The 288,358-nt window shown below is 41.3% G+C and overlaps 1 protein-coding gene across 4 annotated transcripts; it reads right to left on the reverse strand.

Annotated features, from left to right (window-relative positions):
- Window positions 1–36,263: 36,263 nt before the first annotated feature.
- zgc:172282 (leucine-rich repeat and fibronectin type III domain-containing protein 1-like protein) lies at window positions 36,264–158,421 on the reverse strand. 4 transcript variants are annotated; one of them, XM_061216159.1, is made up of 7 exons: window positions 157,129–158,421; window positions 110,563–110,765; window positions 83,659–85,056; window positions 54,589–55,229; window positions 52,903–53,015; window positions 52,177–52,497; window positions 36,264–36,488 (listed from the first exon to the last, which is right to left on the reverse strand). In XM_061216159.1, exons 3-5 carry the CDS (start codon window positions 85,035–85,037, stop codon window positions 52,948–52,950), a joined length of 2,088 nt encoding a protein of 695 aa, XP_061072143.1. In that variant the 5' UTR covers window positions 85,038–85,056; window positions 110,563–110,765; window positions 157,129–158,421; the 3' UTR covers window positions 36,264–36,488; window positions 52,177–52,497; window positions 52,903–52,947. The 4 variants fall into 4 exon arrangements, with proteins under 4 accessions (XP_061072143.1, XP_061072145.1, XP_061072144.1 ...); XM_061216161.1 differs by lacking the exon at window positions 52,903–53,015; XM_061216160.1 differs by lacking the exons at window positions 110,563–110,765; window positions 157,129–158,421 and adding an exon at window positions 100,165–100,234.
- Between the last annotated feature and the right edge of the window lie 129,937 nt (window positions 158,422–288,358).

The following is a 288,358-nucleotide window of genomic DNA, read 5'->3' on the forward strand; positions in this document are numbered from 1 at the left end:
TCTACCCACATAATGTCAAGCTCTGTCTCCAATACATTTTATGTATTAAAAATGTCCGCAGGTTGCTCTGCGATTCACACCACATCTTACCTGCTGGACAGCAGGTAGTTTATTAACCTGGCCACAGAACCAAATCTGGAAACAAGTCTGGGGAAAGAAGCTCAGCAGCAGAGACTGCTGGAAAGCCGGTGATCTACTCTCTGACTTGTCCGTGTAGCAGCAGTGGAGCAGTAGTGGAGCTCAGTGTTGTGAGCTAGCAGGTGAGCATCTATGACATAATGTGACATTACCCCCTGGAGCAGCAACATGAGGATGGTTGGTGCTTTTGGCTGGGGATCATTGGTAATGAGCTCAGCAGGCTAATCATCTCTTTTGTTCTATGGAACAAGTAGACCTGCAGTAGACCTGTTAGCACATTACCTAGCCACTAGCAGAGTTGGGTACTATACACAATGGCATTCATATGCTTTTCTTCCCATGATTTTTGCATAAATGTTTCAAATGAAATGTTAAGATCTATTCTGAGATCTGCGTGGAACAGAACAGAACAGACAGTAGTCGTGAGCGTGAGGTGGAGGTTTGGAGAGGGGGAGGTGCCAAGCGGCTTGTGGAGGCTGAACGAAGAGGTCTGGCAGGGGTGTAGGGTCTGATGATTTTTTGTAGATAAGCTGGGGAAGACCCCTTAACTGCTTGGAAGGCTAGCACCAATGTTTTGAATTTGATGCGAGCCATGACAGGCAGCCAGTGGAGGGAAGTAAGCAGAGGGGTGACGTGTGAGTATTTGGGAAGGTTGAAGACCAGACGAGCTGCTGCATTCTGGATGAGTTGGAGGGGTCTGATGGCGGACGCTGGGAGGCCAGCCAAGAGGGAATTGCAGTAGTCCAGGCGGGACAGAACCATCGCTTGGACCAGGAGCTGGGTTGAGTAGGGGGTGAGAAAGGAGCGGATTCTCCGTATGTTGTATAGGAAGAACCTGCAAGACCGGGTCACCACCGCAATGTTCTCGGAGAGGGACAGTCTGCTGTCCATCACCACGCCGAGGTTCCTTGCGCTGGGTGACGGCGTGAGTGTGGTATCCCCGAGGGAAATGGAGAGATCCAGATGGGGAGAGGTAATGGCAGGGATGAATATAATTTCAGTCTTGCCTGGGTTGAGCTTTAGATGGTGGTTGTCCATCCAGCTATGGATGTCATGTATCGCATGTGTATTTGGGAATGCAGACATCTGCATATAGACTGATTCCATTCTTCAGTGTCCAGTGACCCAGAACCACCTCCCTCTAGATCCACTCTCCCAGACATGATACACATTTTACACATGTAAACTGCAAATCTGGAGGCCAGAGTGCAATATGGAAAGCCTCAACATGCATCAGGAGATCCATATCACAGGAACTCTGACAGCCTATCTCCCATTTTTTATTTATCCTTTATTACAGTCCAACTGTACCAAACTGGACCAACTGAGACCAAAATCATTTTTTCAGGGGGGCCCTGTGGCAATACAAAGTTAAAAAGCATAACATAATACATTACACACAACTTACATACATATCATAAAACACATACAAACATTTCAAGAACAATTACAAGTGCTCTTCTCCCATATTTCAACCACTAGCTCTTTAAAAATCTTATGAGACACCAGAGAAGATAAGTCAACTGTATCTTGGAATTCATTCCATATCAGGGGTGCTGAAACAGCAGCTAAAAGCAGCTTTGCCTCATTCAGTCTTATATCTGGGTGTTTTTAGGGTGATACAATCCTGAGATCTAGTGGTATATTTTGAGAAGTTAATTGATAGAAGACTGGATACATATAGAGGGAGTTTAGCAAGTAAAGATTTGTATCATATATAATGCTGCTTCCTCCGTAGATTGAGAAAGAACCAACCAATTGTATGATGCAGGATACAAAGATGAGTCCCAATGCCCATAATAAATCTGAAAGCACTATGATAAATGGCGTTAAATGGCTTCAAAACAGAGACTGAGTCATGTATAGAGAGTACATCATCATAGTAAAAAACTGACAATGCAGTAGGCTGTGATCCTTTTTTCTGCTCTCCATAGAGAGGCAGGACTTATTCCTACAGATTAAGCCAATTTTGGGTTTAAGCGTGTTTGGAACATTTGTAACATGTCACCTGAAGGACAAGTCATAGTCCAACCAGATACACAAATACTGTTTGGATGCTAACAGGAGGCTGGATAGAGAACCAGCCTCCTGTCAGCAAGGTGGCTTTCTATGATTGGATACATTGAAGTATGTGTGGCATATTTATAGTTAGTGTGGTGTTTTCAATAAATGTTCCAAAATCCAAAAAATGTCTGTTTCTGTTTCTGTCTATGACATGGCTTACTGAGTATTGGTTTGTGAAAATGCTTTGGTTTCGATGTGGGGAGGGATGAGGCCAGGTGTGAACAGTTTGTTTACCTGGGAAGTTCTACCTAAATATTTCTTGCAGAATACTGACAGAATTGAGTGACTGAATTGCCAGTTGCACATTGTTAAATGTTTGAAAATACTACTGAGTTTATTTGTTCTTATTTTCTCCTTTTTGATTACAATAAATATAATGACATTGTGATGGCGCCAGAAACTTGGTTTTCACATTATCCCTAAGTATATTTCTGCTGTTGCATTACGAGGCTCATATTAGACGTTATTGGTTTCTGGCTCTCCTCATTTTTGGGGTGAACAGGATTTTACTTTCAAATAAAGCACTTAGCCAGGAGCAAAATGCTACTGTTGTACTAAATTAAAAACAGAGTGAATGTGGAGTCTGTTAAAATCACTTCAGCTTGTTTTCTATTAGAGGCATTTAATTATTATTGTCTTTTTTGTTTACATGTATAATGGGCAACCGAAAAGTATTAAAATCTATTTTTGCAGTTCAATCCCTCGAGCAAAAAGAGAGGGTCGTCTCACTACATGAGGCTCAAAAACTTTAAATGTTAATGGCAGCAAAGTCGGCCACCATGAGACTGAATACATTTATCAGAGACAGCAAAACAACTGACTGTATCAGAATAAACAAGTTGATACATTGGGCCTCATGCAAGAACATTTTTGGATTCATATCTCAACAGTCGAGTACACCATGTCAGATTCAACAAATGCTCTTGACTTCAGAAAACTCTAAATAAGAACAGAATCTCACCTATTTGTAAATGTGCGCTAGTTCACAATAATTTTGAATTAGCACCATCCATAAGATAGATGGCTCAATGGGATCAATACGAACGAGGGGACGTAGTCTACCATGGAACACTGTCAGTACCTGATTTGAGACTGCATTCACTGGCTTTGCTAAATATAGCAATATGGCAGACTGTTGATAAACTCTTATTCCTCATAAATAGTCCACTAAAATGTTTCGGAAAACATTTGATGCGAGAAATAAGCAATGTATATCTGCAATGCCTAGTTTGCACATTGATCTGAGTTTTGTGAGCCAATTGATCTGTGAAAACACAGAACCATCGAATGTACCACAGCACTTAAAGGTACAATAGGTAATTTCAGACTCCTAATGGTCAAGAGAGGAACTACAAGAACAGACAACCTCAAACCACAACACTGTTTATGCTTCCCACAGTCTATGAATATAACGCGTAATACACATCGTTATTATACAGTGCAAGGATGCAACAGAGCCTGCCATCTTTTCGTAGTGTTCTAGCAAGAAAATGTTCGCTGAACAGGTGACTTTATGAAATCTTGACTTTGGTATGCTGCACAACACTATTTATAGCTTTCACTTTGGCTGACCAACTATATTGTGAGCAGGCAAGTTATTTGGCTGCGTAACTAGCTGGCTATATGACTAAGATATGATAGTCTTCCACAAATGCTGCAACCGCAAATTACAGTTTGAGGGAAAGAAAGTTGTATGGATGATTGAACACAGAAAGAGACAAAAGGAACGTGTAGCTGCCCAAATTGCACTCCAGACAAGCGGTTAATGTACACCTGAAGCACAATGCTTGTGCAATCGCTTCTATGTTCATACTGTCTATATTTTATCGTTTGTAAATTCTTCAAGCTAACTATAGCTAATTTGCTTGTTGCTACTGATAACAAACTGGTATTCTTTTATAACTAGATATGTAGTCTTCGCTTGGATAATAAGCAATAGTGCACAGAGTTTCAGTGATTGCTTGTCTGGAGTGCAGTTTGGGCAGCGACACGAACAATCAGAATAAGCCCCCAGAATGCCATTGGCTGTTGCCGTTGGAACCATTTTTTAACCAATGAGCTTTAATTGCTGTACAATGTTTTGTTACATTTGACGGCCCTGCAAATGTACACTTTGAAACCTCAATTTAAGGACTATAAACACAGAGGGTGAGTCAACATGTCAGTGAGCCTTTTTCAATGATAGGAAGGGTTTTACAATGGTCTTGTCACAATGTTTTAACACAAAAATCTTACCTACTGTACCTTTTAATGGACTGTGCCAGTCATGTACTGCAAGCCTCTCCATAGAAAATAAATGGAATATGTTGCTTACATTTCGGGAGCACTTGTAAATGTTGTTATTATTTTTCTAAATACCAGAAAATCGCTGAAAGGAATGCCCCTCCTCCTGTCACATGGGCCTGCAGGACCGCCTCTGCTCCAGTGCCTCTTACATTACATGTCATTTGGCTGACGCTTTTATCCAGAGTGACTTAGAGTTGAATAGACTACGCAGGAGGCAATCCTCCCCTGGGACAATGCAGGGTTAAGGGCCTTACTCAAGGGCCCAACGGCTGTGCAGATCAGAGGTGGTAACAACACATTGTCTTCATATGTTATCACAGCATTCTTTTTTGTGAACCTTAAATGCTTATTTTGATGAGTGCTGTGCTAGGTAACAGGGGTCTGGTGGAAAATTGATGTGTTGTAATTGACAATTGTTTTATTTATTTGGATAGTTATTTAGACTCCTGGATATTTTAAGACCTTATGCTTTTTTGAGTGAAATTTGTTCATTTGATTTACAGAAATGCACAATGTAGCTATTTGGAGACAATGATACCCCTTTCTCACACAAAACATGTTATATACATGGGACCATGAACACGGGATCAACCAGTGTTTCACACTACACGATGGTCCCAAGAAAGTCCTAGGTCCTTCCTGTTCATACCAGATCCTGAACTTTCCCAGGTCTGCAAGTTTACTTCCATACATGTCACACTTTAACAGGGCTGTCTTGTTTCAATTTCATGAAAAGCAGACATTATGTTCCCTTGGACTGATCTGTGGGCTATATAATTTGTTTGCAAAAATGTTTTTAAAGTGGGCATTCATGGATATGATTCAGCTACGAGGATGTTTAGCAATCTTAACTTTCTTTCCTTTATTCAGGAATGATTTAGTCTGCGCGAAGGGGTAAAATCACCCGTACATGCGATTTGCAAGTCTGTTTGTATGAGTGGTTCTCGCATGAGGCCCATTGTTTGAAAGCATGCACCGGTTTGTTCAGCAATATCAAATGACCTGGTAGAGCATGGAAGAGCACTGCAATGGATGACAGCTTACTTCCAATTGTGAAAAACTCTTTTCAACTGTTGAATACTAGACTAAGAACACTTTCCAAGATGTATTCATAGATGTGTCAAAGACTCATCGTAAAGAGGCCAAACATGTCGTGCCAATGTTTCCACTTGTCTATATGTTACGTTCAAACATATGGGAAAACGATATACTTCTATTTCAATTTCAATTATTGTAAATAAAATCAAACAAAGTGGAATGGTAATTGACCATTGCAAGTCTGGTAATGGGTAAAAAAAGAATAATACATAAACACCTAAACGTATCACGTAGCACTGTAAGGGCAATTATAAAAAAGTAAAACACATGAAATGGTTGAAAAATGACCAGGAAGAGGACGTTGTAAGTTGCTCCCACAGATGGTGAGGGAGACCATAAAAAACACAAGGATCACCTTTTAAGATTTGCAGAAATTAGTCGCAGCTTGGGGTCACCAAGACCCAAAAATAACCATAAAATGGCACCTCCATACCAACAAACACTTTGGAAGGACGGCTGAAGGACAGCCCTTACTGAGCCCAATAAACTAAACCAAGCATCTGGAGTTTGCCAAATGTCATTTGAATTATGACTAGAAGAGAGTGCTATGGTCAGATGAAACCAAAATTTGATGAAACCAAATTTTGCCTAAGTTTTGGCAATACACACCAACATGTTTGGTGGCAAAAGAGGAAGAGACTTGGTCTTAGGTAGATTGTCCTGCTGGGCAATGACTCCAAACGTACCTCAAAGTTTGTTTGTATATTTTTTTCTATCTTTGGCTGATTCCATTGCATTATTAATAAAACACTACTTTTCATACGTTGAAAAATGAACTTTTTTTATTTTTTTATTTTTTTGTTTAGAGTATCTATCAAGGGTGCCAATAATTCTGGAGCCCACTGTATATGCCTTTCTTTTGTTAACTAACTTTTGTTAACTCCATAAACCCTGTGCGAAAGAGAAATTAATGCAATACGTTCTGCATTTTTCACTTTTTATATTGTTTATTTGGACCATTGAAATTATATATTGATTTTTTTTTTTCCATGAAAAAAATATTGCGAGATTAATTCCAATTCCATACAGTTTGAGCCATCAGACCACTCATAAATTTAACTTGCAGGCTAAAAAGATAGTAGACTATTTTATCTGGAGAGATAGGTAATAAAAACCAATATATAATAAAGAATGATATGTTGAATGTAATCATAATTCAAAGGTAGTCAGACTAATATGTATTCTTTCAGTGAAATAATGGAGGCATCTAATTGGTACCTAATTGGCTGATAGGAGCTGAATTCATATGAGTTTCTTTAGTCAGATAAATATGGAGAAAGAATGCTGATGAATTCAGAGGAAAGGGACTTATGAATCCCTCCCTTTCTGTCCAGACACCATAGGTGTCATTTACACGGGGGACATGGGGGATGCGGGACCGCCAATCAGCAATTAAAGGAATCATATATCGCGAAGAATGCCCTGCTGGCTTATACTGAGCTGAATTTCTCAATCTTTCCCAATCTTTCAAATCGATACACAATGTCAACGGTTTAGGAATGACTTTAAACATAGTTGGGAGTAAGTTAGGTGTAAATTATAAGTTGTATCTTAACTGTACATTGGAACTAAAGCAGTTGGTGCAACCATTTTTTTCTACAGTTTATGGGTGCAACCTGTTTAAATTAAGTTGCGTTGTAACTCTGAATTAACATTTAAACTAGCCTACGATCCGCTGTATGGATGCTATTGTGGCTACACCTGGGCTTGAACCACAAACTCTGGGTTCCAGTCCATAGATACAGGCTGCCCCCTAGTCCAGAGAAATAATAGGCTAACATATGTATTGCATTGGCCAAATAAGTTTTGTTATTACTGTGGCTTCGTGAAACTGAGCCCTGCAATGGACTGGCGACCTGTCCAGGGTGTATTACATTACATTACATTATTGGCATTTGGCAGATGCTCTTATCCAGAGCAACGTGCAGTTGATTAGACTAAGCAGGAGATAATCCTCCCCTGGATCAATGCAGAGTTAAGGGCCTTGTTCAAGGGCCCAAATGGCTGTGCGGATGTTATTGTGGCTCCACCAGGGATTGAACCACTGATCTTGCAGGTCTCAGTCATTTACCTTAACCACTACACTTCAGGCCGCCTGTATTCCTGCCTTTCGCCCAATGTATGCTGGGATAGGCTCCAGCCCCCCTGCGAACCTGTTCAGGATAAGCGGGTTAAGATAATGGATGGATGGATGGATGGATGGATAGTCAAACTCATTAGAGCTGAATCGATAATGATTGATTGTAAATTTCAACAAAATAGCAAATAAGGATTGATTTCATACAAACCCATGAAGACAATATGTAATGTTTATAGGACTGAATTAAATGTTCTTGAGTGATGAGTGTGGGTGTGTGGTGTCATAAACAGGACAGTATTATGGATGTTCAATCTACAAAGAGCTGGTATGTGTTAAAGTAGTGATGGCGCACTGAATCATTCAGTTCAACTAAGCAACTCACAGGAAGCTACTACTGATGACTTGATAGGAAAGCATCAATTACATATCTGGAGCCAGATGGCACTGCATGGGTTCTGAAATATCATTTTTAATAAAATATGTCAAGTGAATGTTTTCCATTTTGTCATATAAAAGGTGTATCTGAAATAGATGCATGCTGCAATTTTCACTATTCTTTCCCATTCAAAATGTGGAGAGAACCAGAAGAAAAAAAGATAACCAATCTGCCATTTTTCACAAAGAATATCTTTTGAGGAAAATGTCTACCTCTGTAATGTGGATAGTATGTTGGATGCTAGGAGCACTAGCAGTGATCTGAGGACACATTGATTTTCTTAGTTCAGTCAGTAATGTGCAATGTATTTTTATTCCTAATCAATAAATCATAAAAACCTACATATATAAGCCATATCTACAATATAAACTGGACAGAACATATACATTAATCAGCTTTATTGCTTTTGTTTCAGGTGTAGAGAATGTATTTCTGTGATTATGAAGAAATTGTAATGATAAGATTTGACATAAAATGTTCCAGTTGTGGCAGTCCCTTGTAATTTCTTAGCCAGGAGAGCAGCTATTGAGCAATTAAACAAGGGATATCCTGGCTATATTAAATTTAAAAAAGAATGTAGCAAGCCGTTCTATAAACATGGTGCTGCATTGAACACAATAGTGTTTGTACCTCTGAAGGTGTCTTTTATCACTATCTTCTTGTATTATGTTACCTTAACACTAACCAGGTTCCTGCCCCCACAAAACCTGTGGCAAAAGTTTGAAGTGAATTTTGACAGTTCGGCAATCAGAGGGGTTGAAACGTAACAGAATGTTCTGCCTACTGAATAATCCCACTTGTCAGTTGAAATGGTCCTGCCTCAGCTAGAATCTAACAGGGCTGGCTTTGATCCCTTTAATATTTGGTTTGTGTATATAACTTAAATCTCAATACGAAGAATTTCATTTGATAATTTGAGGGGTAATTTTTAACCCAGAAGAGCCCACTGTGACACATAAGTCATGTATCAAATGCTGGCTTGCCACACACTCATGAATTTTCTTTACTTAACGGATCATATTTATCACAATTTGGTGGACACTTAAAAGCACAAACATTGGCCAAAAACTGAAATATGTGGTGCATGGATTGTATGCATCATACAGCCAAACCAATTTCCATCAATAAGGTAAGAATCATGATTCTAACCAACTAGTCATTTGCATACGCTATCCTGGTAGTGATCTAGTTACTTAAAAAAAGAATATAAAATTCTGGCTGAGTACCTGGTCGTTGGGCCCTTGTAGTGCCAACTGGCTAGCAACATAGCTAGCTAAAACGTTAGATTTCATGTCAAAAAATATATTAAACTGTATAATGGTCATTAGTAAACTGCAGGTTTTAATTCAATATTCTTTAGCTACATATAATTGAGTGTGTCCCATAAATATTACGGGCACTCACTGACCCCTACTGTTCTAGGTATACAGAACTGGCAATCTTCCAGAGGCTGTGAAACATGCCAAGCTGATGTAGCAGGAACTGCATTTGCAGCTAGTGGCTTCTGAGAGGGTTAGAAGTCTATTATTGCTGACAGCAAGGCAATCTGTGAGGATCAGGGGCTGTCTTTTGGAGGCCATGTTCAACCAGAAAGCTGCAGCATGAAGATCCACTATTCTTTTGATTTTGCGCAAAAGATACAACCCACATAAACTCTTAAACCAATTTATCCATTACTACTACATCACTGATAGCATTATATGAGGGGGTTGAGAGGAGCACTTACTGAGGGCTGTTAACAGTCCATTTGACACCCTCTCTGTTCCCTCCACGCCCATTGCTACAAACGGTTTGAGGGAATCTTACTGTGGATGGTGCTGTGAATGTTTTTTGTTTCAGTCTCCTTACTGGTTCACTTCATCAGAGCCCCCTTCATCCAGGGCCAATGTACTTCCTGACTCCGATGAAGCATGCACTGTTTGGTGTATGTTGTCAGCAAGTTAACTGCCTTACGGATGAAGCAATGGCTTACGGAAAAGGCAGCAATGCAGCCATCAGCTAGTTACACCACTTCTTCACTAACATTGGTCTTGGAGAGACAAATGTTGACCTGTCCTGTGACAACTGCAATGGTCAGAACAAGAACAAATTTGTGCTCCGGTACTGTGCTTGGCGGACACTGCACAAACATTATCACAGTTTGGATGTTCACTTCCTAAGAGATATACGAGACATACGAAGTTCATTTCTGATCTGTGTTTTGGCCTGATGAAGCAGTGCTTCCTGAAGACCTTGCAGGGGTTGTGAAAGACAGCAAAGGCACAGGAATGAACATCCCTCTACTGGTTGGGGAGGAGGACGGCACAGTGCTGGTCCCCAATTATAACTGGTAACAGCATCTGACACCTTACTTCCTCAGAGGGATGGACTACCTTTAGAAGCACCACCTGGTCTAAATAGGGCCAGACTGACAAAGCTCTTCCACAAGATCAGAAACTTCTGTGGTGACTCTGCTAAAACACAACAATAATGGAGTGATGAAAGGATGTACAAAGATAGGCAGAGAAAAACGCATTTAAACCACCAATTCCTTTTCTAAAAGTGGATTTTCTGCTGTGAATGTGTGCAAAAAAACCTGATTTCCCAGCATTGCGTTTTGAAAAAGTAGATTTATATTTAAATATTATGGCCAAAGTATTTATTCAGTCTTGGTAAGAGACATCTCATTTTGTTGCTCTGAATCAGTAATTTACTATCATTGTACATTTTGTAGGCGGCACGGATGGTGCAGTGGGTAGCACTGCCGCCTCACAGCAAGGAGGTCCTGGGCTCGAATCCCCGTTGGCTGGGGCCTCTCTGTGCGGAGTTTGCATGTTCTCCCCATGTTTGCATGGGTTTCCTCCGGGTACTCCGGTTTCCTCCCACAGTCCAAAGACATGCACATTAGGCTGATTGGAGAGTCTAAATTGCCCATAGGTATGAGTGTGTGAGTGAATGGTGTGTGTGCCCTGCGATGGACTGGCGACCTGTCCAGGGTGTATTCCTGCCTTTCGCCCAATGTATGCTGGGATAGGCTCCAGCCCCCCTGCGACCCTATTCAGGATAAGCGGGTTAAGATAATGGATGGATGGATGTACATTTTGTGAATGTGCCCCTCAAACATGCAATTGTTCACATTTATTGTCTTGGATGATCCAATAGAGAAATAGATCCGCAAAAAAGTGAGGGTAGGCATTTACATTGGCCATGCATAATGTATGACAAGGTGTTTAAGCCATTTTAACTCCAAAAGAGGACAATACAAGCGTTCCAAAGGTGTATGGCATGCCTGATTGTAAATTGTGGGCTGAGCGTAAATGGCTTGAATAAGTCAGAAGACAAAGTCTAGGATACGAACATGGTGAAGATGTTCATATTTCTGCTTGTAACACCTATTTAAGTTCAATTTTTCATGTTGTTGTATTTGCATTAGCCGCAATATACAATGTTTTGTTCCTAATAATGCTAGGCATGTTTCCTATAAGGGTTCACCCGGGTCCTTCTGGCCCCCATCAGCATTTCATCAGCATCTCCCTCATGTCTCCCTATCTTCTTAGACTTCATTGTTTCTGAGGGGATTATTGGTTCTAGTTAATGTCCTCATGTCAGCTTGTTTATGTTATTGATTTAAGGTGTTTCTCTATGAATATGCATTCCCTAGTCCCCCGTTTCTGTCATGCTTTCTTTCCCGTCTTCCCCTTTGGATAGATTTGGAAAAACTAAGGGACACCGCTTACAATTTGCTTCATAGTTCTGCATATCACCCTCACCCAGATTTCCAACGCTTGTGTTCAACGAGTTTATGAGTCAGGAATGTATACATTGGTCTGTTACCCATTTCTGACATTTTTGGCTACATTGTTTCGTATTTGTAGCGCTTTATTTACAAAATATGAGACCAATATTACTTTAGCTAAATTTATTTTCATAATAAATTAAATTAGTTCCTTAATTCGGGTCTCTCTGATGCTTACTTCTGGTGTTATAAAGACTCAGAACATAACATTGCAGAAAAGAGAAAGGGTTGTCTGATTGGGAATCTATGCAAAGAGGCATAAATTAAGGACTTGCTGATCAATGAGTCAATTAGCCTGTCATCCAATTATCCAATTACACAACTCTCCTCCAGCCTTTAAACAAGGTTAATTAGGTTGTGTGATAACAACCAGAAGCAAGCTGAATGGAAAGAAATGTGAGTGCCGTAAGCTAGTTTCCATGAAACTGGAAAGAAATTATTGCAAGAAAATATAATAAGGAGTGTCAGGAGAGAAAGTAGAACACCACCTGATTCAAATTTCTTTGCTAGTGCAGCAAATAGCTGATTTCCTTATAAAGAGGATAATGTGGAGGGAGTTATGTCATCCACAATAGAGGTGTAACCCTAGGTTACACTGAAAATGGCCAAAAACCAGATTACGCCACCTAAGGCCTTGCACCTTAAGACTTGCAGTCCACACTCTTCAGGCATACTGGGAGAGAGAAGTGCAACACAGCGACCACTCCGAGTGCTCCAATATCTAAGATAGTGTATCAAAACACACCAAGGCATACACGGCAAACCACAAGAATAATGTGAAAGTGCTTATTAACTTTAAGCTTAGTTCACCTCATACAGTGCAGGAAAGGAACCACCCAGTTCCCCCAATACACTGGAACCACGTTCACTGGCTTCTGTTGATGGAAAGGAGTACACAGAAAAATCAATACACTAAGCTTAATGCTCAAGCTAGTGGACCAGCCAGTACCCGGAAGCTGAGCTTGGTGGGAAGAAAATCTTATAAATACAAACAGCCAAAGGCCATCAAACATTGCCCAATCAAACACCTTATTTGTTTGAAAGCAAATAAACAAAAACATAAATTATATTATAAATATAATTATATTATTATATTATAATAAACATATATTATAATTCAAACAATTAATGGTACCAGCAATGTTGGTGCATGCATCATACCTGTAGCATAGCACATACATACGCACACAAACCCGTCGCCTTCAGACACAGCAGCAATCTAAAAAGAGCACATTAACATTACACTAAAAGCATTTAACAAACAAATCATTGAAATAGTAAAATAACTTAACAACTACTGTAGTCACTGTTTGACACACGCCCGCACTGCAGCCGAAACACAGAAAAGGAGAATACCTGGCGACTGTTAACAAATACAATGTTTAGTTAACTTGGGTAGTTTTACATGCCTTACACAAACGCCAGCTCACCCACCTCGCCAGGATTCCCAACTATTCCCCGCAAATGGATTCCAGAATGAACAAAGAGCAAGCCTTCTACGAGCTTGTATCCTCGTTGCTATTAGCGTGATTACGAGATCAAAACCAGCTGTGCAATGAATGAGCTTGAGCTCCCGGTAGCTACTGTGGCAAAATGTAAACAACTACCCAGGAAGTAACCCGGAAGTACTTTTCACAATTACCCACTGGTTACAGAGGCATCAAAGAGGGATAATTGAATGTAAAAAGGCCAAATTGCATTTGCTGAAGAGACAACCTGCCATTGAAGAAGCTCAGTTTCAGATGCCTTCAAGATCTTTAGCAATTATTATGAGGTGGAATGAAACTCTGCTATTGAAATGTATACAAATTAACTGAATATATAATTGCTTTTCAGATGTGGGGCCGTCCTACAGCGTGGGAGGCCCTGAGCAGCAAGACTATTTAGTAATTCACTATTTAAAGGCATGCTTTTTTCCTTGGAATAAAACAGTATAAGGAGGACTATTTGAAATGTATACGTCTCAGTCCTCTTATGGGCGACAATTATGTAGCAGTGTATACTGCAATCAGTAATCAGTCTCATAAAATTACTCTCATCTGAAATATCTAACCACAAATTTAGTATTTTAATGAATAATTACAATAACCAATATTAGCGATTAAACGTACAGATAACCTGAAGGTTGGAGTTCTTCAGAAGACGAATTTGACTTGACTCATGTCATGCAACACCAAAACAGACATTGGGTTTAATAAAGTAATTTATTAAACTGAACTACAAACAGAGTAGACAAGGACTAATCAAATCATGGAGAATGAATGCTAAAAAAAAATGCTACATGGAATGCTAATAAAGGAATGTGTGCGCCTTTGTGCGTACACGCGCGCAGGAATACTTTGTCTGAAACTAAGATGGTGTGTTTCTATCATGTGTGTTAGTGGTTGTTAGTTGAGTTTGGAAGAGGTTACATACGCAATAACGGCGAACTGATTCACATAAATAAGCTACACAGTTAACAAGCATACTCATATAATGAAGTGAACTAACATTACAGACAGAAAACACATACATTTGCAGCAGGTGAACCACAATTAAGACTAAACTAAACAGTAGCTAAAGCCTGGGATGTTTGGTCAGTCTTACTGAGTCCGTTTACGCATTTCTGTCTCCGGTCGAGAGTGTCCTGGAGCGACGCGATGGTGAAGCCGTAAATGAGGAATTTCCGTGGGAGCTGTGTACCAGTTAGTGTCCTTGGCTTTAGCCTGCATTAGATACACGGGGTGTGTTCCAGGTTCCAGGTTGTTTGGATGTTTTCCCGGTGGCTATCTAGCGCATCACGTACACTAGTTCACCAGGTTGAAAGTGCAAAGTAAGCTAGGTTGCATGGTAGGATCTCGGCCTCTGTCTGAGCCAGGAAGGAGTGTGAGAGAGAGAGCCTCTGCCGCTGTCCAAGCTGGCAGGAAGGTAAGAGAGCTGATGAACAGATAAACAAGGGCAAAAAGAGGTTGGACAATGGATTGTCCTAGCTTTTATAGCGTGAAAGTTTTCGCTCCTGATGTTAAGAGTATTGGTTTAACGGTACCTAGATGTTACGCCACGGTTTTGTTGCGGAAGTGTCCTGTGAAGTCATAGGAAGTGTACTGTAGTTCCGTGGTCCCTACATCAGGAAGTCATAACTATTCAAGAGTTGATTTTAAAGTTAACAAGTACAATACACCTTAAGGGTTCTTAAATTGTGACGATTGCAAAGATGTAGAGATTGTAGAGATATAAAGAACCACACAACCAGATTGCTTCAGTCCAACGCGAGTTCCTTCTCATGTCCAAACCAAGTCTTACACTGTTGACTGTCATGGCAGGGTAGCTGAGAAGTATACAATATATGTATATAATATACAGTCTATACTGTCACCAGAAACCTCAGTCAAAATTATAGTCAGAAAAGCCGCTCACCTCCCCTCCTACACATATATTGAATAATGTATATTCAAACCATCTCACCATATGGAAAAAATTGTCCTTCAGACTCAGATGGTTTGGAAGGGGGGAAAAATACGAATAGGGAGCTGGATTCAAAGGCATGCATGGTGAAACAAATAGTAATATTCATACATATCCATCACTAGTCTCCCATATCTGCTGCTCTCCATCAGCATTGCATTCCTCACTTTCCGCATGACATCTGTAATTTGACACTTGTTACTGCTCCCAATGTGAATGTTGAGGGCACTGTATCCCTTATGGCAGATGTGGGTGGGGGACAGGTGGAGGATCGGGTGAGAGATGGATGGGGGATCAGAGGATCAGAGAATCAGAACCAGCATGTCATCCACAGCTCCAATACCTCAAGGCATATTGGTCCTGCTGCGATGACGTTTCTGATTCAGATGTAGGGTTCTTTGTAAAGATGCCATTTCAGCTTCAGGCTGTAAATGTTTGGCTGGGGGGCTGTCTTATATAGGCTGTTTTATATATTCTTAGGTAATGATATTAGATTGTACTGATACTGAATTAATCAAAGGGATTTCACGCACACAATGTATACTTTGAATCTCATGACTAAACCAAGGATGTTGTGGGAAAACATGACATTGAATGTACTGAGTTGCAACATGTTTTGGGAAACAGTTAATTAATTCAGGCTCTTTGCCAGTCTCTTGGCTGCAAGGCACATTTCCGACTTATTCCCGGCTAACAAAATTTTTTCACAATGTTGCTGCCATGTAATGGCAATGTTATAACATTCACAGAACATTCCAGTAACATTGTGAGAACATTTTGTTTTAGCTGGGTTAGCATCAGCACCCTACTCTGCATCATCTTGAAGCCTAACACAGGACAGACAGTGCACCAAAGGAATGGGCTGTAGGAACTACGTTTTGACATGACTGTCCTCAATCCTCACTAGATAGATCACTGTGGTTGCTCTGCCACCCCCTATGTTTACCTCTTGAGTTATTTTTTGGACTGCTTGCTTTTGCTCCACCAGCCAGCACAGCATGTAGCAGCTGCAATTCCAGTGTTTTTATGTCAGTGATAAGGGTCTGCATATGGAGATTGAGCTGTATCTGTAAGTCATGCAATCTGTGCTCTGCCTTGCTTGATCTGTCAATGAAGCCTGATATGCTGGAGGCTTTAGCGAGCAGGACACTCACCACTCTGTGAAGCTCTATTGACTGCCACTACCAGCTGTAGTGTGTGGGAGACACATTTTATTTGCTTGCTTGGCATCTTCAGTGACCACAAAAGCTATAGAACAAAGTGGACGCTTTTTCTTCAGGGCCACCTGCCTTCCTTGTATATTTACCTCAAAAGCAAGCGATGGTGTACTATGAGTATGATATGAAAAGCACCCACATTTAGCAAGGCAGAAAACTCTTGATAAAACCCAGAGGAGGATGGCTGTGGCTTACGCTCACAATAGTCAGCAGTTATGCAGAGTTATGCGTGCATGTTGTGTTTCCTGGTCCAGAGATCTGGAGTGCAGTTTTTATGTCACAGCTGCTCTGCAAGACAACACTTCAGCTCTTTTTTGCTCCTACAGTTCTGCTTTTACTGTTTTGCTGGAGTGGGTTATTGGACTGTGGGAGGAAACCGGAGTACCCAGAGGAAACCCACGCAGACACGGGGAGAACATGCAAACCCAGGACTTCCTTGCTGTGAGGCGGCAGTGCTACCCACTGCACCATCCGTGCCGCCTTGGGTTATAATAATAATAATAATAATAATAATAATAATAAATAAGTTATTTATCTGGCGCGTTTATCAAAGCAACTTACAGTTGATTAGACTAAGCAGGGGACAATCCCCATGGAACGATGTGGGGTTAAGGGCCTTGCTCAAGGGCCAGACAGCTGTGCAGATCTTATCGTGGCTACACTGGGACTTGTGGAGATACATTGCTCACAAGGGCCAGTGCTGGTGGCTCCAGAATAGGTCTTTCAGTCACCTGTTTCAATGCAAGTCACTGGAACCAATTCAGTCAAAATATGTCAATATATATGCCACAAGGACATATAGCCACAATAGGCATTTTTTCTTTGTCTAATGTCTCCCCGTGTGCCAATATTTGGACAATATTTTGTGGATGACGCAGGGACAGTTTGCACTACTGCTGAGTCACTGCATGTCCCTCTGTCATGCACCTTGTGGACCACCTGGACCTGGCTGGGACTTCAGGACCATGTAAGGGACCCCCTTTTCCCGAATGAACAATCTCTGGCTCAGTTTGTACAACATAGCGGGGCAGAAACAGCACTGAAGTTTCAAAAAAGCCTGTGGACAGTCAATGTGAGATGTCAGTCACTTTGGCCATATGTTTTAGCCTGTGGACAGTCAATGTGAGATGTCACAGTCATTTTGGCCATATGTTTTCAACCATCTATGCTACCAATGCTGTAATACACCAAGGAGTTGTGGTTCACAAAAGACTGAGGTAGAAGCAGAGGGGTGAGATGATGAGATCAAGGTCAAACTTTTCATTCAGGGTGCTTGAAGGAACTTTTGCCAAGTTAGCAGCAATAGCATTTATTTAAATGGTAAATGGTTGACATTTATATAGCGCCTTTATCCAAAGCTGTACAATTGAAGGCTACTTTTCACCTTTCTTTGAAAATGAAATTTTTAAAGTTGGGTATTTGGTCTTATGTAAAATTAAAAACTAACAGTTTAGATTTACTATATAAAAAATGCATGCCCCACAGTAGGAACTCAATGCAACAAAAGTCAGTACACCTTTCATTACCGAGATTCAAATCTTTTATTTTTTCAATACTTGGTATGTCCACCTTTGGTGATAGACTCAAGCCCCATATCATCACACCCCCACCTCCGTGCTTCACTGTTGGGACTATACATTCACTGTGGTAGTCCTGGCCAGGTTCCTGCCAAAAATTCTGGACCCCATCCAGACAACAAATTTATCTTGGTCTCATCTGACCAAAGAATGCATGCCCAATATTCACCAGGCTTCTTTTCATGCTCTTCAGCAAAGTTTAATCTTGTAGTTTTGTGCCAAAGAGAAAGCAAGGGTTTTTGTTCTTAGACGCCGTTCCATAGAGGTTGATGCTATGCAATGTCCTTCGCACTGTCTGAGCTATCACAGAAACTCTTATTTCTATCGGTAACCCCTGTGTCAAGTCTGAAACACTTGCCCGTCGTTTTTCAGAGCTAGATTCTGCAAGTAGCGCACTGTCTGTGGTATCATTTTAGGAGGATCTGATTAGTGGTACTATGGCTTGTTTGACACCTCCTGATTACTGCTGAAACTGTGTTTCAACTTTTAGTTGGTCATCAATCTTCCTGTATCCTTTTCTATCTTTGTGAAGTCTCACAATTGGATTTGTAAATTCCTCTGGCAATTATTTTCCACGTGGACCCATGATGCAGATATGCAGATAGACAGAGCTCATAGGTCCAAAATGGAGAAAGTTATCGTGTTCACAGGTCATCATGTTCTTTTTTGGTTCAATGATCACAGGTGCATTTTTATTCCATTGAGTTTCTATTTTGAGGCCTGTATTTTCTATATAGTATTTGTTTTTTATTGTTCATACTCTACTTGTCAACTTAGAAATAATGTAATTGAGAGGTGAAACAATATTGAATCATTTAACATATAAGTGATATCGCACAGGGGTGCACTCGCTTCTGTTTTACTTTATATATACTTTATAACAATATATATACTTTATTTCAAATCCAAAAACCGCAACATTCTTGACTGGTCAAGTCAATATGAATGTTTAATTTGCTGAAGAGAACACTTAAGGCAACTACCCCCAGAAACAAACAGGAGTTAAAGATGGTGAAACCAGAATGTATAAAAACACATGTGAATTGTGTGTATTGAGGCAAATCAAGAAAAAAAAAATGCATTTGACCAAAATATTATGAATTTCCCAGGACTTTTGAGAATCCACAGACTTTTATTTTTGTCTTAAATATAAAAAAGCAGATTGTTCTCCTTTCAGGTTGATAAAAGTTTTATGAGTGCATCTCTTCACATTTAGTTCTGACATTATGATAAAATGTTAATGCTCGGAGCGATAGTACACAGTGGAAAATCTAATGTGCAAGAGGTGCGTTTGCACAGAAATGCTCAATTGAAGGATGATGCCTGGTTTCAGAAAAGAGATGAGGTTTTGTTTAAATCATGACAAAAGTGGGCAATGCATTTCTCATCTGAGCCGAATTAAATGGATAGAATTTATATTTATTTTCCATTTGTTCACACTGTCAGTTGCATGTGCATGGATGGCATGGCAAATTTCCGTTGTCCCTTATCTGTGAGTCAGGTGAAGTAATTATTTATTATCTGTATTCCCAATCCTCTCTTGCCTTCAGGTTTTTTTTCTTTTTTTACAAAATACTGTTTCAGTTTTTAAACCGCTCAATCAGGTGCTCAAACCTTATAAGGAACTGAATTTGACATGCACAAACCAGACATGACAATAAAATATTTCCCATAGAAATCAGTTGGGCCTTTATTTTAGCCATCTGGGTTAAAAACAGAGGTGCATAGATATTATAAATTCAATGTCAACATTCAGAAAATATCTGCACTCAATATTAAGTTAAGATGATTAAAATGTTTCAGGAGATTGCCTCCATCAGTGAAATGGTGACATTGATTAGATAATGCAATTCACTTTAGCAGTTATTGTGATGGATTGGCCATTGCCATCAATGCAGTTTTATTTAGCTTTCTCCTAAAAACAAAAACAGAATTGTGTAGATGTAACTACTCTAATTTCACAAATAACTCAAATTAACTTGACACACAATACCTTCGCTGATGACAATTTTCCCAGCCATTTGAATCTTTTAGCCACATTTGAACTAAAAGCATTGAGTGTGGATCTTTAGTGAATTTAAAAACAAAATGGCTGTGGGAACATAGATGAGTGCTGTGGTGCCAGCAAGGGAGATGGGACACTGCCACCTAGAGGAGAGCATCGGCCCTACATACAGGCATGGCCTCAGCTGTGATGAATGGTAGTCACTTTGCCTAATCATTGGGCTCTATAAAAGGCCTTGCCTCCAGGCCAAAGGGACACTCTCTTGCTACTGAACTGCTGGTAGTTTGAACATTGGATTGTAGGCCTTTCTTTTGATTGTGTGGTTTAATTTAAATTTTTTTAAATATACACTTTAACTCTTTTTGGGAGTGTTTTTTGGTTTTGTTGTGGCTAATCAAAGAGCAAGTAGCCAGATATACTCTTTGTTTTAGTTTCTGTTAAAATAATACTAAAAATACTAAAGACAATAGTAATACTATTGTATATAGTACTGCAGTATAATTATACTGGAGTATATTTGTACACCATTGAAATGCAGTGAAAAAAAAGAAAAGAAAAACTGCAACATTGTATAGGACTGTAGTTCAAGTGCTGGATCAAGTTTGTTGGATCAAGCCAGAACTGCAGCTCTGGAATATCATACTTTATTGTGAAAACATTTTTATAATCCATCACATGCTACTGTGGTGTGTTTTATAGTTGCAATGACACTGTTGACTACTGCAGTTATGCAAGTGATAATGTACGTCTGAGATATATGGTATACCGCTGGAGTGTGATAAGACGTTCACTCCAGAGGTGTGCCAATACCACAGAACAAGCACACCCTGGAGTACTTTATTGTGCTTATTAAGTAGTTGCTATTATTATTTTGACAAAATTCTCTATTTTTTCCTCCCTCCTCAGCACGCCTCCACCTCAGTCCTCCTTCGCTGCTGATGACTTTGCTGATTTTTTAGATGAGAAGATCACAGACATCCGCAGATCCTTTGCAACCACCGCCCCCCTCTGTGTGCCCCTGCCCCCCTCTAGACCTATCCCTTCCTTTTCCACTTTCTCTCCCCTTACAAACTTTCTCAACTCCTGCTCTCCCACCGCCCTACAACCTGTGCCCTTGACCCTATCCCCTCTTCTCTCCTCCAGACTATCATACCTGACATTCTCCCATTTGTCACCTCCCTTGTGAACTCCTCCCTGTCTTCTGGCTGTTTTCCATCATCCTCCAAGAGGGCCCACCCCGCTGCTAAAAAAGCCTACCCTGGACCCTCTTCTTCCTTTTCTATCTAAAACAATCAAAGGAGCTGCTTCTAATCAACTTTCTTCTTTCTTTTCTAAGAACAACCTGCTCGACCCCTGTCAGTCTGGCTTCAGACCTGGCCACTCAACGAAGCCTGTCACTCCATGCCGCACAAGCAGCCTCCCTCTCCTCTGTCCTCTCTCTGCTGCTTTCAACACTATGGATCACCCCATCCTCCTGTCCTCCCTGCCAGCAACAGGGATCTGTGGCACAGTCCTGGACTGGATTGAGTCCTACCTCTCTGGTCGCTCCCTCCAGGTTGCCTGGGCTGGTACAGTATCAACACCTCAGCCCCTTGCTACAGGAGTTCCCCAGGGCTCAGTCCTAGGCCTGCTTATTTTTTCTGTTATTACTGCTCATGGTCTATCCTACCACTGTTACACTGATGATACCCAACTCTTCATCTCATTCCCACCATCTGACACACAGGTTACAGCCCGTATCTCTGCTTGCCTGAGTGACATCCAGAGCCGGATGGACAACCACCATCTAAAGCTCAACCCAGGTAAGACTAAAATGATCTTCATTCCTGCTCTTACCTCTCCCCATCTGGATCTCTCCATTTCCTGAGGGGATACCTCATTGACGCCGTCACCCTGTGCAAGGAACCTCGGCGTGACTGTCCCTCTCTGAGAACACTGTGGCAGTGACCCGATCATACAGGTTCTTCCTATACAACATCCGGAGAATCCGCCCCTTTCTCACCCCGTACTCAACCCAGCTCTTGGTCCAAGCGATGGTTTTTCCCACCTGGACTACTGCAACTCTCCTGGCTGGCCTCCCAGCGTCTGCCATCAGACCCCTCCTTATTCACAATGCAGCAGCTCGCCTGGTCTTCAACCTTCCCAAACACTCTCATGTCACCCCCCTACTTACTTCCCTCCACTGGCTGCCTGTCATGGCTCACATCAAATTAAAAACATTGGTGCTAGCTTTCCAAGCAGTTAAGGGGTCCACCCCCCAAATCATCAGATCCTACACACCTGCCAGACCTCTTCGTTCAGCCATCACAGGTCGCCTGGTGCCTCCCCCTCTCCAAACTTCTCCCGCTCACGATTACTGTCTGTTCTGGCTGCACGGTGGTGGATGACCTCCCTGTGGAGGTCAGAACAGCAGAATCGTTTGCCATCTTCAAGCGCAGACTGAAGACGCACCTCTTCAAGCAGCACCTCTCCCCGTCCCTCCCTACCTTCCTGTAAACCTTAATTGTTGTTTTTACCTGTGTTATTTACTTGTGTATTACAATGATACCTCTGCTAGTTTTGTTTGGCTAGGTAAGCAATTTATTCATACATTTGCGTATTGTGGTATTACTTGAATAAAAAAAAGAAATAAAAAAAAGATGATCAAATAGGCCCTAGTCCTTATCTTTGCTGTACAGGTAGCAGTTGAAATTGTACTTCCCTCTAGGGTCTTTTAATGCACTTATCCCTGGTTAAGGGCATGCACTTTGCATTTTGTTGTACGTCGCTCTGGATAAGAGCGTCTGCCAAATGCCATTAATGTAATGTAATGCAAAATTGACATTATGAGTTCATTAGATCTCATATGCCATTCTTTACATGATAAAAAGAACTTTATTTATCATGTAAAGAATATAATATAGAATTTATCAGATATTTATCAGAATTCTCATTCATTCACCTACAGCAGAACAGCAAAGTATACCATAACAAAGGGACATAAATTTAACTTGGCAGTATATAATGTTTTACAATTTGTGTTTTCGGAAAGTTATTAAAGAAATACCATTTAGAGTACACAATATTAGTGTTCATAGCTAGCTCACTTCATAGCTATACAATACCAAATTAGCTCGAAAACCTTTGGTAGCCAAAAGTATTGGAACAGAGTATTTAAGTAAATTAATGTGAATAACACTTAATGTCTGATAGCATATCCCTTGCTTGCAATAACTGCATCAAGCCTGCAACCCATTGACATCACCAAACTGTTTCATTCTTCTTTTGTGATGCTTTTTCATGTTTCACTGTAGCCTCTTTCAGCTGATTTTCATTGTTTTGCTACATGATGAATGCATGCAACGCAGAAGTTTAGAAGCCAAAGTTGGCAGACAGAATGTTTTTGTATACTTCTGAATTCATCCTGCTGCCTCTAGCATGAGTTACATCATCAGTAAGACCACTCCAGAAGCAGCCATGCAATGCAAGCCCAAGCCATGACACTTCCTCCACCCTGCTTCACAGATGAGCTTGTATGCAGATCCCTTCTTTCTCCACACTTCAGCCTCTACCAAAGTGATGGAAAGGCACACCCATCAGTCCATAAAACTTTGTTCCAGAACTTTTGTGGCTCATGTCTGTACTTCATTTCAAATTGTAATCTCACCTTCCTTTTCTTACTACTGATGTGTTATAGCCTCTATATCGTTGCTCTCTAAGTCTTCTTCGAACGGTTGATTGAGATACCTTCACCCCTGTTCTGTGGAGATTGTTTGTGATGTCACTGACGGATGATGGGTGGTTTTCCTTCATAACCCTCAGAATGTTTCTGTCATCTATTGCTGTGGTTTTCTTTGGTCGACCTGTTCGATGTCTGTTGCTCTGTACACCAAAGGCTTCTGTCTTTTTCAGGACATTCCACGTTGTTGTACAGGCTATTCCCAATGGTTGTGCAATGGCTCTGACTGATCTATCCTCTTTTCTTAGCTTTAAATTTGCTTTTATCCCAAAGACAGCTCTCTGGTCTTCATGTTGGTTTATATTTTCTAGCACAATTGCAGTCTTCACAGACAAAACCCAAGGCTAAAACCAAAAGTAGACATTCAGAACTATTTATTGTTTAACCAATCAATCTAACAGGATACATCTGGGCAACAAAAAACACCTGTCAGTCACATGTTCCAATACTTTTGCTCATCTAAAAAGTGGCTGGTCTGATAGAACATGTCACCTTTCATAAGATCTTGTTAAAAATACCAGGAAATAAAAGCTGAAATTCAGATGTCCTGTACATATTTTGGTCTCAATCTCAATTGTCTTCTGTGTATAGTAAAAGCAAAGGAATTGACCTTGCTGTTCCCATACTTTTTGAGGGGACTGTATGACATAGCATTATCTATTATTATGGACTGTATTTGAACATTGCACAAGGTTTATTATCTGTGTTGTTCATTATATGCACTTTTATTTTTATTAAGGGTGCCAATAATTCTGGAGCCCACTGTATGTCTCCAGCCTCCTCTTCCCCCTCCTCTTTATACATTTTTTCTTCTCCTTCTCTTGCTTGTATGTGGGTTTTTTGCCTTCACCTTGAATATTCTGTGCCATCGCCGTGGTTGCCACCATCACAATGGGGTGAGTCACACACACAAAACACACTTTATTGTCCCTTGAAATGCGTGTTTTGCTCTCCTCTGTTAACCGTTTTGACCAAAATATGTTTGTAGGATTTAAGAATCACTTGAACTAGTCATGCAACAACTCATTTGTCAAGGTCGGTCAGGTTGTATTGAAGGCAAACAATCATCAACAACACCACCTTTAAAAACACTCCAAATACATTTTTCCAAACGGCCTCTCTGTCCAAACACTCAGAAAATATTGCACGCATGTGTGTGTTTGTGTGTGTGTTCATTTCCTTCACCTCTCCATCACACCTTTCTAGGGATCCAGGCCTCCGTGCTGAACTCCTACACAAGCCATCCAAGGGAGAGATTGCCGGTGGCACAACCTGTCTCAGACCCTATATCAGGACCACATAATAATTTCTGATGTAAAGCATGTTTTTGTAATGCTTAAGGTTTGAGATCGATGTGTGTTCATTAGTATGCATGCTTTACTATGTGTTTGTCTCAACTACAGTTGTGTTCAAATAAATAGTGTGTTAAAAAAACTTTTTTAATAACTTTTAGTTCAATATTTCAAATGTAGTTACACATTCAATTCCAAATCAAAGCATTAGCAAATTTCATCAAGTCTGTGTTATTCTTTTATAGGAAGCAAAGAAAAGGAATATTAATCTGTTAAAAAAAATGGCAGTATCAACATTTTTCTCTTCAAACTGTATAAACTGAAGAAATTTTTCAAGATTTAACTTCACTTTAAATTACTGAACTAATATAATTACTGAACAATTACTATTATAATTATGATAACTGCTGCGCATCTTCTGGCACCTAGAAACAGGTATTTCAGCCCAGGATGAACAAACTACATTCCGTAGTGAATTTTTGGGTTTTGCTTCAGAAACTGCATTTTTAATGTCAACCCACAAGTTTTCAATGGGGTTGAAGTCAGGGGATTGAGCTGGCCGCTCAATTACTTTTTTTGTCTGGAACCAAGATGCTCACTTACTCGTTTGTGTTTGAGGTCGTTGTCTTGTTGAAACACCCATTTCAGGGGAATATCCTCTTCAGCATACAGCAACATAATCTCTTCAAGTATTTTGATGTATTCAAACTGATCCATAATCCCTGGTATATGAACCCAACACCGTAGAATGGAAAACATCCCCATACTATGATTTTTGTGACACCTTGCTTGAATTCAGTAACTTGGGGTCGTCTGACGTACTGTCGACGACCACTAGACCCAAAAAGAACAATTAAAAAAAAAATCAGTCCACAGAATGTTACGCCATTTCTCTTTGGGCCAATTTTGGCCAATTTTAACTGATTCTGCACATGCCCTTTTTTCAACAATGGTGCTTTACGGGGACTTTTTGCTGATAGCTTAGCTTCGATCAAACGTCTTCTGACTATACCAGCACTTACAGGTACATTGTAGATCATCTTTGATCTTTCTGGAGCTGATGAATGGCTGAATTCTGACTATTTTTCAATCCGTTTTAACAGTAGTTGCTTGTTTTCTTCCGCTTGTTTCGGGTTTTTGTTTTTGTCATTTTAAAGCATTTGAGATCATTTTAGCTGAGCATCCTATACTATGCTGTACTTCTTTATACTGCTATTTTCTTATATAAGCTTAGTACATGATTATAAGAAGGTCAGGACCTCCCTACCCCCCTCCAAGTACTGCACTCTTTCTATAGAAATAAATCGGATTTCTTCTTGGATATACCTTGTCACGCCTGGTCATTATAAGGGGAGAATGTTCTCTGCTCAACACTACTATTCTGTTTCTTGATGGTCATTTTTATTCCAAGGCTGGTTATCGACCCTTGCCTGTTTACTCTGCTACAAATTAAATAAAGACTCACTACTGGGTCTATTGTTCTGGTCCCTGACAAAGGGTGGATTGTGCAAATAAAGGGCAGAGATATTATAAGTGTGGCTGATTATGTATTCCATTGAATTTACTAAAGGTCATGCACTTAACGAGGGTCGATTCGATCTGTGTATGAAATTTCTCCACTTCTAAAGAGTGGCCGTAAACTGAGGTGCAAGCAAGATATAGACACAGGTATCGTCCGCCACGATGCACTGAAATAATCTTTGAAACAAAAATCACTTTATTTCAACTCCAAGAAATCAAACAGATTATTAATATTAATATAATATTAATAATATAATATTAATATTAAATAAGCAATAATTAAGGTTGTGTGTTTGTCACAGAAACTATTTTTAAATTTAAATAATGTATTCAATTTACCAATATCTCATGCGGAGCAGTGTGAAATTACTGAAATAACATGCACAAACATGACAGTAAGAATCTTTTGAAGCTAGTAAAAAATATGAGTAGGAGCCTCTGAATGCAGCTTGTTACTCACTTTTAAGCACTTTTCTCCATCACAGAAAGACATGTTTTTGGCCTATAACTGAACATCGTTAGATAGAAATCGAGCATGCTCAACTGGCACTGCTAAAATAATAAAAACACAATCTTCTCATTCTATCAAGGCAATGGTCAAGCTCATGTTACGCAATGTTACATCTCACATTTTTGATTCATTCAAACTACAATTGCAGCCACAGCTGGAATATGTACACATTTTACATGACACCAGATGCATGGATATCGCCACATGCAATGAAGATATTTAGTGCACTAAACACGTGTTTCGCCTCAAAGGTGATTCGTAGGCAGTCCTATCCACTGATTGTGTAATGAGCTGTAGCCTTCGTAAATAAATTGCTCATTTCAAGGAAGACTGTGACCGCACCAACACACCCTCGGTAGGCTGTATTTTGTGCTGGAAGCTTCATGTCCGTAAATATAGCCCTTTATGATTCACCAAGGGCAGGGAGCGCAGCCAAACATTTTATTTCTGGAAATCAACATGAATATTGTGATTAGAATTCACCAATCAGCTGGGACTTTTAAGTTTTAAGGTGGGATATAAATTTGAAGTGCCTCTCCTAATAATAACATTATTGGAGGCATGTTTCTGAAGTATTACACAGCAGCGCAGCGTGTTCCCATTGCACTTTATGTGTTTTCAGGAGGGGGGCGGCCTGTAGCGTAGTGGTTAAGGTAAATGACTGGGACATGTAAGGTCGGTGGTTCTAATCCCGGTGTAGCCACAATAAGATCCACACAGCCATTGGGCCCTTGAGCAAGGCCCCTAACCTTGCATTGCTCCAGGGGAGGATTGTCTCCTGCTTAGTCTAATCAACTGTACGTCGCTCTGGATAAGAGCCTCTGCCAAATGCCAATAATGTAACGGATTTCTTCTGGTGACGAAACAGCAGAAAATTGGTGAAATGAGTGGTTTTCAAACGCAACTTTAGTTTTACTGTCAGTTAATTGGAGAGGGAGGGAGGACACACACCCAAAACTGTAGCAAGGTACACGCTAACAGAGAGCAATCATGAAATGAAAAAGACAGTCACACACTCTATTATGCTCCCAAGTAATTTACTGCAAAAAACTGAAGTTTCGACACAGTGTGTTATTCAGCGTGTATGCTGTCGGTCAGCTCGACATATTTCAGTTGCAAGTCTCCACTGCATAACAAAAATATAAGTTCAATGATATTAATTAATTTCAAGATTTTGGTAATTTATAGAGGGACATCACTTTGGACAACTGAAATGGAAAATCAACTAAAATGGTCTTTTCTCACGCTGATAAAAATACCAGTCGTTTTATTTTATCCGAAAAATGTGAAGCCCAACTTACAAAAATACTAAAGCAAGTTCATACATTTTGAAAAAGCAGTTACAATTACATTCAACATATTTTCCGTTTTATCTCATCCACCATTTTTAGAATGCTCTCTGAAGCTGAAACAAAATAATAATTCATTCTTGCCATACAAGCTGTCATGTTGGCCCATCCCACAGGAGATGGAGGAGGGAATCTAAATTTGACTGCACTACACAGATTGCATTTACTGTACATAATGAGACCATTAATGAAGTCCAGGGGAATTTTGCACCCACAATTTGTGGAGATGTGATTGGTGATTCAGGTGGTGTTGGCGTGGTAACCAACTATTATCAAACAGCAAAAGCTGGCAGGAAGGGATAGCTCTTTGTCTGTGGGGATTTCTTCTACATCCTGGCTTTGGTACTCCACATAACCTGTTGGCATGGCAACCACGGTTTTTTATTTTTTATTTGGACAAAGCGCATTTAAACAGTGAAGAAGTATTAAAGGGAAAACAAATTATTGCTCAGTAGATCATCAAACCTTTTCCTAATTCTTGGGAATTTCAGAAAATAGAATCAAATGTATACAGCGTATAAAATCATAAACATTGAATCATATCACTTTCATAATTCAGATTCATATTTAATGTCGTCTCCGGGTTGCTAATGCGCTTTGTCATTAAGTACGAAGGGGGATCAAAGTTTATAAGGGTCGGTCGAAGTCGCAGTCCAAGCATATCCTGTTTAGATTGATTCTGAGCTTCGACGCCGCCGGGAGGCACTCAGGCCAATGCATTGCCACTGTCTGAGCCGCATAAATACGACCTGATCCAAGTTCACGGTATTCATTTGTGATGCCAAATCCAGTTGTCAGACTCTGGCAGTATATCATGTAGTTGCTCAAGTACCTTAGCTTGGCTCGTCCCTGCAGTCGCACAGGCTGCTTCCAGTCTGTGCCTGCGCGTGTGCCTGGGAAGTGTCTTGGGTATCCATTGCTGCTCCGGTGCCTTCCATTGCGGCTCAGTTTCCTGAGTCGTTTGTAGTCTTTCCTCGATACACTGCTAAGCTGTGTTAGCACAGGGGCTCTCCACTTAGGATATCTGCATAACTAGAGAGGGTACAAATGAGGTCCCAGGGCCAGTGTGCTTGTCTATCATGTGGAGTGGATAGGAGTACCTTCCGCTGTTTCCCAGAAGCTCTTGCTGCTCCCCTTAGCTGGCCTGTACTCTGGGTATTTTTGGACGTACCCAGAGCAGACAGAGCAGACACAAAAGGGAAAATGGCGCTGACTGGCTTCAAAGTGAGTCACTTCCCACAGTGCCCTTACCCCTTCCCCTGCTTCCCTCCGTCCTGGTAATATGATACCCCGGTAATTTGTCTGCCAGACTAGGCAGGGAAAGTTTTATCTGCCATGGTGGTTTAGTCCCGTCTGTGTTGATAAAGGCTAAAAAGCACGTTAGAACAGTTATTTTCATTTTACAACATTTATCAACATTTTGCACATATAGAAACCCAAATAAAATGTGATAGAATAGATTTTTAGAATACATTTAAAAAATCTAAATGAAGAGACAGTGGCCCAATAAGACGCTTAGGTGTCTTGTTTTCTTCTAGAATTTTTTGTAAATAGACCAAAGTGGACTGTTTTTTATTCATTTATTTTGTTGTACCTTTTTTGCCTTTTGCTTTTTATTCTTCAAGTTAAGCACTTTGAGCTGCAGTCTGCATGCAATGTGCTATACAGATATAGCTATTATTATTATTATTATTATTATTATTATTATTATTATTATTGGAAAATTATCGTTTATAGTAGAAGCTTCTGGAAAAGAGATGCTCCGGCGACTACAACAATTATTTTTCAGAAAATGGTAAGATACGGGATGGGAGGCCAGAGACTGCAACTCCAACAGAGTGCTCATTAATAATACAGGGGACTTAGAACACGCAACTCAAATGACCCTTCAGATGGAAAGTACATTTCTGTCAATACGAGCACGACCACAAACATTTCAGTTGGATGTTCAGCTTCCACTGAGACAAAATGGTGAGGCACAGCATTTCTCCATGTGAAATCCATCATATTCACCCTAATGCAGTTAATCATATTTGATCGTGACAGAGGAGATGGTTTATTTTATTCTTATTTTCGACAGGAGCTGCCATTTTGTATACCGTGCATGTATGGGTCCATCAAAGGAGTGCTCAGTCTTAGGGAAACAATGTGCTTGCTTTTATCTATTCTTATTACGTCCATGATGGTCACTGAATATTTAATTTAAGAGAGCCAGTGTCTGGCACTCTTTTTCTCACTCTCTCTTCTTCTCTCTCCCCCTTGTCACACACACAGCCATTTTATCTTATCAAAGCATTTTATGTTCAACTGCACGATATTACCTCATTGTAAATTACAATTTTAGATAGATACGGAACAATGGGTCCTTTCTCTCAATCTCGCGTCTTTGCCTGAAGGCAGAAACAGACACATACAAACATGAGAAAATGGCACATTTTTATATTCCCGCTTATGAGTGTAATGAGTAATGGAACAAAACGTCTTTTAGGATATAAATAAATAAATAAAAAACGACGAACAAAAACCAAGAAGGGCCGAAAACGTTACGTGAGACTCTGCGGCCGAAAGCCGAACAGACTGTAACTTCTAATTGATTTGGTTTCACTTTCAGACAGACCATTAGCAGCACACGGGATCCATTTGCTCTCTGAAGCTCTTTGAACAGGCCGCGAGAGAGAGAAAAACATCGCATTATTTCGTCTTGCAGCGCTGGCGAGGGCCGAGCATTAACTTCTCGCAGCTCCACGCATACTATTGATTTCATAATGCAGCCCCGAAAGTCCGCCGTGCATTAGACCCTACCCCGGCTGTACCCCGTTCCCCGAGTGCCACTTTCTGCATTACGCTGGAGCTCGGCATGGAGGGTTCACCCGCAATCTACTGACCTCCCCGCAGCTGCGGGTTCGTTAGATAATGCACATTACTCAAACGGAGAGCCTTTCTCACTGCGTCTCTGTCCCCGTTAGTTTGCATGTAATTTGGTTCGTGGAAGGCATTCGTTGTGTAAAGGTTCTTTCTGAATGGACTTTGCACAATTTTCACAGATACTCCCTTCCAGACTGGGAGGGAAAGCGTAAGGTAACATACACAATCTTATTTTTGAAAGATGAGAGGAGAAAATTCCCTCCAAATGTCCCAGCTAGGTGACCTGCCTGTGCAAATTGCATTGAAGGTCGTCTTCTAGCGAGCGAGGATGTTGTGTTGGATTACACGGAACAGGATCCCTGGGTGTCTTGGGATGCTGATTTGCTGGGGCTAATTCATTTCTGTTCCCACAGCCTCTCACTCCGATATTTTCTTTTAACAGAGGAGATAGGGGGAGCTATGCTCACAAGTAAGACTGCCGGTTTGTTCCTTCATTTGTTTGTTTGTTTGTTTGTTCACTCTTCTGCTCTTGTGGCAGTGTTCCATTACTCATTGTCCCTCAGACCGTGGCAGGCGGTAAGAAACTGAGCCTTAAGTGTAGAGCACTATGTTTTCACCCCCAGGAGTAGTTTTCATTTTTTCTTGGCGAGGAAGGTAATTGAAAAAAGGGCCAAACGGGTTGAATTTGGGGAAGTATACTTTTCTGATTCCTTTATATTTTTCACATTTGGTTGCAAAGGGCAGCTCGCTCTCTCTCTCTCTCTCTCTCTCTCTCTCTCTCTCCCTCTCTCTCCCTCCCTCCGTCACAGTAGTGAAGAAGGGGAAATTGAGAGAATGGGAATTAGGAAAATGGAATGGCCTTACTCCTTCAAATGTCAGTTTGAAGCCACATCAGTTACAGGCATGGCTTCGAAATGTACCATTAGTACTCACTTATGTGCCAGCCATTTTGAACCCATTAGAGCAAATAAAAGCAAGCTGGATTCTGTTGTCCACAGTGTTCTTCTTGACTTATTTTTGTCTTCATATATACTTGATGTAAATAAATCACAGTTTGAAAAGGACTAAAACACAGTATTGGGTCAACCTGAGACATTTTGGTTTTCAGTGGCTTGGTGCCCTTCAGTGAAGGGAAATATCAGTAACAAAAAGGAAATGTGATAAAGGGAGAAGAATATTAGAGTGAGTACAATAATATTAAATCTCAAGATTAAAACATTAAGGAAAGGGTGTAGGAGAAGAAAAGAAAAGGAAAGTTTAGGGGTTGTTGGCAAAGGAGTAATTAATGATTGCCTGATTGGTTGGCAAGGAGGTGTATTTCAGAGGATGATTAAAGGTGGCAGTTACTGATAATTTTCTCAGGGATGATGGGATGGATTCCAGTCAGGAGAATACTGCATAAAAATGATTTCCTACCATGGTAACGCCTGGGGCAGGTTTGTTTTGACTTGTTATGGATCTGACGGGATTCTGCTGTCACTCTGAAGAGTAATAGGTGGTAATAGATCTCAAATTGCATTCATATTTGAATTTGGTAATATAATTTCATAGCCAATAAGATACAATAAGCCAAGATAATACTTTCAGACAATGACATTTTTTTTCGCAATACTTTTGAAAATTGACTTCAAAATGGAATGCTACAATGCTATATAATGTTGTTAGGGACTATAGCAGTTTATAAGCATTGCTCTATGAGCTTATACAAGGATCCAATTTCTGGCTACAATGGACCATATTGGTTCACAGTACAGTATGGGAGAAAGATTGACTATTAATACTATACCAAATATAATACTTCAGGTTATACTTCAGGTTATTGATAGTGTTTGGTATTGGGTTTTTTAAAATGTTTTTTTCATTACATTACATCACAGGCATTTGGCAGACCCTCTTATCCAGAGTGATGTCCAATAAAGGGCAAAACCAGTGCGCTGAAAGTGCTTTTCCTTTAGTTTGTCCCTTTTGATGTAATGTTATTTCCATTTGATTATTTTCCCTTCGCAGACTACAAGTCAAGCTTGCACAGACATGACCCCGAGGATCATCAAATGCAGCTTGAGCAAGCGCACAACAGCGCCAGATCGACCAGCAGGGGTCAGCAGTGAGCAAGGAAATGTGGACCCCAGCAGAATGAACCCTCCCTAACCTTGACTCTCCTGGCCACAGTAGGCAGTGGTATGCCTATAATTCTAACCCAGACTGTGAAGCCCATCATGCACTAGAACAGTGGTCCTCACTCCTGGCCCTGGAAAGCAGTGGAGTGTGCTGGCTTTTGTTGTCACTCGGCACTTAAGTGATCAATTAAAACAGTACACAGTCACTCACCTCACCTGGTTTCTTGGGTCTGAATTGGTTGCTGATATTAAGGTGAAAACAAAAACCAGCACACCCTGCGGCTCTCCAGGACCAGGAGTTAGGACCACTTCTCTAGAATGAGAACAGTGCCTTCACACAAGTCACCCAGAAGCCAATGCCTTTTATCTCTCCATCTTCTTTTTTGTTACTTGATTTTGCTGTCCAACAAAGTCTTAATTTTTTCTACAATCTTTTAAGGACAGGATAAGAGGCGAATCATTTTTCAGTCACCATGGTGAGTGCTATAATGCAGTATGGCAAATGTATTCATTTTCTATGGACAGCTCCATAACTCAATGGGTCTATTCATAAAAGTGCTTTTAAGGAATGCGGTATAGAATTCTGTCTCCAGTGCTAACATAATGGTCAGCTCTCCAAACCGGCCTGAAAACAGTGCTGCCTTCTTCAAGCCTAATGGGCATATTAATAGTCATATTATTCAATGTGTCTAACCTTCAAATGTGTGTTCTGGTATTTTCCACAGTTAATATCCATACTAACTGCAAATAAGCTCAGTTTCCAAATGTGTGTGTAATATGCAGAGGTGGAAAAATCCAGTTTCAGAAAGTTAAATTCCTCCATTGTTCCATTTGCTAATTCACCACATTCCTCAGCCAGGAGGTGGAACTAATTTGTGAAATCAGTTGGCCGAATTCATATGAGGAAGAAACACAGCAGGACTTTTACTTTCTAACCCCTGGATTTTCCATCTCTCTTTTTAATTCAAAAACACATTTAAAATGACTACCATCAACCAAAGTGCTATACTAGTAATAAAAACATTTATTACATTGGATGGTCGATTCTGATTGGTCACTTCCAGCAAAATATTTGTGAATAATGACCACTGCTATGGGTAAGACCGCTTTAAGAACGCTTTTCATTTTCCTCCAGAGAAGAAGAGCAGTTAATTTTATAATTAAAAGATGTTACTCTGTGAACTTGCCTCCTGTTCGGCACTACTCCACTACTACAGTGGTGTGCAAAAATTGCTGGCTAACATGCCAATGCTAACTAAGCAGAGTTGCAACAAAAATACTGGATTAGGTTTACGTTTGATGATTTCATTACCATATAGTACAAACTCTGTGATTACATACAGGGGGAATGAGCTAGCATTATAGAACAGGTAGCATAGCTAATTCAGGCACCTAGCTGGCTGATAGGTTGGCAGCTTGTTCATTATTAATAAAACTTATCTTATGAGAGCAACTGATCGTTATCCCTCTCCCTCTCTGTTTCGCTCTCTGTCTCTCTCTCATGGATCACCTGGAAGTTGGAAAAAATGAAGTTCATCATTTCGTTCTCCCTCCCATGGGAAGTGGATTTGGCAGTTATTTGGAGGTGTTTCCTCAGTCAGAGTCCCTCAGGCCTTAATAGGTCCCCTCTGACACCTCCTCCTCCCGGCTCTATGACAGCTCCTCATGAGAAAATTATACTTGTTCAGTGTCTCCCTCTGAAGATGAAACACATAGAATTACCCAACACCCTTAACTTGTACTTCTTCAGTCTCTGTCGAATGTGTGGCACGCAGTTATTCACCCTGCTAAAAAATAAATAGCTCAGACCAGCCCCCAGCTCGACATGGTTTAGCTGGTTGACCAGTCCAGACCAGCTCCCAGCCTGACACGGTTTGACCAGATTAAGATGTTATGTTTTTAAAAAGCTGGTAGCTGGTAAACTATCAGCACTTGCTGTTTGACCAACTCATACCCAGCTAGACCAGCATGATGACCAACTTGGCCACACTGGTTGACCAGCTCATATCGAGTGATAGCAGCTTATAACCAGTTTGACCAGCTCAATTTTTAAACTGGCATATTAGATTGTATAGTAGGGTAAACGTCAGAATGCCCTGAAATCAAAAATAAGTTATTAGTCTTGATTGACACGGCAGATCCTTGTGGTTTTTTTTTTTTTATGACTACACCACATGGCATCTGCAGAGATTTGGTTGGAAACCGAGAACATGAATGTAAAAGATGATTTATTCCCCCCATTGTTGAATATGTGATCTGGATGGGTTTTTTTTTACAAAAGGATTAGGAGAAAAAGCAGAGCAGGGAACCATGACAGGATTCCTTAAAAGAGGCTTGGTAGCAGGAGTGGTACTTCTTTGTGATGATGAATGACAATCTGTGTTTGGGAGGTGTAGTGCAGTGGGGTGAATTGTGCCTCATTTCTGCTTACTACTGGGAGCATTTCCAACCCACTTCAGAGCAGCTGTCCTGTGCATTTACCATAAGGCATTTCTCTGTGCATAGACTAAGGCTTTTAGAATAGTCCGGAAAGAATAGAAACCCTTACTGTGCATGCACACACACACACACACACACACACACAAGAAGATGGCATTTTGAATGAGCCCACTTTTTATTATATAAAAAATTTAACACACCATAAAAATTACATGTACAAAACTATAAGATTTGAAACAGAGTTATGTACAGATTAAAAAAAAAGAAAAAAAGCCAAATAAAAATGAAGAGGGAAATTAAAGGAAGGGGTGGTAGGGGGAAGGGGGTAGGGGGTAGGGGGTGGGGGTAGAGGTGGATGAAGAGAGTTATTTAATCGGGGCCTGAGGGTTGTGTTCGATGAGGATGGGAATGGTGCGGCTGGCTTTTTATTTTATCAGTGCTCATTGGTGGGGGCGGTAGAAGGGGTAAGGTGACGATGTTCTGAAGATGTGCGCTTTGCTTTGCCCGGGGTTTTTTGGTGCACGCGGACTCTGGGCGGATGAAGCAAGACGCATACCTGCGGAGAGAACAAAGACCCGGTTAGCTGAAGCCGAACCTGCGGATGACCGCTACTTAATGGTCCGATATTGCGGAAGACTTCCCTTGCTATGTGGGGTATGGTGGAGTTCAGGTGTTGGAAAAACACTGTGAAAGTATCAAAACGTACAGTCTCCAACTAAATCCACACAATCCGTAAAGACACAGCCGCTAAGACAGCCTGTTCTTGGTAAAGCTCACGAGAGGCGCTGGAAAATGTAATGCAAAACTGGATAGAGATAGTTTTTTCTACTTAAACCCACACAAGCGCTTTCTTATGGATATTAGGACCGAAGATAAGACAGTGGAAAATACACATTATGGGAACTTTAACAGGGGCAGACAGGTCCAGGTCTCTCAGGTCAGTGTGTCCGCTGCTGCTTATGCCTCTTGAAGGGCATCAGCGAGTTCATTCGCGGGTAAAACCGATTCAGTGCCAGAAATACTGAGTCGTCACACAGGAAAGACTTCGCTGCGAGCCTGACTCCATGTTTGTGCCTGTTCTGTGTAGAGAATGTGAACAGCAGGATGCTGGAGCTTAACCATTTTAACCCAATGTGTTTTCCCTGTTTGCACTGCTCTTAAATAAAGCCTTTTAACTGTGGCAACTCACACCAGAGACAAAAGTATCAAAGGCTATGAAATATGAGAGGAATTATTCATGGTGCACACAGAATGTAGTTAAAAATGTAACAAAAAAACAGAAAGCGCCTCTAAATTCAATACTTGTCCTACGGTTTATTTCTCCAAATACACATCATGCGGAAAAAAATGTGCATATATCTGTCATTCAACATGGATTTCTAAGGAAAAACTATACTTTTCACGTTGAAATGACACTTTGTTTTAAGCTAATATGAGGCATTTTTTTCCAAATTTTCTTAATTGAGGATATCTGAGTCCAAAATGTAATGACGGCTAGGGGGCAAGGGATGAGGTTAAAGGAGTAACAAGGTGCTTGAATATGACACTTTCCAGTTGTCTTCAGGCAACAATAAAACAAATGTGCATATTTTTAGTATTATTCAGTCATTTAAATGTATTTAAAAACTTTTTTCTAAGCCTAAATTCCCCACTATAAAAGGATACCCAAGCTGAGCGTGGTAATGGGAACTGTCAATTACCTATGGCGTGCCCCCACTTTCCTGGAGGCCAGCGGTGCAAACTATGGGTCACGAGTTATAGGGGAGTGGTTATCCTGGTGTGACGCACAAAGAGGAGAACATTCTCAACCGGTTGAAAATAGGACGATAAATTTAAAGCCCTTACTTCTCCAAAACTAAAGAACGAACATATTTAATACTTCCATCTTGTTTCTTCAATGCCCTCTTGTGCAAATTGCATATAAAAACCTAGAAAATGTGACCAACCACCCTGGTACACCTTTAACAGGGGCAGACAGACCCAGTTCTCTCAGGTCAGTGTGCCCGCTGCTACTTTTGCCTCTTGAAGGGCAGTAGCGGCTTCCCCAGCGAGTTAATTCCTGGGTAAAACCCATTCAGTGGCAAAAACACTGAGACCTCACACAAGACTTGTTCTGTTAGGCTGACTCCAAAATCAGTTGTCCATGTTTCTGTCTGTTCTGTATATAGAATATGAACAGTTGGATGCTGGAAATTAATGTAACACTTCAGAAAACAGGAAAGACACGTGCAAATGAGCTACTGAATCACAGGGAGGCAGTGAAATGTTTCTGTATTGGAGATCACACAGAAATAAGAGAGAACACTGAAAAACATCCATTAAATAACAGGCATTATAGTGTGTATATGCTCCAAGGATGACACTCGTGAATGTATATCTTGAAACCATAAGTCACAGCAATGTATAACTGAATGATGGCACGCCATTTATATATTGAGCATTTGTATTTTTGTATTTTGTACAAAACTGTATGAGGGAACAAGTTTCCTTGTTTAGTCCGAATCTAAAGATCCCGTCACTGAGGCAGAGCAGAAGCTGGCATCCTAGATCTGCAGGACACCAGACTGCGGCAGCAAGACAGGAGACTGCTCAAGTATTTATGGAACTGTACTTAAAAAGTAGTAGAAAATCAGACAAATTCTGACCAGACATGGTAAAGGGGATACCATCGCACAGATATTGTTTATTTCTTTTAAGAATCTACATTCTTATGAACTATTGCGTTTTTGTCATAGGCTAGTTAACGGACAGAAGCGGATTTTGTGGGGTGCTGTGCAGCTGAAAGTCTGCATTTTAACTTCATTGTCACTGTTCTATTTAAACCGTTTGTTCAACGCGAAAGCGACAAAGCGAAAACAATAACAAATGTGTCACAGTCCAAATACTTACAGACTGCACTGTATGATACAAAACCTCTCTTCAACCACTGAGGTGGGATCATTCTGTCATTTACTTGACTATAATTCTGTAGTTGGCGTTTTTCTGCGTGCAGCAGCTGTTCTCAAATTCTACTGATACATCATGCTAGGCTTTGCACGGTAGAAGTACTACAATTATTGCAAATATAGTCATAATATTATAATGTCCTCCTACTACTGTAATAATAAGAATATTAACAGTTGTAACCAATTTATCTATTAGTGAGAAAACTGACAAACTGCCCCCACATCAGTGGATACCAGCCACCTTCATTCCTCACCATGTAATTCAACATTTTTAAAAGCCTAACTTAAATTTCCTTAGCATTGTATATCTGACTGTCATTCAGTTCCAAGTACAGCTAGCTAAATATACAACACTAAAAGATGTGTGTGGCAGACACGAGGGGGTCGCCTGCATGATAGCTAGCTACATTGTTTATACACTGTTTATCAATAAATGTCAGGTAATGCAGTTAACGTGTAATGAAAACCTATTTATTTGCGATATTATTTGCACGTTTTCAATTACATGTTGTACACTTGTACCAGACATTGTAATGGACACCCACAATGTTTATAAAGTACTGGTTAAGGCTGTAAGTCACTGATAACAATGTTCTAAAAGCATAGACTGTGGCTAAAATATGAAGGCAACCAAATCATATGGTCAAAACAATGGAACGTCACACAAAGTTGGAGTTCCTACTTGTAAAATCCCTCTAGCCAATGGCAGCAATCCTGGAGGTGCTCTTCGGAAATAATGCATGAAATCAGTTCTGCATGTAAATTGATGTCAAAATATTGTATGTTACCAATCGTATTAGTTAGGGCAAATGATCTCTGAAAGTAATCTTCTCCTGGAACGCTTGGAGGTCGGAAGTTGAACTGGAAAATTGAACAGAATAGTATGCAGCATAAAAATACTTGCTTCTTTTGGGCAATCTTCCCAGAAGACTTGATAGGGAATTCATTGGGGCTGTGTTGGGAGCAAATATAGCATATATATACTGTATTTTATTTAGTTGAACATGGAAAAACAATGTGGCAGCGTTGTAAAGCAAGAGCTACCACTGTCAGAATATTTTCAACATTTGTAGAGTCTTTAGTGAATTATTTCAGTGGTGGGTTTACCGTGATGTGAGACTTTGCACCTTGTAATCGCCATTATATCGTTTACAATACTGTTTTCTCTCACAGTGTAGTTAGCTTATTTCGACAGCTAGCAGTCTAAAGTTAGTTGACTCATATGAACTAGTTCATTAATTTTTTAAGTGTGAATGGCCACATAAACAAATATGTGCTTACATCGAGGACATAAAGACCGCCAAGCTTATTTGGTACAATTTCTTTGTCAAACACTACATTTGCAAGTATGTCTGCTTCTTGGACTCTTGATGGTGCTGGAAAATGTGCAAATGTGTACCTGCATTAGTGAATGTATGTAAATGACATTGTTAGCAGTTTTTATACATCTGTGTAACCTAGCGATGCATATAGTGCAAATGATACTCGATGCTGAATGTTACTGTGGCGCCTATATCATAGCCTAGACGTTCTGAAAAAAAAGAACCCTGTATGAAACATGTGATCACATTGTAACTGATCTTGCTGTTGCTGTATAAAAACATGACTGTTTTTGTTGTCTTGTTGTGAATTGCCTAAGTGTCCGAAAAGATGCACGCACACCAACACAATAATTCAAAGATGCAGAGTCAAAACGAGTAGATACTAATTAAAGAATCAGACACTTGATGTAATGCTCCATAATCAGTTTTAGATTAAGTATTAAACCAGTTGTTTTTGCCCAATAAAATGTCACCTAATGTGCTGTACATTATTATTTGTGCTGGCTAACTGGTCTATGTTTGTTGAAATAAACAATTATTTTTTGTATATTGATGTGTAGAAAACTGTTTTATTTGGAGAAACTCGGCAAAGGAGTGTGCAGAAGCCAGGAACAAGCAAAAAAGAATAAACTGGAATATGACAACACCGCTGTATTTTGAATAAAAATTAGTTGTTTGATTTTGTATCAGTAACAATATTTCATCCCACCCATCTTAAACATCTTAATTCATCACTAGGCCCATTGCAATCAATTAGAGTGATTGATTTTACGTGCAAAATACTTTTGACAGAGCTATTTTCGAGCAATTAGCTTCAATGCGTCGGCCATTAAGTTTCTGAATAGCGTAGCCTACCCATTTGCTCCTGGACATGGAACAAATTGTCTACATTTATTTACTGAGTCAAGTTTTTTTTTTTTACGCATTTATTTCGGAAAAGCCATGGAAGGAGGAGGGTATAGCATTCATTGTGTTGCAATAATTTAAAAATATAGTAGTGTGAATGCAGCAAGTAATAGGGTTGTGACAATCATGACATTTAGGAAGATTATAATGAATTGTGATTGTATTGATAAGCAAATTTTGAATGATAAAAAGATTAAAAAGATGTCTCTCTGTGGACTTGCAATAGTGACACAAGATACCCCGGCCGTGTGGAAGGAATTGTTTTTTTCCCTTTTTCCAACTTCAAGAGACATTTTCAGTGAATTTGGCTAGGCTCATCACCAACTGAACTTCAGAACATCTCCAAAAGTTACAGATAACTATTTAATTGAAAGACTAATTTAATCTACTAATTTCTGCCACTTGAAAACGTTATCTTATTTGATTGTCTAGAACTACAATATAAGCCTATATAAGCTCATCAGCTAACTGGTTAATAAAGCTGGTTAACATTGGAGAGACTAACTAGATTAGTGCTTTAGGCTGACTTTCTAAATTTTCCATGTTGCTGCTGTATTTGCCCCAGCTTGTTTGATAACTTCTCAGTTTCAAAGTGATATTTCAAAGTAGGGATTGGTTTGTTTTTGACTTGCTCTGCTGCACAGGCTAATGACAAGTATAGTACTGAAGTGTAAAAAAAAGCTGGCTAACATCAGCTAACCTTAGATTCAAGAGTGGCATCTAACTTCATAATACAACACTCAATGAGTTACTCATTTTTAAGGAATACTCTTTACCAGTAGGTAGTTAGAGTTACTCAATGAGCAAAAGTCAGAAGCTTGACGTCAATAGGCGTGGATATCTAGCTTAAGAGCTGTTTTGACATACACAGAGTAATTAATATTCCAAAGGCAATAACCCCAATATAGCTCAGGTTTTACCAGGATATGGCCAGGCTAACTACGTGTCATGAGTCATCTAGCAAAGCTCTACTTTTCAACCAAATGTAGCTGGGTTTTTGCCTGAAAACCAAGACGGAATTTCAGAGACTTTTCACCACAAAAAGTTCAGTGACTAATGTTAGCTATAGATGTACTGAAAGGTTACATTTCTTTCAAGTTGTTCTTTTTATTCACGATTGAAATGCATGTTGTCATTATCAAAGCACCTTGTGACTGGACACCCTAATGAGAAGTTCAACAGCATGAAGTAAGGCTAGCTGTTAATCTATTATTTATTGTGGTAGCTGACTTAATTGTAAAACATTGTGGAATGTTTTGACTGAAGTCGCTAGAGCGGGTGGGGTTTGGGATTGGGCAATTAATATTCACATCACTTTCATCACCACCATTTGCAAAGCTACAGCTGATGCACCCGCAAAGAAAAACGTGGAGGACCAACAAGAAATGCAAGCAGACTCGGCTAGATTTTATATTTTAATATTTTCTCATTGTGATGCATAATGGATTTATAGCTAAATGATCGACAAGTATTTAAAGATTCCAAATCTTATCTATCTGCAGTTTTTGACCAAAATCGAATCTGACACAATTGAAGTATTCTGTAAAAATGAGAACTGGGCGATGATACACCCTTTACTGTGCCACAATTACTGAACTGAGTAGGGAGGGTTTCGCCATTCAGAATATTCAGGCTCAGACTTTTTTTTTAAAGATATTTTTTAGGCCTTTTTCAGCTTTATCGGATAGTATATAGTATAGAGAGACAGGAAGAATGGGAGCGAGAGAGAGGGGAAGACATGCGACAAATGTCGGACGGTCGGATTCGAACCGCCGACGTCACAGCTCGCAATGAGCATGCGGTCAGTGCTCTACAGGCTGCGCCACCGAGACACCCCATTCAGGCTCAGACTTTTAATCAGCCATCAAACTCTTATCACCAAGCTCAGGTGGAACAAAAACCAGAAATGTCACTCCAGGACCAGGGTTGCCTAGTATGCCTACCCCTGTTTTTGAGTGAAAGAACACAGCTTGCATAGCAGTTACATAACCCGGTGCTTGTCCATATAACAGTACTGATTTGTATGACTTTGCTGAAAGTTTAAATTCGGAAGAATGCTGACAAAGCAGTTCTGAAGCAAAACCACGTGATATTCTTATGTGAACTCATTCTGGAAAAAAGTCAGTTCTGTCCTCTCATTCTTAACTGTTATTTCAATATGTTCCCATCTGTACTCATGCAGATATATAGTTTTATTGTGGTAGGTTTGTGACTAAATGTCATTTCGCAAATCGCACATGGTTATTTATGTCTTCTATCTGAATTCACATCTTGACATCCCAAGTGAATGTGTGGTTGTGTACTGTGTCTTAAAATAATCTGAATATTTCAGTTACATTTTATCCAATGTGTATGTGGGGCAGGGGAAAGATTGCAGAGAGCAAATATCTCCCTCCCTGCAGACTCAGTTGAAAAAATGTAATTACTGTGGTTGTAGATATTAAAACAACATGTTTACTGCCTCTCACACTGTAGAAGTTGAATGTAATTTGCCTAATTTTGGGGGCAAATTACAATGTGATGTGTGAGATTAAAACAAGGCTGCTCTTGACAGTTGATAGGCATTGTGAGCACACGTGTGGTGGCATTGGAGCACACATTATTTCACATTTTAGGCATCGTCAGGTCTGTGTTGTCCCGGATATTTAATCCTGAGTATTTCTCAAATGGCAAAGTGCTGACAACAGATATTCCACATGATTCATTCTTCTACTGTAATTGTGTTAGCTCGATAGCTTGCTATCCTCTGAGGCTGCAAGTTTGATGTTTTTTCTCCACACTCTAAAATGGCTGGTCAATAGCTTGTGTATTAGCTTTTTTAACCACCAGTTTCTAGGCAAAACTCTCTACCACAGTAGTTCTTTCTTTTTATATGGCACAATGTTCAACATAAATCTTCCAACTGAACATGAGCGGGATGATTCTTTTTTGTACTTGCGCCCACACAGTGCACACAAAAGATCCGTGGGGCTGAGAAGCTGCAATGCACTGAGACAGGCCCGTACACACACACACACACACACACACACTCTACTTTGATTACGGCACTCAAATTGACTTCAGTTCAGAAGCTGATTTCACCGTTAACTTGCTATTTTATTAATCAGAGATTCCATTACCATGGATTTTATACTACAGCACCATCTACTGATGCACACCCCACAGGCCCCTAATGTAGCAAATCACCCCCAGCCATTACATTAACAAATTAACAAAAACAATATTATTATTATTATTATTATTATTAATAGTAATAAATAGTAGTATTGTAATAGTAATAAAATAACTTTATTTGTAGAGCACTTTTGGAGCATACAGCACAAAGTGCCTTACAGCAATACAAATAAAAAACATAAAAATACACACAATGCCACAATACTGAAGATGAAATAAAAGTAAAAAATTGATAAAATGACTCATTGGTAGTGTTCACTCTGGACCTTGTTTTCACATTAAAAGTAGTTTCGATAATCTGTTCAGTCATACACTGCTTTAACTGATAAAATAAGTGCTGAGTAATAACCAAAAACGTGCTGATCCCATGGCTTAGAAAGCACTCAATACCAGTGGTCTACAGTCTGGTTTGGAATATTCCAGAACAGTGCGTGCTAGCACTGCAGGGCTTTAAGTAATTGTTTGTAGCAGAGATACTCTGATTAGAGATATGTCAGGAGATAGCATTAACTGTAACGTTCATAGAAATTAATGTTAGCAACAGTTAGCAAACATTCCATTCCTTGTGAAATGGCCCCGCTTGTTACTGTCAACCAGGAACTTTGTTCAGGGTGCTCCATAAACACTATGTAAACAACAGTTGTCAATCCTTTCTTCCCATTTTGTATTCTTCATACGTGTACATGTCTGCCCCAACGTCTGGTGAATAATCAGGAGTGACAACAAATATTTATCCAGCTAAAACATGATGTTTCACTTTTGCCACCAAAACATTTCACTGTAGAAGACAGAGGACACATACTGGATGGCATCTCATTTTATCTGAGTTAGGACCAGAGTCAGGAGCTGCAAGCGATGTCATAAAATGCTTTGCTAGCGCAACTGAATGGCATTACATTACAGTTATTTAGCTGACACTTTTTATCCAAAGTGATTTACAGTTGATTCCACTAAGCAGAGGCCAATCCGCCCTGGAGTAATGTCGGGTTAAGGGCCTTGTTCAAAGGCCCAACAGCTGCACTGATCTTATTATGGCTACGCTGAGGCTTGGCGCACCAACCTTCTGGGTCCCAGTCAAGCACTTTAGCCACTAGGTTTCCCCAGTGACGTTAAGCCATCCTCCATGGTATCTGCTCCTGTTGACGTATCTCTAATAAAAGTATCTCTACACAGTACAATGGCACACACCCACAGCATCTAATTGGCCGCTGGGGACGTCAGGCTAAACATTACTGCCTACGCCATTGGCCAGAGAGGGAGCTGTCACAAAGTCTCCTCCTCCAAGTTGACCCATATTTGACTAAAGACTGTATGTTAAGAAAATGACCAAAGAGATCACACAGTTTGGTGTAGAAAGAATCCCAATGTGGCTAATGACTAAAAAGTAGTAAAAAAAACCTATGCAGCAGCCTCATACAATTGAAATAGATTTGTGCTCAGCTAGCTTGACACGTGTGCCGATTTCAAAACTTCCACTGAGGACATTAACGGGTTAAGCATGTACCTGCTACGCTAAGCAGTGACTGCGAAGCTTGGCTGGGGGAAGCAGCAGCTGTTTGCACACATTTCAAAGGAAATGCGCGCTCGTGTTCACGCTCCCCAACTCTCTAAGCACATTGCACCAACGAGCCCCGTCTGTAAATATTACAGGGGTGTCTGTAATCCTGGGGTAAAGAAAAAAACCTTGGCAGACTGCGCACATGTTTAAAGTACAGAGAATGGAGTGTATAAACATGTCTGGCCAACGGAAAAGGAAGGAAAACCATTTTTGAGTGATATTCTCTGCATTGAATGTGATTAGACATGCGCCCAATGCAGTCTCAGTGCGAAGGGACTGGGTATAAAGGGTCTCATAAATAATTCACGGCATGGCGATAAAAATGACTCAGGTGGAACGGCCTCTACACGGCTTGACGTAGGTTCGCCTTCTGGGGTGGCCCACAGTCGAAGGAGGCGAGGGACGCTTTTTATCGCGGGGAAATATCGATTTATTCGCACAAGTATTTCAACCTCAACTGTCAACACACTGCATACTCTCTCTCTAAGGAATGGGAAGGAAAACCTCTTCCGACGACTTTTCATTACTGTGTCCAGTGTCGGCCAGAAGGCGAAGCTGGGAGTTTTCCCGCAAAAGCCACTTATTTGCATGTTACTATACAGAATTTAAACGTTTTAACTGAAACTCAATGTTATGCTTCTAACTCTTTGTTCCTGTCAGCTGATAGCTCTTCAAATTACATTACATTACATTATTGGCATTTGGCAGACGCTCTTATCCTGAGTGACATGCAGTTGATTAGACTAAGCAGGAAACAATCCTCCCCTGGAGCAATGCAGGGCTAAGGGCCTTGCTCAAGGGCCCAATGGCTGTGCAGATTTTATTGTGGCTACAGCGGGGATCGAACCGAGGACCTTGAGGGTCCCAGTCATGCACTGCAAAAATGACGAACACCAACTTAGCACAACGAGACTACTTAATCAGCCAAGGAGCTAAACCTTAGTTACAATGTTTTAATTAAATCATTTTAGATATTTATATTATGCGTATCTGTTTGCTTTTTTAAAGAAGTAACAACAAGACAATCTGCGGAAAATGAAAGGTGCAGATTGCCAGTTTTGTTGGAGGGTTTATTGCCGGTTAGAGCCCACTAAAGCCTTTAAAATGGCTGTTTTTCTTCCTCATCAAAACAAAGAGCTTTCAGAACAGACACCTGCTGTTACAAAAGGCGGAATTTGAGATTTTATGTTTCAGTTTAAATTAGTCATGCAGGGCACCTGGCCCTCAAGTAGAAATGCTATCCCCAGTTCTGGAGTGAAATATTTGATGAAAAGGCTTTTAAAACGGAAAATCCATAAAGGCCATTTTATAATTTTCTCGTTCTTTGAAGTAAACCTCTGTGTAAATATGCATTTGTTTTTGAGGCTGGAGTTTTATCAATGGATAAAACGCAGTTCCACACCCCTTGAACACAGTGCTGCCTGTGAATCAATGAATACAACTGCACACCACATACATAAGAAAATGTGAAAGATGTGTATAGACTTTGGAATTCATTAATGAATTATGAATTCATGAGCATTATTTTGCGAGTCATAATGACAAGGTAAAATAGTTATATGATTATGACTGTAAAATAACACTGAGTATTCCTGATTCATTCCTGGAGACCGCAGGCTCAAGCCAATGCCTTTCTGGGGTGTACATAAACAGGAAGCAGGCCACCACACCCCCAACTCCCCCTTTTGTTTTGTTTTGCAACCGTTTTGTTTTCTTTATTATATGCTTAGCACCTGCAGCATTGTGCATGCAGATCTACTGACAGGTACCATGACAATTGTTGTTGTTCTCATAATTATTATTAATTAATTCATAAAGGCCCGTACTTAATTTATAAAGTGTATTGTTATATTAGAACACAGACAGCATCTACACCACTCATATCAGAGCGGCAGTACCATGGACAGCATCTACCGCATGCACAGAGCTGCAGGACCATGGACAGCATATACCCTGTCTATTTTATAACAGGGCAGTGTGTGTTGAAGAGGACACAACCATGACAAATAACACACACGACAGATTTTAATTTGTCATAATTTATTTGACCAAAAATAAGCCGAAGACTTATGTGAAAAAATAAGCACACTGCATGATTATATATCTTATTGCAATAACCTGAAATAATAATAATAATAATAATAATAATAATAATAATAATAAATTGGATCCTTACAGGACTGTTAATTGATGAACTCATCCACAGTTCTCTTACTGAACCACAACATTTCATTTGGGTTCGAGGCCTTGATTTGGGCATTCCAAAACTAGGAATCTTTCTCTTTTCAGCTATCCAGTTGATGTACTGGTGTGCTTAAGCTTGTTGTCCCATTGCATGATCCATCCAGCTGTCGGTCAGACGAAAAGGTAGTTTGTGGCAGATGGAATATGTTTAGCGAGGAAACCGCAGTAGATTCAGTTATTGTGTTTCATCAAGGTCCTCTGGCTGTGAAAAAGCCCCTGGATTTTATTTTACCCCTCAACACCGTGTTTGACGGTTGTTAAGGTAATATTTAGTATTTGTTTTTTTGCCAAACACGGTGTTGTATTTTTGTATTCAGGGTATTCTAGCTGCCAACCGTGGCATGCTACTTGAAAAGTTTATTTATTTTTCCATGGTTCAAGTTTTATCTGTTTGATCACTCTTGTACTTTCCTCTAGGGTCTTCAACACACTTGTCCCTGTTTCTGATTTGCACTTTATTGTACGTTGCTCTGGATAAGAGCGTCTGCTAAATGACTGTAATGGAATGTAATGTTGTACATTTGGCCAAACAACACGCCGGTGTCAACTGTCCAGAGGGCAGTGCTCCAGAAGACTTGTGGTTCATTCAGGTGCCATTTTGACTAAACTGAATGTGAAAGTAACTGCTTTTATATACAGGCAGTAGGGTTTCCTGACGATCAGCGAATTGTGTGCACTTGGCTTGCAGCACCTCATTTTGATTACCTTCTAAACTGATATTGAAGCAATAAGAGGATACTTACTTTATCACACCTGGCTTCTGCATAACGACTTATTTTACGTTGAATAAATAACGGTGTGCGTAATATTTGTGTGTTATTTGTCATGAAGTTAGAGTTATGTACTGTTGGGATTTTGTGGGAACTAGATTAAGTTCCACATTCTTTTTCGCATTGTTGTTGGCAAGATGTCTTCCCTGTGATAATATCACATTTGACATCAGGGACAAATATTTAGAGTATGAGAGAGGACGAATTAAGGGAACTGGTCTTTAATACACAGAAATGGTTTCAATTCAAGACCCGTGTAGCCATCGGCAAACTCCTCGCCAATATCCGGAATGGCCTGATTCAATTTACATTTTTCCCAAAACCAATTTCAGTACTGTGTCAGTAGTTTTCGTCAAACGGAGTGCACAATTCAGTGATAGCCAGATTGAACTTGTCAAAGATATGATTATGAGTAATAACCCTGTTTGTCCTTGGTAAATGAGGCATGAATCCAGATGAATAAGTGCTGTGGGTTTTAAGAGTCTTTGGGGGTCAGGGGGACAATCACACAGAGCAATACATTCCCCTGTACTGGTCTCAGGGGACTCTGAATCCAATCCTTGACTAACATTCAATATTTCGGATGAGAAGCTTGGTGTGATGTTGAGATGTTGAGATTTTTCTCCTTCCTGTGAAGCCGTAAAAACAGTTACAAGAACAGCTAATGAAATTCAAAACTAATTATTAAAATTCTATAATGAGTTTAGGTTGCTGTTTGTTCTTTCTCTTTTTGTATATAATACATGTGTGTAATTTGAGAAACTTGGCTAGAATCCCATTGCAGTGATAGGGCGCCTTTTCTATGTGAGATGAGTGTTATTATTTCTATTAAAGAATGGTAATTCCTGCAATATCAAATCCACCATTTTCTGTGGGTAATTAATTCAAGTGGTACACGCGATGTATACTGGTGTTATGACAAACCCTTTTGTCATGTTGTTATTACCCTCATAACAAGCCTGGACTAAGAGAGGTTAATTAGTATCAAGGCTTTCTCCCATATAAACAAGGCCGGTAAGAGGTTAACATTGAAAAAAAATTAATAAAACAAAAAATACATCCAGGAATTATAAGGATGTGTTTCTCGCCGGCCCTGTAGTGATGAATGAATACTAATTAAAAAAATATGTCTCCAACAGAGATTAATGCTTTTGGGAAGGGAAAGGTGCTTTGCTTTAAAAATCCAAACTGGAGTACAAATTGAGGTTGTTACTTGAAGAAATACACATCGAAATCGATGCAGCGGGTTTGGGCCGTGCAGTAGAAGTAAAAAAATAAACACACCATCCATCTTGACTCTGTTACTCACTTTAACTTTTAATTCGGCTCATTCCTCAGAAAAGGGATCCGTATCGGTGATCGATAGCGCGATTCCGCGGGCCGGCTGGTGATTGGTGGGTTTTCCCGTCCGGCGAGGCGGGAGTGGTGGGCAGCGCGGCTCCGTGACTATAAACGGCATCGACGTCCACAAACGCCCACGCGCGGGCGGGTGTGAACGCGCGCCGATGGGCCCTGCTTTCAATCATCGCCGTTTCTCAAAATCAAGGCCATATTTCTTTTGTGTCCGGGCAGCGCTTCTGAACAAATGAACGGGAGGAGAAATGTTCTACGGGCTGTACCTTCGCTTTTCCCCCCAAGGTCAAGCCACTGGGTATTGAAAGAGGAGCGATGTTACGGGTGGCTTTGTGCTCTGCCGTACGCCTCATCTCGACTCTCCTCGCACACCGTGTCCTTTAATATTCCGCCGTTTCTACCTCTCCCACCGCCCCTCCGCTTCCACCGAACCCCTCTCGCTCCCTTTTCCCTTAAATCTGCCAAAAAGGGCGGCATAAATCATATCCGCGGCAGGAAAAAACGCGGCCCCGACGATATATTATTCACGACGCCGTTTCGTAGCGATGATATTTAATAGCCTCGCCTGTCGAGTGAAACATCGTCTATGTGCAATCGCGCTCCATCACCTTGTAATCACCTTGTTGTACAAATTGTCGGAGCACCTCGAGGTTACACCCGACGAAACCCCTTTCGAGCGAACCTGGCTTAACGCAGAATCGGAAAAGTGTTATTTTGAAGTTAATGCACCTTGTCATGAACATATTTTGTGTGGGCCATATGCTGTAATTTGATGTGAAGTGATGGCATGGAAACCGGCCGTACAAAGCGACGGATGCGGCAGAAGGCCGTAATTTGTACGACTTCAATTATGCCATTGAAATATATTCATTTCCGTGAATAGTTATCTTGAACCGGGAAAGCAATAGGCTATAATTTGCTTTGGTGAGGTCAGTTTGCACGCTACGCTTCAATTACACCGTTGAAATACAGGTGCATTCGCTTTTGTTTACTTGCGCGGATAGCTCATTGACTTAAACCGTATTTGTAAACCCAACAAAACTGCAAGACAAAAATGGAGAGAGAGCGAAGCACAATACCAGGTGCTTGTTTCTGCACTGGGTAGGAGATGTGTTTAGCGCTCCTGACACCAGACACCCCAGAGCTCACCTCTTCCTCCCTGACTGCTCAAGGCCTCAATTAACTTTGGACCCAACACGGCTCATCGCTTGCTAAATTTGACTTCTTAAAGAGCAGCCTTGGCCTTTAATTAGCGCAAGTCTGTTTGCTCAGGCACGAAGGCTGGTAGCGATGGTTTCTTCAAAGGGAAATCAGTCAAAATGCTTTTCAAAACAGCTGCTGGGGTTTCACAAGGGTTAGCTCCACTGGTTCGGTTCTTTACTGAAGGATGCATACCCCTGCTTCACTGACTGATGCAGATAAAATGTGTTGAGCTAGGCTGAGGACTGAAAAAAGCTGACAAAAATATTCTTTTTTGCAGAATAACCATCATTTTCATAAAGGATATCAGTGCAAAATATGATTATGCTACAAAAGGTTCAACCACGCTTTGTGGAGGGGAGACCCAAACACAGTTTATCTTGATTAAAAATAAACCAAAATAAACTCAAATCCAAATCCAGCCCTGGCTTTCATTCCTCCCAGGTAGTTAAGTGAACAAGCAGTGCTGCTGATTGGCCAGACTGCTATCACGCCTGACTCCCAGGCAAAGTCAGGGTGGAAATCCAGCAGTTCTCCGCCCTGGAGGACTGTGATTTTGGGAGCGTTGCCATTTTCCATCTCCTTTTTCATTTAGAAAATGCTGCTATCACAATGAGGTAAGGTCACCACCACAGAATAAGAAAGGACATGGTGTTTTTGAAGCCTCGCACCCCGGTCTCTACACGTCTCTGCAACACGCGCATCTTTACGTAACCACCTCTCTTATGTAACCGTCCATCTCCCCGTCCTCCCCCGCAACGCTCAGCCTTACCTTCTGCATTTCTCTTCCTCCCGGGGTCAGGGCAGCCAAGCGCGGCACCCGGTGCGGTTGGTGCAGTCGACAGACACACAGACAGTCTGAGCCACAGGTATAGAAAAACGTGTTTATGCTCCAAAGCCGGAGGTGAAGGGGGGGCGCAAGTGTCAAAGAGTCCGGTTGCCAAGCGAAAGTCCTCAGGGTCGTCAAGGAGGGACAGTGTGGGAGTATTCTCGGGTATAAGCAAAAAAACTGGTGGTGTTGGGGTGGTCCAGTGGGAAAGGGTAAAAACGGTCCCAACTTGTCACCTCCATGATTCCAGCGGCCTGGAATGTTCTGGAAAACAAGAAGAGAGACAAAACAAGACCGGTCGATCATCTCAGCAACTATAATCCCGATAGGAAAAGGGGGGAAAAGAAACAGTTATACATCGATGTCCCTGATGTGTCTAAAGCTGATTCGAATATAACCGCTGTCATTCTCATAAGATGTTAAGCGGAAGCGTACGTCTCCACTTCTGTGGGAGGCCGCTTTAGCGCAACTTCACCTATGAACGAGAGCGCAGTTCAATTACAAAAATAGAGAGGCCCTGCGTGCTGCGCTGGAGGCTTTGACGGTTGAATAGCTACAGGTTTTTTGAGCTAGAATATCTGACAGTACCAGAAAACCCTTTTTCTTTTTTTTTCTTTTTTTACAAAGCGTAAGAATGAATGGAGTGGGACGGAGGAAAGGTGCCATTACTCTTCAGAGCGACAGGTGCTTCTCCGGGAGCGGCGGAGGGAGTCATCAAATTTTAAAATCGCTCCAGTCGCGATGGATCTTCTTGTCTTCCCCGACCTGAGCAGCTTGCGTGTCTAGGAGAGACGGAAACGGACATGAAAAATGAGCAGGCGCTCTTACCCGACGAGCCCGGAGCCCCCGCCCGGCTTCCTCCTCAGGAGTCCGGTTCGGGGGGCCACCGCGTTCAGCCCGGACACGGGCGAGGGCACTCTGATGCGTTTCGCCGGAGTTCTACGTGACCAGAATGAATGCACTTTCTGTTGCGGGAGGCGGCCGGGGAGGTATTTAATTTTCAGACCTCTATCGATTGAAACATAAGTGCGAGGCAGCGCAGGGAGAAAAAAAAAAAACAACTCCGTCCATGACCGGGGAAAGGAATTTCAAGGTCCCGCAGCTACCCTCCGAAGCCTTCTGCAAGGCTGAACCCATGCGCCCGACTTCATTTGCATTCGTTAATAGGCTTAATTGGATCCAGAGACCGCTCCCTTAGGGACAGCGGCGGGTGCCCGCTTTGAGAGATGTGTTTGCGGAACGCGAAACTAGAGTTGCTCACCCCTGAACAGGATTCCCTCTCAGGCAAGGTCGGGAAGTCTGGGTCACCAATGACTAATTGGCATAATGGGCATCTTTTCTAATTAAAATCACGGAACCATTTTTGTTTGCATAAGAGAAGGACGGTCCGTCATCCCTTGTTATTTATTAATTTAGAAGAAGAGAGCACAGCTGAGAAGAAAATGTTGTGGGTGAATACAGAACTGCACTGCACTGCAAAAAGTCTTATATAAATCTTATTTCTATAACTTTTTTGGTAAACATTTGACTCATTTCAACATTTGCCAATGGGGTGAGAATTTCACTTGTCAAGCGAACAGTAACTTAAAACCCGCTAATATTTTCTACTTGGAAAAAAAAACTCAAGTCTTATTACAAGATTAAAAACGCTTGTCCATTTCTTCCTCCTCACTTCTCATTAAAAGCTGGATATCAGAGACAAGGACACCCTAATTGACCCTGCTGGGGGCTTCAGCTGAAGAGCTCTGCTCTAGATCTCAGCTGCCAGGGAGCCAGAATGGCTGCTGGTCTTCAGTGTGTTTCAGCACCACTGATTCACTTAAGGCATTGATTGGCAAAATAATCCACACGCCTCGTCCTCAAAACCAAATTAGTTGCGGACTGAAAGGAAACCAGCAGGCAAATACCAGCAGGCACTGCGGCCCTCCAAAACTGGAGTCTCCAGAAAACCCCTGCCCAAGACTTGAATTATCTTGAATGATTGCATTATAGAACAATGCAGGCCTAGGGGAAATATGTAAATATTTTGGATTCAAAAACCTCTATCCTTTACTGAGCTTGTCTGGTGTATTGGAACCTATGAAATGCTCTCAAAAAGTGCAAACCCTGGTTTATGGTCCACTTGGTTGGCCCAACTGTACCAGGCAAGATTAGTCAAGCAGAGAAAAATATTTGAATCCAAAACGTATTTGACCCAGGTGTGCAACAATGATGTCTTAAGTATTTTATCCTAGACTTCAATGTTCTGTTGTCCCACCAGAAATGCACATTTCAATGCTATCCACCTAGAACTCTGAACGTCATCGCGTGTATCTTGCTGTACAAACAAGGCGAATAGGAACCCGGCGCACTTACCACCGATCGCTTCCCCGCTCTTCGCCTCTTTGGCGGTTAGCGACGGTCGTCTTTTTAGCTCTATGCAAGTCCTGGACTGCCGCCTCTGTGTGGGAGACAGAATGTCCTCCCCGGTCATCTGAACCTTTTCGCAGTCCACCACCAAGGTCATGGTGTTGGACTCCTTCAGAGAGGAGGCGGGGGCCGCCCCTCCCGTGACGCTGACCCCCCCACCGCCCACCCCGGAGCACGTGAGTATCTGCTCCTCCTGGCCCTCCGCCCCCTTGGAGGAGGACCGGGCCACCTGCCCGCCCTGGCCGCCATTGGTCTGGGAGCGCACGTTAGCGATGGCCTTGCCGCCTTCCCCGCTGCCCTGGTGGCTGTAGACCTTGTAGCGGATCATGAGGATAATGATGAAGACCAGCACGGACGCCACGATGATGCCACCGATGATGATGATCATGGTGCCACCCAGGAACTGGCTGTGGAGGGACTGGCACTGGCTGTACTCGGTCTCCGTCACAAACTGCACGCAGCCCACCTGCCGCGTGGCGGTGAGGGAGGTGATGCCGTCGTCGTAGACCGCCAGCACGCACAGGTCGTACTCCCGGCCTGAAACCAGGTCCTTCACCAGGAAGTCCTGGCTGGTGGATGGGATCATCCTGCAAAAGTGAGGGGGGGAAAGCAAGAAACTGTCAGGTGCTCTCTTTGTCAACTGAAAAAGAGAAGAAGTCATTTTAAAATGGAACATTTTCCAAACATTGCTTGAGCTGGTCAAACCATGTTGAGCATGGAGCTGGCTGAACTGGTTAACCAGCTATCAGCTGGTTTCAAAACCTAGCTTGAGCTGTTTTTTTCAGCAGGGCTAGTACAGGGGTGTCAGATCTTATCCGAAAAAGGCATGCATGAAGGCTTTTGTTTCAGTTCAGCACTATGATTCAACTAATGAAGTAATTGTGGTCTTCTATCTATCACTTTGATAAGTAGAATTACATGTCTTCGCACTGGGCTAACCAAAAACAGGCATACACAGCAGCCCTTTTGAGATCAGATCTCATAGCCCGGGCCTAGCACAATGTAAGCTGGGCCATTTCAACAAGTGTTTCTGTTAATAAAGTTGTCTGCAAAAATATGGGCACCCCTGGTCAAAAAGCCTTTTACAATTAATATTCAAGTGCACAGTGAACCTGAATCTAAATGGTACAATGTTAAACATGACACATTTCCTAAAATCTTAAAGCAAGATTAATTTTTCTTTACATTTTTTATAGTTTCAAAATAATATTGTATGATTTAGAGTTCTGTCGATCACATACAGATTAATTGTAATACACATTAAACCGGGGGTGCCAACATTTTTGCACCCCACTGTATAATGCGCTGATTACCAGCACAGAATGGACTCTATAGATAAGAATCCCCCAGCGATGACATGGACCAATCTTTAAGTCATAAACAAAACAAAACTTTAGGAGGCAGATGACCATACGCCACTAGTTGTTGTCCGTGAGGAAATATCCATTTCAGTGCTCATTGCACACTGTTACCGCCAGACCTGGGTGAATTACATATCTGTTTTGGATTCAAATACTTTTCTGCGCTCTATTGATCTTGCCTGATGCCACTGAGCCTGGCAATAGGACCAGAATGAGGGGATTGCATGTTTTGAGAGTGTTTCAACAGTTCCAACACACCAGACAAGCCCAGTAAAGCACAGATGAGTATTTGAATCCCAAACAAATACATAGTTGACCCAGGTCTGGCTTCTGCATGGCTTGTGGAGATGCACGCTTGCCAGTCCCAATAGGAAGAAGATTGGTGGGTAAAGCTGCAAGCAAATGAGAGAAAGGAAATGGAGCAAAATAACTCTAGGGGAAGTTAATTAGACCGCTGAAGTTAGCAATCCTCTCAGATGTCTTCTTCTGATGTCAGAAAAGAAAATGAAGCCCAACACATTTTGGCCAAGATTCAGAGCTTCTGAAAGCCACATAATTAAGGCAGTGCCCTTTTTTTTGTTAATGAAACCTTTCACCCAGTTTCTGCAAGGCTGCATCAACATTGTAAGTTCCAAAATAGCTCAAATTCATTTTTGCTGCAGTAGGCTTCACGTTATGTCGAACGCCATTGACTGTACGCCGTAGCTGTGTTGTTTTGTTGCAGTCATGTTGCTCGTCCATAATCTCATCGCACGTTGCGCTTTAGTCCCACTCACAATTGTGAAAGAGCTCGACCCGCACTGAGTCATCGGTGGGAAGGTACAGCACGTACATTTGGAACTGGTTTTAAATTCTCAACTCTAAAGTCTTAAAGGGAGTGCAGGAAATAGGAGGATAAAAAAAAAAAAAAAAACCAGCAGCTTAAAAAAAAAACCCGCTTGGGTACATACGCTCCCTATGACGAATAGCAGACTCTGTACTCGACGTTAAGTGGGTGCTCACCACTCAGTAGGCACATTCTTTCCCGCGGTGACGACCAATGGTGTCCTTGAAGAACAGCAGCTGCACTGCAGCCATGAAATCGAAGCGGCAATCCTACCAGGACTTTTGTTAGATTGCGCATCTAATGATGCGGTGGGAGGGTTCGATTGAACAACAGTTACTGTTTTTCTTTCTTTTCTTCTTTTTTCCACTTTACTTTGTCAACCCTCTTCATTGAAAGGTGAAAACCCCTGAATCATGTTTCTGGAAAATGTCAAATTTGGCGTTTTGATTCATGTTAGTCATTGTTAAGTTCATTAAATCAAAATGCCATTATGATTTCATTAACTTGATGTGGGCAGTTTTATCATGCTTTTCTAGTTAGATGGACTTTTATATTCATAAATTAAGTCAGCAGTAGATGTGGGAGTAAGATGAGTGTGTGCTTTTATTAGGACAACAAGAGGGAAATTCCTAACAAAGTATGTAAAAAAAATAATAAAATCTGTCCACTTAATTGCAGTGTGATTAATCAGGAGTAAATGGCTATGGTATTACGTACTGTTATTCTCCTTTAAAATAATAAGTACGGTCTACAGATCTTTAAAAAGTACAGACATATAATTTGAGATCAGATAGCACAAACATTGATTTGGTTTATTTTAGTTTTCATACTGGACACAATAATGCCAACTTAATAAGAAGTGTTGGAAAAATACTGTTTTCACTGTGTGCGGTATGCTTATTCGAAACTATTCAACAGCATCACAAGTGTTTGCCATGCCGTGAAGCCACTTGTATGGTGGAGAGAACGAGACAATAGCATGTGTGGTTTTCAGCGTAGCATTCTTTTCATGTTGATTCATGCTCGTATTATTTCAGATGACAGCTCTGTTGAATACTAGTCTCAACATTAGTCGGATGACAAGTAACATAACAAAATGGATGTTGAGATACCACCCCAGTCAGTCTGATTATAATATAAATACTGATGTAGGTATCAAATCCATTGTTGCTCAATAAGAGCTAAATTGTAGTGTTGTCTTTGCATAAGCCATATTATTAATGCAATTATTTTGAAATTGGGTACGTTTGTACATGTCTTTCGCTACTGTCTATAAATTGTAGTAATTAGTAATGGTAGTAGTAATCATTGTGGCATGAAGTAAGCAGTGTAAAGCAGCAGTGATCTAATGATTTTTCAATTAAAATGTGTAATTCATTTTCAATAATTAAGATTTTGAGGGGAAAAATCTAAATTAAAATGTCACCTACAAGACACTGAACTCAAGCAAGCATCCTAACTCAAGATACCACACAGCCTGGAGCACACAGAACCTGTTTACCTGACACTGTACTAAAGATCACTGGGGGTAAAGAGCAACGTCTCATCCCTGTAAATCTCAAACCGATTATGTAACCTCTGCTCCATAATCTTAAAGGTTTACTCGCACATTAAAAGGGTATTTTAACATTAATATCATGCTTCTGCTTGCGAGGGATTTCCTTTTTCACCGCCAATGAGACATCCAAGCATCATTACAATTAATAATCTTATGCAGGATTACTTCACTAAGCAGCTTTTTTTGACAGGTGCAATTGCGTGTTTTTTGGAAGTTATACCACAAGTACTGAAAATTAAAGACTCGCTACAATACTGACCTTTCATATCTGCACTCAATGCTGTGAAAATGCTGGGGGTTTCATTAGCACATTTAACTCTGTGGGCAGCATGTAGCCTAGTGGCTAAGGTGCTTGACTGAGACCTGGAAAGTTGGTCGTTCAAACCACTCTGTAGCCACGATAAGATATGTGCAGCTGTTTGGCACTTGAGGAGGGGCATACAACTCTGTGTGCTGGTTTTTGTTCCAACCAATTACCTTAATTTATTTATTTTTTAAATGATGTTGTTTCACTCCTGTCCTGTACTTGAGCAGAGTACAATCTTTAGGATACACTAGCAGACTGCAGCTGGTGCATATACAAATGTCTGATCTAGACATTATTTAGCTAATTAATTAAGAGCAGATTTTGGCACAAAATCCAGAAGCGAATCCGCCCTTGCTATGCACCAATGACCTTGAGCAAAGCCCTTAACCCCGCATTGCTCCAGTGGGGATTGTCCCCTGCTTAGTCCAATCAACTGCAAGTTGCTTTGGATAAAAAGCGTCAGCCGAATAACCAATTTATTTAAAAACAAACCGTCCTAATCTTATTTTTCCCTGTATCAGACAATACACTTTGAGTACTTTCTTTCTCATTTCATGGGTTATGTGCTGTTGCCATGCTGTGAAAAGCATCTTTGTTATAATTAGTCCCAATAGGCTGCTCTGCTGATTCCTCCCTCCGTGTGGGAGAACCGTGAGAAAACATTAAGGAAGAGAAACACAAAATATGGACTGCGCAAAAAAAATCGCCTTACCTCCCCACTGTTTCTTACTACGTCTGTGCTGTTCCACCCTCACTACAGTATATCGTGATGGTATGTATTATGTTGAGGGGGGCTTTGCTTTATCGCCTTAATTAAGCGTAGGAGTTTAATTGGAGAAGGTGTAAAGGAGTTTTTAAAATAAAACAATTGCCAAAGTGCTAAATCCGTGCCTTCATAATAAATCCCTAATCCCATTCAAATACGGAGATGCTGGGGTGTCAGTCTACTGGAAAGCCTCTTTCAAGTTTGTTCATTTGACTTCCCTCAGCCTGTTTATTCTTCTAAACCCCAGGTGTTATACACAGAAAATATTTTTAAAATACATTTATAGAACTGCTATACATAGTTATTGCATGAATTCAGTAGTTTTTTTAACATAACACACATTTTCTCTTGATCATAAAAAATATATATGTCTAATACGTCACTATATATAAATTGGGCCATAATCATATAAAAATAAATATGTTTACGCTATGTTTCTTCTTGTAAAACATACAAATCAACATACAGTATACAGGTTTCACAATACTTTTGCATATGGGTGCTGACTTCTGGCCAACCGGATAGTCTTTTGCTTTATTGTCCATTTTTATTTTGATAAAATAACATCTTAAGCATCTTGAGCAGGTGGGGTGATAATAAATGAGATGTGTGTGTGAATTGGGTACGGGTATTGCTTCTGACTCTTCTCTTCCCAGGAGTGCTGCGGGAGGAAGGTTAATACGGTCTGGGTGCCGCGTCGTCCTGGGAGGAATGCCACGAGTGGTTTCAGAAGAGGAGGAAGCGAGTAAACTGGCACCAGTGCAGAAAAGGAACACGCTTTTTACTTCCTCTTCCTGTATTGTACCCATTTTCTGTGATTATTTTAGGTCCTAGAGCTCTCTCCAGTTTTACATGCCCGTTCTCCAGCAACTCTCATGAGCTTTACCGAGAAGAGACAGGTAACCTGGGTCTCAACAGGGTGCTGATGTTAAGGTGAAAACAAAAACCAGCACACCCTGTAGGTCGGAGACCACTGGCTCAGGGGTCAGAAAGTAAAAATCTTGTCATGTCTTCTCATGTTTTCATGACTGAACTTCAGCCAGATGATTTCAAAAATTAGTTCCACTAATTAGGCTTAGGAATTGTGCTAATTAGCAAATTCAGGTGATGGTACCAAAATAAGGAGGAGGACTGTTACTTCCTGAACCTAGATTTTCCAACAACCGCGAGGACGTATTTAAGTGTGAATCACAGCTCCCCTTGACATAATGAGACCGGGACAAAGAGAATCCCTGTGTTTCTCCTGACTGGAATAGAAAGCATCCACACTTGCACATTTATCACAGCACGGTGACAGACGCCTTTGTTTGCACAGCTGTGAAACAGTCTTTTGCTTGCGCTACTTTCTCTGCAGCTTTTTAATCCGTCGTGTTTGTGAGGCCATCCCATCCCATTTCAGGAACAAACGCAACTTTCCGACGCCGATTCTGCCTTAAAAGGACAAGCCACTGAAACGATTAGCCGTCTCAATGAATAATTCCATCAAATTGAGAACTTACATAGTTTGCTATGTAAAATAAGGCACGGGATATCAAGTGAGACAAAAACTACAATTGTAAAGGTTGAATAAAATGGAGTAAAATGTTCTGGGCTTCTGAAAGGTCCCCATGGTAGTCATCTGAAATTAAATGACCTGTAATCAAACGCAGCTGTAATTGTGCGAAGCAAAGTGAATTATTCACTCAGGCAAATTAGACAGGAACTGAAGCCCAACCAAGTGGCAGCATTTAGTATATGCGTGAAGCCACACATAGGATTTACCAGTGCGCCAAACTCATGTGAACGGACCATGCCGAGGTAATCTCAGAATGTTATCAATGTCTACAATATAGACAAACTGCACAAGTAACAATTTCTGAAATCAACACAACATATATATATAGCCTGGTGAGCTAAGCCTGTTTTCGCGTAACATTTCCCAGTTAGCCATGAACATGACACGCAAATCTGAATCAGGCATCTGCGTCTTTTGTGGTCAGGGAAAAGGCTTCACTTGGTTGTAATTGGCTTGAACCAATTTTCTGTCGTTGCATATCTACTCAGAACTTGGAATGCCTAGTCATATTTTATAATCCTCTTTCATCGCTGGAAGAGCTTACATCATTTCAGGAGAGCTCTGAACATGCCCCTGTCCTGTGATGTGTGTGCTGAGGAAAGTCATTTGCATTGTACGACTGCGTGTGTGCAGCTAGCGTGAAGAAACAGAGGCTTCTCCCACCTGGGCGGATCTATGCTAACAGAGGTTTTAGCAGAACATGCAACCCAGGAGGCACTCTGTAATTTGACTAATGCGATGTGTCACCAGCTCAGAAAGTTTTCTTTTGTTATACAGGATTATTTAAGATGTTCATCGCAGGAACAGGGCCATTATCATCTAGCCATTCTAAAAAGCTTAACTAATCTAAAACAGAACTGATGAAAGCCTCATTTGAGTGCCGTTAGCTCATATAAACAACAAGCAATCACAGCATTCCCAGCTGTATTCTCGTAATAATCCTGACAGCAGGGTTCACAGGAGAAACAGCTGCACACTCAAAGATTATCTACGTTGTAATTTGGCCGCAACTACTTCAGGAGACCCGGCCAGGATCGAGAACATTTGACTTTGGTTTAGAAGATTATTCAGAATGAAATATCTCATTTCTGACCAGAGATGTGAATTAAGGCATTTCAGGCTTGTAGCCATAAATGACCCCAGCGGCTTTCCGTAGACCACTGCACGAGTAAACACATTCCCCAAGATGAATTTACTCGCTCGCTCCAAATACTTCTTGAATCTTATTTTTTCAACAAGAAACATAAAATCAATTTCACGCTCCAAATAGATAAGCACATTAAAATGCATTGTGAGGTGAGTTGCTCATACATTTTCAGAGAACAGGCCAAAATATTCCTTCAAACCTAATATCCCACTTAGCATGGAACCATGGCAAAGCCAAATCTCATGAGGCATTCCTAAATGTGATATTTCAGGTTTGTCTATGTTTGCAGGCTAGACAACATTATTTCATCAGCAGCCCATCAACACCGTGGTCAGCATTATAAATATCAATGAACCTTGCTCATGCTGCGTTGTTTTGAAGCTTTTTAAAGCCTTTTTCAGGACCATATAGTTTAGTGACATGAGTTAGCATGTGTACACTTCCTAGCATATTTAGAGCCACCTCTGGAGAAGCAATTAGAGTGTGTTTGCTTCCCTTTACTGGGGATCATCAGTCTTGAGCTCAGTGGGTTAATCACATCACTTTTTCTTTCCAGAATCAGTTAAAACCAACAATGATGAGCCTTGCATATACTGTATGTTCAGTGGATTTCTCCGATCATTAATGGTGCATATTATTGCTGCCTTCATGAAATGTGTTTACAATATAGTATGCATGGCGCATGATATGGGTTCAAACAGTCCCAATCTGATGAAAGGGAAGGCAGCCATTCTAAGGCCGAAAAAACAGACCACTAACGACCATTATATTGCCAAACTCTCATGCTACAAAGTCCATCCTGCAACCATTGTGACTGAAGGCAGTAGTTGCCTTTCAGAAGAGTTTGATCAGACCTAATCAGCAACCGACTGAAAGGCACACTCACTGTGTGGGACTGTTTTTTATTCTTGGAAAAGTGTATTGGAGTCTTTGAAGTAGGACTTTTTCTTTGCTGCATGCATACAAATTCATGTAAATACATAAAAGCCTAAAAGCTTTGGAAAACAATGCTATAGACATAGGCACATTAGCACAAATTTAGCATGAGTTGAAGCCCAACAAATTGCTAGTATGTTAATTCTGAGCTCTAAAAACACATGTATTCATATTTTGATGCAGATCTGAATTGAATACTTTATGTAGATGAAACTAAGAAGAATTCAGCAAAAATATTTGGTTGAATGCACCGGTTTCTCACTGACTGCACTGAAGTCCAAACTGTTCAATCCAAGTATGAAGTTTTCCTAATGTAAATATTAATGATGTTATAATCCCGGGTTATGGGCAGAGGTACCTTCATTGATTGTGGCTACCAGTCCCACCTTGCCTGCTCCAGACACCAAGTTAAGCCACGTGTTACCGTGAGGTAATTAACGACCGCGTAGCTAAGAGAAAGGGCAGAAACTCCCGGTGTCCTGACCAGGCTCAAAATCATGACCGTTCACCAGGTCCAGCGAATAAATTAAACCAATCCCTCGCTCTCCGCAACAGCCATGTGGACTGTAAGGAGAGCAAGTCCTTTTACTGTGTGTGTGCGTGACGAATGTGTGCATTACATACAAGTGCTGCTCGACGCAAGTGTCTCTTTTGAATAAAAAATACAATAGATTTTTTTCCCCCCATTTGTTAATGTACGTAATGATGCCACTGTTTGCAGGCTTTGATGAAATCATCAGCTCAGCAATCAACTGGAAAAATAATTTCCCACATCGCTGAAACCTCCAAATCCACAAGAGCCGCGAGTCTTTTAATGACAAGTATTCGCGTGCAAGATTTATAAGGGTGTTCAGCCTGCAAATCAAGTGCCCCCTTCCTTTTAAAAAGAATTATATTCATCATAAATACCACTCCTTTAATTATTTGATGAAATAATGTATTAAGTTCTTATGCACATCACATAACCATTCCAGTATTAATAGAGGATAGCTGCAGACAATATCCCCGGCCCATTTGACATTATGACTCATAAGTACAGATTTCTTTTCTTTTTTTTGAGGTGACCTTTAATATGCCTTGATCCCTTTCACCCAATATATTCCACAGATATCAGTGCATGTTGGCAGTGTGCTTGGTAATTAGGCAAATTTCCCCTGGCTCCAAGCCTTAGATGGTGTCTGGTTTTTAAAAATAATTCTCCCCATGGCATTGTTCTATGCACCAGCAGTCTGGCATTTGTGTTTCTAAAGTAAAAAAATTCATTGCAAAAATACCAATTATGTGTCCCTCCTGAAGTGGTATGGCTAACTGCAAGCCCACAGAATTTCCACCTGAAACCTCCCCTTGAGGTGCCTGCTGAATCTCTGTTTGGGGGCAGGGTTGCCAGAGTGGATTTGTGCTTCCCTCTGTGCTTGGACGTTGCGGCCACGGCTTACTAATCTAGCCTGATGAAATTCTAGCGATTCCAGAGAACTGAGACACAGTGCAATTCAATCCATCTCTTTTCTGGGAGCAGAGATGAGTCTGGAACAGACAATGGTTTGTTCGTGGGGCTTATATATTCACACAATTATCTGGGTTGTAGTCTCTCTAGTACCTGACCTGGCTGCTAAAAAGGGCTTTGTGGACAAGTGTCATTGGAAGGTAACGAAGTTTCCCCTGGAGAGTACAGGTGTGCAAAGCTCTATAATGCTTTGTGACCGCTTTTCATCAAGGTCTCAGTGAGGGGCTTTCCGGAGAAGGTTCCAGGCAGAGTGAAACTTGTTTGTGCCCTTGTCTGCAGTCGTTTTCCTGCTCTGTTTCATGTTTCTGAGTTTGGACATCCTGTGTAGTGAGCATTGTGCTTTCGCATTAAAACAATAATTGCATGTCATGCAACTTAGCATTACCTTGAGGTTGATTAATGACATTACTGAAATGCGGTGAATTATGAGTTACGATACCATTTTCATTCCGGAAGACGGCCCTGCCATGTTTCCTGGGTATGTCCATGCTACGCTCCCCCTCCTCACGTTCATTTCAAACTTCAATACAGCCCTGCTGTAAAATCTGCCTATGCCAGCTTGACCATATGCCATTTTTGCATTGTAAGCAGTTGGAAGTAACTACAAAGGCAACATTTTAATATCAATGTTATGGGGTTAAGGGACGAAGCCCGTGTAACTACGTTGGCGATGGAGTCACGATGTTGACAGGCAGACAGGTAACCTGGGGTCCTGAAATATTTCCATGGACACGTTTGAAAACCTCTGTTCTAGGCCAGGCGCTCTTGGCTGTCTGTCACGAGGCTCCGGCCAGCTCTTCAGAGGGGTGGCGTCGGACTGGCCTGTTACCGCATCGCCGTGTCGGCTGAACGGACGGACACGACTGAGAGGGAATCATCATTAATCATTCATTCAGAGGTGGGGCGGAGCAGCCCCGGGGCTAAGCGGGGAAGTGCAGGAGCAAAGCGGCGAGGGCGAGCAGCCCGGTCGACGCCACGGCGCATGAGCAGGACGGGTTTCGCGAAAAGGGAGCAGCCAAGGTCACGGCGGGGGGAAGGCCCGCCTCGCGTCAGCGCTTTCCGGAGCATTCCGCTGTTTACCTCGAGTGTTTCTCTTCGGTCAGGGCAGGCTTGGCTTGGCTTGGTTTCCCCAGCCACCCCCCCCCCCCCCCCCCCTCCCCCCGCTGTCTCCTCTGAAGCTAATTGGAAGTGCGCTACATCAGGGATATAGCAGTAATGCTGAATCACAGGCCCGCGTAAGCAGCTTAGTCCCTCTGATCTCGGAGTGAGGAGCGGTGCGGAGCGGTGCGGAGCGGCGTCCGGGTCACGTGGGGTGCTCTGGTTGAAATCCCCCACGGGAGACTTCCATTGTGCCCTTGAGGAAGGCTTTTCAAGGCGTTGAAAGGAAATAGCCCCACAGTGCAGGCCACAGACTATATAAAGACGGCACACGGTCAAACGGCGTAACTGAGAAACGCATAATGTCACCCGTTGCTAGTCATTCGCTTTAATACATAAAAAAGTACTTTCATGATGCTTGAGAACGTGGCTATTTTTCCCTGGTTGCTCATCACGTGTAACGGAAGCCGGTTCGCTAGCCAGCAAAGGATGTAATCAATTCCCCATGAGGCTCTGCTTCATAACATTCTCTTCTGCCAACGGTTTCCTTCCACTGACTCATATTCACCCATAACCTTCTCCTTCTCCCACAAATCCTTTCATCAAGTTCACCATCCAGAACATATATCCATTGTTCAGAATAACCTCTTATCTATGTGGGTTTGTCAGTGCATTTTTTTGTATGTTATTTGTTCATAAGGATATTTTTAAAAAGAACTACTTGAGGTTGTGGGCCACCCAGCTTTCAATCTACAACCAGTTTGTCTGGCTGACAAGTTCTTGTCCACCCCTGGTAGTATATCCCTGCGTCGCACTCGATTTAACACCACCTATAGCGGGCAGGAATCCCATCAGCACATTTATAATGCCATTCGATCACAGACAGGCCTACCCATCATCTACTTGGACTGTGCCATAAACCAGCAGGCTTGGGTTGAATACGTTTGGGATTCAAATACTTTTCCACAGTTATCTGGTGTATTAGAGCCTATGAAATGTTCTCAAAAATGCAAAAGGTTGGTTCTTTTTTTCCTGGGGTTTTCCTTGCCCTGAGCTCATGGATTGCTCCATAATACAAATAAAACTGAATTCAATTCAATTCAAATCCCAGTCCTCTTGGTTGAGTCAGTTACACCAGGCAAGATTATTCAAGCACAGAAAGGTATTTGAATAAAAAGAAATATATATATTTGACCCAGGTTTGAAAACCATACCCAGCATCGTCTGTTAAACAGGTTCGATGATCCCGATTTCAGTTTGCCTCTTCCTGTTAACTGTCCAATCTATAAATCTGTGTTCTGCCCAGGGGACATAGAAAATGCACTCAGCATTCCAAATCCTTTCAGATGATCATGCTTTATGACTGGAGACAGCTCAGTTAGCCCCCAGAATTTATCATTATTATTTTCTACCAAAGAAATGATGAAAACCCAGAAAAAGAAAAAAAAGAAGTTATATTTTTGCCAACATTTCCGTGTGGTTCTCAGGCTCCCAATTCCCACACGTCAATTATTTCTCCGTCTGTCATCGCAGACAGGCAGATGGAGGACCGACGACACTGCAGCACGTGTGCGCACAAGATCACGTGCAAAACGTGGCCTTCTCAGTCCATCTGTAGTTACAGGTTCTGTAAAACCCAGCCAAGTATAGTGCCACACTAAGATAGAGAACTTTCAAATCAAACATGTGGCCCCTTACTGGACTCATACAAACTCTGATTCAACAGTGATAATCTGTTGATGTACAAAGCATGACACTGTCACTGAGCACTTTATTAGGTAGATCTGTACACCATAAAAACAAACATGGTCAAGAGGTTTAGGTGTTGTCAAGACCAAACAACTGAATGGGGAACACATGTGATCTTAGACCAGGAAATGATTGGCGATGGTGCAAAAAAACTAAAAGCATCCAGTGAACGGCAGTTCTGTAGGTGAAAACACCTTGTTAATGAGAGGAGAGGTCAGAGGAGAATGGTCAGACTGATAGGACGGTGTCGGTAACTCAATTGCAGAAGAGAATCACTGAACACCCACCAAATCGAACCTTGAAGTGGATGGGCTACAGAAGCAGAATACCAAACAGTAAACAAAAAGTCTCATAGATACCTAATTAAATAAAAAAAACTTTGTTTTAAGTGAAATGTTTGCATTTAAAGAAAGCCTCAAAAGACAGGAAATTAAATTGATCAAGCCTTAATGCTAACATCAACCTGCTCTCCATCAAGGTATCAGCACAGATCTCTGACAACATGCTATACCCATGTACAATGCCTACTCTACTTCAAATAACATGAGCCCACCACTGAGCAGATTGTTTATGAATCTCTTAACCTCTCAAATAATTCATAATCTTAAGAGTAGTGCACTGTAAAGTGTATTGGCAATTTTGCATATTAAAGTTAGAGGCAATGTATTTATTTTACACTTTTCTAAAGCAAGCTTTATATACAACTTGTCCAATGCGTCCTCTCTGAGACTACATATCTTGCATCACTTGTTCCACATAGCTTACCAACAAACTGTCGGTACACGCAGCATACAATTCTTGATTGAATTGAGTTCTCTCAACCAAAGGTTTTGTTTTCATAGCTAGCACGCATAATGATGAATGATTTAAAAGAAAGTAAATCTAGTTAGCGTTCTTGTTTTCCATTTCAACATCTGAAATGCATTTCTTCAGTCAAATCTTAAGGAGAAGCCTGTTGTCTGCTGTCAACAAGGTATTTGCATATTACTATCTTGCTAATGAGATTGCATGTCATGTGTAATGAGAAATATCCCATATCAGCCTGACAGCTAGCTAGTGAGGTAGATCACAAACTACTTTTAAAAGACTAACCATGGGCTAGCTTGTTAAGAAAAGCCTTGTGTCTGGAGATGCCCAGTGCCACAAGATAATGTTTGAAAGCCATGACAGAAATGCCCTTTCTCCTTAATAGCCCTGCATAATGTAAGCATCAGTATTTCTGGAGTGCAACAAAACTGGCACTTTAAAAAAAGGTTTTGCCACTGCTTGTGTGAAAGGAGAGGAAAGGATGTCATCTCGAAGGAAGAAAGAAAGAAAAAAACAAAACAATATATTAGAACTGACAAATTTTTCAACAACCTCCTTTTTGTGTGCGTTGGGGATCCAGGAGAAAGAAAAGGTCTACCCTGGTGTCAAATCCAAATATGACCAGCTGGAAATGACCAGGCCAGCGAAGAACATTTTGGGTCGACGGGAATATCATCCGCTCCGCAACCCTCTACGTTAAACACCCGGACGCTTTCACTCCTTTTTCCATACAACAGAGCCTGATGTTTACACTGGAAGACATAAAACATGACTGTAACGTAAGAAAGGAGGGATAATGGGATCCCCTGCTGAAAACGCAGGGACCCGTCTCCTGTAGGTAAATGGCGGTTTGAGCCTCGAGCTTTTACCTAATAACGCGTCGCAGGCAGGAATTCGGCGGCTGATTGTTACCGGAATTAAGCCACCGCCCAGCAGGCGGGAGAGAAGCGGCCCGCCTGATTGCTAAGTAATTACACTGTCCCCGCGAAAATACCGTACGTCGGTCTGTCCGCGTATTGCTTCAGCGTTCACACGCGTGAGTGGGTGGGAGAGTGACGCATGAGAGGGGGTGGGCGGGGGGGCTGGCAGTCTAGGGCCAGGAGTCAGATTCTCGTTGACTGATTTTGGCACATTCGGATCGCTCCCCCACTCCCTTCACCTCGACTCAAATTTGAAGAGGGGAAACAACCTCGCTGCTGCTAATTCCAATCCCTGAAGCAGCTGTCCGCTAGGCCGAGACAGACAGCTTTCTGATTGTGAGAACAGAACGGCTCCCAGCCGCCTGGAGCCTGGAGAGATCGTGAGGAGGATGATCAAGAGAACGGTGGGGGGGGGGGGGGGGGGGCTGATGAGAGGAATTTCAGAACGATGTCGCCGGTCCCACGCACCGGTCGCAGAACAAAGCTCCCGTCACGCCTCTTTCAAATTTCTCTATTTTTCCCCCCATCAACTTTTTATTGTATTTTCAAATTGACATCATCGTTGCCATAAAATCATTATAGAAACCATCCAAAATGAATTTCACCCACATAAAAGTCATACAGATGAGATATTTAGAGCTCATCGCTTACATTCAAATCATATGCGCATTAGCATCGCTGCAATAAGCGTTGAACTGTCTCTGTGGCTGTGCTCCAAACCATTATCAGCAGATTCCATGACTCCATTTTCTTGAGTACTGGTGCCTCAAAATCGCTTGTGCGTCTCCCCACGTCCTCGTCAGCTGAGGCTCCGGGCATTGGTTCACAGACAGTCACGTGACCTCGCTGCCGACAGCCAGTCACGACGCGCCACTCTGTTCCTGCCAGGTTTCCAGTAGCATCTGTGAGCGCATTGATCAGCCTGGTAACGTAACGCCGGATAAGTAATCGCTCGTATGACTGCGGCCCCATAATGCTTTGTGAATCTGTGTGTTAATCTCTGTGCGAACTAAACCATCCTTCTCCATTTTAAGGTGAAGGGCACATCGTCCCCCGTGTGACTGAGTAACTCAGTCTCCTCTGTGAATCCGGGCTGTCATAGGCCGACCGCAGCTCCCTCTGCCTCCTACCATGCAGGCTGCTGAAATATTTGATATTAAAATTGATTTTTAAATGCGTAATGTGCGATAATGGAGGGAAACTTAATTTTCAAAAGGGAATAGCTATGGGTGGCTGCACCGGTTTAATTTTGAAGACAGGGACTCTAATGGGGATGAAAATTGCCCAAATGTGCGTAATCCAACTGAAGCAACTGACTTTTTCCCCTCTTAATCATGATTAAAATTTCAGGCTCAAATTTCTCATGCCTTTTCTTCTTCTTTCCAGCAGCAGGGCTGGCGGTGGTGACCAAGCAAACTACCCTTTCTGCTTCTCATGACATCTTCTGATGCTCCCTGGAGTCTTAGGGAGCAAGATTATTCGTTCGACCCTCCACGGTTAACGGTAGAAGGAATCGTTAGTGTCATTTAACCAGAACGAGCAGCTCATTACCCCTTAGCAGGAATGGTAATTGGTCCAGTTCTGTGCTCTGTTAGAGAGGTGTAGAAGGAGAACCAGCGCCTTAATGAGGGAGAAGAAACGGCCATATGGAGTTGTAAAAATTAGGCGTCGTCATATGTCTGGTGCTAGCACTCTTCTGTGATTCTGTTCGGAAGACAGGGTATAAAATAGTCCTGCAATATTGCTGAATTATTAGAGAGAGAGAGAGAGAGAGAGAGACACAGAGAGAGGGAAAAAAAGACTATTTTTATCCATTTTTCTTGCTTTTTTCTACTCCTAGCTCTATTCATTGGGATAGGCTAGAAAGAGAGCGATAAATGAAGAAATGAGGCAAATGAAATGTCCTTTGGCCTTCAAATGTCAGTCACATCAGTTACAGATGAGACAGATGGGGAGAGGTGGATCCACAGGTCGATCATTTATATGTCAGACTTTTTCCCAAAAATACTTCTTCTCGATTGATTTCCGGGTCAGGAGCAGTGAAAAGAAAAAGTCTGAGAAAAATAAGGGATTGGAATGAGCTCAGGGAGAAAGAAAGGGAGAGAGAGAGAGGCACCGTTTTGCCATACTCCAGTGGTGCATCATGGGCCAGGCAGCAGCAATCAGCTGGCCCCTCAGTGGAAGTATAGGGCCTTTATAAATCATCCACGGGATCGATACGTTTGATATACTGAGACAAACACCGCGGACCCAGTGGTCTCTTAGAATCCCCTGATTACGAGAAGCACTGCGAGTTTAAGTGGTTCAGGAGAAGCTTGCTCCAAACACCTTAACGCATTAAAGTGAATACCCCGTTATCTGCGGTTGTTAAACCGGGCTTAGAAATGCGCTTAGGTGAGAGGTACACCAAGCCTATTTTCAAACAGCCCAAGAAAATAGTCTTTTTTCATTCAATTCTTGATTGTTGAGAACTCAGCCATCATTTTATATCTGCTCATGAAAAACGTCTGTGCTGTTTTTCATGCTCGGTTAACAAAACCGAAAGTATACCGATCCAAATAACTGTACATATTTTTTTCTTAATGTGCTTTGTTTTAAAATCATGGATGTCTAGACTAATTGAGCAATTTCTGTGAATTTGCTTGCATAAGCTTTACTTGGAAAACAACTGATCATCACAACATCATCATTTCAAGCTCTTCAAATACAGTAGGCCTATGAAATACATGCCCAGCAGGCGGGATAAGGAAACACAAATAGTTGTTGATGAATTACATTTAATATACTTTTCCCGTCGAGTATTCTGTACCTTTTCAGCAGCACCTTTTGTCCGTTCGAATTCACATCACCGACGAGAGGCCCGTCTGCAGTCTCCCCACACTTCGGCTTAATTAATTCTCCAGCCGTCGGAGAAGAGGGAGGAAAATGTCGACTCACATAATTAAAAATTGATTCTGAGCTTTCGGGAGACACTGATGGGACGCTTCGGACAAGATGGAGGGAGAGGGAGCACAGATCTTATCTGACAGGCGTCCGGCCTGCGCCGTGGAACGGCGGGCATCGGAGTGACAGGACAGGAGGAGGAACATGTCGCTCGTTGTTTACTCAAAACCGGTCACAATGTCAAGGCGTTCACAAAGAGCACTGACGTAGGTTTTTTTAGAAAATTCCAGAACCCGATTTCCCCTCCCACCTCTGTGGTCAACCCTAATTTTTAGCAATGTTATCTGATAATTATTCAAAAAAAACATCCGTCATATCATCTGTCAGACCCTAAAATATGCAAACTTCTACCAGAACTGAAATTGCTTTACTTCAATCAAATCAGAAATACAAACAGTATATCAAAAACTCAAGGATGATATGAAAAGCTTAAAAACACGAAAAATATGCATGTGTTTAATTGGTAGCTCTCCAATTGACATAACATCATGAAATGGAAAGGGCCAGCTCGACAGCTTACCCGGCATGCCTTTTTCTTTTCTTTTTTTGCATGAAAAACCAATTACTGTATTGACGCCATGGAAATGACATTAAATTGCTATCATCTGGCGCCTTTTTTTTTTCCTTCTAAAGCTATAAAGCTACAGCTTGTAATTTGTAAGTTATAACGTAAAATATGAGCCATGGTCGTAGCCTGGGGAAATGAGGCCGCTAAGCATTTCGGTAATGCATTGCTCTCTGACTGACTCTTTCAGAAGCGATCACTTACCCTGCAAGTGGCATAGTCAGAGTGTGTCACTTCAATGAGAAAAGCAGGAGATGAGCAGCTCTTCTGGAAATGGTTAGCAGGTGGCTAGCATGTGAGCTGCAAAAGGGCGCTGTAAGTCCCTGCTTGCCAATTGCCGTGTTAATGGGAAATTGCTGATGTCATGATTAAAATGACCTGAAATGACGTGCATTGACTGTCGTAGACAGGGCCTAACATATCACCACAGTTTCATGAAATAGCTTCAGCGCATTTATACATTTGTAACGACATAAACGCAGTTCCACCCTCGATTAATTTATGGAGCTTTTGGATTTTTGATTGGTGCGGTCTGTGGATTTCCAAAATGCAGAGAGGCGAGGTCCCCCCACACTCATTTTGCCATCAACATGTTACTAAATACCGAACTGTCATCACTAAAGCAATGACATTTTAAAATTGGTTATATAGATAGAACCGTGAGTTTAACACTTTCAAAAACTACCAATACTACCATAGTGATTGAAAATTACACTGTGAAAAAAGGAACGAATACAAACAAAAACCCCACACCAGCCCAGCCCTTAATGGACGTGTGTGTCGAATACATCCCAGAAAGACCCCTCAAGTGTATATAAACCAACACTGTGGCCATGGGAATTTTTGCCTCCATTTCCTTCAGCGTACGTTCATTTTGTTACATTATTCCTGGGCTTAGCAGGTGGCCCTATCTAGGGCAGCATGCACTATTTGTGTTAACATTAGCCCAACAGGGTTTGCTTAGTAGGCAGCCTTCTGCAGGTCATTCTACATATCCTTCCCATTACCCAGTATTATAGCAAGGTCTTTACTCAGCCTCTTCAGGCTAAGAATAGCGCCCTGGGATAAACAACAATGTTTTTGCAACCTTCTGGTGAATGTCCAGCTCCCACAAGGGGCTGTATTTGGGTACAGAATTTCTCCAAGAGGTCACAACCCCACCCAGTTGATACTCATGCCCTTGGAGTATGCACTCGCCAAAGACCGCTTTTAAACCGTGATCGTTGATGAGTGCAAACACGCTGCAAGTGTTTTGGCACTTTGGCACCCTGCAGTTACCCATGGGCGCAGATCTGAGAAGTTAGTAGTAGCGGCATTAGCGTTCGTCAGTCTCCATCTGCCTTTTCATGGCAGTACATGCATATCAAACAGTTCAAAACGCAGTTAATTTACCTCCTTACACCAGTCAAATCATGTAACATGTCCGTCTTTCTTCATTGGCAAAACCCCAAATTAACTTGACCAAAGTGAATTTGTGAATTATCTTCTCGAAAAGCAGTCTTCCAACTGCAATGGGCCTTTGCCATTTCATATTGCTCTCTCTTAACCATCACATACTGTAATCCTGCCATTCGTTTGGTATTTTTATTTTTTACTTGTAAGGTTAACAATAACAAATCAAGACCTTTGTAACCTGGAGCCCTGCATTGAAAGAACACACGTTCATCCTCTTCATTTTCTATTCTTTTGTTTAAACTTTATTTTACGGGGATGTTTAAAAGCATTTCACTGGTTTCATGAATTTATATTCCATGGTTAAGAATAAACTGAAATGCAGAGATAATGAATTGGGGTTTCACAGAAAGTGTGCACGTTCACTGAGACAATGGCTGGGATTGGTTCAAAAATACATATATTAATGTGCCGTGGTGTGCACGGCTAAGGCGTCGGACTTTGATCGATGCAGTTGCACACCGAGGATCGGGCTTCACGCCCCAGTTTGGCTGGCTCACGTGGGAGCGGCATAATTGGCCGACTGCTCCAAAGGTGGGGGGGAGGGACTCCTGTAGCGTAGTGGTTAAGGTAAACGACTAGGACACGCAAGGTCGGCGGTTCTAATCCCGGTGTAGCCACAATAAGATCCGCACAGCCGTTGGGCCCTTGAGCAAGGCCCTTAACCCTGCATTGCTCCAGGGGAGGATTGTCTCCTGCTAATCAACTGTACGTCGCTCTGGATAAGAGCATCTGCCAAAATGCCAATAATGCAATGTAATGACTCGCCAGGGAGGATCACCGCATACAACAGCGCCCTGATCGCCTTGGAATCACGGTCTGGGGCTTGAGACGATGTGGCTTGAAGACAAGTGTCAATCTCTTTCTGTCTTTCTGGCTGCTGGGGAACGGGGCTGCAGCGGTGTTTCCTCCACTAGCATGGGGGGGGCGATTGAAAAACAGGGCCATTCGCAGCCAAAATGGGGAAAAAATAAAAGTTGCCCGCAAATTTGAATTGCATTTCCAAAAAAAAGGCTCAATGAATCCAGTGACAACACCGAGGCTGGATGTAAGGTAAAATGATGGGCAGAAATTGTGAAGGATAATGAGCACAGCCTTCTTTTGGATTTGAGTTTGCATGTGTTTGCATGTTCTCCCCGTGTCTGCGTGGGTTTCCTCCGGGTACTCCGGTTTCCTCCCGCAGTCCATAGACATGCAGGTTAGGGAGTACAGATGAAAATAAGCTCATTAGCTAACTCACTTACACTGATGTGGAAACTGAAAATGTTCTGTCCCTGATAAACATAATAAATAATAAAAGCAGCCTTCTTTTGAAAACACTGCACCAGCTTTCCTCATCCATCTCCATTGTCCTCGGAGCCAAAATGGACGCCTCTTTTATTTGCTGAGCGTCAAAGGGTAAGGATACTATGCTCAAGCTCTCGGAAAACCAGTACTCGTTGTTTTTAGATATGTAATTTGTCCCTTGACCTAATCATCTTGCCCTTTCTCTCAGCTACTGGGGCATGCTCCCTGTTGGCCAGGATGAAAAACTGCATGAACACTGAATTGTTTCAGCTTCAGGATCCAATACGATCAATTTCTGTTGGCATTGTTTACACACCATAGGGAGTCTGTATGTAGCCCTTTAACGTTAAGGGAACAGGAACACACACACACACACACACACACAGCCCACTCACACACACACACACACACACACACACGCACACACACCACACACACACACACGCACACACAGCACTCACACTCACACTCACACTCACATAATCAAACACGCACAGCCCGTCGGTGTAATGTACAGAGGAACAGGAACACACACACAGCCCACGCACGCACGCACGCACGCACACACACTCACATAATCAAACACACCAAACACACACAAGCACAGCCCATCGGTATAATGTACAGAGGAACAGGAACACACACACACAGCCCACTCACGCACACGCACACACACACTCACATAATCAAACACACACAAGCACAGCCCATCGGTATAATGTACAGAGGAACTGGGGCACACAGATGGGCTTGCTGGCGAGCCAGCATGCATAAAATATAGCTCCAAAGGTTTATCTGCTTTCCTGGGGGAAACGCTTACCAGGATTAATAACAAGGCCACGACCCCTGCTGTCTTTCTTCTCCGTTGTCCGGTATGATGTTTTTCAGCCCAATCTGTGCTCTTCTCCATTTTACCGCATATACATTTTTCATTAACTAAGAAACAGTCTGTCTCTCCCTTAGCTTTTCAAGGCTGCGGGGACAGACATATCCACTGAGAAGAAGATAAAAAAGCGAAATTCTTCTGACGGAGGACGAGACTCGCCACTCGATTGCTATCGGGGCCAGATTTGACTGTGCAGACACCAGAGCGTCGTGATCAATAGCACTGGTGATGGAGCCACTCAGGATGTCACTGTGAATCAATATAACCCAGCTGGCTGCCTCGCTTCACCGGCAACACTCCAGCAGTTCAGACAGATCCAGCTCTCATCACCGTTATTATTATTAAAATGTAATGCAAACTTGGATTAAAAGCGAATGTATTAGACATAGCATAAACACTCAAGGTGAATTTAACCGCTGCTGAGTTTTGTGTAGCCTTAGAACCGGGATGTTCCATTCTGTTGCACTTGCTACAGATCTGTGTGCTCCGTGTGAGTATTTTGATTGCGTTTTTGTATATTTTGATATTTAATTGGTACCAATATTCAGCTGAACTAAAAATGAAAAGCACTCAGAATGAGTTTAAAACACTTGAGAACAGCCCACCTCTCAAGCCCCACCGCTTTAACAAACGCGAGAGAGTTGCTGTTTTTGAATTTAAGAGTTGCGCGGATGAGTGGGAAGCTGCGTGATAAACAAAGAGGAACAGGAAAGGAAAACAGCAGCCAAACCAGGTGCAGCTGACACCCTCACCCATTTCAGGATAAAGGTGTCGAAATGAACAGGTTCAGGCCTTTCCCCCCCGCATGCGCAATCATTAACGCGTATCAAAAAAGGAAAACAAAGTGAAAAACATCACGACTCCACTTCACGCAGCGAAGAGCGCAATCGGCACAAAACCACCGCTGCGAGACTATTCATTGAGGAAAGGCAGCCAATGCAGAATCGCTCCCCTCCGCTAACTGGTAGTTTCACTCGGTGGGGCAATTAAAAACATATTGCTTGAGTGTTTGCAAATTGGATCGAGGACCTTTTTATTTGGAAGTTAGTGCAATCTGCAGCTTCGGAAAACACTCTACGGCTGCGTGCGCTTTAAGTATGTGACTGTTGACCTGATTTTCCTTCATTTGCCATTTTGGGTATTTGTGGTAATCTCAGAATGGGAAGCCCCAACAGTGCAGGAACAGTCCCTGCTGTACATAATTGAAGGAAAGGGAAGAAAGGATTATTTCAGATAATCAAATCAAAACCCAAACTGGAATTTAGTCATTGTGGTTTAGACCACACTGCATTCCCAGATTGCAACAGAGTCGGCTTGGTGGCTCATCAAAAGGCACTCTTCTACCCCGACAGTGCCCATCCCAAGCAATCACCCAGGGATTGGAGGGTTTCACATATATTTCTGTCCAATTGGGTACCAACAATTCAAACTGTCAAACTGCATGTGAACGGTCTTCCTCCAACTGTTGTCTGTGTGAGCCTGACTTCCGATTGGATAGGAAGCGGCAGCTGACATAGCTGATTGGTGGGCAAGTGTTGGAGCCTATCCCAGCAGTGGGCGAGAGGCAGCAATACGCACAGGTCGACAATCCAGACATAGGTCCCACATGAAAAGGTTCCTTAAAATGTATTTATTTCTGCATTCAGTATTCATATTATAACAGCTGCTTATTATTTAAGCAACCATGACAACCGTTTCACAGCAGGAATTTCTGTTTGGGATGGACTGGGTTTGTTTTTTTACTGGTTAATGACAACAGGTCATTAACCAGCTTGCTGTTGTAAAGAGAGGATAATATTGCATTCACAGAAAATGACAAGCAATTTAATGGTAAATCCACATGCTTCCACAGATAATCATAAGTTAAGAGTTGAAGGGTGTTTTGGCACGCATGGAGATGGCTGTAGGGGAAGCCGTCTGTCCAGCTGGCTGGCTGTCTGGTCGAGACCTGTGAATTACAGGGTTCTACCATTTCTACAGTGGTTAGATTTTGGGATTTAAAGTTGTTATCAGTTCATTGGTTGTCAAGTAGAACTTTCTAAAAACTGGAATTACACAGAAATGTTTTTAACACTGCACCACATGTAAAGGATGATAAACATAGCATTTATATATAACTCAGCACCGACAAACCACTGCTAGCTGGCAGAAAGCTAGCAGCTGGGCTGAAAAACCTGTGAACGAACTGTTAACATGTGTTGCCATTAAAGGGGTTTCAATTAAGAGTCCTGAAATGTTAGAATCAGGGATGTCTGTACTGGTGTAGTGGGGAAACTGACAGATATGTAGAACTGACAGATATTTAAATTGAACATGGCATGAATATGTGGGTTCATTGGTTTAGTGCAGGGATTCCCAAATGTATTCATGTCATGCCCCCATAACGGAATAGTTTCTGGCTGAGGACCCCCAATATGGGGGAAAAAAGTTATCTACAGTATGTGAGAAGTGCATGTAATTTTGAAAATGCTCAAATTTCATAACAACAACAAAAAACGTAGGCCTACACTCACTACTGAGATGGATAGACTTGGATTCTGGGTTGTAGCTGGCTGTGTTGCAAATTGTAGAAGCCATCGGTTGGCCTTTTCTCCCACCACTCTAGGTTTTTTCCTTTTTCAAAAATTCTCCAAAAAGCGCCAAGATTCTGACAGGGGAACTACAGAGAAATGTATTTGAACGTTCAAATGAATTCCTCCTGTGACCTCAAATCAAATCTCGCCCAATGTAGATTGAAATGGATTTCTGATCCAGCTGAATTCACTGAAATATGTTGAAGGAGTAAGAACATTTCAGTAATTCCCTCCAAAGTTTTGCAAGAATGACTGAACAACTGGCAGAGTTCAAATACCCATTTGAAAACAGCCCCTTGGAACAACCGGCTCAGAGCGCAACAGGAGGCTTCAATTGGCACCCATAGGTTAGCGAAGTTTGGCAAACGGTCTATGCGTCATGGAATGTGATGATGTTGACTATTTTAATCACGTCTTTAAGCACGAGTAGCAATTCGTTAGCAACAAGTGCTTCGCGATGACGCATGCAGTAGCCACTACCACTGCGATGCTTTTATGAATGCTACAACTCCGCATCACTAGCCTGTCACGGCATCAACACCGTCCACTTTCACCCCCATATGAAGAGACCGAAATTGAATTTGCCTGCATGAAAAAAATGTCCTGTCTACTTTCCTTTCCCTCAATTTCTTCACAAAACAGGAGCTTCTTGAGAAACTCCCCACCTCTAAGAAATCTGACATAAACTCAGAGCCGGGCAGCACTTGCTGTCTGTACTTTCATCTAAATGTAACACAATGAAGGGACAGGCCTTTACTTGTTCAAGCAGTTGCTTAGTTGTATCCTTGGCCATGTCTGATACTCTTCTAGTGACCATGTTGTTTGAGGAGAAGTTCTGAGCAGCATCCTCACCTGTCATTTCCCAAATCTAACAGCAATTCTTCCCGAATTGATGTTGTTTTTTGCAAAGGCAATGTACAACACTAAACATTCCTTTAATACCTTTTTTTCTGGGACAGTTGCTTGCTGTTTGAAACTACTTTCTTGTTTAGCCAGCCCTGATGCTTTTCATTCAAAGAATTCAACAGGTTGGTATGCATGATTTTCATGTTTTTGTTGTAAATGTCTTTTAGACAGATGTTTAGATGGTTTTAGGCATCCCCACTGCACACCCTGGGGCTAGTCAAGGCCATCCTTTTTCTTGATGGATAAAACTTGACTCACTCGGACCAGATGTGCTTGCAGCTTCATCGGAATATGTCCACAAAAGTGACCCAAGGGTTGCTGGCTACAATATGTCTAAATTAGCTTGAAAGATGCTTCTATTTATAGTGAGCTACTTCTTGATGTTTCTGTACAGTGCCCTTAGCACGCAAACAACATATCTTAAAAGTGAAACAGAATGATCATAATATTAGTGACTAATGTCAACCAAGGTTAAAACATAATTATATCATATTCAAAAAATATTATGTAAAATAATAAGTGCTATTATGCATATTTTATTAAAATGATTTACTTATTTCATTTATTTTTTTCAATTTAGCTGTGGACCCCCAGGGGACCACGTACCCCAGTTTGGGAACCGCTGGCTTTGTGTATGCTTTGTAGGTAAAGAAGTCAAATATATGCAGCCAAACACTTTGAAGTTAATACACATTTCCTACTTTGTACTCGCCTCTCAAGAAACCTCTCTCTACATTCACCAGAAGTTATGGCTGGAAGTTATTTTATATCTGGGATACTTCTGTGCTGCCAGACTACCATCTGTTTCCAATCTTAGAGCACAGATTGAAAATGCAAATTAAACTGTCATGGTTATTATTTATTTTGCACTGTCATCCACCACATATGCCATTCACTTCCCTACCCATGACAAATTTACTCTTGATTTAACCTGACAGTTCTGTCCAGGATTCGCCAAAATGCAGAAAGAAGCCACCAGGCTTTTATGGGCGTGGCTGGATTGAATGACATTATCAGGCCTGACAAAGACCTTGCTGGCCAAACCGTTTCAAGAATAAACCTATTGGAGCAATAATACAGTGTGTGGACATCTTCTTTGTTCTCTCTGATAATTGCATATTTTGTCATGCACCTGTACCTTACTTGCATTGGATGTGTACAACAGCCATTTTCTCCTTTCTTGAATTTAACAAACGCCACAAAGTAATAAGGAAAGTGCCACTCTGAAGTATGAAATGCACTGGCGGAACATTGGGCTCACTCGGATGTTATTTATGTATTTATTCATTTACTTTTCTGAATCTTTGGACCTTCATACATGTATTGTGGTGATAATATCAGTTAGTCGTGGCAGAAAATGAGAATATCTTGCTATTTCTTTAACTGAGTTCAGATGGGAGAGCTGACATTCAGTAGAGCTGAAAACCCTGAGCATGTTGGGGGCGTTGCTGCATCGGAAGCAAGCGTCGATATCCTCTCCTCCCATCTCCCCTGTCTTCTCATGCCAGCCCTTCTTAGCTGATTAGCACTGCACCCCCTGCAAACCGCAAACTGTGTTTAATTGGCTTCCAAACTTTCTAGGCCAGTGCACTGACGTGGGAGGCAGGTGCACTTATAGTTAATGAGAAGGCTTACAGGAGTGACACCTAATCAATAGTCACGATAATGCACAATAATCTCTTGTATGCGTCGCCAACTTGCATGTGTCAATAAATAAACAATACAACATAAATTGTATTAATAAAATGGCGTATAAAATAAACAACAGATGTGATGAGCTATACTGTATAAGGGACAATTCTATTATTTTACATTTGCCAGGCGTTATGGCCAGATGAGTCAAAATTGAGGAGAAACAATCAGTCAAAATGTAAATGTGTCGCGGGAGTAAATATCTCTATGGTCAACCTTAGAGAGTAAAGGCTCTCTGTATCTACAGTATGTTATCTAAGCATCTGCAATGACCGGACTGCACTGCACTTCATAATCGTTCATAAACACAATATACTCCTTACATGATGTATTCCACCTCCTACAAGGAAGGGTCATAAATTACCGAAATATATCCCTTTTGAAATCTGAATTCTTACATTCTATTCAGCATCTTTGTTTTATTCCTTCTCTGATATTACATCCTCAGCACGCTGGCACATACGTTGCTGTGTCAAAGACCTTATATTAAACTTTTAATGCATGTATTCTTCATGTAACTGTGGGGACAACTTGCACTTTTGTTCCAGAGGTCTAATTTAACGCATGGCTCAATTTTTATATTCCTTTCTCTTTTTTGTACCTTTTTTGCCATCAATACCTCTTTGGAATACATTTTGTGCAAGCCGGACAACATAAATCGTGTAACGGGGAAATATCGAACCACTCTCTGAGGGAGGAATGCTGGTATCAATGCCATGGAAGAAAATGGGAATAAAAAAGGCATTGCTCCCTTAGACATCACTGCGAACAAAGGGAAAGTGAAAATGCCACTTCCATATAAGTTGAATTGACACACATGTAGAATAATTGAGCAAGTTAAATTCAGCCATTGTTGCAAACCGGGATGTCTTAAAACAAGTTCATTTAGTGTGATGCAGTAACTACAGCTAAGTGGTCATTAATAAAATTATACACTGTACAGATGTTCACCCTGTCAAACGGTCGTCATCAGTTATTAAGCATTTTTGCACATTACTTATGAAATGGAGGCATATATAATGAGGCCAGGCGACAAAGGCAGCCCAGGCCTTAAGTGTATAGCAGTCCCACTTGATATGATGGATTTGTATGCTGTTCCAACCTTTTTAATGCGCTCTTGATATGCAACTTGCAGTGAAAACACTGTGTGAGTGCATGCGTGTTTGTGTGTGCGTGTGAGGGCGTGCGTGTTTGTGTGTGCGTGTGTGCACGTGTGTCTGTGTGTGCATGTGTGTGTGTGTGTTTGTGTGTGTGCGTGTGTGTGTGTGTGTGTGGCTGTCAGCCCAAGTACATTTATTTCATTTAAGACCATCCAGGTGTGCCTCTAAAATGAACAGGAACATAATGGTGTTTCCAAAGCTCAGAAATAAAATGGCTGCACCTTGAATTGCAGGGACAGAAATTCTTCATTCTTTACTCTCAAATCTCTTTAAATACAAATCTCCCAGTTCTGACTACAAGCTTTTTTACGTTCAGAACAATAATCTGTTTTATTTTCAATAGCACTATTTGCTTTGGCAGCACATTTGGAATCTTAGCTGGACTCCTGCCATCAAGCTTGACAAACAAATAACTCCCAAGGCAGAACCAATTGCAGCATTCTGCAAAGTCTCTCTATTACACAAGCAGCTTCAAACACAATGTTCTGTTGATAGAGCCTATGAAATATCCTGTATGCTAAGAATACTTTCAGATATAAAAAGGTGTTCACCAATGTTCAAAATATATGACATTCTATAACCAGTGAGATTATAATTCATTCTAATAGTATACTGAATGTGGTAGATTAGAGCTCTTTAAATAACAGCCCAACAGAATACAAAATTGTTTTGCATTCAAATACTTTTATATGCTTTACTGAGCCTGTCTGGTGTATTGGAACATACTCTGTTCCTCTTGGTTGACTGAATTGGACCAGGCAAAATCAATCGAGCACATAAAAGTACTTGAATCCAAAACAATTATGTATTTGACCCAGGTCTGCAGCCCAGGGGCCGAATACAGCCTGACATTAACAATAACTTGGCTCTTTGATCAATGATAATGAATAAAAACTACATATATTATGATTTTTTTGAAGGAGAATCTATGCACCAAGAAGAAGCAATTACAGAACCTCTCAGTACATTACAGTGCAACACACATGATACGATGCATTCATCTCAGATTATATCTTACCTGTAGACTAAGGTGTCATCTGAGGAGCTGTTGTACTGGACCTGGTACATTCTAATCCCGGGAACATGGCGCTGAGAGGGCCATTTGATAAGAGCCGAGTTGACCGTCAGTTCGGCCAGCACCACCCTCCTGTCCGGCCCTCTGGTGTCGTTTCCCGACGCAGAGGTGGACTTCGCGGAGGTGAGGATGTCAGATGGCCCCGGGTCTGGTTCCCGGGCCCGGTTGGTGCTGTTGGCCAGGTGGGGGAGCGGGTTGACCATCAGCTCCACGGTGCCTGTGGACTCACCGGCAGCGTTGGAGGCGATGCAGGTGAAGGTGCCCGTGTCCTTGAGGGAGGTTATGTTGATCTCCAAGCTGCCGTTGCTGAATGTGGTCATGCGGGAGGTGTTGGAGATCAGGCGGCCCTCGGGGGAGATCCAGTGTATGTCCGGGTCGGGGTCCCCGTTGGCCTTGCACTTCAGTCCCACCGGCTGGCCCTCCATGGCGAAGGTCTTGGGCGACTTCCTGGTCATCACCGGCGGGTCGCAGATGAACTCCTCCTCTGGGATGGTCCAGAAGTATTTGGCGGTAAGGTCGGACGGGGAGGCGCAGGTCTCTAGGTCGTCCTCGCGGGTGAGCCGGCGAAGCCACAGGAGCTCGCAGTTGCAGTGGAGGGGGTTCCCCCCGAAGCTGAGGACCAGCGAGGAGAGGGGCGAACCCTTTGACTTCGCATAGACGGGGATCCTGAGGAAAAGAGGATCCGGGGGGATCTTTTTGAGCTTGTTGGAGGTCATGTCCAAACGGGCGAGCTTGTGCAAGTTGGCGAAGATCCCCAGGGGAACGTTCTCTATCAAGTTGTGGTCCATGTTGAGGGTGTTGACATTGTTCAGCTTGCTTATCGTCTCCCAGGGAATTTCCACCAGGTTGTTGTACGAGAGGTCCAGGTCCTCGAGGGTCCCCTGGAAGTCCTCGAACGCTCGCGGCGAGATGTCGTGGAGCTGATTGTTGCTGAGGATCAAGTGCCGGAGGTTGGTCAGCCCGCGGAAGTGGTCGTCGGACACCACGGTGAGCCGGTTGCTGTCCAGGTGCAGGGCCCGGAGGCGGTTGAGGTCCGCAAAGGTGTAAGGCATAATCTGGCTTATCGTGTTTCGGGACAGAGTCAAGTGCAAGAGGCTGGTCATGTTGGCGAAGTCCCTTCTCCTCACCGCCGTGATGAAGTTCTCTGTCAGCCGCAGCTCCACAGTCCGGCGGTCGATGACCGTGGGCACGAAGAGCAGCCCTGTCTTGGCACAGAGGATGGCGAAGGAGGGCGAGAGGTTCTGGCACATGCAGCGCTTGGGGCACAGCTGCCCCCTCACCGAAACGGCGAGCACCAGAAGGGAGAAGATGAACCTGTCCATCCTCCGGTCGTCTGCGAAACTGCAAAGTCAGAAGGAACCGTATCAGGATCTGTACTTTCACCACCAGACAGATAACTAACACAAAAGTGAATGACCAAACAAGGCCAGTAACCTGTCTCTATCATAATCTAGTTAACTTTTGTCATCCCTTCTACTTAAAAAAAATAAACAAGCCTTCTATATTAAGTCAGTTTGACATGAACTTGCCTTTCTCCTTTCACTATGTCACTAGTGTCATTTTTTAATATGTTAGTGAAACAATGAAATTGAAGTATTGTTTGAAGTAAAATGAATAATAATGGAATATAAATAGAAGATACAAAGGAAAAGGTGGGAGGAATATAACCAGACATTTCAGGAACAAGACACACTAATAATACATAAGAAATAATAACAATCTGTTACCAAGACATGTACGTGTCAGATACCCATATAAATCAAAGGATGAAACTGACAGTCAGTGAGACTGTAAGCAAATTCATATATACAATGGATGGGACTGAAAATACTAGTTTTTATTAAATGCATAATATTGATGCCTGTCATTTTGCAAAGATAGCACTTTTTCCTCCTCCTTTGGTCTTGTATGCAATGCCTGAAACCCCTTTAGGCTATTTTTATATTTGTCAAATATCTGGAGCTTTTCAGATATTTTTTTAATGTGGATATGAGGCCATGCACATTCAGAGACACTGGTACGAATGTGCAAAATTAAGTGATGTGCGTGGGAAGAGCAACATAGAATATTTATATAGAAAATAACTCAGAGAGAGCCAAATGAATCGAATATTACACATGAATGTGGTTAACTGACAGGTCAGGTCCGTAATAAAGGCACAGTTGGCAGTCTGCATAAAATAGGAAGTCTGCTTTGATGGAAAGACAGATGGACAATTATCAATTATGTTATTTATTTCCAAACTCCTTCTAATTCCAATAATTGTATTGTATTAGTTGATTAGACTAAAGCTGTGCAATTTTCGCCACGATTCTGCAGTCGCAGGTAAAATGAGCAAATCGCAGGCGAGTTTTTTCATTTTGATCCAAAATCGGCCATAACTACATAACTTGGATCTCATAACTACAGACGGCCGATTTAGTCTTAGCCTCCGACAGAAGACTGGCAGTGTCAGATATTTCTGGCCAAAATCGTGCAATCGTGCAATAGAACAAGCAACGGGAGCATCGTAATACAATACATGACATACTGTAAACTATACACATAACTCTCTAACCACAATAAACACATTGGGCAATTCGTATGCCTCTGGTAATTTTTGGACTTGTGGCACGGCAAAGTGGGAGGAGAGCTTGGGGTGTGTCAGTCAAAAGTGCGCAGCTCATTGCCAATTTGGTGTAACTTATTGTAATTTTCCAGTCGCCCTTTTGCCAACCCAGGTCTAAGGCACAAGTTTCAGTTATGAACAGTTTTCAGTTTGCTGTTCAGTTTGTCTTTGATATTGCTAAATCCCGCAAGCAGGACAATGCATCGGTTACATTGTATTTATTGTTCACAGTATGCTTTTTTCTTCTTTATGATTTGAATTCCTGTATTTATTTCTGTTTTTAATAGTTTGTGGCTATTCTCATTGTAGACTGTGATCGCTCAGGTACAGTATTTTGTTATTTTATGGAAACCTGTCTGTAATGAGAAGAATGGCATAATGCAACTTGAACATTTTCATTTCAATATGTGACGGTAGTTAAAGTGATAGCTATGATGGACAGACTGCATCTATTAAATCAGTTTGATGATTAATCCAATATTTTGCAACGATTTTTAGTTATAGAATAGTGTGTTTAAAGGATTGAGCACAGGGTATGCACAAATAGATATTCAAAAGGATTTAATTTAATTTATGAGATTTGTATTAAAAAAAAAAAAAAGAAAAAAAACCACACACACACAAAAAAAAACCTTTTTTGGAGAAACATCTGCCTTATCCTCATCCTCTATTTGTAGAGACTACGAAAATTGGCTAAACAACCTATTGCCTATAGAAATATGCATGGATCTTAATGGTAATGAAAAGAGTTGAGGGATGGGCCGGTGAGATGTAAAGGGTTAAATCTGTAACTTTTCTGTCTTTTCTCAAACATGTTCATCTGCTTCATTATGATGTTCCACAGACTGATTCCCAGTTTAATGACAAATGCATTCATGCTAATGATGATAAACTGACCAATCAAAATGCACCCAGGTCACATGCTAACTCTGTTTTTTATTCTCTTCCACTTCTGTGCCATTTTCCATGGCAAAAAGAGTACATAACCACAATCCTGACCAAATACTCCATGATTCTATTATACAAAATTTCAATTATAACAATGGGACTGAAGTCTCAGATTATAATAAAACGGTAGTCTCTGAATATATTAAAACTGGCAAGTATGGGAAGGGAAGTCTCCATTCAGAATCTATCTTCTTAAAGCTGTTTAATAGCTTTCCTTTTGAGTCAAGGAATATCATCTTGCCTAATTGGCATGACTTACAGTGAATGCGGAAAGTATTCACAGCGCTTCACTTTTTCCACATTTTGTTATGTAACAGCCTTATTCCAAGATTGATTCAATTAATTTTTTTCCTCCAAATTATACACACAATACCCCATAATGACATAATTTTAGAGATTTTAGCAAATTTATTAAAAATAAAAAACTAAGAAATCACATGTACATAAGTATTCACAGCCTTTGCCATGATGCTCAAAATTGAGCTCAGGTGCATCCTGTTTCCACTGATCAACCTTGAGATGTTTCTACAGCTTAATTGGAGTCCACCTGTGGTAAATTGAGTTGATTGGACATGATTTGGAAAGGCACACAGCTGTCTATATAAGGTTCCACAGTTGACAGTGCAAGACGGAGCACAAACTAAGCATGAAGTCAAAGGAATTGTCTGTAGACTGCCGAGACAGGATTGTCTCGAGGCACAAATCTGGGGAAGGGTACAGAAAAATGTTTGCTGCTTTGAAGGTCCCAATGAGCACAGTGGCCTCCATCATCCGTAAATGGAAGAAGTTCGGAACCACCAGGACTCTTCCTAGAGCTGGCCGCCCGTCTAAACTGAGCAATCGGGGGAGAACGGCCTTCGTCAGGGAGGTGACCAAGAACCCGATGGTCACTCTGTCAGAGCTCCAGCGTTCCTTTGTGGAGAGAGGAGAACCTTCCAGAAGGACAACCATCTCTGCAGCAATCCACCAATCAGGCCTGTATGGTAGAGTGGCCAGATGGAAGCCACTCTCAGACCATGAGAAACAAAATTCTCTGGTCTGATGAGACAAAGATTGAACTCTTTGGCGTGAATGCCAGGCGTCATGTTTGGAGGAAACCAGGCACCGCTCATCACCTGGCCAATACCATCCAAGCATGGTGGTGGCAGCATCATGCTGTGGGGATGTTTTTCAGCAGCAGGAACTGGGAGACTAGTCAGGATTGAGGGAAAGATGAATGCAGCAATGTACAGAGACATCCTGGATGAAAACCTACTCCAGAGTGCTCTTGACCTCAGACTGGAGCGACTGTTCATCTTTCAGCAGGAAACGACCCTAAGCACATAGCCAAGATATCAAAGGAGTGGCTTCCGGACAACTCTGTGAATGTCCTTGAGTGGCCCAGCCAGAGCCCAGACTTGAATCCGATTGAACATCTCTGGAGAGATCTGAAAATGGCTGTGCACCAACTCTCCCCATCCAACCTGATGGAGCTTGAGAGGTGCTGCAAAGAGGAATGGGCGAAACTGCCCAAGATAGGTGTGCCAAGCTTGTGGCATCATATTCAAAAAGACGTGAGGCTGTAATTGCTGCCAAAGGTGCATCAACAAAGTATTGAACAAAGGCTGTGAATACTTATGTACATGTGATTTCTTAGTTTTTAATTTTTAATAAATTTGCAAAAATTTCAAAACTTCTTTCATATTGTCATTGTGTTGTGTGTAGAATTTTGAGGAAGAAAATGAATTTATTCCATTTTGGAATAAGGCTGTAACATAACAAAATGTGGGAAAAGTGAAGCGCTGTGAATACTTTCCAGATGCACTGTATAACGTGAGGAACTGGTAACTATGGAAACTTCATCAAATGCACACTTCTTCAAAAGGTTTAACGTTTTTAAATGCATTTAGAAAATAAGAAATTTCATAATTCATCACTTCTGATTTTGACTTCCATTTTTATAGCAGCTATTGTATAGGAAAGTGATCACTTCAAAAGTGCACATATACAGATTCAAAAACACAGGACTGAACACTAAAATACTAAAAATGCTAAATAAAAACATAAAAGAAGCACTTCCACTGACTGGACAGAGAAAGAAAGCTTGAACTCGGGAGCATGAACATTCAATCCAAATGGACACTCAAACGTTGTGTGAAAGTGACTACCTCGACTGAAGATGAATCAATGGCTGCAGGCAGTGCCTATTCTCCCCGACCAGTGGATGATGTATCTTTATCCTCCATTTTAGAGCAAGTGCACGACCCACCACTCAGAAATGCGCAATAAAAGCCCCATCCTTGCAGTTCCCTCACACAGGGGGCCTCACACACTCAAGAGGGCCAGAGCAGGAGACAGAAGAGTACGTATTGCTTTTTCCAAAGGACTATGACCTTATTCATGAGGTGAACGATCACCTTTTCACATTATAAATTATGTTCTTTTAATGTGCTCATTTTTAAGAACATTTTTAGATGTATTTATTTTTCCAAAATTTCTGTAGACACACAATTGTTTAGAGTAGAGGAGTAGTAATTGTCCAGTGTCTAGACCAAATACAATGGCAAGTAGTGTTTTTTTGAGGTGGTGAAGCACTTACTCTTAATTAACCTTACTCTAACTAACCTTTATCTTAGCCAATTATTACCTCTATATCCCAGTGAACAAAAGCTGAAAATCTCAAAATGGAAATCTGGGATTGACATAAACAGAGTAATCTAACATCAATTTAGCTCAGGTTTCACCTGAATATAGTCTAGGTATGTCCAAGTTGGCTAGAAACCTATAACATAGATATTAATACAGATACACAGATGGATATCTTGACGTTCAGGTGAAAACCTAGCTGATATTTGGTCGAAAAGTGTAGCCAGGCTATATCCAGGTGAGACCTGTGGTAGATTGGGGTTAAATTAGTCTGTTTATGTCAAAACGTCTCTCAATCCCAGACTGCCACTCCTCTAGACATTCACATTCCGGCTTTCACTAACTGGGATCCGGAGAGAAAGCTCTTACTCTCTGCCTCTGATTGCCACAATATCAAGGCGTCACACAGCCATATAAAAGCTGACCTTCTGACTCTTTCACCCACAAAAGGTCATCCCACAATCAGTTACCATTTCCAGGAAGGAATCCGTCTACGACTCCCAAGCTCTAAGCTTTAACTTTAACTCAGGGACACTGATGTAGAAACTATCAATATAAACTATAAATAATGCATACAAGAGAGGCAGAGATTCCATCAGAAATGGCTTGCTCTGACCCATCTGAGAACCTGCATCTATCTGACTCATCCAAACGCAACGGAAAATGTGTTCGCTCATAGATAGGAGTTAAAGAACTTTCCCTCTTGACATGTTAGCATCTCCCCGACTTAATATTCCAAGAGAAAACTTTAGACGCCCTCTATTGCAAAGGCAATAACAGGATGCAGCTACCAGCTACACCAAGGAAGCTGAACAGGTTTGTGTGCGGACACGTCCCTCACCTTTTAGAAACCCATTGGCCACACCCAATGCCTGTGCTACATTTCATTTGCTGAACAGACTTGTCACAGTTGCTCTGCCAATGGCCATGCAGCAACTACACAACCAGATTCTGCCACTGCTCTCATTATACCACTGTTCCTCCCAGTTGCAGAAAACTGGCAGCAATATTTACCACTTATCATATTGAATGGTACCATATATCTGATGCATTTTCACACCTTGTGTGATTTGTGTTACAGATACAATGACAGCTGCTGAGGTAATTATAATATAACTTTAATTGAATTTAACTCCAACATTTTTATATGTAATGTCATCATAGCCCTTTATCCAAAACCACAAGTGGTGGTCTGCAGGTCATTAACCGGCTAAAGAATTCACACACCTAGTTCTCAAGGCCTTAATTGAAAGGAAAATGCCCTCAAGGCAGTTGATTGAAAGGAAATCCCTGAGAATTTAGTTTGACACCCCTGTCCAAACCATAATGCGACCAGGAAAACATGCACTCGGCACGTATGGGCAGAATTTCTGCCAGTAAAAGAAGTGGGAGGAATAAACGAGTACTGACAGCAATCCCGGGAGCTTGCTCTTTTCTTGTCATGTGTCTTTCCGAGGAGCCTAGAGCTACTGCGCTTCTGTGTTTTGATGACATTTTTAATGACTTGGGGAAAATGAATGTCACAGCGACAATTGATAAGTTTATATACACGCCATGTACTGCAATATACGTACATGCCCTGACAAAGGTTGAGTTGTTGAAATGTGACTCATTTTACAAACTGAAGAGTTTGTAATGATCTATTTATTGCTTAGTCACTTTCTTGGATTGTTTTTTGTTCTTTTATTTAAGTTTACTTTTAACTTTTTTACATTTATTTGATGATCTTAGGTACTACATTGGTAACATCAGTTGGTAACATATCTGTGTCCAAATGGATTTGATCATTTCCTCCTATTAAAATGGAAGAAGGGTAACCATCTACCAGGTTTGGTAAATTTGTGGTCTGTAATTTGTATCAAAAAGGGTATGCACTGGGGTCCCACAGCAGAGGCACAGAGAGCACGGGGGAGGACCAATTCGTTTCCCTCGCCGGAGACAAATTTTGGCAAGTGCATGATACATAGTTTTTTCTTTTTTTTTTCCTTCAAAAATACATATTGCTTCCCAATGTGAGGCTGAACATGTCAAATTCCCATCATCATTTGGAATGTCCAATTAACTATAATTTGTAGCTGCGCACAATGTGCGATCCCTACAGCAGGTCAGGAGGGTGAAGACGTCTACAGTTCTCCTCTGAAACGCTTGCATAGAGTTGAGTCAGAGGACTTCATGGGGGACGACTCACATACAGCTATATAATATAACAATACCATGAAATAGAAGCTGATAATGTGCACTTTATCCACTTTACATTGTTAATCTAACAATTCACATGCAGTTAAAGGGCAGATTCTCAGCTATTTTTATACATTTTTGTTTCACCATGTAGAAATGACAGTACTTTTTATTCATAGTCTCCCCATTTAGGGTTCCATAACCTTTGAGATAAATAGCATCACAGGAGTTTCTGATTAGTCAGGTGTGTTCCGATGCTTCCTTAGGACAGGTATGAGGCAGCTTTCTGTATCTAGACTTGAATCTAGGCTTTTGATTGCCTTTGGGGTCTGTTATTAGTGCTTGTCAACATGAGGAACAGAGTTGTGAAAGTGAAAATTGGAATTAAGAAGAAAGAGAGCATTGGTGAGCTCAGTAATCACAAAGAGCCCGGAAAGCCTGCAGTTGATTATTACCATCATGAAATACCCCCAAACACCAGAAACATTCTTCATGAGGCTGGTGTGGATGTGTCAGGAACTACTGTCTGCAGATGACTTCAGGAACCACTGGGCCGGCTAGTGGGCAAAACACTAGTTGGCTGCAAAAACTGCATAGCAAGGATACAGCTAAGTACCTAAAAGAGCCTGTATAAACATCCTTAAAGCTGAGAATGTGAATTTGTATGTATGGTTTAAATATGCCACAGCTTCATCTTATCATGCCGGATAAATTAACCTGTTAAACGAACTGTGGTCAGCATAAAGGTGACTATATCCTCCAAGGGGGTAAAGGGTTGGATGACCCTCTCCAGTGAAACTTTCCTCTCACCAAAGCAAGGCAGGTTTTTGCCACTGTGCCTCACACCATTGACCTTCTAGTGTAAATCCAGCTAAGAACAGCCTGAAATTACTTGTTACCCGCTGTTTCAAAACATAGCTTGAGCTGGTCAAGCCATGTTACATTACGTGGCATTTAGCAGACGCTCTTATCCAGAGCGACGTACAACAAAGTGCAAATCAATCACAAGAACAAGTGCAAAAGTAGACCTGAGAGGACAGTACAGTTCCGAGTCCTAGTGTAAACATACAGAAATTCAGAACCCTTGAAGAGTACAATCAGCTTTCAAACTAGCATACCACTGTTGGTAGCTAGAATACAACAACAGCCAATAAAAACAACAATACCTATACAAGTAACGATATCTATACATAAGTGCCATTACGGTCTAAGGCTAATCACAGTGATTGTGAGTTGGGGAAGGAAAGGTGTAGCCTGAAGAGATGGGTCTTCAGTCTGCGCTTGAAGGAGGTCAGAGACTCTGCCGTTCTGACATTCACCGGGAGGTCATTCCACCACCGTGGGACCAGGACAGACAGCAGTCGTGAGCGTGAAGTGCAGGTGTGGCGAGGGGGAGGCGCCAGACGGCACGAAGTGGCAGAACGGAGGGGTCTTGTTGGTGTATAGGTCTTGATAAGGGATTGAATATACACAGGGGCTGATCCTTTAACTGCCTGGTATGCGAGCACCAAAGTTTTAAATTTGATGCGAGCCATAACAGGCAGCCAGTGGAGGTTGCTGAGCAGGGGGGTGACATGTGAATGTCTGGGAACATTGAATACCAGACGGGCTGCAGCATTCTGGATGAGTTGTAGGGGTCTGATGGCAGATGCTGGAAGGCCAGCCAGCAGAGAATTGCAATAGTCCAGGCGGGACAGGACCACTGCTTGAACAAGGAGCTGAGTGGAGTAGGTGGTGAGAGGGTCGGATTCTCCGGATGTTGTACAGGAAGAACCTGCACGCCCGGGTCACCGTAGCGATGTTCTTGGAGAAGGATAGCCTGTTGTCCATCACCACTCCAAGGTTTCTTGCACTAGGGGATGAGGTCACTGTGGTATCCCCTAGTGAGATGGAGAAATCAGAGTAGGGAGAGGTTAAAGCAGGGATGAAGATCACCTCCGTCTTATCTGAGTTGAGCTTTAGATGGTGGTTGCCCATCCAGCTCTGGATGTCTCTCAGGCAGGCAGAGATACGGGTAGAGACCTGTGTGTCTGATGGGGGGGAAAGAGACAAAAGAGTTTGGTGTCATCGGCAAAACAATGATAGGAGATGCCATGAGCAGAGATAACGGGGCCAAGGGATCTTGTGTAGATGGAGAAGAGGGGTCCGAGGACTGAGCCCTGGGGGACTCCTGTAACAAGGGGGCGAGGGGTTGACACTCCTCTAGCCCAGGACACCTGGGAGGACCGGCCAGAGAGATAAGATTTGATCCACTCTAAGGTTGTGCCACAGATCCCTGTAGATGCCAGGGAGGCTAAGAGGATGGAGTGGTTGACCGTGTCGAACGCCGCAGAGAGGTCAAGAAGGATCAGGACAGAGGAGACAGAGGGTGCTCGTGCAGCCTGAAGGGACTCGTTGACAGAGAGGAGTGCAGTCTCCGTCGAGTGGCCAGGTCTGAAGCCGGACTGGTGGGGGTCCAGCAGGTTATTCTGAGAGAGGAAGGAAGAGAGTTGGTTGGAGGCGGCTCGTTCAATGGATTTGGATAGAAAAGGAAGGAGAGATACCGGACGGTAGTTTTGAATGCAGGAGGGGTCAAGAGTAGGTTTCTTTAGGAGCGGGGTGATGTAGGCCCTCTTGAATGATGAGGGAAAGCAGCCAGAGGACAGAGAGGAGTTAACAAGGGAGGTGACAAACGGGAGGATGTCAGGCGTGATTGCCTGAAAGAGGTTTGAGGGGATGGGGTCCAGGGCACAAGTAGTAGGGTGGTGGGAGAGCAGGAGGTGAGACACATCAGCATCTGTAAGGGGACAGAAAGAGCAGAAACAGGGGGCAGACACAGAAATGGAGGCAGGCATAGAAGTGGTGGTGGTCGCGAAGGTGCTGCGGATATCTGCAACCTTCTCGTCAAAAAATACTGCAAAGTCATCAGCAGTGAGCGAGGACTGAGATGGTGGGGGAGGTGTGCTGAGGAGAGAGGAGAAAATGGAGAACAGTTGACGAGGGTTAGAAGTGGAGTTCTGGATTTTTGTTTGGTAGTAATTTATTTTGGCTGTGGTGATAGCGGAGGAGAATTCCGACAGGAGAGACTGGTAGGAAAACATGTTGAGTATGGAGCTGGTCTGAACTGGTCTACCAGCTACGAGCCGTTTCAAAACCAAGCTAGAGATGTTTTTGCTCAGGGAGTGGTTCTAAGAAGACCGGGCTGTCACTCCTGCCCAAGAAGTCCTGCCATCGTTTGACTCATTTGACTGAGGAGGCTTGTTTGACATGCCATAAGTGTGGTTGTGGTAACTCTCCCTGACAGAAGCACTCAACTCTCGAAAATAAGCACTTGCTTTATGAAATTAGCAAATTGCTAAGGCATTAACCAACGGATTTTAAAGGGAGAGAAAGTGTCCAAGCTGACTGGCAGAAACCAAAACCAAATCCCCCCCCAACCACACACATGGGCAATTTGTTCTTCATTAGCCACTGCTGTGATGTACCACTGGAGCTTGATGAAAATAGGGCCCCTTATCTCTTTCCAAAGCATCCAACAGGCCACCCACGACAAATACATTGTTCATAGCCGTCAAGACACTTCCGTGCAAGGGCGGATTGACTCGCTTCTGCCAACAAGACCACTGCCATGCCGAAACGCCCGCAACACACATGCCGGTTGTCTCTCTGCCATAGGTACGGGTAATAGCTTAATGCGTGGGATGGCCCATGACGCTTGCCGTACACTGCTAAACACACTCCATTGTTTGCCGTATGAGAGTTTAATAACGGATTGCTCGGTCGTCATATTCCTTCCTTTTCCTTTTTGGCAGGTACAGCTGTCACTATCGAGGGTTACAAAAACACAATAATTTGTGTTCGTGCTCCAGTCCTAGTGGTGCAATAATATCCAAAGCTTTAGTGGATTAAAGTATTGTTTCAAACAATGTTAAAATTATGAAAGAACGGTCCAAAAATGTGTTTTATAATATGATGCAATCCAAACGGATTTAGAATTATACGCCATAGATTGGTAAACCACTCCCTTGTTACTCAGTTAAAGTACTGTCTAAGTATTTGTAATTATTTTTATGGTGCTGCAACATGAACCATTTCAAAAATGTTTCACAGCAGTGCAGTTGAGAATTTGGATATACATGAAAGCAATTTTGCAAATTAACCATCCACCCCACATCTACAATTAAAGTCAAAAGAAAACTAAAATGAAAAAAATTATAAATAAAAACTTGGAAAACTAAATTTGAGCCAGGAGCTCTGTGCTGGTCCCTCACTCCCTCACACATAAATAAAAACATTGTATTTGCAAACTGATGTTTATATTAAGTTATATTTCATTAAAACGTTTCATGCAGGTCTGGATACTTGGTTGAGAGAGGAAAACAATGTGTGTATGCCCTCCAGAATAACTGCTTTGAAACACACAAGCCTCCAAAAAGCAATTAAAATAAATGAATCCTGTTAAGGCACTGTTGTAGTGTGTGGATAGGCCTGCCGGTCTGGCATCAAACCCAGTCCCCTACGTGGCGTTGGACAGCTGGCTGAAGCACTGCCTGGGGAAGGCGGACATTCAGCTGACCTGGATCCCATCCAGGGGACCAGGATTGACATTCCCCCAGGTATTGGTTACCGGAGGTATTGCAGTATATTAAGCCCCTGGTACATTTCCACTCCAAACTACAAATTTACCCTGGAAAAATTATACTATTTTCGACAGTAAAATAAAATTTATCTGAGCGAACAGAAGAATATTTTCTAAAAATCCTATTCAGCCCTTTCTGTTTAGGTATCCAGTGCTCATGCAAAAAATGCTAAATGCTAAATGCCTAAAAAGCCCCAGAGTCAAACATGGCCACCTCCATGAACTGGAGCCCCATTGAGCAGCTCCCATAGGAATCCATGGAACCGGTAGGCAGAAGCAGTCTCCAGTTCTTAAATATCTCGATGATCCTGTTGCATAACACTGAGGACCTGCAGCTCAACCATTAGTTGCACATAAAGTCTCTACGCAAGCCTGTGTTTTAGACCACAGCACAATAACAAGGGGCAACTGAAATCACACGGTTCGGAGGAGAGCAAATGCGCATCTCCTCTCTCGGGAATGGACCGCAGTAAGTACCTACAATGAATAGAACTGGGCATTCCACGTTGGGGGTTAAATGGAACAGCGTTAAAAAAAAAAATCACCAACCGATCACTTAATAGGCTGCATTTAATAACAGAAGTCTCCCATTATCTGGGCAGCACGGAGTGGAGCAACAACTGAGAGAGACTTTGGTAAATATTTTAATTGGCTGCCAGTCATTGAGCAGTTAGAATGGGTTTTAAAGAGAAAGTTGGTCGTGATGCAAAATCCTGTGTTTGCAGTCAGGCAATTAGTGCTTTTGGTTAGCCCCAGTGTGCCTGCTGCCAAGCAGCCTGACCCCGTCAGTCATTCCGACAGTCATTAAAATGCACCCTTACATTTCCTGTCTTTAATAATTAACCTGTGGCATTTGGCTGAATGACCAACTAAATGTATACACTCACCGAGCACTTTATTAGGAACATTTTTACTGTATTACACCTACTTATTCATGCGATTATCTATTCAGCTGTGTGGCAGCAGTGCAATGCATGCAGTCATGTAGATACGGGTCAGGAGCTTAAGTTAATGTTCACACCAACCATCAGAATAGGGAAAATGTCTAAGTGACTTTGACCGTGGAATGATTGCTGGTGGCAGAGTATCTCAGAAACTGCTCTATACTCTAATACTCTAGAGTTTGCAAAGAATGGTGCAAAAAACAAACAAAGAAAATCCAGTGAGCAGCGGTTCTGCGGACAGAAATGCCTTGTTGATGAGAGACGGGAAGTTGACAGGAAGGTGACAGAAACGCAAATAACCACACATTACAATAGTGCAGAAGAGCATCTCTGAACACACAATGCATCATAACTCTAAGGGGATAGGGTACAGCAGTAAAAGAATAAAAAAAATAAGTCATAATACTAATAAATACCTAATAAAGTGCTCACTGAGTGTATATGACACATTCTTCCTGTATGTATGCCGAGGTCAGTTTCTATTCTAGTAAGCAAGGACACAGATTTGTATGGGAATACTAAAGGGTCTAAAAATATTTCTTATATCTCAGTTCTAGCACCAAGCACATACTATGCTCCAAAACATCTCTGAAATACATTGCGTAAATCAGCCACAGGTATTATTCCCATGTGCAAATCCATGAAGATGCAAGAAATCAGCGGTTTACAGTCATAAATATTGCTTAAATACGTTCTCCTTGCGGCGGTAATCAATTCGCGTTGACAGGGAATGTATTGTGGAAAACATCTTGTCAGAGGATATTTTTCCATACATGTCGCACGGAAGTCATGTACTTGAACAGAGGGGGTGGGGTTGGGTCTGGATCCATCAGCTCATGAAATAGTCATATCTGCTGCTCTGTCATAGATAGTTCCTCTGGAGCTAGCGGTTGGATTAATAGTCGCCGTAGTCTTCCTGTATCACTATTGCCGTAAAACTGAAGCATTAGCGCTCCGCTGGCCGGGCACAGCGGCGATAAGCTACCCCCGTCCTCGTTTGGCTGGAGTCGGAAAGCCACTATTCAGAGGGTAATGCCTCTGCCAGGGGACCTCGCCGCCAGTAACCTGCGCCGTCCTCCTCCCCCCAAAGGGGGGGATTATTTACAGGAAGGGCACCCGAGCATCCCCTCCAATCTGCCTCTCGCTCTGTCCAAACTCCCGGGCCCCCACGGGGCCCCTCTCCAATAGAGACAGATTAGGCTGTTTGCTCTTGACAGGAAGCACTGCAGGGGAGAGGGAAGGGAGAGGCGGAGGGGGGTGGCAGGGGCCAGCATTGATCCAGGCCTGGGAGCACCCCCCCGGGGAGAAGGCAACGAGCCGCCAGGCGACGCAGCACCCGTCAGGGTCCGCCGCAAACGGAAGCGGCTTCGCCCGGTGTCCGGCCGCAGGGTGGCGGGGGGAGGATGGCGCGGTTCACAGTGACACGGTTCTGCTGCTCTATACGGAAGCGCAACAACCCGACTGCGGTTAATGCGCCGTCCGAAAATAGCCCGGAAAGGAGGGGCCACCTGAGATTCGCCAGCCCAGTCAAGTGCCCATCCACGAGACTGCCGTTTTCCGCCCGTGATCCGGGATGAATGCGAGCCTAGTCCGTGCCACGCATGGCAATCGGGGTGAAAATTTATATTAATCGTTACACGGGATGAAAGAGAAGGGCGGTCAGCGGACCGCCGGACCGTCGCGGATTCCTGAAACTCTCGAGCGTACTCTCAGGGCCCCCTTCTTTACAGTTAGCCTACTTTACCCCCGTGTGTCATTTCTCTTTCACGCGGACGTCCGTGGGAATTTTCCGCTCGACCGTGAGTTGAAAGGGTACGGAGGGCGAGGGGCTCCCACGGGACCACGCGCTCCGCCCGTGTGCGTAAAAACGGGGCGCGTAATCTGCGGCAGGGGCTGACACCACGGCGCACTTCAACGCGTCCATTAGCGGCGCTTCTGTGGGAGTTAGCGCTCCGGCCCATTACGCTGTTCCTGCGACGGCGGGCGCAAATAAACAAAGTGCTGCGCCGCACCCGGCCATTCATCACGGAGACGCTGCGCTCCCTAGCCTCTCCCACTCGGGAAGCCGCGCTAACTGACGTGGGTCGTATCTTAGCGACGGCGGCCGAGCAGAAGCAAGGGGGGAGGGGCGGGGGGGCTGAGCAGCAAGTCCTTCAGGTTTGAACACCGGGAGCCTGGTTTTAAATACTTCTCATCTATGCCTGTCCATCAAAGCTTCAAACGGCCGTGTAAACTTCTTATTGGCGCAAGAAGAACATGGGTTCTTACTTGCTGAAGAACCTAAGCACTTGTAAATCTCTTTGGATTAAAAGCGTCTGCTAAATGACTAAAATGTCAATATAAATCGAAGAACAGACACATCAGCCTCCCAGCAAAGCTACCTAAAATGTCTTCCCAAGATATATTAGTTTGGGTAAAGTTGAGTTGATTTGAATTTAATTGTGTTATTGGTTTTTTTTTTCTGATATTGCAATGCAATCATTCACCAGGTTATACTTTCTATAAATTATTCAGACAGAGGATCCTACCATGAGAGTAATAATGCGGCGGTTCTCTAGGCAGCCTCTGAAATCCGTATTCTTAGTCCTCCGCGGTACCTGTGATGTAGAGAATATACCAGAAGAGGACAGGCAGAACCCGTTCAGAGTGCCTAATTAGGTCGCGGTCAGCCTCCCCGACACCTCACACTCCATTCTAATGAGAAAGCCCCCCTTACTGACTGTGCCGAGATCTCGGTTAATTTCTCGCTAATAACCATTTGGCCGCGCACGTCTTCAGCAGTCCCTGTCTCCGTTTGATGAGTCATCGGCTGGACGGATCTCATCGCCACACTGTTCGTCACGGCTCCGTAGCTCCCGTATAGTTGAAACTTATTATTTTTTTTATTGTGTTCTTTTACGGGCCGGTACTCACAGAGCATCATCGGAGGGCTTTTTTTTCTTTTTTTTTCGCCCTTTGAAAGAGCCCTGTTTGGTATGCAGCGGAAACACTTGGCACCGTTCATGATTACTGCATACAGCTCTCCCCTGTGGGCTACGGTCTTTGAAGAGGGAGAGAAAATTGTTTAAAGACACACGCTACACTTTTAATTCTTCCTCTGAACACTTTCCAGTATTTGGCCGCCACTTACTCTTTCCCATAAAGCTTTAACTACCACGGTCTTTTTGCAGGTCAAGCTGATGTATAGTTGAGAATGAATGGCAGTCTGTGGGGAAATGCTAGCCTTTGCATTGTAAAAGGAATGTGTCACCTTTTTAAAAGAAAATATGGGCCATACTGTAGGATAAAAAAGTGTTTTTTTCTTAATGAGCTGGTGGGCTGCCTGCAAACGCAAAGCTACTTCAGTTTCCAAAAGGGACTTATATACAGTTAAGGCCAAAAAAATATTATTTACATTAGACCAATTCATTTCTGTAGTCATGCATTCATTATTAATTGGAAAATATCTTTATGTTTACTTCAAAGGTTTCATGTTCTCTAATCCGATTCGCTGGAGCTATTTGGTCCCTTTCTCCAATGTTGCCCAAAAATTCTTTGCTACTACTTACTGTTTATGTTTCGTATCTAATTCATCAATCTAATTGAATATATTCCATATTCTACAGGCTTTTGTATGTGACTGTAATTGACTTGAAGCAGTAGTTGAGTCTAGTCTAGAGAACAGCTTCTAAATGTTTTTGCGTAATGTGTAAAACATTTTTACGCATATAGCGAAGAATATATGAACAGTGGTTGTGTTGCAGCCGGATTCAATCATAGCCAATCAAATAACTTATTTTCATTCCCTATAAGAGGTTTGCGCTTTGTACCCCAGTTTACTTACAAATTCCGTTGGTTACCATTGCCATATGAGGATGCCCAGTTAACACAAAACTCTCAGACATATTTCTCGTATAACGTTTCCATATTTTAGGTCCATTCGACAGAAGAAGCTTCATTTGTGTGTGGAAAGTGCAGCGAATGGCTGTGACTTTTTCCAAACTTTGAGTTCAAATAAAAATTTTGAGAATTTTCTCCTGCCTAAATATCTATTCTTTTTTGAAATCAATATTATGGCCCAGTTTTAAACCTGTAGGTAAATAACTTAAATATGTGGTGCTATACTATGACTAAGAAATAATGATAGCAGTATCTTGAATTTCTCCTGAATAAAACCAGGGAAGATCATCGCGAAGCAAATGATACCACTCCCAGCAATAAAATAATTTGGTACATAAACTATTGCTCAGCATGAAAGAAAAAAGCATAATGCATGAGTACATCATTAATTCACACCAATAGCACAGGTTACTTAAACTTAACTGAACTGACCAATCTCCTTGGTCTTCTCCAGGAGTGGAAAACATTATGAGCCACTTGAGGGATAGTAGGGCAGTTGCAGTTTGCATAGTTTGCAGACAACTTTCTCCTTGGTTATTAGTTTGTCTCCGATGGCACAGAATGTGTAATATTTCCAAAGAGCACTTCTGCGGTGCAGTGGAGTCACAAATGTTTTTGGTCCTCCTTTTGCAATTTATAACCTAGAGACTGTGTGGATAGCATGACCAACGCCTGAAATATTCTGAAATATTTTTAGGCTACCCACAGTACACCCTCCAGACAAAACAATAACACGGCTTGTTGTTTATCGGTCCCTTTGATATTGAGTGCTTCCACGAGCGCAACACTGGGCTGCCTATTTTGCCATCAAGGCAGTGGAATTAAAAAATCAAACCATTAATTACATATTAGATTTTAACAATTTTCCTGAGATTCTAACAAGTTCAATTATCAAAAAAAGAAGAGATCCCTAGTGCAGGCTCATCATGGAGGAATCTATGGCACCTCAAGTCGACCACAGAAAAGGTAGATGGTGTTAAATTAGCTTGAGAGAGATAACTCATGCAGTACATTTTAATTATGTGACTGTAATGACAATGATAGGTACATGCAAGCTATCATTTTCATTACAGTCACATAATTAAAGATTGTTCGAGTTCACGTTACGTTTATTGTCGTTCTTCTCATTACAGAACGGTAAAAGAACAGAATACTGTACCAATGTGTGCAGCATCAGGGGGCAGTTTGTAGCCTTGTGACTAGGGAACATGACTGAGACCTCGAAGGTTGGTGGTTCAAGTCCCAGTGTAGCCACAGATCCGCACAGCTATTAGACAACAACAAAAACAGTTGAGGGTTATGGTCACATAACCTCGGTCTGAGCCGGGGCACGGGGCGAAGCGCAGACCACGCTAACGCCAAACGGCAGAGTTCACTGATACACCCCCACCAGCGCCTCACCAAATCACAGAACATGCTCAGGCACGTCAAAACCCACGATGGAGAAACGCCACTTTGACAGCTCGCCGCTGACCGTGTGCTGACCTGAAAAATAGAGCCCTCCGGTCCTTATTTTTCTGAGAGCTCTCAAAATAATGTTGGTTCACTCCTGTACTTGAGCACAGTACAGTATTTCTTATTTTTTTGCATGTTTGTCACACTTAAATGTTTCAGATCATCAAACAAATTTAAATATTAGTCAAAGACAACACAAGTAAACACAAAATGCAGTTTTTAAATGAAAGTTTTTATTATTAAGGTAGAAAAAAAATCCAAACCTACATGGCCCTGTGTGAAAAAGTGATTGCCCCCCCTGTTAAAACATAACTTAACTGTGGTTTATCAAACCTGAGTTCAATTTCTCTAGCCACACCCAGGCCTGATTACTGCCACACCTGTTCTCAATCAAGAAATCACTTAAATAGGACCTGCCTGACGAAGTGAAGTAGACCAAATGATCCTCAAAAGCTAGACATCATGCAGAGATCGAAAGAAATTCAGAAACAAATGAGAAAGAAAGTAATTGAGATCTATCAGTCTGGAAAAGGTTATAAAGCCATTTCTAAAGCTTTGGGACTCCAGCGAACCACAGTGAGAGCCATTATCCACAAATGGCGAAAACATGGAACAGTGGTGAACCTTCCCAAGAGTAGCCGGCCGACCAAAATTACCCCAAGAGCGCAGCGACGACTCATCCAAGAGGTCACAAAAGACCTCACAACAACATCCAAAGAACTGCAGGCCTCACTTGCCTCAAGTTAAGGTCAGTGTTCATGACTCCACCATAAGAAAGAGACTGGGCAAAAATGGCCTGCATGGCAGAGTTCCAAGATGAAAACCACTGCTGAGCAAAAAGAACATTAAGGCTCGTCTCAATTTTGCCAGAAAACATCTTGATGTTCCCCAAGACTTTTGGGAAAATACTCTGTGGTGTGACGAGACAAAAGTTGAACTTTTTGGAAGGTGTGTGTCCCATTACATCTGGCGTAAAAGTAACACCGCATTTCAGGAAAAGAACATCATACCAACAGTAAAATATGGTGGTGGTAGTGTGATGGTCTGGGGCTGGTTTGCTGCTTCAGGACCTGGAAGACCTGCTGTGATAAATGGAACCATGAATTCTGCTGTCTACCAAAAAATCCTGAAGGAGAATGTCCGGCCATCTGTTCGTGACCTCAAGCTGAAACGAACTTGGGTTCTGCAGCAGGACAATGATCCAAAACACACCAGCAAGTCCACCTCTGAATGGCTGAAGAAAAACAAAATGAAGACTTTGGAGTGGCCTAGTCAAAGTCCTGACCTGAATCCTATTGAGATGCTGTGGCATGACCTTAAAAAGGCGGTTCATGCTTGAAAACCCTCCAATGTGGCTGAATTACAACAATTTCTACAAAGATGAGTGGGCCAAAATTCCTCCACAGCGCTGTAAGAGACTCATTGCAAGTTATTGCAAACGCTTGATTGCAGTTGTTGCTGCTAAGGGTGGCCCAACCAGTTATTAGGTTTAGGGGGCAATCACTTTTTCACACAGGGCCATGTAGGTTTGGATTTTCTTTCTCCCTTAATAATAAAAACCTTCATTTAAAAACTGCATTTTGTGTTTACTTGCGTTGCATTTGACTAATATTTAAATTTGTTTGATGATCTGAAACTGAAAAAAAAAAAGAAGGGGGCAAACACTTTTTCACACCAATGTATACAAATGTCTGATCAAGACATTATTTAGATAATTAAGAGCAGAAGTTGGCAGAAGATCCTGAAGAGGATTGGCCCTTGCTGTGCACCCCTGCCTTTGAGGAAGGGCTCAGTAAAACTCATCAGAGCGATCTGCCTGCCTGCCTGCCTGTCTGGTATCTATCGGGGGGAGGGGTGTAAGTTTACCTGATTCCGGGAAACACAACTGTACACCATGGGGCAGGGAGGGAGAGCAGGGAATGACCTTAAAATACAGGTAGTAGTGATGAAAACGCATTTCCATGTCAACCAATTCCTCAATAAAGATGTGAAAGAACCATCCACAAAAAAACACACTTAGCACTGGCTTCACAGATGGCATCAGGTACGGTTCTGGGTTCAAACAAAACATTTCCCCTTGAAATGATGCGTGTAGAATATGAAGTGCTATCAAACATAAGCTCGGCGTGCTGTGTTTACAGACTGGGGAAGTCAAAGGAGCGCTGCAGCTTAACTTGGCTGAATGACTCCTCGTAGCCTGTGATGCAACTTTTTGAAATCACATAAATTTCACCGAAAATTAATAAATATATCTGAACAGGTGTGACAGAAATTGGTCTGTATCGCGGAGGCACTTTCTGTTAACAGCACATTGTATTAAATACTTATTACTTCATGCTTTTTTGCATTTGAAACAAACCTTGCGTTTTGTCCTGTAGGGCTCATTGAATTATAATAATCAAGGAAGGTAATCCACCCTCATGATTGTCTGGGTCTGCCGTGTAGGAGAGAAGAAAGGTATAATTGCATGGTAAATGCCTGTGGTAATGTGTGTGCTTAGCAAAGGGGTCTGGTAAAAGCATTCATTAAAATTTCAGTGGTAAACCTTCGAGTTTATGAACTCTGTCATACAAAATATACAAAAAAAGAGATTGTAATCGTACAACGTATAATTTCTGTTTGCACTTTCTAATGCGTGGGGCATTATTTGTATGCCAACTAATGAACTGTTTAATACAGCCATTACATTTTCTTCAAGCACTGTGATTTAACAGTGCATTATTTAATTGTCGTCACCGCAAAATCACAAGAACCCAATCTTCTTGTGATTTTCTACCACCAAAAAGAAAGACATTCTCTGGTGTTCTTGTGATTTTCATTGAATCACAACCTTGTCCTCAAGTTGTTTTACGAAGAAAAGTGTGAGATGTGGCTGATAAGGAGGGTGGAGAAAGCCGTTGTTATAAAAGCCACACTTTTATTCACCTCAACCATCCTTTGACTTTATTGTGAAGTGCTGACATGACATGTTGTGCTAGCTGGGTCCCTGGTTCACCAAGCCTTGAATTAGGAGGTCTATACAGCCCAGGTTTCATGCTGAAGACACCTGGGTTCAAACAGTATTTCTTTTGAATTTAAGCACTTTTCTGCACTTGACTAAGCTTGCCTGCTGTACAAATGAACAAATGAAATGATGCCAAAAGTGCAAACCCCACCCATGCGCTCCTCCACCAAGCAAGTGCATTTGAAAAGTATTTGAATCCAAAGCAAATACTATTTAAACCCAGGACCGCTCTCCCGAAATACAAATTATTGTTATAACAAAATGGCTTCAACGTCATGGTGACAGAGGTGTATCTGCACATCACAAAGTTCTCAGTCCATACTCCATTTTGCACCCCCTTGGAGTAAATTACCTTGAAAGGCACTGCTACCTCTCCCAAGCTCCTCTCCTCCGCTTACCTCCCCTGCAATCAGAGGGGGAGAAGGCACCTCCCCCCCACTTCTGAGTCCTTTACTTGACACATCATGGAGGCAGCTTTCTTTATTTTTATTAGTCCCGCTTATTCGATTTACTTGTGCGGAAAACTATTCAAGCCACAGAAATGATATCATCCTTCAAATAGAGCTGACCAGAGCCCGGACTGGAGCTGGCACTGCAAGGTTGGGCCATCTTCATGGCCTTCCATTTTGTTTTGGGTTGGATGAATGAACACTCATTAATTCCAAATCGATGCTTTCTGTTCAAGGCTCTGCCGGATCGAGAGATAAGGAGCTTCACAGCTTTTATCTGCCTTTATTCTGGAGCTTTGAAGTGTTCTCTTTGTAAAGGGTGTGATTTTTTTTTTTTGAGCTGGACATCTTTAAAGTTTCAAATTTAACAATGCATCATTGCTTTGCACTAGTCTAACTGAACCTAAACTATGCCTTGCAGGCATCAAAAAGCAATTTAAATCAGACACCTGATCTTCAAGATTTAGTGAATTTATACAGTGAAGTCCGTATACACCTATCAGCCACAACATTAAAACCACATGCTTAAACCAGTTTTTTCATGATTGAAATGCTTGTCGATATACACTTAATATTTAATTATATGATATGCGTACTTGTATAAGAACATAATCATAAGTGAATTGCATTCAAAAGTTGCATTTTTAAATGAGCTCATGGTTTTGCGCATTGTTTTGTTATTTATACATCTTGGTACGTACTGGTGTTCATGATCACATCTATCTTAACAGGTAAATAATTCAGACATGCATAATCTCAAGGCCTAACCAGTGTCGGTCAAGAGGGTTAATGATAAAAAGCGTGTTTGATCGTTCTTACTAAACAGCAGCCGTTCGGGTTTTAAGTTCAGAGGCAATTCCCGATCATCCCACTGGGAGTAAAGTGAAGTGACAGGAGTGATGGGAAGACAAGGCTTTGAGGGCTTTGAGGTCTCTGTGACAGGATCAAAGTTTGAAAGCTGTCTGACAGATTCTACTCGGTTTGAAGTTCAATTTCAATTAAACATTAACATGTTTCATTTGGGTCAGCACTGCAGTGATCAGATTTAGCTTTATTTCTGTTGAGAGAAATCACAATAGTCACAATCACATTGCTATAAGTCTCTTAACAAGCCACAATGTAATAAGTATTCAAATATGAATATGAATGTGGCATGCATCGTGTGTGTTACCTAAAATCATTACCTGGGAGGTCAGCTAACTTTCAATAATGTAGAAATCCCTACAAGGAACTAAGAACAATGTTTACTTCCACAGAATAGCATCGTGGTCTAAAAGAGATACGCACACAGGACTTCCACAATTAATCACTTCTTTAATGTGAAGTAGCAAACATTTTAGCTCCAAGCCTTCATCAGTGTGTAAGAAAAGTACTACTCAATGAAATGTTGATTATCAATACCAATTTGCTCAAGAGGTACCAGAGGATCTCACCTGTTTCTTGTTGCCTGTTTATCAGTTTTGTATTTATACCTGTCCTTTTCAGCTGCTCGTTTGTCTTCTTCAGTTTCCAGAGTCTGCCCTCGTATTTGTTTTGCTTCCCCGGTTTTTCTGTCTGCTTTTATGCATCCTGATTTTGGGGATTTTTTGGTTTTTGGTTTTTGTACCTGGTTTTGACTGTGTTTTTGGATTTCCATTTTGCGTCTTCCCTGTGCTTTATCTGCCTGTTTTTGTCACCCCTGAGTCTACGATTGGTTCCTTCTGCCCGGGTTCTTGACAGTAAATGGCACAAGAGTGAATCATGTTTGATTCCTAAGGTAAATAATAGACATGCAAGTTGTTTTTTTTTAGCATCTGTGCCTCTTGCAATAGCCACACAATGAGTTAATCATAAAGATCTTTTCTGAAGTATTCCATCCAGTTTTGTCAATAAGCAACATATGTCTGATTAATACTATATGAGGCTGTTGCATTAAAGTAGCACAAAGCACTGTTGTTGTAGATAGTAATTTTTGAAGTAATTTTTGATGGGTAGAATACAAATAATGCCGTGGCTACCATTACCCCTACCAGTTGAAAGGGACATCAAAATGCTAGAGAAGCCACAAAGAAAGCTTTTGGGACTTCACATGTTATGAGGTGAGATGATAGGAAACTGCAAATTTGTTCAATCTCATGATGATACTTCTCAGCAATCATTTAAATTTGATATGATACAAACATACACAGTGAAATGCACATCATCACTGCAAAATTGTATACATTCTAACATTGCTTCATGAAACAACAGTGTCACACCTAAAGAACAGGTGGAACTTTTTTTCAATCATATAAATATGAAAGTGTGGCAGTCATCATGATTGGTCACTGCTAATAAATATTTGGAAAAACACAAAACTCCAAAAAACTATACCTATGCACAGAAATGTGAGGTTCATTTGTTCATACATTGGATGCCCATGCCTGTTCATGTTGCTTCGCATAAGTAAACATGCTAGAAATCCCATAAAGGCTGACTTCAGGGACAGGTGAAAACATCAGCAATACATTAATTCTCTGCAAACTCTCTCCCCAAGGCACAATTGGCCATGGCAAGTAATCCAAATCCAAATTTGATCATACGCGTCACTCATGAATGAAGAGGAGAGTTTTCAGAGTGTAAGATTCATTACAATGATGGTCACCTCATGCTAAATAACATCACCCTTGTGTTGTCCTGAAAAGCACTAAGTGAGAAGTCAGACCATGTTTCAGACATGCTGAAAAAAAAAACAGCTCAAGCTAGGTTTCGAACAGCTGACAGCTGGTTGACCACTTAAGATCAGCTCCCAGCTCAACATGGTTAGCTGGTTGACCACTTAAGATCAGCTCCCAGCTCAACATGGTTTGACCAGCTCAAGCAAGGTAGTTAGAGTGGGATTCACAATGAGAACCTGCATGGCTTGAGTTTCCAGATCTCAGCAAAGAACTAAGTCTAAGCCTGAATTCAGTGAACACTAGACCCATTTGGCAAGTGTGTACGTAGGTGGCACACAGATAGCAATACAGTTTTTTTAAACAAACAATAAATGAAGACAAATCCATAGCTTTATGTTACATAACCACAAGTGCCTTTGCACCTGCAGGTACAGAACCAAATTATGAACGGTTCAGATATGGGATTTTATGCCTCACAGGCTACAGCAGTTCTGAGTATGTGAAAATGATGTCTGCTGTTTGTGCTTTCTTTCCATTGGGTCTGTTTTATCACCTCTGTCCTCCTCTGGTCCAGCAGACAAGCACAGAGCACAATGCGCAATCACCCCAGCCGATACCACCTTTCAGATTAGGCACAGTCTGGTCCTGCACTACCAATTTCCCTAATTAGGCCTCGAGCGATGACTTTTACTTTGGGCCCGAATGCAGGAATGAGAAATGGTGGTGAAGAAGGCTATAATTGTTCAGAAATGGTTACTTGTCCATTTCTAAAGTGCCTTGTTACTGGAAACTATAATTGGTAAAAAGAGTAGCATAGGCATGAAAGGAACAATGGTCAACTTGGGTTGAAAATTTCAGAGGATTCAAAAGTCTAATCACTCAATGAAGAGTTGCATGATTAAAACATGACCCTGTTATCTGACCACTTTCATCTTCCTCAATAATATGAACATTACCTAGAATTATTTGGTACAACTGTAATTACCCACTTAGTAACCGAAGGCAGCCAATTAAATGGATAGGCTCTGAGTAAAATGGAAAATTTGCCATAAACTCTGAGAAAAGCCATTTCATGAGCATAATTGCACTGTTAACGTCACACTGCTGCATTGTAACAAATAATGGCAAATCATTTAGTTGTCAACAATAACTGAATACATTGCAATGTTCCGTGCAATTATACATAGTGTTTCTTTTTTGTCCTGAAATTCATAAATGCACCTACAATTCCCAAAATGCCGCTTTTAATCAGCTACTGGAACTGCTTTTTTGGGAACAACCATAGCTTGCAGCTCTACACCAATATACCACCACTTCATCTGCAATTTCATAATTGCCTACAGCTGTCATTTAAACACTATAATGCTGAAAATCACAAAAAAAAGAAAAAAAAAGCCTACTGCATTTTTACAATCCCTAACTGTTGAATGAATGAATATCACAGCCGTTGGCTCCCTAATTTAGCACTTAGCGTTACGCAATTAGGAGGGTCTGGTGCCGTACCTCTATCTTGTGTGACTTGCTGCGGGGCTGCACCTCATGAACACCCTGCTGGTGGTGGGTGGCAGGCGGAGACGGCCAGACGTAGGCAGCTACATACGGACGGAGTGCCAAACCGCTGTGGGTGGCAGCCGTGGCCTAGGGGCATGGGTGCTGGCACCAGGTGCTAGGAGTGCCAGCTCTGGTAGGTGAAGCTGTCCATTCACCTGTAGGGAGGAAATAAGAGGTTGTGAGGACCATTGTATTGGACAAGAAAATGAAATCACTGGCGGTTGATCTGTATGGTATGAATGAATGGTAGTAACTCCAAGCTGACATCCTGCACTTCTCTGTAGGTGAACTCTGCCAGTGTGTGAGACTTCCAACTCTCAGCACAATTAACCCGCATTTACTGAAATACCAACCAAGATTTCACACGTCAGCAGAAAGATTCAGTTTATAAAATTTGGAACATGAACCTGGAGGATGAAAACATTCTGTATAAGGCTGACCATACAATGGCATTCTTACGTAGTTCAGATTTCAATGGACACAACTACACACATCATGAAAAATAGAACAAACAGTGCAGTCCAGAAGTATTTGGACAGCATTACATTCTTTTGGCTCTGCACTAAAATCGAACAGTGAATATTAAGTTATAGTACAGACTGTCACCTATATTGACATCCAAACTGGGTGATGTGTGTAGGAATTGCATCCTTTTTATACAGTCGCTCCCATTTTATAGGACCAAAGGTAATTGGACAGTTTGCTTCTCAGCTGTTTCTGATTAGTCAGGTGTATTCATATGTGTAAAAGAAAACTTTCAATAAACAGTCTTGATTCTAGGTCTTCGGGGTCTGCTATTGGCATTTGTCAACATGAGGACCAGAGTTGCGCCAACGATTATAAGGCAGAGAAATAAGAAGGCTTACCAAAATAAACTATTTGGAACTGTTTCTCCAATATTTTCCGAAAAGGACCAGTTTACACGCAGGTTTTTTGTTTTAACCCAGCACTAACTTGTATAACTAATCATGATTAAGACCATGATGAAGTAGAATCAGGTGTCTTAGTGTTAGGGCCAAAACAAAAAAAACAGCACCCACCCACAGTCTGTTTGGATACGATCGGACACCTCTGATCTAAGGCATTGGGCTAATTGGAAACACAGTTGTATGGGTATGGAAACGGCAATAGAAAGATGAACGGAATTATATTATGCTGGAGTCATAAAAGAACAAATCCGCAAGTAATTTACTGATTGTGTATCAGGTCATGAATACAATTCCAACATTACTAACATGCAGACCCATTTTTCTTGAATGAAACTGAGGTATAATTAATAAATTAAAACAAATTAAATAAATAAGTAGGTGATGTCCAAATTAAGTTCCAAGAGCAGTTGAAGTTCACTCTGAGCCCTAAATCTTCACATATCCTCCCAAGGGAAAAGATCACATTTGCATTTCAGGACTGAATAGATTACTCAAGCACAGGTTGGGGGTTACCTGAGCTCAATATCAAAATTATTATGCATATTATTATCTCTCTCTCTCTCTCTCTCTCTCTCTCTCTCTCTCTCTCTCTCTCTCTCTCTCTCTCCTCTCTCTCTCTCTCTCGTTTTATAATGCCATGGCTTTATAAGACTTTCAAGACAATGTTATCCCCTTGTAATGAGGTCAAAATAAGCATTTCCTTATCAGTCAAAAGTCCTCTGGATGGTGTCTAGTATTTTGAAACAAAACTTACTTTGTATTGTGTCCCTGTTTAGAGCACCCTGGATTTGTTTCAGTTCGTCGATGGAAATGCACTGCTTTGCACACAAAACGCGAACAAAATAATCAATTAAATGAAACATGACTCCTCAGATCCCGCATTACCTATCTTCACTGTGCATGGCACAGGTCTGTAACATTTTGAATATGCTATATGCAAATTGGAAGAAGACAGTTATAGTCTACATTATGAGAGAAGTGTTTCCGAAGGCAAAAAAATGCCCTCTGGGGTTCTTGACAAAGCCTTTGTGATAAAATTTCCTTTTCAAGCAGATAATTAATTCCTTTCCCTGTTTAAATATGGATTCCACACTCCTCCATTTTGTCATCTGCTTCCACCATGTGTAATATTCAGGTTTTACCCTTGGCAGATAGTTATGCTAATATGGATACATTTCTCAGTTGAGACTAAAGTACTCTATAGAATACAGTATTCATTTAGACTGAAGTATGCTTTTGAAAAGGCAGTTAATTGCTGCTCTGACAGTTACACGAAACACATTTTGGTTTTATTTATCACAAAAATCATTTTATCTTCTTTTTAGGCGATTGTAAAGAAAGTGAAAATAAATGTTTAATGGTGAGTCCAGACCTACAGTATAGTCTAAGTATTTGGACAGTGACACAAATTGTGGGGTCAGAAATTGGTTGAGGATTTCAGGCTGCTCTAAAATGCAAAGGATTTGCAACCAAGCACTAAATATGACTTCAATGATGACTTTATGTTAATTTTTACCGTTACATTAGGTCCCCCGAAATTGGAAGACTATGTGTAAAGAGGGTACATGGTTCACCTGATATGGATGTAAATACTCACAAAAGAACCTCCATGCACACTGTCATGTGGTCCTGTAGCAAAGATGGTAAAGGAAGAAAGATGGTAATCTCAACTCCTATCAGCTCCTATTCCACTTTAGCCTTGTTGTATGAGACATACCATGAGCATGTATAGGTATGTAAGTCGCTGAAAGAAGGCACAAAGAAGCATTCAATTTCAAGACACTTTGCATATGCGATGAACAACTGTAAAATAAATGTATTTTTTTGGACCGCTCTCTACTGTTCCTCACTGACTGTACTGTTCAGGGGCTCTGTACATCTTACATTCGTCAATATATGAAAACTTTTTTCTGTTCAAAAGTTGACAGTTATTTGGCTGTTATAATACACTTTAATCAATGTATCATTTGTTCTTACCTTTAAAAATAAATCACAGGTAAGCAACGATTCAGCTAGCTGGCATTGCTAGACCTTTGTTTTAAAAAGGCGTTGGTGGCGAACAAAATGGAATGTTCATGAAAACGTTCAACAGCAACTTTGCTGCAACCGTAGTTCACCGCAAACGTTCGCTGGCTTGAATGCACGTTTGGCTAACATCAGCGAGATGAAGACCGAGCCCTCCCCCGGAGGAGGCGGACATCTCTCTCACCTCCTAAAATGGTGGAGTGGAGACTGACAAGTGGCAGGAAGACGGCTGTCATTAAGCCCTCGCAGGTGGCTCGACTCCCCCCCCCCCCCGCGCGTTGGACCGGCTCCCTGTCTCCGCCCTACACCTGCTGCGGAGCAATAGGAGATCTACACCTCTTCAGAAGGAGCCCTTGTCAAAATGAAGATGTTCAAAAAGGCATATTCGACCCAAAGCAGCGCAGGGTGTCCAGACTGACTTGCACTGAAAGAGCTGGCTCCAAGCGCCTGTGCTCTTCCTGTCTGTAGTCGAGCTGTTCCCGGGCAGGTTATAATTGATGAGTGTTGCAGGTCATGAGAGAAGCTCTGGTTGAGTATGAGCACTGTAGAAACCGTAATTGCCATATCCGCCACGTTTGTATCCATATGCAATGTCATACTGCAATGTTGTACACTGAGCACGCATACATACAGATTCAATTCAGATTTAATCAATAACTTAAACGAGTGCCGCACTTCAACACTGTGTATGGACGTAACCCCCGCCCCCAGAGGTTTGTTTGAAAAATGCAACTTAAGCATCTTGAGTTGAGTTCTCGCAGAAAGTTCTGTGATGCATATACTATAGAAATTCCAAATCAGAGGTGTGGTTGATCTTCATTTTAAATGGTAAGTGCTGATAAATTAAATTCAGTTCCTGAATTTGAACTGAATTTAATATCATATTTGAATTTGATCGTATAATTTACCACCTTAAAACAATGCTCCCATATTTAAATGAATCTATAATAATGAATGAAAAATGTATATATTTGATTTGTTAAAGTTAATTATTTTAATAGATTATTTTAATTCCCTGTGATAATTTATTTCAATGCCAATGCTACTTCCTGGGATTCATCCTCAAAAGTATGCACTCTGCTTTTTTAAAATTTTTATAATGGTTTACATCAGACCTGGGTCAAATACGTAATTTCTTTGGATTCAAATCCTTTTTCTGTGATCTTGCCTTGTGCACCTGAGCCAACAAAGGGGAATCATGAGGCGGAGATTGCACTTTTTGAGAGCACTTAATCGGTTCCAATACCTCAGATAAGCTCAGTAAAGCATAGAAAAGTATTTCAATCCAAAACAATTATATGTAGTTAGGTTACCCCAACTCTGATGACAGTCACGAAAAAGTAGAGAAAGAAAAAAGATATTGGTTCATTTCTACAAAATAAAATCATTTGTATTATTTTGCTATATCCCATCACTGTATTTTGACTTGAAAGTGCACAAGTCAATGCTGTCTACGCAGAACATACATATGCAATTTTAATGCAAGAATACATTTTCATATGCAGTTCATGGCACAGCTGGCCTGCCATTGTGTGCATTTGATAACCATTAACACTTATTCTATGACAGAAAGAAACATGAATAATACATTTCACCCTGAGTATGTATGAGTTTACATTATGGATGGGATTCTTTTGTGCTAACCCAATCTCCAAACACAGTTTCTGAGATGGGGGGGGGGCACGTTCCTTCTCTCCACTTCCAGAGCACGCGCGGGCGCCAGTTCCGCCACGCTCCCCCGCTGTTCCGAATGCCACGGGAGAGCTTTGCCACTTTTCCAGATGCAAATGGCCGCCCCCGTCGCCTGCCAGTTTAAAAGAGTCCGCGAATGTGCACCTGTGGAGAGCTAACAGGGCCGTCTTTCTGTGTAGCGCCGGCGTCTCTGGCACGCCATCAGTGCCTCTGTGTGAGCCTCTAGGGAGGCGATGCGATTGATCACCCTAATTTACACGCTAGAGCACCGCCGCAGTTGACAGTTATTGCTTTAAAAGCAGATCGCATTCGTTCCCACTCTTTGGGTCCCGTTTATGAAATGTGAGCTAAATGTGAACGGATTTCAGCATAAATCGTTAGTAGGGGGGAAATGTTGGGATTCGTCAAAGTTTCAGAGACTTTGACTTTTAGCAACACACCCAAGATTCGCTCTCCTGTGCAATGAAAATATAACATTTCTTCACCAAAAAAGGATGAATACTCTGAAATATAGTTTTGTAAACTATATCAACAAGCCTATACTGGACTTATTCTGATTCCGACATGAGAACAGTAGACAAAATATAATTCAGTTGGTAACAGAATAAGCGCATTCCACTAAAATATACATAAAAATAAATCGCTCATGCACTTTTCCGAGATAAATAATTGAAATGGCTATAATTTCAGCATCTTTGATAAGAGATTACTCGTGTTAGCTGGGGATACCCTGCCTACGACCTCGTCCCCCGGTGGCCTAGGAAGATCTAGGGATCCAGAGAATGACATGCCTGCTTCAAGCCGCATCACCTCAACCCTGCAACCGTGACTGTGAGGTGAATCCCAGTGCGTCATGTGCTACCGCGTCAAACTGATGCCAGCGTCACGCTCTGATGCTTTAGCCGTGCGCCACCACAGCTCCGATAACGGATATTTTTAAGAGAATATGCAGATTTGTTTACTGACAAAAGGTTGGTTAGTCATTTTAGACGTCTCCAACTTCATTTGTGTCCGTTTCAAAGGATATCTATCCCATCCCATTCTTTTCACGCACAGCTCTTATCAGTCAGTAGTTGGCTTCTTGGCCACCGGGACGTTTCAAACGGAGATTGCAGACCGGTCTGTGATGTCACCTTTCTGAATGGCTACCTTCCGGGGTTCTTCAAGGCAGTATCCGACTGGTGTCAAAGTACATCACATCGGATCCCCATATGGGCACGAACAGCAGGTAGAGACAAAGCAGATGGCACGTTTGGCCAATGTCATCGGTGTCATAGACTGTGCACATATGTACATAAAGGCTGCATAAAGATGCATGTGCTTGAAAGAAAGCACTATCACTCAGTGTGCAGCTAATATGCAATGCAAATGTAAAAGTTGTGGACCAGTGGCCTGGTGGTACCCATGACAGCTTAATTCTCCAGGAGCAGTTACTGTAGTCTGGCAGCGGTCTAGAGAGTGGAACTGTAACAGATAGCTGGTTGATTGAGTTAAGAGTAGTCTATCAGGCTCACTATTGCATTGACCTGGACTCATATTAATATTTGGATTTTCTTTTAAGGAACTGTTAGTCATTCGAGTGGTGGCTTCATTTAATGTAAGCTCCTGAGACCCTTCATCCTCAAATGAGGACATTCAAGTTTGGCTTCCCTGAGCGCTACACAGTATTTCAATTAAAGGGACATGAGGGACATTCAATTAAAATAAATATTTGAAAATATTTAATATGTTTTTGTCATCCAAGACACTTAGATGTAAAAATGCACACACATGCTCAGGTACGCACACAAATACACAAACACGGACATTAAGGCGGCACACTTTTCTGTACACCTGAGAAAGTGTGCAAATATATAGGGTCACTGTATCCTGCGCAACCTCACCCTGAAACACAGGGCTGGATTTACAAAACGACTGCAACTGCTATGTTTCCAGACATATAAGGTCGCAATATCTATTTGGAATTCACTACTACACGGTCGCAATGGGTCAAATTCGTTATTAGGATGTCATTTGTGGGCATTGGGTCACACTGCGACTTTCCTGTTGATCCATAGGTAGGTTCATGCATATGCATACCTGGGGCGAAGGTACTAAAACAGGGTGGATATTATTTAAGTTAGCCGAATTAATTATTCCGTCTGATTTACTAAAGCAGGCGTTAATCGCGACTCCCTCTTTATGCGCTGTTATAGCCTATAGCTCACATGCATGATTTGGAGAAAGGTGCTGAGCTGTAGGTTAGCACATCCAGGGCAGCCTGGGGTGGGGGTGAATGAATGCATTCACACTACGGAAAGGAGACCGTAGAAACGGATGTGAAATCCTGTCTCGTCTTTTGGAGGCTATTTTCAGATATGTGAAATTATCTTCGGAAGGATGCAAGACTACACAATGCAATACAATAGAACTTTATTTATCCCAAATGGGCTATTTAAGAGCAACAAAACATGATGGTGCAAGACAATATTCAAAGTCAGCTAGCAGTTAGTAGCCTATATATAGTTCTGCAAACACATTCATTAGGGTATACAATGAACTGTGAATGCAGTTTTACCTTCTTCATCAAGTTCATCTGTGTCTATCTCTTCCGCACCCCCACAACCTTCTCATTTTGCAGGGATCTTTCTACTTGTTGTTCAACCCGTGTTAGTATGTCCTTACCACCATATGCATCTTTTCCGCTCATTACGTTTTTTTTGCACACTGCCGAATATCAACATCTTTTCTTTACATCCATAGCCTACTGTTTGTTTTATTTTAGGCCTACCAATAAGAATTAATTCTTCCTATATGCGCAAATCAGCTACACCCCATTGGCTACCTATATTTCCGATCTGCGACCGAGTCTCCTGGATGCCAGCTATGCGGTCATCAGTTTCTGACAGGATTACAAACCTTTGCCCTTCTGTGGTTGTGGTACCAGACCTGGTACAGATACGTAATTGTTTTAAATTAAAATACTTTTCTATGCTTCACTGAGTCTAGTGTAACGGAACCAATGAAACTCTCAAAAAGCACAAACCCCGCTTTCTGGTCCTCTTGTTTGGCTGAGTTGCACCAGGCAAGATCAACTGAGCAAAGAAAGGTTTTTGAATCCAAAACAATTCCGTATGACACCAGGTCTGTGTGGTACGGCGCTGAAATGCCGAAATGCCATTTCTTTGACTCCATTTTGAAATCAAACCATTTTTGCTGTATTTCCTGCAGTGTAGGTGTGACAGATGTAACTTAATTTACTGCATTTGCTACCTCCTGCCAAGCTTTACCTTAATCTGTTCCCGTCACACCAGTGCTTACATTACTGAAAAATATATTTTTGTCTGAAATCTACTTCTGTCAGCAGGACGTCGGTTTCAGCTCGGGTGAAATTGTTTTTCTTTTGTCTCTTTGCCATGATAAGAAAAAGTAAAAAGACAGATTGATGAGAACACTTTGGTGGCACAGACTGATTTATAGGCGTGGATTTATGCAAATGAAACAATCATGTTCACGCGCCTCTAATTTACGACTGATTGAGACCCATCAATATACACGTAGACGCATAAACAGATGGCATTTACACGACGCTTCCCTGAATCCGGGGAGCGAGTTTTTCACACGGCTGGATTTTTCACACAAATATATACGAGAAATATACAAACAAACTGATGAATGAGACTATCGGTGCAAAGAACGACGTTTCGACAAACTGCGCAAAGAGCAACGTTTCAACAAACCGCAGGATGTCGATTTCAGCTTGGTTGCTTTTATTTGTCTCTTTGCCGCGATAAAAAGTGAAAAGACAGATTGGCGGCGAGACTGGCGGTAAACAGAGCAATGTTTCAACAAACCGCCTATCTGGCCCTTTGGAGGTAACAAAGGGACCCATGGCTGGTCCAGGCAGAACTTATGCATGAATTTGGGCGAACGCCTCTGACTCAACTCATGAATATTCAATCCAGGTGTCGATCACAGCCGCCCACGACATCAGCGCACAGGGTAGCAGTGGCAGTGCTCGTCAACATCTCAGTGTGTGTGTGTGTGTGTGTGTGTGTGTGTGTGTGAAGTGTCGGTGGGGAGTACAATGCCAGCGGTTTAACAATGAATCAATCTGTGAGTCAGCCCATCAACCAATATTGAATTTGCATGCAATCACAATGAGAGGATGAGTCTGAGCAAAAGAGAAGGGCCGCTCGGACAGTCACCCCACCGCCCCCCCCTCCCCTCCCCTAGCCAAGTCCGCGGGAGTTCGAAACGAGCACTGATTCCGATAGGCAGGAAAGCGGAGTCATTACGGCAGCAATTAAAGCGAGATCGCTCCGAGTGTTTCGATAGGTCGAGTGCCGCGTTGGCAGCGGTAGATCTGAAGTGCGTAGAAGTCGGTGAGAGGGTGCTAGGTTAACGCTCCGCTAATTCCCTCAGATAGGTCACGGCAACGCGCTTCTTTAAGCCCGGCGTGCGGGTAAGTGCTGCGTCCCCCCCGTCCCGTGTCATTACCCGCCGTGGAGCAGATGTTGGGCGCCCGATAGCGGACAGATGCGGCCTCGTCGAATCACCCCGGGAACGGCGTCAATTCCGTGGGCTGATAAGAACCAGATTAGCATTTTTAATCGCGTGTTACTGAGGTCCGAAGGCTTGCTTCCCACGCGATAGTCTGTGGGCTCAGCGGCACAGAGACGGCGCTACGTGCGCGTGGATGCCTAATCGTGTCCCTTTCCCATGGCTCCCATTTAGAGCCCAGTTTGAACAATTTAAAGGTTTTTTTCCCCCTAGAGACTGTTGTGCATGAAATGAACTCAGCAGTTTCTGAGATACTCAAACCACCCTGTCTGGCAGCAGCAATCATTCCACGGTCAAAATCACTTCGATCACATTTATTCCCCATTCTGACATTTGGTCTGAAAAACAGCTGAACCTATTGACCATGTCTACATGCTTTGGCCGATTAAATATTTGCATTACCAAGCTGGTGTACAGGTCTACCTAATAAAGTGGACACTGAGTGTATAGCCGGCACTTTCCTTGTACTGCATGTTTCTTAACCCAGGCGCTTCATGCTCGGTCACTTCCAGCCTTGTTTAATCAAAACCAAAATAAAATGAAATCATAAAAATAGCATTTATGGAAGAATCATGATGAAACGCAAAGCACTGCCACATTGGCCAATCATCCTAGCAACAGCGAGGGCTGACAGGAAGAGAGCTTAGCGGTGCGAGTGTAAGCTTCAGAACAGGCCAGAGTTTCAGGGCCGCTTTAAGCCCTCCGGTTTAATCTAAAGACGAAAATGAAAAGTATTTATTTACATTTAATGATTCCGTCATTTACACGTACACTGTGGTGCTGAAAGGAATTTTAAATCATGTTAAACGTATTGTCGATACACAATCTAATGGCATCCGAATATGATTCTATTCCTCATCTCTTCCTGTCCTCAGGAGTTCTTTTGTAACCACCGACCACCATTCTGTCGATATTATATGCAATCAGGCTCAGCCCGTGGTGCTGCATCTCTGGGTATATTCACGAGAGGATACAGTCTGACCTTTGGTACGCAAGCAGACTTACTGCAGCTTGTATTCTGTTCAATAGTCGAAATCTATAATGTGTTGAAGCTCCTGAAGCTTGAACACCTCCACCCTGACTTTGACTTTGTGTGAGCCCCCCCTCCCCCCTCCCGCTCCCGCCGCTACCATGGCGACAGGCCGTCGTTCCAGGGAATGCCGAGACGCCGGACGGTGATCTCAAACGCCTGTCTTTTCCTTCCCCTCCCTCCGGAGGACAGAGGGACAGGACCTTACGCCCCTCCGTCCCCGCCCTCACCCCCGCCTCGCCCCGGCGGCAGGGTGACTCAACAAAGGCCGAGGAATCCCCCCACGCCGTCATGGCACGCGAGAAGCGCGATTATCGCGCCGATAAAGACCCTGACGGACGGGGGATCGCGCTCCACTGTGTGGAACCTCATCACAGCGGGCAAACGCGAACATAAAGTCCTGCGACTCTTACCAGGCTCCTAATAAGAGCTCTTGTTAGAACATCCAATTTAAAACTGTGCAGCTGTGTAGTAGAAAGGGGAGTACGAGCCCGCTCAAAGGCGTTTGAACAATTCCTCTGAAGATTAAACGTATGTACTTTCTCAGGTAGGGGAACCTTTATAGCGCTATCAGAGACGGACCCATTTGGTTGTCAGTGTGATACTCTGGTTAAAAAAAAATGTTGAAAGTGATTTGAAATTCTGAATGGGAACAGTGATAGGCAAACCAAATGACTGAACATTTCTCTGTCCCCTATTACATTTATGTCCAAAGCACAATGTCTACACAACATTGAGGAATAACCTGCTTATGAACAGGTTACTTTCAAAAAAGCAACACCCAAAATTCCATCCATCCATTATCTAACCCGCTTACTCCTGGTCAGGGTCAGGGGGTGCAGGATCCTATCCCAGCATGCATTGGGCTTAAAGGCAGGAATACACCCTGGCCTGGACAGACCGCCAATCCATTGCAAGACACACACACCATTCACACACACACACACACACACACACCATTCACACACACACACACCCACACACACACACACCATTCACACACACTCACACACACACCATTCACACACACATACACACACACACCATTCACACACCATTCACACACACACACACACACACACACACACACACACTCATTCTTAGGGGCAACTTAAGACTCTCCACTTAACCTGACCTGCATACCTTTGGAAACTGGAGTACCTGGAGGAAACCCACACAGACACGGGGAGAACATGCAACTCCACACTGAAAGGCCCCGGCTGGTATTCAAACCCAGATTTAAGGCGACACTGCTACCCACTGCATCACCGTACCACCCTCATCAAAAATGACTCTAGTTGCACACTTATTTGACAGTGTGAGAGCATGTGTACTCACCGAGCAGGTAAAAACAAATAAAGAGATTTTAACATGATAGCCGGTATAAATATTTGTGATGGCTGGATGTTTTTTAGACTCAAGTAGCCATCCCCACAAACGTCACGGATACCCCAAGCTTTTGTTTTGATTTGTTCTAAGCCATCACTATCTGCAAAGGGAACCGTGAAGCGCAAAGTGGAAACAGCTTCACGCAGGGCACTGCCGGCTCTCACTTTCAGACCGACTTACCACAGAAAAGGCACCATCGGTGCATCTAATTGCTATTTCAATCTCTGAAATAAGTCAACAGAATTAACGGCGACTAACCCCACTGAAAATCACATTGCATTTAAACACCCAATTGAGCAAGCAGACTATACATTGCTGACTTGACATTCAGTGAGCGTTTAGCCCATTGATTAGACCACTGAGTTGTGACAATGTCAATGACAAGGCCGAGATTAAAGCAAAACAAACACTTTCCATTATTTTATAAATTGCCTAATCAGAGTCAGAATGAATGGTAATCTCCAATTAAACACATTACGGGATACTTATGCAATAAGATACAACCGTTTTCCCCTTATTACAAGATGATGACTTTTAGTTGACATTGTTTTGTTTGAAAACATTTTTGGCATCTGGCTTCATTGCAGCATACAACATCTGACGCATTTCGATTGGGGACTGCCAATGCTAACTGCCAGAGCTAACACTGTGCGCACCGAGAGATTCTCACAACGTGGTCGTCATGTTGCGGCAATGTTATAACACTCATACAACATTCCGGTAACATTCAGTTTTAACTGGGTTGACACTCGTGTTGTGGCCTTCGGAAGGGTTGTTTCCTCACTGCGATGTGAAAATCATTATTTAATAATGGGAGCAAGCATATTTGGAAAGCAGCCCTTACAAACTGCAAGAGGCAACAAAGTAGCTGGATTTCCAAGCCACGTAAATGTCACAGGGCTTCGAGCCCAGCTTAGTTGGCAAATGTTCCAGAACACCTTGTGCAGTACTGCAAATCGCATCCATACTACCCCCGCCTAGGTCTAATAATGTCTGCTTCCTTTCTGTGTCCTACATTCACTATTAGACATGGAAAATGAGGGCATGTGGAATATGTAAATTGACAAGATACTATTTTGAGAAACTTTACCATTGAACTACATACAGTATGTAAACACACGCACACACACACACACACACAATATAGAAAATAATCCAGGTCAGGACCACCAAATTTCTACTGTCCCAGTGAATTTTTAAGTAACCACTCTCCAAGGTTAGACTATTACAAAGAGAATAAGTGTATGGACCATGAAGATTGAAATTGCGCAACTTTTTTTAGAAAGACTGATGTGGCTGACTGATTCTATAATAGTAGTTCTATACTGTTCTCTACCATCACTAATGCTGGAAATATAAAAACACAAAGTGTAAAAGAAGTTAGCATTCACAAATCTGACAAAGCATAAATGGGTTTTTTGGTAAAAAGTAAGAACAGAGCTGTGACTGCTTAGCCAGAGGAAAAGACAGCAGTGGGACACAGAAGAGTAGAATATCTAGTCTGCAGTTCTTGAAAGGAATAGCAAAGGGCTATTGGAGGCACAGACTAGATTAGATCAGATTTGATTAGTCGGGCGTTCTATTGCAGATTTCATTTGGGATGGCACTGTGGTCTGGAACAGGAAAGATGTTCCTCCTGGGTAACCTCCTATGAATGTGCTTTGCTTTTGATAAAAGGGTAGCGATAAGATTTTGACCTTTTCATGTCTACAGGCGATGTCAGGTCACGCATCGAAGTGCTCATGTAAGTTAGTCAGATGCAGTGTATTTCTTTCAGTATATGACATTTCTGCATATCTCTTTCAATAGAGTCAAGCAGCATTAGAGCAGAACTTTTTAAAAGATAATCCGTAAGCTAAGTCTGTGACTTGTCAAGTGTCCGTCCTGTCTTTTAGGTCACACATCCATCTTTTGAATTTCTAACATAAGGCACTACAGAATCGATGTGCATAAGCATATTATTTAAAAGAACTGGAATAAATCATATTTCCATTAAAATATATACAGTATTATACATATTTTCACAACACAGATTCAGAGGTGCCAGTCTCCGGCTCAAGAATAAACTCTCATTCATACAGTGACTGAAATCTTCATCAAACCAATTCAATTTATATTTTTATATCCATTCAGCTATAGTCACATCAATATTGCATTGAGTGTCACATCCATTTTAACTCATTACAAACCAAATTCATTAATTATGAACTTAACATCTAAGCACATAGTATGTTTGACAGAGGAATATGAAATTATATCTTACATTCTATTGAATTGTTTTGAACTTGGTAATATATTAAAATTTATTTTTCTATAATTATACTGGTATTTATGCATATCTGGCAAAATATGCACATTGAAAATATGCTTCAAATAACTGCTAGCGATACAAAACAGACATGCAGAAAGCACATAAAACGAGAGAATAAAAAGTTGACTGAAACACGATAGCTTCAAACTAAAATAAAATATTCAGAAATCCCTTATTAGCAGATGTGTAATCGGTACAAAGGTACCGCAACAGCCTGACAGTGTTATCTATGTTGATATCCACCCTGTGTTCATATAGGAAATAAACCCATCACACTGCACTCATTGACTAAGTGAAGACTATTCTCCAGTCTGAGCGCAGCAATTACAATGAATCTCTTATTGATTTGCAATTCTAAATCCAAAGTACAACTTTTAAGCAAGCTATTTTATTATTACTTTTGAAATAGTTTCTTTGACATGTATTTTTATTGCATTTATTAAAATTTGAATCTTTGAAGTTAAACCACGCAGATGCAACTTCTTCTCATTTTGAAGACTAACTTCAAGGCCTAAAACGTACCCTACGCAAGTAGGCAAATGCAGATGCTTCCAGCTACGCAAAGTCAATTTCATCCTTGTGTGCTGAAATGAGTAACCAGAAATTCTTAACGCAACGCAAGAACAAGCCGCATTGTCAAACGCAGCAGGGCATAATAGCCATAGTGTACAACAATCGTTGCAGTCTTCCATTGTGCTTACTTCCACTTTATCCTGGATCCCCCCCTGCCTTGAGGTTTATTACCTCCGCAGGGGCAGTATTGACATTGAGTACGTGTAACTGAGTGAGCTGAGTTGAGTTGAGAGATGAGTCAGCCTGGCATTGTCATTTGCACGCAGGAACTTGTGTAGGGTACATTTCGGGCCTAAGGAAGCTTGTCAACGGATGTTTCAGCTGCTTGGGTGAACAGATTGACTTGAACAGAATCAATCGCATGCAGGGAGGCAGGGCCTCAAACAGAGAGGGTCTAGACTAAGCCTGTCCTTTTGAGTGCTCTTCAATTTTCACAGTCAGTAATACCTTGTAGGCTGGCGGGGGGGGGGGGGGGGGGCGTAACTGCTGGGCAGCACAGCATCAACATCACTCATTCCACTAAACCGGTCAAATTTCCCTAAACGTGTTGCCCCCTCTCTGCTTCCGGGCCCTGTCCCGAAGCAGTTAGAGTTCAATATTAGTAATGCGTCACCGACCATCACAGTTATTCCTATTGTACAGTCTCTTCATCGGCCGCCTGTTCTTCCTGATACAACGCACACCAGAACGTTCCGCTCGAGTAAGCTTTTCGCTCAGATCAGTGCTACCGAAAACGATTACTTTCAGCCCTCCACACACGACGCAGGGGAAGCGGGAGAAATAGAGCGGGAATTCAGAGAGACAGTATAGGACGGGAACACAGGCGTTAGCGGCGGAAGCCATCATTACAGGTACTGCGTTTGGTCTGCTCTGAAATTGCAGATCTCTCTGCCTGTAATGGAGGTCATGCAGACTGAGGGAGACTGAAGGCAGAAATGCATGCACGCTGATTTTGGGACCAAACTCCTCGCTTGAGAATTGAATAGGTCTGACACGCTATTACTTGGGCAAATAATTGTCACGCTTTTGATATTGTATACAGTGCATATACTCAGCTGACAACGTACAGTCCAGTGCGACCACAATAGGATGTGTGTGTGTGTGGGTGTGCGTGTGTGTTTAATATATAAAGTCAATACAAAATGGAGCACTTAATGCGTTTTGAATTGATCGGGATCTCTCTATGAACCCGGATAAGGTTTGGCCTTCAAGTGCAACAATACCCAATTAAGATTAACATTGCAAGGACGTGCAAACTTGGAGGGGGGTTTCCACTGAATGTGATTTTGTATTGTCTTTTTTCCATAATTGGCAAAAAGACCTTACGACCTGGATTATCCGTCTACATAGATAGATTTTCCAAATTCACTAGAGACTACAATAGAAAATGTAAAAGTTGCCCATTAATAATGTGACACAGGTTACCATGACAGTTAAAGTGATACTGACTCACCATGCAATCTCTAAAACTTGATGAGTGCTACTATTAATAATATTACTAATAGTAACAAGAATAATATTTGAGTACTCTATATAACTAACTAACTAGCAAATATATAAGTGAGTGAGTAAGTAAATAAGTACATAAATAAACACAGGTACATTGTAATGAGCAAACAGCCAAAAATAAGAAACAAGCCATTTTGAGGCATTTGTACTGAAAAGGATACCCAGCCTCAACCCAGCCTCTGAGTATGCCCACACAGTCCAGGCCTTGCTTATTGACCCTGATTTTCCGAGCCAACCACTCAAAATTTCACACAAAACACGTACTGGCTGTCACCGGATCGTAAAAAATGTGTTCTTGCGTTCCTTGGCAGTTACGGAGCTGGGAATATTAATAGTGAAGGGTAGGTGACGGGCCAGGAATAGATACTTAATTGGCCATCTTAACTGCCGGCGCCATTTAATTTCTTATAAACGCTCCTTACGCAGGAATAAATTGATTAAAGTGAATGTTAAAAAAAGCTGCAGTGTATCAACCCTCTGAATTCCTTTCTATTCGTAAAAGAGAGGAAGAAAAACACCCGTTAATTAGAGCTGCCTACCTGGATCTCACGGTCTTTAATAAACATGCTCGTTTTGAGTTGACCCTTTTGTTCACATTATTGAAAAAATGGTTAACATTCTCCAGCAGACTGCTTGTGTCCTCTCCGAACTGCGAAACACAAAAAACATATACCGTTATGTTTCCGAGTATTGTCTGTTAGTTAGTATAACTATGTGTTTGTATTTTATGGTGTTGGGTTGTTTTTGTATGTCTTTATGTTTCGTATTGCTATTTTATCGAAAGTGCTTTACAAATAATGCCTCCCATGCACTTGCTTAGGTGAGCTGATTTGGACGCAGTCCATGAATAATGCTGGCAAATGGAGAACAGACATGCAGAACGGAGCTCTGCGGGAGAATCGCTGACTAAAACGCAGGGTTGGCTGCCCCACCTTCCTCCCACCACAGCCCAGCTCCCCCCTGCACTGCAGTAGGACTCACGGGCCTCTCCGCAGCTGTGCCTGGGGCAGGTTATGCTTTCTGCATGCTCTAGTTGGGGCTCCCACAAAACCAGCAAAAATACTGTGGCACAACAAATTCCATCCAAGCCTTCCCACCCTTGTCTAATTTTCTCATATTCAGAGGCTGTCATTCCAGCTAATCTCTGCCCAGGCTGGCTTTCTTGGTTGCAGAGTGTAACCAAGCATTTGTTGTTCAAGCATGCTTATTCACAGGGTCAGCAATGTTCTCTCGCTCTCTCTCTCACTCGCTCTTGCTCTCTCTCAATACCCCCCCTTGATATTTTAGGATTCAATGCAGTCCAATATAATACAACGTATAAAATTATGAGTTTGATATTTGTCTCAAACAATTGTTTGTCTGGACAATTTCAGACATTCTCTTTCATTACATCTCCAATGTAAAGTCAAAACTGTGTAAAACTGCTCACATTTTTAAATTTGACTTCATGAAGGCGTGCTTGCCATTTGAAAACCGTCATTTAAAACAAATATGAAATGTAGGATTTCATTTTCTCATGTATCACTGGAAAAACATTTGACCTTCACCAAAATCACTTGCAGACACAGCAGAAATGTAACTGAAAAACTGAAAAAGACTGTGTAGGTCTAGGTGCACCTCTAGCGATCATGTCAAACATTTCCCAAGCTAACATCTTTGCTTTAGATTCTCTGCTTGCCTTTCACATGTTTATTTTAATGTAGTTTTATTATACGTCTCCAAAGAGTTTAGCACTGTGCGGTTGTAGGTGGGAGTGAGATTAATGAAAACTCAATTGTGTGATTCTGTTCCTGTAGGAGCTTTGTGACAGTGTCAGGCAGGAAAAGAACGTGTTCTCCCTCTCTCTCCCAGAGACTTTGCAGACTCCATTAAAAACGAGTTGTGACTTATTTAGTGTTGATTGCATCTATAGTAAGTGTCATGTTTAGAGAGCTGTAGCTATCTTTTAAATTTTTTCCCCCCTACAGACCCACAAACAGCTGAATAATCAGTTATAGACATACCTGTAATGATAAAAATAAAAAACAGAAAATGCGCTGCCTGAACAACTTAAACTCTTCAGGGATGTTTCCTGTCTTCTTGTCAATATCATTTGCCCATTCAGGGTCAGGTGCCACTGGCCTGCCAATGATGTTCAATCCATATTTGACTTTTGTAATTCCCAGGGGCAAACTCATTCAGAATGTATGACAGACTAAAAGCACAAACAACTTTCCAAGCAAACATAAGCAGTCTAGTAGCATATGTGAGATTAAGACAGAGCTGCCCATATTAACTAACAGTATTTGAAACGGAAAAGGGAAATTATAATAATCTACCCCATCTACCCAAAGCTCCTTGATCGGTGATGGATGGATTAATGGAATAGGATGACGGATTTAAAGATAAGCTACAGTCATGCTTTAAGAGAAGATATCACCTTCAAGTCTCACAACATTGCAAAACCTGTCACAAATTGGATGATGTACTGGGTTCCAGGCAAGAAAAATGACAAAAATGACTCATTCAACAGATTTGTGGTATTGTGCCGTTGATGACGATCCTATTATTTTTATTATTATTATTTCTGGAACTGGCCTTTGTATTTAACGTTATTCTGATTTAGAAGGTAGCGAGGTCACCTGACCCTCAGTCACAGTTATGCAAGGAATGATACCGCCAATTTTTTATGACTAAATATTCCAGAGACTTTATTTCAGTGACAATTCATTAATAATATTGTAGCAGACTATTATGCTGTAAATGCCGACCATTTTTAAAGGCTCACAGGCTTCATGGTTCTTCCTGGTTTCAGTATCTATAATGCCCACAAATAATTTGTAAAGAGCTGTGACATTGGTTTAGAAAAGTCCCGCACCATGCCCCCAGAGCCCAATTCCCCATCCACCTCCTGTGGTCAGCTCTCTGCATTAACATTTAGCAACGTCACCCAATTAATTATGCATGCACATACATCATGTCAAATGGGAAATTGTTTGACAAACGGCTCAGAAAAAAGGCAGTTAGACCCTTCAAATACGTCAACCAAAATTTTAATGATTAAACTTGGATCAGGATGGAACACAAATCAAAAGCTCAAAAACAGGAAAAATGTGTGTGGGCCAAACAGTAAAAAAACAACAAAAAAACAACAACAAATGGACCAAGTGCAAATGCAGTGAAAAGCTTCCCAGACAGAGAAATCCAGGGAGCGATCTTGATTGTTACTGACCTTGTTTGACACCCAGGACATGGGTCGTTACTATTTTCCCAAGGGCGTTTTCCCAGAAAAATGAATGGGTTCCGGATGCAGGGCGTTAAACAGGCATGGCTCTGGACGAGGGCGTCGTTGGGGGAATGAAATTTCGCGGCCCCCTCGTTTCGGCTGTCAGGGAAAGGTTAATTGGGCTGCAGGCCCTGCCCTGTGAGCGTGTGACGCTCCGCGGAGAGGGAGGGCTGACAGATGGGGAGCACCGGCCGGCCTCCTCGTCTCACGCTCCAGAGCTCCCGGAGAACGTCGCCGTTCCCTCTCCTTAACCTCCGCCCGCCGTGCGTCCAACGACACGCCCCGAGGCCGGCGTCCATCACGAAGAACCGCCCGAGGTGACACGGCGGTCGCTTTCCGGCGACGTCGATCATCCGACCGCAGTGACGCTCTCGTCTTTCTTGCGTTATGTCGACGATGGCAGCAGGCAGGCTGTCCCCTGAAGCTTCCCAGCACGGAGGAGTGTTTTCCAACCTCCTGTCTGCAAAGAGTGGTCTCGAAGGAGCAACACAGTGTCATCCGGATAGGATGTGCTACAGGTCTTTTCAGGTCAACCAGGTCTCGAGCTTACTCGAAATAGCTGGTTTTTAGCTATGAAAATGGAAAGGGGGACATGTTTCTTTTCCAGTATGCCCATTGCAAATAACGTGTAACATTCCAAGGTTTCTTCCATCTGAAGTCAAATTTCATAAGTTCAGTTATTTTACTTTTTCTATCCCAGCAACTTTGACCTTTTCCTTGCTGCTAATTCTGAAGAGTCACGTGTTGCCTTCAAGAAGACAGACTAGCTCCGTTTACAGCCTTTTATCCCATGTTTAATCGGATTAACAGGCCGTTCAGAATTAAATGCCTCATGTAACCACTCGATTGAAACAAATTATCCAATTCCGAAAAAAAAGACATTTTATTTGGTTTAAAAGGGCTAGTCTGAACCTTTTGACAACCTGTTTAACAGGAGAGTAAGTGCTTAAACTGACTACTTTGGATGAAATGCATATAATATAAGTAAGTGATGCCACCAGGTTTCAAGCCAGCCGGTCGAACACTTTGAAGGTTGAAAATATTATTATTCAAACAGGTCTTCGTATCGGCCAAATACATAAAATGCTGGAAAAGTTTAAAGCCTGTTTATTAAGGCTAAAAGACAAAAATATATATATATATTTAACGGTTAATTTGGAATCTTCAATCAGAACAAATTCTTTGGAATTAATATATATATTGAAGATTTAAAATGAACCGTTTTTCTTTTAGCCTTAAACTTTAAACTTGTAACCGTGGCTGCTGTATGTCTTTGTGGGAACATTCTGCAGGTATCCCACCTTTCCCAGAAGGTCCTGGAGTCTCCGGGAATTTGTCACCAGCTCTGTGACACCCGTGAGTGTGCAGAAGTCTCCCGCAAATCACCGGTCTGCACCACAGGCAGAAGTGAGGTTTCAAAATTTGTATTATCCTGTCGTGAATTCACAAGCAGTACCAAAGTAAGTAACCAAAAAGTGTGGGGGAATCCCCAGTGGTTAGTCCCAAGCCCCCCCCACCCTTCCATATTTTTTTTGCAAGGGTGAGCTGTCTGCATCATGTATGCATCTTTAACTCTTTCATAAACACAAAAAGATGTAAAGTAAAAAGGCAGCAGCATGGTATAATGCTTAGCAGACTAAGTTTGTAACTTGGAAAATGCAAGTTCAAATCCCAGTTGGGGGCAGCTGTCGTACCCTTAGACAAGCTGCGAAAATCTGAATAAAAAGTCTAAATTGCTGCAGTTTCAAATCCTGAATGTAGCTCCACTTCCTCTGAGCTGCCGTGGTGCTTGCCCAGTGGTATAAATAGGCTATCTGTGAAGTCATGTGAGCCAGTTGCTATGGGTGAAGACACCAATAAAAAAACAAACTGATTACAGTTCAAAGCTGGAAATTCACACAGCTTGCCGTAAGCCCGGATTCCATACGACTATCTACCTATCATTTTTTCCCTGGGTTTTTTGGTAAAAAGCATTGTTTTTACAGCAGTAAAGTATACATATGAATACAGTAAACCGAAATATGCCTCTAACCATGAAAAAATACTAAACACTCATGACTGCATTAAAGAGAAATGGTTTATTCATTTCCTAGTCCTTTGGGAAATACTGACAGCCAGCTATTTTGGTGCAGACACCTCTTGTTCATGAACAAGATTTCAAAATTGATGCATATTACCTCTTGAACAAGGTAGACAAAAAATATATTACTGTTGATTTTTACTTCAGGCGAATTACTTGATGGATATTCTTCAACCAGCCATGCGATAACAATAGAACTCATAGACCCTGTCTGGAAGCATCTATGATGAAAACATGACCTAGTGAATATGAATGCGATGTAAAACCTTGTTGCTTTCATGTAATTCCTGGAGGGCCGGTCTGTGAGCTGGTTTTTGTTCCAACCAGTTACCTTAATTTATTTCTCTGACAGCTCTAGAAAAGATGTTGGTTCACTCCTGTACTTGAACACGGTACAATCTTTAGGATACATTAGCAGTCTGCAGCTGGTGCACATACAAATGTCTGATCAAGACATTATTTCGCTAATTAAAAACTTACGAGCAGAAGTTGGCACAAAATCCTGAAGCGGATCGGCCCTTGATGTGCACCCCTGATGCAATTGTACTTGCAGATCCTCATTCTTCAGACAAATGCACAGGCACCATTTTTGACACAGTGCAGAGATCCCAGGGTCTCTCCCTGGGGACCAAGCACCCGTCGATGTACACGACTCATTAGGCCAAGTGAGAGGACGAAGCAAAGGTTACACACACACACACACACACAGAGTGAAGCGGTCTGACTCACACTACTCAACCCTGGCTTTGGGGTCACAGAGTCAGCAGACACGTCACATATTCCACCAATCACTGTCCTCACAATTGTGCATGCAGACCTAAGACGACCAAACTACCGAACACAAACAAGGCGTCTGCCTATGCATTCTGAAATCTATTTTAAACCTCATTGTTTGCCTTTGGTGATTGCTTAATTGAAGTTTGATGAAGGGAATGAATATGTCATTTGAACCGGATGCATAATTAGGAATCTTAAGTCTAAGCAGGAAATTTAATCAGAATCATCAGGATGTTTTTCTTTTGCATTTTCAAATCGTCAATCAGCCAATAATCCCACGCCTTGTTTGGCAATACAAGCATTATAACAAGCATCATTTGAAAAAGAATAAGCTTTTCCGATGTTATTATAACAATGGGAATTTTCTGGGTGTGACTGTGTACTGTATCTGTAAAGCATATGGCCAATAGAAGGAGGAGGAGTGCAGAAGGAAACATGTATGTGTGGCGGGCAGAACTGTAGGCTTCTCCAGACGGCAGGAAAGTCAAGGATCTGGGTCCTGACCCCACAATTTATGTCTAACTTAAGCTGCACTAAACAGGGGTAGAGGTATGGGGCTTCAGGATTATGCAATGTCACGGTCCTAACCTGAAGTGTTACCCTAAGGACGTGTGTAGCCCTAGTGTGTGTGTGTGTGTGTGTGCGTGTGTGTGTGTGTGTGTCCGTGTGTGCAGCCCTAGTGGGGGTGTGTGTGTGTGTGTAGCCCTAGTGGGTGTGTGTGTGTGTGTAGCCCTAGTGGGTGTGTGTGTGTGTGTGTGTGTGTAGCCCTAGTGGGTGTGTGTGTGTGTGTGTGTAGCCCTAGTGGGTGTGTGTGTGTGTGTGTGTGTGTGTAGCCCTAGTGGGTGTGTGTGTGTGTGTGTGTGTGTAGCCCTAGTGGGTGTGTGTGTGTGTGTGTGTGTGTGTGTGTGTGTGTGTGTGTGTAGCCCTAGTGGGTGTGTGTGTGTGTGTGTGTGTGTGTAGCCCTAGTGGGTGTGTGTGTGTGTGTGTGTGTGTAGCCCTAGTGGGTGTGTGTGTGTGTGTGTGTGTGTGTAGCCCTAGTGGGTGTGTGTGTGTGTGTGTGTCCGTGTGCATATGAACCCACCTAGCGGCCTCCCGCACTCCCTCCCCCTGGCAGTCAAGAAAGAAGACGCCCCTACTCTGGAGAGGATGCAGACTGGCATCAAGTGAATCAAGAACAAAATGATTAAGAGATGAAATAGGAACACATTTATTGAAAGATACAAGTAATAAAGAAAGTAAATGGATGGAAATAAAGTGATTACAGCTAGGTATAGCTACTTTTATCACTTACAGCAATACGCAATTACCTTTGGTCATTTCCCGCCCCCCAAAAAAACCAAGATTCAAATCCCAAATAGGGTAGGAGGATCCACCTGCTTAGCTGGCTAACTTAAAGCACGAGCGCTCGTATAACTGACTACTTACACAAGTCACTAACTGACTTCTGACCCACTGTCATACAGCAAGAAAAAATATATATATTTTACTTTACTCAACATATAAATCAAACCTTACTTTCACATCTCAGTGGATGTTCCCTTTAATTATTCCTTCAGTTTCCACATTCAATTACTCATTTTAAGGGGACTGAATACCCCAGAACAACCGTGAACAACAGTAATTCCGTCACAGATCAGAATACAATACACCAGAATACCTTTTTACCAGGAATCAAACCGATTACTTGGCTAATAAATTGCTAACACGAGCACGTCAAAACTCAGTGTTTGCACATTAACAATGCTGGAATGAGTCGCTAAACGTCAGTTTACACAGGGTTCATTTAAGTACTGCCCTTGTCCCTCTGTAACATTACAGTTAGTAAGTATTAAAATAATAATAATAATTTTAAAAAATGACTGTATTGCAGTTGCAAAATAAAAGGGGAGCGCCCATTTCACTCGGCTGAAGTTAATGAGAGTGCGTATTTTAGTTTGCGATGCAATTATCGCCCCCAGCACTTCACATTAAAACTATTACAATAACGTTGCTCCAGCGAACAGCATACGTTACCTTTTAGAGGCCCGTGCTAGCTGCGGAGGAATTCTTGTGGCGGTGAATAATCACAACGGGAGGGGGAGATGCGAATTGTGGCGTTTGTACACTTGCTAACGAAATTAGTGAGAAAAAGGATATTAAAACTCGATCTCAGCCGAACTGCTCTGCCTGATCCTTTTAGAGCTCTCGTTGCAGCTTCCAACGTGCAGCCTCTTCGAAAATGGATCCATGAAGTATACCCTATCTTAAGTCTCACTTTGTTGTTAGATAGTTAGTGAGTGTCCTCACTCGTCTAATAGCGTAACACTGTTTCCCAGTGATACTTAAGAGCAATCTGCAGGCTCGTAGTTCAAACAATATGAGTGTTCCAGTCTTCTTCACGCATCGAAAATAACCCGACATTGTCACGTTACTACGACGACTGCCTTCACTTCACCATCACCGTAGAAAGTATCGCCATTCTCTTCAGAACGCCCATATATTCCTACCTTTTCCTAAAATAGGCTAACAAATGAAAGCTAATATAGTTAGTTAAGGCTAGCACCCCTTCTCCACTAAGGAGTCCAAGATTTTTTTTTAGTGTACATAAGGGAAGCAGTTTGTAGTTATTGAAGCTGCTAGTCTCACTACTCCGCACGCAGTAACACTAATAATAAGTTAATCTTCCTACAATAAAAAAAGATTATCACGGCTTTCACCTCCAAATATACCCCTCCCCGAAGGAATGGCCAAAGTAACACACTGATTCCTGTCTGGTATACTGTAATGTTCAAAAGGCCTATGTTATAGGAGAGCTGAAAGACATGCGTAAGTTAGCCATTACACCTGATGGGTGGACTAGCATAAATCTGGACCACTACCTCACAGTTGCAGCACAAGGCTACAGCATAAGCCCAAGGCAGTATGAAGAAATTCTGAATGAATTTGGCATAGACGTTGGCAAGATAATAGCAGTGACTGTTGACTGTTTGTAATATGGATGTTGCAGGATGAAGCGGGGCAGTGGTTGGATAAAGAGGACAAAGATCGCTGGGGATTAAAACGTTGTCTTGTTTTCTTTGTCATATGGTTCCGTTAAACTTTCTTTTCCAGGAGCATCCAGCAGTGTGCTGACATTATCGTTTTATGTGAAAGAGGTAGCCTATAGCTTATCTTAGTGGCTAAGATGCTTGACCGGGACCTGGAAGGTTGGTGGTCAAGCCCCAGTGTTATCAGTACAGCTGTTGGGCCCTTGAGCAAGGCCCTTCACCCCACATTGCTCCAGTGAGAGCCCCTGCTTAGTCAACTGTAAGTCGCTTCGGATAAAATACGTCAGATAAATAACTGTAATGTAATCTGTGATTTATCCTTGATCCAGCCCTGCAGAGATGTGTCGGATGTGCACACTTTCAAAGGTCATCTGGATAAAGAGGTCATCAATGGCTGAGAGAAGCCAGTTCAGCCTATTAAAGCATTTTTTCAAGTTCCCAATGAAATTGTAATTTTAAGTGGCAATCTATGTGTTTCATCTGAACACATACCATATTTGAGACATATTCCCACTGACATTTCTCTAGCGATGAATATTTAGACCATTTGCTTTGTTAATTTAATTTCTATATTTTACAATTTTAAGTTAGTGGAGGGCCCTTCATTCCCGCCCTGTATGTAAATGTACGCAGGGAAACCACAGAAGCCTATGGAAGAAACAAGTGTTGCAACTGTGGAGATGTGTAATTTGCATGACATGTACTTGTGGCAGTAACACAGGAAAGTTTGAGTGGCATAAACACAAGAGGAGGACACAGTTGTCTTTGTTTGCAGTAACTTCTCAGCAATGAATGAAAGTACAAGTAGTAAAGTAGTAAAAATGAAACCACACCGACAATCACAATAATGAAAAATTGAACTATGTTAATTGAAGTGTAGAATAGACCTGTTATGATTGCAAGTCACCATGGGTGGCTGCTAAATCCACTGAAACCAATTAAATCATAGATTGCCAATAAATATTCAAGCGTGCTATGATTAGTTAATGTTTTTTGTTTGTTTAAGACATTTCCCAGAGCACACTGATCCTTGACAAGGTGGAATTATCTCTCCCGTATGATAGAAAGATTCATGGAGCAATACCCTGCAATCCAAGATGCATCCATGGATCCACAGTGTTCAGCCATGCTGGTTGACCAGTTCATACCCAGCGAGACAAGCTCACAACCAGTTTTACCAGCTCAATTTTCAAACCGGTAAAGCTGGCATAGCTGGATTTTACAGCAGGTCATCCAAGCTCCCTTATTTGAAGCGACAGTGATGGACACCAGGTTCAAAGGAAGAATAGTGAGTGACGCTACCTCGGACTGGTTGAGGAAGCCGTAGCAGCCAATGCAGCAGAAGCAACAAAATGCCTGCCAGAGAAGCAGAACCACACAGACACAGAACAGCAGCAAGAGGAGTCCAAACAAGAAGAAAAGTCTGAGAAAGTCACTTCACTGTACAAACCCAGGACCGCCTCGCGACAGTGAGCTGAGTACCACCATGCAGCAGAACACCTTGTCAATGAGGGAATGCGTGGATAAAGAACTTCAACTCTACAACTGCCTGCCTTCCATCTCCATGTCAGAAGACCCTGCATTGCGCTGTAGGGAAAAGAGAGGTATTCTGCCCCTGCTTGCAAACACAGCTTGCAGCCACCTACTGTACCAACTGCTGTGCGCAAACCTCCTCCACCCCCATTGAGACAATCTTTTCTACAGAGAAACAGAGAACACTATAAATCAGGAGAGATCCCGACTTCTGCCAGAGAAGACAGATATGTTGATTTTTCTGCCGAAGAACTGTTTGAAATTATTTCAGGCTTTTGCTGTATAGAGTATTATTTCTTTTGTTGTCAGTGAGATATTATAGAGTCCATTACAGTGACTTATTGAAACCATTGCTGTTGCTGAAGAAAGTGTTATATAAGAGAATAATAAAGCAGTGTCAATTCTGTTCTTTTTCTTCCAAAATAATGAAAAAGAGCCCATAGGAGTATTGATAAAGTACCAAACTGATAAGCAGTGTAGTAGTATTGCAAAAAACCTAACCACACCCATCCTGACTGGGTCACAGTTATGGACCCGTATATACTGTATATATCATTCTGTCCTTAGGCAACCTTGATGCAGTGTTCTGCAGGGTAGCGGTTGCTGCAGTTGATGCAGTGTTCTGCAGGGTTGTGGTTGCTGCAGTTGATGGCTAGCGAATTGATTGCTTAATTAGCTCCTCCCTAATGTGCTGATCAGTACTGCAAATTGCTGTCTGCTACTATGAGTGAAGTCTTTTTTATTTTCACATGATTGGCTTTGACGCGACAGTCACGCTGATGTGGACAGTCATGTTCCGCTCCTTGCATGAGTGCAGATCCCACTCGAGCTGTGAGGAGCAGGACTATGGCCGTGGCCATCTTACCACAGTGGGTCCACAGTAAAGGGAATAAGGAAAAACAGCAAAAATGTATTTAGCACTGAGTTAACCGCTTTCCTTTTCAGGAAATTGCTATGTAAATTTAGCAAGGAAAGCTAAGCGTGTAAAAAAGACTGAAGAGAAAAATTCTCAAACAACCCAACAGCAGAACAATGAAGAATGGTGAAGAATGCTGCTGATTTCTGTAGGCATCTCAAGAAACTGTACATGGAAATGCCAAGCAGAGGTCAAAGTCTTCTCACGCAGTCATATTGCCAGGATTCCAACTGAGGCTTGCCCTCTGGCTAGTACATGTACAAAAGGGCACAATAAATCCAATCAAAAAGTACAGTCTGACTCTCTCTCTCAGCATTTGGAAAGAGAAGCAAACATTTTACTTTTAATCTGTGTGTTCGGCAGAGTTTCACTGGGCCTGTGACCTAATGATTTAATCTGCAATGGAAAGCATAATTCTTCTATAAGTACAAGAGCAGCTGACCGAACTAAAAAATGAAATCTGGTGACATTTATTAGGATAGTGTTTTGCTGACTGCTGAAATGAGCACTCGGTAGTTGCAGATGACACCATTACAATTCTGGTACACTGTGTACAGATGGCTTTTCTGTGCTCCGTGTACAGCCTGACATACAGCACATAAAGCACGGAAAAGCCTGACATCACTCTAGGACTCGGAGCTGTACTTTCCTCTATGGTCCTAAACGACTTGTCCCTGGGTTTGATTTGCACTTTATTGTACGTCGCTCTGGATAAGGGCATCTGCTAAATGACTAATGTAATGTAAATGAAGCACAGAAATGCCTGACATACAGTGCATAAAGCACAGAAAAGCCTAAAATGACAAAAAGCCGCTGCTGACTACACAAATATTTCATTTTATTTATTTTAATATAGTAGGCTTGTATTAGTGAGCAATTGTATGTATGTGCCATATGCTGTCATTCTAAGGGGCACCATTACACATACCGAGTGCAAGACGTACAGTGTCCTTTCACAATGTGGTGAGCACAGGTTTATGGTCAGTACCCTACGAAGACATCTCTTTGGGATGTACTCCCACATTGTTCTTTCAAATTCAGTCACTTCACCGGCAGACAGTTCACAGTTCCCAGCACTCAACAGAAATACCCGGAATGTCCTGCGCTTATTGCTTTCATTGTTTAATGGAAGGCAGTGGAGAGATTTTGCACATTTTGTGGGCAGCGATATAAGCCGAAGTCACTCTTCGCTCACCGCAGGCAATTGCATTTCAGCCGGCGTGTGATTTCTGGGTCCTGAGCGCGAAATCAAACGTGCTGACGGTGCTCTCCGAACCCGGGGCTCGACGGTGTCTTGCAGAAGCCATAGGGTAAGGCCCCCGCTACGAAATGAACAATGAAGCCATCCTCGACTTGCATTCAGAGGGGGCATACGCTGCTCTGCTGAATGACTGCATTCCAGATGTTACGCACAGACGGCACGTCTCTCACGGTGTGGGTGGGGTTTTTATATGGTCACACACCATTGTGCCACAGCCTTTAACATGTCTAGCCTTGATTTGCCAAGTCACTCATTCACTTATTTTTTGTCTGACACAATGCTTGTTTTAGTGGGGGGGGGGATTCTGTGCACTCCTGCCATGTAAACAGTACCACTTACATTTGTAACTGAGAAGTTGCAAGTTGCAGTAAGTTGCTGTAAGTTGCAGATAAAGTACGCTCCAGGCATAATGGTAACCTGGGTTAACCGTTTCAGTTCCAAAAGTGTGACTACCTTAAAAACCTATATCCACCTTTTGCCTTTTAACCAATCAAAATGACTGCTATACTATTGTTTTGAGCCCCATGGGATTTGGGTGGATCCACTTCACAATGGGCTTGGGACTGAAAGGGTTACTACACTGATAATGTGTGTTCCTCTTTTAGACGGTGTTGTTGTAGGCATATGGTAGTCTATGTATAGGTCATACAGAAACAAGTGGTGGAACTAATTCAGACAAGCCCGGTGATGAGAAAATTGTGAGGAAAACACAAGTTTTTCAAGTGATTAATTTCCCACTTGTGAGCTCTAATGCATTTTCCTCTCATAGTATAAGGAGATGAACAAGAGAAATTATATTTGGGAGAAGGTCTCAGAGAGCAAATCGGATTCCTCTCAGAAAGACACGGCAAATGGAGCCATTTGTCAGTCTGTGCCGCAGGGAGTGATTTGCATGAGGAAGCGGGGATTATGGCGGCCGACGTCCGTCTGAAAACAGCCTCCTCTCCAAGCAACCCGTCGGCTCACGTCAAGACGATATTAACCGACAAGCCAGCTCACGTCAAGACGCCATTAACCAGAAGGCGGAATCCGCCTCCTGACAGCCACTGCAGGACGGGCCGAACGCTGGGTCTGCCAGCCAACGGAAGTTAGTCTCCAATTCGACGTGCCTGTCACTCAACACTCCAACACTCCCGATAGTACGGTATTCCTGGCGGTTCCTCTTACGGGCCCCCTTTTAAACCCTGCAACATCAGCCAAAGCGCGGCGGCGGGGCGGGAGGGTTCATGAAGAGCTACGAAGAAAGGGAAGCTCAAACCGGCGCCGTTGATTGCCTGAAAGCGTGCGCTGAAGGGGCCCTCGCACCGGGAGAGGCCTTGCCGAGAGAAGCTCACAGCCAGCTGTTACTTTTCAGATGAAGACGCCCGCGATATCTGGGCCGGGGCATCGCAGCCGGAAAGCGGCATTTGCGGCCTGCAGAGTCTTTCTTTTTCCCTCCGAAAAGCAACCTGTTATTTGTCACAGCGGGGCGCCGAGCAGCGGACGCCGACCGGCGGAAAGGCAAAAGTACGTGCTCGCCCCCCGAGATTGTTAGATTAGGGGGCTGGAGGAAAATAATTGAAAATAGGGCCCTGTATGCGACACCACAACCTCACGAAATGTCAAGCCCTTGTGATGCCGTAATGTGTTTTCAGATAAAGTGTGGATTCCCGGTTGCTCGGATCTGCAGGACGATATGAATTTATTTAGCTGATATGGTACAACTGTCATGGATGACAAAAATATGTTGTAGTGAAAAGATTTTTTTTTTTAGATATTATTTTTTATATGAAGACCAGAGACTTGATGGATGAAAATGTCTAGGTATCATATCAGGTACGATATCAATCCCCAAATGCAAAAATAAGATACACCATAGTATTGATGTTACGGCCAGCAGCCCCCTGGCTAATAGCAACAAAATTAGGAAAACAACATGTTTATAAAAGGAATTAATTTATTTAAAAAAGAAACTTGGTGAATATTAACAATAAATCGTAATAAATAGTATTATTACTGTCAGACATTTTCATGGTCGGAAACCAGAGACATGGGTAGTGCCCTCAAATCCAACGAGTACTGGATGTTGGGCGGTTGTCAAATTAACAGTGCCAGACAGCCTGGAACATTCCAAAATATATACAGTATGCAGCACTGTTTACACATCCAGTTCCTCAGCCACAAGCCCACACTTTCCTTTCGTTCCATGTAAATGCGAGAGTCCATGTAATCAATGCTTCCAAACAACAGAAGTACATACACAGTGGGACCATATACAGTCAAAATTATTGGCACCTGTTACTGACAATGCACAAAAAATACTTCAAAAATAGACAATATACTTTCTGTGAAACTCACAACGCTGAACGTGTGCAAAATGTAGTGCTTTATTATACCATTGACTTTAACCAGTGCCCCTAGTTTTGGGCCTGTTTTTCCAGAGGTCCAGGGGCAATGGTCAAAATCAATGGTATAATTGATTCCACCAAGTATCAGGCAATGTTAGCTGACACTCTGGTTGCTTCTACGGCAATCCTGAGACTTGGCTGTCGGTGGACTTACAAGCAAGACAATGACCCAAAGCATACCTCAAAATTCACACAAAAGTGGATCTGTGACAACAATCTCCCGACCTCAATCCACTGGAAAACCTGTGGGGTTAACTGAAGAGTGCAAACCCAAGAATGTGAAGGATCTAGCAAGGATCTGCATGGAGGAATGGCCCAGAATCCCTCCAAATGTGTTTTTTAACCTTGTCAAGTATTACAGGAAAGTCCTCCATGGTGTTATCCTTGCCACAGGTGGATACACTAGGTACTAAACCAGGAGTGCCAATAATTATGGAACCTTGATTTTTTTAGTCAATGAATGTTTGATTTTGTTTTTTTCCAATGAAAAATTTATAAAGTACTACGTTTTTCACATGTTCAACATTTTACTTGTCATACCGTTCATCATAATGTTTATTTTTTTTTGAAGTATTTTTTGTGCATTGTCAGCCAGGGGTGCTAATAATTCTGGAGCCCACTGTAATTAATGTTCATTTATGAAGGCTAATACAAGGGATTTACTGTAGTAAGCAAATCACATTTTTTTTCTCCATTTTAACAATGTATATCAGAGTACTTAGATACCATAATATTGCTTTATATTTTTCTCATATACCATGTGTGTGCGTGTGTGTGTTAAACAGAACACTACTTTGGGAAGAAAGGCTTAGCCTCGTTAATGCAGTGGGCATATGCCTGAGGGTGCACGTCACATCACAAAGTATAGGGAATGGGAACGTAAACAAAGCGGACGGACTACTCTGTAGGGCAGGGCTTCACATCGCAAAACCCAATGCATATGCAAAAGCCGTATGAATAAAACACATGCGTGATTAAATATTCCTTGGCACAACCATTAGCATATATTATACATGCGTTAAACACACTGAGACTGAAAAAAGCCTTTAAAATGCACATGAGGATTGACCGTTGACATGTACGGTCATGTGGGTAAGTGATTCTTTTTCTCTTAGGCTTGTAGGCTTGGGCTAGAAGGAAAACACAAATTAAAAGCCCTGGTAAAATGTTTGCCTACATGTACCAACCATTTTACAAACCGCCCGTGGAACTGTCAAGCTCAATGCATGGAAATGGCATTTAGAAACATTGGAGGCAGAACTGAATGCACTGGTGTCAAGCCAATGTTATCTTGCTTACTTATTATTTTTCTTTTCTCTTTCCTCCCAAACCATTATAATTGAGAAACATAAGTAGATATTATGGCGGGCCATCAAATGTATTTTCTTTGAGAATCTGTTACCTTCAAATGCTTTGTTTAACTATATCCATTCATGTTCACATTTGAAAATCAATCCTTTAGAGCAGAAGTGTATTGACTGTCCCGGTAGAATAACCAAGGAATGTATTTCATTTAAATGACCAAGGATTTTGCCAAAAGCCATACATATATTCTGAGGTACTTAAATTTTTTAAACGGATTATCAATTTACTTTGAGTGCCTCAGGTATAAAATGTCCCAGCAGAGGCTGGAGAGCCGCTTGCAAAGGATCAAGCAGAACTTTAAATGCAAATATCTTTTAGCAATGTTTCAGTCAGTGTCCAATGGGTGAAAAACGACTAAACCAATATTGCCACCATTTTTAGGCCGTAATCGTTGGTCTATGTCAGCAGTGCACAGCAAGGGCCAAACCATTTCGAGGCAACTTCTGCTCTTAATTATTTAATTAGCTCAATCATACTGTATCTTGGTCATTTGCATAGCCACTAGCTACAGTCACAGACTGCAGGTGTATCCTAAAGATTTTTCTGTGATCCAGTACACGAGTAAACCAGTGTAATCTATCGAGAGGTCAGAAAACTAAAATGAAAGTAATTGGTTGCAACAAAAGCCAACACATAGATCGAGCTGTGCTCCCCTGGTCTACGTTCATTAAGGATTTGTCTTTCGGTAGCTAAGTCAGTAAGTGTATGTAAAACCTGATGTTATGTATGCATCCACTTTGTTGACGTTGAAATGTAGCGCGCAAGCAAAGTGACCTTTCCTAATTTGGGCAAGTACCAATCTAACAATGCGGATTGAGCCAGGCTGGAGATGAGGTCAGAGCGATGTCATACTGTATAACAGCACTCATAAAATGCACAGTCATTAGTAACTGTTGTATACTATTTAAAAATATAGTGTAAACAATTCTGTATATGCAGAAACTTGATTGTTTCACCTGCTAGTGCCTGGACTGCAATGATAACACTAGCACTTTGGCTTCATAAACTCTGTGAATGATACCAACCCCACTGTGGTGGTAATTACTTTGCATTCATCTCAGTTTTGCATATCCCTAGCATTTATGGGAATTTATGGGAAAACAGCTCAGCCCAACAAATACATTTTGCATGAAATCACCTTATTTGTACCTTCAGTAAAACAGAAGTTTCTGCAGATCGTTTTTTTCTTCTTTTTTTGATGTCCAAAGGCAAAATCTCAGAGGTGTGAGGAAAACTTAGTCAAGGCATGTTGAGGATGAGGAAATGATGTAGCCCCCCCCAGGCTTTTTAATTATTTATAAATATATATATATATATATATATATATTCACACACATTTCAACGTGGAAATCTGTACTCATGTGCTTGGTTTGCCAATCCGTGCCCTCAGTTTTGCTATCTGTGCGTTCGGTTTGCCTTTGTAAAATTGAGGGCATGGATTGGCAAACTGAATGCATGGTTTACTAAAGTGACCAGGGGGGCTCCTTAGGAAATGGAAACTTTGATCCTTCTTTGAGTTCCCACCACTGACTATAGAAGTACAAAGGTCAAAGCAAACGACTGAAGAACGAGTTAATACAATTCAGCACCTGTGCACCTATGCACAGATGGTGCATTCTGCCCCATTTACCCCACTGTAGGTGGGGCGTATAAGGAATGCCATAAAATTCTCGCAAGATCAACCTCACACCTGCTTCCATGTTAGCAGTCTAACTCTTTTACCTTCCTGGATATCCACAAGTTTCCAGTCTTTCAATCGCTTATTTATTTTTGCACACTAAAAAATCTTAAGCATTTTTGTGTTATATTTAGACTTTAAAATCTTATTGCCAATAAATATTGCCAATGAGGTAAGCCAGTTTGGCTGATTTTAAGATTTGCCAATCTGGCAAGACAATTTCACTTATCAAGCAAAAGGTAACTTAAAACAACCTAGTACTTTATCCTTGAGAGAAGGAAATAAGATCTTAAGTCTCACTACAAGACTAAAACACTTGTTGATATGTTTTACAGTGCAGTTTAAGTTTTTTTTCTTTGTGCCCCCAGACAAAACAACAATACAACTGCAATACAATACGACTACAAACTACAATATCATTCTACATACAGTACTTCCTTAACACTGACTTGTATGTACCTGATAATAATATTCAATTTTTAGAGAGAATGAGAATTTAGCATTTGTTTGGTTTCCTTGCTGACCTGTGTTTGTGAAAGGAAAATGCAGCACTTACATTTGTAAATCAAAGGCCACATGTTCATTAAATCCTGGCTTTAAACGAGGAGATCGCTCAATGGTCTCACAGCGGCAGATAATCTACTCAATCACATGACCAATATGAAGTTAAGGGCCAGGCCATACTGGAGGAACAGCTGTTGACCCTCAAATGGCATTTAAAATGGCCGCTCTGTTTTCAGATTATGTGCCTCGCAATCTGGAGTGAGCCTTTCAGAGGACATGGGGAAGGATCCAGGGAGCATACTATGGAGAAAGCTTAACATACCCAGGGTTACATCTTTGAGGATTTCTCGCGTGGCAAAACCTAACAACTGCAATCAGTGTTAACCTGTATTACAAAGGAGGTTATCAACTTGCTAAGTGAACATGGACTTTGTTGATCCCCATAAAAGGGGTGGTGGTATATAATGAGCCTATAGCTATATAACATGAACAGTACTGAATCGGTGTAAAAGCAACACTGTTACTGCTATCAAAACAAGGGAGGAACATTGACAAAAATAGCTTGCTGTGTAAATTTGATAGTTAATACCTTATTACCTTTCCACACATAACAAATAAATCTCACTAATTGCCCTATTGTTAACTGAACTGCATGTTCTTGAGCTCCTAAACTTAAAAGTTGATACAAGATATTTAAAATCTAATTAAGGAATAAGTGGACATATGACTCAAAAAGTCTGCATTCGTACTGTATTCCCTCCCTTGAGAATCTCTCGTGCCAATAGTGTGGGTTATTCTCTGTGAAAATCAACAGATTTCTGCCTCTAAATAAACTCCATGCAGTGAAGAGACCCCCGGAAAACCTCCAGGAATGGAGTAACCTTTTTCCATGGAGTTGATTGGTCAAAGGGCGGTGCATTTATATGTTTCAATCCATTACCCTGAACACATCCGGAACATCATTTAAAGCTTAAGCTTAAACTCGCTAACCCCATAATCTCGCTGCGTAGCAGACCCCGCCGATCCAGGCTTACTCCCAGTTGTTAGACACCCCGAAGGCAACGTCCGCCCCCATTACTGCCCTCAGCTCCAGCATCAACCCACACTGCCCTACATTAATACGCTATCATCGCTAAACACAGGGTTTCCATTTCAATAAATTGGGCCGGGAAACCAGCTCCGCCTAAAAGTATTAGAAATATAGGCCTAATATTGCAATGTCTTTTTTTCTCCCAATTTAGGAGGCAATTGTACCCTACCTATTCCAATTGCCCGTGTGTTAGCTAGGGATACACCACCTACACCCCACCCCTCGGCAGCCCGGATGGATCAGGTGATCACGGCTTCTCCAAGCCACATCATCCCACCCGCAAGGCGCCCGGGGGGCTGTTTTACGCCATAATCTCACTAACCCATGTGAGGCGGCAAAACTCAGCTCTGGCAGGACCACGAATCGAAACCCAGTTCAACTGTAACAAACTGATGCCTGCATCAAGGTCCGTTACTGTAGCCCTGCACCACTCAGGCTCCGTTAATGTCATTATATTACATCTAAGAGACCACTACAAAATTGGTAAATGTGAAATGATGTCTTCTAACTCACCCTGAAGCGTAATAGAGTCAGGTATATGGATATATGCAGGTGATGTCTCATGAACTTTCATTCTGGCTACCTGAGAGACGTCCGACAGACAAGGCAATGTTTTATATCAAATTTAATATCAAATGAAAGTTTTATTTAAGTAGCAACAAAGAAAAAATCAGAGAATTCAATATGGTCAGGCACCAGTTGATAACACGAGGTTCATCACTCATGGTCACTGTCAAGTGTTTATATTTTGAGGTGCCCAATCACTACACCTGCTCATTTCACCAAATAACAGGGAACTACTGAAGTCAGCAGGTGAAGTGGTTGGTTGGAATAAAAACCAGCATTGCACATGATTGGTCATCGATGTCTTAGGTGATTTTGCACTGTTAGTTCAGTGTTGCAAAGTCAAATTTTGACTTTATTTTCTGAAATCTGCTTGAAGACAGAACCTCTCGTCCTTTCTTGGCAAAGCATTTCCAGGAATGTCGGTCTGATTTTTTGCCATTCATACAAGCAGATGCCTCACTTGAGAGTTGATCACGCAACATATGTCCATATCGCAACTTCACTCAGTCAAAACCGGCACCTGATACTTTCAAGCCTACATTACATTACATTACATTACATTACATGTAGGTGTAAACTAAATAATAACAAACAATGTGATGTCTGTATGTATATTCCCTTCATTAATGGCTGCAGGTCAGTATCCCTGGGCAGGTACACAGTAATCAACATGCATTCTCTTTAATGAGTCTCCAGCCCCGTCAATCCAGTTGATGAAAACTGGATGACCTAAGTCACATTACATTACATTACATGAATGGCATTTGGCAGACACCCTTATCCAGAGCAGTTGATTAGACAGCTTAAGTACCAGGGGACCGCCTGACCCAATCCTCCCCTGGAGCAATGCAGGGTTAAGGGCCTTGCTCAAGGGCCCAACGGCTGTGCGGATCTTATTGTGGCTGCACCGGGATTAGAACCACCAACCTTGTGTGTCCCAGTAATTTACCTTAACCACTACGCTACAGGCTGCCCTGCCATCACCATAAGAATAAGACACAGTAAAAGGAAATTGTTTTGAATTATTTAAATAATAAAAAGTGCATACAAAATACGTTTAATTGTTCAGATTTCCAAAACAGTTTGCATTTTGGTTAACGTTTCGCAGTTAAACTTCTCGCCCCTAATTAATACCGCGTCTGAAGATGAATTTTAATAAAGGCGGAACACCCGGTGGCCTGAGAAGCAGAGCGGGGACGCGTCGTGTAATCTGAGACCACGTGATGCAGAAGGTTATTTATATCCCGTCAGCGGAGTCCTCCTGCGGTGGCAAACGGGGTGGTGATTACAGACGCTTCGGGCTGCAGCTCATGAGCACTCCTCTGATACGCTTCTGAGGGTCTGAGTTACGGTCCTGCCGCTAAGGAGGGTTGCGCTCGGAGTTAATCGTTATTTATTTGCTTAATATCTACCACCATCTTGGGTGACTGCGTACCTCTCTTCTTCATGACAATTTGCACCATCCCATATTTACTGTATAAGGGCAATTCCACAGTAATGTCAACCTGAGCATGAACAAATAAACTTATTTACTTCACAATTGAACTTATTATGTCCAAAACAGTCGATTCTGACCCATGAAATCTGATAAAATGCAGACTAACAAGGAAAATGCTTTAAAATTAATTTATTGGTCCCATTACCTTTGAAATCAATGCTATTCGGTCGTCTTGAGAACATTCAAAACCATTACAGATGGTTTTTTCAATGTCAAAACTGACATTGCCGTTCCCCTCAGCCGAGTGGATGATATGATAATACGCATTAACATTTTTTATTATGTAAGAAGATTTTTTCTGAGGGATTTTGTTCATCATTTTGTGTCCAAATGTCACATCCATAATACTGGAACTGCCCATAAATACCTTATTTACGGTGTACGGTTTCACTGCAGTGATGCAGTGTAGCGAGCCTCAGCAGGGCCCATTGATAGTACTGTGTGGACCTCACCTGAATTTGCTGCAGTCCATGGCCTGGTGTTGTATGTATCACCCCCAACACAGCAGACCTCTGTGCCACAGCTGAGTCATAGCCTTACCCTCAGTGTAGCCACGAAAGTGAAGGTTGCTTCATGAAAGAAAAACAATAAAAAAGCAGGGCTACTCTGTCATATCTGTCACTCAATGATTTGAGCCAATCATTGAGCTCATTGTCAGCTCACTGCAGCTGTACCCGATATGGGGTTCATGAAAGCTTCGTCTGGCCATCAATACTGTAGGGAAAAATGCAATACCTGCTTCAGTGTTCTTGGATGGCCACCTACTACAATGAAACTCACTCCATTATCAAGAGGGCTTAGAAACGAGACGTTGTGACGATGGCCATTTGGTTTCCACGCCACATACATATGCAACAATGTCCACTTGTCTGCCTGTCACCCATTCAGAGACAGGAACCTGCATTTTATTTCCGGTGTGGTGTATAAAAGCTTCTCCACACAAAACTACTGTGATTGAACTGCCTTGCTTTTGTATGTTTCAAACTGTAAAGAAGACTAGTTCTGCTCTGCTAATGAATTGTTATCGACCTGAACTTTGGAGTTTTACTTGACAAAGGACTGAATTCCTGCGCTACCTCAGAGCAAAGGAGTGAAAGGAGCAGCTTGGCTCTGCGGACTTCCTGCCAAGTGCGAGCACTGGGTCAGGCGGTCCCCTGGTACTTAAGCTGTCCTAAGGGCCGGCGTTTTTCACAGCCCCGGAGATGAAGTAGGACTCGATTGGGATCAATTGAACAATTAAACGCCTGCCGATTGCAAACGTATTGTAAAAGATCCGTTGTCGAGCGCTAAATCTAGCGTGTCAAGTGCTTAGACGTGCGTCTGCCTGTTGCCAGAGTTAGTTATGTGTGGAAGGGAGCCTGCCTGTGGTTAAAAATACATAAATAAATTTAAAAAACACACACCCACAGGGCAGGACAGCAGTGTAATTAACTAAGGGATCAACGGCTAACCTAGAGGGCCTACTCCACAAAGCGTAATTATAAATCCTAGGCTCCACCACCCCAGACACACATTTCCTAAGATGACTAAAGAATATTTGCTGCAGCACAGGACGAGCTTTTCATATTAATTTGGTGGAGCTGTCTGATATCAGAGGTGACACTGATGAAACCACCAACATTTTTCACATTATGTGGGTTTCAAGAAGTTGGATCTCTCTGTATGTTCTCAGAACAAATTGCCTTTTCTCACTTCCTAACAAAGGTGGAAAAATCTTAATTTAGATCCACCAATGGCGGTCACAAAAGAAAATTGGAAATGATTGTCTTCAGACGTGAATGACGTCAGGTTTGACATGGTGAATGACAAGCCAAACCACCACGTCCCTCGTGTGAACTGACAGAAAACCATCAGTGTCTCTACCACTGTGCCTGCTAATGACAGCGGGGCAGCCATGTCATTTAACACGACAGAAAATGTCATTTTGTCCTGAATGTTTTACGTCCCCTGTAAGAAATGGTAATGAATGCTCACAATGTTTCTGGAAGGTGTTCAGCACATGGCCCCTACAAAAGAGTCATCATGCTTTTTTTTATCAAACATGAAGCGAGCGCATTAGTGAAACATTAAAAGTAAGTAGTGTAGTTAAAGTTGCTATTTCGGATGACTGGCAATATGCAAACGCTATTATTGCAAAGTGCCTGTTGCCTTATTACATTTTTCCCATTTTGATGGAAGTACAGTCATTTGCTCTGTATGTACTGAAACACGGGTAATTGGAAAGCAGCTGCTGCCTAGCTCATCTTCTTATTTTCATTATTAAAGGTTAGGTTTTGAGGTGCGCTCTTTTTTTTCTGCACTGTAAATTTTTGTGACATCCGGTGCAACGAGTCAATTTACGGTCGTGAGTAAATTGTCTACCATTCACTCGGTACACAGCCCCGTACACGGACCAATTTCGGAAAAAAGAATTCCATACGACCGAAGAAAAAATACGGCCAAACCCCATCGTATATCTCCTCAAATTGACTGGGCCTTCTGCACAGGCGGGCCTTAAGGTGCTGCGGGTCTGTGGCTTTACCGCATTTTTACTGGGCTTCCTCCATGAACGCCGACACGCTAAAGATGAGAACACGTGGCGCTTGCAGGGCCTGGGAAAGGAATCCATTCGCGGAAGGCCCAGAGTACACAGCGGAAGACTTTGACAAAGGAAGGAGCGCAGAGAGATCAAATGTGAACAGGCCCGCAAAGTAATCAATAGTCATGTCCCCAGGCATCCAGTGCCTTTCTGCAATAAAAACCTTGGTCTGACAGCCCTGCTGCACTTCGTCCTGAGCAAATAAATAAAAGCAGTTTAAAAACAATTACGTCTGAATCCCACAGAAACTGCTAACATTATTATTCAAGCTAAACACCATACGCATTCAATACATATTTTAAGTGTTACTGCCGATTCCACATTTACTTTCAGTCACCATGAACTGATGCCATTTCATAAGCCACAAAAAAGTAATTTAAGAAATAAAGGAATAACATGGGGTTTAAAGGTTTTGCTCAGATTAAAGGGCAAAGGGCATTGCAGTTAAATGGAAGTGGCCCTAAGCTTCATCTGCGACCAAGCGCACGTCAGCATGTTCAAGGCCGTGGGCTTCGTGTTTGCAGGGCCAAACTGCCAGCTTAGATTTTTTTAATGTTCTGACAACACAATGGCAACAAGCAGTGTGGGCGTAAGGGAGAAATTTTCGGGTGGACTGGGGGGAGCTTGCAATCACCATCTAGGGGGGGGGGGGGGGGCAGAGGGGGACATTGAGATGGCTGGCATAGCTCCTTTATCCAAAGTGCTGTACAATTGATGCTTCTCATTCACCCATTCACACACACACACACTCACACACCAGCAGTGATTGGCTGCCACACAAGCACCAACCAGCTCTTCAGCATTTAGGGCTTAGGTGTCTTGCTCAGGGACACTTTGACACAGCCCCCACAAGAGACCACAGACCAGAGGGAACCTCCAATTGTTGGATGTAACACTCAAAAACTGGGTGTGCCTACCACCAGCGGTGTGTCCTCAGAACCGCCAATTACCATGGACAATTACTCCCTATTTTCTAGTATATCACAAAAGTTGCTATCAATTGACATACACTGGGGTGGGCACCCCGGTTTAAATGTCTGTTACACTTAATCTGTAATGTGATCGAAAGCAAACCTGAACTCCTGAAAAGGCCCCTGTGCAAAAGTTTGGGAACTCTTTTGGATTATTCTTTGTTACTTTGTTTTACTAAGGCCCAGGGCTGCATTTCCCGAAGTCTTCTTAAAGCCACGTCATTCGTAAGTTATACCTTATGCTGTACCTTAACATTTCAGCATGTTTCCCGAAATGTTCTTAGCTAAGTATACCTTCTGTAAGTGGTACTTTGGTAAGGTTGGTCTGGACCACTCTTAGCTGTAGCTTATCGATGTTGCTCACTCCACTAGTGGCCACCACTGTTATGACTGCAAGCCTCTGAAATCAGCTGTTGCTCCTAGTTACATCTCAATCTGTTAATACACTAATAATTCTATAGTAGTAGTTGGCTAACAATGTTACTAAAATACCACTGTGAAATACCACATTAATGGGAGTGTTTTCATGCAAAGAATAAAGTTGTACATTATGATGGATGCATGTTGCACTTTATTGAACGTGTAGCCTAATTACCCTTTAAATTATATTTATAAACTGACAATTTCCAACTCTCTGTGGGCTGGAGCGATGGCCATATTTCTTACTTTGTTTTGTTGGACACGGTAAACTGGAAAATAATGTTTATTTATTCAGCACCACCTCCTCTAACAATATCTCCATTTCGTTTGCTGTGAAGCTGTGGGAACGCTTCTTTCTTTGTTGTTTTTTCCGCCATAGCTTATGTTGTTTTTGTGTTGGTGCATTTTGCTTGTTGGTGAAAACACCAGCTAATCAGAGAAAATAGTGAATTACACCAGTAATGCGATGGTGCTTCTGGCAAATCAACCCTGATTGCAAAGTCATTTAAGGTATCAGGACAAAAATATTAAAATAATGTAAATAAAACATGACATGCCAAAGAAAGCGTATTGCCAGGTGGCGTAGCGGGACAAGGTATGATACCACACTGAAGTGCTGCGCTCTTGCACCCATTTGGCGAAAACGAGGCCCAGACCCAGGTGATTCACCTGTTAGGGCTTCACTGAGTCAGAAGAGTATAATTGCAGGGCTGAACTTTTTATTCTGAAGTAATTCCACACCTTCTAAAGAGTCTAAACAGTTCTCCAAGGATGTATAATAAAGATGGTTTGTTTCCACTAAGAATAATGTTTCACACTACCCATTTCCACAGTCAGAAACATTATTCGAAAAAGGAAAGATAAATGGAACAGTTGAAGTCAAGGCAAGGTCTGGAAAACCAAGAAAAAATTCAGATAGAATAGCCTGAGACCTGGTGAGAAATGCTCAGAAGAACCCACACATCACTGCAAAAGAGCTGTAGATAAGAGTAGCAAATACAGGTCTAGCTGTTCAAGGGACAGATATTAATTGTAAAAGGCTTTTTGACCAGGGGTGCCCAAATTTTTGAATACCACTGTAAATGTCAGCGACAGCTTATCATAGAAAATATTACTTTTTACCACTCCAAGTCATAATTTGGTGGTTCTTTGGTGCATTTTAGAAATCAGCCAGGCTTCATTAGAGAAAGCTTTATGAATATGTAATTTTTAATCATTATTTTTATTGTTTATCATTATTATTATTATTATTATTATTATTATTATTATTATTATTATTATTATTATTATGTATTTATTAGTAGTAGTAGTAGCCTAGTCCTAGTAGAAGCCTATATGTTTAAATCGGCACATTTCCAAAGTCCAATACTCAATAAACAATAAAAATGCAAGTTTTCGGTAATTAAATATGGGAAATATTTCAAGAAAGGCACAATTTATTTTCGACGTCTCCTCGGCATCCTGCCCGAGGCTAAACGGTGTTGATGGCCTCTTTGGCGTCATCCCACTGTCTCAGGATATGAGAACCTGCCAAAGATGCTGAATCTCCCAAAGACGTCCGACGGCCTGCGCCTCCTCACCGCACCACTCCACATTATTCGATTGTGTCATTCCACCCCCGTTTCTGATCCTGCCTTGACGCTTTGTTGCGGTGCTGTGCCATGTCTAATTAATGAAATTGACAATTCATACATGTGCTAAAACGGAGACGGAACGGGACCACCGAGAAGATGGTGGGCGTGCGGAGCTGAATGCGTCTGTAGAGATTTGCGCATTGTTGGTGTGCCGTCTTCTAAATATAGCACCTAATGACAGCCACTGAAAAGGGCGCAATTTAATCTTACAAAATTCTACTCGCTTTCACGATATACTTATGATACATTTTTTTAAATGTATTTTTAAAATATTATTTATGGCCGTCAGACCACTAAAGTATCAGAGAGGAAAAGATTGCTTTAAGTTAAACGAAAATCAAATGGACTCAAATGGCATTTCACAGGGACAACAGTGTGGCTACAATGGCAATCCCAACCCAGTTCTTGTATTGATGGATTAGGCGTCTATTTTATCAGACTTGATTTAGATCATCTACTTCCCTTCAAAGGGCAGCCAGAGCGAATGAGCCAGTTGGCACGCAAGATCAGATTTAAACCTGTACCATTTCCTTCCACTGCCCCATCTTTCCAAAGCCAAACTATCCCACTGGGACAATTCGCGCACTTAAATGGTGAACTAGTGAACAGATGGCCTCGCCATGTGCTGTCCTTCTAAAAACGTGCCCATACAGATAGGCTAGTGATGGGTTACTGCTCGTTTCAGACTCACGGGTCTGCTGGCGACAGACAGTCATTTTAAGTAACCAGGCCACTCTGTCAAAGCTTACACCGAACAAAAGACAATATGTCAATCTTACATTGCAAAGACACCAGGCCAGTAGAGTGAATAGAGCATATGTGGCGATAGATCACCTGCAAGACACCGACACTGTATGTCATTTTGAAGACTGCCGAACTTTAAAACGTGACGTGAAGCCCGACCTCTTACACCTCTCAAAATAGCACAGAGACAGAAAATCACGGAGTTGTGACACCTACGTGAACTGCTGAATTAAAGAGGGAAAATACATATGCTATACCCTTATGAAAATGAGAAATTGTCGCAAAGCGTGTTCGCTACAATACATTGAGAAGCCACTGTAAGGCCGATTGAATTGACGGTTAAAACGGACATGCTGCATATTTCAACACATTGAGAACTTATTTTAAATGTGAAAGCGAAAAAAATACTCTCAGGTGGAAAAGTGAGGAGCTCGTGGCGATTGGAACATCACAGCCCCCTACCTGTGACGAAGAATAAGACATGATCGGGCGCTGCAGTTTGATATTCAGAAGGGTATTATTTTCAATTAATATTGTATTGTAATATTGTAGCTGAACATAAATGTCATAAATGTCATATATATGTCAAACACACACACACACACACACACACACACATATATATATATTCCAGCAGTGGATAATTCTTCCTCGATATACAGAAACTGTGGTAAATTATAGATTGGGGAAAGGGGGAAAACACGTTACAAACCATGGAGAGTCTTGTAGCCTATATTAAAGTAAGTACGTGGTCACACAAGCTAAGATATACAACAATAATCCAAACAGTTCAAATAGAATGGAATGCATGCGATCCCCACAATTCAAAGAGAGCATTACATGAGGTGCGATGTAATCATTCTTTCGTGAACAAAATGTCATGTTCGAGTGCAAAATGGGTTTCCTAATAGCAGCCTACCCGGTGCATCATGGACCATATCATAGCTTCTAATTATTAATGCCAGGCACATTTTTGAATTCCTTAATTACCTGATTCTACAAAACAATTGCTAGTGGACTACCTATAGCAACCGCTGGTAGGCGATATCCATAAAAATGTGTTTTTCCCAACTTAAATGCAGAGAACACACCTAGAGAAAATATCACATTTTAAAATGGGGCTTGGGGGAAATGGAAAACACCCTTATTCATTCTTTTATATATGAGCAATAGTACCGGGGCGTATTTTTAGCTACAACAAGTTAAAAATGAACACGAATTATAACATTTCACTTTAACACTGAATAATTGTTTTTTGGGAACTGTAATTTCGGTTTTACCATTATTTAAGATAACCAGCTTATTGCTTAACACACAATATACTACAGGGACCAACCAATAGCTACTATACAATCCTTTCATGAGAACAAAAGTCAATCTATATACATTTAGCTTGGGATCCACTATGCCGCAAAGTTAACATTTTTTGCCCTTCCCCTTTGGGACAACTTGACTTGGCAAGGTGTAGATATACTCTGACTGTGCCACCTCTACAGAAACCAAGTCTCGCCCTTTTCTGGTCCAGAAGCATGCACCAACGCGTTTACCTTGGGAGAAACATTGCTTCTTTTGAGAATAAACTGCGATATCCACTCCAGAAAAAATATGTACAAAACATCACAGTATTGAAACATCAGTGCTATGTGTTGTTTGCACGACGTATGCAGATGTTAGGATAGAATATAACAAAACTTACCACCGGATACACGCTTCAGAGGCATAGATAAAACGAAGTCTGTAATAGCCTGTAGGCTACTTTAGACCGTAAAACCGCTTCTGCTAGATAATCCAAAATTGATTGGGAACCTTTCATACAATATTCCTCGACATGTAGGCGTCACAGGGTAACATCGTGGATAAGTCAAAACTTCATTAATAACACATTTGACCATCTTTACTTGAACTGAACATGATCCTCTGTTACAAAATAGCTATAAGCACGACTATTTGGACATATTGTTCCACTCGTGTCAGAAATGCAGCTGGGTAGCTTTGTGCTACACTGCACAGCTGACCAACGAGATGCACTCAGTTTGTATGTGGACCGATTTGCCATAACCCTACATTTTGCCCATCCCTCTTAATTTTCTTACATGATGTCCGTTACGTAAAACTTGAGCATTCTGGAGGCTGTGTTACATTCCGCCACGTTTATTCAAAATACAATAACATCGTACACAAATGTGTCCCATACCGTATGAAAGTCGCATAATGAAAATATTACCTGTGCGACGGTCCTTTTGCAAGGAAAGTGGTTTTGTATGTGAACGACGATGGCTACTTCTCTTCGTTTAGGTTGAGTTCCCTCTCCTTGCGGTCCTCTTTCCGACTTTACCAATCTCCGGCGCTGTCTGTCAGCGCTGAGGTGTAATAACGCGAATCCAATAGACTGTTGTAGACGGGTAAAATCGTAAGAAAACGCCGCCGTGTCGTTTTAAGTTGCGGAGAGCAGAAATACAACCCCGCACATTGCCTTCTTCCCTTTCACCGGTGATAGGGAGCTGAGAACTCTTAACGACGCCTAATAGAGTTATTGCGTTTCAATTAGTCCCATCTAATTCGATATCTAATGGAGTCTTTCACTAAATAATATTTATTTATATCTACAATTGGCATGGTATAGATTTTAAAATCACGGATATACCGAATAAAAGCCCATTTTTTTCGGCACCCTCTGAAAAAGATGGTAAGATTCCCAAAACATGTGTTTGTAACCCAGTAGACAGATTATATCCGCGTTTTCTGGTCGTCGGTGTTGTTTTCAACCAGGAAAATCCTTTTCAGTTACATCCAGGAAGAAATGTGCTCCTGTAGGCTACCTGCACCCGTCTTTCGTTGCGGCAGCTGCGAACATTTAACAGCTCTCGTCCCCCTTACATAGTGACGGGCATTGAAGGGATAGATTAACGCTGGCTTGCAGTTTTACCACTTCTCCGTGTGCGCTCAATATCTCCGCGTCCTTCAAAGTCAAACAGCTACAGTATGTAGTAAGTGGAATTTCTTTGCCAGGCAAACGGTATCCTTCATTAGTGAAATAAAAAAATAATCCAGAAACTTGAGTACATGGGATTCCCTTTGGCAAATAATTAATACAAAAAGACGAATTTATCACAACCAGAAAGTGTGGGACAGCCTACGCAATCCGTGCATCAAACCTTGATATCAAATCAGCTCTAATGTCATCCTGGGTGTGTATGGTGGGGTTACGGGAGGCGGTTGAGGATGTTCATGGGCGTAGTTTTCGAATACAAGCGACTATCAATCAACATTGAAGCGTACAAACACTGAAACGGCATCATCGTCATTTAAGTCTAATTAAATGTAGTCTAAAATGAAAACATCTTAATTTTAGACGACAAAACCGCTCTGTCGTATTAATTCAGTTTAAAACAAACGGACCATAAGATTATGCATAATGACATAATTACGCGATGCTAGGCTACACCACCTCATCAAAAACTGCAAGCGTAAAAGCATAAAAAAGCTTCGCCTTGGTATCCTACACAATTGGCTCAGTATAAAGCTGCACATTCATTGCGATGTCAGACACGCCATCTCTTATATCCCTGATTATGTGCGCACACACACACACACACACACACACACACACACACACACACACACACACACAGAGAAACACGCGGGCGCGCGCGCACGCACACACACCCACTGCAGTTCATAATTAGTTGGATGGTGTTGTTGTTGACTCTGTAATTCAGTACAGGGGATTGGAAATGAAACGATGACTATGAAGATAAAGTACAGAATGTCAGTTTAACTCATTTTATTTCCAAAATGTGTGAAATAATATGCTTTATTAACAATTCAATGGAATCAGGTCTTACATTTTTCAAATAAAAAAACATTTTTTCCCCCAAAACATATTTTCCCCAATTGTTTCACAATTGTTGGCACCACTGATTTAATACTTTGTGCAGCCATCCCTGCCAAAGATGACAGTCGGGACTCTTTTCCTATAATTTGTGGTAAGGTTAGGGAACACATTTGGAGGGCTTTTTGACCATTTGTCCATGCAGAAAATTTCAAGTGCATTGATATCCTTGAGTTTGTGCTTATGGACTGCCCTCTTCAGTTCAGAACACAGGTTTTTGATGGGATTTTTTCACCATTTCACCCTGGGTTTTAACCATTTCTGTGTGGAATCTGATGTAGCAACAAAGTCATTTCCCCCCCAACCTACAACAGCAAGATGGCGAAAAACACAAAATAGTCATCGTAAGTGCAATTTTATTTTTTTAATAACAGGGTGTACAAGAAGGATATCAGAAGGGGGCCTTAAATCAGGAGGGCGGACTAAATTATAGTCTGAAAAGGTGTTTTCAGTCTGCGTTAAAATATGGGGAGGGATTCTGCTTTCAGAAAGGTCTCAACACGCAGTTTGCATCCTTTGTCCCTTTAGAAGTAGATGATTCCACTGCTCTTATAGTATCTGCAAAGCCTTCAACATGTTTATTGGACCATATACCTACAACAGAGCTTTTATCATCTATTGGCAAGCCATTACTAAATATCATAAATGTGTCTTTGACTGCTGGATATGTACCAAAGTCATTTAAGGTGGCTGTATTCAGCCTCTTCTAAATAAACCTAATTTGGACCTCAAGGCTTTGTCAAACTATACACCAATCTCTAATCTTCCCTTGTTGTCTACGGTATTAGAAACATATATAGTACACCAGGTCTGTAAATTTCTACATGAGAATATTGTCTATGATGTCTTCCAGTCTGGATTTAGATCAGACCACAGCACGGAGACAGAAAACAGGGTAGCAAATGTTCTTCTTTCTGCTATTGTTCACAATCATATTTCACTTTTTGTGCTGTTGGATTTTAGTGCTGCGTTTGATACGATAGACCACAATATCTTTCTGAATAGGCTCAAAGACCTTGTCGGCATATGAGATGGGTCACTGTCATTGGTCAGATCCTATTTAACAGATTGTTATCAATTTAGTAACCGAGGAGTCCTCCAGATAATCTCGGGTGAAATGTGGTGTTCCCCACAGTTCTGTGCTTGGGCTGCTCCTTTTCTGTTTGTATATGGGGTTTGTATATTGTCTCCTGCTTAGTCTAATCAACTGTACGTCGCTCTGGATAAGAGTGTCTGCCAAATGCCAATAATGTAATGTAATGTGATGTGATTAACTTTCATAACTTTCTGATCTGGAGGCTTGTCTCAGAGATTAAAGGAGTGGATGGCACGCAACTGTACCCTCTGATAAGACTGAGGTACTTGCCAGGAAGAGAAAGTATGACCATATTACCCCAGTGCTGGCCTCTCTACACTGGCTACCTGTTGAACCGCATTGATTTTAAAATACTACTCCTCGTTTTTAAAGCCTTGAATGGAATTGGACAAAATGTCTGAGCAATCTTATTAGCATTACATTATCTTATAGAGCCTCGTCACACACAGCGCTTGAAATACTCTGGCACCCTTGTGCTTTATGTATGAAATATGCTTACCATATTTCATACATAAAGCATTTTTGTATAGAGGCCCACTGCTTTGGAACAAACTTCCAATTGAGGTTTGGATTGCAGAGACTGTAGCTAGCTTCAAGTCCAAACTTAAAATGTATCTTTTTGACAGTTAGAGAAGGGACATTTTACATTTTATATTGATCCTCAGGCTAGATGTGTGTTTTATAACTCTTCTTAATCATAATAAACTTTGTTTTGTATTTCTTTTTATACCCATATGTATACATGGGTATCTTTTTACCTATCTGTACATGTCAATCTCTGTGAAGCACTTTGTGTTGACTTTGTCCAAAAAGTTATGTGACTTGACTTGACTTGACTAGTATGCAATGAACAGTGCACAATATGTTGGTACAGAAGGAACATGATGAAGTAGACACCCCCTACTACCCTACTGCCCCCTACTGGCCCACCAAAACTAATTTAAGCAGAAACCAAATAAATCACCAATCCGTTTCTAAGCACAGCACCATTTACAGAGATCAGATGTTGAATACAGTAATGTACACTCCATTACTGTAAGGGCTGCTCATTTCAGCCATAAATAATGAGTAAAATGTTGGTGTACCTGTTGTTAAAGATGGCTATTAGGGGATTGTTTGAATAAATATCTCACTGCATACTGTACATGGATGCTGTGTCAAAATATTTCCTGTGTAAGTTGTTCTTCTTTAATCTTCTTCAAGGGTTCTGAATTTCTGTACGTTTACACTAGGACTCGGAACTGTACTGTCCTCTCAGGTCTACTTTGCACTTGTTCTTGTGATTGATTTACACTTTTTTGTACGTCGCTCTGGATAAGAGCGTCTGCTAAATGCCACGTAATGTAATGTAATGTAATGTAATGTTCATAAGCAGTCCAAAGCTCAGCTACTCCCTCCAAAATAATAGCAACTGTGGATGTTATATTGGACTAACATCCTGCAATAAACAGAAGCAGTTACATGCTATTTTAGTCTCATTTTTTTAACCAAAATATCACTTAACCTGCTGACTTCCCAAATGTACTCACTGCAGTAAAGTACACCCATATTCCACTGATTCAACCCCCCACCCCCAATCACTTAGTGACCGTATGTTCAGAAACCAAACACTTCTTAGGCACTATTAGGCACTTCTTTTGCAGGTCTTGTGATACTCCAAAGGATTATAACGAACATTGTACCTGGTATCTGTACACAGGTATTTCAATTTCATAACCAGCTGGTAATGTATGAAGATAAGAGACAAATATAATGTCACCAACTGTTTATCAGCGCATTATTCACTGTGAACCGAAGCATTTTCCACAATGTTATTTTATTATGTATAGATGAGCATCTCTTAGAGTCTTTGCACCTGACACACAGAGTTTCACACAACCAAAAAAAAAAGAAAAAACAAGCTTATATTAGCAATTAGCAACATTTAATCAAATACTGTTTCTATTTAATTATACTCAATTAATGAATTACCTAATTACCATGAATAATGCCCCAGTAATTGAAAACATGAGCTCAGACATATTTCCACTACAGTAATTTGTGGCTTCTCATGCTTCTCTCTACAAGCCTCCTTAGTATTGTCAAGTTTAATTGTTGAATTAAAACGTGAATGGATGACTTTATTTTACACACATCTATTTTCAACACTACCGGATAAATGGAGCACGACCAAAAGAGTAACCTGATTTTTTTCAGGGGGGTTTGCAGATGAAAGGGAGAACAAATCAATCAGGTTTGACAGAAAAAAAGACATTTCCCAGATCTAGATGCAGCCAAGAGACAGAGCTGTCCTTTATGTTATTTATGCTAGATCCTGGAAAAAATGGTAACATTAATGCTGTTGGAGAGGGGAGGTTATTTCTTCATTTATTTGCAGACTGTTAGGGAATGGGCAAGGTGGAGGTGTATATGAAAGCAACCGGGTATATTTTCCCCATATTACACTGAGCATGGTACTATGTTTGTTTGTGTTGGTCAGCTTTCCAATGTAAAACTGTGATTTTTGAACCGGAATACAATCGGCATGGGCTCACCAAATTTTGATATATCTATGTTTGAAGTATGTGGTTTGAAGAACAGCGGACATGTACAACGCTGTAGCAGTTTTCAAAGCTCGGTGCTGATGCACCTTGATGGAGAGGCTCATGTCACTGTTAGGGCCATTCAATGTAATTTCCTGCCTTTTGAGGCTTTTGGAAATTTGTACAGTAGACATTCATTTTAAACATAGTTTTTATCATTAATTATGTACGGAAGTCACTTTATGAAATGATACCTGACATGAAAGTGGCAATAAGTGTTAACTCGCAGAATGAGGAATACAACCCTCTGATAAAAAAGTGTTTGCATGTTTGCAATACCTTTTAAGCTTTAATTAAAAAAAATATATTCCTCACTCAAAGAACAGATGTGTCATTTTGACACAGTAAATGTGTCAGCCATCTGTTTTCATGCGCTCAACAACTGAAACTGGGCAACACAAAGGTCTCTCGTTTTTTCAACTTTTTTATTTGAATAGGAAAATATACACTCAGTGAGCACATTAGTTGGTCTTTATTAGACCAATTCTTTTTACTTATTAAGTCTTCTGCTGCTGTAGCCTATCCACTTAGAGTTATGATGTGGTGTGTTCAGAGATGCTCTTGTGCATACCGCTGTTGTAATGCATGGTTATTTGCATTACTGTCACCTTCCTGTCAGCTTCGACCAGTCTGGCCATTCTCCTCTGAACTCTTTCAACACATTTTTGCCCACAGAACTGCTGCTCAATGGATGTTTTTTTTGTTTGTTTTGTTTTTTGCGCCATTCCCTGCAAACTCTAGAGACTGTTATACTTGAGAATCCCAGAAGATCAACAGTTTCTGAGATTCTCAAACCACCCTGTCTGGCACCAACAGTCATTTCTGACATTTGGCTGAACCTCTTGACCACATCTGCATGCTTTTATGCATTTATGGCTGTCACATGATTGCCAGATTAAATATTGGCATTAACAAGCCGGTGTGCAGGTCTACCTAATAAAGTGCTCACTGAATGTATACTGCAGTACACATTAAATGCAAATGCACAAGACTTGAACAACTGATTCTAGAGTATTCTTGCACATTGTGTGTCAAAAGTGTTCAGAATTGTGTCAAAGCACTGACGCAGCATATGTATAGGAAAAGTGACACCTCTCTTCTTAGTGCTGCTTTTCATGAGAATACAGAGACCTGTTTAATACCCAGAAGAATGAAAATGTGGAGGTGTCCATTTCAGCAGCTATTCCGAGGCTGCAACTGAAGACATTGTGCGAGAGATGCAGAGCGATGTTACATTTTTAGTGAGGTGTGTGTGTGCACATTTTAATACATTCCAAATGGCCTTTCAGCTTTCCTTGCCTTGACCTTTATGATAGTGTAAAGCTACTGAAAACCAACAATATGGATATTCAGTCAAAAATGCAGAGGGATATTTTGGAGGGCTCCATACTTAGTAAAAGTTGGCTACACATGAAAGGGGCCTATATTTGTATTTTCTTAACATTAATCTTGTTTCCTTGCTGTCAGAATTTGATTCCCAGTTACATGTTGATATATTGCTATTTTAATGGCTGTTTATACAACATCAAGTGGAACAGCTATCTCTACTGGGCTTGTGCATGCATTTAGTGTGATTCATTTCTCTGTTCAATCAAACAGCAATGCATTTTGTTCTTAACGTTGATGAATGAATTTAGTCGTCAGCAGGTGCTGAAAATGATGACAGATTCCATGTTGGGAATGAAAAATAAATGTAACATTTTCATTATTTTTCTCCTAAACATGCTGTACATTTTTGGTCTTTAGTTGCGCATTCATCATTTTGGCAATTAATTGTAATTGTTTACAATATAAAGTACATATTGTGAACAGGAAGAATTCTAAAGTGGGTTTACAATTTCATTGAAGTCAAATCCGCTGCACATAAAACTAACAAAAATAATTAAAGCACCTGTGCACTTTCAGGCCTTCATAAAACTCCATCACTAATTGTTCTTTCAGTTTTCCTGATTTAAAGTTCTGCCATTCAAAACCCCTTTTAAGAATTCTATTGAGCCATTTTGTAACTTATTAAGGAGTGTCATTATTCTGTGGGGTTGGATAAGCTGAACAGATGGTAACTGTGCAACTGTGTCAAATTCACTTTCATGAAGATATCTTACTCTTCTAATTTCCTTAATTTTATTCCTGTTTGGCCAGATGTGTCCATTTACTGTATTTGCGATGTTAGTCACCAAGTCCAAACATGCTTGCCAGTGGTCATTTGCACTTATATGCATTTAGTACTGATATACACTGACTGAGCAATTTTTCAGGTAGATCTGTACACCAGCTTGTTATTGCAAATAGTTAATCAGCCGATCATATGGCAGCAACTAAATGCATACAAACATGCAGACATGGTCAAGAAGTTCAACTGTTTTTCAGACCAAATATCAGAATGGGGAAGAAATATCATCTAAGTGACTTTGACTGTGGAATGTTTGTTGGACAGGGTGGTCTGAATATCTGAGAAACTGCTGATCTTCACATACAACAGTCTCAAGTTTGCAGAGAATGGTGTGAAAAATAAAAAGCATGTAGTGTGCAGCAGTTCTGCTGGCAAAAACGCCTTGTTAATGAGAGGTCAAAGGAGAAGGTCCAGACTCGGAACGCAAATAATCACACATTACAACAGTGGTATGCAGAAGAGCATCTTTGAACACACAATGTGTCAAACATCTTGAGTGGATAGGCTACAGCAGACCAAAAAGTCAAAAAAATAAGTCTAATAAATATTCACCGAGGGTATATTTGTTAAATTCTCAGACAAATTGAAAATATGCTGCTTTAAAGGTCTCATATTCTACACCTTTCAAGTCTTTAATTCTAGGTCCTGCTGTAAGCCAGTCATAAGTAACATTTGGTCTCATGCGCTGGTCAGCTTGCTGACTTCCCCCTCCTGGAGCATACATTGTTAGCCCCCACCGTTGGCACACATGCCTGTGGGGGGGTGCTTCTTAGAGGCACCTTCCTGGGCCCTGGGGGCCCCCTTTTCTCACATTCCAGAACAGGAATATTGGAGATGGTATAAAGATGTTTCATGATAATCCCAGGTCAGAATATAGTGATGTTTGGTGTTATTCTGATTGGTTCAGTGTGACTGGTGTAATGGTCTAGTTTTTGTAACAGTCTACCTTTGATAGCATAACCATTCAGGAGCCGAGGGGAAACTGGGCAAAAGCTGTCTCTGTAGAAGCCATGTGTTTTAGCCCCCTGCCTGGTGGGCCTGGCTGTAAATTATAGATGGGTGACTCACTTTTAGGGTCAAGAACTAAGGCCTGGATTTCGGAGATAAGGAGAAGAAACCAAACAGTCTGGAATGTCTCCTTTCCTTTCATTCACCCAAATCAGGTTTATCCAAAAGGTATATTACCATGAGAGGCACAAAGACATATTTACAGCATAATGCAGTTATCATGAAAACTCCCAACTACAGCATTCATAGATATGATGGGGCGGCCTGTAGCATGGTGGTTAAGGTCAGGAAGGGCTACCATTTGTGAGAGCTGGGGTTCCAATGTTGTTTAGACTACCTGTTGGGGAGTTAAGAGTGGTCCAAGGCCAGTTGGGTCATGGGAAAAGAATCCTCCCGAACATTGGTGACCTCGCTGTGACCCCATACCTGGTCACTTCCAAGGGGGAAGACTCCGGACAATGCCACAGTGCCCTCATTTGGGCACTGCTGCCATTACACCGGTGACTGTTCTCCTAGATTAAATATTCAAAACTGCTATTAAGATAGTAAATAGACCCGGTAACACCTTGAAAACATTGCCCATGTGATCCTTGTATTATTGCATTAAGTCTTATGGAATGGTAACAGGAATTGCATGTAAAATGGATAATCAGGAGGGAAGTTTCATGATAACTGCAACATAATAAAACATAAGGGTAATCTGTTTGGTATGGATGTGATCTGATAAAATCAAGGAATCGGATGAGATACATTTCATACCAAATGGAATTTAATAAACTATAGTTTCAGTATCCCAAGGGAAAACCTACACGTCCTCTCCTGGTAATCATCTCATTTTCCCTACTCAACAACCCCCAATGGTGGGGGTCTAAATTCCAGATTTGACCACCCCCCCAGGTTGATTTATGGCACTGCCGCCTGGTTTCAAACGTATGATTTGGCATAAAAGCAAGGGAGACAGACCAATCTGGGAAGATCATATTCGACTTCCCACACAGCATATTGTACGTGTATATAAGTATCAGGAAGATCGTATTCGACTTCCACACAACATGTCTTATGTATGTCTGTATGTATGTATGTATGTGTAGCAGCGGAAGATCGTATTCGACTTTCCACACGGCATATTCTATACTCTGTGTTTGTGTGTAGTCCAAGCAGGCTAGGTATGATTATTTACTCTATCTCTATTCTTAATTTGTGTATTTTATACTTGATTGTGATATTCTAAAGCTAATAACCTACCTGTCTGCGAATAAACTATTTTGTTTGGAACTTGCGTGATCTCCATGACTCTAATTCATCCTGTACCTTTTCAGCCTAATTTACAACTGAATACTCAGGGGGAAATGGTGGCCGAAGACCGACCGATCGGCGGGGCGGTACACCTGTGGTAGTTCTAAGCTGTGCGGCCAGCAATTTCTGTCCCTTAAAGGGTCGGGGGACGCACGGCTCTTGTAATCTGGTGCGAAGGGAACCCATGGGCGTTACGGCGCTGGTTCCTGCCAAATTAGCTCTAAGGAGCCCAGTTAATGCTACGCCGACCTGGGCTCGCAACTATCATGGCAGGTTTGCATGTATTGTGTTGACTGGACCCTCAGCCTCTGAGTTCTCCACCGAACTGAGATTTCAGCAGTAATGCTAATCCCGGGAGCATATATTGAGTAATGGTGGCGCAGGTACAAGTTGAATGTAATCACTCCCGAGGTCCGCGTAAATTGCAAACCCAAATTTCTAAATTATATTTTAAATGGAGTCAGATAAACGAATAAAACTATAGTAACCACTAAGCGTACAATACGGCCCCCTTTCAGAACGGAGAATATTAAGAATTGTACTGATCCGTTTCTGGCCAGCTATAAGCGGGATATGGGGCAGGTCAATCCATATCCGACCCATGGCAACGGACCCAGTATATTCTTAAACATAATTGTGCTCTGTTCTTGTACGGAGGATAATAATTAACCCAACTAATGTTCTCCCAGCAACGCCAGAAGGCCAGCACGCAAAACCCCCTTCGGCCCCCGCTAAATTCCGTCATTGGGTTAGCTGTGAGGTTCTACACTGCTATCCATGACACAATGTCTGTGTGGTTTTAAGTACCAAAAACAATCTCTATCCAGTTTATTTGAAGAGATTTTATTTGGGAACTGTGAATTCACTGTGTTAGCACCTTCATAAACTCCACGTACTGTGGTAGATGGCATTGTTCACAATATGGGACCTTTAATGGTGATTAAACGAGATCGACCAAAACTATTGTTTTTCCTGAAGAGGGCAGACTACAAGTGATATGTGCTTGTAGTCTGCCCTCTTCAATTCAGACCATAGATGTTTGTGGTCTGAGGAGACTGAGATGGCCATCACAAAACAGTAACTTTGTGTTCAGTTAACCATTTCTTCACTGATTTTGAGGTATATGCCTACGATCACTCTCTGGCTGAAAAATCAATTTGTGGCCAAGTTTAAGCCTCCTGACAGAGGGATCCACTATTGGGGCAAAATGTATAGGTACTTGAGCTAATTCATGATTCAATTAACCTTAACAAGAGCTTCAAGACCAATAGATGTAAAACAAACCCATAGCATCAAACATTCATCACCATATGTCACTGTCAATGTGCCATACAGTAATTTGTATCATGTGATGACTGAATCTATGAGTTCTTCTTCAGACATCACATCTACCATTTGTGTGCATGGTCAAAAAGCTTAATTGTGGCCTCATCCAGCTGCAGCACCGAGCCTCAAATCAAAGTTCTCATACCATTTCAGAGCCTTTATTTTTATTAACTGCCCTTCCAAGAAGCCTACTGGCATGGAGGTGGTCTTGAATGCTTGTTTTGGAGATTTTGTGTCCAAGAGATGCGACCAAGAATTGTAGATCTTAGTAAATAAACTAAAAAAGGAGTGCCAAAGGATGCCGAAACAACTATGGAATGTGCTCTTTGAAGAAACTCTGTTGTTTTTTGCAAAATGTTTTATTCAATCAATCAAGGCACTCTTCCTTTGAATGCCTTTATTAATTCAGCAAATCCACAGAGGAGATTATATAAAAAAACATATTGCAGCTGCTTATGCGTTTCAGCTTATTTAGCCTTTGTCAGGGTAAGTCACATACAGTGCCCTCAATAATGTTTGCTACAAAGACCCATAATTCATTTATTTGCCTCTGTACTCCACAGTTTGAGATTTGTAAAAATAATTTGAAAAAAGAATAATCACATGTTGTTAAGTGCACATTGTCAGATTTTAATAGGGCAATGGAATTTTTATCCATTTTGGTTTCACCATGTAGAAATTACAGCAGTATCCATAGTGCCCCCCCCCCCCCCCCCCCCCCCCCTGCAGGGCACCGTAATGTTTGGGACACAGCAATGTTATGTAAATGAAAGTAGACATGTTTAATATTTTGTTGCATATCCTTGCACATGAAATATATTTTCCTTTGGGCGGAAAAAAAGCAAAGTATAAAAAATGGAGCAACTGTTTGTATGGATAAGTGTATGAGTTTTGATTCTCTGGATGGTATACCAGTGTTCCGTATATGAGCACAATATAGTTTCAAGGATACAGCTCAAACAATACATGATACATTGATAAGACACCTCAGAAGGATGGGTTGTCTTTCTCACTGTCTCCAACTACATAGCTAACTATAGCTACTGCTACAAACTGCCCCACGATTCACGATTCAATGTGAAAGTGTCCCATCATGCAATGAGTTTGCACAAATATCTAGGCGATCTCTGCCCACTTGTTTTGGTCCGCACCAGTGTGCGATTGCTGTGTTCACACCAAACAAACCGCAACAAGGTGGTAAACGCACCAGGGCCCGATTCAAACAGACTAAAAAAATATTTGTCTCATCTGTCCACTAGCCCCTTTTCCTGAGCTGTGGTTGATCTTTTAAGTACTTCTGTACCCTGGACATCCTGTTTTTGCAGCTAACCAGTGGATTGTAGCCTCTGTATTTCTGTTCATGAAGTCTTCTGTGGACAGTGGTCATTTAATTTTGGGATTGGGAATGTTTCTTTAATATGGAGAGAATTCTTCTGTCATCAGCGGTGGAGGTCTTCCTTGGTGTGACTGTCCCTTTGCGATTAGTAACCTCACCAGTGCTTGCTATGCCATTGATTTTGCTTATTTTTATTATTTGAGGATTATACCGTATATAAGTATTATTTTCTTATTTTTTTGGCTCTTTACTCCACAGTTTTCATTAAAGAGTATTTTTTATACATTTTGGTTTCAAAAAGGACAGTGGCATGGATAAAGTATGAAGAAAATGGAGTGAAAGAATCAAGCGATCTATTGGCTTTTGGAGTTCGCCAAAGTCAAACAATGGCCTGACTCTCTGTAGACTGTAATGAAACCCTTGAGAATGCTCTTGATTTGCTTTTCAGTCTAAATGTGTGGCTTGTGATGGGGGGGGGGGGGTGTGGACCATTTCTACAGAAAAGCAGAATTACGGTTTAATTAGTATTTGCCATTGCCTATTTTTATGCTGGTCCAAATTACAATCCGTCAGTGGAGAGGTATGGAATGGAAAGGCACAGTGTGCATAAGCTAAAGAGGGACATGCATAGCTCGAGGTCAGGCTGGTCCAGCAGTTTCTTTAACTGAATAAGGAGTTGATGAGCTGTGTTTCAGCTATAGGGATGGTTTAAGGGGGCGCATAATCACTGTTTATGGGAATTTCTAATTCAGTTTGTATTAAATGCAAATGTGCTTCAATTAAGACAATTACTTCCTCTCCCTGTGTTCAGTAAACATACGGTACATTCTGAACAACTATCAGTTGCATTAGGATTTAAATTAATTGAATTGTAGTCTCTTTAGATGCTTTGCTAACAGACCTGGGTTTAAATAGCGTTTGTTTTGAATTCAAATATTTTTCTGGATTTGACTTACCTTGCCTAGTGTATTGGAACAAAGTAAATGATCCCAAAAATGTAAACCCCGCCATTCTGCTCCTCCTTCCTGGCTTAAATGCACCAACAAGATCGATAGAGCATCGAAAAGTATTTGAATCCAAAACAAGTACAATCAGTCAGCTTGCCAACATCTTCACTGCATCTCATCAGATTAATCAAGATTTCATATGTAATCCTGTACAAAGGTATAGGGGAACACAAATGCCAATGTGGTGGTATTGACTGCCCAGGGCATCAGGAGTTTCTTTTACAGTCAGATGACTAGATGTGACAGTGAAAAAACTTTGGTAGTGCAATAATAATTATAATAATAAACTAATTGAAATTAACTAATAATAAAGAAAAAAATGACTTCTGTTTCACACTGCTAAGACCCAGAGTTGGACCAGAAATTACCTCCTATTCCAACAAATGACCCACATAACTGGACAAGCCCCGATTTATATTCACTAAGGCCAGACTGATCCATCCCCATAAACATAAAGGAAAAAGAATGTGAATGTTATGAATCTCACTCCCAGGTAACTGAGAACAATTGAGCGAAAGAAAAATAGTTCAAACAGAGGTGTGCTTTCTTACGCTGTGTGGTGTCTGCTTCCTTTTGGCACCCATGCTAGTAGGTTACAGCTTTCATATCATCTTATTTTACAAAAAAAAATATTGCAGTTCAGTTTGTCAGTTGTTCCATTTAGTTTGTGTAGGAGTTAGCCGCAAACCACATTGTCACAGATGAATAAAACAATATTTACAGTTTAAAAATAGTCTTTGTGAATTAATTAATTTCAAAAGTATGAACTGCATTATCACCATGCACAGTGTAATGTATGGTGTTGCAGTACTTACCAAAGCATTAAAATCATTGGGCCTCATTTATTAAACTTGAGCCGAACAAAATTGACTGTAAATCCTTCGGAAATGCTTTTACACAAATAATGCCTGATTCATCAAAGTTTTCGGATGTCACTGTTTTAGTAGGATCTGAACGGACTTTATGAGCGGTCTCAGCTGTTCGTATTGTGTGCACTGCTGTAAAGCTTGCTTTGTGCTTTTATTATTCCATTCATTCATATTTTATTTTGATTTAGAGTGGCAAAATTATTTTAGTAAGCCAATTGAATATTACAATTATTTATATCATCTAAAAAAACGCAACTGGATTCAACATTAATGTGATGTTTCATTGATGGCAATCCTGATTATTGAATGGTACATTGTAGTAGTAGCCATGAAATGAATCATAAACAGTGTGCGGACACTAGTGCAAATATAGGTATGTAATTATTTATTAGAAAGATTATTGTTATGATTTTGTTAACTTGAACAGTTGCTAAATTTGGTAATGGAAGCCATTTCTGCACTCATGTGCCTCAACTGCTCATTTGACACATGGTATTGTGCCACGCCTGGACTCCTGGCACCTCCCCCTTGCATTTTATTGCACATCTTTCTCGATACGAGCGTCTGCTAAATGGCTGTAATGTAATGTCATGTAATGCTAAAGCTTCTATAAGCTGAAAACCTGACCGAGACAATGCCAATGTCATTACCAAGCCTAGCGACACCCTGCTAAATGCATATCTTATCACTGTGTGTGTCTACTTATCCCTGACCCTGGCCTTGCTTGTCAGACCTGCCTCTGCAACTCTGTCTCCAAGAACTATTACATTTTTGGCTCAATTTTGTGTGATTTCGTATTTTCATCATCGATTTATATGACTGACCCCTCTAGACTCCTGGATTATGACGATAACTGTACGTGCTGTAAATGAGTATACATCAAGAGAGCATAATACCACTCATTTCATTGAACATGAACACAATCAACACAGTGAATATGAGGTCAGGCCCAGGCAGTAGTGTGGTTTTGATGTCTTCTCATTTATTCAGCCTCCTTTGTACATCATACAACATAAAGGTATATTTATATATAAATGGTGGCTGTCATAATTCATCAAGGCTAACAAATAACGAGAAGAACACCCACAGAAATCTTCTTTTCTTGTTCTGCTTTGAGTTCTGAAGACTCCCTCTACCTCTTCAAGGTGGAGCTGGGTTCTCCTTGCATGAACCTTGTTTTAAGATAGCACATCAAAATCATCACAGATTTTCAAGTACATTCTGTAGTTATAATTCTCTTTGCCTGAAATTCCCAGGCTGTACCTTGTCTTCCTTCTGTACTGCAGCAATTGGAGATGTTTTGGCACCGGGCATAGCATTTTTAGCATGCAGCAGAATGCTAAAGAATGAGAGATCAAGCTAGCCTTGGCTTGTAGAACCACCTGTTTCAAAAGTTATCACTTGATTGAGAGGCTGTTACCAGTGGTTATCAGGCCCATATACTGTATATACAGTGTATTTATTAGTAGGAGTGTACTACACCTACTCGTAAGTTCAGAAGGCCGTTGTCATCTATTCACATGATAATAGATAAATAATACGAATATAAGAAGTACAACGCCCATTTAATTGAACGATAACATTCGAAACTGGTGTATTAGACGGGGGAAAGGGAATCGTAGTATTATTACATCATTACATCAATATTATAATGAGCCTTTGAGGAATTAGGATAAACGGTAACTGGAAAGAAATATTGGCTTATGAAGTATTTCAGTGGGAACACATACTGCCATTGAACAGTCCAGCAGCAATGATATGAACAATTCTTCATGAGCTGTACGTATAATGTAATTTCACATAATTACTGAACTGCATACAGTACATGTGTCAGCACCTCCACCTGATCCCTGAGCTTCGTGTTTTCCTGTCTGCCAGCATGTGCTTGTGTTTTTGTTTCCTCGTGCTGGCCCGCCTGTTCCTCTGTCCCCCTGCCTACCTACAGATCTGTTTGCTACTCACCTGTTTCTCATTTGCTCATTATCCTCTGCCAATTTAAACCCTGCCATTTCTCCTCTACCTTTTCAGATTGTCTCAGTGTTTGCTCTGTATCGTTTGAGTCGGCCTGGTTTTCCACAACTACCAGTGCTCTGTCTCCAGTGTTATTCTGTCAGAGTTAAATTAACCCTGGACATTTTACTGTGGGTACATGCCGTATAGGTAATGCCACTGGTTTCTATTGGCATAAATAAAAGGCTTGAATATTAGAGCAGAATAGATCTGATGCACTTCAGCTATTTACACACGTTTGTTTTTTAAAATGATTCTGTTGAACCAGAATTCATTGATTGATTGAATTAATTGTTTAATTTTCAGTAAATTTTTATTTATTATTACTTTTGTCAGTTTCAAGTTATTTCAGTGACCATTGTGGGTTTTTCTTTCATTAACAGAGGGGTACCAACAATTTTGTCCACGTGTGTATATTGCTCATATAGAGATTTAAGCAAAGTCATAGCAAATTACCATAGAGATACGGGGAGCACTTACATGCAATTACATCAGTTGTTTACATGGAAGACTGGTCAAATTTATGTTTCACATGGTTTCAGACATGCTTATTGGTATGAACACACGCCCCATAGTAACGGTGCTCAGAGTGTATGTTAAATAAATGGGTCCATTACAAGCCTCTGGGGATGGTTTGAGGCTACTGCTAATATAAATGTGTCAAAAAATACAATACAATTATTTCACCATCTATGTATTTATGTATTTATATTTTACACTGAAATGATCCATCTCCAGTATCCAATACAGAATCCATTTTTCTCTGACAGAACTGCCGCTCACTGTTTTAGCTTTTCACACCATTCACTGTACCTTCTCCACACTGTTGTGCGTGAGGACAGCTGTTTCTGAGACACGGCGGCCTGTAGAGTAGTAGTTAAGGTACATGACATGGGACCCGCAAAGTCGGTGGTTCGATTCCCGGTCTAGCCACAATAAGATCCACACAGCAGTTGAGCATTGCTCCCGAGGATTGTCTCCCGCTTAGTCTAATCAGCAGTAAGTCACTTGGGATAAAAGCGTCAGCCAAATTACATGAAATGTAATGAGATGCTGGAACCACCATTTGTGGCACCAACAATCATACCAGGGTCAAAGTCACTTCAATCACGTCTTGCCAATTCTAATGTTTGGTTAAACAACTGAAACTCTTCCCTTCACATGCATATATTGAGTTGCAGCCACACGATTTGCTATTTGGAGGAGCAGGTTTTCGGCATTAATGAGCATATACAGTGTAATGCAAAAATATTGGGGCAGTGACATCGAAGTGTTGTTTTGGCTCTGTCCTCCAGCACATTGGATTTTAAATAAAATAATGAACAAGAGGTTAAAGTGCAGACTGTCAGCATTAATTGGACAATATTTACATCCATACAACGTGATCTGTGTAGGAATTTGGAGTCCTTTACAATACAGTTACCCGATTTTAGTGGAGCAAAAGTAATGGGACAATTAGCTGTGCGGCTGTTTCTCAGCCAGATGTGTGTCTTTGCATCATTAGTTCATCAGTTGCTGTTGTCTCAACATGAGGTCTAAATAAGTGTCAGGCCATCATCAGACTGAAAAATCACAAGAAGCTCACTATAAATATTCACCTTCATGCTGTGACAATAAATGACTGAAATGAACTGAAACTTGAAAGGGACATCTCTATGTGTAAAAACAATGATAAGATTGTATATGTGTTCCATATTTAGTCACAGATATTGACAAATTACACAAGAACTCCTTGTTTATTTTGCTATTCAGTGAGGAGGGTTTTAACCGCTGTAAGTGAATACCTTCTTTGGCTTTATCTTGTGACTACGCCAAAATGTATTTGGTGGTGAAATAATATTTGTATTATAATCCCCAGATAGACAATGTTATCCAATCAGTTGCACATGAGCTTCCATTCATAGTTTGGTTGCAGGAGCACAAAATGTCTGAGTTGAGCATTGTCAGGACACTGGTGCCATGACCACTAGGGGGCTTGCATGGGTTAAAGTCACAACATTTCAGTGGGTTTGAGGTAGCATTTCCTGGTGATCTACTAATCGTGCACTTGATTAGCAGCACCTGGTTCTTAATCGATAGGGAAACAGTGAGGGTGTATATAATTTTTTCCACACATGGCGTCAGCATGCTGGTTTATTTTTAGTTCAATAAATAATAAAAAAAGTAAAAGAAAGTACAATTTGTGTACCTTTAGTATTTTTTTATATGTCAGTATAGATGTATCTATTGTTCGGACTATGTGAGGGTCAGGTATGTCCTAATCACATCATTGTGTTTCACGCACAGAAACAACTTGGCTCAGTGCTTAGAGTGCTTTGTTACCTTTTGGATTGTATAACTTGTGCTGTATTTAAGAAATGCACAGGATGGGGACAATGTGCATACATATTCAAAGTGCTTTAAAAGCAGCACTTTGATTCAAACTGAAATAACTGGTCCCTTCTATAGAAAGCCAGCTCAAATGTATCCTAACAAAGAGAAAACCATCAACTCATTAGGTCTGGATGCAAATGGTGTATAATGGTGCATAGGGATAATGTAGACACTCTGTTGCTTTCCATCTAGTAGTTGTGACGTAGCGTGGAGGTAGTTTGCCCATTCGTAAGATGTAGTGGCTACGTTGCTTACTGCTGCAATTTCTGTCAAAAGTATTAAACAAAACATCGTATCAAGTATCAAACAAAACAGTTTGCACAGGCATGTAAATTAATGACCTGGGATACTTTTCCTTTTCCTTGATTTCTTTACAATATTTCTTAGTTTGCTCTCCATTTTTTGTCTTGCTTAATAGAAATCAAGAGTCAAATGTATGCTAAAATTATGATTTGACACAAAGCTGATTCTGCGGTAAGCAACATAAATGGGCAAAGATACCTCCATACTACGTCATGACTACCTCCCACAGACAGAGTGTGACATCGCAACTAGCTTGGCCCTATGTAGCTTTGCTGTCACGTGATGATTTGTTTTCTGTTTGTGTTAGTGAGCCAAAATGGTCCCCTATTATTTTTATTAATTAAAGTGCCCGCAGTATGAACAGTTATTTCATGTTTCGTTTGTAAATGCTGTATCAGATTAGAGAGCTGGCAGACTGCAGGCTGTAGACAGTGATGCAGAAACAAAATGGTATCTATGGGAGGATATCTACATGCAGAATTGCTGGTGGTAGGTGGGGTTTACACAGCATATTGAACATGTTTTTGCAATGTTATGCAAAATTAATTTCCCCATGTTTATCCTTTAAGGAAAAGACATGGTAATCAGAATTTGCATTTTGAAGGGAAGAATTGTGTCAGTGCAAAATGTCATCCTGTGTTTTCACATAAAGGGTAATGAGACAACCATGTGGCTACTTCAGTGTTCTTTCTTGTTTTCTTATTCAATCACTTTTTCAGCTTGCTCTTTTTTGTCTGACACCAGGCAACAACAAAAAGCTGTTCTTGGAGAAAATAAATAGACTAGAGTGGTTTATTCAGGTCTCCTGTGCACTTCAGAGGAACCAAATAAAAATAAAATAAAATCAAAATGTATTTTTATTGTCTTTATCAACTTCACACAATTGCAATTAATGCATTTTATGTGAATTCTGAATTAAGTGTACAGGAGCATCTCATCTGCTCAAGTTCAAGCAAATGCCTCCAAACTCATTGGACGGAGCTTCATCCTACAGCGAGACAATGGGACTCATGCAAGAACATTTTCATATTCGTATCATATATTTCTCTTACCGTTATTTGAATGAAGGGCTCATACGAATGTGCCACATTGGATTCAAGAAACGCTCCTAACTTCAGACAACTGTCCTAAATGAAGATATCCATTATAATGCAGGCGGTCAGGGGTATGCGACTAAACATGACTACTTTAATTTACATAACATTAATATGTACCAAACATTATCGTTCCCTGAAATGGGAGGGCGATGTATAAAAGGTGCTGTAATTTCTACATGATGCGACCAAGAACATATAGAAATACCCTTAAATATAAGCTGAGAATGTGCACTTTAACTGCATGCAAATTGATTGATTACATATCTAAAATTGAGGAGTACACACACAAATAATACAACAAAACATATTTGTCCTAAACATCACTGTAAATCTAACAACATGAAGTTCAGCAATAGTATGGCAGAATGGTATTCCTTGGACTGCACCCTGAAAAAGGAGACTTTATGACATTAAGGATTGTCATCCTAACTTTGAATGAATCTAAATCTGTTGCCAGGCTGAAACTCAACAAACTATAGTAATAGCATTGTGCCTTGTCACCTTTGTATACTGTATAGGCAACTCCAGACTACTGAAATAAAACCATCGAGCCTGTTATCATTGCTGTTCTCAGCACTGACAATAAAGTCAAGTTTGTTTACTGATAGCTCTGAGAGGTAGGCAGTGAAGTATGGTCCTTAGTGTACAGGTCCTAACTAAGACTGTCTGCTCTTTGCATATGTCAGAACTGTGATTTAATACAGTCAAAGCTCTGCCCTCAGCTTGCCGAACAGATGGCTGTTTTTGTACATGCAGAGATCCAGCCCTGGATTAGATGAAATGAGCTCTCGAGCTGGATTTGCAGCATATGAAAATAAGCATACTGTTTAATCGTGTCCTTTTCTTCTTGTGCAGTCTGGATGTGAAACCAGCCTGTTTTTATTGTCATGATGGTTCTGGGAGAACAGGGCATGCTATGATGTGTCCGAAGTGAAAGCCATATAAACACACACTATTAACAGACACAATCCTGCACCCCAGCCAAAGCTCTTCACAGTTATTGGTCTTCACCAGCAAAGTATCTGGAGGTGGTCACGGTGGCCCTGCCATGGTTGTCGCTGAATTAGTGGAGATTCACCTCCTCCTCCCAGGGCTCTGCTCTAGCTAGTTGGGCATAGTCGGTGCATCTTTTTAACCCATTTTCTTCTTTATCAGGGTGGGGAAAACCAGAGCTTTCTTATAGCAATTATAATTCTGATTATCGATTTTGACTCTCAGGTAAAAAAAATTAATCCCATCAAGAGTACATCTCACCTGGAGAGGGGGAGGGAGGAAGGGGGAGAGAGGCTTATAGAAACAGTGGAGAGTGCTCTAGTTTTAGCAGGCACTGTTATCTCTGCAGTCTGTGGATGATAAAAAAAAATGGAATCAGCTAGAAGCTGTCCTCTCAGGGTTGAGTGATTATAGACTGATGGAGGTTATTCTCAGCACTGAATACAGTGCAGTGGGGCTAAATCTCTGGGTAAGCAGACTACAGTATAAAGACAAAAAAAACGTCTGAAAACTGTAATATGAATGCCTCTGAGCTCACCTGATGTCTCCAGACCAATATATTGGCTGAGACTAGACAGAATCTTAAGCAAGGCAATCCTGGCGGTCCATATGAGTATTCATTCAGTTACCCTCTCAAAGACTGCTTTTTCTTCACTTGACCCAAAATTCTAAATAATCCCTGCCATTATATGGTGATACGCCAGACTTCATAACATGAGTCACAAGTTACCTTTGTGATTCACTGACTGATTCAATGTCTGACCATAGACATGATTATTCACACTTCTCATGATATGAATCACACATTAGCCGATTGATTACCTTTCCATAGACATGATTCACTTCACAAAATGTCATAGTAACACACCCTTATAAAATGTATAAAGGTTGGATGTTTTCCTTTGAAGAATAGTGGGCACAAGTGTATTATTAAATGGCACAAAATGCAAATAGAAAGAAATAATCATTTTGGGATTTCCATCCACATCCTGAGGCATTACTAAAAAATTTATACAAGAGTGTGGAGACCAATACAACATGACAAAATGCACAGTATATTACGCCTGTTCAGGTGGCATTTGTGAACTCCGAAGCTCTTACTGTGAACATGGCTAAGTGAGATATTGATTGTAGTATTGGATTTAGCACAGATTCAACTTCAAAATCCAATGTATGAGCTCATTTCATGGAAAATGCCCTGTTTTGACACATATAAATAATGAAATTGTAAACGTAATCGATTGCATTGTGGAGTGGAAGGCGCATCTGGTTTGGCAGAACCCACCATCTTGTTGAAAATCCTTTGCATCTGCTCTCTGAGGCAGTGGATGGTCTGTTGCCACAGGGGAACTGAAGGCTGACAACTGATCCAAAACTCTGTTCAGCAGCTCCTCCAATTAAAACCAAAGTGCACTTGTATTTTCAACATTTATCTTCAATGTTAGGAATAAAAGTTCAACTTGAGTTCAACTGTTCAACTCAATCGAAAGCTTAGAATCCTTTTTACAGGGATCCTGGTATATGGAGTGAATCCATGTTCATAATTGCACCTGTCTATAATAGATTTTCAACAGGGACCTTTTGAAATCTATCGACCTTCTAACAAACTTGGTCTTCATCAGATAAATGCACCAAACTTGTATTCCTGTTTGGAAGTGTGCAATAAAATAAATAAAAAGTGCCATTTCCTCAACTGCGTTTTGCAAAACGTCAAAATTCAAACAATCATATCTCCAGAAATATTTACACTAAGTGATACCTCATTTTGTAGGTCTCATTCTGTACTTTACCATGCAATTGAAAGTAACTTTAACCAATTTTCAAACGCATGGAGCTGGTCACATATTACTCTCGTGCTCAAATCGCTTCATTAGTTGCCTGTTGACAACAAGATTTTACTCCTAACTTAAAATGCTTGAAATGGTTTCTTACTAGAATAGTTTAGCGACTCATAGCTACATAGTTGGTTATTCTTTACTCTCCACCAAGATGAATTTGTTCACACGATACTGGCTAAAAATAACTTAAACATGGCAAGTATATCTAACATTACAATGGTAGGCTCAGCCTTCTTTGACAGAGTTCTATTCTTTGGAATAATCTCCCTTGTTCAGGCTTCAGACACATTTTCTGTCTTTAAAGTGCAGGCCCAAAACTTACCTCTTTAGTCAATCCATTAGTTAAACGATATTTGGGAAGGGGACTATAAATAAGGACCATGGAGCTGTTATTTCACTTGAGCTGACTGTGCTGTTGCCCTGCCACTGGATGTGAGAACAGGTTTGCTGCTATATGCTGCGTTGGCAGGATCAGTGCATAGTTATGCACCCATTTCTTCACACGTTTTAGATATACTGTCATAACGTAGTGCTCTGGGGGTTTTCTGTATTACACTCAGTCCTCAACATTCGCAATTATTAGTCTCATAATTATATCTTGCCTAACCTTTGTTCTCTTTCCTGGGGCTTCTGCCCTTTTCTCTTCTCCAGCCCGTGCCATGACACAACCCAGAGGTTGACCCTGCCCCTCTGAAGTGCATATTATGCATCCCATCTTCTTAGCTTGGACTTTGTATTGTATACCTTATTATCTCAGACTGTGGCCGGCCCAATTTGATTAACTGCAGGGATAGATCCCTTATTTCAGTCTTCGCTTACTTTAGAGCGGGCTAGCCAGCTGAGGGTTGACATCCTCCCTATAGTCGGGTTCCTCCCAAGATTTTGTCCCTTTGGAAAGTTTTTTTTCCCTCACCACTGTTTGAGTATTTTTTCTCCACTAGACAGTTTGTGTGTTTACCTGGCTTGCTTTTTGGGGGTTCCGGTTTTTGCCTCATTTTCCTTTCGGTTTCTTCTGAAAACCATCTTTGACACAGTGTCTCTGTAAAGAGGGCAATACAGATAAAAATAAAATTGGTATTGGGAAGAACGTGGCGTTCATTTTTGCCCTAACACATACCGCTATATTCACAATGTCTTGTCATGTGGGACACTTGACACCTACAGTAGGAGCATTTTGGAACCAGTATTCCATAGTTTACTGTCATTATATGTGCATACCTCAAGCTATATCACTCCACAAACTCTGAGGTCAGCCCCAGGTTCTGTTGCCTCCATTTTAAGAAATACTGGTTATGTTATGTATAAATTCTCAAGCAAAAATCCAACTTATATCCAAATTATACAGAGAAAAGATGATGCTTCAATTTCTTAAAGCTCTCACACAGTGTTCAACTCTTTGTTATATGATAATGCTGCATAAAATGCAGTAGTATGATTGGTATGCAGTAATTTGGGCTAAACTGAAAAATAATTGAATGAAACTAGTTTGTGAGTTCAACATTGGTCTCTACATTGGTGATAGCCCATGAATCAGCATGTCACGTAATATTCTTCCGTACCACAGTTGCAATTTCACAAATGATTTACTTGAACATTGAAGTTGTGGGACATGTAAACTAATGTAGTCTTACTCGATTAAATACCCTCTAATAAATGAGTGGCTACTTGCTTTGCTCTGTTAACGAATCTGATGATAATGGTTATTTAAGCTAAGGGAATTATTAAGAGAGATGCATTAGCCATGTGTTTGCCATTCATTGCAATTGTTTGCAATTGTCATTCAATGACATTAAGTATATTGATTGAAGAAATTGTTGGTTTGAGGTCAAACGTAAAACAAAGTTTAGTGTACCTTTTTAGTGTAAACCCTGTTATTAGAAGAGATGTCAATCTCTTTTTCAGTTTGAACAAAATGGTGAGGATCGTGCAGTGAATAGCACTATAGCCTCTCAGAAAAATTGGCGTTGGTTTGAATGCCTTTCGGTGTGTAGTTCGCATGTTCTCAGTGTGGAACTCTGGGTACTCCGGTTTCCTTCAACACTGTCCTTCACACTCCAGTTTCCTTCCACAGTTTCCTTCACACTTTCCTTCACGCTACAGTTTCCTTCCACACTGTGGTTTTCTCTGGTTTCTACATAGGTATACTTGTGGGAGTGAATGGTTGTGGGCCCTGCGATGGATTGCAACTGGCCCAGGGTTCATTGCTGCCTCTCACCCAATGCATGTTGGGTTAGGCTCCAGCCCATCTATGAAGGTGGGTGACCAGGAATAAGCAGGATAGATAATGGATGGGTGGACAGAATGGTGTAACAATCAATCTTGAACAAATCGAGAAGGCATATACGTAGTTACATTCGTATTTAAAAACCCTCTACCTGGCAAATACTTTGGAGAGTATGTATATTTATTGTAAACCAAACAAATATTCTAATTTGACTATTCCATTGTGCTGGCCTTCAAGGTCTATCTCACAATCCTTTTTGCCACGGTTGCACACAAAGTTCAAGCTAATTTGCTGTGAGCACCTGTCGTCCTTCTGAATAGATGTGTTGGGTGTTAATTAAACTGTTGGCTTTATCGCTCATGACAGTGCTCACAGATAAATATCTCCCACAAAGGCCCTGGGAGTTTGCACTGCAGCGAAGGGTTAAAGGAAGGTTAAATGAGACATGAGTGGAAAAGTTCAAGAGCAGAGGAAATGTTTTGAAATTACTGGCCTCAGGTTAGCGTTTAAGAAGTGGAAACAGATAGGAGATAGACTGTTCAGTTCGGTTTGAGTGGCGGAGTGGGTAAGTGGTTCAGCAGGGGAAGGGCAGGAGGGCGCAGCTTTGTAAAGCAGGGTTAAAGATCTAAGCTTGACTTAACAAGAAACAAACAGCAATTTCCTGTGCTATAAGGAGCTAGCATTACCGTGTCATGGATGAGTTGGCACCATTTAACTTGGCCACGTTCAATCCGGTTAGCCCAGGTGCATCTCCCTACCTCATCCTAGCCGACAGGTACGTGAGCACACCATACGGAGCTGGAGATGGGCTTATAAATGAAAAGCTAGCAGAGCTAATCTACTGGTGGAAAGAAAGATATATCAGGATACAGGGGAGCAGAGAAATAAATGATTGGTTGAAAATAAGTGGTTACCCAGTTGCTGCAGAAAAGGGAAGAAGAGAGCTTTTGAAGGAAATAACCACAGCAACAGGATGCCGATGAAAGGTATGAAAGTAACCAGTGAGGAGCAGTGAGACCAATGACAGTGAGGTCAGAGAGCTAAATGATACCAGGGCTAATGACAGAGGCTAATTTTAAGGAACTGAAAGAGGGGCTAATGAATGCAGACATTGTCAAGAGGTTCAGTTGTTCCGACCAAGCATTAGAAAGGGCAAGACTAAGTGACGTTAACTGTAGAATGATTTTTGACAGGGGGGAATCTTAGTGGCTGATCTCCTGGGATTTTCACACACAACAGTTTCTAGTTGACAGAGAATGGTGTGGGGAAAAAAAACCCCCAAAAAAACATCCAGTGAGCAACAGTTCTGTCTGTGAAAACACCTTGTTAATGAAAGAGGTCAGAGGAGAATGACCAGACTGGTTCAAACTGACAGGAAGGCAATAGTATCTCAAAAAACTTGGCTTTACATAGTGGTACAGTATGCAGACGGGCATCTCTAAACACACAACACGTCAAACCTTGATGTGGATGGGCTACAGCAGCAAAAAACAGTCCCAAAAAATAAGTCTCCTAATAAAGCAATTACTAAATGGATATATACTCTATACTGTACATATACTGTAGAAGTTAGGAACTCCCAATCATCCCTTTGAGTAAGGAAAAATCTACACATCCATTGTGGAAGTTTTTTTTTTTTTTTTCAGAAATGTTTCAATGATCAACCTGTGGATCCACCTCTCCCCATCTGCCATGTCTGTAACTGATGTGGCTTCGAACTGATGTGAAGGAGCAAGGACATTCAGTTTGTTTTCTCGATTTCCTGGTCTTCTCTTCTTTTTCTAGACTCTCCTGATTTGTGGAGCAAGGAAAAGAAAACACGAGTAAAAAGAAGCGATTGGAATGAGCCCATAGTTAGTTATGAGAAGCACTGTCTATTCTAGAACTTTCGGGCAGAAAAGTAGTTGTTGCTAATGCACGGATGTCAGATTAAAGCCTGCATAGTCCTGCATGGAATATTGTCACCCCCTGACATTACACCGCCTGATTAAAAGAGAATCACATTACATAAATGGGTTGAGTTAATATCACTGGATGTCAAATAGAGCAAGTAACAAAAGTAAAGCTAGAAAAAAGAAAAATAGTCATGAAGACTGAAAAATCTGACCCGTTTTTCGGAACCAAAAAAAATCATGGAAATAACAAAGGCTTCAAGTGCAGGAGACCAGAGCTGCATGATAACTTTTTTTGATCGTATCTGTAGTTGAGACATCAAAATGCAAATGCAAGTACCTCGTTTAAAATTCTCCTCAGCACAAAGCTTGCAGGGCTTGTTCCATGGCCTTGGCAGCTCACCAATGCCTCCTTTTATTTAGCCCCTGTTCAATACAGTGTGTCAACTTCCAAGGCAGTTTTTTTCCTCCATATATTATGTTTTGCATTAAAATGATACCTAAGGGGTTTGTGTCATTGATTTGGCAATTTTAGTGTAATTTCAGTACATTAACAACAAATCACAAGAGCCCATTTACTGAGCACCCCTTAGTGAGATTTGACTTATAGTCCATACCACGTCTGCTGCTTTAGGAGATAAGAGAGATAAGAATAATAATGTTTAATTTTTATTTCATTCAAAACTGAGGAATTGTCGTGGACAATTTTTTTTATATTTTTGTGCTGTTTTACATGTTGACTCACCCTATGCCTTTGTCAATAGTGCTTAAATTCAGGTTTCAAAATATGCAGTTGCCGGCCCGACACTCTGTACCAAAACATCGTATAGCTGTACAATAATTTTAGCTCATTGGTTGAAAATTGGTTCTAATTGCCACAGCCAATGGCACATTCACAGAGAAGGGGTGGGATAAACAGTGTTGTGGTTTGAGTGTGTTTGTTGCTGCAATTCCTCTCTTGACTATTATAAGTCCTATTGTACCTTTAAATCAGTGAATCAAAAACTATTTTTGGTAATTATTTTCACAAATTTTCACAGGGCTTCCAAATCCTGCTCCTAGGGACCCCCAAGCCCTGCACATATGCTGTTTCCTTCTCTAACACACCTCATCATCTAATTATCAACCCTTGAAGTAAAGCAGGTGTGTTACAGAAGGGAGAGGCAGAAGATGTGCAGTAATTGGGAAGCCCTGGTCTATTGACGTTAATGTTAAACCATAAATGTTACATCCTTTAAATGCACAAGGGCAATACTGCACCTTTTGAATGCATGGGGGTTGACCATCGACAAAGCTGCAAAACGTGTGTTCTCCAGAAGCAGAAACACTCCATGAAAAGTTGGAGCTTGTCACTGTAAGCACAAAGCAGGATATGAAATTAATCCTTTCCACTTGGACCCCCTAGAGATACATAAAAATACAAAAAGATTACAAAGCGCTTCGTGTTTTTATAGCTTAGCACAGAATATCTGAATTTTCTGGGACCAACCCAGAACTTCATATTTATGCACCGACAGTTTTCCCAAAACTGCATCCAGATGTCATGAAGCGTCCCCAAATCTCTCCAAATACTAAGCATCTGCATATCTTTTTGTCTAGACAGAGAAAATCTCATTTTTCTATTAAAACCGATTTTTCACACAAAATGTAAAGAAAATTAACCTTTTTGTTAACCATGTGTTTTTTTCACATATGTCAGAGTATGTTTTATAAAGCATTCCAAAGATATCCAAAAAGCACTCTAAATAGGATTACACACCCTAACGAACCTGCATCACATTTAAAATGTGGTTAAAATTAGATTAGCCAGAGCTTGATTACTCCCATTAGCGAGTACAATTACAGGTTTATCCATAGCTTGTCCAACGCAAGCACTCACTAGATGTTTTATGCACGTGTGAATATTCATTCTGCTATGCGAATGCAGCAATATTCCTAAAAAGTCCATCACCTGAATATGACACATTATACCTTGTTGTTTTAAATTAGTTTGGTACTGAAATGACCTAGCAATGCATTTATGAACAACATGTAGTTCCAGAAAATGGCTGAATGGATTATAAAATAATCCACAACATTAGTCAGAAAACAGTCGTAGCTTCATAACCAAGTGGGGTATTTGGTTCTATAAATATGTCTGCATTGAATAATTTGCAAAACAAAGTTATATTTCTATCAAACCGGAAATGTGTTGGCTGCACTTGCAATAAAAGTGAGCAAAGAAAAAACACAAACAAAAAAAAACTTCTGAATTGTATATTTTTGTTCTTATATTGGAACATTATTTTTTTGACTTAGATAAATGGAATCAAGGAATCTCAATATGCATGTATTACACAATAATTGCAACCAAACACTTCTCATAATTTAATATATATATATATATATATATATATATTTTTTTTTACATTGCTGTGGAGGATTTTTAGCCCAATTTTAAGAAGGAAATATCACCATCAACATTTTAGCATTTTCTTCGAGGGGAAGGTCTCAGTACAAGCCCCTTGTTTTGATTGAGCAAGCAACCGAGTGAATAAATAAATAATTCAACAAATAAATAAAGCTGGATGAAGTAATGGGCATTTCTGTGACAGAGGTAAAGGGATTGACGAAGACAAACGTATACTTTTGGCCTGGAAAATGTCACACCGTTACCAAGAAAATAAACCATTTTATTATTTTACAACAAAAAGCTGATGAAGGATCCCTGCAACCTGACTGTGGAGGGATCCCTGACAAGGAAAGGGTACTGTGCTATCTGGATGAAAGTAAGGGCAGGATGACAAAAAGTACTGCAAGTGCCTTGGTTAAGATTTTGTGGTTGTGTTCATCCAGAAGTGGTTCAAATTACTCCATGAAGTGACAGTTGTGCTCCAGAGAACAGGGACTGTCATAGCTTACACTGTTACACCATTTTTTGGTAGAGCACTGTTCTCATTCTGCTGTGCAATATATGGACAATATGCACAGTAATACTCTTCTCTCCAAGGATACCTTTAAAAGCAAAGGGGTGAAACCCCTACACAATGATCCAACCAGGGAAGGGCAATTTCAAAGATTTTCAGTCTTGTGGGAAAAACCTGCCATGCAGAATTTTCTCATTTGCTGATTGCATCAACATTGGTTTTTGTTCAGTGTCAGCACAGCCTAACCTTCCCAATCTCTCTCAGAGAACTAACACCTGTGGAGGTTGATATTAGTGCCCGAAAAGCAGAAAAAAGAAATCTAAACATGACTGTCCTGCTCAAACCAAAGGTGAGACTGAGAGATGACCATCTTGAAGAAAACAAATGATAGGATCTGAAGTCAATGTTTTTAAAGGGGCAAAAATATTGAGCTCCTGGATAGGCACGGACATCCACAGAACTGATTTTCAGCAAGGTTCAATGGAACTAGTTTACTTCTACCGAAGTACACCAACTGTGTAGCAGGCTGGCAGACCAGCATAAACCTTGAGTGCTGGTGACGGTAAAACAGTGGTGGTGGAACACAATGTTTTGTAGTTTCAATATAACTTGTTTGCAGCTTACTTTATTAAAGCATACAGCAGCTTCTAAATGTATGGTTGGAATATTAAAGGGTAAAGGGTATATATTATTATATATATTATATAATATATAATTTATTGTTTGACATTGTTTACCTGTCAAACCTGAGCGCAAAGTCATATTTGTAGGCAGCCTAATATTTTCCAAATGGCTCACTGAATGATGTCATTGATCATGGCCACTTGTTTAACATAAAATGGCAGACGTCTGTATATCAGCGATATCAGATCTTGCGTCCTGATAGAGCACCGGTCCCTGGTGCAATGACGCACCCTGCAGTCGGAAATCTGATCTGGATCATGTCCGTAGTGATGTCCAACTGAACACCTGCGGCCCGTCTTCACTGGCTCCGATCCTCAGCAACACAGTGCTGCGGCTGAGCAGACTGCTAGCCTAGCCTCAGGGGATCACGAGGCCCTCCCAAATTGATGGAGAACCTTTCAGCGATAGAACAGGATTAAAAAAGGTAATTGGGTATCCCCAATTGGTGAAGCAGAGAAAACTGGTGCAAAAACGCTGTTATCAGCAACTGAAACGAGAAACACAGGAGCAAAAATATTTACCTATACCGAATCCAGGCCAGGAAAACTTATACACACATCCTTATTTAGTAAAGTACAGTGTCAGCCATTGAAGTGATCATATCCCACCAGTGCTAGCTTATGGTTGGTCCTTTGGAAGATCAGACTCATCAGAGTTGGGCATTGCCAGTGTTCATATAAATAAATCAATAAATCCACCGCACGCAACTAACAAGCACACCTGCAGGTGCGTCCTACTGAGCATGTACAAGGTACAGGTTCCTGCTGAGAAGCAATCTCATCTGACAGCCTGTTTCCCCCCAACAGCAACATCACATCTAGCTGCTGCATGCCAAGAGACTGTTACTGTTATTCATATTTAAGGTCAAGACCCGTCAATATTATCCAAGGGGAAACGGTATTCTGCCATGAGATGGAACACAGACACAGTGACTGCAATGTATATTGAATAAATGTGCATTGACTAAATACCTAACTTACCAAGCCAGCTAACTAGCTGTGGAGACAGCTCTGGTCCTCATGTTGACAAAATCAATAACGCACCAAAGGCAATAAAAAGCCAAAAATTAAGAGTAGATACTGAAAGCTGTCTTATCCCCGCACTATGGAAGCAATTGAACACACCTGACTAAACACCTATGAAGTGATTTGTCCCAAACATTATGGTGCCCTGAAAAAAGAAAAGGGGGGGGGGGGGTGCATGAATGAAAAGTGCAGGCCCCTTATCAAAATAAGCACTGCGATGATATGGAAATTTCAACAGTGATATTTACATTTCTTAATTTATTTTAAGCTCATACATATTCACTTATCCAAATGATCTGGCACCCCTAAGTAAGCAAAGATGTACAGTGGTCTTTGCCAGGGAACCAGTATAAAATGTCTTTGAAGTCATGCTGAATTAATGAATTAATTTTAAGACAGAATTAAATGTACAGTATATAGCTATTTAGCAGTAAAACCCACACTGATATGAGAAACATTGGCCATTTTAGAACCTTTTTTAACTTTCAGATAATTGGACCAGAAGTCAAGCCAACCCATGCATTCAGCACTCTGAAGTGCTCCGTTGCTTGAGATAGGCCATCAGTTGAAAGGTTGCCAAGTCTACAGTAATTATAACCTACATAGGGCAAGGGTCTGCTCACTTTATTTAAAGATGAATAGATCTTGAAATGAGATATAGAATAGTGCACACCCAGGCCTCTATTTTTAAGGGTTGAAATTATTCACATTATATTAGGAAAGTCTATATAATTAATAAACAACTTTATTAAAAGACACAGCTGTCTGCAGGCTTTCAAAATGGCTCATTTATGCAAGCTCCCAGGACACAACCTCCTAATATCTGCATGAATGATTTTAGACTTTGTGTGACAATGAATCTTGAAGTGTGTGTGCGTGTGTACCTACATATTTCACTTAATATGTAGGCAGTCAGATTTAAGAGAGCATGGTATTGTTAAGGCATTCATAATATTAGATTGATTTGGATTTGGATTTTTTTTCTGCCAATCTGCCTGCCAGAATCTGTGCAATACGAGAACATTTAGAACATTTTCACTATTATTCTGTTACACAGTGAAGGAACCGCATGAGAAGAAAATCAGTATTATAATCACTAGAGATCTGAATACCAGTTGCTATATCGATTCATTTGTTTGTTTGTTTATTGATTACCAGGCTATCACTGTCCTACGACACTTGGGTTGGTATCATATCACTTGGTAACAACACTAGTTGGAACTGAATCATAACTCCATCTTACACTATTCCTCTATTCCTTTTTCCAGTACCCAGCTTACACTGGGAAGCTGGCATGCAGAAAAAATGCATAGACATTGAAAACATAGGAAAATAATATCCTCTATATCTCTATATATAGAAATTAGTTTTTACACCAGTAGGGGACCAGTAGGGATCTCAAAAACCATGTATTCTTATTAATGTACAGTGGGCTCTAGTATATGGCAAAGCAATATACTTTTATTTCAATACATTTTCTCTCATGTTTCAATGTTTCAATTTTATTGAAACGTGACACAAGTCTAGTAATGTGTCCAAAAAATGCATAAAGAGTACAAATATTTTCTCTGCAACATATGTCCGTCATGCAAGAGACTTGTATTATGTCAAAAATTGAAATGCTTTTTTATTCTGCATCTTTGGAGGACATATTACAAATAATATGATCTCTAAACTTTGTTTGACAGTCTGGGGTTGTTTTATGAAAATTTGGAAGGAAAGTTTGTTGATGTGTTTGACGTGCTACAAAAAATGAGTGGAGCAATGCACTCTGGGATTTGTAAAATGGTCTGATTGCTTGAGACAGATCAGGATGCTACACAGAGATATCAAAGTAGCTTCTTTGTGGTCTTGTTAATTAAAACCAATAAGGAGATTTTCAAGACGGATGCCAACTAGAGTAAAGAGTAAAGAATAACATTTTATTTATTTATCCATTCCCACAAATGTTACGTCTGTGGTAAAATCCAGGCATAGCCTTGTTCTTCCATTAACACCCCCTGTTCCCCTCTGTTGAATGGCCGCAGGCTGCTGATGGCTATTGTTATGAGCTGTTATGAGATGGAACTACACTTATGAGTCTGACCTACACTTAGTGAGCACTTTATTAGGTATTCATTTGACTTATTTTGTAGACTTATTGGTGTTCTGCTGCTGTAGCCTATCCTGTAGTGTGTTCAGAGATGCTCTTCTGCATACCACTGTTGTAATGTGTGGTTATTTGCGTTACTGTCACCTTCCTGTAAGCTTTGATCAGTCTGGCTCTGACCTCTCTCATTAAGAACACATTATTTTTCCTGCATAACTGCTGCTCACTGAATGTTTTTTTAATTTTTTTATTATTCTCTGAAAACTCTAGAGACTGTTGCGTGTGAAAATCCCAAGAGATGAGCAGCTTCTGAGATACTCAAACCACCCTGTCTGGCACCAACATTCATTTCATGGTCAAAGTCACTTAGATCACATTTCTTCCCCATTCTGACATTTGGTCTGAAAAACAGCTCAACCCCTTGACCATGTCTGCTTGCTTGCATGAATTTTGGCAGATTAAATATTTGCATTAAGAAGCTGGTGCACAGATCTACCTAATAAAGTGATCACAGAGTGTATACAGCCCTCAGTCCTCACTGTCATCCCTCAAGGTGCCTTAAGTGCTTCATTTGAACACAAGGCTCACCCGGGCATCACTCACACACACACACACACACACAATACTTCACAAAAGCAGAATCTCTCTCTCTCTCTCTCTCTCTCTCTCTCTCTCTCTCTCTCTCTCTCTCTCTCTCTCTCTCTCTCTCTCTCTCTCTCTCTCTCTCTCTCTCTCTCTCTCTCTCTCTCTCTCTCTCTCTCTCTCTCTCTCTCCACTCAATATGGAGGGGGATGCATTTGCCTTTACCCTGTTTAATATGTCCAAGGGCCCTCAACTCCATGTGCCTTGATGTCAGTTTTATTGATTCAGAAGAGAAGGAAGGTTTGGGGTGGCACATCCATGCCTTCTCTAATCCCAGTAATAATTGAGTTTTTGAGAGAGTTCCTTTCCTGGAAGGATGAAGTGTGTGTGTGTGTGTGTGTGTGTGCAGGTGTGTGTGTATGTGTGTATGTGTGTTTAGTGGGGAATACAGAAAGCCGACAGTCAGCAAAGCGTCAGTGTACTGTCTGCCTGTTTTGTGCTGTCGGCTGTGGTTGGCCCTTGCACAAGGCATTTGAAAGAAAATGAAGTGAATCGGAGGCTCATTGGCCGGCCTTCAAGCCAATCAGAGCACTGCAGAGTTATGACGTGGGAGAAGGGGCGAGGTGTAGAAGCGGAAGACAAGCTGGAAGTGCTTAAATTGGGTCATTACTCACGGGTAGCCTGCTTTTCTTCGTTTGTTTTCTGCCCGCATGATTACCATTACTTCTTATTGCATACTCCATGTTCTAATAGGGGCTCAAAACAACAGTATAGCAGTCATTTTGAATGGTTGAGAAGGTATAAAGGTATAGTCTGGGGACGGAAAGGTTTCAAATGTACATGTCTGAAGTGACCCTTCATGATGACAAACCCTATGTACCTTTGTCTTCTGTCCTCGCAGTCTTCTCATTCCTTGTATTGCCTCCCCCACTTTTTTCCCGCCATGTTGCTGTACTCCCAAAATGTCCATCTGACTTAACCACAGACCATGAGAGATAATAGCATATACATTTTTAATACTCAATCAAATTCTAGATTGACAAGAACCCTGCCCTGTAAAAGATTGTATGAGTTGCACTTTTACAATCTACCCTATATTATTACAATATTATTCCCTGTATAGGTCCATAGTTACAGATAAGGTAAGGTACAGATAGCTTCTAATTTTACAGCAAGCTCAGAGAATCTCCAATTACTTTTTTCTCCTCTCCTCTTCTCCAAATTTCATCTTGTTGAAGAGGGAGATTTTTGATAAATATTGAATTGTCTGATTGACCTCATAACGTGTCTGTCTCTGTGGATGGCTTGCTAACACCTCCTGCATATAATATGAACAAAACAGGACAAATCAGGACAAATATCTGAATAGAGCAACTAGAGAGCGCTTTTAAATGCTGCATAAAAAATACCCTTCATTTTCATTTGTTTGGACCTACACATAGTTTAAATGCCTATTTACAGGGCTACTGTTTCAGGACTACAATAAAAATTATTGCTAAATGAATAAAAGCAAAACTGATTAGATTGCCAACCCTGTAATAGTATACTGTAGAAATAGTCATTTAGACACATTCTCCAATTTATTAAGCATAAGATTAAGTTACATGGTTAGCCTGTTTGAAATCAATCATTCTTTAAAAATCTGTAATCTAATTGTTACATACTTCACTCCAAGCTGCTGATCCTATGCGTATTTCTCCCTGTGTTCTGGATCTCCACCCTAACGAGCAGCTGATGGCATGGGTTTTGGGATGTAATGCTAAGTTACCCTATGCTAGTAATGTATTTAGGTAGTTATGCTGTACCTGTGCTGTTGTAATGTATTGCGCTGCTATGATTTCACTAACAGGGATTACATACTGGGTAGCACGGATGGTGCAGTGGGTAGCACTGCCGCCTCACAGCAAGGAGGTCCTGGGTTGGAATCCCTGTCGGCCGGGGCCTCTCTGTGTGGAGTTTGCATGTTCTCTCCATGTTCGTGTGGGTTTCCTCCGGGTACTCCGGTTTCCTCCCAAAGTCCAAAGATATGCAGGTTAGGCTGATTGGAGAGTCTAAATTGCCTGTAGGTATGAGTGTGTGAGTGAATGGTGTGTGTGCCCTGTGATGGACTGGCGACCTGTCCAGGGTGTATTCCTGCCTTTCGCCCAATGTATGCTGGGATAGGCTCCAGCCCCCCTGCAACCCTGTTCAGCATAAACAGGTTAAGATGATGGATGGATGGATGGATTACATACTGTTTTTCATCAATGCTTGTTATACTTTGACAACTGCTACTACTGCTACCAGAACTACCAATACCATGCTGTCCATTCTTCTATGAATGTTACTGCCCATTGTCTGCTATGGTCTGGAGATGCAACTCTTAGACTACCTTGACTAACTCCTAACCCTACTTATGTATCACTTGTATATTGATCTTCTAGCATGTTCTTTTTGCACTTATCTTCATCTTGATGTTGTAGCTCTTTAGCATATCTAATGTAATCATGCCTTGCTTCCAGTTGACGTGCCATATCCTTACTTACTTAACCTATGCTCAGACCAGAGGGTTCTGTAAACCCAGCTACAGGAAAAAAAAAAAACAATATAATTAGAAGCAAAGCTCCAGCTTGTGCATTGTAATTTAACCAAGGCATTTCGTTTTGATAATAAATTTCAAAGAGGAAGGAGAGATTGAATCTCTTGAGAAATTGGGGAATCTTACAATTCATAGGTGACACTTTTAATTACACCATGTCATTCTATTATCAATATTTGTGAGATATACAACCTTACCATTGGTTTTACACATAGCGATGCCCCTTTTCAAGAATTTTTGTTTTTTCTTGAACAATCATTGAAATATCACATTTTTTGAATATACATCATACAGTAAATATAATTATTTCTCACAGGAACCTGCATAAAAACATCTCCCCATAAATTATAATCCTGTTATGTGTCTCCTTAAGCAACATAAATGTGTGTGTATCTGCCTGTCTCTGTGTAGTGGCTGAGATATTAATTATCTTCTTCAAAAACCAATATCCATCTGTTAACTTTTGCAGCCGCTTAATTTAAGGCATTAATTTTTGTTTGCCCATGGTTATTAAGGAACCTCTGAGAACTAAGGTCACACAGAACCTTTTATTGCTAATAAAACGTTAATGCATTTCATTATGGCTCAGTCGAAATTAACTAGCATTGCTAATACACTCAAGGCATTGGTTCATGGAAGGCTTTTGTAGTGTACTTCTTTATTTTTTGCCAGTGATACATCTGGGCTTATCTCATAGCTTAATTTCAGTGACAGTATCAGTACCGGCAGAGGGTTTTTAATTAATTTTTTTGCTTGGAAACAGCAGTCATTTTGTCCTGCACACTGAAGCACAAAGGCAGACAGGTTCAAGGTACATGCTTTGAGAAAACCATCCGCTCTGTCTGATGCAAAACCAAATGCGTGTCTGGCTCTTTGTGGCTCAGGCAACGGTAGCCCCGTTGCACCTCCTCAGCAATTTCAAATTTGTGCCTTCTTTCAATTATGCACAAGTATCCTTCTGATTACATTCAGTGAGTGACAGTGAAGACTAGACTTCAGTTGTTAATATTATTATTAATAATAATAATAATTATTATCATGGTTATGATATTTGTGCTTATTTATGGCGATGCTTGTTATTGTTCTTTTCTCTATTGTATAGCTTTTCAATTACCTTTATGGCATTTCCTTTCTTTATTGTGTAGAAAATTGCTTTGCAGGCCTGTGTCATATGAAGATTGATTGTTGGTTTGTGTATGTGTGCGCGCGCTGTTTATTAATCTGTTTATTATCGCTATAAAATAATGTGCTTTTAACCTGTACGTTGACTTGTTTCTCCTCAGACAGTGACCAATGAATGTCACGGAAAAGGACAATGAGTCATAACAAGACCTGGTCCTCTCACCCTGGTTTAAATTCATGGCTGAAGGAAATGATACCTCCATTAGCTTTGTTTCCCGCAGCTACAAGTGGCATTTAAGTGGCATTTTAATCTCCCCAGCCCGACAAACACTTTTCAGTGATGAATTTATTGTACACTTAGCAGGTTACAGCAAACACCAGGGGGTTTGGCGTAATTTTATCGATTTATTCATTGGTTGATCGTTTTGACGAACAGCATCAGAAATAAAGCTGGGCCACGCAAATGTATGTTTTTAATTGTTGCATATGCAACATATCTACAGCAGTCATGAAACCCAAAGGTATGATTTGCATTGGATCTTAAGATCTGTGCTCGCTACAACATTGCTGCTACAATCTTCTATGGGCATTTTTAGACCACACCACTGGGTGTACCACACTTCCATCCATCCATTATCTTAACCCGCTTATCTTGAACAGGGTGGCTGGAGCCTATCCCAGCATACATTGGGCGAAAGGCAGGAATACACCCTGGACAGGTCGCCAGTCCATCACAGGGCACACACACCATTCACTCACACCTATGGGCAATTTAGATCCAATCGAGAAACCGGAGTACCCGGAGGAAACCCGGAGGAAACCCACGCAGACACGGGGAGAACATGCAAACTCCGCACAGAGAGGCCCCGGCCGACGGGGATTCGAACCCAGGACCTCCTTGCTGTGAGGCGGCAGTGCTACCCACTGCACCATCTGTGCCGCCTGTACCACACTTGCATATTTATATTTATTCATTAAGTGCCCATATGTTATGGTTTCTTGTCAAGCGTAAGGGTTTCTGCCAGAAAATAAAAACCTCCTCTCTGAAACTCAGAACTGACTGAACTGTGAATGCGTTGACATTCATAAATGGTGTGGCCTAAAAAGCCAAGTTTGGCATATTTTTTTAGTCATGCACTTTCTTCTCAGATACTACACTGCACTTCAGGTGTACAGCCCTAAAAACAGGCCTTAGCCTCAGAGAACCAGCATAGGACTGCAGGAGTTAAAGGTCCCGTATTGTGGGAAAGTACATTCCTCTTGCTGTGTGGATTATAAAGGAGTTGAAGCTGTTATAAAAATACTGTAAAAGCATCAAATGAAAATGTGCGTTTAAAGGGGGATGGGATATGAGATTAAATTACATTACATTACGTGGCATTTAGCAGACGCTCTTATCCAGAGCGACGTACAACAAAGTGCAAATCAATCACAAGAACAAGTGCAAAAGTAGACCTGAGAGGACAGTACAGTTCCGAGTCCTAGTGTAAACATACAGAAATTCAGAACCCTTGAAGAGTACAATCAACTTTCAAACTAGCATACCACTGTTGGCAGCTAGAATACAACAACAGCCAATAAAAACAACAATACCTATACAAGTAACGATATCTATACATAAGTGCCATTACGGTCTAAGGCTAATCACAGTGATTGTGAGTTGGGGAGGGAAAGGTGTAGCCTGAAGAGATGGGTCTTCAGTCTGCGCTTGAAGGAGGTCAGAGACTCTGCCGTTCTGACATTCACCGGGAGGTCATTCCACCACCGTGGGACCAGGACAGACAGCAGTCGTGAGCGTGAAGTGCAGGTGTGGCGAGGGGGAGGCGCCAGACGGCACGAAGTGGCAGAACGGAGGGGTCTTGTTGGTGTGTAGGTCTTGATAAGGGATTGAATATACACAGGGGCTGATCCTTTAACTGCCTGGTATGCGAGCACCAAAGTTTTAAATTTGATGCGAGCCATAACAGGCAGCCAGTGGAGGTTGTTGAGCAGGGGGGTGACATGTGAATGGCTGGGAACATTGAATACCAGACGGGCTGCAGCATTCTGAATGAGTTGTAGGGGTCTGATGGCAGATGCTGGAAGGCCAGCCAGCAGAGAATTGCAATAGTCCAGGCGGGACAGGACCATTGCTTGAACAAGGAGCTGAGTGGAGTAGGTGGTGAGAAAGGGTTGGATTCTCCGGATGTTGTACAGGAAGAACCTGCACGCCCGGGTCACCGTAGTGATGTTCTTGGAGAAGGATAGCCTGTTGTCCATCACCACTCCAAGGTTTCTTGCACTAGGGGATGAGGTCACTGTGGTATCCCCTAGTGAGATGGAGAAATCAGAGAAGTTAAAGCAGGGATGAAGATCACCTCCGTCTTATCTGGGTTGAGCTTTAGATGGTGGTTGCCCATCCAGCTCTGGATGTCTCTCAGGCAGGCGGCGATACGGGTAGAGACCTGTTTGTCTGATGGGGGGAAGGAGAGAAAGAGTTGGGTGTCATCGGCATAACAATGATAGGAGATGCCATGAGCAGAGATAACGGGGCCAAGGGATCTTGTGTAGATGGAGAAGAGGAGGGGTCTGAGGACTGAGCCCTGGGGGACTCCTGTAACAAGGGGGCGAGGGGTTGACACTCCTCCAGCCCAGGACACCTGGGAGGACCGGCCAGAGAGATAAGATTGGATCCACTCTAAGGCTGTGCCACAGATCCCTGTAGATGCCAGGGAGGCTAAGAGGATGGAGTGGTTGACCGTGTCGAACGCCGCAGAGAGGTCAGGAAGGATCAGGACAGAGGAGAGAGAGGTTGCTTGTGCAGCCTGAAGGGACTCGTTGACAGAGAGGAGTGCAGTCTCCGTCGAGTGGCTAGGTCTGAAGCCGGACTGGTGGGGGTCCAGCAGGTTATTCTGAGAGAGGAAGGAAGAGAGTTGGTTTGAGGCGGCTCGTTCAATGGATTTGGATAGAAAAGGAAGGAGAGATACCGGACGGTAGTTTTGAATGCAGGAGGGGTCAAGAGTGGGTTTCTTTAGGAGCGGGGTGATGTAGGCCCTCTTGAATGATGAGGGAAAGCAGCCAGAGGACAGAGAGGAGTTAACAAGGGAGGTGACAAACGGGAGGATGTCAGGCGTGATTGCCTGAAAGAGGTTTGAGGGGATGGGGTCCAGGGCACAAGTAGTAGGGCGGTGGGAGAGACACATCAGCATCTGTAAGGGGACAGAAAGAGGAGAAACAGGGGGCAGACGCAGAAATGGAGGCAGGCATAGAAGTGGTGGTGGTCGCGAAGGTGCTGCGGATATCTGCAACCTTCTCGTCAAAAAATACCGCAAAGTCATCAGCAGTGAGCGAGGACTGAGATGGTGGGGGAGGTGTGCTGAGGAGAGAGGAGAAAATGGAGAACAGTTGACGAGGGTTAGAAGTGGAGTTCTGGATTTTTGTTTGGTAGTAATTTCTTTTGGCAGTGGTGATAGCGGAGGAGAATTCCGCCAGGAGAGACTGGTAGGAAGACAGGTCCGACGGGTCTTTTGATTTCCTCCACTTCCTCTCAGCTGCACGTAGGCTTGGCCTGGAGGAACGTAGAAGGTCAGAAACCCATGGGCTGGGAGGGGAGGATCGAGCAGACCGGGAGACAAGAGGACAGAGAGAGTCAAGGGCTGAGGAGAGAGAGGAAAGCAGCACGGAAGATGCGGAATCAGTGGGCAGTTTGGAGAAGGATTCAAGAAGAGGGAGGGAAGCGGTGACTCTGGGGGCAAGGGAGGAGGGTGATAGAGAGCGGAGGTTACATCAGACAGAAACAGTGGGGGTGAGAGAAGGGGAGGGAGGTAGAGCAGCTAGGGGGATGGAGAAGGAAATGAAGTGGTGATCGGACTTGTGTAAAGGGGTAACAGTGGGGTTAGAAGAGGAGCAGTTCCTCAGAAAGATCAGGTGAAGAAGGTTTCCAGCCTTGTGAGTTGGGGGAGAGTGCTGCAGAGAGAGGTCCAAGGAATGAAGTAGTGGTAAGAAGGCAGCAGACTGGGAGGCTTCCAGGTGGATGTTGAAATCTCCCAGGAGGATAAGTGGGGTGCCATCCTCAGGGAATGAGCTGAGTAGAGTGTCAAGCTCATCAAGGAAACAAGATAAACAACGACAATATAAAGTTTAACAGGGTGAGTAATTGAGACAGCGTGGCATTCAAATGTGGATAGGGATAGGTCAGTGAGGGAAAACGCAGAGAATTTCCACAAAGGGGAGATCAGCAAGCCAGTGCCACCTCCACGGCCAGAGGGCCGGGGGGTGTGTGAGAAGGAGAAGGAGGATGAGAGGGCAGCGGGGGTGGCAGTGTTCTCTGGTGTAATCCAGGTCTCGGTGAGGGCAAGGAACTGTAGGGACAGGAGGGAGGCATAACCGGTAATGAAGTCAGCCTTCCGTGTGGCAGACTGACAGTTCCATAGCCCCCCTGCAACTGTGAAGTTGTCACAGGGGGTCAGTGAGGGGTAGCAGAGGTTGGTGGGGTTCCGTTGTCGTGGAGGGCCACGTCGCTGGAAGCGCGTTCTGAAGGGGAGAGAGCAGACCGTAATGGGGTGCTGACACAACATACCATTCCAAAATGGGAGGGAGCGACGCTAGCTAGTTGAATTGCAAACAATTCCACTGTGATATAGCGTCGCTCTGAGCACGCCTATATAAACTGCTAATTACTAATGCAAACTAGCGATCTAAAAATTATCCTAACAATTGCAGCGTCCAAAGTATCTAACTGATTCTGATCACCTAATCAGAATAACAGAACCGAGCGAAACTGCCGGCGGCTGGTGAAAAACACACGAGATTTGCTAACTAATGACAGAAAATGCAAAACACCTGGTCTAACTAACGCAGTAATTTGACAACAAATCTACAACTGCTGATAGACTAACAAGGTTTCCTTATAACCTACTGCTCACACACAAAACACAGAAACAATACTTAAGTTCCCTGGAGGTCTTCAAGTACACACGGCTAGTGGTAAAAATGCACTTTTGGGGGGGGGGGGGGTGGAGTAGCGAATCTTCGTCTTCGTCTTCTTCCATGAGTAGGCTGTTACTGCTCTCCTTCCCCACGCCGCAGATTGAGGGGGGCCGGAGAGGGGGGGGAGTGGCATAGGAGAGGGGAAGGGAGGGGGACACAAGTGATGGGGAGAGACACAAAACATAACAAGACATACGTTCAAGACAGTGAGGGGGGGGTTGGGTGGCGCAACAAGGCAGGGTCCGGCAAACAGGACGAAGCTGCCCCGAACCTATCCCCCCTCCTCACCGTCCCCCCAAAACCCTAGTGACATGTGAACGGGAAGGGAGGAGCGGCCAGGGCGGCCCGGGGTGGGAGGAGGACACCGGCCATGCGCAGCCCCACACCCATCCGCCCCCCCACACACCCCTCACCACCCCCCGCACCCCCACCACCACAGGACCCAGGGCGCCCCCCCCCCCCCCAGGCACCGCAGCGAGCACCGCCCCGACCCGCCCAGGGGCCGGACCCGACAAGCGCAGCCCCACCGCAAGCGGGCAGTCACGCCCCCAGGAGCCAACACGGGCACCACCGCTGGCCACAAGGGCGAGACGGGCCCCAAGGCCCCCCAGCCACCCCTGGGATGGGGTGTTCTAGGTGCAGAGATAGGTCTTCACAGACCCTTCGCCAAAATGCATTAACAGGTGTGCAGTGCCAAGTGGCATGTAAATAGTTATGTGGCAGTTTGTTTCTGCAGTGTGAGCATATGTTAGTATCACTGATACCCATCTGAAACAGTCTTTGTCCTGTATAGTGTGTTCTGTGAAGAATTTTGTATTGGATTTAGCATTAGTTTTGGGTCATTCCAAAGGTGTTTTTGCAAACTTGCGACCAAAAGTGAGGGTCAGGGTTAATAAGTAAATCTTTTTCCCATTTATGGGTTGGGAGTGAATGGGATGAATCATACTCAGATAATCTTATATAGATTTTGAAGAGTATTTTTTGAGGTGGGAGTTTTAGAAGGTTTATTATATTTGGCGGGACTCCAAGATCCAAATGTTTAGTTTTAAACCTGGTTTGAATTATAGATTTCAGCTGGAGATATTCTAAATATTTGTTTTTGTCAATACCATGGGTATCTATTATTTGGGTAAATGGTATGAAGTAGTTACCTTGAAAAATGTGCTCCAAATGTCTAATTCCCTTATCATACCAAGTTGTAAAGTTTATTGTTTTTTTATTTTGTAGGATGTCAGGGTTGTTCCAGATGGGTGTGAGTCTGCATGGGACCAATGAGGACCTGTTTCATTTAAGAAGTTCCCACCATGCTGTCAGCGAAGAGGTAATGCTGATACTCTTGAAGCAGCAGTGATGTTTGATGATGGGACTGATGAATGGTAAATCCTGTATTAGGATATCATTACATAGTGATTGAGATATGTTCAATATCCAACCAGCCACAATCTTGTTGATTTTGCGTCATCCATTGTATGATATATTTTAGTCTATTGGCCAAAAAATAATTATAGAAATTGGGAAGCTCAAGTCCACCCCTATTTTTGGCCTTCTGTAATGTTTTTATGCTTATCCGCGGTGGTTTAGATTTCCATAAGAATTTAGTCATTGCGGAGTCTAATGAATTGAACCATGCCCTGGGAGGTTTAGTCGGGATCATTGAGAAAATATAGTTGATTTTTGGTAGAATTGTCATTTTGATTGTAGCTACCCTTCCCATGAGTGATATGGGCAGAGAGCTCCAGCGAGTGAGGTCATCTTCTATTGTTTTGAGTAGGGGAGCGTGATTTAAGCGTATTAAATCAGATAGTTTGTCTGAGATGTTGATGCCCAGGTATTTGATGTCATTGAGTCTTAAAGACACTTAAAGTCACTAAGCAGCTTGTTGTTGGTGAAGCTCATGAGAGGCACTGCATAATGAACATTTAAAACTGGATAGAGATTGTTTTCGGTACTTAAAACCACTCAAACGCCTTCTTATGGATATCAAGACCGAAGATAAAGGACTGTAAAATACACAATATGGGCCCTTTAAGGCCTATCCACACCAAGAACAATAACTATACTGTAAGTATATTGTTTTAAAAATCGTTCTCACTCAAGTGGATGGTGGAGTCCACACCACGATAATACCAGTGAGGAGCGATATCGTTGGGATCACTGCGATTCAGAGGATTTCTTAGAGCTGCAAGAATGACAGTCAATCAAAATCCATCCGAAAACAGGGCGTCACATTCAAAGTTGCTTGGCGCCAGTGTTTATAGAATAGTTAATCGGTGTGGATTTTATTGTTATAGTTATTGTTGATAGTTACGGTTCTTGGTGTGGGTGGGCCTTTACATCTAGCCCCTGATCAGCTTAAATATCCATTTGTTAGGTCTGGGTAGGTTCCTAGTACTAATGTACTTAACTGTAGCAATGGGGAAGTTTCATGGCTTCATGAATCACTGACAGCTAAGTCAGCGGCCGTTTTGGTCCCATGAAACCTGTCAACAGTTGTTACATAAGTACATTAGGACAAAGGCCCACAACTGGATGTCACGCATTCTGGAGAATGTAACATATGCACTTATTGTGTTGTATGCAGTTCTTTCTCAGCCTTTACAAGTGAGGTTGTATCAATGCAAATTCAGGTTTACAAAAAAACCACTTTGTTCAATTAAACAATGTCAAGAGCATTATACACTTCTCATAAAATATTTAACGTAACATTTATTGATCAGCTCCCTTGAACTGCATTTAAGATAACAAACAATTTTTCATCAATAATATTCATGGCTCCATTTTAATCAAGCATGATAAATGTTCCTGTTAAGTGCAGGATGTCCCACTGCTCCTGTGCATATGCAGTTATCGAGACTTGATGACTTGGCTGATCTATAACAGACCACAGAAACTTTTCTCAAGCTCAGAACAATTGTGTGGGTAATGTCTCGGTGTGTGGTTTTTTTTCAGGGAGCTTTAAAGACGGGACGATTCTTGTGTTAAAACATTGTTACAAGAACATTGTAAATCCCTTCCCATCATTGAAAAAGGCTCACTGACACTGTTGACTGTCAGGTATGGGGGACAGAGGAACCGAATGCAGGCAGGTACATGCGGGGCAGGCAGAGAGTAGCTGTAACACAGGCAGGGTTCAAAAACCAAGTGGTCATTCCATACAGGGCAGAGGTACAGAAATCGTAATCCAAAAGAGACCAAAGTGCAGGCAGAGGTCATGAACAAAAAATCCAAAAAAAGAACAGAATGGAGCGGAGCAGAGCGAAATAGGGCACAGGGCACAGGGCACAGGGCAGCTAGAACCAGGGTCGGGAACAAAAACACAGTAAGACGAACTAGCAAAAAGAAACTGAAAAGGACATGTTTAAATAGACTAGTGATTGTCAGACAATGAGACACAGGTGAGAGGAATGGCAGAAATGGCAGGAAGGAAGTACATATAAGGAGTGGAGAGGTGGCGACACAAAATGAGACACAGGTAGAACAGATGAATGAGGGAATGAAACTGGAAACAGACTATGGTGCTCACAGAGGGAAACAACTGTGTTCACAAGGGGAGGGATGAACAGTCTTGTGGTTTGAACCGTTAGAATTTAAATGACGTATTGTACCTTCAATGTTATTCTTGTCATGCATCCCTTCCAAAGGCTTCTGAACTTGGTCAGCAGCGTCCTTTGATCATTTAGCTTTGACTTGCATTTACTGTTGTTTTGAAACTGCACTCAATGTGCTTTGAACATCACAATAAGCATGGGAAACATGAATGGGGGAGTGCATGTTAATATGTAATGGCAGTATAATTACGCAATAATAAATGAGAAGGACTGACTTACCGTGCTGCTCTGCTGCGTTTGCACAAACCGGAGATCAGCACAGCGGGGACAATATTTACATTAATGGCATTTTGCAGATGCTCTTATCCAGAGCAACGTACAGTTGATTAGACTAAGCAGGAGACAGTCCTCCCCTGGAGCAAAGCAGGCTTAAGGGCCTTGCTCAAGGGCCCAATGGCTGTGCGGATCTTATTGTGGCTACTCCTGGAATTGAACCACTGACTTTGCCTGTCCCAGTATTATTACAATTATACAACAGTTTTACCAACACATTGATAACATAAAAAAAGACAATTAAATAACTATACAGTAACTCAGAACTTTTGCGAAGCTCTGTGATACAATGAATCAACTGAATGTAAACAAAGCGGTTTGGCTTTGCTAAATTAGGAGTGACTTATGTGCCCATATTTTCCGGGTGGTGTCTGGCGTGTCTGGAGCCGGCGTGCTGTGGATTTAGCATTTTCCTCACCATCCAGATGCCTCTGGCAACTTCAGGACTCGCGTCTAAGGGGTATGTCAGTCAAGAGTGAGCAGCTCATTGGCAATTTGGTGTAGTGTTAGAAGTACTCTAGTTCTTAAGAAGTACTTTTTTTTTTTTAAGAAAAAACAAATCAGCGCAAGTCTGCACCTGCTGCAAAATAACTTTTTGGGAGAAAGATGCTTTATCCTCATTCAGCTGCAAGAGCATTAATGAGGTCAGGCACTGATGGTGCGCAATTAGGTCTGGCTCGCAGTTGCCGTTCTTATTGATCCAAAAGGTGTTAGATTCAGTTGAGGCCAGGGCTTTGTGCAGGCTGCTCAAGTTCTCCCACACCGATCTCAACAAACCACTTCTGTATGGACCTCGCTTCGTGAACGGATGTACTGTCATAATGAAAGAGAAAAACGGCTTTTCCCAAACTTGCAGTTGTAAGCACAGAATCATCTAGAACAGGGGTGTCAAACTGAATCCCTAAGGGGCCGCAGTATCTGCTGGTTTTTGAGGTTTCCTTTCAATCAGCTGTCAATTAAGGCCTCCAGAACAAGGAGTGTCGATTCTTTAGCCAATCAATGCACCACAGGTTCTGAGAACAACCCGAATACCAGCAGACACTGCGGCACTCCAGGACTGGAGTTTGACACCTGTGATCTAGAATGTCATTGTATGCTGTAGCATTAGGACTTGCCTTCACTGGAACTAAGGGGCCTAGCCTAAACCATGAAAAACAGAGACAGACCACGGGGTGTCCAGATACTTTTGGCCATGTAGTCTCATGTAAGCTGGCAGAGTACCTGATACGAAGTCCTGTATTTGGCCGCATCATTGAGTGGAGGGTTGTGGAGGAATGTGGGCATACTATGCACTGTAATCTGCAATCGTATAATTTGTTCCAAGTGCCCATGGAGACGTCTCAAGTAGTGGTTGAGGTTTGAGTACCTATCATTCCACAGCAGTGCCTGTCTGCATTCAAGTGGTCCGTTCATACTCCTATCTTAAAGATGTCATTCGTGGACATCACCAAATTATTTTAAGTGTAGTGTAACTGTGAATCGGGCCCAGTTTTGCCTTGATAAGTGGCAAATTATTTAAAATACTGTCATTGAAGACATCAGATGTTGTGTGATTACGTATGTACACTTGGAGGTACTGAAAGAAATTGCACTGTGATGGCATAATGTTCAGTGTGCAATTAAAACTGACTGTTCCATTGAATTGAATTTCTAGATTGTAAATTTGAAAATGCAAGTACAGATACATTGTACAGGATGATGAGTCAATACACAACTTAACCCAGCTTCCCTTTAAAAAATAGAAATTTATAAAAGTTTGTATGTGGAAACTTGTTCTTTTTATTTTATCTCAAACTCATTCTCCATGACATTGAGAATGAGTTTGCATTGCACTGGTAGCATTCTCCTTTTGCTACCAGTGTAGCAAAATTATTTACCACAAATTGGATGTGTCAGAATAAAGTAAAATGATTATAGTTTCTGCAGAAATGCATTTATGGGTAGCAGTAACCTTTGAGGATAAACTACATCAGAAGGAGAACAGTTTTCCTTTTCTGTAAATACTGTACCATGCCAACTACAAAGAGAATGACTTTTAAATATTGGATATTGTCATTTATGTGTAAGTGGTAATTAGCAAACAGACAGGATAATTACCAAATAGCTATGTTGGCATACACTTTTGTTTTACACTATACACTTTCAATTTATTTAAAAAATCCTCCCAAAATCTCAGGCAAACCTGAGAATAGTTGTATAATAGCCCCAAACAAATCTTTCTTGGTGAATTGCATGCTACTTCACAAATGATAATGGCGGTGAGGATCAGGTAATTGGTGTAACATTCCTTCAGGAGTATTGCTGTTATCTCAGGCATTAGCCTCAAAGAAGATAAAGCCAGCACGAGAATGTGGCAACACCACCCAGCCCCTGGTGAGCTGGGTAATTAACTAATTATCCATTTGAGGGCAAGTGTAATTAAGGGCTCTGGCTCTCAGTTCAAATGCAATTAAAGGAGAAAGATTTAGGAACAGAACCGTTAAAGTCATACGCATAGGCAGGGAAACATGTCTCAGCAGTACTTGTATGTAATTGTCATACCCCAACTAGAGGCTGGTTGGTCCAGCAGTGTGTCCTCCCCAAAGCTTTTACATCACGTTACATGTTGTAAAAGCACCCCGGAGCAATGTGGGGTAAAGGGCCTTGCTCAAGGGCCCAACAGCTGTGCGGATCTTATCATGGCAGCATAACTAAGAACACAAGTAATCGCTTATCAGCTTCTTTCCTTGTCTGACTGTCTGAAGTAGACAAATGTTGCAGGCCTGATGTGAGAAACTTTGAACTTAAACTTTGTTGTCCAAACTAGGTGGAAATTAGGGCTTTTGGTTTCAAATTTCAATATAAATGCATTAAAGACAAATCACCAGTCACATTTGAATATCATTCATATTATAACATTCAGACATTCAAATAACAAGATACAATTGCCTCATAGGTCCCTATTCATGACTGTAAGTAGTAAAATAAAGGTAAAATAAAACTTATTGTTTATGAAGGAAATGCCATGGTTCAGAAAAAAGGCTTGTTAGCTACCAACAATGTGAGGTGTTACCTACAGACGAGGTGTAAAAGCAGTGTCCAGAGCGCTGGTGATATTAAAGTCTGTATAAAACCTGTCTGAAATCTGAACTTCCTGGAAATCCTGATCCTGGAAAAGAACCCTTCTGGACCTTTCGATTTAGCCGTCCAATTACTGCCTCACCAACACACTTATTGAACAAAATGGATGCTTCCCTCTCTGCCTTGGTTGAGGCACGCTGTGTATTCTGGCCTGCTGTGCATCATCCAGACACATCAGATGCTATTTATTGGTGGCCAGGGTTACTCCATCTCTTAAAAATGCTTTTATGAATGGAACTGAATGAGATGCTCCTTCTCCAGGAACAGTGTGCTGGTGAGCTAGTCCTGGAGGTTCTTCATTTGCATTACAACAGCAAATGAATCAACCTATGATGAGCCACATATCTCATTCAGCCCCTGGTCCAGACTCTTTTGCTGTCTTGTCTGGGCTACTGCAGCTCATATCTGGCAGGTCTCCCAGTATGTGTCATTAATTCACTCCAGAACAAGGTAGCTTATCTAGCTTTCAATATCCCAAGATATGTCACAATCAATCCACAATTTTCCTCAACTAGCTTACAACCCACAGTATGGTTGAAATCCTGGATTTGCTTTATTGGGCAGTCAGATGAGAAGTTCATCTTTTACTTGTAAGCTTTTGTCAGGCCCTTCTAACACCCTGGCAAGGTCACTGTGATCTTTCTACTCTGTTAAATTGACAGGCCCTCCCGTGCAATGTGATATCGTATCACTGGGGTTTGGCTATTCTTCACCCTTATTTTCGACGGTAGCTGCACCAGCTGACGGTAGCAAAATTATTGTTGGCTCCTTGTTGAACTGTGATCTTAATTAGCATGGAGAACACCATGTGCAGTGTTTCTGCACTTACAATTTTATTCAGCTTGCAATTAATACCTATAGTGTCACTGACTATTCTGTTACAATCCTTACCCTTTGAATTTTAATTTTTGTTGTTTCTCATAATGGGCTCTGCCTGTGACTCATTCTATGAGAGAGTTACTTTGGTCTTTTCACAGAGAGTCAGATTACAACACAAAGAATGTACAAATATGAATATTTCTAATTATTTTCTTGTGTAAATGGGTAGACCGTGTATAAAATGGCTGTAATTTCAACACGGCTAACCCCATATGGAGGCAAATACCCTCAAATTAAAGCTGACAGTCAGCATTAACCTCACATATATTGTTTAATTTGAAATCCAATATGCTGGAGTACAGAGCCAAAGCAACAAAAAATGTGTCAATTTCCAAATATTATATGTGACTGTATTTAGGGTTGCCAGATGCCTGGTTTTCGACCGTAATGTCCGGTTTTTGTATATTTCCAACACAGAAACAGCTATTTCTGTAGAATGGTAAAACATGCAGATACAGGCATGTAAATACCAAGAAAAAGGCTGATTGTCTGTCATTTACTCCCACCCATCTTCCCATCTCAATGCATTTAGTATAAAAAATCTCCATCAACCACTCCCATCCTGTTGGAGAGCACATGCATTAATTTTCTGGCACACACTTCATTTTACAGAGTGTTAATTTCACACCGCTCACAACCAGAGAATTGGGCTCCTTGCCATATTTGACTTGGCAATTCGCAATTCAATTTGTGTCAATATTTCACAGTCACCAACTCAATACATGAATACAATGAATACATGAAAATAAATCAAGACATGGATTGAGACAGTGAGGTACAGTCTCTGTGTACAGTCTCTACTATAACTAAGTGCTCTTTTCTCACTGTGAAACCAGCTTTGCAGGAGTAGAAAGTTCTTAGAAATGGCGGAGCTGAGAATAGTAGGGATGGGAAAACGGTGGCGTATCTCTGGGATAAGCCATTGGGATTGGCCATTTAACTGACAGAAATGATGACCAATTGCATAGGTGACACTGTGGAATCACCAAGCCTTTCAATTAAGGAGTGGCAGTGGGACAGAGTTTGGATCCTGAATTTTATAAAGAGCAACATTAATACATGAAGATACAGTTGAGAAAGGGAAAAAAAAAAGGTGAGAATTTGAGCAGTGTAACTCTATAATTGCATTACAACACATTTATGTCTAATATTAGATACTGAAAACTGTGAGGGAATGGACTGGAATCTTTTTGTTTATTCCAGGATACACACACACATCTCACATTTTATGGTGTAAAAATTTGCTTCATGCAAATCTTAATCCAATAACGGACAGAGGTATTACGGTATGTGTCCTCAATAAGCTTCTTACATGAACCAGCTATAAAAAGCGAGAGAACCAAATTGTCACTGAGCGTGGACTGGCTCCGCCCTCTTTAACGTTGATGAAAGCACAGCCTTTCATCTCTACCTTGAAGCAGCTCTGTGCCAGGCACGTCAGTCCGTTTTCAAAAACCAGGCATGCTGTTGCTCGGCAACTTACATGAAAGGCTTTGACGCTCAAAAAATGCAGGTCAGCACATCCAAAGGTGAGGGTCACGTGCCCATTGCCTGCATAATAAATTTGTGGCTGCAGAATGCTGTAAAAGGAAAAAAGAAGCAGTTTAAACGAGACCTGGGTCAAACACATAATTGTTTTGGATTCAAATACTTCTCTAGGCTTTACCAAGCTTGTCTGGTGTATTTGAACCAATGGAATACTCTCAAAAAGTGTGAACCCCGCCTTCTGGTTCTCTTGGTTAGCTCAACTGCACCAGGCAAGATCAATCGAGCACAGAAAAGTAAAGCACACAATTACATATTTGACAGGTGACATGGCTCAGGCAGTAAGAGCAGTCGTCTGGCAGTCGGAGGGTTGCTGGTTCGATTCCCCGCCCAGGCTGTGTTGAAGTGTCCCTGAGCAAGACACCTAATCCCCAAATACTCCTGACGAGCTGGTCGGTGCCTTGCATGGCAGCCAATTGCCGTTGGTGTGTGAGTGTGTGAGTGTGTGTATGAATGGGTGAATTAGAAGCATCAATTGTACAGCGCTTTGGATAAAGGCGCTATATAAATGACAACCATTTACCATATTTGACCCAGGTGTGGTTTAAGCGGAGGACATTGCCCTATGACACTTATTAAGATAGGCAGGACACCACGGAAACACAACTGAGAGGACATCACTATGGGGACTCTCGGTCAAGTCAATGAACTGAATCTCATTTCATTTCACTCTGGAGTAGAGCATTCGTGGGCTGAAAACACAATGCCTTTTTTCTAAATGAATAAATAAAATGTAATTTCATGGACCCAGGTTCACGGTAACAAGACTGGTTAACATACTGCATGTATGATACTGTTGATAAGTAATAAGGCCACCGTGCAAGGCCTTATCCGTAAGAGCCTGCAGTCTCTGCCACTGCTCACGCCATTAGTGCGTAGGCCTAAAACCTCCATGTTTATGCATTACAGTATTTTCTCCTTCGCACCATATGTAATTATAAAGGTTTCAGAAGCAAAGGTCAAATACCTGTCCTGTATATTACATGCACTTGTAGAGTATGCTATAGGTATAGGAACAGCGCTATTGCGACCACTCTCACGGGATGGGAACAGTGAGAGAGGACACAAAGTGTAACGGTATCCGCGTACGATGTGAAGTTTCGGGGGCACGCGAGCGGAATATCATGAATGAATAATCGGGCTGTCGCATACGGGGGCTGTGGAAAGTGACATTCCCCATCATCGGGGTGTGTGAATAATTTAGAGGGGCGATGAACGGTGGGATTTGCCGGGCTTGACGAGCGTTCCCGGTGTGGGCGGAGTGACGGGGGGGGGGGGGGGGGGGGGTAACGGTGCGGAGATGTTAGCCGTGTATACTGTACGCCGTTATTACGGAACTTACGTATGTTTATTTATTTTACTATTCGTAGTGTTAAAGTTGCCAAAACTTTATATTGCTCTTTCTTGGTCAGTTTCTGATTAATCTCGATAAGAGCATCTATCAAATTAATATAATGTAATGTAATATAATATAATGTTGTTGGGAACTGTTCTTTGCAGAAGGTTGGTCAAGTTTCAGAGAGAGGCAGAGTAACAGCAAAGAATGTATTTGACAGTGAGGAATTCTCATGATGATGGGTTATTAATAATAATAAGTGGCAGATTGGGCTCTGGGAAATATCTAACCCATATCCAGTCTTCGTCACTTGAGGAAATCCATGTGATTATTGTCACTTTTTGAGAGTCATGCCATCAGCTCCAACGCACCATACAAGCTCAATAAAGCATCGAAAAATATTTCAATCCAAAAAACATATTTGACCAAGGTCTGGGTATCTTCAACTGTACCAACAGGCCCTGGTAACTTCCCTTTGTGAGTGTCAAATTCAAAATCCTGTAGAGATTGGCCCAAGAAGATTCGGTGCATGAAAGCATATAAGATCCATAGCGCAAACAAATAAATAAATAAAAGACGATACAACTTAATAACCGGGGCTCTTTTTCGCCGTGTGTCAAAGGGATACATTTCTGAAACATTACGGCAACCTTTTAATTTCATGCTTCAGTGCCCGTTGGTGTCTTCAGATCGAGTAGGAACGACACAGGTCCCACGTACGGAGCAGGGAGACGCAAGTTTGCCAAAACAGATGGCTCCTTTCTGAGAAACTGCAATAATTAACCGTGCTGGAGCGATACTCACCACAGCCAAACGCCTGGTAAGTGGTTTATCTTTTTCATTAATGTGCACGACATTTCCAATTAGAACAAATCGCAGCCATGCATAAAAATGTCTCCACTAAGAAGATATAAGCTGTTCGCTGCATTCATCTTAACACAAACATTTTCAACTCCGTATTATACACGTTAGGGTTTAGACCTGTTTTAAATCAACCATCTTTTCAAGCACAGGAATGTCTCACTCAAAGTAAGACATGAAAAGATTCCCTTGTATATTTGTGATGATCAGTAATAAATAGCTTGAAAAGGGTTTTACTTAATCTGGTTGCCAAATACAGTTCATATGTATGAGCCAGCTGTAATAGGTTTAAATAACGAAGAAACAAAAATAAATCTGTACCTCCACAGAGCCAGAACTGGTACACACTGGTACAGAATTTAGGAAGAGGTTTGTGAACAAGGCACCAATGTTTCTGAAAAATCTGCAGCACATCAGAGGCTATTGTGGCCTGCAGGTGCAATCCGCATTTCTAAAAAGAAATACCTTTTTCTTTATATCCTCATTTCTAAAAATAAGTGAATCCAACTCATCATTCATTTAATAATTTCTGACTTCTAACGGTCAAGAGAGGAATTGCAGCAACAAACACCCTCAAACCACAACCACAGTTTATCCCTCCCCCTTCTTTCTGAACTCACTGATGTTGAACCCCCCCCCCCCCAAACCATTGGCTATGGCAATTAGAATCAATTTTTCAACCAATGAGCTTGAATTATTGTATAATGATACAATCTTTTGGTATATAGTGTTGGTCCGTCAACTGTATGTTTTGACACCTGAATTTAAGGACTATAAACGCAGGCAGAGGGTCAGTGGGCCTATCAATGATAGGAAGGGATTTACAATGGTCTTGTAACAATGTTTTAACACAAAAATCTTACCTATTGTACCTGTAACTCAGCTAGCCCCTGAAACAAGCAGGAGCTGGAGATGCCTGCAGTACATGCATGGCACCAGAAAAGAGCACATTTATCAACATTTTCAGTTTCCACAGCAATGTAAATGTAGCAGAGTTAGCTAATAAGATGGTTTTCATCTGTAGTCCCTAACCTGCATGTCTATGGACTATGGGAGGAAACCACAGTACCCGGAGGAAACCCACGCAGACACGGAGAGAACATACAAAACCTTGAACCCAGGACCTTCTTATGTGAGGCAACAGTGCTACCCACTGCACCACCTTACATAACATTAATATGACAAAAACATTATGATGCGCTGAAATGGGGGTGCTGTATATAGCAAAAATGATGTCATAAAAAATAAAAGCTGAGCATCTGCGCTTTAACTACATTATTTGATTCAAAATCTAAAATTGTGGAGTATAAATCAAGAAAATTTATTTTTCCCAAACATTAAGGAGCTCCCGGGTACCTAATCACATCAGATTACATACTCGGAAAGTGTGACTGTAGGATTAGTGAGATTTACATGCCAGGACCTTTGGTATGTACTGATATTAAAAACTGCCGTACCACACAAACCAAGTTGCGACTCACCTACTTCAATCATAGCGGCTTCCACCGCACCTGCTTTGAACAGCATGTTCCAAAAGGCTTTATTGGAATAAATGTGCTTGCTTGCACACAATGGAGTTCATATAGAGAAAAAAATGGAGTCAACGGCTCAAATGGCTATTTTTAGAGTGGTTCATCTGCTAAGGTTGCATGCGAAAAGGTCAAAGCTAACATAATAGCCTAAGGCAGGTCACTGTGAACCAGGTCCTTGAAGACTGCACAATTAGTGAGTTTTTGTTTTCACCTTTAAAATCCGCAACTGGTTGAAACCCACGGAACAAGGTGAGATAATGAACTGCCACAAAAAGTGTCACCCCTGCCTGCATGCAGAGTATGTAATGCCGCATGCTTCAGTTTCATTTGACTGCCTTTAAAAAAAATGTATGAAAGTCAACGCATATCCATGTCCAAAAATTTAAATCTATTTAATGGTCATGGCAGTATCAATGCTAAAAGTGCCGTTACTAACTTTATTTCTGCGTGCTTTTGCGAATCCTGTGCACGTCCCTGACCGCAAATGGAGTAACAGTGACTGTCTAACACTGGCTCAGCAGAACCAGGCCTTAACAATAGGTAGCTCACCTAAATGTGTGTTTCAATTAGCTATACACTGAATTTTAACTCCACATGTGAATTATATAACTTATTCTTGTCACGCAAAATTTGTTATGATTATCATCAAGTAAATTTGAAATGTACTTTTTTGAAAATCTTTCACTACTCTTTCCATTTTGTTTCACCTTGTTTTGCACATTTCAGTGCTTTTTCAAACAAAAATGAAATTGAGTTGTGTTTATTAATTTAGAGTAAATATGGTTTCAGAATCACCATGATATTGGGCAGCTACGGGTGCAGAAATGGGTCCAGTAATGTACTATCAGCTAATTAACTATGTGAATACATGCGCCTCATGATGAAAACTACAGTTGTATCCAAGTTATTATTTTCTTGATGTCACAAATAAACATTTCCCAGTTAGAAAATATAGGGTGAAAACTTGGTGCAATCTCTGGTTTCAGAGGAAATCTCTCATCTAATTTATGAGAGAAATACAAGTAAGGTGTAATGCAAGGAAAAACTATTCTGAAACTGAATGAAGGTTCTTAAGAAACAAATGTACCACTCTCATTAAAACAGCTAAGTGCTATCTATCTGTATGAAGAAGATCTTAATAACCACAAATTATGGAAAGCAATGAAATCAATGTCTGCAAATGGCAATTCATATGGTCTTCCACTTTATGTGATGTGGGGTTCAGAAAATTTCAGCCAAAAAAATTAAATAAATCAACCTATTGCTTAACACCTTAAGTATCACCCCTTTTCTTGTCAAGCTTGAAAATGACATACCCAAAATGAAATCCTTAAGGAGGTCCCTCAGGGTTCAGTCCTTGCTCCCCTCTTATGATCTATATTAACAACATAGGTCAAAATATAATCTAATTCAGGTTTTCTTTTGTATGCAGATGAGGATGCAGGTTTTTTTGTATGAAGGCTTTTAAAGAACGACAAACTGTTTTTAATTTTGTTCAGAATGACCTTTGTCAGCTAAAACTATTATCGAATTCTGAAAAAATTTTATATTATTCCCAAAGGATAATAACAAACCTTTGACCTTTCCTCAAATACATATGAAGCAAGGCAAACAAATGGAAAAACCTATAAATACCTGAGATTCATGATTGATGTCTTATATTGAAGCCCCACATAATATATAACATGATATTTTATTATCTTGTTAAAAGCGGAGGCTGAAATTGGCATTTTATTATGAAAAAAGGTATTGTTTTTCCATTGAAGTTTCCGCTACCATCATGTCCATAATTGGCTATAGAGATATTCTATAAATGCAGGCTGCTACATCATTGTTATGCCTGCTAGACACTGTTTATAATGGTGCACTTGGACTTTTTACAGTATATGAAAGTGAAATGGCTGGCTCTGTCTATACATAGATTACCTCATTGGTACAGGTTTATATACAAGGCTATAATCAGACAGCCTCTCCCCTTATTTATGTGCCGACATACACTCACCGAGCACATTATTCCGAACATTTTTACTTTATTACACCTACTTATTCATGTGACTATCTAGCCAATTGTGTGGCAGCAGTGCAATGCATACCATCATGTAGATACAGGTCAGGAGCTTCAGTTAATGTTCACATCAACAATCAGAATGGGGAAAAATGTGATCTCAGTGACTTTGACCGTGGAATGATTGTTGGTGGCAGACAGGGTGGTTAAAAATCCAGTGAGCCTTGTTAATGAGAGACGCCTTGTTAATGAGTCATCAGAGGAGAATGGCCAGACTGGTCAAAGCTGACAGGAAGGTGACAGTAACACAAATAACCACACATTACGTCAGTGGTATGCAGAAGAGTATCTCTGAACACACCGCATCATAACTAAGTAGATAGGCTACAGCAATAGAAGTCTAAAAATAAGTCTAATAATTACCTAATAAAGTGCTCACTGAGCGTATACTGCAGGGCAAAAGTTTAGTCCATCTACACACGGAAGAACCCATAACTCCTATCCCACAGAGGATTCCCACCACTTCAAAGTTACAGTCTTTTTCAGGCCACATTATCCGATGATATCAAACAGAAAAGTGTGGATCAATGCGAAGCAAGTTCACAGAAGAGTTACTGTTTTTGAAGTTGTGCGTTTTCAATCAAGACTGGGGTAGAAGGGGAATTGGGGGTTGGAATCACAGAAGCATGCTCCTCCTGTCATATATTAGATTAAACCTTTTTGAAAGATTTTTAGCTGGGAATTTAAAAGGTTTTCAAAATCACCATGTTAAAAAGAAGTACAAGTACAGCAGAAGTACAATATTTCCCATTTACAGCCCACAATGACACTAACGTGACAGACAAAGAAATAAATAAATAAATAGAGAGGTTCATGGAGAGATTAAAAGCATAACACTCACAAAATTACAGAAGCAGCCGGCTTGAAATTGTGTGTACAATTCCATCTGCAATAGTCCCATTACGTAACTCAAAATTATTGTGAAATGGGACTTCAAAATGTATGTCAGGTGAAAACATTTCTGTCTGCCAACAGAATCATAATTCTGAGCTAAAAATATGTTAGGAATGTGCTCTAGTTGACTGGCTCCGGTTTAAGATGATTCAGCATTCCCAGTGTAGTTTATAGCTGAAAGACACCACCCATCAATCCTCACCCTGTCACATGGGACCTTTAAATCCAGTGTGTCTTTGATGCAAAGAGACCCTGTGTGATTAACTTCAGTTGAGAAAGACAGCAGGGAGCACAAACAGTCAACGTCTCAGAGCACATCGATCGGTCTTGCGGGAGAGTGACGGGGATGCCAGTATCCACGGTGAGGGACACCCAAAAAACAGCTGCCTATTTCAGGCTTGAACACACGTCAAATCTGGAAGAGATATCCACAGGCCTCGGAGGCAAACTGACACACTTTAGAAACTATGTTGAAATGGCTTCTCTTCGATTCAATCAATTCCAGCAGTTTAACCTTTTAAGTATCGCCCCTTTTCTTCACACAAATTTGAAAATGACATCCAAAATAAAACGGTTACTACTCTTGAACCTTTTTGACTGCAGGCACAATCATTATCTCTTCTGAAAGGTAACCCTTGGGAGTTTGTTTGCCAACAGCCAGAATTTCTGTAAATATTACAAAAACAAAGTTACAGATGCCCAAACACAGTGGAAGTGGATGCTTTTCTCACTGAAAATATTTTTTGTATTTGCATGCATACAGATGATCATGGCCGTCTTGAAATCAATTTCAAGTTTGATGAAAATATCACCAAAAATGAGCATTCTGAATTGCTTTGCATTGCTATGTCTAGGCAGGTTTCCTAAAAGGTCACTTGGAGACCCCAAAAGGACACATGTAAACTAAATGACATTATGGGTTGTGCATGAGATGTAAAATACTATAGATTGCTTACTAAATGATTAAACACCTTTTATCCTGAAATATGTGTTCTCACTTCCCCCCTGCCTGTCACCCTTCCCCTACCTCTCCCTCTTCTTGCTCTCCCTATCTGGAAGCAGCAGGTCCAGAAGATTGTAAAAGTACAATAATTACAATATGATCTTGTATGCTAAACTTTGTCAAATACCCAACCCCCAACAACAAGTCATCACATCCCACAATTTCACTTTCCATTTATTATTCAAAAGCAGCCCTGATCCTTATTTATAAGTGTAGAGAACAATACTAAAACATGTAGAGAATGGATTTACAGTGCCCTCCATAATGTTTGGGACAAAGAACCATCATTTATTTATTTGCCTCTGTACTCCACAATTGTAGATTTGTAATACAAAAAAAATCATGTGGTTAAAGTGCACATTGCCAGGTTTTAATAAAGGGCATTTTATATACATTTTGTTTTGATGATTTCACAAATGTTATATAAATTAAAGTAGTCATGTTCAGTATTTTATTGGATATACTGTACTTTGCATGCAATGACTGCTTGAAGTCTGTGAAGCTAGACCACCTTATGAGCTGACATACCTGGACTTTACAGCAGGGCAGTGGCCCAATATTGGAGGAGATGAGTGAAGTGGCACCAACCTTGGGGAAGGATACATCGATATATGGTTCCGCAGAAGTCTTTTTACATTTTGAGGTTGCATCATCATGCTCACACCCACTGAGATTGTAAGACCATCCCTCAGAATCTGACACTATTCAAACATTAGAAAGCAGTGAACTTACCAACACATCAGTGACTTAATTTATGAATAATGATGATGATTAATGATAATGCGTACATTCATTTCTCTAATTATGCTGGATATTTAGCCTGAACTGTGTATGCTTCAGAAGGTTATTACCACACACAACATCTTACCTGAAGGCTAGTTTGCCTACAATGGATGAAAAAAAATCCCAGCAATTTACAAATCCAGCAATTTAAGAAGGGGAAGCATGTTTATTTATTTGCTTGTACATGGAATTTGCTTAAATAAACATGACTCTACACATAAATAAGCATGGCAGCTACCATTATTTGAGTATGAGAATATGCATGAAGTCATTCAACAAACTGTTTCCAAAAGATGCATTTTCTGACAAGCACATTTTATTTCAGATGTCACAGTGGGAAATAATTGTTTTTCAATATAAACACTGCCATAATAAAAATAACTCACAGAATAAGAAGTGACAAATTTGTTTCTACGGAAATTCTTCTGAATTAGCCAATGTGAGATTTATTATTGAACGACATGAATGAGTACTCTGCATGTTCAGACATTGGGCACATTGTGATTCAGGAATGACATTAAATCGTTTTTTTTTGTGCATACCATGCTGCCAGGTAACTACTTGTAATGGAAAGTAACCATATTTCACCTTTAACTTCACTTCCCTGACAATGTAATGTTTCTTTGATCTAATTTTGCTTATTACATTAATTAGCGGTTCGACATTGGACCGCAATGTTAGTACATTATGTATAGTGTAATGCAACTACTTGTGGACCTACTTGAAACTTACAAACTTTAAATGAGCTGTCCATGTATAAGATCTGTACTTGGCTATGGGACTATTTGCGGGCTTGGCATCAGTCAAAGTTATGATAGGGCTACTGCATCCATAGTCGATGTAAACTTTGATGACAGAAAAGCATATAAGCTCTCCGAAATGTCTTCACACATGCTTGCTCGCCTCCTCCCCTTCTTTCTTCTAGATCTTTCTCGGTAGGAGACGAGCAGCTCTTGAGGGATTGGTGGAAATGAGGTGAGGAGTGAGAAGAAATAGAATTCTTAAAGTATAAATGTAATACTGACCACCCTCCTGTGGCTCAACTTAAACAATCCTAATGAACAGCACGCTAAATGAGGCCTGCCACATTCTGCAAGTAGAACAGGCGAGCACAATGGAACATGAAATTGGCTGAAGAGCCTATTTAAAGAACTAAATATGCAAATCAACTTCATAGAGGCGCTGTAATATACACAGATGTTAACAGGACCATGGTGCATATAATTGCCACCAAACCGTAGAGCAGTCCTTGAAATAGCATAGTTCCATGCACAGATCTCTCCCTTGTACACACAGTGTTATACGTTTTCACAGAGCAAAATGGATGTCATTTTGTCATCTCAGTACTCTCAATAATTCATATGTGGTATACGTATAGATCAGAGACTCCACGGGTGTCAGAAGAGTGCCCCCGTGTCTGCAGATATTTCGGTTTTCCTTTTAACCGGGTCTTGTGAACAAGGCGTGTGGATTATTTTGTCAATCGATGCATTATATGACTCGCTGGTGCTAAAACACACTGGAAACCAGCAGATACTGGATTCTGACACTCACTACAGATACAGTTCTATTAGCAGCTGGGGTTGTTGGTTGCTCATCCTGGTAAGGCTGCATGTAGGCATCACGCCTCTCCCATAATTAAGGAACTGAGCTCAGGGGAACCCCACGCAGTTGTGTGTTCTGCCCCCCGGAGGGTCTTCCAAGGGTCTTACTTTTTTTTCCTCCCAATAGTAATAAGTTGAGCAATTAGTGCAACCGATTGGCCAGACTGTCTTCATACCTGGCTATCAGGTAAAGGGAGCGTGGAAAACCAGCAGTTCTCGGACATCTATTTGATGACCCTGGTCTTGGTAACAGCTGTATATGCAGTCCTGAGGGGAAATGGAGGGAGGGGCAAACTCACAACACAGGTGTTCACTATCAAATGGTTCAAAGAAGAAACAGATTGTACTGCTAAGAGACAGTTTCACACAGTGCAGCTCATGTGCAGCGTTTGGTTAATGAGGTTTATGCCAGCCAAAATAATTTATGTGATAATCATTTTTCATTTAATAATAAAAAAGGACTGCACCAACCCTGCGACCCTGTTCAGGATAAGCGGGTTAAGATAATGGATGGATGGATGGATGGGACTGCACCAAATCCTAAATGCTTCATGCTCAATGTGAGTTGTAGATCAAAAACATAAACAAATCAAAAATAAATCTGCTTAATCAAGGTGGTGAGAGAAGGGATTAATGTTATTTATCTCCAATATGTGCCAAGCCAATCACCGCAGAACAAGCACGGACGTACGGAGAATGGCATATTGCCATGGGAGTAATGGCATGGTGAAGGTTATTAAGTGACTTTTCAAGCTAAAATCTGTGTGAAATTTTGGAATTGCCTCTACAAAAAGCCAGAATGGAAAATAAACATTTTCTTTGTCGACCCAATTCAGTGGAGAGACATGAACAAGACTAGATAGCTTTTCGTGATAATATTAGTTTCATCGGATTAACTGTCCTCAGGTTGGCTTAGAAGACAATATTTTGACTAAAAGATTAAAAAAAGTTTTCCGGACACATTCTGTGAAGCACATAATTCGTACTTTAAATCATTTAGTGTTACTAAATCATTTTAAAATGTGATGGCTTACATTCACTGGTATAAAATCCGTGAGGCTCAGTGTAGGTTGCCGTATCGTATTCCTTTGCTCATTTCACATTCCTGTAGATAGAGCCACAAAAGCATCTGTTTTTAAGTGTTTGACTCCAGGCTCACCTATTGCCATTTTTCTGTTCTAACTGCCATCGTGAGAGCATAAAATGTGGCAATAACTCCATTCCTCTCTGCAAATACACAGACTGGCAACGTTAAGGTGGTGGTTCAAACCGCAAGGGATATGTGTTTTCATAAAAGGTTTTTGCTTCACCTAGCTTTTTTGAGCAGTCATTTAAAAAAGAAAACGTTTGGCTCCTCACCTAACTCTAAATAAAACTGCACTCTGCTTACGTAACATGCCTCTGAATTAGAGTGGAGTACCCTTGGCAGCAGTTTTTGTTTTGTCGGCTAGAATCTTCCTCTTCTAGATATCAGTTGTACATAAACTAAACTGGTACTGTTACTGACAGGCAGATCAGTCTACTATCCGTCATACACAGGGGAAGGCCAGTTACTCAGGATGTCACAACAAAGCTTGTTGTTCTCGGAAGAGTGCATCCTTTATAGCTTTTGGTGTGAGCAGGAGTGACAAGTCAATTTTTCCATCATGGGAAATGTTATTTTCCCACATCAAGACTTGCATGCTACAAAATCATTTGCAATTGCGGTATAGGATTAGGCATATGCAGGTGGTGATTGCAGTGAATCAATGAATCAATTTGGCCTGAGATTAGCGCTCATCTACTCCAGCCTCATTTAGTTGAACATAAAAGTTCTGTTTCTCCACACCCTTCTTCTGCCTCAACTGTCCTTTATTCCCCTCCTCCCTCTGACATCACTGCAGATGACTTTGCTTTTTTGAAATAGAAGTTGGACAAAATAAAAAGCTTTAACTTTTACTGCTGTCTTTCAAACTCTAATGAACTGGCCTGGCCATCCCTCTCCCTTGACATTATCACTATTTCCTGAGGCTCCTAATGTTCTATGGGCCACCCACCTGCCCACTGGATCCAATTCCTATATCCTTACATAAGGCAGTCTTATGTAAACACTGTATCTTTCTATTGTTTTCAATCAGACCTGTGTTACACTCACTTATGAAACATATTTGATTCCACTATAATGGTATTTGTAACTGTTTTTTTCCGTTTTTAAACCTGACTCATTTCTTCTAAGATGGCTTCAAAACATTGCAACTGCAATCTCTCAATAAAACTCTGTCCCTGAGCCACTCCAATCTTCCCTGCATTTGGACTGGCTTTCTTTGGTACATTTAATCATATAATCCAATTTCATCTTAGAGTTCACCAAGGATCTGTCCTTGGCCCCACCTATTGTCCATTGGTTGTGTTATTTACTATTTTTATATCATTCCTATGGTGAAGGCCTGTTTATTACCATCAGGACTGTAGGCTGTATTGTCCTATGGCGAAAAACAACATTTGTCTTCCAATATTTAATCTTGGCTTGGATATTATAGGTCTCAGGTGTCATATCATCATTCCCTTTACACATTATTGAGATTTCAAGAAATCCGAGACAATGGGAGAAATGAATGCTGTTTTCCTTGGAAAATGTCTTATACCTTAGTGAAACAGGAAGTGATGGAATGACACAATATAGTTTCTTTAGACTGAGATTAACTAAATTACAGTAAAATTGTATTGCCAATTTCACTTTGATCTTATCTACAATAATTCTTAGGGGTGCCAATAATTTTGGCACCTTTGGTTTTCAGAAATAAATTGTCATGTTTCATGCTTTTCACGTCATGTTTCATGTTTAGTTGTTGTCTTAGTTATATTATTGTCATGTCACGTATTATGTTTGTCTTTTTATGTTGTATTTCTTGTTACGTTTCATTTTCATGTCATGTTATGTTTCACGTTTAGTTCTTGTTACAATGTATTTTCTAGTCTTGTCATGTCACGTTATATAGTTTATTCATGTCACAATTTTGCAAACTTGTTTTGTCACTATTTATGTTTGTTTCATGTTATGTTGTGCCGTTCATTGATTAGCTTACACTTTTTTGTGTCTTTCCGCAAACCTTGCATTCATGCTTTCTCTCTCTCCCTTTCCGTCGCTCACGCTTCCCTAATTGTTTCATTTTCCCTTGTCTTCTTACTAATCTACTAACTTTAGATCAGGATTGAGTAATACTAACATTCTAACCATGTGTTCATGTTTACCATACGTTTCTTGTGCATGTCATTTACTAATTTACTAATGCTTGGGCAGGATAGGTTTATTACTAACGATTACTAATTATATAGTTAACTTGTCAATCCTCCACACCTGATTTCCATTCACATGCTGCTCTCAAGCTAATTGTCTGCAACTGTCTACACCTGCATATAAGCTCAGTGTTCATGTCATGTCTTTGCGAAATTGCTGCCTCCTGTTCGTCAGTGCACTTTTAAGTGGGTTGTCAAGCTATTGTTTACCCATTAAGATCCAAGCCTGTTTATTGACCGTTGTTATTGACTTCTGTTTTGTTGACCATTGCCTGCCTGTACCACAAACTTTGCCTGCTGTCTTTGTGCTTCTGCCCTGCGGAGTGGACTTCGGTCTTGACTCTTGCACCGCCATCGACTCCGTCTGCACTACTGCCCCGCTGACAGCTTTCCTGGTTACTGGACTTTTTGCATGGTTTACCGATTTCGAGACTGCCTTCTCCCTTGGTACTGTACTTTGGTTTTGGCTGGATTTCACATGTATGAACTTTGCTTTTTTTTTTAATTACGCTCACTGGACATTCCCTGAATAAAACCCTGACGGGACTTTATTACAGCTCTGTTGTCGGAGTCGTGCATTTTGGGTCCAACCCCCCACGCAACCGTCCCAAAAATGAGACTACTAAATAAAAAAAAACATTAAAACATGAGTAAATGTATTTAAATAAAATGTAATTGTTTTCCTGTATGTTTGAACATGAAATACTGATCATTATCCACGTTGCTTATTACATGCAGCCTTTTTTCTGAATTTCTATTAAGACATTTCTATTATTTATCATTCTGGAGCCCACTGTATGTGTATCTGCATAATCTGCATGAATCACATTAATGACACAGGATTGCATGTCTGCTTGTGTGCTAATGTGATCTCACATAAACGCATGTGATGCAGAATATTTGACATTTAGAATTACATTTGTAATTATACTGGGGGGTGGGGCAGGGTTGAAATTATGCATCCATTCAGCCAAGAGGCACTCATTCAGAACATTGCCGACCAGAAGTCAGAGGACACTACAAAGAACCAATTGTTTTCAGTATTTATCAATGCATTATACGATTACGATGCTCCATTAATACTTCCAATTCAAGAATGAAAATTTTACAAGCATAGATATTATTGGTAAACAATTCTTAGCACTTGGTGTGTCTGCCTAATACTGCATTGACTATGCTTGGCATTGATTAAACCAGCTTATGCAAAACTTAATCTTCCCTTTCATTCATTTCTCTCTCTCAACACATTTCCCACAGATAGATGGTCTGTTGATGTAACTTGATGTTTGGCCTTTTCCCTTTTCAGCTGTTCAGGTCCAGTGACTGAGGTGTGAATGCCATTCTAGTTTAAAAATCCAGCTATGGCCAGCTAGAAATGTCCAGCTACCAGTATCAAATGACAGCTTGAGGTGGTGAAATGATATTGGAAATGGTCAATATAAGCAGTTTGTTTTCAGCAGGGCTTCAAGTTCCCCTCGTTCTCAATACAGTATTATAATATTCCAATTAAACATCTTATAGCTGCATTATTTCTTGATAAATAATGGAAATAACCCATATGTGAATGATCCCCAGTATGTGAGGGATCTTCAAGTTACCCACAGAACCTGTGATAACCCCTAATATAATCTAGGGTTCACCCCAATATAATCTAGGGGAACCACTAGAGGAGAAAGGGAAAACAGGACAGAAACAGGCAGTGCCAAAAACCTGGTACACAAGTCTATTTTGTCTAAATATATGAAAGAAAATAATTAAGAAAACCTGATACGGTTACCTGAATATGGGCCTGGGCCTGGGCCTCTGCCTCTGCCTCTGCCTCTGCCTCTGCCTCTGCCTCTGCCTCTGCCTCTGCCTCTGCCTCTGCCTCTGCCTCTGCCTCTGCCTCTGCCTCTGCCTCTCAAGCACAGAGCGGTGGGACAATGAGTCTTAAATAGGGTAGAGCCCGCCTCCCAATAACAAATAATTGGGTAGTAATTGGACTGCACCTGGATACCAATTAACCAAGGCTTGCGTGAGCCCGAAAAACGGTACTGCCTGGAAAATGAGTAGGAAAACCATGACACAGTATAGTATATGGGGATGTGAAATGACATCCCCATACACTGAATAAAGATGAAGATGCCTAAAACCAAGCAGACGGCCAAATAGAGAAGAGGCCATATGAAATTATGAGGGTTAAGCACCTCACTTTGCAATCTCTGAAATGAAAGCAGCGCGTCATCTTACCACTGTGGTCGGCTGCTGCACCTGAGACTGTGGAGGTTGATGAAGCTCAATCAGACTCACACTACGCTAGGAGGCAGCCACAAAATGGCCGTGGCTTGTATGTAGATCTGCACCATTTGTGAATGATCTCATTCGGAGGTATGCATATTGAAATCACCCTGACATTATTGCATGTTCCCACCAGAAATGTCAGCCGGTGAATAAACATGAGTAGCATGTCAAAGGCTAGGCGAACAAGCAATGTGATTATGATAAATATGAGCCATCGAGGAAAGCCTAGTGATTCGTAAAATTAGGACAGTTTACTTCAAGCGTGGTGCCTCTGTGTAATTATTCTAATGCATTCCTGTTTTATAATGCGGGTTGAAAAACAACTATCATATGATGACACATTTTAAATCTTCATTTATTCTCCTTGTTTACTGGGAACATAAATCTGGATATCTGCTTAAGAAAAATAGCCCCATTAATCAGAAATTCTGGAAAAAAATGGAAGCAATTACTAATAACAAGATTACCTAGTACTGAGTATTCGAAAAATAAACCTAAATAAGAAAAGTATGGAACCAATAAGACATGTCTAATTAACATGGTTGGGAATGCCTGTAATTGGGAGCTTGTGTAATTGATATATCGGTAGTAATCCCTTGGCCTTTTGTTACAAAGAGAGAACTGTGCTTACATAAGAGGTCCATCTCTTATCACATAAACTGTTAGTGTGTGCATGGTTTAGTACACTGCACATTTTTCTGTAGGCTTAGGTGATATGGCAATAATCAATTGCTCTTGCAATGATGTCAAATTGTGCCTAGTCTTAGTCTGTAGTTGGGAAATGTTGCATATACTCTTACAGCACTGTTGCACATTTTACAACAAGACTGCAAGGGCTCTGGATGTAATTATCTGCCAGATTTTTTGCAGGTCCCCTGACTGACTTCTTAAAAAAACTTGTTTAAAATCTCACTTATGTAACTTAGAACTGGTCAACTTATGTAACAAGTTTACCTGTTACGTAGAAGATGTTCTGCCCCCTGCTGTTAATCCTGTGGAACTCTCTGCTTTCTCCCCGTTGATTTGGAGACCTGCTTTGATGATGCGCTGATTGTTTGCACCTGTCTCTACATAAGCTGTGCCCCTGCCTGAAGGTGTGGATGTCAGAATGCGTGCGTGTTACATGATGTTTGCTTTGGTTTTAATGTGCGATATCTAAACTTCTTGGCCTTTTATTTGGTTTAGAGTTACGGCAGTTGGAACAGAACTGGAACAGTTTCTGCTCAGACGAATCTCTTCACTCCAGTGTTATGTCCCAGGCCCAATTGCGATGTACATAAGCTTATTTCTGCTTTTATATGTAATAATAAAACTCCACTGGTTTTGTAGGCAGTCCACACTTTAGTTGTCCTATTTTGTGGGTGGCTGTTACTCAGATGGCAATCTTCCCAGTCAATCCCAAACTTGGAGAGCAATAAGGGTGGTGTGCGTGCATATGGGTGTGTGTGTGTGTTTGTGTGTGAGAGAGAGTGCAAAGGATATGATAATATAATTGAAATACAAACAAAATAATTACAATTCAAATAAGGTTATGACAAAGGTTAGCATAATCAAATTAAAATACAAACAATATAATAAAAATACAAATAAGGCTATCATTATCATACATTATGAATGTGTTGCCTAAGGTACTTTACTAAAAAAAAAGCATGATAAATCTTGTAAGCTTGTTAATTTGCTTTGTTCTTCAGGAATGTTCAACAAAGGCTTTTCAGCGTGAAATACAATTTTGGTCTGCTGACAGAGATGGTCATTAGTGACATAGCTGTCACTAATCAACATTGTTTACACTTGGTTTTCAAATGTCTGAATGGTATGCAGAACCATATTACAAGAAGATCTTGTTGGAGTCTTCACTAAATCTCATTAGGTTGTCATTAGGTTACAATTTGCATGTATATGTTGTGCCCTCTATTATAACCCCTAGTATATCGCAGTATAATATGTATGTAGCCAGATACAGCATGCTTTGATATAATATATAAAACATCATTGTGCATGTTTAATAAATATTCCCAGACACCATTACCTTTCACTGGTGGTTTTACAGATATGAACAGACCTGAAATACACAGTAATTGTGGGTAGCTGTTCCCAACCATGATCTATCCTCCAGTAATATCTTTCTTGGACAAATAACAGAATAGCACATAATAAAACATAATAGTCTATTACTATTTCTCAGAGTATGATGGACTGTTGATGGTGGACTGTGGGCTTCATAAATTCAGCATGCCAATTCTCATATACAAATTTTCAAAATTCATACAGTACATGTAGAATAGCAAATCTGAAGAAATAATCTAAGAAACAAATACAGCTCTGCATTGTACTTGAAACACCATCAACTACGAAACCACTTTTACAAACTTCAAAAGATCTCAAACCATTAAGTAATATATTCAACCATGATATTACTCTGTGACTGGCCGTATTTTTTGTTTGTCATACACAAGCAGTGACATTAAACGTCAAGCCGAAATTCAGCGGTGAATGAAAGCATCGTGCAGTTTTCTTAATGTCCAATCCCTTAGAGCCTGTGATGCACGAACAATTGCAGCATCCCTCTCTCAACACTTTATAGCTCTGCTGGACTATTGTACACTATCATCTCAATATTTATTGCTGTTTATGTACTTATGTACTGTATATATTACTTTTTACTGTTGTCCGCCTGAACTATGCAACTGACTGCACAGGGCAGGTAAGATTTCCTTTGTACTGCATATACAAAATGCAAATCTTGAATCATGAATCTTGAATCTTTTATCTGCTCTCCATTAAAACAGAAAAATGTATCTCAGATCCAATCTAAGCCTATGGGAGCTACAGCACAAGTGTCAAGAATCCAGTCCTGAGGGCCATATCTGCTTCAGTACCTGGGATTCAGTTTTGTCTTTGGTTCAGTAAAGAATCCACACACCTTATTCTCAAAGCCTTTCGTGGCTACTGATTCAAAGGAAGCACAAACAGCGGCAGACGCTGCGGCCCTCCTGGACTGAGGTACCCCGGAGCTGCAGCACTGGAGGACATGAGTGATGACTTTCTCTCTCAGAAGAAAGGGTTCAAAAAGGCTCTGTTGTGTTTCCATACCCATGTTAATAAATAGTATACTCAACATACTTTGTATAAACTTCAATTATGCATCAAGTACACTGAAGTATAAAATGATATACTTCAAGTATGCTTCAGCAAGCAATTTTTTCACATGGGGAACCCTGGAGTTTAAGGGCCCAAAATGACTAAATATGGGAGCTTTTATACTTTTCACACAGGTTAAGGAAAATAATAATTTAGCGTACCTATATATTGGTCTGCTTGGTTACAGTGGTGTGCAAAAATCTGGGCATCCCTGGTCAAAAAGCCTTTTACAATTAGTGGCTAGGTAAGCGGTTTGTTCATACATTTGTGTGTTGCGTTATTACAATAAGAAAATAAAAATAAAAATAATCTGGGCCCAAAGGCCCTGGTCCTTATCTTTGTTGTGCAGGTGGCAGTTCAAATTGTACTTGCCTCTAGGGTCTTTCAGCGCACTTATCCCCAGTTATGGGTATGCACTTTGCACTTTGTTATACGTCGCTCTGGATAAGACCATCTGCCAAATTCCATTAATGTAAGTTTTTTAACCTTTTCCTTCTTGGTGGAAATGAGCCATCTTCATTCTGAAACCCTTGGACAACTGTTCAGAGAAACCTATGGTTGTTAACACCAGACAGAACAGCCACTGCAGTCACTTTGGAAGTCAAGGAATTACTTCAGAATAAAAGGTTCAGCCCTGAAATTATACTCAACTGACCCACAGGTAAATCACCTGGGTCTGGGCCTTAGTAATCATCATTTTAAAAAGTAACAAATAATTTTCTCTTTATTGTTTTTCTGAAGGCGTTTCTCTGTATCAGGTCCTGGTTCTAACGGTCTGTGCATTTATATTTGCAAAATAAATCACTAGCTAACTTATGGTTGCAGAGGAGACACATTATTATTAATATGGAAATGTGCACATAATCTTGTGAAAGATTGAGTAGGGTTGAGATAATGAAATGAGTACAGTTATGATAGGTTGAGGCCCAGTGCATTAACCTTCCAGGGGGCCCAAAATTCTTACAAAGGGTTGACCCATTTCCTGTTTTGCTCTCCGATCGATTGAGCAGAGCGCTGTCTCATGCACAGATCTCATTTCTCGTCAATTCTAGCCAACAGTAGATTATTGTAGTGATCGGAACTGCGTACTGTTGTGTCACATTTATATTATTTCCCAAAGGTTAGTGCAAACACATGGTATTAAAGTTTAAAGAAAATAAACATAGGCATATATTTGTTGGAATCTACATACAAGCAAAAATGCAAACAATATAATATAGGTAAACATTAACACCCGCTAACCTTAGCTACTAAACTACTTTGAGCAGTATGACTGCAAAAGGCTCACTTTTGAAATAACCCTTAACAAATAGGCACTCTTTCTTGCAGCAGTTGAGTTGCCAACAGTGTGATGAAGATGGTGACATTAGGCTATAGTACATTAAAAACATTAACTATTACAGTATTACCAGCATTATCTTAGGGGAGAGCCGTCACAATTGTAACATTCTTAATTTCTTACCCAATAAAAATATAATACAATATAAGATTAAAATCTTATTATAAATTAATCTTATCTGAATTCAGTGTTGCTGACATTTGGCTTGCTATAAGCACAATGGGTTGCTTAATTGCCAAATGGGTTAGGTCCACTGGTTCAAGCCCCGTTGTAGCCAATGATAAGATCTGCACAGATGTGAACAAGGCCCTTAACCCCATATTACTGAAGGGGGGGTTGACCCCTGCTTAGTCTAATCAATTGTAATTTGCTCTGGATAAAAGCTTCAGCTAAATAACAAATTATTATAATTAGAAGTGAAACCACAAAATGTAAACAAGATGGTCAACTTTGCAGTGTTGCAGCCTTAACACTGAAACTGCTTCATTGTTCAAATGCTTGAAGTGGGTCATAGAATTGAGTTTGTGTCATCTATTGGCTGAACATATCTGCCTGTGCAATTAGCACTTTCATAACAAACATACTTCTCCCTGGGTCAGGGTGCAAAAATAAGGTAAGGTGTGTTTACATTTTTAGCAGAACCAAACACTGTCTGCCGGGGCCGAATGGGGAAGATTTGCCCCAAACTGCTGGATGCGGTCCAAAAACACCGTAGCGTAAATGTATTTGTCTCGTCCATACTTGTTGCATGATGATTGTTGTTGATCAGTTAAAGCAACTGTTTACACAGCTAACTCAGGTCACCAAGTTACTTGAGTCTGAACCGGTTGCTGATTTTAAGGAGGAAAACAAAAACTAGCGGAAAAAAACAAGTGTTGCTTAAGATCAGAGTCTTAGTCCCTGAAGGGGGGCTCAGGGACATCATACCCTAGAAGAAAATATTCAGAATTTAATTGTTGAATAAATAAATATGAAACTTTTGGGAATAACTAAAGGAGAAAATCATGCCTAAATCTTGTGGGGGAAATGACAAAACAAAGCATACCTGTGGCCGTTTTTTTAAAGTTATAGTCTAGAAAATGGCATGAACAACTGAATAGCAATGTGTGTTCAAAACAAGTAAAACTAATTGGGCCATTATGGATCCCTTACACTGTAAACAAAGTCTGTCTGGGCAAATTAGAGGATATGGATACAAAAACAAAGTACAAAATAGGTAAAACCTCAGGTACATCTTGTTACAGAATTAAAATTAAAATTGAATTTGCAAGTAATTTAAAGATAAACAGAAACTTTGAATAGCCTGTTAATTAGGAGTGCACACTTATTCAGTGTTCAATTAACAGGCCTGCTGTCGTTTGTTGGTGTGAATACGTTGGAACTCATTAAAAATCGAATAATCTTCTCTGGAATATCAAAGGAAGATACTCCTTTGATAATGACAAGGAAGCTATTTTCTTGCTAGTCTTCAATGCACGTAGAAAGTTATTCACCAAATTACCAAGCAATCTACTTCAGTGCTGAAATACACCACAATATTGCACCGAAGAATTCATGTTACTCCCAAAAATAGAGGTAAATTAAATTATGAATGTGCATTAACGCACACTGCACAAGACAAAATACACTTACAATCAAAAGCTATAATATGATATACTGTTTGTAATATCAAAATAAAATACAGTGGGGAGCAGAGCAAAAATTTTGGCACCCCTGGTCTATCTGTTACAAGGAATCCGTATGTGATAGAAAGCAAACCTGAACTCTGAATGGAGTTCTAATCATGAGACCTTTCTATAAATTTTAAAGCAAGATTGCTTTTTATTTACATTTTTCACTGTTTAAATTATACAATTATAAAAGGAAGAATGGATTCCACCAAATATCAAGAAATTCTACCAGCTAATGTTCGAAGGTTAGTCCAGACATTGAAGCTGAAGAGAGGTTGGGTATTACAGCAAGACAATAATCCAAAGCATACCTAAAAATCAACCATGAAGTACCTCCAGGAAAGATGGATTATTGAATAATCTGTGGAGAGATTTAAAAAATGCCGTACATGCAAGGAGGGCACATAATATTCAATATAAGAATTGAAAGACTCTTAGCTGGCTACAGGAAGCATTTGCAAGTTATTATAGTTGCCTGAGAAGGAGTTACAAAGTACTAACTGACAGGGTTCCCAAACTGTTGCATAGGGCCTTTTTCCTTTTTTTTGTAAAAAAAATCAAATAAAAAGTTATCTTGCTTTAAAATCTGAAGAAATGTGTCATGTTTAATGCTGTACCATTTAGAGGCCAGGTTTGCTCCTGTTCGCTTAGATCTTAATTGTAAAAGGCTTTTTGACCAGGGGTGCCCAAATTATTGCACACCACTGTACATGGTTTTTAACCAGGGTATTATATGGTAGCCTCACAAAACCCATGGGAAATTGTGATCATTTGTCATCGCTCGTCCCTCGTAAAAACCGTGCTGCTTGTGAGGGCAATGTATCTTCAGAGAAGTTGACAGAATGGGGCCAGTTTCCTGGCTATTCTGCACCAGATCTATGACTCCGGCTTTGTGATAGTTGAGAGTAGCTTGAATTATGTATTGAATTTAACATCGCATTACACTATCAGGCAAGGTAGCAGTAATATGATCGGCTGTTTACAGGATAGGATGAGAGCAATAGTGAGCGTCCTTTGTTCTTAGATTTCGCAAGTCATGAAATGGGGCCAGGTCTAATGCAACTATCTAATGCAAAGCTTGCTCAGGTTTTTTCATAGAGCATTAGAGCATGATACTGCAGCAATGTCCCACCCCTACCCCCCATCTACAAACCACGCCCTTTCCCCACACTCCCACATTTTTCACCACCACTCTGAAGTTCACTGGTTTGAATTTTTGAACACCCACCCCAAATAACAGTGTCCACACTGGAAAAGAAACAGTCCATGAGTGTGGCTGTTTATCTTCTGATGTTTGGCTGAGATTCCAGTTTGACTCAGCTGAACACATTGCTTGGTTGGTTGCCAGACAGAGCCTGAGCAGACTTAGGTGGTATAGCTGTTTTCCCAGCTATCCTCACAGACGTGATAATTAAATTTAGATTGCTTGCCTTTATTCTGTGATTAATGGCTTGAATCACATGTTACAACTATGCATGACTAAGTACACATGCAAATGGCCGTTATATAACACACTGCCAATGAGATGTAAATCCCAAGAAGCAAAGTCATGGTTCACTAAATTGAATCATTAAGTGCCGTCTGTGGTTGTGAGGTAGTGCTTTAGGTTGAATTGAACAATATATCATGAATATTAAGTGCAGTTTATTGTGTATAAGGGAACTTGCAGGAGCAAGTTCATAAATAGTTGTATACTGTGCATATAGTGATATTTGTGGGTAATGTGAGGATCTGGCAGTGCAGTAACTCTAAGTGTACTCTCAATGATCCATTTACAGATGACAAATACAAGGTCATTTCTTTTGGCCCAACATCCCTTAAAATGAGTGATGACAAGGCTTAGTTACTCAACCATTTTAGCAGGAGGTTTCTTAACACATACATCTTTCTTGAAGTCACGAGTCAGCCATGTGAAATTTAAGGTAGGCTAGTCTTCCCTTGCTTTATATCCTCCACCCCATCTGCAGATCACTATAACAGTAGTGGCAAAGAACCCGAGGGTCAGATTCCCCAACCCTATTCCCGAGGGAGACACGTGGTCTGCTGGCTTGTTTTTCTTTATTTGATTCTGTGTTCGACAATTTTAGATTTGTAATCAAACACTTCACATGAGCAGATACGTTGCATCTGTACACTTCACAATTTATTCTGCTGTTGTCATGACCAGTTTCATTATCAATGAAGACAAGCGAGCCAGCACCTGTGGTAGCAAAACTATAGCACACTCACCACATTTCACAGATAGGGGGTGCTTTGGATCTTGGGCAGTTCTTTTGGCCTCCATACTTTGCTCTTGCCATCACTGTGATACAAGTGACATCTGTCCACAATACCTTTTTCCACAACTCCTCAGGTGCTTTTAGGTACTTCTTAGCCAACTATAACTAGGCCATCCTGGTTTTGCAGCTAACTAGTGGTTCACATCTTGCAGAATAGCCTCTGTAGTTCTGTTTGTAGAATGTTCTGCAGACAACTACTGACACATCCACACCTGGCTCATGAAGAGTGTTTCTGCTCTGTCAGACAGGTGTTCTTAATTTTTGCAAGAATTCTTCAGTCATCAAGTTCCTTGGCCTACCAGTCCCTTTGAGATTACCGTGCTCACCAGTACCTGCTTTCTTCTTAATTATGTTCCAAACAGTTTTGTAAGCATATTACCTGGCCTATAGTATGTCTCTGGCTGATTTCCTTCATATCTTTCAGCCTTATTTTTCATAATGGCTTCCTTGACTTTCACTGGCACAACTGTTGACAATGCTAATACACTCCAATCAAAAGCCTCGAATCACAACTAGGTACTCTTATACCAGCACTAAGGAAGCCATTTATTCAAATACAGTGGGCATAATAAGCTCATGTGGTGTAAGAGTCATGAAACGATTACTGTAGCAATAATTCTATATCAACTCACATTACTTTTTAAAAGAATTGTGATTTTCAAAATGGTGTAATATATAGAAAGTGTAAGTATTAATAAAGGTCATGTTACATTGCTTATTCAAACTATGGAAGTATATTGCTATAAGTATATATAAATGCTTTTTTAAGCAAGGCAATGCATCACACCAAGTCGTTATCTCTCACACATGCCATGAGAATAATTTCTTTGCCATTGTATATTTTAAAAAAATCAATTCAGAATACTTACCCTGTACAAGTGCATGATAATTCAAACCTCAGAAATTCTAGACAGAAAGCCAGGATCATGATAACTGTTTCTCTGCTCTGATAAATGAGGCAACTTTTCAGCAGAACATGAGTGATCTCTAAGAGGACACCCTGTTATGATTTGACAAACTGACTAGTGTTGCCAATCCAGTCCCTACAATTTGAGGCATTGGTATTGAAACTTGACAAATTTTCTGTGGTGTGATGAGTTCAATCAATATGAGATTAAAATGAATATATTTTTCCTACCTCCTTTGCACTTTGTAAACATTGTACTTTCTGCAGATGGAATACCTGCATTAGAATTCTGCTACAGTAGGGGGAGACTGGGGAACAACCAGGGTTTTGGGTTGTGTCTTTACTATGACTATAGACCCTTGGTAGGACATCAGTTCTAGGACATTCCTGGCAGTTACAGTTCAGTCGAAAGCAGCGGCAGTGAAATTGTTCCAACGTGCCCTGGCTACGGTGCAAGTTGAAACAATTCTGGGGCAAGTTTAAACCGCATCAAAAACGAAAAAGTTTGTGAATTTCCTACCGTTTACATTTTTCATGTTATCTGTACCAACCGCACATGATTAATATCTGGGAAGAAATTCATAAGAGCAAGTGCTACATAAGTGCATGTTTACATTGAATATATAACGTTACATTAAAAGTTATTGTAGCTGCTGCAGGGGCATGTTGGAACACAGCGTTCCAACGTGCCCCGGCTGCGCTAGTTGTACTCCTGCATGGCTCGCAGTTTCTGCTTGCTAGTGACATATGCCAAAACTATACCTTGCTGAGAAAACATAACTTTCATGTTGCGAAAACACAGATTTCTTAATAACTCTTGATGACATTTTCAAATCATCCACCCACTTACACTATTATACATTAGTGAAAACAAATCCATCATTCTTGCACAAAAGCAACATGCCCCGTGTTAATTTGTACCCCAGTCTCCCCTACTGCGTTTTTCCATGTACAATTCAGAGCCTGGAAAATGGAGGACATGAGGGAGGCCGACATGCCCTTTGTCTTTCGCATCGACACAACTCCCTTGTGATTATCATTTGCATTACTATCCCTAAAAAAGATACGTGCATTATTTTCCTGTTGTCATTTGAATTTCTTATTGATTTTATGATATTACTTAAAATAGTAGATTAATTGTTCCATTGGCTGTAACCAAAAAGGGGGCTTTGTAATCAATATACTACTGCATCATACCAGACAATTGTACACCCCCTCTGCCCTGATGCACAGCGTTCAGTATTAGATGGAGTAGTGTAATAACCCAGCAATGTACAAGCAGGAGGAAAACTAGCGTATTCCATTTCTCACATGTAATAAGGTTTAGCGATATGCATCCGCTCCATTGCATCTATTTCGCGCCGATAGCTTCTATAAATATAAATGCCGTCTGAACTTCCCTCTTTCTTCACGTTGTCACGGGAGCTAACAGATGGAACTTACTTGACTTTAATGGCAAAGTTGCAGTTTCTGGCAATAAAGGGAACAATTGCCTTGAAAAAGATAAAGCGATTCATAGTGCCCATGATAGGCTCGGTGAGTTTTACTTACAGATAGGATGACAATATTGCTGGTGGCACAGTATTAATATAACAGGTACTGTTTTCTTTCTTTTTTTAGCCTGTTGCCTAGTGGCTAAGGTACATGACTGGGACCCAGACGGTTAGTGTTTCAATCTCCGGTGTAGCCATGATAAGATCCACATTATTCACATCATTATTTTTCCTATTTCCTGTTTGTACAAAGTGTCTTTGTGACAGTGTCTCTGTAAAAAGCACAGTACAAATAAAATGGAATTGAATTATCAGATTTTCCTGCAGTTGCGTCTTCCCATCAATGTTGTTTGGGAAGTGGTCATCTGCTACCAGCTGCCATTTTGTTTCAGTCATTACATTAATGGCATTCGGCAGACGCTCGTATCCAGAGCAACGTACAGTCGATTAGACTAAGCAGGAGACAATCCTCCCCTGGTGCAATGCAGGGTTAAGGGCCTTGCTCAAAGGCCCAACGGCTGTGCGGACCTTATTGTGGCTACACCGGGGATCGAACCACCGACCTTGCGGGTCCCAGGCATGTACCTTAACCACTACGCTACAGGCCTCCAGTCTCTCAGCTGGTCTGTGCAGTCACTATATCAGAAGAAGACTGTGGTTCAGGCAAATGCCCTTGAGTGTTGACACAATGGCAAATGCTAATGACCAAAGCCCTCACTCACTGAATGATGCTGTGGGTCAGTTGGTACTGACTTGGTCAGTATTTGATTACAGACCACAGGGCATTTCAGCACACAAATGACTAAAGCTTTTATCTATATATGCAATTGTGTGTGTCAGTAACTTGCCTTTAGAAAAGTGAAATCTATTGCAATAGAATCAAATTTATTTTGCTGGACTAATCCTATACTCTTACACCTGAACATTAGCTAGTACACTTGTTTAGTATTCAGGAATGTCTGTGGGCTTATATACTTGTTTATTGCTAAAGTACACAAATGCCTAGTGTGCGCCGACTATTGACCCAAGTGTGTGTTTGTGTGCGTGTGTGTGTGTGTGCGTGCATGTGAAATGCAGCATCGTCCAGCCTTGTGAGGATGCATAAGTTGAAAAGCATGTGACATTGCCACGTTCTGACCCAGTTGAACAAGCCAGGAATAAAGAGACACAAATGACTCAACGGCAGGGAGTGGACATGCGCAGGGCGCAAAGGAAAATGTTAGCCCAAATGTTTATGCAAATGAAGGCATGCCTCATTTCTCCATCATATATTCATACGCACCACAAGCTGTGCATTCGCACCTGTCAGAGACTTCAGACACATTTTCTGAGGCAGGCATACAAGCAAGTCAGGCTTTTCGGCTGTTGCTAAAAAAAGAACCCAGATATGCTGTTTAGCTGATTATAACAGTCCTTTCATCAATTTAGAATCTGGGAATTTGTGAACGTCCTTCTGATGTTCGTCCGAGCTGTAGCCCTGACGGCTTGCATTTGAGGGGAATATACAGAAACCGAATCTAACGGAGACAAAATGTCAAAATAATATCCAAGTGCTGGTCAGAACTGATTGCCAGTGAATGCAAATTATGCTGGGATACTCTATGTGCTTTTTCTAATGGCTGTCTCTGAGTTGCCTACTGCCAAACAGCTCAACTGCAATGCCATTAACCCATTATGGACTAAGGCACCCTATAGAAACCCATAGAAAGGCCTAGGAATCACAATGCATTTCATGTGTCTTGAAAAAGCGGTCATATGATCAAATATAACGCTGGCGTCACATCCGTCTGTTAAGGGAGATGTAACACACAGGTCACATCCATCTGTTAAGGGAGATGTAATGCACAGATCACATCTGTCTGTTAAGGGAGATGAAACACACAGGTCACATCTGTCTGTTAAGGGAGATGTAACACACAGGTCACATCTGTCTGTTAAGGGAGATGTAATGTGCAGGTCACATCCATCTGTTAAGGGAGATGTAACGCGCAGGTCACATCCGTCTGTTAAGGGAGATGTAATGCTCAGGTTACATTTTAAAGGACCGATAGTGATTGGATGGCTGGAAAGTATGCCAACTGTCCAAATACATATGGACTGCCCTGTAACTAGAAAGGACTCCCCTCTGAAGACAAGTGAGAGTGTATGTGTTAAAATGGGACACTGTCACTGTGTGGGCAGAAAGGGTTTCAGAACACCGTCTTTCCTTTTGGTGCAGGAAGAGAGTGAAAAGTACCAGGTTTCTAGTCCTTCCAGGTTGCTTCTTCACATTACCACAAATCTATAAAAGGCTCCTGTTGGCCCTTTATTAGGACAAATGAAGAATAAATGAGCTGGAATCAGCAAAAGTGGCATGCATCTAGAAACACTTTCCTTCGGCGGGGGTGAGGGAATTAAAATATTGATGTACCAGAGGTTAATGTAGCATGAAATATGCATCGTGGGTCTCCAGGAACCTTAGTTCCTGGGGTTTTGGGCCCGAGAGAGCGTCAATTTGATTTGAGAAAACTCGGGGGGGTGGGGGCGGGGGGGGGGGGGGGTGTTCGGGGGGAGAGAGAAAAGCGCTGCTCAATAAGTCAGATCTATAACCCTAACCTAGCAATGAATGCAAAGTTCCCCAAAGTACTCCAGGCCCTCCCAGTGAAGAATCACACCCCCGCCCCCGTACTGTTTTCATCCTGGCCCCTCTGCGTGAAGAACCCCCCCTTCCCCCCCTCTACCCTCAGCCTCTTCCATCTCCTCATAACACCTCTCAGAACACGGTCCCAGACCATTTATTTCAAATGCACCATATCTGCTTCTCCCTCGTAATGCCAGTGTCACATTTGTAAATCCACCAAAAGTAGTGGGATTTAGTTTGACCCAAAATGATCTGTGTTTTATCCCGAGCCAAATGTAGCGTTTTATTTTGCCACCAAATATCATTTAAGTTTTTGTTTCTTACTGTGTTTAGACCTAGATGCTGGGATACCGTACATGCTCCATATATCCATGGCGTACTAGCGTAGGTATCTACTCTGCTAGGTTACTAGTTTTCCTTATCTATGTAACACAATGGGCTACGCTGTACTGTACTGTGTTGTGTGTCAGTTTAGCGTACACCCACCCCAGAGATAAGTTTAGTTCTGTTGGACATCGTGACCTTGTGGGAAATTCTGGCCATTTTTGAAGTGGCTTCTGTCGAATATTGCTAAATATTGGCTATATCTATGTTTATCCGGGTCAACAGTGATGCAAAGAAACATACAAACAGTTTAATATAATCAGCATTACCACAAATTTCCAAAGTCCAAATTTAAAGACTGAAATGAGCTAAATGTGCTTCCAGACTGCTTCTACACGTAGCTTGTACTGTTGATCCTGCTGGGGTATTGCCCTTACATTTATCTCTATAGAATCTAATAAAACCACTTCAGGACATTTTGTAGATAGTTTTTCCCTCTTCTTCTTTTATTATCTGCTAATTTTATTGCATGAACAATGATTTCACACTTTGTGTCGATGACAATAAGCGTGGTTCTGCTCAAATGTCTGTATTGCTGAACTTAGCAGTAAAGCAATCTCATGAGAACAAGATGCCCTAGACACAGTAATGTATCCTGCATTCGCAGGTTCAGCACCATGACTAGGGAGTCAGATCCGTACAGTTCTTTGGAAATGGACTAAACTAGGCCATGCCAGTCTAAATATACTGAATGTGAATGCCAAAGGCAGGGACAATGATAGTGCATGAATTTTTGTATTATTCTCTTTTTAAAAGGGATACAAAGCCGATTCAAAATCATATGAATGGCTTTGCTTTTTCTATTATACAGGTTACAGCCATTTCATGTCATAGACAAATGCTTTGCAGCATCAGCATTATCTAGGTTACTCCCAGCATGCTCTGTGTCAAATTTGGTGAAGATAAGATGAAATTTGAAGAAGCAAAAGAAAATTGTGGAAAAAAATCTAAATGGTTGCTGATGTTGTTTCTTGAGGAAAGGAGTACAATCTACTGAAGTTATTAACATTTTCTATTGATCATAGCCAAACCCTGTTTCTAGCGACAAATTTTATTTGGCAGGAACAAGTCAAGACCTCATGATACTCACTAAGTTTTGTGATGATTGAACAAAGCAATCATGAGTTACGGCTGTTTTATAAAAAATGGCCATGCCCATAACAATTGATTTACATGTCATGGACAGTTTGCTGCATCAAAAAAGATTACTTTTTCCCGGGTTACTTCAGTTTTGCTCTTTGACAAATTTGGTTAAATTTTTTGGAAAAAATTCTAAATGGCGGATAATCAAAATTATTCCAGACATTTCTTCAGGCAAAGTTGTTCATCTGAAGGAGAAGGATCTACTGATGTAAGTTATACACAGTAAGCACTTTATTACCTATTTATTAGACATATTTTTTAGACTTATTGGTCTTCTGCGGCTGTAGCCAATCCACTTAGAGGTTTGACGCATTGTGTGTTCAGAGATACTCTTCTCCATACTACTGTTATAATATGTGGTTATTTACATTACTGGCACCTTCCTGGCTTCCACAAGACTGGAAATTCTCCTCTGACATCTCTTATTAACACAGTTTATGAGATACTCAAACCACCCTGTCTGGCACCAACAATCATTCCATGGTGAAAGTCACATTTCTTCCCTATTCTGACATTTGGTTTGAACAACAGCTGGACCTCTTGACCACGTCTGCATGCATTTATGCAATTAGTTGCTGCCACATGATTGGCTGATTCAATAGTTGCATTAACAAGCTGGTGTACGGGTCTACCGAATAAATTGCTCACTGAGTGTATTTGTAGGCATTTCCATTTCCGTAGTCAAAGATACACTCTCTGAAAACATGCATATTTGCTATTGCAAGTCAAAAGATACAGCCTTCCTTGCCCATCCCTGGTCTAAACTCTAAAAACGGGCAGACACCATAGCCCTCCAAGAGCGGAGTTCGACACATGTGGTCGAGAGGGTTCTTTCGTGAGAAACACAATTTAAATATAGACCAAATGGATAAAACAAAAGCATAAACAGAAGGGGACAAGCACACACATTCACACACATGCAAAAGGGGGTGACTGGGTAAACAAAAAGAAAATAAATTATGAATATAGCCTTGTGACCGCCGTCTTCAAAATGAAAATAAGGGAATTAGACCACCAAACTGCTTTTATATTAATGGTGAACTCTTTCCAGCCCTTGAAGAAATTGGGCTTTGGTAAAAACAAAGACATAAATAAAGATACATGGTGACATTTAAGGCTGGTCAAAGCAGGCCTAAATATACATCAGAAAAATAAGACATTTTTCAACTTTGTAATTACCACCAGTTCCATCTCCAAGGCAAGTGACTTGCAGTCAAAATATTTGTCATTTGTGACCCTCAATGTCATTACAAATTGGGCCATTTCCAGAGGAGAAATAATGAATAAATAACTATATATTAACATATTGAAAACACTCATTCAATATGAAAAAACATACAAATATACCACATTTACTCTATGACTATACCCTCGGTATTACCATTCCAACCAATCACGACACCAGCTGATTTCACTAATGAGTTCCCTCTGCTCTGGTTGAAGGTTTGTTAATTAGTGAAATCACCTGGTGTATTCATAGGTTCAGCCCCGGCAAAAACGTAGCAAAAAGTTTATTTAAATAGAAATAGCGGAGTTTTGAACATCCTATTGAAAACTGTTGGCGGACTGAGTGACGTGGGTACGATGTGCTCCTATGGCATCTGAGAAAGCAATTATGTACATTCTCCAGTCTTTAAAGCATAGGCCTACATCATTATTGATTTGGGCTACACCCACGACACACCCACGAAACGGGAGCAAACATACTTCAAAAGCCGTTGCATTACATTACATCTTATTTAGCAGACGTTTTTATCCTAAGCAATGTACAAAAAAACAAAAAAAATCAAGGTGCTCGGATAATGTACAGTTCACATATGATCGGTTGTAAGACTAGTGCATCCATAGATAGGCTAAATCTATACCATACTATGGTATACTAACATACTGAGACATCTACAACGTCAGGAACTACAGTACAGAAAAATACAAATTCAAAGGTTTTGTGTTTTATTTGGCGGTTGGCTTCTGGAGTAAGTATTGCGAGGTTCCGACAGTAGGGGCAGTGGCATTGCATTTCGTCCTGTAACAGACAGAGAAGTAATTTGTAGCAAGATTGCCATCATCCACAGTGGTTTAGGGTTTGCTTTTCACAGAACCACCACTAGTTGACACATGTCCCCTGTTCAAGAAAACCATAGCCTGGTTTCTTGTATGTTAAATAAAAAAGAAAGGGTTTGTGTATCTATATTGCAGAAACAAACAAACCAATATACACACTCCACTGGCACAATCTAAAAACTGTAGCACTATATTTCCATCAGTTCCCCAAATCGTACCTTCTTGTTATCAAACAATTACACAACCTCATTCTCCAAACAATGTGTATTAGGCGAATGTTGTTCAAATAAATATTGAGGACGTAGGTCTACTAAGAAACAATAAGGTTAGTGCAAGCTCATAGAATTGTAGTTCGTTATCGTAGAACATGATACCAATCGTAATTGTAGCCTACTAAAGGCTCCTTATACAGCCTACTAAAGACTCCAATACAGTTAGCAAGCAACATGCTGGTTAGCCAAGGGATTTGTCAAAAACCCAGCTTGCTAGCTGCATTAATGTATGAAACGAGAGGACATATACAGTTTATTATATTTTCAGCACAGCCAAGAGCACTTAAAAATGTGAATCTGAGAGCGCAATACTGTATCCACAGGGTTCGCTGCACGCTGGAAGGTCCATTAATCACTGGAGGTAAGAGATTCATGACTAAGTTGGAGGCGCTCATGAAAAAACATGTTCCCTTTTCAATGCTGTTATTACAAAGATGGCTTGTTCATCAACAAGAAGCTTGCTTACAACAGCTGAGCTAATTACTGGTGACTGAGTGTGATTTCACCAGGTGGTTTATATAGGCTATGTACATGTTATCCTGGGAAAAACAAACAGAAATTACACCCCTTACAAAGAAATCCATGTTTAAAACTTTTTATCTGAGTTGTATATAAATAGAAACAAAATAGAACTATGATTCAAATGTCTGCTTCCATCTGGCAAGTATTTTGGTACTGTATTTACTTCCGGAAACATGCTTTTCAGCTATTTCATGATAATGCAAGCTTCTCATGATGAACCTCTGCCTCCCTACTGTCAGAACCAGTAAGCATATCAGACTGCTGTGGATTACTGCACTAACATATGCTATCTGGTGGTGGTTGTGCAAACAAGTAATTACTGTGGAAAAAACAGAAAATCTGCCGCAGATCTCCGGAAGTGCCAAGTGAAACATGAAACCACTAGGTTAAGGTACAAAATACAAGGAGCTAAAGATGGAGACAGGTGTAAAAACAAGTGACAGTAGATTAGGGGCCTCCCACAAAGGAGTCAAGGTACAGTGTGAAAAGTTGGGTCTTCAGACAGTAGCGAAAAATGGGTCAGGATAAGCAAGAGCCATTCACGTGGCTGGTAGGATGAGCAAGTGGCAGTAGAGCGGAGTGGTTGAGCAGGTGCGTAGGGCTGAATTAGTATTAGTATGTCCTGTAGGTAGGGAGGGGCCATCTTGTTGACTGCAGCATACCCGAGTGGGGCATGAAATGTGAGAACTGCTGCATTCTGGCTGGATGGCATAGGCTGGCGGTAAGTAGGGAGTTGCAGTAATCTAATAAGAAGATTACCATAGCCTGGACGAGTAGCTGCCTGAATTATGTGGTCAGGTATGGTCGAATCCTCCTGATATTGTACAGAAGGAATCTGCATCCATGAACATCCTTGATGTTGCTGCAACTTGCTCCTGCTGGTCATCCAGGACCTCCCCCAGGTTCTTAGCAGAGCAAGAGGCAGCCACTGTAGTACCATCAACGGTGACAGAGTTCTGGAGGTAGATCTTCAGGTGATGCAGACAGATATTTCCTCATCACCTGTGTGGCAGAGGGAGGGAAAGATAGGAAAAGTTTAGTATCATCAGCATAACAGTGAGCCAAGAGATTTTGTGTAAAGAGACAACAGCAGAGGCCCCAGGACAGAGCCCTGTGGGACTCCTGTGAGAAGGGGATGAGGAGCGGAGAGTGACCCCCTCCAGGAAACCTGGGAGGACCCATCTGCTTGATAGGACGCAGGTCAAGGAGGATCAGGACAGAGGAAAGGGGGAAAAAAACTGTGCACACATTTGGGAGGAAACATTGTTCAACCCGCAAAAATGTTTTCTGATTGAATGTATTAATGAGTGAGCGAAAACCTGCATACCCTAGATCATTTGACCGAAAATGATTTTAACTAGCATAACTATCTAAATCCCCATGGGCCACTGTAGGCATTGGATCGTCACAGCCATACAGTTTGTGAACAATTGTGCCCTCATACATGCAATGATTTTACATAATACACCAGGTAGAGGAAGGAATGTAGCATGGTCAGAATCTAAAATCCCAAAAAGTCAGAGTAAATTTTTGCAACAAAAAAAAATAATTCTACCAAGGAAAATCAGTTGCATATGATTTTAAAGTTATTCTTGCTGACACTGTGTGCCTTGATGCAGTAAATTACATCTCTGTCACGGATAGCATCAAACAATGCTCATGGCACGTTGAGACTGATATCAACAATGTACAGGAACAACATTTGTCTTGGGTAATATGTTAAAAATCATTCAAATAAGTTGACAACTAACTGACAACATGCAGTCCAAAGACACTGCAGGTTTTTCAACCAAGGCTCCGCATTGATATTCAAGAAATTTTGAGCCAGGAAAAAGAATTATCCAAATACTGCATAGAAGGAAAAATGATTTATTACAACAAACTCCATCAAGCATACAGATACATCTCTTCCTATGGACAAGTTGCACTGAGCACCTCCAAAGAATGACAGAAGACACGGTTAAACAACTGATTGTGATCACATTTAATGAAAAAATGAAATCTTGCATTTCTAGTTGTTATTTTATTCTTACTCCAATACCGTACACTGCTGCTGTAAAAACAAATTGTTATGATTAGTCTTCAGCAGTTTCTCTGCAAGTAATATTCCTACACTTTCATGCGAAGATGGGCCTTCCGTTGCTTTGAAAAAAAGGAAAGTTACTGCTCAGCTCAAAATGTGTGTGACATCATTATCAGTGATTAATTAGTGGCAATTGATGTAGCTTGCTGGGGAGGGGCAGTGGCTGAACCGACTGTCAAGATGGCTCTATCAAGGGGTGACTGAACTGCAGGTGAGAAACTCCATAAGATAAATATGTGTCCTTATATTTATATACTCTTATATATAAGGTAGCCAGACAGGGTGGTTTGAGCATCACAGAAATTGATGATCTCCTGGGATTTTTCTCTTTTGCAGAGTTTGCAGAGAAAAATAAAAAAACATCTTGTGAGCAGCAGTTCTGCGGGAAAAATGCATTGTTAATGAGAGAGGTCAGAGAAGGTCCAGACTCGTCGAAGCTGACAGGTAGGTGACAGTAATGCAAATAACCACACACTACAACAGTGGTATGCAGAAGAGCTCTGAACACACAACACATCATAACTCTAAGTGGATAGGCTACAGCAGTCGAAGTCTAAAAAATAAGTCTTATGAATACCTAATAAAGTGCTCACTGAGTGTATATCACATGCAAATATCATGAGCGTAGTTGGACTTTAACATAGCGAAACATGACAAGAAAACAGGCCATTCGGCCATTTCCTACCACTAAAGTGGTATGGTGAGATTCAGTCCGGTGGAGAATCTGATTGTCTCCTGGGCTGACATTCATTAATCAGCCCAGGTGCTTAAAGGTGTGCTCGTCAGCCCACAGTATACGGCTGAGACTGAGAGAACACTTGCAGAGACAGTTTTATGGTGAATCTTTTAAGTTTGTTTACCCTTCAGTTCAGAGCGAGAGAAGGAAGACCCTGCTAAAAAGCTTTTCATCTCGCTTCTCAGTTTTACTTTCTTTCACCTTTGTTATTTGAATTGTTTTTAGTTTTTTTTTCATTATTGCCTGGGACCCCTGAGGGGGAAGGGCGAAGACTTTATTTTGTATTGGTGCGAGAGCTCTCTCCCTCCATGCAGCAAACCATGGAGAGCAACCTGGAAGTGCCACATCTCCCTCCCAGGGGTGTCGCGTGGTGTGTGACGTACCTATTGTTTAGTTTGCTTAAAAGCGAAATGGTATCCCACACCGTATCAAGCCTGCTCTTGAAAACCCCCAGTGTTTTTGCCTCTGCTACATGTCCTGGCAAACTATTCCACGGTGTCATTTTTCTATAGTGTCGACAACAATACAATGTCAGAACAATACCCTGTGTATTACAAGTGTGTCACAATCCGCAAAGGCACAGCAAGAAATCACACCGCTTGCTACAAAACACCACAGAAGATGAAGACAAGAGGATATGACAAACCATCCCTGTCTTTCTCTGTTGTGAGATTATTTAGCTGGCATATCTGGCTCTCAAGCTGCTGGTAAAAGCAGTATCCACTAACATGGAAGCCTGTTGCACCCAAAAAGGGTACCTGTGGATAAGATAGCCTAAGATGCTAGTGCTAATGCAGGTCAGTGGTGAATTAAGGGGATTCCAGCACAATTCGATAAGTCGCTTCGTGGTGCACCTGTGCAGACCAGTGTCAAATACGTAATTGTTTTGGATTCAATTACTTTTCTGTGCTCGATTTCACCTTAACTGGTGCAATTGAGCCAACCAAGAGCACCAGAAAGGCAGGGTTTGCAGTTTGAGAAAATTCCACCAGTCCCAATACACCAGACAAGTTCTGTAAAGTATAGACAAGTATTTTAATCCAAAACGATTACGTATTTGACCCAGGTCTGTGCCTGGGACATGAAATTTGTTACCTGCAGGAATAGCGAGGACTTGAGACCATTCAGATCAGCTGCTTGTACCCCTTTAATGCCAGTGTAGTTAACTTCATAGTGCATTGGAAAATGTGTCATGACTGTTGAAGCTATGACAGGCTCTCTCGTGGGGAAACGATGCCCTGGAATCTAGTGACACCCGCACACATCCATGGCACCTCAAACAAGTCTCTTCAGGCAAATGATGTCAAGACTGCTTGCAAATCACAGGAGGAAATGGGAGACAAGGCACACATTAGATGTATTATTGTCATCTTAGTTGCTTATAGGCATAATATAACTCATTTTGTACTTTCTTTTTTATTATAATGTCATTTGTGTTGCTGTTAATCTTTAACAGCATACTACATGCATAGGAGATTCTTGGACATGTGAAACTGACTGGGTGCAGTATGAAAGCCCAAGGTAGCATACAGTTATACCTTTTCAATATGAAGCTCCGATACAAAACGTTTCATTAAACTTTATGTTGGTGGGGAAATTTGTTTTTAAAATACAATTGCTGAAAAAGGGGCATGTCAACAGTGTTTTATATAAAGAAGGCACCCAAAGACATCGCCAAAGACATCATCATTAGAATGTATTGTTCAGAAAAGCTGGTTTGATAATGAGTGAAATTAAAGTAAAGGCTTAACCCCTTCAATCTATTTTTGTAGTGTTCTATTTAAGGCTGCATAATCCCAGGTGTGAGAATCACAGAGACTTGGAAAATGGCTTAAAGGAAGGTTTCTGCACCATTAACATTACTAACTCATTTAGTTTAATTTCATAATTTTAGTATAAAGTACCACAAATACAAAAAAAATCTTGGTTAAAATGCAGTAAGTTTTCCTCTAGTTTGCAATGAAATACTGTGAGTGACAAATGCAAAACAGGTCAAACTATACATTTCCTTGTTCATACACTCTTTGAACACAAGTGTGCAAAAGGATGATGTGCAGAACTAATAAAAATCGATAAAGAAAATTGTAGTGTCTCCGAGTTGATCTAAAATCTCTAAATTGCGTATCGCTGTTGTGTGCTGGTGATGTTTAGATGACCCCCTGCTGTAGCCCTGTACTATAAGCCCTGCTAGAGCTAGAATGAAAAGCTGGGCAGAATCTATTTGTGGCTGGTCTCGGCACTTTGATACTGTTTTTGTTGCTTTGTTTGGCATTTTCCTTTTTTGGTTTCTTAATGGTGTTTCTACAAATAGCTTATTTTTCTTTTGTGCTATTTTTGGTTTAGTTTTAGGTTAAATAAAGACTTCCAGCGGTTGTGTAATGATGTGAGGAATGTTTTCTTGGCACACTCCTGTTCATTTGGCCCGTTAATACCAATCAATCATTGCTTGAATGCCACAGCCTATTTGAGTATTGTTGCTAACCATGTGCATCCCCTCATGGCCACAATGTAACCATCTTCTAATGGTTACTTCCAGCATGATAATGCACCATGTCACACAGCAAAAGTTGTCTCAAACTGGTTTCATGAACATGACTATGAGTTCAATGTTCTATGGGATGTGGTGGGATGGGAAATTGCATGATGCAATCCTGTCAACATGGAACAGAATCTCAAAGGAATGTTTTCAACATCTTGTGAAATCCATGCCATGAATAATTTTGGCTGTTTTGAGAGCAAAGGGAGGCCCTACCCAGTATTACGATAGTGTTTCGAATAAAGTCCTCAGTGAGTGTACATGACATGTTTGGTGGCAAAAGAGGAATGCATACAAGGACAACCACCTCATACTTGCTGTCAAATATGGAGGTGGGTCATTGATATTTTGGAGATGTTTTACCTCCAGTGGTCCACTATTTAAGATTAATGGAACAATGAATTCAACAAAGTTGCAGGAGTTTTTCCAAACATACTGTTCATAAAAGTCCAAACACAAATGTGAAGGTGAAAACAACATCCATGTTCTCCAATGGCTGTTTCAAAGACTTAAATCCCTTCAAATCAATGATTGCATGGAGGAATGGTCAAAGATCCTTCCAGATGTGTTCTCTAACCTTGATAGGAACCAATGATAGGAAAAGGGTCATGGCTCCCATCTTTGCCAGGGGTGCTTGCACAAAGTATTAAACCAGTGATGTCAATAATTATGAAACCTGTTTTTGGGGAAATATTTTTCATCATTAATAAAGCAAACTGCTTGCACATGTTGGAAAACAAAGCTTACATCAATAACTATATCATGCGCATATTTATCAAGGGTGCCAATAATTCTGGAGCCCACTGTATGTACTTATGTACTTGGCAATTCTACTGTACATACCGGTCCATATATTTATTCCACAAACTCATCTTGCACATTTTGAGGACCATAGAGACGTTCTCTCACTTAGAGAACTTGTTCAGTCACTTATTCAGCCATCTTGAATAAAGTCCTTACAAGAGTAAGCGTCACTTGTAGAGCTTCATTCAACATAGGCTGCACTTCAAATTTTAAATGGAAGATTATCAGAATGAGGTGAAATACACAGTAGCCATCCCATGATGGTGAATTTCTTGCTTGTGTGGCCCATAATGTGTTATGTTTTGATATGGCCTATAATGTGCATTGTTAATGTGCCCATTAATAAAACTGCCAGAATAGCACAGAGCACCAGGGTTTGAGTTAAGGGGTGGTCCGGGTAGATAAAAAAAAAAAAAAAAAATGCTATCAAATGATTTGACACTAAGCCACACTGGTTTTGTAGCAATGTCCCTGAGCAGACAATAGGAGCTCCACACCAGGCAGAATCAGAATCCTCTAATCAGCCTTTGATTTTAAAACTGCCCACTTAACAGTATCAGTGCTCGATATTGTGTTTAATTTTCTGGCTCTGTCGCCTCCGTTCAAAGCCAGTTAACTAATTTACACTGAGGAATAATGAGCTCGCACTAATAGTTTCTCTGGTATTCTCAGTGCCTGCTGTCCGCGGTAGGCAGCTTACAGTTTTTTGGCACTTGGCCGGTGTGAAAATCCCAGCCAGCCTCCACAAAGAATTTCTGAGGCCTCTTCCAGGCCAGCCAATGTTAATAATGTCACGGATATTCTCCGAGACTGATCTCTGATCTCTGCTTCGCATGCGCACGTATAACTGTTCCTCCGGCCCCGTCTTCAGTCTAATTTCATCAGGTTTTTTTTGCCTTGATTTAACCGGGTAGGTCAGATGAGAACTCAATTCTCTTTCACAGTGACTACTCTGGGAATCGAAGCAGGCAGGGAAAGCAAGGGATATTGTAGCCAATCAGACGTAGGGGATGATTATGAGGCCAGATGTAGAGAGATTTTTTTGTCTTCTCTCAGCTTACAGGGACAACTCATTTCCATATGATCTTTCAAAGTACTTATCAGTCCTGCCGCATGTGCCACATCCCCTTTTTTATATCCGTCTTTTCCCCCTCCAGTATTCCACAGTAGAGACTTTTTAAATCTATTTCGGGAACAACATTCAGGACGTTGCGAGCCCTCTCAGCCTGGGCCCCAGAGAGGCAGAGGTAGCAGAGGTGGTCTGTGCTGGGCCCTACAGCAAAGACATTACAAGCTCAAGCTTAAACTGTGTCATTGGAAAACTGACCAGGGGCTCAGAGCAGCAGCCTGCCTGTTTGGGTTGTCCTTACAGGAGGAAGGGTTGGAGGCAAGCCTGCCATTGCTCCTTAGGTTTTGCACACCGTTAGATGCCAGGTTGCCACTGGTTCTGATTTATCAATAATTTATGTGACTTATGTGTGAGTTTGTGTTTTCTAGATTTCACAATATCAGCAATCATTGTTGTAATGTTCGCATACTTCAAGGTAAGTGTGTGTTTTCCTCTGAAGCTTGTGATATAGGGTAACCTGTGATAAAAATAAACCACATTCTGTCTATTATGGTTTTGTTTCAAAGACTACAATACACATGGATCTTTCTTTTCATACCATGAAGTTCAATGGAATAGTAAATTAAATGTATTTATTATTCATAAATGTTAGGGTGGACAGCACTGTTCCTGAAGACAAGTGTGTGTCAGTGTGTGTGTGTGAGCAATTTTGTATTCAGCAAGTACCCTGGCTCAATTAGCTAATTATGTCAATGCTGATTCTCTCAAAGATTTCATATCAATGTCCTCAGTTTCCACTTTATAGCTCACAAGAAATGCAGCCAAGACATCAGACAAATTATTGATGTGATTAATTAGTTGAAGTTTGGGTGAAATCTAGAAAACAATCTCAGCGCTCACATTGCTATTACCTTTGGTAGCATGTGATGCAGTTTAAGCTCACACAGTCAGAGGAAGATGTTTCCTGTCAAGCTCAATTGACAGAGATTCCCAACTACAAGCTGGTTTCAAAACATAGCTTGAGCTGGTTTGAACTGCTCAACCAGCTAAAGCATGTCAAGCTGGGAGCTGGTCTGAACTGGTCAACCAGCTAACAGCTGTTTCCAAACCTAGCTTGAGCTGTTTTTTGTTTTTGTTTTATTTCAGCAAGCATTGAAAAATATTTGAAACAATTATGGATTTGACCCAGGTCTGTCCAGAATTGATACCACACAGTAGGCCCCATTCAGAAGAAGAATGGTGTCTCAATAGAATTAGCCTCCCAGCAGCTAGCATGTGGCGTTTTAAAGAGGGATGTTTCTCCATTATGGTTTGATTATGCCTTTGAAGGTAGAAGGAAAGCCCAAATGAGTTTTCACAGATGGTTCTTGTTTCCCTGAGAATCTCTTAGCATTAGCCTCATTGTTTTAGACTTGGCATAGTCAGTTTGATTGATAATCATTTGTTTAGATAGTATATGCTCACGTCTCAATGAGCCGATATCTTATTAAAAAAATAAAATAAAGGTACCGCACAGGTGGTTATTGATAAATATAATTGTCTTCAAAAACATCCCCATATGCTGTATGCCCATGAGTGCACATGATCAAAAACACAGCACTAGCCTGACCCTCTAAAAGGATGCGGCATGGTTTTTGGCAATGATGATGTGTTAACTTTGGAAACATAAACAAACAACCCCTTAAATTGTAAGACCGGGAGGGAATTGAGCGTTCTATATTATCGCTGTTGAGCTTCAGTCACGGTGCTGCGAGACGTTTGTCATGTCCTTACTGCCGCGGTTGTTTCACACCTGCCACAAGACTGACGTAGTGCATTTCACATGGCATTATAGCAATCACTCCCTCATGGCTTAATGCGGTTGTACAGATTTGGATTTTGTTGCAGTGAGGGAAAACAACTTTAACAGACTCCAATTTTAAAACATGTAGCTTGATTAATAATGTGTTTGCATATACAGTGCAGTTTCTAAGTATTTGGACTTTGTTGTTTTGGCTCTGTATTCCAGCACATTGGATTCAAAATAAAACGATGAATATGAGGTTCAAGTGCAGACTTTCAGCGTAAATATTTAAATCTCTATCAGGTGAACAATGTAGAAATTGGACAACCAGCTGCTCAACTGTTTACCGGCCTGCCCTGTGTGGTTCATGCACATGAAAGCTAAGAAACATTGGATGTATTAAACTGTTTGGAAGCTGTGGAGTTGGAACTTGCAAAAACAACATGCTGGTTTATTAATAAACATAATCACCAGTGATTCTGCAAATCTGCGAGAGCAAATATGCAATACCTTTTGCTTTACACAAGAGACATGCTGGCGAAGGCTAATTAACATGAGAAAGGTCTAGCAGTAACAACAAAATACATAAAGCGATACCTTGCTGATGTATAAAATTGTTGTTTGTTGCCTGGCTATTTGCTTGGTAGGATCCATGTTAGTTTAGGAACATCTGAGCTGGGCCTTACTGCACAGCCTCCTAATTATAAGCACAGTGAAATTAACATCATATCCTGTGTAATATAAAATGTCTGTGAATGTATCACATTTCTCTGCTATTTCACAATGCACCAGCAGTTCATATTTTTCCCAATGCACCACATTATCTTCCCTGGCTATTTACACACAAACACAGCAGGGGTCGTGAAGGTCTGCTAGTTTTCCGACCTCCCTTTACCTGGGTGTGAGGTGTGAAGATAGTCTTACTAAAAGCACTAATTGTTCAGCTAATTACCCGGGAGAACAGAACAGAAAACCAGTGCCGGATTTGGATTCGAGGGCCAGATTAGATGATTGCTGACATGCAGTATAATGGCTTCTTTCAGTTTGGCATGTAGTTGTTGGTTTTTAATCAGGTTCCTGCCGCAAGGCCTGACCTAGGGGCGCCTGTTGTGGGTTTATGACATGTAGCTGGGCATTGTCCTTGACTTCTATTCACCCCATGACAGATCCTAGTACTTGGTAGCGGTTATTTTGTTCCCATAAAAAGAGTTTTGAGCCTATTCCAGGGTTAGGAAGCACAGCACTGGCAATTCTATTAAAGCAATTTGCCGGAGGGGCCTCCAGTTGGTTTGTCATTTCATCTTTGTATTGTTGTGCTGATTGGCCATTCTGCAGTATGGTCTCTTTTAGGGGGCTGTGACTGCAGCAGTGTATAAAATTGCTTCCTGCACAGTTGAGCACTAGAGAGGTTTTGGGTTAGTTACACAGGGTCAGCTGATGGTCAAGAGCCTGGTCACTGTACCAATTCACAGTGGCTGCTTGCTAATGTTATTGCAAAAATAATCAGTGTCACATTCTGTATTTTTCCCTCATTAATGTTTTGTGTTTAGATCACTTATTTTCACTTCATTGTCTGTTTCTCACCACATCTATTTGTCTCATTCTGCTTTCATTGTCACACCCCGTGTTGCGTTCTAGTTTGCCTTGTTGGTTTCATGTTAGGTTTGTCCTTACTCCCACTCCGTACCCCTCAGTCACTCATTTCACCTGTTTGTCATTTCCTCATTTCCATTCTCTCACCTGATTGTCATTCCAGTTTAATTCACCGGTGTATATATAAGTCTAGGTCTCCACAGTTACTTTGCTAGATTGTTACGTGTTGTCCTGACTGTCTACCTGTGTATCGACCCACTTCTGGTTTAAGTAGACTTCCGTTCTGTACCCTGCACTTCTTGGATTGCTATTCTGTTAATGAACCCCTCGCCTGCAACAACAACAAAGTCTCTGCCTACCTCTCCTGTGACTGTTTGCAGGTGATTGAACTCTGGACTTACTCTGGACTTACAAGAATAAAAACTCAACTCTACTCACTACCTGGTTGCATCTGGTTTCTCCCTTCACTGCCCTGACACATTGGGTGGCAATTTCTTATAAGACACAATAGCAGTTGCATATCTGATCAGGGATCAAAAGGAATATGTCAGATCAAGTATGCCATTTGTAAATGACTTTAAAATAGTTTTGATGTTCCTAATGAGGCTTGTGTGCCATGTACGTGCAAATTTCAATTGATCTTGTGTGCGTATGTGTGCAGACGAACTGTATGCTGTGAACAAGTTCTCCAGTTTGTGAGAGATGAGAGAGTGTGTTGATTTTCTACAGCTGGTTCACATACTCGGCTAAATGTCACCATCCGTGTTCTATTCAGATCAGATCACTACCGCAATTTCAATCAATCTGTTATTCTCTCACCAAACTGCCTGTCCCTTTGTCACGTTACTCTTTGATCTTTTTCCAGTGACCTCTCGGGTGTCTCAGCCATTTCTAACACCATACTGTTTGCTATTTGCAGCTGAGGCAGGACATGAGCAAGCACTGATTTTAATGATATGGCAAACGTGATGAGGATAATCTACTAGAATCACAACTCCAACACCAAGCAGCTACACAACAGTAAACACAGGGGTGACATGGCTCAGGCAGTAAGAGCAGTCGTCTGGCAGTCAGAGGGTTGCTGGTTCGATCCCCTGCCTGGGCAGTGTTGAAGTGTCCCTGAGCAAGACACCTAACCCCCAAATGCTCCTGACGAGCTGGTCGGGGCCTTGCATGGCAGCCAATTGCCGTCGGTGTGAGTGTGCGTATGAATGGAGAAGCATCAATTGTAAAGCGCTTTTGATAAAGGCGCTATATAAATGCCTGCCATTTACCATTTTTACATTTACACACCCAGAGACTCACGCACACACATACACACACACACACACACTTCTGGAAACAAAAAGACAATGCATGAAAACCAAGTGTCTCAACCGAGAGTATGATAAATGAACCCAGTTGCACAAGCTGTGCTGACTGTACTGTTGGCTCAGTTCATGTATGGTACATAATTTGAACACAGAAGCCTTAAGAGTACATATTGAACTTTTCAAAATTAATTTGTTACTTGTAAAATATTATAAATATGCAAATGAAACATATGATGCATTTATGTTTGGAATAATGTATTATTATTATTAACCAGAACAGAGTACAGCAAGATAAGGACTTCTCTCCCTACACCACTAAGAACTGCTGATTTATTAACCTTGTTTAGCTAATTTTTCACCGTGACAACTGGTGATCCCTGTTAAAAGGAAGGCCACAAGTGTCAGTTAATTAGTGGACTCCCACAAATTAGCAACACCACTCCATTAACATACATTTAGAAGGGGCTAATTTTAACAATGGTTATTAGAAATAAGTAAAATAATATAAATATATTTATGAATTTTAAATTCACCCACACATAATCATAAAGCTCCAGCCCAAGACAATTAGGAAAAAAATACAGTATTATAAAAAAAAATAAATAAAAAAAAAAGGATCTTTGATACATTTGGTCTCACTAACCTCCACCAATAAATAACCTCTGGTACCTGCTGCTTTTCTTTTCAGTTTCACAAAAAAGTTGTGTCATTCTCTTAACTGCATTTTCATAAAAAGTGGTTTACTTGAGGGCATTGCTGTTGTCCACTTAGGAAATTCGTTTGGAAAATGTAGTTTTGTACCGCAATAAATGTTCCTCTAAAGCCATTAATAGTATATGATATTACCCCTGGAAATGATAAATGTAAGTGTGGATTTTTCATAATATATGTAAATTTGAATTATTTCCATTGCGCCTCATATTTTTGTCTGAGCCGTTGGATTAATTAAATCTTATGAGGATGCTAATGAAAATCTGGATATGAAATCTGAAACTAATTCATTACCACCCACACCCACCGTTTTATCTCTTCAGTTAAGAGTGGCCAGCAGAATTTTGGCTCCCTAGACGTACCCGCTGGCAGCTGTGGTCTCTGAACATCTGCTCTCCTTGGGTAGGTGCTGCACTTTGTGCCCGGGTCAGCGGTGCACACGTTCAGCGGGAACCTCAACCTGTTCCCCTCCTCCCAGAACTCTTCCCAGGGGCCCCTGAAACCTTGGGCTGCCTTACAAGGTGAAGCTTGATGTTCATCGCATTGACAAACCCTCAGTAGGTTCAGGCAAACCGTTTTTAATTGAACGAACGCGCTTCCGTTCCCTGTGTATCTGTTTTCCGGAATCGTTTATGAAAAACACATATAAATGGTGAAAAATAGATAAATATATGCTTTAAACTTAAACTTAAATGGGGCCTTTGTTGAATGCTCCATAGGACAGAACTGAAACCAAGAGCTTTTGAAACCCAATTTCACTGCTTGCATATTATTGAGAAAGTGAGCATTTACAATCATGGTGGCGACATTGGCACAGGAGGAAATAGCAGTCATCTGGCAGTCGGAGGGTTGCCGGTTCGATCCTGCCCTGGATGTATCGAAGTGTCCCTCAGCAAGACGCCTAACCCCCAACTGCTCCTGACGAGCTGGTTGGTGCCTTGCATGGCAGCCAATTACTGTTAGTGTGTGTGTGTGTGTGTGTGTGTGTGTGGAGGGGTGATAATGAAGAGAAGCATTAATTGGATAAAGGCGCTATATAAAAGCAGGCATTTACCATTTACATCATATGGCATCAACTAAATGCATAAAAGCATGCAGATATGGTCAAAAGTTTCAGATGTTATTTCAGACCAAATGTCAGAATAGGGAAGAAATGGGATCTAAGTCACTTTTGTCTCAGAAACTGCTGATCTCCTGGGATTTTCAGGAACAACAGTCTCTAGAGTTCTGCGGACAAAAATTTGTTGCTAATGATGTATTCTTTAGATCAGAGGAGAAGGGCCAAACTGGTCGAAGCTGACAGGAAGGTGACAGTAACGCAAATAACCACACATTACAACAGTGGTATGCAGAAGAGCATCTCTGAACACACAACGCATCAAACCACTAAGTGCACAGGCTACAGCAGTAGAAGACTTTATAAGTCAAAAAAATATGTAATAAATACTTAAGAAAGTGCTCACTAAGTGTATAAACTATGCCAAAAACTATGGCTATTACAGTTATGTCTCAATGTATTATGGATCATCATACTTATGGGGTACTATACTCAGGATATAAGTATCACAAATCCTCATTGCCATCCATTGGCAAATATAGCACAATGTATAATGATAAACACTGGGCACCAGCATCAGCTGCAATTGGTCAGATGGATTGACAATGTGAAACCTTCATCAATTTTCAGCAAACTGAAAGGCATCATCTTGTACTCTCAAGATGATGGCTGTAATGCCTTTTAAATGGACTGAAGGAGGCTGTCCAGATATCTTGGACTCTTGTGACGCTCCACATCCACCTCCCAGCCCACCGAACCTGACTCCGTCCTAGTGGTTAAGGATCAAGCCAACAACCAAAGTTACCTATCTTCTATGATATGAACTTTCGGTGGAACCGGAATGGCGTTTATATCAGTAAAACCATTCTCAGGTTTATTAATGGAGAGATGAATCACTTACAGTAATTAATCCCACACACAGAAATTGAATTGTCAAATTTGATCCCTTTGCATTGTCCTCCTACCTTGCTGAAGGAAGCAAATAATTTATTTTTGAGTTTACTGTGAATGAGTTTACCCTAATGTCCTACTGGTTGCATAAATTAATACAGAATTCATTTCATTCGATGCATAATCCAAAGACTGTTGTTCAGGGCAAAGTGAGGTTAAGACAGTTTAAAATATTGTCAGAATACAATCAAAGTGTGAGTGTGTAGGCTCATGTTCATTTAAAAAATGATTTAACAATAGGCTTTTAGCTTTTACCATAACAATAGGCATTTTGTAAATGGAGTCAATAGCATATGCCACCAGGTTAATGACTCAGCACACTTCTTCGTGAGTCTAGATGAATCAAAAAATGCATTTATTTTTCTATTTCCTGTGTTCAGTGAAATCTGTTATTATGTTTAAATGATAATGACATTTAATTTCAAAAGCCAGTACCTGTATACCCAGGATATTATTCATTATTTTTTGTTCAATAGTAACAAGGGACAAAAATAGGCTCAAGCTGAATCCTGACCCAGATGCCTGTCATCCAAAGCTGACACCTCAGAGGAGATTAAGAGATAAAAAAATATTTATTCACGCTTCCAAAAAATGTACTGTGTACACACATTTCTATCACGTGTTAATTAGTGTTAACTAGTGATTAATACGAGTGAAACTACCTGAGGAATTGTGTAAATACTGCAGTCATCTGTACAGTAAATGTCTGCAAACATCAGTATTTATATACCATGTAATCATATATGTAATAATATACAATATAATCCTTAACTACCCAATGCTGGTTATAATTATGGTGAAATATGGCAGCTCTTTGTTGTTATGGGGTTCGTACCCCTTTACACAATCTGTGGCTCTTGTTTATGTCAGTATGATAATGAATTCCAGCAACGACACAAAGACTTTTTGGTTAAAAAAAAAAAAAAAAAAAAAAAAAAACTGGTTGAAAGAAGTTCAAATTGGCCACAGATGAATGTTTCATGAAAACAGCGAACCCAAGAATACCGTGTAATCAACAAAGGTTTGGTTCTCACTCCAAAAAAGTGTGTTGATATGAACCTAAATCAAAGGCAGTCCAAAAGCACGGCCCGAAGGATGGTGGAGCGGTCAAAGATCCCAGTAGCATGTACATCATCAAAAAGACTTAGTAGTGGTTTTTATTCTTTGCAAAGAGAAGGTAGACAAAGTACTGAAACAGGGGGTAAGGACGTTGATACTTACACTATCTTTTTTGGAAATGTACTTTTTTTTACCTTTCTTTAAAGGACTGTGAAATGAATTCACAGCCTTTTAGGGTGCATTTATGTAGGATGTATTATTTACTTTTTTCCATTCCAGTGTATCCCTAAGTCGACCAAGGCCAATTCCGGTGTATCCCTAAGCAAACCAAGGCTGGCTACTTCCTCGTTGCGGAAGAATGACCTAAACAAATTAATATAGCAATTCAGCAGAACACAGCAGATCGCTTAATACTTAAAACCGACCACAATCTGATGTATCTGTTTTGTTTTTTTTTCTTTTCTTTTGTGCAAGTGCAAAACTACATATACAATTGTGTACATGGTTTTACTCAAAATAAATAACAAAGATAATATCATCAATTGTGGTTTGTACAATATTTCAGAAAAAAATATGCATTTAAAAATAGAAAATGAAAAATCACTGTATCTGTGGGTGATGAATATGTGTAAGGGTTACTATCAGCAACTGAGGCTTTGCTACTTTCTAAACTCGACTTGCAAATACAGCTGCAGTGTCTCAAAATGTATGACACAGATTGTGTTTATCCTTACTTGTTTCTAGAAAGATAATGTTGCAAAAGACATCCATTCATCTTAGTAGAGACAACAGAAATTGGATTTGTGTCTTGGCACAAACTGCTGAGTGAGTTGATGGGCAATATATTCCTGGACAAGTGAGAATAAGGGGAGAGGTGAACAAGCTGTCACTGAGTGCTGGCTAAATCGCTCTCTGGCACCTTCCTCTTCTCCATTAACAGTGCTTTGTCTCTTTGTTGATCAATTCCCTCCTTTAAACAAATCTACTTCTGAAAATTCACTCTAGCTATATCATTCACCTGTTTCAAAACGAGCAGTTGTCAGGTTTATAGCAGAGAGGTATAAACCTGCTAACTGAGGCAAGGTAGCTAGTGATGTCTCATGATACTCTGTGTCAAGGAGTAAAGATTGGGGAAGGGGGAGTGAGATGTCCTAAAATGGATGCTATCATCCATTTTATGTGTCCTGAAATGGATGCTTATTTTCGCCTAAAACACCTGAGTGGTCAAATGGCACCGACGGGAGAGCAGGGTCAGTTAAGTTACAGCGTAAACTAAACCATGGATTTTCTGTAACAAGCTGTTCATTGCTCTTAATTGGACTCTTTCAAAGTCTGTTGTGGGATATTTTTGCATCTTAAAGCCAGGATAATGTCTACATTCACATTCCAACATACTTGTTGGCAGATCAACAACTTTATTTTGCAATCTGCAATACGGTCAACATTTCCTTTAAAACTAAATTAGAGTAATTGCATTTGTTTTAGCTGGTACTGCCTACTACACAATTTTGAAAAAGTGCTCCTCAGGTTTGTGGAGAAGGTGTGTCCATCTCATTAGCTTAAAGTATTCTCTAACCAATCAGGTGCTGGCACTGTTCTGTGGTATTGATCCCAAAGGCCTAACAATTATCCCATTCAATATCTTCATTGACATTTATATGAAGTGTATGACTTGGTTGTACCTCCAGAGGAACTCTCACATCACATCACAATGGGGGTGGGACCAGAGTGGAATGCAGAAATGCAGAATTACTGCCTTTCGCCCAATGTATCCTGGGATAGGCTCTGCTGGCAACCCTGTTCAGGATAAGCGAGTTGAATGAATGAATGAATGAATGAATGAATGAATGAATGAATGAATTCTTAAAATGTATAAATATCAAAACTAGCACCAAAAATGTTAAAACTGCGATTGATTTGTGATTTGTGTGTGCATAATTGTCTGGACATTTTGACATTTTTACAGAGAGATGTGTAGACGGGTGGATGAACAGACAGGGCAGAACAGTAGACAGAGGGATGGAAAGAGTGGGATTCTACAGCTCATAAGAGATATTCTGTCTGACTTGTTTCCGGAAAGACAATTTCAAACATTAGAGGACAGATTATTATGACAAATGATTGTTTTCAACATCAAAAACATTTCAGAATTGTTTAAATAACGGCATGGATTAAAATAGTCATTGTAGTAAAGTATAATAAAAGTAAGCATACACACATTTTCATAGCAAAAAGTGCAATTACGCTTTAGATCTTTCTGTTAATGTATATAGTAGGCTTCTGATTGCTGCAGGTTTGGGGATGAGAAAGGAAAGAAATAACTGTTGGCAGCTAAGTAACTGCATCACTCAAGAGACTGGCTGCAACTAAAACCAGGGTACACACAGGGTCCCCATGGACCATGTTTAAAAACCCCAGAACTAAACTCTTATATTTTCAGGCTATTCCTGGGTTCTCCTTAATTGCTTCTTTGCAACCCAGAACTGGGTAATGCTGTGATGTTATGAACTGCCTATAACACTGCACATTTCTTAGAATGGTACCTGCTGATTTGAACTGTTAAATTGCCTCTAAAGTTTGAGAAGCATCCAAGATGGTATGTGGTCTCTTCAAAGGCCAGATCATTTGCAAGTTTATGATTTTATTTTATTTTGCGGTTTCAACTCTATTTCAGTGTACAAATTATGTATCCCCAGGACCTGCTATTTAATGAATACATTGTTTGTTCATACTGTGCTGTCTGAAAACAAAGTTGTAACTGGTGAAATTCACAAATTCACATCCACATACTTTCAAAGTAATTGGTGTGCCTATTTTATTTATTTTTTTAAATGTAGAGATCCAAGGCTTGGATCACAAGGCCTGTTGTTGAATTGGCTGTCTTTGTTGAAAGGTCATGTGGCATTTATATTGAGACTGTTACATGTACGTATAAAATGGTTACCTTCATTATGCAAACCATCTGTTAGTTATGCATAGCTGTATTCACCTACCTATATGTTGGACAGTAGCACATTTGTAGTCTGTAAAGTTAAGGTCAAAGGTAAGGACAAATGGATTATTGAAATAGGCTAGGCCTTCTTCAAACATGGAAGAAAAAAGACGGCATGACAAACAACCTTGAGTGCTTGTGGCTAGATATTCAAGAGAGGCTTGGACGCAGACCTCCCTCAGAGCTCTCTGCGGTCAGCAAATGGACGTCTTATCCGAGAGGTCGAAGACCCCGCAGTAAGAGGGGGAAGAAATAAGGAAGAAAGAGAAGAGCATCTGTGTGACAAACTGACAAAGCGGAGGAGCTCCGACCATTTCCCTTTCATCCTGGGAGCACCATCTCACTTTTTTCTTCCCCATTAAAATCGTGTTAATTGAATGACTCAAGGCGTTTGTAAAGACGCGTAATCTTCAAAGCGCAGCGAGAGTGGCTTTCTCCCGCAAAAAAAGAAAGCGATCTTGGGTGGGTTAAAGATATTATACTGGGTAAATGAGGTTTTAAATGAAACATGTCGTTACTTTATAACCAGGCTCTTTTATCTGCCATGCATTCATCATCTGTACCACAACTTTGTATACGTTTTTGACATTATTTTTTTTAACCTTTTCTGTGCTTACATGGAAACCGTATGTACTTCTGTAATAAAGCACTGAGGTGTACACGTGACACTGGGAAAGGGATTGGAAGAATTGTTTTCCCCGCTTGGGTTTTAGCTGTGTTCCTACCCTATTGGGTTGTGAAAATAAAGCCATTGTTTGCTCGTTCCTCCTCTCCTCTCCCCTACCCACATAACTGCCCACTGCTGGGAGACTGAGAGTACACCATTAAACCGCCATAAAGGAGTCACGCATTTATTCCGACAGACGCCTTTAAGTATGTCTGCACAATGCAGTTTGGATTCCTCTTAACAGCCCAAGCAAGACTTAAATTAGATGTGCATTTTATTTCATATATGCGATCTTCCAGGAGGGGGAACACACAAGACATGCCATTACACTGATTACAGTTATATTAACTATTATTAGTTAATATCTAGCTGTTTAATAATCTAACACTATAGCTGCCCATCCCCTACCTTTGAACATTACTTACTTTATACACACACTGAGCACTTTATTACACCTACTTATTCATGTGAGTATCTCATCAGCCAATTGTGCATACAATCATGTAGATACGGGTCAGTAGCTTCAGTTAATGTTCACATCAACCATCAGAATGGGGAAAAAATTTGACTGTGGAATGATTGTTGGTGGCAGACAGGGTGGATTGAGTATTTCAGAAACGGCTGATCTCCTGGGATTTTCATGCACGCTAGTCTCTAGAGTTTGCAAAGAATGGTGCAAAAAACTAACAAAAAGAATCCAGTGAGCAGCAGTTCTGCAGACAGATACGCCTTGTTAATGAGAGACATCAGAGGAGAATGGAAGGTGACAGTAATGCAAATAACCACACATTACAACAGTGGTATGCACTGAACACACAACACATCATAACTCTAAGTGGATAGGCTACAACAGTAGAGGTCTAAAAAATAAGTCCAATAAATACCTAATAAAGTGCTCAGTGAGTGTATATCGCAGATCCATTTTACCTCTGTAAGAGAGTAACTGTACGAGATCTCAGCACAGCATGAAACCTTGAAATGAGTAATCCGCAGCCTCCAGAGAATGCTGTTCTGCGGAGATGTGACCCAATTTGGGCAGCTGCTCCCCAGGAGAATGGTTTCAGCTCAAAAGGAGGTTGAAAGTGACATGAACTCAACAGCAGGAACGGACCGGACCACACATGCTAACTGATTTTCAAAGATTCTGAACCAAACCTCTCTTGCACCTACTCTAGTTCATGTTGCATCATAATTCAAGATTGAATGTGTCCTATACCTCGACACATGACACATCTCATCGTATATTACTATAAATCATTGCAGTCAGCTCATATATTATGCATAAATATGCATTACTTATAATAACATTGTGTCCAATTGTGACACAAATCAAGGGGTTTCATATGTATCTAGTGTGAACCCTACACACACACACACACACACACACAAACGCCTCCACATGACTCTGGGATATGTTTCCAGAGCTGGGTTTTACATGCAGTAATTGTCCCAGGATAATTAATCATAGGGCTGATGTGTGGGATGATTTTGAAGCTGATGAATTACAATAATTAAATATATTTTCCATTAATTATTTTGTAGTCATTCAGAAAAATGTGATTATTTTACAAACCAGTTTGAAATGGACTTTCCTGTGGTTTTCAGATTAAAGGAGCCATGTAATGGATTCAATGTAGTAATAATTTGAATAGAACAAGATAGTCATTTAAATAGTATCACTTATTTGTCATTTAGTGTTTTTATAACCCATCCATTTTTTTTTACATTTACATTTTAGTCATTTGGCAGACGCTTTTAAGCCAAAGCGACTTACAAGTGCATAGGTTCTACCATAAGTCAGAGCATCACATCCAGAAACTAGCAAAATACACAGGAAATGCTGTTCTAAACATAGTTGTTATCAGAAGTGCATTTATTTATTAATTTATTTATTTCTTTTTTGGGGGGAGGGGGGTTAGACAAGGATAGGGATATCAGAAAGGAGGGGCAGGGAAAATCAGGAGGGAGGACTAGGGTAGAGTTTGAAAAGGTGGGTTTTGAGTCTGCGTCGAAATAGGGGGAGGGATTCTGCTGTTCTGACAGTGGTAGGCAAGTCATTCCACCACTGAGGAACCAGAATGGAAAACAGGCGTGAACGTGCAGCTCGACCGCCAGGTGCACGTAGAGAGGGAACCATAAGGCGACCAGAGCTGGCAGACCGGAGTGGTCTAGCAGGGGAGTAGGGAGTGATCAGGGATTGTATGTAAGGTGGGGCAGTCCCCTTAGCAGCCTGAAATTCCAACACTAGGGCCTTGAAACGGATGCGTGCAGCAATAGGAAGCCAGTGGAGGCCAATGAGAAGCGGGGTGACATGAGCCGACCTGGGCTGACTGGTGATCAGGCGGGCTGCAGCATTCTGGACCAGCTGGAGGGGCTTGATGGCACACGCTGGGAGACCGGCTAGGAGGGAGTTGCAGTAATCCAGGTGGGAAATGACGAGCACCTGGACTAGGAGCTGGGTGGCTTTCTCCGTCAGGAGATGACGGATACGGCGTATATTATACAGAAAGAACCTGCAGGTTCTGGCAGTGGAGGATACTTGCGGAGCCAGGGTGAGGCAGTTATCAAGAGTCACCCCAAGATTCTTTGCCGTACGGGAGGAGGAAACTACAAAGTCCTCAACAGTCAACGAGAGGTCGATTGACGGAGAGGACTTAGCAGGGATGTAGAGAAGCTCAGTTTTGGCAAGGTTGAGCTTCAGGTGATGGGAAGTCATCCACGCAGAGATATCAGCCAAGCAGGCAGAGATCCGTGTGGTGATTTGGGTGTCGGGGGGGAAGGAAATGAAGAGTTGGGTGTCATCAGCGTAGGAATGATAAGAAAAGCCGTGGGAAGAGATAACAGAACCAAGAGACATGGTGTATAGCGAGAAGAGGAGAGGCCCAAGAACCGAGCCCTGCGGGACTCCAGTTCGTAGGGGTTGAGGGTCGGAGACTGAGCCCCTCCAAGTCACCTGGTAGGAGCGACCAGAGGTAGGAGGAAAACCAAGCAAGTGCAGAACTTGTGACACCCATCCCAGACAGCGATGAGAGCAGAATTTCATGGTTGACTGTATCGAAGGCGGCCGACAGGTCGAGGAAGATGAGGACAGAGGAGAGGGATTTTGCTTTAGCAGAGTGGAGTGCCTCAGTGACCACGAGCAGGGCGGTTTCAGTGGAGTGGCCACTCTTGAAGCCAGACTGGTTGGGGTCATGGAGATTGTTCTGGAGAAGATAAGTGGACAGTTGGGAGCAGACCGCCCGTTCCAGAGTTTTAGCGAGAAAGGGAAGAAGAGACAGGCCGGTAGTTGTTCAGGGCAGAGGGGTCAAGAGTAGGTTTTTTGAGCAGGGGAGTGACTCTGGCCCTCTTCAGGGAAGAGGGCATGGTGCCGGAAGAGAGGGAGGTGTTGATTAGAGAGGAGAGAAAAGGGAGAATGTCATCAGATATAGATTGTAGGAGGGGAGAGGGGATGGGGTCAAGAGGACAGGTGGTTGGGCGGTGGGAAGTAAGGAGTTTCAGTGTGTCGGCGTCAGAGGGGAGAAAAGAAGGTTAGGGAGTTGGGGAGGGTAGGAGGGTCAGAAGGGGTGGAGGGTTGGGAGAAGGAATTGCGAATAGCATCGACCTTCTTTTCAAAGAAGGAGACAAAGTCATCAGGTGTGAGTGATGAGGGGGGTGGGGGGGGAGGGGGGGCCAGAAGAGAGGAGAAAGTTGAAAACAGTTTGCGGGGATTAGAGGTGGCCGTGTTCATTTTTGAGTGAAAGAAGGAAGATTTAGCTAGAGAGACAGAGGAATGGAAAGATGATAAGAGGGCATGGAAGGAAGCCATATCACTGGGGAGACAGAACCTTTTCCATTTTCTCTCCGCCGCCCGCAGTTCGGTTCGGACAGCTCGTAGAGCATCAGAAAGCCAAGGACTGGGGGGGGAGGCCCAAGCTAGTTTGGTGGTGAGGGGACACAGAGAGTCAAAGGAAGATGAGAGGGAGGACATGAGTTGTAGCCGCATCATCGGGAGACAGTCGAGAGAAAGACTCCGCGGATGGTAGGGAGGAGAGGATTGTAGATGAGAGGGTGGAGGAAGACAGGTGGCGTAGGTTCCGTCGACAGGTGACAGTGGATGGTGGGAGAGATGGATGGGTGTAAGAGGAGAGTGGAAGAGAGAAAGAGATGAAGGAGTGGTCAGATATATGGAGTGGTGTTACAGAGAGGTTGGTTGTTGTGCAGCTCCTTGTGAAGATGAGGTCAAGAAGGTTGCCTGCTTTGTGGGTGGGAGGGGAAAGAGTGAGGGTAAGGTCAAAAGAAGAGAGGAGGGAGAGAAAGGTAGACTGGGTGGACTCTGAGTTGAGGTTGAAGTCACCCAGGAGGATCAGGGGGGTGTCATTGACAGGTGAGGAGCTGAGGAGGATGTCCATCTCATCCAAAAAGTTCCCCAGAGGACCCGGGGGGCGATAAACAACAATGATAAACAGTTTGCACGGCAGAGTAACAGAAACCGCATGAAATTCAAAAGAGGAGAAGGAGAGGGATGAGGAGAAGACACTAGATCTCCATGAGGATGAGATTAGGAGACCTGTGCCACCTCCTCTGCCAGAGGATCTGGGTGTGTGGGAAAAAGAGAAGGCAGAGGAAAGGGTAGCCGGGGTGGCCGTGTTCTCTGGTGAGAGCCACGTTTCAGTTAAAGCAAGAAAGTCAAGGTTGAGGTGGGAGGCATAGGCAGATATGACGTCTGCTTTCTGGACTGCGGACTGGCAGTTCCAGAGGCCACCAGCCACACAGATCAATACCAGGGGATCTGAGAGGGAAGATGAGGTTAGAGATATTCTGCCCATGTTGGTGGGAGGCGAACCTCCTACCTGACTGGGACCTGGGGAGAGGAGAGAGGACAGGGATGGGAAGGAAACACATGGAGGGAACTAGGGAGGACAAGGGGAATACTACACAGTGGAATGAGGGCAGGCAGCAAAAACAAAATCAAGCATCAGGCTCTCGGACAGCCTGGATGGACACCCGTAGATAGACACCCTCGACTTTGTACACCTGCGACTTCGTACGCCGAGGCAAGTAGCCGAGGCTGCCGCACACAGCTACACAACTGCTTAAACACTGACGCTGAATACAGAAAATGCAACCAACCCACTGCAGAACACTAATGCACACTGAAGTGAGTTCAGGTGTGCCAGTAATAATACCCTGAGCAGGGTGCAAAGTATTGGCTCCTCCTACAACAAAAGCTGTGGCCTGCCAGCCAGTAAAACAATAGCCTAACTTAATAGCCTAGCTTACCTGAGAGAAACAAACACCTAACCCAGTTTCACTGAATCTAAATAAACACCACTTGTAATAGCTAACAAACAAACAAGTACACAAGAATCAGCAAGCAAACAAATAATACTTAACTAATCCAGGAGAAAATGCAACCAACCCACTGCAGAACACTAATGCACACGTGAATATTAACGTTAACGTGAAGACAGTAACTGAATTAATAAAGTTGACCCTAATTCAATTACATATGCTTGCGCATGAATCCTCATGCCCACCACCTAAACGAGGTAACACAAAAAAATACATAAAAAGAAAATAAGTATTCTTTTTTTCCCCCTTCTACCAATTTTGTTCCTTCTCTCTGCGCTTCTCCTCCTCCCTCCCCAAATAATAACGCCATATTGATTGTCGTGGGAATCCAGCTTTCAACAGCTGATCAACAATCTTATTTCTAATACAATTTGTTTCAGATTTTTCCAGTTTTCTCCCAGTTGTACCCTATCTATTCCCATTTTCCATGTTGCTGTGGATACACCACAACGGCCCGTCGCCTGGCGGCCCAGCATTCCCAAGATTCAGGATTTTAGAGAGCGATACTCCTTCTACAAGCCGCATCACCTCTCACGTTCCAGCGACCGTGACTCTGAGGCGAGTGCAATCAAGGCTCTATTGTGCACGCCGATCCTACAGCCCCTGCCCAGTCCCTCCCCCCACCCTCGGAGCGGCGAGCCAATTACCCCGCTCCACGTGTGCCTGCCAACCTCGGCTTTGGGAGGACCGGGACGCAAACCCCGGTGTGCAACTGCATCAGACCGATGCCTGCAGCAAGGTCCTATGCTTTAGCCGTGTGCCACCATGGCACTAACAATCTTATTGTTTGATGGCAATGAAGACAATGAAGATCAGAGATGGCTGGGTAGAGAAATTACTCAGTATTGTTCCATACAAATGAATACATACATCACAAATCATTATCTGCTAGCTACTTTGTTAAGCTAATGGCAGCTAATTACATCTGTAATGAATCTAGCATGATGCTACCATCAGAGCTGTATTCAAACAGTTTCTTGCCACATCGGAAAAAAGGAACTGTCAAGAGTCAAGTGTACATCAAATGATTGATCAAACATGAATTTAGGCCAAAGTACATTGCAATTTGGTGTGGCAAAGAGCCATGAGGCCCACAGCTAATTTATCTCAGACGGTGGACTAATTTTGTTTATCCTGTGCATGCTGGTATTTTGTAGGCTAGTAAAGTCAATCATCATCTCAACACTGAAACTGGGTTTCCTCTGGAAGACTTGCCAACTTTGATTTCTTCGCAAGTAAGAGATATTACCTGTATTAGTGGACCCTACTTTGGTTTGGGTCCTCTCCCAACACCTGCAACTATTTATATGTATTTAGATTTTGGGTTTTTTGTATGCGTTTTATAATAAATGCGTTTGTGGAAGTTTCTTTTGAACTTGCTTTGTTTTGTTCCCCATGTTGTAGCAACATGGGTGTATTTTGGGATGTAACAGCAAAAAAACGTGCCAAGTTTGCCACGTTTAAGCACAGACTCCCTTATAAACAATATGATGTATCCTTTCACCTCATTCAATAACACCATTCATATACGAATGTTCAATGGTAAATGGATTTAAAAGCCAGTACACTGTATTTCAGCCAACGTCCATTAATGTTTTGAGAGCTACAGCACACAGGTAAGTGAACGAGTGTAATAATGAATGAATGAATAAATAAATATTTGGGAAAGTTATGCACAGGTAGGCTGCGATCAGTTTCACCAAAATACTGTCTGTCTTATAAGGCATACATTTAAGAGAGGATATAAAAACTATACTTGTGTTACAATTCATAGGCATCACAGAATCCTGCCAGTTATTGGCTTTTCCTTCTAGGCAGCATCAGATGTATTTTTAACCAGAAATTTATATTTTTAAAGGGATAGTTAACTTGCTGGAGCTCTTAAAACATTTAAATGTATGTTTTTGATTGGTCCATCTGATCTAATGTCACAACCAACGTATTTTTTCTGAAGACTGCACCACCTGATCAAACCTCCTAACACTTGTTTCATGCTATTATTTGATTTCCTTGTTTGTCTTGTTTGAAACCAAAGGAGACGTGACATGCATTATACATTTCTTGACATGGGGATTTTCAGTTGTCAGCTAGCCATCTCCTATTTGTCATGGATTATTTATCTTAATGGATTGTAACTTGCACGTACAACAGCTCCAAAAACACCGGTGTAAAAATATCCTCTCCTCACATTACCTTCAATCAGTAACTGAACGATTATGTAGGGTCTGGGAGATTAACCTCAGTAAATGCCATTCTGAGAGGTGTGTTTGTGAAAACAGACTGGTTTTGGGCCTGGCTAAATCCTCCCTGTTATGGCTTCCTCACATTTGCAGTGTCACCACAGAATTTTCCCTGCAAATATATGTTTGATTTGTGATAACTGCTTACATTTATAGCAGTTCTTCCTAGTTATGTTTTTGCATCTAAAGTAATGTACACTTATCTACTGTATAAATACAGGTTCAGTTAAACGTCATGGGTGCTTAACACAAACAAATATAGACCAGAAAAAGGCCTGCATTGTTAAAATAAACACTAAAGCCTAATTATTACTTAATTACATGACACAAAAAGTGTTACTTAATAGGCGTTGGTGTTGCATGACAGCTCTGAGCCGCTGTCATGCAATTTCTTTGCACTACTTACACAAATGAAGTGATTGAACACATGTGATTAATCAGAAACGCACATAAAGCCATTTGTTAATTTTTTAATATTAAAAAAAATTCCTTTTCACAGTGGCATTTTTGTAGCAATTAAATGTTTTTGCATTCTTACATTTTTGCATGTTGTCTTCCACTGTTGTTTTCCACTGGTGGTGTCAGGTGCGATATTCCCGCCTAGTGTTCAAATATGATGAAGCTGGTGCAGGAACTTGCTTGCACTTGATGTTGTTATCCACCTAAAATAAAATAAAAAACGTCTTTAAAACAAGGATTGATATGTTGCTCATATGTTGCCAAATGACACTAGCTGCATAATTTGTTTTGATTGAAGATTCCAAATTAACCGTTGACATGCACACTGAATACAGTTGATCCAATCCAATGTTTACTTGCCAAGCATTTAATCCGAATAAAACATTTTAACATGTGCAGAATGATCTTGTGCAGCTACACAATACAGGTTTCCCACATCCCCAAATATGCATTTCTGTTGTAAATTTTCAGGCAGCAGCAGCAGCATGCTGAATATGATTCTTGCAACTAAACGAGAGAAGGCGAACACAAGAGCAGCTTTACCGCAGCATAATTTATTTATTTTTTCAAAAAATTGGTCAATATTTCTGTGGATTCCGCATTCATCCATTTTTTAGAAAACCTGTTTGAATAACTTTCGATCTTTTCAACCAAAGGGTTTCACGATTTTTAATTTTTTTTATGTTTAATGTTGATTACAAAAGAAAAAAGCCTGGGGAAATCTCAACGGTTGAAACTCGGTGGCGTGATGTCACTTACCTGTGAATGAACATGCGCATAAAGAATATGTATTTCATCCAAAGAAAGTTTTTTATTTATTTTGGAAAGTTAAACTGACTTGTATATTGCATAAAGCGCTGTGTCGATTTTTGTGGTCGAAATAAATTGTAAATGAAGCAACTTGAATGTATTAACATTAGCTAGCTAGAGAAAAGCAGATGAAAGACATGTTTTGCTCTTTTAATGTAATCGGTGTTAGTTCGTTTAGCACATACATGTATGTCTGCAGTAGGGGAGAACTGGCCCAATTGTAACATTTTTCACTTAATTAATTACTCCAAGGTAACATAATCAAAAGCGGTGCCATTTAACCACAGAGCACAGAGCTTGAATAAGACATTAGGTTTGAGGAGATAACAATTGTTTGTATACAATTTAAATATATAGGCACATTCTAATGAACTTGTCAAGAACAGAGAAAACTGGGGCATTTCATGGCTGACGGATGTATGGGTTTTCACACCTCCGTGTCATTCATGTCCGCTGGTTGCTAGGCATATTAAATGCATTAATCGGGCAATGGCCCAATTGGGACAGTGAGCTCTTGAGTTTTGGATCAAGTTTCAAAGTCCCAGTTCCCGGAGATGCTAGGGGCACATTATCACGTAGAGCATTATCTTAACTACAATGGGGGGTGGCGACAATGGTTGATCGTGTAGTCTCAATAGTTCCAAACATTGCATCAGTTCTCGAAGAGTATCAAATTTGTAGCAAATTAATAGTGTTGCTTAAAGGATGTCAGCTCATGAATTTCCACCAAATTAGTAGATTTGGGTAATTTTTAATGACGTTAACATTATTGAATGTTCCTCAGTCAAACTTAACCTATAGCTAGATAAGTTAGCTAGCAACACATCATGACAATATTGATGGTCATTTCATGGATAACGTTAGTAAATTAGATGGAGGCTCCACTTTGTTTTCCGGAAAATAGACATTCATTAGTTAAATACAGCCGAACCTAACATCAGCGTTTGCTTTGTAGTGTACTGGGAGTGGTACTTAATTGAGGGCAGCCAAAGATATAGGCTAGGTGCCTAACGTTAGACTGCTTCAAACCATAACATGTTAGCTTGAATGAATTGAAGTTATATTACTGTAAACGTTATAGCTAGGAGCAGTTAGGTTGTTCTTGATATCGATGGATCTTCCTCTTAATGTTTTGAGAGCTACAGCACACAGGTAAGTGAACGAGTGTAATAATGAATGAATGAATAAATAAATATTTGGGAAAGTTATGCACAGGTAGGCTGCGATCAGTTTCACCAAAATACTGTCTGTCTTATAAGGCATACATTTAAGAGAGGATATAAAAACTATACTTGTGTTACAATTCATAGGCATCACAGAATCCTGCCAGTTATTGGCTTTTCCTTCTAGGCAGCATCAGATGTATTTTTAACCAGAAATTTATATTTTTAAAGGGATAGTTAACTTGCTGGAGCTCTTGAAACATTTAAATGTATGTTTTTGATTGGTCCATCTGATCTAATGTCACAACCAACGTATTTTTTCTGAAGACTCTTAAGGATTCTTAAGGATTCTTATTAGACTAAATGTCCAACTTAATCAATTGGATTCAGATCTCATTGCATCTGCCTTTTGTGGTGAGTTTATTGATTAACTTATTCAAATCCTCCTGCATTTAAACTAGTTTAATAAACATAGGCTACATACATGAAATTCTTTGCCTAGGCTTCTATCTGAAAATCGTAAAGATTACATGAAGTACCGTATAAGTGGAAGAACATAATACTGCAGCTTCCCTGTCAGGATAAACAGCTGTCCACACAAGTTCCATTACGTGTGTGGTTTATTAGTGAGTTGATAAAGCAAACAACTCTTAATAAGGGAAACAGTCCTCACTGTAGGTAACACAGTTAATAGTTTTGTTGCACCCACAGGAGAGTGACTCTCTCCCTGCACAGCTCATAAAATCCTCTCTACCCAGCCCCTACCTGCTGAGCTGCCAATCACAAGTAGGACCTGGCACTGTTCCACTGGGCAGCCTTTGAGCAATGTGTTCCCACTTCCTCCTTAGTTATGGAGGATGATGTTGCCTATGGTTTTCAGGTTTATCTCGGAAGGCTGAGGATGGTACAGCTGGTTGAGGAGAGAGGGAGGAGTTTGATGATCATGACCTGGTAGTTGGATAAACTGTCTGGGTGTTTCTGGGAAATAAAAAATCTTTAGACTGTCGGGGAGGGTGTAGGAGAGCGAGGCTGCCATTTTTAACGGAGCCATCGGGCTGCTGAGTTAATTTCATAGGTTAAGTGACTTGTGGGAAAAGGCTGTGGTATTTTTGGATTATGGATTGGATAATCCAAACTACACAAGTATAGCTAGCACTGTACATATGTAGAGTGTTGTGGAGTTGTTTAGTGCAACTACAAACAAATGAATAAACTTTGGACGATGGAAGGAAACCAAACCAGAGTACCTGGGTGAGGACACAGGAGGACATGCAAACCTCACACAGAAAGGCAGGCCTTGGCCAGGATTCTGGGACCTTCTTAATGACAGCGCTCCCAATACAAAAAATTGTGTTCGTTTATGTACAGCAATATCATGTATTCTCTCAAAATGTGGGTGTAAAAATAATGAGTTGCTTATTTAGATTTTTTTTCAATTTAATCTCTGAATGATTGAACATTTTCTGGTGCTCTCAAGTTAAATTAGGTTATTTGGACGACAGATTGTAATTTTATTATTTATGCAGACTGTAAAAGTTAAATGATTGCTGCCATCTTGTCATGAGCTTCCACATAGAACCAGATTGATGTAAAAAAAAAAAATCACTGATAATTCTCTGTAACATAAACATAAAATGCATTGCATTGTTTTGTGAGCATAGGCCCATAGAAGAATAATGCGAGCATGTTAGCATATTGATGCTGTGTTTTTCACTCATTTGAGCTCCTGTACATGTAAGTATTCAGGGCAAAGTCAGTGCTGGAAGCCAGTCAGTGCTGGAAGCCAGTCAAGGGTATTAACAAAGCCTTCAATTATCAGGGGCCTGTTCAACAAAACTGGATTATGGAGTTAGCTGGATAAGGGCAAATGGTAAAACCCAGAAGAATGCTCTTTAGTACTTGTTCTAGATTTGGAGTTCAGCTTTTACTTTAGCAGTCATCTAGCTACCTTAGTATTCCAGGCCTCAGGACAGGTAGCATTAATGTTTTGCCTCCACCATCAAACCACATATTCTGTAATACCATATAAGAATGTTGAATATTGAATGTTTCCCATGGCCAAGGGAGGACGACTCGGAGTGATAAACGTGTGTGCAGGCAGGGAAGGTTATTTACAGTGCAATTTGATGCTGATGTTAATTAATGAAGGTAATAACTTATTACTTATTTTTACATTTTCAGAGAAAGCAATCCGCAGTCATCCGTGCAGGGACTCGATAGCATCAGCCATCATCCCTAACCTCAGGATAAATAGATTGGCACTCATCCTCATCAGAAATGCACCATCAGCCTTCTTGCTAATGTCATTACTGAGAACATGCTCCCTCTCAGTGGGGGCATCCATCAAAACATTCTGTGAAGGAATGGATCCATGTAACATGGTGTCGTCTCACAAAAACAGATCATTACCATAAGATGAAGACAGAGAAGGTATTTTTCTGCCTTTTACAGTGCGTACCCATCCGTCTTTCTGGATTCATCAAATTAAGTCCTACTTTGAAGTGGTTAGCCTCTTCCTCTTGGACTAGAGGATCATGCTCTCATAAAACATACCATACACCATGTGAGGAAACTGTTAGGTTTACAGTAGCCATACTACCATGTACCCTGCTCCTGGCTGACACGAAGTGTGGGCTTAGGTAGTACTTGGATGGGAGACCTCCTGGGACAACTAAGTTAGTGCAGGAAGTGGTGTTGCAGAAACCAGTGCACCGCAACTCTCAATTTCCCAATACGCTAAAGGCTTTGAGTTTGAGTATCTCAAACTGCTGATCTCCTGGCATTTACAGACTCTAGAGTTTGCAGACAATGGTGCGAAAAACCAAAAACATCCAGTGAGCAGCAGTTCTGTGGACAAAAGCGCCTTGTTAATGAGAGAGGTAAGAAGAGAAGGGCCAGTCTGGTAAAAGCAGTAAGGTGACAGTAATGCAAATAACCACACATTACAACAGTGGTATGCAGGAGAGTATCTCTGAACACACAACGCATCAAGCCTCTTAAGTGGATAGGCTACAGCAGCAGAAGACCAATAAGTCTAGAAAAGAAGTCTAATAAACACCTAAAAGTCTCACTCAGTGTATATATTTGTTTAATTCAATGATTAGCCTTTACTGTGAGCAAGCACGCCAGCCCTGGTGTGTAAATGTATCCTAGACACATTTAGTACATTTCTGCCTCCCAAATTCCTTCAGCAGACGTGTAATAGATATGTAAATTCCCTTGCATTGTACTACATAGCCTCAAGTGCTCAGCAGCCTTGTGACAATCATTCCCAGTCATAATGTGTGGGTAAGTATTGGAAGGTTTCTGAAATGTATTCAGTGGCAGATAATACTGCCATGGCTTTTTGGATATCAAGAAAACCCAGCCGAACATGGAAAATTGCTTTATGTGATCATTATGCTTTTAGCAATTGGAACTGGAATCATGCGCATTCTTTTTCACAAACAAAAAATAATTAAAACGGGAGACAAATAATGAAATTAGAGGTTCCAAATTAAGTATGATTTTCTTATTATCAGCTTTATTGTTGCCGTGGCAATTAAATGTATCTCCATCGCACAAGGAGTATCGCAATTATACAGGCTTGTGCAGCTGCACTGTGACGCATTAATTCAAGTTAATCACAGCGACTTTTTTCTTCTACATCACAAATTAGTTCGGCGACAAAGGAAGTTGAAGAAGCGCAATCATGTCTACATCATCAGCTCAAAGGCCCTCTGAGAAAGGCTGGCTCGCAAGAAATTTCATGGAAAAATTAAGTGATAAATTTGCTGACTCACAAAAACGTTCTTCCATATTGCCTTTACAACTTGTCTGTAATTTGCTATGCCATTTAAGTGTTGACAAGGGAAGCAGATACGGAACAAGGGCATAATTGCGCGTGACATTTTGTTGTGAAGAATAATCATACCCATTCTTCTGTGATTATTTTTGGATAATCATTCACGTTTAACTAGGTGCCTAAATTATACCCCTATTATTATTTCCATAAGCTTTGCAGCAAGAAATCAGACACCCCAGCCGTCCAGCGTGGCTTCGCACCGATTCTGGTGAGGACGCATTTGGACGTGCCAGACCCTCAAACTGTCTGTTTTATGGGCAGTAATATGCAAATAATTAGGTGCCTTCAAATTACAGTTGCATCATAATTCCAAACATTCTTTGTTTTTGTGTGCTTGTCAAAGGGTAAGACATTGTTGTTGATGATACATAATGTGGGTGCCGCAAACAGACAGTATGCAATTTGAATGCTTGAGAAAACAACACCTGGTATGAAGCCACCCGCATTGGTATTCACACAGGTGCATAGAGAAAATGAATGAAAAAATACATCCACTGAGCAGCAGTTCTATGGCAAAAAGTCAGAGGAGAATGGCCAGACTGTTATGCAGAACAGCATCTTTGAATACACAAAACATCAAACCTTGAAGTGGAATGGGCTATATGTCTAAAAAAATAACAATTTAATTTATTTAAGTATTCTGCACCTCGTTTCGGGCTGCATATTACAACTGTCATATTATAAATTACTCCATATATTGATCCAAAAAGGTCACATACTGAATCACAAGCAAGAATTAACAAGCAAAATGAGAATAAGCACAAATCAGAGGATACATCAGTCTACACTGTTCTTTTGTCATGATTGGGGATATAAGCTACCTGTCTTCTCTTCCAAGATGCCTCTAGAAACCTAGCCAAAACAAAAACCTCCTCCTTGAAAAGTGAGCTCCTTTGAAACAGAACCTTGGTTGGTAGCCTCGTTAACTACAATTATGGCAAATAAGTGTAATTACAAATGTACTACGTTAACTAACAGACCAGTAACTTGTACTTACATGTAAAACTATATGCATAAGTACAAAATCATGTGATGTTTTATCCAATAAGGGCTTGCTACATTGCAACGCACCGGAACCAGAAACAGGGAGGCAGCCAGTGAATGCAGTGAGCATCGTTCACCAGAAGATTTTCCACATTTCCCCATTGGCATTTAAACCATCTGAGATTATAAAGAGCCTGTTTTTCATACAATTACAGGACTTCAGTATGTTATAGCATACACCGTTTGCCCATTCAATAAACTGAGGCAGTCCCTGGTCAATTTGGTTTGAAAATGTGAAAATTACATTCATTTATATAATGTCAGTCTCCGTCAGTAAATCACTCCATGCAGCATGAGCAGCCTCCCTCTCCTCTGTCCTCATTCTTCCAGATCTCTCTGCTGCCTTCGACACTGTGGATCACTCCATCCTCCTGTCCTCCCCGTCAGCAACGGGGATCTGTGGCACAGCCCTGGACTGGATTGAGTCCTACCTCTCTGGTCGATCCTTCCAGGTTGCCTGGGCTGGTACAGTATCAACACCTCGGCCCCTTGCCACAGGAGTTCCCCAGGGCTCAGTCCTAGGCCCTCTTCTTTTCTCTTTACATTTGTTCCCTCAGCCCTGTTATCACTGCACATGGTCTATCCTACCACTGCTATGCGGACGATACCCAACTCTTCATCTCATTCCCACCATCCGATTCACAGGTTTCAGCCTGTATCTCTGCTTGCCTGAGTGACATCCAGAGCTGGATGGACAACCACCATCTAAAGCTCAACCCAGGTAAGACTGAAATGATATTTATCCCTGCCATTACCTCTCCCCATCTGGATCTCTCCATTTCCCTAGGGGATACCACACTGATGCCATCACCCTGTGCAAGGAACCACGGTGTGGTGATGGACAGCAGACTGTCCCTCTCCGAGAACATTGCGGCTGTGACCCGGTCTTGCAGGTTCTTCCTATACAACATACAGAGAATCCGCCCCTTTTTCACGCCCTACTCGACCCAGCTCCTGGTCCAAGTGATGGTTCTGTCTCGCCTGGACTACTGCAACTACTGCTGGCCTCCCAGCATCCGCCATCAGACCCCTCCAACTTATCCAGAATGCAGCAGCTTGTCTGGTCTTCAACCTTTCAAACACTCACATGTCACCCCCCTGCGTACTTCCCTCCACTGGCTGCCTGTCATGGCTTGCATCAAATTCAAAACATTGGTGCTAGCCTTCCAAGCAGTTAAGGGGTCTGCCCCAGCTTACCTCCAAAAAATCATCAGACCCTACACCCCTGCCAGACCTCTTCGTTCGGCCTCCACAGGCCGCTTGGCACCTCCCCCTCTTCAGACTTCCACCTCACGCTCACGACTACTGTCTGTTCTGGCTCCACGGTGGTGGAACAAACTCCCCATTGTGGTCAAAACAGTAGAATCTCTTGCCATCTTCAAGCACAAATTGAAGACACACCTCTTCAAGCTGCACCTCTCCCTGTAAACCTTAATAGTTGCCTTTCTGTGTTTTACAGGATGTTTAGTTTGGCTAGGTAAGCAGTGTTTAGCTAGGTAAGGGGTTTGTTCATACATTTGCATGTTGCGGTATTATGTAAAAAAAAAATTGATCAAATAGGCCCTGGTCCTTATCTTTGTTGTGCAGGTAGCAGTTGAAATTGTACTACCCTCTAGGGTCTTTAAACACACTTATCCCTGGTTATGGGTACGCACTTTGCACTTTGTTGTACGTCGCTCTCGATAAGAGCGTCTGCCAAATGCCATTAATCTAATGTAATGTAATAATGTATATATACACAATAAACAAACAACATTTCCCCACAGTACGGCATGACAAAGCATCTTCAAGTCAAGTTAAATTTTATTTGTCTTAGGCACAATATAGACGCAATGCACAATGAAATTCTTGCGGCAATCCCCTGACTAATTAAATAATGATAACAATTATAACAGGAAAATTAGAATATAATACTGGCATGCTCATATACATATACAATAAATACCCTGAAAATGTGCAGTGCTGTCCTGGCAAGCAGGCAGTTAGTGTGCATTCAGCAGTCTAATGGAGCGTGGACAGAAACTATACTTGAGCCTGGGTGATCTGGCTCTGAGGCTGCAGAGACAGGTGTGAGGAGTCACGGTCGATGCCTTGAGCGTTGCCACCACAGCGAGCGGCATCCGTCTCTTCTATGGTTGGCGGCTCTGTCCCAGTGACGTGTTATGCGGACCTGAATACTCTCTAGGTGCTCTTGCTGTTTTGGGCAGAGCAGTTTCCGTACCACATCGTAATACATCCAGGCAGTATGTGTTTGGTATTGGCGTGGGTCAGTGACAGATTGAAGATGTCGGAGAGATGTCAGTGCAGGTCTTGAGAAGGCGAGACTCCGTCTGGACCGACTGCCTTATGAGCGTTGACCCTTTTAAATGTTCTGCCCACCTGAACTACAGAGACTGAGAATATGCTTACTAATGGCCATAGTAGCCATGATGAGGGCATTTACAAATTGATTAAACAGCGTGGAGATGTTTACAAGGTTACGGTGAATTTCAGGAGGGGAGGGGGGCTGATGAAGGTTGTCAGTCAAACGTAGGCTGGTAGGAGGGTGGTTGAGGGTTTTGTGTCTTGTCTGTGCTGTGGTCATGCCATCATACCTTCAGGCTGTTTATTTATATTTCCATTCATGTATTTGTATATGACATTATTTTGTTGTGTTTGACTGTGAATCCCTGTCTCTCAGAAATTCTAATTCAAGATGCTTTCCTGGCAGGGAATAGATTGGCAGTTATTGCCATAACCCTCAGAAATCAATTTAGTATTACCGCAGATGCATCATTACATGCAGGCTACAATAAAACAAAAAATTTGAATGAATGAACGAATGCATAAGAAACACATAGCACATGAAAGATGTCGAAAATTGTGTACAGTTGTTGGTGGTCACGCAGTATATCACAGGCACAGCATGCTGCAAAGGGGGCTTATTGTCCTTCTCTGAATTAGAGTCTGGATTGGATTCCTTTGGGGAATAGAACCTCTTTAAATTTGACCAAGTATATAAATGTACATCCAATCAACTTTTTCACATTTTGTGCAATTAATGTGTTTGTTAGCCGTGCTGTTCTGAGCATAGTGTCAGTTTTTGTTGCTACAGTGAGCATTTATGGGACATGAATCAAGATGCATCCAGAATTTTAGCATTCATTTCACATCATTATTTAACATCATTATCACTGTCGGGTTAAGACTTTGTCCAGCCAGTTTTACTGATGAAGTATTTATATTAAATTATAACTCAAATTAAAAGAAAACTGACTGTTCGGGGTCACTTTCAGCTACCCTGTTAGCGGTCCAGCACTCTGAATACTGAACCCAGGATAACTGGAGATCATTATCACGTAATATTGCATATAAATTCTGAGGTCCAGCAGCACAGCAATCCAATCTATAGGTGTTGAGGCGTTGAGGCCGGGGACTCACCCAAAACGATTCGCCAAAGTATAGGTAAAACGACGAAAGGGTAAAAAGTAGAAGAGCTGATTATCAGAAACTGTCATCATTAGTTATTCTGAATATGACTCGAACACGCCGAAAATGACTTGCATGACATACCTGGGAATAACGCTATTGTCAGTATTGTTGTACACAGGACAGAAGATTGCAATAAGAAGCTGGGCTTCAGAGTGGGTGTGATCAAGGGCTATAAAACAGCAAGGGCAAAACCTCTTGTCTGTGGTTAACAATACCAAATCATCTGGTATTACGCTTCAGCTGTACACAAAGATGTTGCTAACACCCTCAGTGTCATTTACGGCTTTGATCCTTGGGTCAGGGGTTTAAGAGGTGAGAGGGCTAGAGATCCAGAGGGGAGAGAGCAGGTGATAGTGCAGGGCTGAGATAACAGGGGTTTACTTAGAAATACACTAATAAACTGAAAAGTGCCCTACATTACACAATTATTATCAGTGGAAAACAGCCTCCTTCAAACATACACGTGTTATGAGGTATTTGACTTTGTAATTGTAAAACGGTTTGACAAAATTCATGACCGTATGTATGCTTCCAACGGGTGTCTTGACCCTTTGTGCATTATTTTCCAGAATATTCCGCATGCAAGGGATTGAATTACACTAACTGCATCGCTGATTCTCAGTGGAGTATTTACATTGAAAAAGTATCTCCGTATTACATATAGTGCCCTTGAAGCCTTTTCCATACAAAAGTGATTTTCAGACCAGTGCAAGTGTAACTTGGTGTTTTAAAATGATATGCCCTTGATTCAGGATGCAGACATTAGGAAAGGATAATCTGTAAAAGAGAGTAGGGTATTATAAGGTCAAACTGCCAATCGACCATAAATTAACTGCATGACACTTTTTCTATTAAAAGATTGATGCAGCACGGTGGTGCAGTGGGTAGCGCTGTCACCACACAAGAAGATCCTGGCCCCGCCCGGGCCTCTCTGTGTGGAGTCTGCATGTTCTCCCCGTGTCTGCGTGGGTTCCCTCCGGGTACTCCGGTTTCCTCCCACAGTCCAAAGACATGCAGGTTAGGGACTACAGATGAAAATGAGCACATTAGCTAACTTTAACTAGCACATTTACATTGATGTGGAAACCGAAAATGTTGATTAATGTGCACTGTCCCTGGTAAACAAATAAAATACATTAAAATACACTACGCAAAGGATACAAGCTATCCATGTCATTTGATGTTGAGGAATATCTCATTGTCTTTGTCATTTCATTTGCAATTATTAATAACTGAGATCATTTCTGACCTTAACTCTTGGTTCCAGACTTTCCAGCTCACAGCTTGCCCCAAGGGCTGTGGAATTATTCTGAACACCCAGCATGCCTTCTTAACATTCCACATGAGTCAGCTTTGAGAAACCTTTTCAATTTTCCGATATTTTTAAGGTTTTAAAACGTATAAATCGACCAAAGAAATATCTGAAGCTCATTGCCTTGGAAAAAAGACATCTCTGTAACCATCATTACAGTTTTCTGTGAGTGGTCATAATGCTTTGGCTCATTGTGCGGCAAAGGGGGAACTGCCTCAAAGCTTTCAGCGGACGGGTGGGGCTCACTTCTGCCAAAAAAGGGGATTTTAGTTTCATTTGAAACGGGAGACATTGGAGCCGTGGTGGCACACTGTTAAGGTATCGGTTCGATGCAGTCACACACCAAGGACCTTTACCTCTTCTTTGTACAGATTTTGAAATGCTCTCAAACTATTGCAAATAGATTTAAGATGTTTTTGCCAACACAGACATACTGCATCCCGGATTGCACAATCAGGGATAACCTGTTTTTAGAGTATTTTACATTACATTAATGGCAAATGGCAGATGCGCTTATCCAGAGCGACGTAATCCAGTTGATTAGACTAAGCAGGAGACAATCCTCCCCTGGGGCAAGCTTTGGTTTACTTGCCATTGACCAGGAGAAAGGGGGAGGGGTGCACAGGGGCATCAGACAGGGATGTCTGATGTTTTTTTGTTGTTTTTTTTTCCTGTATGCTCAAGTGTCTATTTTTGCCTGGTTTGCACTATTAAATAAAGTAAATGTGGAGACAAACAGCAGAGACCCTATGACCCCCATTTATAATATACGTGCTCTACTGTTGATTTGACAAAATCAGCTAGTGGCAAAATTATTATACACGGTTCATCTTCGGTTCTTGCTTTTGCACTGGGGGAAAACAATTGTGCATACACCTAAAAGCCTATATTTAAGATTTATTTTGTGAAGTTCTCCAATTTGGCCCCAATTTGAATATCCAACTTAATTCATTTAGAGACGGTATTTTACAAGACAATACTAAACTGTCTTCAAATTCACCACTGGAGTTTAAAATTATTATGCATTTCCTGCCCAGGGATGAAAATGAGCTCTGTCACTAAATCCAGTACAACAGTGTTGTGAATTGTCCCTTTTATGAATTGACAAATAAATAAATAAAAAAATTCAGCCATTTATATGGCCTGCGCTGCCAGCCTGTCTGTGCCCTGCTGGCCTGGCTGATATCGGCCCATTAACTGAACCGAAAACACCACTGAGGGCTCATTTGAAACCGGAGAGTCCTCTCTAAGTCCTGCTCCTTCTTCATTGGCTAGTAAGGATACCAATAGCTGCTCAGATGACAAAACACTACCCATTGACACAACCCCATTTTACCAAAACATCAGATCGGTTGCTATACAGGGCAGGCTATTTGTGGAGACTCAGATTCAGTGGATACGACTGAGATTAAAAAAAACTGCAGCCTGAATTGAAATGGAGCCATTTTGAATTTAGAATTTTGTTGTTATTCATTAGGCATTAGGCATATAGCATTAGACTCCTTATGTTTTAAATAGGTATTCATAGCTTACTGCACTATAGGGTTCATAGCTTGGCAATAAATGTAATCATTTTCATAATGTGGTCTCCATCACAGCGCTACGTCTGTTTTGGTCGACGGCAATGAATAACTGCTTCTGTTCTTACGTTTCAGCGAGTCAAAAGACTGTGAAAGTCAGTGTACATGTACCTCTGTCAAGTATGGCTTTGATCTTCTAATGGGAACACTCTGATGCTATGACGCTGCTCGAGTACAACATCTGAGAGGGCGACATCGAGGCCTGTGTGGCAGCAGGAACATCAATCATGATCAATATGTCCCGTTGTGAAGCGCATTTGTTCTGTTCAATATCCAGATGAAGGGTTTATTTAAAGCTGTGGTAGCCAGCCTTCTCCCGGAAGAACAACTATATAGCAGAGTTCCTGTAATTCATCAAAGACTAGAGCCTGGTTGCCAGTTTGTATCTAATTGAGGTCTAATCACAGATCCAATTACAAAGTTAAGTCAAAAGATGGATAAGGGATCTGAGTTGTAATACATTTGGTAAGTGGAATAAATATTATTTTATCCAAATGCGCACTTTAAATTGACTGTAGCTATAAATTGGCTGCACAGTGTAGCTATCATGGCCAATCATGTGGCAGCAACTATATGCATACCTCCAAGCATGCAGACATGGCCCAGAGGTTCAGCTCTTTCTCAGACCAAATGTTAGAATGGGGAAGAAATGTGATCAAAGTGACTTGACCGTGGAATGATTGTTGGTGTCAGACAGGGTGGTTTCAGTATCTCAGAAACGGCTGATCTCTTTTCACGCACAACAGTCTCTAGAGTTTGCAGAGAATGGTGCAAAAAAGAGAGGTCAGATGAGAGGGGCCAGACTGGTCAAAGCTGACAGGAAGGTGACAGTAACGCAAACAACCACACATTACAACAGTGGTATGCAGAAGAGCACCTCTGAACACACAATGCATGAAAACCACTTAAGTGGATTGGCTACAGCAGCAGAAGACCTATAAGCCTGACATACCTAATAGTGCTCATTAAGTGTACATCTATAGGCTTTCTTAGGTTTGCCAATTTAACTGGTGAAGCTGCACTCTTGAAAAGTCAGGGGGATTAACATTCTACATGTCAGTGTATTTTTTTAATGGCATTTCAATCATGTGTGGTTTCAGGCTGGAAGTGACATTACCCACAGAACTGCACTCTTTCAGGCCTGCAGGTATCTCCAGGTGTCCCTTTTCCATTCATAATTTTTTGTTTTGTTTGAGGCTGAATTCTCATTCCACAAGACCTGCTGAGCCTCATGACTGAACAGGCTACATGCTTACTGTGTTCTCCCTCCATGGACATTTTAACACCGTCTATAATCAATTATCCAGAGGTAGGTGTTGTCACTGCCTGTGTAGCCCTGTCAGAGCTGTAATTTAGCCAATGGACCCATTAGGATACATGATTTCACATCAGGTTGCATCACATCAGAACAACCCAAAACAATTTGTTTGGTTTTGTGCAATCTAAGGATTCATAATCATAAATTGCATATGATGAAATTTGGTAGGCGCTCTCAACCATCAAAAAGAGGGAGGGGGGGGGGGTGATTAAGCATAAAGGGGAGAGACAGCTGTTCCTTGTGGCATGCAAACATACTGAAATGTGGCATGAGCTAGACCAGTGGTCTCCAACCCTGGTCCTGGAGAGCTACTAGGTCTGCTGGTCTTGGTTTTCACCTTAAAATCAGCACCCTGTTGAGATCCAGGTAACCAGGTGAGGTGAGTTAGCTGTGTAATCATCTGCTCTAATTGATTAATTAAGTTCAGAGTAGCAGCAAAAACCAGCAGACCCAGTTGTTCTCCAGGACCAATTAGGATACATGATTTCACATCAGGTTGCATCATATCAGAACAACCCAAGATAACCAGAACTGTTCAGACTTATACTGGTGATAAAGTAGTCCATGTCCATCAAGTACCTGTTAAGTGAACATTTTACATTACACAGGATGATAGGTTTCTTAAAATTAGGGTGCTGCTGTTGCATCCCCCTGCATGCATGTGGCTGGCTCCTTCAGGTGCAGCTGATTTAATTGATTAATTGATTGGTAATTATGTTCAGCTGCAGAAAAATAATAAAAGGGTGGAAGTTTCTGCAGTTGGAAGAGACTTGGTGGAGTCAGTTCTGAAGGACAGAAGTCTTGTGGTTTCTTTTGACTGGTGTATTTGATAGTGTTTTCTGCCATGTTTTATTAGCAATTTTTTTCTTTCCTTTTTCATTCTGATTTTGGACTTTGGTTGAGTGATGATTTATTTTAGGTTGTGGTCCAACTGTGCCCCCATGCTCCATATGAGAGGCTGGGCTGTAACAGCTGTGCATAATGGCCCAGCTCCGATGCTAATCTACCAACCAAATAACCAGGCAATGAACAATTCATACACCAACCAACAGGGTGCTAATAAGGGTATTTCACAGGGGTGATAAAGCTGGCCCCTTCCTTCATTGGTGTTTCGTTGAGTTAGGCCCACGACACCTCCAGAAAGCTGGCGTCACAGACCCACCCCCCTCCATAAGCACTCTTCACTTAGTGTGGCCCATGCACCGGACAGAACCACACAGAGCTCCCCGGTGATTAAGGTTGTAACTAACCCCACTAGCACTGTTAAGGCATGCTCAGTGCCACCACTCGCATGTGGATTTCTAAATAACCACCAGCCTTGCCTGCCAACCATCTCAAGAACAATTCACATCCAACACACTAATCATTGATACCACTGCTGCACTGAACAACCATGCTCCCAAATAATAATACACACCATACACAAGCTGCCAGTACCACACAGACCTCCCTGGTGACTAAGGTTATGATGACCCCCACTGGCACTGTTAATGCATGCTCAGTGCCACCAGTCCCGTATGGATTCCTGAACAGCCTCTAGCCTTACCTGCTAGCCATCAACCACTGACTGGCTCTTTTAGCAGTTTCTAAAAGCTCTTTAACTGCTTTCCTTAGCAACCATCCACAAACAAAGTGCAAGAGGAGTGGTGCCACTGATTTAGCCACAAACCCCCCTAATGCCTATTCACAGTCAGGTCCAGATGGAGACTTTGTATAAAACGGCTGTCATTTGTAAATACCCTCAAATTAATGTTGAAAGTGCACTTTGAGCCTATTATTTACTTCCCACTCCAATATCATGTGGTAGACAGCTAAAATAACAATAACTTTGTCAATGTCCAAATACTTATAGACCTGACTGTATACAGGTCTCATATGCTTGCCACCCATGTTTCCTCATCTCAGCAACGGAAACTGCATATTTTAGCTTCTTCTTGCTCAAATTTCCAGTCCCTTGCTCCACTCTACCAATATTATTTACCCGAGCCTGAACACCGTTACTGCCACAAAACCAAAAAACCAAACTATTTCCTCTATACTGTTGTAAATGGGAAGCAAGTTGACCTCTCCGTATTTGCTTTAATACTCTGGCCAAACATTTAAGTACTTGAGTGTGACCCCAGGTGTAGTAACCCTGGGTCACACTAAGTTTACAGCCTGACAAAAGCCAATAATATCATATGCAGTCTTTTTTTTTTTTTTTTCAATACAATGAAATGCCCTCACTAAGCACTTTATTTGGAACACCTGTACACCTCCTTATTCATGTGATTATCTAATCAGCCAATAATGTGGCAGCAGTGCAATGCATGTAGATACGGGTCTTGAATAACTCAAACAATAAAAACTTCAATAGGAACAGGCAGCACTGCGAGACAAATAAGACGGTCTGACTGATGCATCTTGTGCTTTGAACTGTATCAGAATTCCAGGCAGTCTCATTGCCCCCGGCTGCACAAGCCCGTTTGCTTTAATTAGTTATTAGTTCCAGCAGATTTCTAAGTAACACACAACACCATATGAGTCAGAATGCGTCTCAGGAGCTGGCACGACCAGTCCCCCATGGCAACAGTCCCCCATGACGACACTGTGGGTTGAACACCCAGGGGGGCTTCACTTTGTAAAACAAGTGATTTCATGCTATCCTATGTAGCCGCAGACAATTTCCAAATCACAGAAGAATTCTTTCGTCGTAAGCCAAAATCACCAGTCTTGGATCTCTTAGTGTGACATACTCACAGATGGCCGATTTAGTGAATCTTAGCCTCAGGAAGACTGCACGGTTTTGGCCTGAAATATCTGACACTGCCAATGTGACAGCTGCCACAACCACAGACAATGTACGTGTAATGAACCACCAATAGAAGCATTTTGATACAATACATCACACACTGTAAACGTTTTCTCAAGGGTGCTGTTACGCACTTTAGTTACACCATGTATGTCATAGCCATTTCATGGTATCAAAAGTTATCATTATTAGCATGTTGTTGCATATCCTTTGCATGCAATGACTCCTTGATGTTTGTGACCCAGGAGGGTCTGTTCTAGTCTCTGCCAGGCCTATTCTGCAACTATCTCCTGCTTGTTTCAGGGGCTAGTTGAATGAACTTAATGTAATTCAACCTTCTGTCATATCTGCGTATATGACCCTGGATGAAGACCCATGTTAAATATAGTATGAGCAGGCAGTCACGGGGCTAGATTAGCAGAAGCTGTTTGATAAATGTGTTGGAGCTTTTTTTTATTATAACAACTGATATGATGGTTAATTTATAAAGTGTAGACTCATGTCCCTTAGGTCATTGAGTTTTAAAACTGGAGGCCATATTCCTAATGGTAGAGACTACAAAACTGTGGAGATCAGATAGT

This window comes from Conger conger, chromosome 13 (genome assembly GCF_963514075.1).
Source record: "Conger conger chromosome 13, fConCon1.1, whole genome shotgun sequence".
Taxonomy (NCBI): domain Eukaryota; kingdom Metazoa; phylum Chordata; class Actinopteri; order Anguilliformes; family Congridae; genus Conger; species Conger conger.

Excerpts from the sequence above, each read along its gene's own strand:
- zgc:172282 (XM_061216159.1), bottom strand. The coding sequence starts at position 85,037 with ATGGACAGGTTCATCTTCTCCCTTCTGGTGCTCGCCGTTTCGGTGAGG. Across the intron at positions 55,230-83,658 it reads GATGACACCTTAGTCTACAG|GATGATCCCATCCACCAGCC; the intron begins GTAAGATATAAT and ends TCACTTTTGCAG. Across the intron at positions 53,016-54,588 it reads GAGCGGGGAAGCGATCGGTG|ACACGCAAGCTGCTCAGGTC; the intron begins GTAAGTGCGCCG and ends CGTCTCTCCTAG.